The 288,358-nt window shown below is 39.4% G+C and overlaps 1 protein-coding gene and 1 pseudogene across 4 annotated transcripts; both read right to left on the bottom strand.

Annotated features, from left to right (window-relative positions):
* Window positions 1-62,702: 62,702 nt before the first annotated feature.
* Window positions 62,703-242,941, bottom strand: AR (androgen receptor). Of its 4 annotated transcripts, XR_008497144.2 has the most exons (9): window positions 240,266-242,941; window positions 151,938-152,089; window positions 107,100-107,216; window positions 81,528-81,815; window positions 75,601-75,745; window positions 71,144-71,274; window positions 70,121-70,278; window positions 67,468-69,411; window positions 62,703-64,407 (listed from the first exon to the last, which is right to left on the bottom strand). XR_008497144.2 is itself a non-coding variant. In XM_054472350.2 (8 exons), exons 1-8 carry the CDS (start codon window positions 241,834-241,836, stop codon window positions 69,256-69,258), a joined length of 2,718 nt encoding a protein of 905 aa, XP_054328325.1. In that variant the 5' UTR covers window positions 241,837-242,941; the 3' UTR covers window positions 62,703-69,255. The 4 variants fall into 4 exon arrangements, 3 of the variants coding, with proteins under 3 accessions (XP_054328325.1, XP_063516968.1, XP_063516967.1); XM_054472350.2 differs by having other exon boundaries at window positions 62,703-69,411; XM_063660898.1 differs by lacking the exon at window positions 240,266-242,941 and adding an exon at window positions 218,117-218,229 and having other exon boundaries at window positions 62,703-69,411.
* Window positions 242,942-253,032: 10,091 nt separating this feature from the next.
* Window positions 253,033-286,411, bottom strand: LOC129024112 (polyadenylate-binding protein 2-like; annotated as a pseudogene).
* Window positions 286,412-288,358: the final 1,947 nt, after the last annotated feature.

Here is a 288,358-nt window from a genome sequence, read left to right as displayed (position 1 = left end):
CCCTCTTGTCTACTTAAGATAGCCTTAGGTAAGTCATATAACCTCACTGTGTCTCAGTTAGCCATCTGTAAATGGGATAATAATATTACCTACCTTATAGGGTTGTTGTCAGGATTGAATGAGTTAGTTCATAAGGTACTTGTCACATAGCTAGTTCTCGATAAATGTTAGCTACTACAATACAGCTATGGGCTTTTGACGTGTTAGTTCCTCTGCTTGGAGCACCCTTTTCCACCTCTCCTGTTGGAAAACTCTCCTTTGTCCTTCCAAAATCACTCCAAATTTATCTCCTTTATGAAGAGCTGCTTGAGCCCCCTAAGCAAAATTAGGGATTCACTTAAGTTTATTCAACACTTTGCACATGGCCCTCACTAATCTGGAACCTCCTTGAGGACAAGGGGTCTATGCCTTATTTCTTTATCCTTAGCATCTTGCACAGGGCCTGACCTACAGTAGACTTTTGGTGGCTGTTTGGGAATGAATTAATGAATTGATGATGAATGCAAAACAAAATGCAGCAAGTGGGATCATCATATTCTCCCTTCCCAAGACTCCCCAATGACAGATTTTATAAGTTCTGCCACATACACATCACTTTTGCAGAATTTAATATAATACCCTCTTTCATGATGTCCTAAAATGTGTCTCCAGATCCCCCGTTTTATTCGTGACAACCTATGGGTGTTAGAACTCACTGGACTAGCTATCAGCAGAGGGAGCTGATAGGGAGGGAAGGTGTTTGGGAGGACAGGAGTTGGGGTGGAAGAAGCCTAAGTCATCAAGTTCTCCAGGGATGATACATCCCATTCCATTCCTTTCCCATAGGGCATGCTCTTAAAGATGTTTCTTGAGGAGAGGTGAAACTTTCGTGACCTACAGCAGTTCCTCTCTGTGGAAACGATGGGGCAGCTGTGCCTGATTATAGAGAAAGAGGCTGGGAACTGAGCCAGAGCAGTCATAAAAGGATACAGAGGCTGGTCATAGGCTTATGTTGTCAGATAACCAAGGTCCCAAGCAGAATCAGGTGTGGTTGGCAAGTTATTTGAACCAAACTGAAGGAAGGAGTAGGGCCCTCTCTTTGATAGTTCCCCTTGTGTCCAAAACTTGGGAATTCACATAAACCAAAAACTCTGACAGGGATGACTTCGACTAGAGTGTTAGGCCATAAAGGGTGAGGGATGAGGTGTGGAAAATTGGCAAAATCAAACTGTAATGTGGTTGCTGCTTTTCCTATGGCTTTGCCACTGACTCACTATGTGACCTTGGGTAAGTTCTTTTTTATTAGGCCTCAGTATCCCCATCTCTGCAATAAGGCGGCTAGACCTGATGATCTCTAAGAACCTTACAACTCTGTAATTTTGGCATAAATTGTGAAATGAGATATCCAAAGACCCTTACAACCAGGGGAGATTCATCTGTCTGGCTTGAAAGGAGGCTGCCCTGCATGAGGGCAGGGGGTTGTGTAGGATGATCCCCTTGAAAGCCCAATGATCCCTGAATGTCTGTGTCCCCCAAGTGGTCTGGGGCTAATTCCAGCTCACTCCAGTCTCCTAGCCTTTGTATCTTAATACTTTTTTTTGAGTGCCATCCCTAGCATAGGGCCCTGGCCTTGAAAGGTCTGAGAGAGGCCCTGGCTAATGAAAGCATTTCTTCCCTGGAGGAATTGAAGTGCTTTTTCCAGGCTGAGAAGGTGATAATTTTCTCATTTAAATCACATCTATTATAAACTTAAGTGGGGCTTATTTAGAGAATAATTTAGTTTCTCAAGACAACTGGAAAAAAAAAACTATTAGCAGTGGGAGACTGCTCCAAGCAGATGGCTTTTTTTTTTCTCCTGAGGTTGGGGGGGCAGGGTGGGGAGGAGGTAATTTGCTGGCATTTTTATAGCCCTTTGAAGCTGAGAGTGGTATGGCCAGAAGGAAACATGGCTCCTTATCTCTGGGGCAGGGCCTGGGAATCTGCATGTTGCTTTCTGGGAGTTGCAAGAAGGGAAACATCCTTGAACTACAGAGAAAATGGGTAGAAGGATAACAAAGGCACAGAAATGATACAAAGATAAGCCCTAGGATCTGACTTAAGGAGAAGGCTTGGGGTCATCTAAAGTACAGAATGATGGGATTGTGATATTTAAAGACTGGAAGGGCCTTAAAGGATTGCCTGGGTCAAATATCACCATTTTATAAGTTAGGAAGCTGAAGCCCAAGGGGCAGAGACATGTCCAAGTTCACACACATGCATAAACACACTCACAAACACACCTTAAAGTTATGGAATCATAGATACACAGTGTCCTGGAACTGAGCCACTGTAACACAGCTTATCCAACACCTACCCCCCCCCCCCTTATGCTATCAATGGGGAACTAGAGGCCCAGAGAAGAGAAAGGATCAACCCAAGGTCACACAGAGAGTAAGCGGTAAGCTAGGGAATGGAGACACAGAGAAAGAGGTATTTGGAAACCCCTTAAAGAATGAAGTGGGGGATGCAAGAAAAGGCTGCGGAGATTTGACACCAGGGAATTAGCAGGCAGACCATACACAAAGAGTGTATTTACTCTTTCTAAGGCAATCTTGCCCTGGATAGTGGTCTTCATTTCCAAAGATTGCTGCAGAAGGAAGGCTCATACACTAGAGGCACATGTAAAAATTGCTATAGCCTCCAGTTCTTGGTTTCCATCATTTCTCTCTTCTCATCTCTCTCCATTTATCTTATCCTCGCTTGGCCTCCTCGGTTTCTCTCTCTGGTTTCTCTCTCTCCCTTGGGCTCTTTGTTTCAGAATCACTACTCCTAGGCCCCATCTTAGTTTTGTAGGTTGTGTCTATACCTAGTTGAGTGGCACCCCTTAGAGTTGCAGTGTGCATCCTGTATAACTCTGTACAGCATTCCTGCTCCACCCCATCAAAAACAAAATGTTTATTACCTTATCTCAGGTAGATATATGGGAAGGAAGGCCTAGGTTAAACACTAATGATGCCATTTTCCCTTTCTGGTGTCATACAACTTTCAAAAGGAGAGCTAACTGCCTCCAATGAATTCTCATTGATGGATGATTATAGTTGGAAATATTGAAGTTAGGGGAGGAGGGATAATATTGGGGGATATAACTACTCCTAATATAATACCTTACAGATCTACCACCAAGGACTTAAAGTTAGAGAATTCTTTCAATGTGATACTCATTACTGAGCACCTACTTTGTGCCAAGTTTCGTGTTAGGTATGGGAAGGACATGAGAGTGAGAAAGTGGCAGGGAAAAATTACACAAAGAATTTCAAAAGGAGTAGGGCACGTGATTGCTTAAGGAGCTAATTGTAACTCGAAGCTGAAGGATGTGTGAGCTAAACAGCTCATTATAGAAGTACAAAGGAGGGGTATGTTATCTTCTAGTGGGGGTGGGGGAAAAGGAAGGCTGCGCAGAAGAACTGGCATTTGTGTTCTGCCTACAAAGCTGAAAAGGATTTCACCCAAATCAGGGAAGGTGAGGGAAAAGGGAACAGTGGGATGAGTAAATGCCTAGGAGCCTGATAAAATAGAACATGTTTGAACCTTGTGATGGGAGAATAACAGGGAGGAAAGGGTAGATGAAGTTTTACAGGTAAGAGTGGTATAAAAGGGAAGCCCGCAATGCCAGGCTAAGGGGTATGGGTCTTATCCTTGGGGACATGAGGAGCCATTGAAGAATTTTAAGCAGGGAAGTCACATGATCATATTTTGTTGTTTATTTTGTTTTCTTTCTCTGGATAATAATTATGGCAGCAAAGTGGAGGACTGGCTGGAGGAGAGGAAGCCTGAAAATAGGGAGATGAGTGAGAACATTTTGAACGACAGAACTGAGTCAGTGTAACAGATAGAAAAGATAATTTGGTAGTAGATTAACAGAATTTGAGTAATATTGGATTGAGGGGTTTATGAGTCAGCTACTAATGCTCCAAAACAATCACTGATCTCAATGCCGTATAACAATAAACATTTATTTCTCACTCGAAGAACTTCAGGTCAACTAGGGTTGTGATGACTAGGCTGGGCTTGTCCTGGATTAGCTACAGGAATGAAAAGACACACACAATGCTTCTTAATACCTAGCTTCAGAATTTGCATGCTGTTACTTATGCCAGCCTTCCATTGGCAGAAGAAAATAACATAACTGGGCCTAGAATCAGAGTAGAAGGGCACTACAATGTCACATGTCAACAAAGAGCATGGATAAAGAGAAGGGTGAATAATTGAGACCATGAATGCAATCAGTCTACCACAGTTGGAACTGAAGGATGAAGCAAAGGCGGAAAGGTGAAAAAGACCATACAGCACATTTGAGAAACAAACAAAAGGCTAATGTGGCTGTACCACAGAGAGCAAGGAGGGAGAGTGGTGTGATATAAAGCTACATGCCAGATCATGTAGGTTCCCATGGGTCACAGTAATGGTTTTAGTCTTTATTCTGAAGGCAGTAAGAAACCACTATAGAGATTTAAGTGGAGGAAGGACATTCTCCAAATTTTCAGCTGGGGCAAATGGATACCTTATGATGCTATTCAGTGACATAGAGAAGCCTAGTGAAGCCTGAGTTCTCCAGCTGGAAGACCAAGATTAGGTGTGTGGTAGATCTTGATGAGTCTAAGCCAAGGTTTCTCAATGTTTGGTGCTATTGACATACTAGGTGTGATCAATGTTTGTTGTGGGGCTTGTCCTGTGCATTGTACGGTATTACCAGCACCCCTGGTCTCTAGCAGATGCTGGTCGTACTACTCCCCGCAAGTTGTGATAACTAAAAATTTCTCCAAGCATTGTCAAAGTCTCTGGGGACCAAAACCACCTCTGGTTGGGAATCACTGGGTCTATTCTAACCCTGGTCTAAACTAATCGTGGTAATTTCATTTACTTCGCCACTAATTGATTAGGAAGTGGCATGTATTTCAGAGTGCTGGCTGTCCCCACCCCCCCGTTCTCCACTTCTTTCATAGCAATAGACTGCCACTTTTTAGCTGGGCACATTGCTATCAGATTCTCTTACAGCTGCGTGTAGGAATGACACTAGGTTTTTGCCAATCAGTTTTTTTTTTTTTTTTTTTTTTGAGAGGGAGTCTTGCTCCGTCGCCCAGGCTGGAGTGCAATGGCACGATCTTGGCTCACTGCAACCTCGCCCCCCACCCCGGGTTCAACCAATTCTCCCGCCTCAGCCTCCCAAGTAGCTGGGATTACAGGCACCCGCCATAATGCCCGGCTAATTTTTGTATTTTTGTAGAGACAGGTGGCCATGGTGGCCACCATGGTGGCCATGCGCCAATGAGATTTAAGTGGAAGTGTTGTATTCGATTTCTGGGAAGGCTCCTTAAAATGGATAGTGTGTCTTCTCTTCTGTTTCCTCTGTCTTCCTTTCTGAATATGAATGTCATGACTGGAGTTCCAACAGCCATTTGGGGCCATGTAGATATGGGCAATTCCATAAGAATGGCAGAAGAGAAGGCTGGAAGAATTCTGGGTCTCTGATGACTTCGTGAGGCTATCATACCGGCCCTCGGCTGCCTACCCCTGGGCTTCTATACAGAAATAAAATGTTACTATATTTAGGACATCCATTTTGTTTTATGTTTTGTTTCATTTGTTTGTTTTTCTGTTGTATTGCTGCAGAATCTAATCCTAACTGCTAAAGCACATAGCGCAATTCTTACCAATGACATGTGAGAAGAAGTCTATTGTGGAGCTTGGAGGAAAGGTTACTTCATTTGATCCTCACCAAAAGGCAGAGAAGTGACAGGAAAGGTTTTTGCAGTCTAAAGATGAGTGAAAATGAAAGACTTTTCTCTTTTTCAGCCTTTGGCTATTAGTGTATGGAAACTTGATGCCTGGCACTGTGGCAGCCATCTTTTGACCATAAGAGGAGCAGCTGACATGCTAAGGGTAATAGAGCAGACAGATGGAAAGAATCTGTATTCTTCATACCAGTGAACCGCTGAATTGACCAACACCAGAACAGAGTACTTGTTAGATAAAGCCAATACACTGTTAACACAATTTAATCATTTTTATTTAAGTTTCTGTTACTTGCACCTTAAAGTCTCCAAAATGATACAATTAAGATATAAAGGAAAATAATGAGATAAGTTGGGATATATTGAATTTGAAAAAATTTATGGGACATCTTTTTTTTTTTTTTTTTTTTGAGATAGTCTTGCTCTGTCACCCAGGCTGGAGTGCAGTGGCACGATCTCGGCTCACTGCAACCTCCGCCTCCTGAGTTCAAGCAATTCTCATGCCTCAGCCTCCCGAGTAGCTGGGATTACGGGCACACACCACCAGGCCTGGCTAATTTTTGTATTTTTATTAGAGGCGGGTTTCACCATGTTTGTCAGGCTGGTCTTGAACTCTTGATCTCAAGTGATCTGCCTGCCTCTGCCTCCCAAAGTGCTGAGATTACAGGTGTGAGCCACCATGCCCGGCCTGACATCTATGTTTTTGATGCCTAGTAGTCCATTGACCATATAGATTTAAACCTAAAAGAAGATATGAGCTTGGCCTCAGTAATGGGGAAGGAGCTCTAGTCCTCCTTACAGGTGGGAGCGTGGCTATTCACTGTGACCGACCTCCCACTTCCTTATGGCTAATCTATTGGCAGGGTCACAATAGGGGAGCTCTACTTCAGGGTTCCAGGGAAAGAATAGCAGGGAGCTGCAAAAGAAGGGGCATGGGCCTCACTAGAATCAGAATGATATCTCCAAGGCCCAAAGTTAGCACTTGTTCAGGCTGACCTCAGAATGTACTGGTAATACTGTCCCTCCCTCTCCCCACACCCCACATTCTGAGCTTGGCTTATAGCAGTAGCTCTGGGGGAAAATCCAAGTACCTGTGGGACCTCTGCTAATGTTACCAGCTGGTTATTATCCCTATATTGACATTAAAGCTTGAGGCCTCCGGCTAAGCTCCTATACATGCTTATAACCACCAGAGGACAGTACGGTCTGGACAAGGCTTGCCAACCAGCAATGCAAGCCAGCCTTTCTGGAATTATTTATTGCCTAAACCAGAAGCCCTCCTACTTCTGCCTTTAATTTTAGACTGGGGCCCAAGAGGCTCTAGGAAGGAAGCTCAGAGCCATTGGTTTTTGAAGGAAGCTCTAGCACTTTGCCTTTGTCTTTGTTACTCTGTTTCAGGCTTTGTAGGGAAGCAAGAACTCCTCATGGCCTCAGAGTATCATGGGTTAAAGCCAAAAGCAGCTGGAAGCACAAGCTAAAGGATATATTTGGAAGGTGGATTCCTCCTCCTCTTCCTCCGGAAGGGGCAGGCAGATCTTGGCCTCATGCCCAGATCACAGAACCACAGACTCAGAGCTGAAAGAGCCCTTAGCTATCAGGCAGGAATTCTTAGCCTACAAGTCCATGAGTCACTTGAAATTATATGCTAAATTGTGGCATCTGCATCCACAGATTTCGTCAGATTCTCAGAAGTCTGTGATTCCATGAAAAGTTAAGAAACATTACAAGCCCTTTAAGTTACAGACAAGGCACTGAGAGGGGAGGAGCTTGCCCAAGGCTACAGAGTCAGTCAGGGTTAGAGCTGGGACTGGAAATCAGGCCTCTGACATCAGTGCAGACACTCTGCACTATGCAATAATCCTTTAAACCCTTCTCTTCAAACTGTGGTTTCCTGGGCACATAGGGGAATAGGGAGAGAAGGTGATGGTAGTGGTAAGCTAGATGTGGGCAGCAAGGACAACCCAGACTGCATTTGTAGGTGGTGGAATAGGCTGGAGGGGAAGATGGGAGGAGTGTCAGGGAACCCAAGAGTCTTACTGGGGAAGTTACCAGGGTGCTTTCTCCATGCCTTGCTGAGGTTCTTTCTTTCTCTTTCCCTCTGGCTCCAGGATTATATCTTCTTACTTGTCTTACACATTATTACTGACTCGATTTCCTTGGGTTCCCCCTCAGTGTGCTCAGCTGGAGTTTAACTGTGGATTTGGATATAGTCTCCTTAGCTTCTTTCATTTTTTGCCTTGCTGAAGAGTGAGTGTTTAGGAACTTTGGGTGTTGGTGCTATTCACTTCTGGGCCAGGGGAAAACCAAAATAACTAGGTAATCTTATAGAATGTTTTGAGTAACTGGCCCAGATCTACCACTAAGCTCAGTGGCCTATATAATGTCAAAGGGGAAAGAGATCTTAGAAAGTTCATCAAGTCCTTGATTATACAAATTGGGGTCTGTGGCCCAGAAGGGAAAAGAGATGAACCTGTCAACACAGAGTACTTAGGCAGGTGGAACTGCACTCTAAGGATATAAGAATCCTAGCTCTCTCTAGCATGCTTCGCTTTTCCCCATTGTGTTTTCGCCTCTCTAGGATGGTACTGGAAGTCTCATTTTGAAGCCCTGGCCAGCAAGCAAAGCTGTTAGTTAGTCTGGTGGGTTTTTTAGGCCCTATCAGAACCTTCTTCCTGATCTTGTGCCTAATACAGGACACTCCCCCCTGCAAACATGCCAGCAGGTCAACCCTCTGGCTCCCAACTCCTTAGTTGTGTGTCCCTGAAGACAGTATGGCAAAATAGAAAAAGTCCCACAGACTGGGTTACTATACCGGGCAAGCTCATTTCTCTTCTCAAAACTCAGGTTTTTAAATCTGTAAAACAGGGAGAGAACCTCACTGGGTGCTTTTAATTCCCTTTATGCAGCTTTACGTATTTTCATAGCATTTATTACTTTCTTGTATACCTTATAATTTATTTACTTATTGTCTTTCCAATTGAAATGTCAGCTCCATGAGGGCAGGGATCTTTGATTGCTTTATTCACTTCTGCATGCCCAGTGCCTAGAACAGTGCTTGACATATAGTGCGTACTCAGTGAAAAGCTGTTTAATGAATGAGTGAGGATTAAATAAGAGAATGAATAGGGGAGTGTCCAGTTAACAGGAAACTCTCATCTTGAGAGTTCTTTTGGTCTTTCTAGGTGCTGATCCTGGCAAGTGTGCTGGTTAGCTAAGTACTTTCCCCCTCCTTGGCCTGCCTTCACAGCTGCTGCCTGCTCTTTGCACTGCATACCAAGGTGATATTGTAGCACTCCTTGTTGCAGGGTTGGAGATTGTGTCCCAAAGGCAGGCTGGGAGCTGGTGTGGGGAGTCAGAAGGCTATTCCAGTCTAGATTCGTAGCTGTCTTCCCTGGATGGTGAGATACTTACACAGGTTCTGTGCTCTCTCCTTGTGTAAAACAAATACCTAACTCCCAAGAAAGACATGAATGATTTACTGGACAATTTAGTACCTTTTGGGTGGAATCAATTAAAAGAATAATCAGCATTTAGGAAGCACTTAGAAATCCAAAGATTGTTTAACTACTAAGGTCACTATGATGAGAGCTTTGTCATTGTAATGAGAGTTCCAGTGAATGTATATTTAAGGCAGTCTGGCCTCTTCTGCCCACTCCCCACTTCTTCCCTCATCTGCCCTCACCTTCCTGAAAGTTGTGTCTTGTCTGTCTGTCTGTCTGCCTGTCTCTCAGACCATTCCTTGTGTCTCCTCTCATCCTGCTCTTTCTGGGTTATCGAATTATGACATCTGCCTATCTTTTTCCTCTGTCTTTGTCTGGTTCTCAACCCTCATCTTGAGAAGTAAGCTGTAAAAGATTCTCTTGATAATTAGAAGTGGTAAAGCAGTTCTGCTGGCAGATAAGTCAGCAAATAAGTTTCTGAATTTCCAGAGGAAAGGCCATGGATCACCTAATAGAATCTTTTGAGGCAGGAATTGTTATCTAAGTCTCTGTGAGCTGTGAGACACTACCAAAGAGATTATGCTTGGGCCTGTACAGGGGGAATTCTCAGCTGCACAGAATCTAGAAAACAACATACATATAAAACTAAGAGATTACCTAGACTACCTCTGCTCCCTTTAAAAGATCTATCTATCTATCTATCTATCTATCTATCTATCTATCTATCTATCTATCTATCTATCTAACTATCTAGATATGATTCTTCTCTGCAATATCTTGGAAAAACACTTGTCTAGGCCCCTCCTACATATCTCCTATGATAAAGAGTTCACTCCGTCTAATGACAACCTGTTTCATTTATAGGCTGCTCAGTTAAAAAGTCCTTCCTTGTGTTGAGCTGAAATTCCCATCCAAGGGTCTCATTTCTGCCTTCTGAAGCTTCTCAGACTCCATCTGCTCTCTCTGTTCCTGACAATATCTTATAGAGGTCTACAAAAAGAGCACTTCTCTTAAGTCTTCTCTTCTCCAGCTGATATGATTTGGATGTTTGTCTCCTCCAAATTTCATATTGAAATGTGGCTTCCAATGTTGGAAGTGGAGCCTAGTGGGAAGTATTGGATCCTGGGGTCAATAATTCATGAGGGGCTAAGCCCTCATGAATGGCTTAGCACTAGTTCCTTGGTGATGAGTGAGTTCTCGCTCAGTTAGTTCATGAAAGATCTGGTGGTTTAAAAAGGTCCAAGACCCCTCTTCACTCTCTTGCTTCCTCTTCTTCCTCCGCCATGATTGTAAACTTCCTGTGGCCTCACCAGGATTCAAGCAGACAGCAGCACTATGCTTATGCAGCCTGCAGAACCATGAGCCAATTAACCTATTTTCTTCATAAATTACCTAGTCTCAGGTATTCCTTTATAGCAACACAAAATGGACTAAAACACTAGCATAAATGGCCACAGCTCCAAATTCTTTCAGCCCCACCCTTGTCTGTTCACTCCCTTCTGTACGCATCCTACATATGACCCACTTAATGTATGGTAGTCCGAACCAAAAGGAAGTCCCTCAGTAAGGGTCTAACCACTACAGAGTGGAAAGGGACTGTTGCTTCCCTTGATCTAAACACTATACATATGTTATTGCAGCCTAAGTTCCCATTAGATTTTTTGGGCTTTATCATCTCAGTGATGATGCCTATAAGGGAAAGTCTCAAGTTCCTTTTCTGCAAACTGTGTATAGGACAGTCTATTCCATCCTGTGAATAGTCAGTTGGTTTTCTGCACTCAATTGCAGGCCTCTCCATTTGTAACTGTCAATCATCTGGTCAGGTTCAACCACTTACTTCAGCCTGTTGACATCTTTTTGGATCCTGACTCCATGGCCTGAAATATTCCTCCCTCCTTTTCAGCTTTCAAACTTTAGTAATAATTTCCTCTCTTCTCTCTACATGAGCCTGTTTTGCTATTTTGTTGAGACATCAAGTCCCTCATTCATTCCTTCAGGAGGGTAGGGGCCACCTTCTCTGGGTGCTCCTGGGGGCAGTTCTCAAGGCCTGTGGTATGAAAACGACCTTGATCAGTGAGCACCAGCAGCTCACTGCTGCTCAGTGGAGAAGGCAGCTCCAATAGCAACATCTCCCTCAGCCTACCTGGGCCTCTGCCAGGGAGAACCCCACACACTGGCTGGCTCATTCAGATGTGGATAAAGTAAGATTTCCAGTTGGCTGCCAGAGATGAAGCCCTGGGATGTCAGGCCAAGCAAGGGCACATCAGCACATCAACCTGATTCCTCTGATGGCTCAGAAGTTTTCAGGATCAATGGGCCTCTAGTCATTTATGTCACAACCCCTTCTTCATCCTTGGAGGGCTGGCCTGATTCCAATATTGACTGTTAGCACTCAGCTCTTTAAAACTGGCCGTATTCCTGACAGTCTTGGAGAAAAGACTGATGGCAAAAAGGGCTGTAATATTCCAAGAGCCTCCTTCTTACCAGTCCCCTTAACAGCTTATATCTTTTTATGTTAACACTTTATTTTAGAAGAATACATATACATGGTAAAATATTTAAAAAAAGGAAGGGAAGTTCAAGATTCTTACAATCCCACTATTCAGGCATAAACCATTATTTGACATTTTGTTGAAAATCTTATATTGGCAAACACACACACACACGTGCGCGCGCACGTGTGTGTGTGTATAATGCAACGTTATGCTATTGAAAATATGCATTGGCAAAACATTCAGATCTAAAGCATCATTGCTAATGACATAATATCTCATAGGTACTTCTCTTGGGAGATATTTAGGTTGCTTCTAATTTTTCTTTCTTTTTAGCTTTTATTTCAGGTTCAAGGGTTCATGTGCACATTTGTCATATAGGTAAATTTGTGTCATGGGTTTGTTGTACAGATATTTTACACCCACGTGCTAAGCCTAGCAACAATAGTTATTTTTTCTGGTGCTCTCTCTTCTCCCACTCTCCACCCTCAAGTAGGCCCCAGTGTTTATTGATTCTTTGTGTCCATGAGTTTTCACCATTTATCTCCTACTTATCAGAAGAACATTCAGTATTCGATTTTCTGTTCCTGCATTAGTTTGCTAAGGGTAATTGCCTTCAGCTCCACTCATATTCCTGTGAAAGACACAATCTCGTTCTCCTTTATGGCTGGATAGTATTCCATGCCATATATGTGTCACATTTTCTTTATCCAGACTATCATTGATGGGCATTTAGGTTGATTTCATGTCTTTGCCATTGTGAATAGTGCTGCGATGAACATTCATGTGCATGTATCTGTATAAAAGAACCATTTATATTTCCCTGGGTGTGTACCCAGTCATAGGATTGCTAGGTAGAATGATACTTCTGTTTTTAGCTCTTTGAGGAATTGCCACACTGCTTTGACAATGATTGACCTAATTTACACTTCCATCAATGATGTATAAGCATTCCCTTTTCTCTGGAACCTCATCCCCATCAGTTATTTTTTGACTTTAATAATAGCCTTTCTGATATGTGAGATGGTATCTCATAGTGGTTTTGATTTGAATTTCTCTAGTTATCAGTGACATTGAGCTTTTTTTATATGCTTGTTGGTCACATGTGGGTTTCCTCCTCCTCCTCCTCCTCCTCCTTCTTCTTCTTCTTTTTCTTCTTCAGACAGAGTCTTACTCTATTGTACAGGCTGGAGTGCAGTGGCACAATCTCGGCTCACTGCAACCTCCGCCTCCTGGGTTCAAGTGATTCTTCTGCCTCAGCCTCTCGAATAGCTGGGATTACAGACATGCACCACCATGCGTGGCTATTTTTTGTATTTTTGGTAGAGACAGGGTTTCACCATGTTAGCCAGGCTGGTCTTGAACTCCTGACCTCAGGTGATCCACCTGCCTCAGCCTCCCAAAGTGCTGGGATTACAGGCATGAGCCACGGCACCCAGCCTCTGTGTCTTCTTTTGAAAAGTGTCTGTTCATGTTTCTTGCCCACTTTTTAATGGGTTTGTTTGTTTATTTTCTCATAAATTTGCAAGTTCTTTATACGTGCTGGATATTAGACCTTTGTCAGATGGATAGTTTGCAAAAATTTTCTCCCATTCTGTAGGTTTTCTGTTTAATCTGATAGTTGCTTTTGCTGCACAGAAGGTCTTAATTTTACATTCCATTTGTCAACTTTTGCTTTTGTTGCGATTACTTTGGTGTCTTCATCATGAAATCTTTGCCTGTTCCTTTGTCCTGAATGGTATTGTCTAGATTGCCTTCCAGGGTTTTTATAGTTTGGGGTTTTACATTTACGTCTTTAACCAATCTTGAATTGATTTTTGTATATGGTGCAGGAAGGGGTTCAGTTTCAATCTTCTGCATATGGCTAGTCAGTTATTCCAGGACCATTTATTGAATAGAGAGTCCTTTACCTATTGCTTGTTATTGTTAATGGTTGTAGGTGTCCGGCCTTATTTCTGGGCTCTCTATTCCATTCCCTGGGTCTATGTGTTTGTTTTGTACCAGTACCATGCTGCTTTGGTTACTGTAGCCTTGCAGAAGAGTTTGAAGTCAGGTAACGGGAAACCTCCAGCTTTGTTCTTTTTGCTTAGGATTGTCTTGGCTATTTGGGCTCTTTGTTGGTTCTGTATGAATTTTAAATAGTTTTTCTAGTTCTGTGAAGAATGTCATTGATAGTTTGATAGGAATAGCATTGAATCTATAAAGTGCTTCAGCTAGTATGGCCATTTTAATGATATTGATTCTTCTTATCAATGAGGATGGAATGTTTTTCCATTTTTTGGTTTCATCTCTGATTTCTTTGTGCTTAATTTTCATTATAGAAATCTTTCACCTTCCTGGTTAGGTGTATCCCTATGTATTTTATTCTTTTTGTGGCAATTGTGAATGAGATTTTTGTTCCTGATTTGGCTGTCAGCTTAGGTATTGTTGGTGTATAGGAATGCTAGTGATTTTGGGACATTGATTTTCTATCTTGAGAGCTTTCTGAAGTTGTTTATCAGGTGAAGGAGCTTTTGGGCAGAGAGTATGGAGTTTTCCAGATACAGAATTATGTTGTCTGTAAACAGGGATAGTTTGACTTCCTCTCTTTCTATTTAGATGCCCTTTATTTCTTTATCTTGCTTGTTTGCTTTGGCCAGGACTTTCAATGCTATGTTAAAATAGGAGTGGTGAGAGACAGTATCCTTGTCTTGTGCTGGTTTTCAATGGGAATGCTTCCAGCTTTTGCCCATTCAGTATGATGTTTGCTGTGGTTTTGTCATAGATGGCTCTTAGTATTTTGAGCTATGTTCTTTCAATACATAGTTTATTGATAAATTTTAACATGAAGGGGCTTTGAATTTTGTTGAAAGCCTTTTCTGCATATATTGAGATAATCATGTGTTTTTTGTCTTTAGTTTTGTTTATGTCATGAATCTCATTTATTAATTTGTGTTTGTTGAACCACCCTTGCATTCTGGGGATGATGCCTACTTGATCACGGTGGATTAGTTTTTTTAATTTCCTGCTGAATTTGGTTTGCAAGTATTTTGTTGAGGATTTTTGCTACAATGTTCATCAATGATATTGGCCTGACTTTTTCTTTTTTTGTTGTTGTTGTGTTTTACCAGGTGTTGTTATCAGGATGATGCTGATCTCATGGAATGCACTGGAGAGGAGTGCCCTCCTTCTTGATTTTTTGGAATAGTTTCAGTAGGAATGGTGCCAACCCTTCTTTGTATATCTGTTAGAATTCAGTTGTGAATCCATCTGGTTCTGGACTTTTTTTGTTGGTAGGCTATTTATTTATGATTCAATTTCAGAGCTTATTATTGGTCTGTTCAGGGAATCAATCTTTTCCTGGTTCAGTCTTGGGAGGGTGTATGTGTCCAGGAGTTTATTCCTCTCTTCTAGGTTTTCTAGTTTGTATGCATAGAGGTGTTCATGGCAGTTTCTAGTGGTTATTTTTATTTCAGTGGGGTCAGTGGTAACACCTTCTGTCATTTCTGGTTGTGTTTATTTGGATCTTTTCTGTTTTGTTCTTTATTATTCTAACTAGTGGCCTATCATATTAATTTCTTCAAAAAAACCAACTCCTGTATTCATTGATCTATTGAATCATTTTCCTGTCTCAATTTCCTTCAGTTTAGCCTTAATTTTGGTTGTTGTTGTTTTCTGCTAGCTTTGAAATTGGTTTGCTCTTGTTTCTCTAATTCTTTCAGTTATGATGTTATCTTGTTAATGTAAGATCTTTCTAACTTTTTGATGTGGGCATTTAGTGCTGTGAATTTCTCCCTTAACACTGCCTTAGCTGTGTCCCAAAAATTCTGGTATGTTGTATCTTTGTTCGCCTTAGTTTCAAAGAACTTCTTGATTTCTGCCTTAATTTAATTATTTATCCAAAAGTCATTCAGGAACATGTTGTTTAATTACCATGTAATGGCATAGTTTTGAGTTATTTTAAACATCTGAACTACTATTTTATTGTGTTATGACCTCAGAGTGTGTTTGGTATGATTTCATTTCATTTGCATCTGCTGAGGATTGTTTTATATCCAATTATGTGGTTTATTTAAGAGGATGTGTCATGTGGTGATGAGAAGAATGTATATCCTGCTGTTTTTGGGTAGAGAGCTCTGCAGAGATTTATTAGATCCATTACATCCAATGTTAAATTCAGGTTCTAAATATCTTTGTTAATTTTCTGCCTTGATGATCTGTCTAGTACAGTCAATGAGGTGTTAAAGTAGCCTACTATTATTGTGTGGGAGTCTAAGTCTCTTTGTAGGTCCTCACAACTTGCTTTATAAATCTGGGTGCTCCTTTGTTGGGTGCATATATGTTTAGGATAGTTATGTCTTCTTGTTGAATTGAACCCTTTACCATTATATATTGCTCTTCTTTGTCTTTTTTGATCTTTGTTGGTTTAAAGTCTGTTTTATTTGAAATTGGGATTGCAACCCCTGCTTTTTTTCTGATTTCCATTTACTTGGTAGATTTTTCTCCATCCCTTTATTTTGAGCCTATGGGTTTCATTCCATGTTAGATGTTTCTCTTGAAGACAGCATACCATTAGGTCTTGCTTTTTTATCCAGCTTGCCACTCTGTGCTTTTTAATTGGGACATTTAGCTCATTTACATTCAAGGTTAGTATTGATATGTGTGGATTTGATCCTGTCATTGTGTTGTTAGCTGGTTATTATGCCAGATTGTGTGATTGCTTTATAGTGTCACTGGTCTGTGTATTTAAGTGTGTTTTTTTTTTTTTTTTTTTTCTTTTTTTTTTCTTTTATTATTATTATTATTATTATCATTATTATACTTTAGGTTTTATGGTACATGTGCGCAATGTGCAGGTAAGTTACATATGTATACATGTGCCATGCTGGTGCGCTGCACCCACCAACTCGTCATCTAGCATTAGGTATATCTCCCAATGCTATCCCTCCCCCCTCCCCCCACCCCACAACAGTCCCCAAAGTGTGATGTTCCCCTTCCTGTGTCCATGTGTTCTCATTGTTCAATTCCCACCTATGAGTGAGAATATGCGGTGTTTGGTTTTTTGTTCTTGCGATAGTTTACTGAGAATGATGATTTCCAGTTTCATCCATGTCCCTACAAAGGACGTGAACTCATCATTTTTTATGGCTGCATAGTATTCCATGGTGTATATGTGCCACATTTTCTTAATCCAGTCTATCATTGTTGGACATTTGGGTTGGTTCCAAGTCTTTGCTATTGTGAATAATGCGGCAATAAACATACGTGTGCATGTGTCTTTATAGCAGCATGATTTATAGTCCTTTGGGTATATACCCAGTAATGGGATGGCTGGGTCGAATGGAATTTCTAGTTCTAGATCCCTGAGGAATCGCCACACTGACTTCCACAAGGGTTGAACTAGTTTACAGTCCCACCAACAGTGTAAAAGTGTTCCTATTTCTCCACATCCTCTCCAGCACCTGTTGTTTCCTGACTTTTTAATGATTGCCATTCTAACTGGTGTGAGATGGTATCTCATTGTGGTTTTGATTTGCATTTCTCTGATGGCCAGTGATGGTGAGCATTTTTTCATGTGTTTTTTGGCTGCATAAATGTCTTCTTTTGAGAAGTGTCTGTTCATGTCCTTTGCCCACTTTTTGATGGGGTTGTTTGTTTTTTTCTTGTAAATTTGTTGGAGTTCATTGTAGATTCTGGATATTAGCCCTTTGTCAGATGAGTAGGTTGCGAAAATGTTCTCCCATTTTGTAGGTTGCCTGTTCACTCTGATGGTAGTTTCCTTTGCTGTGCAGAAGCTCTTTAGTTTAATTAGATCCCATTTGTCAATTTTGGCTTTTGTTGCCATTGCTTTTGGTGTTTTAGACATGAAGTCCTTGCCCATGCCTATGTCCTGAATGGTAATGCCTAGGTTTTCTTCTAGGGTTTTTATGGTTTTAGGTCTAACATTTAAGTCTTTAATCCATCTTGAATTGATTTTTGTATAAGGTGTAAGGAAGGGATCCAGTTTCAGCTTTCTACATATGGCTAGCCAGTTTTCCCAGCACCATTTATTAAATAGGGAATCCTTTCCCCATTTCTTGTTTTTCTCAGGTTTGTCAAAGATCAGATAGTTGTAGATATGTGGCATTATTTCTGACGGCTCTGTTCTGTTCCATTGATCTATATCTCTGTTTTGGTACCAGTACCATGCTGTTTTGGTTACTGTAGCCTTGTAGTATAGTTTGAAGTCAGGTAGTGTGATGCCTCCAGCTTTGTTCTTTTGGCTTAGGATTGACTTGGCGATGCGGGCTCTTTTTTGGTTCCATATGAACTTTAAAGTAGTTTTTTCCAATTCTGTGAAGAAAGTCATTGGTAGCTTGATGGGGATGGCATTGAATCTGTAAATTACCTTGGGAAGGATGGCCATTTTCATGATATTGATTCTTCCTACCCATGAGCATGGAATGTTCTTCCATTTGTTTGTATCCTCTTTTATTTCCTTGAGCAGTGGTTTGTAGTTCTCCTTGAAGAGGTCTTTCACATCCCTTGTAAGTTGGATTCCTAGGTATTTTATTCTCTTTGAAGCAATTGTGAATGGGAGTTCACTCATGATTTGGCTCTCTGTTTGTCTGTTATTGATGTATAAGAATGCTTGTGATTTTTGCACATTGATTTTGTATCCTGAGACTTTGCTGAAGTTGCTTATCAGCTTAAGGAGATTTTGCGCTGAGACAATGGGGTTTTCTAGATATACTATCATGTCATCTGCAAACAAGGACAATTTGACTTCCTCTTTTCCTAATTGAATACCCTTGATTTCCTTCTCCTGCCTAATTGCCCTGGCCAGAACTTCCAACACTATGTTGAATAGAAGTGGTGAGAGAGGGCATCCCTGTCTTGTGCCAGTTTTCAAAGGGAATGCTTCCAGTTTTTGCCCATTCAGTACAATATTGGCTGTGGGTTTGTCATAAATAGCTCTTATTATTTTGAGATACGTCCCATCAATTCCTAATTTATTGAGAGTTTTTAGCATGAAGGGTTGTTGAATTTTGTCAAAGGCCTTTTCTGCATCTATTGAGATAATCATGTGGTTCTTGTCTTTGGTTCTGTTTATATGCTGGATTACATTTATTGATTTGCGTATATTGAACCAGCCTTGCATCCCAGGGATGAAGCCCACTTGATCATGGTGGATAAGCTTTTTGATGTGCTGCTGGATTCTGTTTGCCAGTATCTTATTGAGGATATTTGCATCAATGTTCATCAAGGATATTGGTCTAAAATTCTCTTTTTTTGTTGTGTCTCTGCCAGGCTTTGGTATCAGGACGATGCTGGCCTCATAAAACGAGTTAGGGAGGATTCCCTCTTTTTCTATTGATTGGAATAGTTTCAGAAGGAACGGTATCAGCTCCTCCTTGTACCTCTGGTAGAATTCGGCTGTGAACCCATCTGGTCCTGGACTTTTTTTGGTTGGTAAGCTATTGATTATTGCCACAATTTCAGCTCCTGTTATTGGTCTATTCAGAGATTCAACTTCTTCCTGGTTTAGTCTTGGGAGGGTGTATGTGTTGAGGAATTTATCCATTTCTTCTAGATTTTCTAGTTTATTTGCATAGAGGTGTTTGTAATATTCTCTGATGGTAGTTTGTATTTCTGTGGGATCGGTGGTGATATCCCCTTTATCATTTTTTATTGCATCTATTTGATTCTTCTCTCTTTTTTTCTTTATTAATCTTGCTAGCGGTCTATCAATTTTGTTGATCCTTTCAAAAAACCAGCTCCTGGATTCATTGATTTTTTGAAGGGTTTTTTGTGTCTCTATTTCCTTCAGTTCTGCTCTGATTTTAGTTATTTCTTGCCTTCTGCTAGCTTTTGAATGTGTTTGCTCTTGCTTTTCTAGTTCTTTTAATTGTGATGTTAGGGTGTCAATTTTGGATCTTTCCTGCTTTCTCTTGTGGGCATTTAGTGCTATAAATTTCCCTCTACACACTGCTTTGAATGCATCCCAGAGATTCTGGTATGTTGTGTCTTGGTTCTCGTTGGTTTCAAAGAACATCTTTATTTCTGCCTTCATTTCATTATGTACCCAGTAGTCATTCAGGAGCAGGTTGTTCAGTTTCCACGTAGTTGAGCGGTTTTGAGTGAGATTCTTAATCCTGAGTTCTAGCTTGATTGCACTGTGATCTGAGAGACAGTTTGTTACAATTTCTGTTCTTTTACATTTATTGAGGAGAGCTTTACTTCCAAGTATATGGATATTCAAACCAAAGGCAAAGAAGTTGAAAACTTTGAAAAAAATTTAGAAGAATGTATAACTAGAATAACCAATACAGAGAAGTGCTTAAAGGAGCTGATGGAGCTGAAAACCAAGGCTCGAGAACTACGTGAAGAATGCAGAAGCCTCAGGAGCCGATGCGATCAAATGGAAGAAAGGGTATCAGCCCTGGAAGATGAAATGAATGAAATGAAGCGAGAAGGGAAGTTTAGAGAAAAAAGAATAAAAAGAAACGAGCAAAGCCTCCAAGAAATGTGGGACTATGTGAAAAGACCAAATCTACGTCTGATTGGTGTACCTGAAAGTGACGGGGAGAATGGAAACAAGTTGGAAAACACTCTGCAGGATATTATCCAGGAGAACTTCCCCAATCTAGCAAGGCAGGCCAACATTCAGATTCAGGAAATACAGAGAACGCCACAAAGATACTCCTCGAGAAGAGCAACTCCAAGACACATAATTGTCAGATTCACCAAAGTTGAAATGAAGGAAAAAATGTTAAGGGCAGCCAGAGAGAAAGGTCGGGTTACCATCAAAGGGAAGCCCATCAGACTAACAGCGGATCTCTCGGCAGAAACCCTACAAGCCAGAAGAGAATGGGGGCCAATATTCAACATTCTTAAAGAAAAGAATTTTCAACCCAGAATTTCATATCCTGCCAAACTAAGCTTCATAAGTGAAGGAGAAATAAAATACTTTACAGACAAGCAAATGCTGAGAGATTTTGTCACCACCAGGCCTGCCCTAAAAGAGCTCCTGAAGGAAGCGCTAAACATGGAAAGGCACAACCGGTACCAGCCACTGCAAAATCATACCGAAATGTAAAGACCATCGAGACTAGGAAGAGACTGCATCAACTAACGAGCAAAATCACCAGCTAACATCATAATGACAGGATCAGATTCACACATAACAATATTAACTTTAAATGTAAATGGACTAAATGCTCCAATTAAAAGACACAGACTGGCAAATTGGATAAAGACTCAAGACCCATCAGTGTGCTGTATTCAGGAAACCCATCTCACGTGCAGAGACACACATAGGCTCAAAATAAAAGGATGGAGGAAGATCTACCAAGCAAATGGAAAACAAAAAAAGGCAGGGGTTGCAATCCTAGTCTCTGATAAAACAGACTTTAAACCAACAAAGATCAAAAGAGACAAAGAAGGCCATTACATAATGGTAAAGGGATTAATTCAACAAGAAGAGCTAACTATCCTAAATATATATGCACCCAATACAGGAGCACCCAGATTCATAAAGCAAGTCCTGAGTGACCTACAAAGAGACTTAGACTCCCACACATTAATAATGGGAGACTTTAACACCCCACTGTCAACATTAGACAGATCAACGAGACAGAAAGTCAACAAGGATACCCAGGAATTGAACTCAGCTCTGCACCAAGCGGACCTAATAGACATCTACAGAACTCTCCACCCCAAATCAACAGAATATACATTTTTTTCAGCACCACACCACACCTATTAAGTGTGTTTTTATACTAGCTGGTAGCAGTCTTTCCTTTCTATATTTAGTGCTTCTTTCAAGATCTCTGGTAAGGCAGGTCTTTTTTTTTTTTTTTTTTTTTGATGGAGTCTTGCTCTGTTGCCCAGGCTGGAGTGCAGTGGCTCAATCTTGGCTCACTGCAAGCTCCGCCTCCTGGGTTCATGCCATTCTCCTGCCTCAGCCTCCCGAGTAGCTGGGACCATAGGTGCCTGCCACCACACCCGGCTAATTTTTTGTATTTTTAGTAGAGATGGGGTTTCACCATGTTAGCCAGGATGGTCTCGATCTCCTGACCTTGTGATCCACATGCCTCAGCCTCCCAAAGTGCTGGGATTACAGGCGTGAGCCAAGGGCAGGTCTTGTGTTAGTAAACTCCCTCAACATTTGTTTATTTGGAAAGGATCTTCTTTCTCCTTTACTTAGAAAGCTTTGCTTGGCTGGATATGAAATTCTTGCTTGAGGAATTTTTTTTTCTATAAGAATGTTGAATATAGGCCCCAATCTGTTCTGGGTTGTAGGGTTTCATCTGAGAGGTCTGCTGTTAGCCTGTGGTATCCCTTTTGTAGGTGACCTGCCTTTTCTGTCTAGCTGCCTTTAATATTCTGTCTTTCATTTCAACCTTGGAAACTCTGATCATTTTGTGTCTTGAGGATGATCTTGCTGTGTAGAATCTTGCAGTGGTTCTCTGTATTTCCTGAATTTCACTGTTGGCCCCTCTAGCAAAGTTGGGGAGGTTTTCATGGACAATATCCTGAAATATGTTTTCTAAGTTGTTTGCTTTCTCTTCATCCTTTTCAGGGATGCCACTGATTCATAGATTTGGCCTCTTTACGTAATCCCATATTTCTTGGAGGTATTGTTGATTTCTTTTCATTCTTTTGTCTTCATTTTTGTTTGATTGTCCTATTTCAGAGAGCCAGTCTTCAGTTTCTGAGATTCTTTCCTCAGCTTGGTCTATTCTGCTGTTAATACTGGTGATGGCATTGTGAAATGCTTTTAGTGTGTTTCCCAGCTCTGTAAGATTTGTTAGGTTCTTTTTTATACTGGCTATTTCATCTTTCAGCTTTTGTATCATTTTATTGTGATTCTTAGTTTCCTTGCATTGGGTTTTGCCGTTCTCCTGAATCTCGATTATCTTCATTCCTATTCATATTCTGAATTCTATTTCTGTCATTTCAGCCAGCTGAGCCTGGTTAAGAACCCTTGTTGGAGAACTGTTGTGGTTGATTGGAGGATGTACAGCACTCTGGCCATTTGCACTTCCAGAGTTCTTGTGTTGGTTCTTTCTCATCTCTGCCTGTGAGTGTTCCTTTAATGGCATTGTAGATTGAGTACAGTTGATGGACTTCTTTTCTGAATGTTTTCACAGGGCTGAGGCTTTGTGCAGGGTCCTTATTTGCAGCTTACTTCTTGCCTTTGGTTTCAGAGGGGTGTATGTTAGTGAGGTATTTTTTTTTTTTTTTTTGTATTGAAGCTTTGGGGCGTGTTCTATAGGTGGTGCTTAGGCATATTGGTTAGTTGGTAGACTCTTCCCCAGTCACATGGCTCCCCTATATTTCCTCACAGTTGCAGCTGTGCTCCCTCTCAATGGTCTGAAAGTGTGGGCTCCTCTCCCACTTGAGTGCTGGCCATAGATTGTGGCTGGGCATTCTTGGGCTGTCCACCACAGCTCTAGTGTGATCTCTGGGTTTATGTCCCCCTTCCTCCAATTTGGAGGCAGCAGAGGAAGGGATCTTAGTAGTGGCTGTGGCCAAGAGTCCTTTGCTTGCCTCCTGGGGGTTCTACCACAGAGAGCTGCAGGTCAGCAATTGCTCAGTACAATTAGCCCAGGCTGGAAGGCCTGTGCTCTGGGCCTAATTCAAGGATTCTCTGTATGGTGATCTGCAAGGAAGTAAGTGGAACCCATGGGAGATGGACTAGCCTCCTCTCTTTGGGTTGACTGCAGCTTGTTGGAGGTGTAGATAAGGTACTTAGGGTATTTGTTCCTGCATTAATCTAAGGGTAGCAAGAACAGTTCCACTGCAGAAGCAGTGGCAGAGAAGCTTTCAGTTGCCTGTGGGAGCTCTGCCTCCAAGAAACACAGAGCCACTGTTATTGGGGTTGTTCAGCCACTGGAGTGGGGAGGCTGCATTGCTGTTGTGAGCTTGGGGTTCCACTTGTTGGGGAGCTAGGGGCAGAAGGCTCACAGGGAGGAGATTGTTCTCCTTTCTGTATGGTACCGGTGGCATGCTGTAAGCTTGCATGTAGCCCTCAAGCTCTTTGTTTCTTCTCCAGATGAAGGGCAGCAGGGATAGAACTGTTAGTATGGCAGTGATGGAGGGGCTGTCATATGCTTCTGATAGCCTCTCTCTGGGGAAAATCTGGGCCACTACCAGTGGGCATGCTCATCCATGTGTAGGGTGGCTGTTCTGCATTCATGAGCCAGGGCTCCTGCCTGGTGAAGAGTGGGCAGTGTAGGTTTCCAGGGAAGAGAGGTTGTGCTCCACACTTTGTATGGTGTCTGTGGTGTGCTGGAAGTGCCAGTGTAATGACTAGACCTTTTGTTCCTTCCCTATTCTGAAGTCTGAGGGCTGTTATGGCTGTACTACTGCAACTGTAGTGGTGGAGTGGTTGTGCATTGACTCTGGGATTTCCTCCTCAGAGAAATGCTGGCCTGCCTCTGATTGCGGTGATCAGGTAAGGGCAGGTTGGTTGTGCTGGAGTCTCAGTTTGGGTGGCTCTGCCCATTGAGAAGAAGTGAGGACCACGACCTGCATGGAGAACAGTCTGGCCACTTTTCTGTGAAGTGGTTGCTCTGTGCTGGGGTTCCAAACCAGCCCTTTGTCCCCACAGACTCTTCCAAGCCTGGAGACAGCAAGGGAAAGGGCTGAAAGACAGCAAAGATGGCAACTCACCCTTCCCACTGGGAGCTCTGTCCAGGGAGCTGCAGAGTTGCTACTGGTTCAATAACCCTGGTGGGGGTTGGCTGAAGGCCCACGCCTGGAAGACTCACCCAGGGAGGAAATATAGGAATGGACACCTATGTAACAGTCTGGACACTTTTCCACAAGGCTGTTGCAGTATGATGGGGTTCTGCTCCAGTCCCTAGTCACTTTGAATTTTCCAGTACCTGAAAGCACCAACAGTGAAATCTGCAAAACAGCAAAGATGGGGGCCTGCCTCTCCCTCTGGGAGCTCCATCACAGGGAGGTATGGACCTGTTGCCAGCCTGAATGCACCTGTAGGAAGAAGGCTGGAGACCCCAGTTGGGAGGTCCTGCCAAGTGAGGAGAAATGGATCCAGGACCCAATATAAAAGCAGTCTGGCCACATTTTTGTAGAGCAGCTGTGCTGTCCTGGGAGGCCACTGCAGCCCCTAGTCGCTTCAGACTCTGCAAAGACTGAAAGCAACAAAGAAAGGCTAAGTTGGCCAAACAGCAAAGATGGCAGCCTGCCCCTCTCCCTGGGAGCTCCGTCCCAGTGATAATTTTTCAGTAGTACAAACATCATAATAAATACTCTTGTGTAGCCAGGTGTGATGGTGGGCACTTGTACTCCCAGCTACACTGGTGGCTGAGGTGGGAGGATCACAAGAAACCAGAAGTTCGAGGTCACAGTGTGCTATTATATGATCATGCCTGTGAATAGCCAACATACTCCAGCTTGGGTGACATAAGGAGACTCCATTTCCAAAAATAAAAAACAGAAAGAAAATCTCTAGACATTGCCAAATGTCCCCTACAAAATGACTAACCCCCAGGTTGAGAACCACTGGGTTGTTCGAGGTGTTCTTAGGACGCAAAAAGCATGAATCATTAAAAAAAGGAAAAAATGATGAATTGGATTATATTAACACTTAAAAATTAAAAAATATTCTTGTGTATAAAATACATGTTTTAAAATGTACTTATTCAGGAAAGATTGATTGAATGCTTACAGGTACTTATTGTGCTAGGCTCAGGGGAAATATGGTGGGTAAAACATGTTAATTTCCTGCCGTGCTGGAGCTTGTAGTCTAATAGTCTGTCTGTCTCCTTAGGTTTAGCTCCTAGGGGTGGAATTGCTGCATCAAGGCTGCTTTCCAGAGCAATTTATATGCTTCTCAGTAGAATACAAGGTTTCTCATTTTCCTATATTCTCATGAACATAGATTTCCTTTGAACTTTGAGAGGTTTCTTAATAATTTCTTCAGGAAAATGGAAGTGGATAACCTAGAATACAAGAGTGAGGAAGTTACATGGCCTCTAGACTCTTACCATTGTTTTCTCATTTTGGTCTTTGGCTTGTAGCACCTGATGCTTTTTGCTAGATAGCCCTAAGAAATAGTTTTCTTTTTCCCTCTGGTATTCTAGATTATGGACGATTTTATTTGTTAGTTTATTTGGTCATTCATCTATTCATCATTAATCACAGGATAAGTGCCTACTTTGCACTAAGGCCTTACCAGGTTACAGGGATATGGAAATGAAAGATAAGATGCCTGCCCTCAAGATCTCTCAGACTACTACTCACAGGACCTGGGAGAGAGAAGGCCTCTGACACTATCCAATTAACTGAAGTGCCTTGATGTTGGAGCTCCTCAGGCCTCTGAGCATCCCGCAAAATTGAAACATCAGTGTTGGAGCCCAGAGGGTGTGTTTATGGGGTGGTTCAGGCCTCTTTGCCTTCTGTGAGCAATCTAAGAAAATATAAAAAACTCATGCAGAGAATAGCTCAGGCTGATATGTGTGGAGGTGACTGCATGAATGGTAGAGTCCTTGCAGATGACATCTTTGGTAGTTTGACACAAAGCATTCCCTCCCCAACCCTATCTTAACATTTTGTCCAATAATTTTACCAATTGCTTTGTTGAGGGCTAGAGAACATTCCAATCAAAGTTACAAATGCAAACAGGCTGTAAATGGGTAGGGTCAGGAAACAAGAGCCCAGGGTAATATCCTCAGTCCAAGGAGGGTGCATGTAGACCTGGGTTCCAGACCACAGCTGACAAGATGTATTAATCTTATTCAAGTGCAAAGTCCTGTACCTCAGCTCTAAAATCTAGCTGTAGTGTCAATTAAAAACAAAATGAAACTTAAAAAAAGTCAATGAAATAATAGACACTGACTCCATGAAAATACCACAGGAAGCTCTAGAACTAGTGAGGGAAATAGAAAAAGAAATAGAAAGATATTGTCCAGAGTGATTAGTGCTACCATAGGGATGAATATATAACACTGTGGGAGCACTACATTAAGATGCGTGAAGAATACATCCAGATGGGAAGGTGAAGGTAGTGTCAGGAATATGACAGTGAACAACAAACAAAAATTGCTGCCTTCATGCAGCTTAATTTTTAGTATAGGAATTTACACAGTAAATACAAAAATATTATATACTCATATTAAGTGGTATGGTGGAAAGTAAAGCAGATAAAAGGATGGGATGTGAGGGCTTGCTGGGGCCGTAATTTTAAATGAGGTACAATGACTGAGAAGGTGACATTTGAATAAAAAGCTGAAAAAAATTGCAAATGAGCCATGTGAGTATCTGGAGTAGAGAGTTCCAGGCAGAGGGAGTGATAAGTACAAAGATCCCAAGGTGGGAACATACTTCTTATGTTCAAGGAATAAGTTGGAAGACTGGTGTCCCTGAGGCAGAGTGAGCAAGGATGAGTAGTAGGACACAAGGTCAGAGAGGTTAGGATTATAGGGCAAGGTGGGAGGCGGAGCATGTAGGGTCTTGTAAGCCACAATAAGAATTTCAGCTTTTATTCTGAATGAAGTGGGAAGCCACTGGAGGTTATGATCAGAACTTAGAGGAACCTGAATGCTTTGTTCAACAGTTAGACTTTATTCTAGAGAATAAGAGGAGCCTTTGAATGTTTGTTGTGGTGGTGGTGGTGGTGGTTGTTGCTATTGTTGTTGTTTTGAGACGAAGTCTCATTCTGTTGCCCAGGCTGGAGTGCAACAGCATGATCTTGGCTCACTGCAGCTGCCGCTTCCCAGGTTCAAGTGATTCTCCTGCCTCAGTCTCCCGAGTAGTTGGGACTACAGGCACCTACCACCACGACTGACTAATTTTTGTATTTTTAATAGAGACAGGGTTTCACTATGTTGGCCAGGCTGGTGTTGAACTCCTCACCTCAGGTGATCCACCCACCTCGGCCTCCCAAAGTGCTGGGATTATAGGTGTGAGCCACCACACCCGCCCTATGAATGGTTTTGAGAAGGAGAGTGGCATGTGGATCTCTGTGTTAGAAAGATCATTCTGGTAGCTAAAGAAGGATGAGTTGGAAAGGAACATGTGAAAGTAGGAAAAGCAATTAGGAGACCCTGTCTCCTATCCTTCCTGTTCCAGATCCCCGAAGGAGCTGGGAAACAATTGGTCCTTCTCTCTGAGTTGAAACCTCAAAGCCAGTAGAATCGGATGGGACTAAAATAGTGGCAAGGAGACTTGTTAGGAGACAATTAAGATTATCCCAATGTGAGACAATGAGGAGCTGAGCGAGGAGGGACAGATTTGTGAGAGGGTAAAAGTGCAGGGACAATCACAAGATGCAAAGTCAGGGCTCAATAGCAGCAACTGTGAAAATGACAAAGGGGTTTTAATTAACAACAACATCCTTGGCTCAGTAATGGGATATGACTGTGACAAAAGCTAGGAAAGTGACAGGATGCATTGATAAAAGCATGATACCCGGAACAATGAAGGGTATCAATCTGCTTTAGTCTATATTGGTTAAGACTTCCCTTTTACCATGAACCTTTCTCTTATTAAGCTTCCATTATCTGTCAGGCATTAGGCTTAGAGCTATACCTGGGGTATCTCACAGAATAATCACTACAATCCAGTGTGGTAGCTATTTTATCTCCATTTCACAGAAACTGAAGTTTCGGAGAGGTAAAGTGACTAGCCAAGATCACTGCATCTTCATCTCCCATCCCACCTGCCAGGGCCTTGCACAGATTACAGGGAAATATGTGGGTAATAATTCAAAAAGACTCTAATAACGACATTGAGTACTGGGCTTATGTTTAAAACAAAATTGAGGCTATGTTTAAAATAGAAACATTTTCTGTTAAAAAAGCATTCTGAAACACTTAGGGACTAAATGATTTACTTTAAAATACCCTGAGAGGAAAATGCATGGAAAGACAGCAGAGTATGGAAAATGAAACGAGATGGGCAAAAGGTTAAGTACATGGGAGTTTATTATTCTGTTCTCTCTACTTTTTTATGTGTCAGAAATTTTTTATAATAATAAGTTAACAAGTAAAATGTAAAAAATAGAAACAGGAAAAAAGTTCCTTAACACTGATGTATGATGATTACTAAAGCACCGTGGAGAGGGAAAGAAGAGAGTCATTTAATAGCCAAATGAAGAAAGTTCTAGAGGCAAACTTGTTGGCATCAGTGAGCCAGGAAGAGAGGCAGTAACATCTTCTTGATGCTCTAGTCCTGCACTGTCCAATGAGGTAGCCACTACCTACATGTGGCTACTGAACACTTGAGATGTAGCTACTGCAAATTGAGATGTGTTGTAAGTATGAAATATATACTAGATTTCAAAGAGTTAGTATGAAAAACGAAATGTAAATTATCTCATTAACATTTTTTTAAATTGAATTGCATGTTGAAATTATAACATTTTGGCATAGTAGATGAAATAAATACATTATTAAAATTAATTCCCTTTTTAAAAAAAACTTTAAAAATGTAGTCACTAGGAAATTTAAAATTACATATGAAGCTCACATATTTCTATTGGACAGCAACAAAACGTCATGAAACACTTTATTTCAAAGGCTGACATTTACTGTTACTCATTTATTCGTTTATTCATTTAAATGCTCAAACTGATACTGAGTGCCTACTCAATTCTTGAAGTGTTGCAGTGAAAGACAAAGCATGTATTTTAGAGTCACAAGGACCTGCTACTTACCAGCTTTGTTATCTTGAACAATTATTTAACCTTCCTAAACCTTGGTTTTTCTCATCAATGAAATCCATGGCCCAAGGTTGCTGAAGGCCATAATTTATTACCAAATTTCCTCAAATCTAAGATGCCATTGATTGAAATTACACCATCATTTTATGTAACACTAAAAAAAATGCTGTCAATGAAATGACAGCACATTGCTAAGAAATCATTGGTCTCAAGATGCCTCCTGATTTCAGAGATGTCAAAATGTAAAACACTGACCACACTGTACTTGTCATTATTGATTTACAGATAAGTATTTGTTGAAAGAGTGAAAGTTTATCTTCTCCATTTCACCGTGAGCTACTCAATAACAGAATTGGCATTTAAATGACCTCTTTCCCCGAAACAGGGCCTGGCATAGTGTAGGCACTTAATCCACTTTATATGAATTGATTTGACTTCCGTTTCTTCCCATTTGCTCTGTGTCAGGTGCTGGGGAGGCAGTGATGAAGCAGATTAGGCCCCAGTTATCTAGGAGCTCTAAGTCCAATAACAACAGCAACAAAAACAACAATTATAAGAATCATTCACTGAACTCTTACTATGTGAAAGTATTTTATCATTATATTAATATATATCTTTCTCAATTCCTTTTGCATTTTACTTCATTTCTTTACTTTTTCCTTTGAGACAGGGTCTTGCTCTTTCACCCAGGCTGGAGTGCAGTAGTAAAATCATAGTTCATGCTTGGGCTCAAGTGATTCTCCTGCCTCAGCCTACCAAGTAGCTGGGACTACAGGCATGTGCTACCATGCCTGGCTATTTTTTTTTTATTTTTTGTAGAGACAAGGTCTCGCTATGTTACCCAGGCTGATCTTGGACTCCTGGCTTCAAGCGATCCTCTTGCTTCTGTCTCCCAAAGTGCTGGGGTTACAGGTGTGAGCCACTGCATCTAGCCCATCCCTTTACTTTTAATTTATTTGAGTTTTTAGAATTAAGGTAGGTTTCTTGTAGACCCAACCCACACAGTTGGGTCTTGTTATTTTAATCCATTCTGACTATCTCTGTCCTTTAATTGCTGTACTTGGACCATTCACATTTAAAGTGATTATTGATATAGTTGAATTAATATATATCATGCTTGTAATAGTTTTCTGTTTGTTGTACATGCTTTTTATTTTTTTCTTCTCCTCATTTTCTGCCTTTTCTGGTTTTAATTGAGCATTTTATACGATTCCATTTTTTTCCTTTCTTAACACATCAATTGTACTTTTAAAAAATTTAGTGATTATGTTAGGGTTTGAAATATTACCTAAGTCCAACTTATCTAAGTCCACTTTCAAATAATTTTATACCACTTTTATGTGATGTGTAGTGCAGTACCTTAAAGTAGTCATAATTCCTTCCTCCCTTCCCTTATAATATTGCTATTATTCATTTCACTTATTCATATTCTGTAATTGTACAGTACATTGTTACTAGTATCACTTTAAATGGACAGTTTTAGATCAATTAAGAATGAGAAATTAAAATATTTTCTTTTACCTTCATTTATTTATTCTACAATGCTCTTTCTTTCTTTATGTGCATCCTGGTTTTTCATCTATATCGTTTTGCTTTTCCTTGAAGAACTTTTTACATTTCTTGCAGAGCAAGTCTGCTAACAACAAATTCCTGCAGTTCTTGTTTTTCTGAGATAATCTTTATTTATTATTCACTTTTGAAGGATAATTTTACTGGATATGGAATTCTCTTGTCAAGCCTTTTGCCCTGGAAAGTAGGCCTTTGTTATGGAGAATGCTCTGGGTGCACTTAAAAATGATGGTTACTTTTTCCTTCCTCCTGCCAGAGCCATCAGGAGACTTTTCTTGACTCCTCACCATGATAAACTGATGGGATTCCTGAAGATACACTCCACAAAATTGTGCTCCTCCCCAAAAAAACCTGTGGCTCCCACTTTCACACTAATTCACACTCAGCCTACTGTAATTTGTCAAAATTATCATTTAAATGTTCTTATGATTTTATGGCTCCAGGGACTTCTGCTCTAAAAATCATGGCTACGAGTCTCATAATTCACCTGTTTCACCAGATTTTGGAATGATGGCTTGCTCTGCATTGCCAGTTCTCTGATGGGTCCAAGAAAAGTCATTGGTATTCAGTTTGTTCCGGACTTTCCTTTTTGTTATGATAGGATTGATATAAGATATGAAACTGGAAGTCTGGGAAAGCATTTTAAATATGCTTTTTTTTGTTTTTTTGGTCAACAGATCAGCCTTATGAGGTGGATATTATTGCCACAATAATTTTCCAGATGAAAAATGGAGGCCCAGAGATGTTAAGGAATTTGCCCAACATCACGAAGTAAGTAGTGGGGCTTGTATTTGAATTCAATTCTGTCTGACTCTGAAGGCTAGAACATGGACACACATAAGTCAGAAAGTATGAGAATTATAAAAGGGCAGAAAAAATGTTATGGCAGTATGGAGAATCACAACGCCAATTTAGGGTGGGGGAAGGAAATTTTAACAGAAGATGTAGAAGTTAGGTGGATCTTGAAGGATTTAAACACACAGAGGTCAGGACAGAAGACCGAAACGTTGAAACCCTGGAGGCAGGGGATATAGATATTAAGAGATTAAGATTTCCTTATGTAAATTTCCCATGATTTCTAGCCCAGCCATTGCTTACCCTTCTTTACATGGAAACCTATGATGATAAACAAGAAGGGTTATTCAGTGCCTGACAAGGAGTGAGAGCTTATTGGCCATTCTCTTTCATTAAACTCACATTACAAGTCAGGCATCTGAGCTTTGATTTGTTTTATTCTCCTAAGGGGTTCTTTCTTGAGAAATTATTGGAGAAAGTGGGAGACTCAGTGCCAGAAAGACCTTGTCATCTTAACAGTGGTCAATGTCCTCTTCACATAGGGAGGCCAAGAAGGGGAAACAACTGCCAGTGAATCAAGTCTTGAGAGGATTAGGAACTGCAACAGCTGGCTGGCCACTTTTATTCATTCCCTTCAGAACAGACTTGCATGCCAATACTCTTCATTCTGCTTTCTAACCATGTCCCTGGCACTCCCCAACCTGTCGAGGAGCTGATGAGAATTCTGTTGCATATAACACTGGGAACAGAGTTGATGTTTTATCCTCTTCTGGGAGTACAAGAGCCCCTCCTGTCCAAAAAAGAATCCATGTTGAGAGAACAGGCAGCTACAGGAGGTGCCGTAAAGCCCCACGTGGTGCATCCCTACTTGTGCCGGGGGGCACATCAGGGTGAGTGGAAGCCCACTGGCCCAGCAAACACAGAAGACCAATGATGGAGGCCCCAAATCACCACTCTCAGAAGGCCTTGTTACTCTTTTCCCCTCTTATGGATGGTTCTGCAGAAAAGGTCCCCTGCACACACTCTATTGTCTTGATGAGGAGGACACACTACCAAAGATGCACCAGACTTGGTGTATAAACAGAATTGGATGATTATATAGATAATAGAGAAGGTCTCTACCTATATTTGAGAAGTGATGGGTCCGAAAAGGCCCCTGCATAGTTGCCTCTTTCAGTATCTCCACATAGCTCACCATTGGCTATCTCCTTCTTAGGACCGTGACTTTTAAACATTTTTTACTGTGACTCATAGTAAGGTACACATTTTATAGTATAAACTAGTAAATGCTTTCACTGTGTGTGTATGTGTACATACACAAATATATACGTACATATGTGTATACATACATATTGGCAATTCTATATATTGTTCAACCTAATATAAAAACAAAACTTTCACTAAAAAATACCCTTAATATATGCAGTCACATTGATATTTTCTATTTTATTTTATTTCACTTTTAAAAAGTGCCTGTTCTTATCTACCAGATTGATTCTATTATTTACTAGTGAGTTGTGACCCACAGTTTGAAAAATACTGGTTTAAGATGTAACCTCCTTAAAGCCCTTCTTGAAGTATACAGATTTTTCCTGATATAGTTAATGTCACAAGTTAAGGCCAGAGTGTCCCTCAGAGAATATGCAGATGAAAGGAGAAGGGAAGGAGGGAGAAAAGAGAGGGAAAGAACTGATGGAAGAAGAAGTCAGGTCAAGGTCTCTGAAAAGCTACAAAGTAATAGAACTAGAAGAGTCTGAATCTGTCATGCTACATATGGAGAAACTGAGACAAAGAGAAAGAAGAGATTTGCCCCAAGTCATATTTCAAATGTGTCATGGAGCCAGAGGTAGAACCTGAGGCTCTTGACTTAAATTCTAGGGATCTTTCCTGCCAAGAGAAATTGTGGCAACACAGAGCTTACTCCCAGAGGCATAGTAAGCCCCATAGGCCAGAGCTGGCACTAAGTACCAGCATTTGGGGCCTAGCTCATGGGATGATTGGCCAGACTTTAATCAGCCTCCTGTTTTTGACATGCCTAGTCATAAGCAACCTGTTCTTCTGCTGACAGCTTCAGTGTCCAGTTACATGCTCATCTAAGCTAAGACAAGGGCAGGGAAGAGGAATGCAACCCACATGCATAGGTGTCCCTCAAACCAACTCTCTGGCTTGAGCAAGAAAGAGGTGGCTTATGGACTAATGAGAGCAGCTATAGACAACAAGGCATCTGAGTTTCTCTTGTCAGATCCTACCTGGATTCCAACATCTGCCTCCTTCCTCCAAGAATAGCTTAGGGCCCTTTTGACCTAATCAGTTAACCCAACCTGGCTTGGACTGGGCCTGTAGTACCAGCCCCAAACCAGTCCTACTTGTCTTCCTTTTGCTACTGTTATGGTACTGTCCTGGGGCCCCAAATCTGAGTTTCTGCCTGGGTTGCCTATCTTGTGCCTTCAGTCCCCTAAAGCCAGCCCCTCACCCACACCCCAGGTCAGTGATTATGAGCCTAACTAGCAGCAGGTTTATAAGGCCTGGATCTAGGGAATCTGACTTCATCTCTGAGTAGCTGGACTCCGGGGCTACTGTGAGGGCTTCTCATCCAGCTACAAAAGGTTGAGGGAGTGAGGGAGACAGATAAACATCTGCTGAGGGCTTAGTACTTGTACCTTCTCAGTAAAGCCAACTAAGACTCTTTTGATGGGCAGTTTTTAGGACAAGACCCCAAACCAAAAGTCTTTGTTTAACTGCTCTATAATTATATCATGAAAACTTATTCCTGTTTAAGTTCCTGAAATACCAAAACTTGTGGATAACAACCATGGATAACAACCATGAAAATTCTGGAAAAAATATTTTTTTCCAGCCAAAGCAGAAGACTTGAGGCCCTGTTCCTTGTATGAGAACCTAGGTAGCTTTCCCTCAGAGAAAGCCAGGCTAACACTGATGACTTTCTCCACCTGCATTCAGCCACCTGGTCGTGGTACTCAAGACCACATTGTAGGGTGGCACTACTTATACCTTACACAACAAAACCTGAGAAGGCAAGCAAAGACTAAAAGGCAGACTTGTCCTACTTGCCAAATGGCTGCTCATAATTCTGTACCCACCCAGAAGGGACATCTTTGTGTACTTGGTCTGCCCAAAGAAGGTATCTTTTTCTAATTCACATTGTACAGAGTAGGGGAGCATTGATGAGATTCTAAGAGCTCTTCTTGAAAGAAATATTCTAGAAGCTTCTCTGGGCTAGGCCACAGTCATAGCTCCAAAAGAAGGGCCTCTGAGAACTGGGTCTTCCCTGCCTAATTACTTTAACCATCTGGTTTCCTCTTCTCAGGGCCTCAAGTCTTACTTCTGTGTTAATCTTTCCTCAATCCAGCTCTTCACCCCTAACTTCATTCTTAAACTCTAGATCGGTATTAGCTAACCATAACTGCTATCTCCACCTGGAGAGCCCACAGGCACTTCACACTCGAGGTACATTCCAAATCTCATCCCCTGCCAATAATCCTCATCTGTGTTGAACATTTTCTACTTGCTCCACCAGAAGCACTCTCTTCTCTTCTCTACACTGCTCTGTTCCCTGCAACTCTGACCTATACACCTCTTTATTTCCTTCCTTGACTCTCCTTCCTTCCCATGTTCTCATTCCTTCTAAATAAGGTTAGAATCCATATTTTCTCTCTGTCTTAACTCCCATATGCTCTGGGTATGGAATAAATAGCTAGTGTGTGTGAATGTCTCCTGTGCTAGAAAGTGATCCCTTTGAGGGTGGAGACCATGTCATGTTCATCTTTATAGTCTCAGTGCCCCTCAGAGAGCCGACACATAGAAAATAGTAAAAATATACTGAATATAAGCTGATTTGTTCTATTTTTTTTCTTTCTTTCTTTCTTTCTTTCTTTCTTTCTTTCTTTCTTTCTTTCTTTCTTTCTTTCTTTCTTTCTCTCTCTCTCTTTCTCTCTCTCTCCTTTCTTTCTTTCTTTCTTTCTTTTTTTTCCTCTCTCTCTCTCTCTCTGTGTATGCAGGCACACATACAATAAAGGTGGGGCAGTAGGAAGTCCATGTACTGGAGATCACAACAAATAGCAAAGAGTTTGAGACCAAAGTTCCTGCATGAAAGAGAGCACTAAAGAAGGTAGGAAGAGGTAGAAAGGACTTGAGGTCTAGGAAGCGCCTATTGTATGCCAGGCTTATGAGGCTCAGAGAAGTTAAGTCACTTGCCCAAGGTCACAAGACTAATAAGTAGCGGGGAGAAAGTTGAAGGGAGTAAAAGAAGACCAATAGGTTTGGGTGAGCTATGGAAATACATGAAGAAGGGAGAGGAGTGAGTGGTTAGCCAGGCAAAATAATAATACCTAATATTTATTAAACATTTTTCTATGGACCGGGAATATTCTAAGTGCTAAAAATGGATGAACCTATTTAATCCTCACAAGGCATCAATGAGTTACGTACTATTATTATCTTCATTTTATATACAAAGAAACTGAGGCACAGAGGGTAGCCCAAGTTACCACAGCTAGGAAGTGTCAGAGCCAAAGTTCAAATTCATGAATTCTAGCTCTATATAGTAGGGAGAACTTTTGTCTGAAGATCCAAATGATTGGATTTAAGCCCTAGCTCTGTCCTTAAGTCACTCTGTAGCCTTTCCCCTCCTGAAACCAGGTTCCATATTTGCAATATAGTATGTAATAAAATGTAAACCAGGAGCTTCCATTAGCGGACTTAAAAGTTCTTCCCGTGCATTCATTCAGTCAGTCCCCAAATGGTTACATCCTCAACGCTAGGCCCTATGTGAGCTAAACACCATCTTTTCCTCATAGAGCTCCTGTTTTAAGGGAGGAAGGAAGGAAGATCACACTAATCTTCCCTGAGTCTGGGGATGTGTGGCCTGTGTGTGCATGTGTGCATGTGTGCACATGTGTGTGTAAATCCAGAAGGTAATGGGATGTTTAGCCTGGCACAGTCAGGCTGCTCTCAGAATTGTAGAGGAGGAGAAAGACCAGGGAGTGGCCTATCTTGTGCTCTCTGTGTCCCCTAGATGCTGCCCATGATGTTACTCCAAAGATTTCCACTGGAAACCACACTTTCAGCTTATATTTGCTAGCCTCAGTGGATAAATAGCTTCTTTTTAATGAATAATAACTTGGCATCTGCAGTCCATAAGTGTTTCTGAATCAAGGCTCCTAAAGGGATCCAGGGTAGGGGACACACCCTGATGACACAGAGGGGACACAGCTGGGAATTTTGACAGGAAGTAGCATGAAAGAATTTGGGGAGACAACTGGGAGCAAGAGGGAAGAGGTTAGAAAGGAGGGAAGGAGGAAACGAAGGGGTGGACAAGAGGAGTGAGGGAGAGAGGGAAGTCTTCCTAGCTGGTCTGTGGAAACTGAGTTATCTATACATACTTCTCTACAGACTTTCAGTTTTGGAGCCCCACAGGCTTCAGGTAACTTATCTAAGAATACAACATAATTTAAAGGACCCAGGTGAGTGTCAACTCTAGCATTATCACTTCTGTGTGGTGGCTTCTAAAGGGTGTAGAGAGCCCAGGAGGCTCAGACAAGCACTGAATACAGCCTTCACCTAGGAAGTTTTATTTTTCCTCCATGCTCTGAGCTTTCAGCAGCCATTTTTGTACTATGTGCCATTACCATCAGGTCCAAGGTCCAAGCTGTCTCTCAACCAGTTTTTTCTATGAGGCCTACTAACAGATCACAGGCTGTTCCCTTCGCCTTCCTAGAGGCATAAAGCACCAGTGGTGGAATTTCATGCATTGGGTCAGGTGATAGGGAAATATATTCTAAGATCTGGAATGATAGTCATGTAATAAAGATGCCACCATTCCCCCTTCCTGTGCCTGTGCACGAATCACTAATTAATCATACCACTTTCTTCTACAGCACTAAGATACTGCCTGGCAGTATCCTCTGGCAATGAGTAAGCATTAGAATAACAAAAATTATATTTATTTGCAACTCTGCTTAGGCTTATCAGAGCATGCTAAGTAGTCAACTACTTGCTTCATATGTGCAAAAGCCAATGGTTGGAAGAATGTTTCAGTCCTTAAGGGCTCATTCAGTGAGTACTCTTCTATCTATCCTGAGCACTACCCTAGAAAGACCCAAAAACAATAGCCATCAACAAGGTTCTTAGATCTCACCTAATGCAACTAAGGCACTGAGACTGCTTGCTCTGATAAGTTTAGTGTTTAAGCTTCATACAGGCTAGAGTAAAAAAGGGAAATATGGTGGGCTACATAATTTCTATGCTTGAGAAAAGAAAACAAGTTATTTATGCTAAACAAAGATTTTTTGAATTATATGAAAAGAGAACATGAATTATTTCCTTTCGACTTTGCAACAACCACGTTAGATAAGATTTATTTTGAAGATGGTGAAATTAAATATCAGAGTGATAAATAATCCTGCCCAAGGTCAACATCTAGGATATGATAGAGTCAAGATTTGACCAAGATTGGATCAATTTTAATCTAAAGAACCTTTTCAACATACTATGTGGCCTCCAAAAGTAACACAGAATGACATAATGGAATTTCAATCAACTTATTCCACAAATATATATTGAGTTCTTGTTATGTTCTAGGAGGAACTGCTCTAGGCACTGTGTGAAACAAGACAGAGAGGATTCTTGCACTTATGGAGCTTAAGCCGTAGGTCTGGAGGCCTAGGAATCAAAGAGGACACAGGCAGTACTCAAATTATTACTCAAATTACTCAAAATATACTATTGTAAACTATGAAGGTGGTAGTAAGGTGAAATACAGGGAGCCAAGAAAGCATATCACAGAGGGGATTTGATGAACTCCTGGAGATTTTAGTTGAAATCTATAGGTGAAGAGAGGTAGACAGTAATCAAACATTCTGGGTTGATGGAAAAGTGTGTGCAAAAACTCTAACAAAGGAGGACCTGTTAAAAGGTGAGTATGTCAGGAACACAGAGCATGAGGGGAATGATTGGTGAAGAAGGCTCTGTAGGCCTCAATGAGGAGTTTGGATTTTTATGCTATGAGCAAAAGAAGCCATTGGAGAATTTTAAGCAAAGAAATGAAATTATCCAATGTGTATTTAAAAAAATATTTTTCCACTATGATATATGACACATATGCAGAAAGGTGCATAAGACTTGTTTACACAATGCAATAAATATTTATACAATGATATCTGTGTAGCCATCTCTCAAGTCAATAAATTTGCAATAACACATTGCTAAGACCACAGAAACACTTATGTGACTTGATCATAACCCTCTTCCTTCCCTTAAAGGTAATCACTATCCTGACTTTTGTAGGGCCCATTTTTTTTTATTTTATTTTTTATTTTTGTAAGATAAACTTTCTATTTTATGGTAATTATAGATTCATATGCAGTTGTAAGAAATGATATAGAGAGATCCCTGTACTCTTTACCAAGTTTTCCTCAGTAATAATATCTAGCAAATTTATTGTACAATATTGCAACCAGGATATTGACATTAATACAGTCAAGATAGAAAACACCACAATAGTCCCTCTGGTTGTCTTTTTACAGCCATACATGTCTTTTGCTTCCTTTTCCCCTACCCCACTCATTCCTGAACCCTAGGAACTACTAATCTGTTCTCCATATTTTCCATTTCTCTAATTTTTTCATTTCCAGAATGTTATATAAATGATCACATATACACAGTATGTGGCCTTTTTGGAATGGCTTTTTTCACTCAGCATAATTCCCTGGAGATTCTCCCAAATAGTTGCATTTATCACTAATTCATTCCTTTTTATTGCTAAGTAGTATTCCATGGTATAGATTTAGCACAGTTTGCTTAACTATTCACCTGTTGAAGCACATTGGATTGTTTCCAGCTTTGGACTATTAAGAATAAAGATATTGTAAACATTAGTGTATAGATTTTTGTGTGACCATAAGTTTTAATTTCTTTGGGATAAATGCCCAAGAGTGCAATTGCTGGATTGTACATGTTTAAATTTTTAAGATACTGATAAATTATTTTCCAAGGTAGTTGTACCATTTCAAATTGTCACTAGAAATGTACATTATCCAGTTTGTTCATGTTCTCACCGGCATTTGGTGTTGCCATTGTCTTTAGTTTTAGCCATTTTGATAGATGTGTAGTGATGTTTCTTAGTGATGTTGTTTTAATTTGCATTTCACTAATGTACAATTATGTTGAATCTCTGTTTATGTGCTTGTCAACTGTATATTCTCTTCAGTGAAATGTCTTCTCTTTCTTTCGCCCATTTGTTAACTAGATTGTTTACTTTTGAGTTTTGAGAATTCTTATAGATAATAGTTTTTTGGTTGGATATATATAGTAAGTCATTTGGGTTGATTGCATGGTTCAGTGTTTCTATATACTGTTTTGTTGATTTTCTGTTGAGTGGTTCTATGAATCTCTGAGAGTAGAATGTTGAAGTTCTCAACTACAGTTTTGGATTTGTCTATTTCTCTTTTCAACTCTACCATTTTTTTCATTGTTATCTGAGTATCAGTTTTTGGTGCATACACATTTAGAATTATATGTCCTTCCAGTGGACTGATCTTTATATTATTATGTGATATCCCTTTTCATCCATAGTATTTTTTGCCCTAATGTAGGCTTTATTTTATATCAATATAGATATTCCTGCTTTTTAAATTAATATTTTCATGGTATCTCTTTTTCCATCTTTTTACTTTTAACATAGCAATGCTATTGTATTTGAAGTAGGTTTCTTGTAGACAGCATATCATTGAATCAATTTTTTTTTCTACTTTTGAAAGCTCTTTTACTTATATTTAGCCCATTTATATTTAAGGTAAATGTCATGTTAGTCTGTACTATTTTTTTTTCCTGTTTAATTTATCTGTTTCTTGTTCCTTTGTTATCTTTTTTATATTCTTCTATGTTATTTGATCATTTTTAAGGATTCCATCTTAATTTATTTTTAGTGTTTTTGAGTATATTGCTTTGCACCATTTTCTTAGCAATTGCTCCAGATATTGCAATATACATACATAACTCACCGTAGTTTGCTGGTATCAATGTTTTACTATTTTGAGTGAGTTGTAGAAACCTCATTTTCTTTAGGTCTCTTTATCCTTCCTACTTAAAAATATAGTTTGTTATGTATTTCTTCTGTATTCATGGGGTATGACATTAGACAGTTTTATAATTTTTACATCAATCTCCAAATATTGATTTAAGAAACTCAAGAGAAGTAAGATATTCTACTATATTCACCCCTATTTTTACTCATGGCAATGTTCTTTCTTTTCAAAAGTTCCAAGCTTTCTTCTGTTATCATTTATTTTGATTTAAAAACTTCTTTTAGTCATTTGTTTAGGGTAAGTATGCTGAAACAAATTCTCTTAATTGTACTTAGTTTGAGAATGTCTTCATTTTTCCCATCATTCATGAAGTTTATTTTAGCTGGATATAGAATACTGGGTTGACAGGTTTTTCTTTTTTTTGTTTTATTATTCTTTAAGTTTTAGGGTACTTGTGCACAACGTGCATGGGTATATACCCAAAGGATTATAAACCATGCTGCTATAAAGACACGTTCACACATATGTTTATTGCGGCACTATTCACAGTAGCAAAGACTTGGAACCAACCCAAATGTCCATCAATAATAGACTGGATGAAGAAAATGTGACAGTTTTTTCTTTTAGTGGTTGAAAAATGTGTCAACACCTTCTGTTTTCTATTTCTTGAACTGTAATGATCCAAATAGTAGATCTTTCGTTATTCTCTAATAGATATCCCGTGCTCTGTTCATTTTTTTCCGTCTATTTTCTCTGTTATTCAGATTGTGTGAATTCTATTGTTATGGCCTCAATTTTTTTATTCTATCCTCTGTCATCTCCACTTCACTATTTAGATCAACTAGTGAGAATTTTTTTCTGGCATTGGATTGCCAGTTAGTTTTTTTTTTTTTTATAACTTCTCTTTCTTTGCTGAGAGTTTCTAATTCTTTTCATTTGATTCAAGAAAATTTGTAATTGCTTGTTGAATCATTTTCTGATAGCTGCTTTAAAAGCCTTGTTAGAAATTTTCAACCTCTCATTGTTGGTGTCATTTGATTGTTTTTCTCATTGAAGTTGTGATTTTCATGGTTGATATAGTAGTTGATGTTTTTATTGGACTCTGGATTTGTTGGATATTGTGTTATGATATTCTGAGTGAGTCTCATTTAAATATTTTATTTTGTTTTATATTTTTTTAAAGAAGGCACTCTCCCCTATTGAGATATTGTGCAAGGATCAGGTGGATATGTTTGTTCAAATTGTCACTGAGCCCTGCTGATGCCTCTTCTGTCAAAGCGGTGCACTAACTTGTACTGCTTCACTGCATATGGAAAAGGTAGACATTTAGCCTCTCCCTCCACTCCTCACTCCTCTGACGCCTTCCCAGTGAAAGCAGGGTACTCTCTTGTTGCCTCCAAGTGGACGTGTAAAATCAACTCCTCACTGGTTCCACTGCCTCCCCACCCCCAAAGAGAGCTGATTCAAATTGCTGTGTTGCTATGAGATGGGGGTGAAAGCTCAGCTTCCACTAGACCCTGCTGACATAGGAGAAAGTGAGAGGAGAGGGAATAAGTGCCAACTAGCTCTGCTTTGCATTGCCTCATACGCATTTATTGCTGTCAGGTGATTGTGGAGGTTCAACCCCAGTCCCATTGGGGCTATATCATCTTGGCAGAACCAGAAATATGTCTTCTTTAAATGTTTACCAGTTTATTATAACAATATTATAAATGACACAGACAAAGGAATGCATACGGTGAGGTATGAGGGAAGGGGTGCGGAGCTGCATGCCCTCCCTGGGTGCGTTACCCTTTAGAAATCTCCATGTCTGCAGCTATCTGGGAGTTCTAAAAGTATGTCTTTTTAAATATAGTTTTATACCCGCATATAAATCTACAAAATTATAGGTAGATTTTTCCTTTTTACAAACCTTATATTAATGGAATCATATAGTAAATGTTATTTTTATTTCTTTTGCTCAACATTATGCTTGTAAGTTCAATACATGTTGTTGCTTGCATGTAACTATAGTTCCTTTGTTTCCATTACCATATAATATTCCATTGTACAAATACACTACAATCTACATATTCATTCTACTCTACATAAACATTTAGGTTGCTTCAAAATTGGTGCTATTATAAACAATACTATCATGATCATTCTGATATATGTATTATGATGCATAAGTATGTTAGTTTTCAGGTCATAACAGTTGTAGAATATCTGGATTGTAGAGTACAGATATGTCTAACTTTAGTAGATAATGTCAGATATTTTTACTAAGTGGCTTTCCAATTTACACTGCCATCAACAATATATGAGGGCTCCCATTATTCTACATCTTCACCACCACTTGCTATTGCCAGTCTTCCAAATGTTTTCCAATCTGATGGGTGTGTCTGATGTGCATTTTTTAAAAGATCTCTCTAACTACAATAAGAAATATGTCTTGTAAGAGGAAAGAGTACAACATACTTTCAATGGCAATTTTATGGAGGATGTAGACATACTTTTTATTTTATTTCAGATTACTATTACAGCAAAGGGTATTCTGGGGAAATAGAACTAAGAAAATACATTTCAGCCAGTGAAGGGAGAAGGAAGGAAGTTATGTCTAAGAATGGCCAGGAATTTGTTGATCTAACCCTAGGTTTCCCAGATTATGAGCTGAGGTTTCCCAGGGCACAACTGTGAACTCACAGGGCCTTCGTGGGATATTTTACATTTCTGAGGGGAACACAATGATAGTAGACATCTGTCAGACATTCCACAAGCTACTAGCTTGTGTCAGTTCACAATTTCAACATTAGATTGTACTACATTCCTTTTGATGGCTGCTGTGACAAAAATCAAGTGCTTTGTGAAAATCCACGTGGAGCAGGAAATGCAGGTGGTGGTGTCCAATCTGATTTCAAGATATGAGAAGCTGTGCACTGCCTGAAAGGTATCTATTTAAGGTAAAATAAAAATATTTTTCTCCATTAATATGCATATTAATATTTTTCTTTTAATTTATGTGTATTATGATTTTAAATGGCTATTAAGTTATTAAGGGTATAAATACTTATTAAGTTTTGTGAACTTAACTTCTGAATAAATGAAACTGTTAGATATTTATTTTGGCCTAGAGGCACTGTGAATTAATGAGATGCTAAGGACATTGGCAACCAAGAAAGCTTAAGAACTTCTGATATAACCCGATAAACCAAGAGAAATGGATGAGGAAGGTGACCTAAATGTTTCTGCTTTCACCCATCTCCCTGTTCTGGAATAGAGGTCGTAAGACTGCCTAGAGCTTTCTTGCAGTTTTTCCTTCCTTTTCTCTAACCCCTCACTGCCTGAGAGATGGACAGTTGTTAGGGGGAAGTGTTGGGGAAGCATTTTTTAACCTTACCTGTCTGCAGAAGAAAAACTGTCTTTGACTGGAACCCCAAGTATCTATTGTAGTTTCTAATTTGGGTGTAGGATTTTTTATAGGCCATAATAAAATAGCTTTATGTACTCCATTTTAGTGATAGCTCCCCATTTGAAGGAGAGAGATGTTATTGATCTGTTCTTGTTACCAATGGACAAAATAAACTCATTAATTTATATTTTGAGCTCATTTGATAAGAAAAAGATCCACAGAAAAATAGATTACATTTATAAAAGGAATTACCATTGATCTTGTTTTTCACTGGCACAAGAAACTCTAATGATCTAAATGCTATACTCAACATAGGGAGGTATGTAGGTAGATAGGTAGGTAGATAAGTAGACAGATATAGGTAGATAAGTAGAGGTAAAGGTAAGTTCTATAGAGAGAGAGAGTCAAAACTATCCACTAAGGAAAAGTTATTAAACTCTCAAATGTTTTCATCAAGAAGGGCGGGGAAGAAAACTCAGAGGCTAGATAATAATAGGATGTTAGAGTGGTAGGGTATCTAGAGACCCACTGGCCACATTACAGATGTAGACATTAGAGAGCTGACCAGATTCTAACAGAGGGAGAAAGGTTGGAAAAGAGTGTGGGAATAGTAGAAGGGCCTGAGCCCTTGTTTTCTAAGGGAGGGCAAGCATGTAACAAAAGTTTAAGAATTAGCTTCTCTTTGTCACGTGGTGTTCCTTTCATACTGCTAGCACTAAGATCTCTTCATTAAAGACTTACCATCCAAAATGTAAACATATTATCTGTTTTTAAAAAGTAAAAAAGTTCCACTTTGAGAAAATCCATTTGAAGGAGTGGTTGCTATGTTTCTGGGGGATTCTGAGACCAAGAGAGGAAAATGACTTCTTAAGGACTCACAGTCAGGCCTAGAACCCTTGGCTCCTGACTGAAAAGCTAAGGCTCTATCCAGCCAATCTTAGAGTTCTTTCTCTACCTCCCAGCAGTATGGGTCAGGAAAACTGTAATCTGAACTGATTTTCTAAATTTCTCTAGAATGGAGAACTCCTTCAGCTTGGGTGGCTTGGCTCCCACATCTGGTTTCAGGCCCAGTGCCGAGTTTTCAGTGCTGAGAAACTTCCCAGGCCTGTCTGGGGCTCTTGACTTTCCTACCTAAACATTCAAGGGAAGGTACTGGTGAATCCTTTGGGGTGGCTGGGATTAGCAGCCCATGTGGGGGACCTGTTGGAATGCTTGTTCCTAGCTGGCCCTGGATGGAGATAAGGAAGGAAAGGAGGAAGAAGAGAGGAGGGAGACAATGAGGCAGAAAAGCAGGAGGTTGGTTCCTCCAACTGTCCCTCCCAGAAGGCACTGGCCAGGACCACTGGGCCCAGTACTCATGGCCTCAGGGAGGCAGAGATCTGAAGATCGATTACTGGCTGTATTTTCTTTCTCCCCTACCCCTCCATTTTTCCCCTTCTTTTGCTTTTTGGGTTATGGTGACCTGAAACATCTCTCACAGTGAGTTCTGATGCAGCAATGTCTGAGAATAGCTCACAGAGCAGAAACAGTCTTTGCCGCCCTCTGAAAAGACAGGCAGGGAAAAAAGTGTGGTGTATTCTGTTCACACTGCCTCTAAATGATTTGGGGGGCTGAGCGCTGTCGGGGGGAAGTCATGACCTTATGTTCCTTGATGTTATTTGATGTTGATTTTGGCTGCATTCAGAGAGTTAAAACGCACATAGAAAATGAAGCTAATAAAACTGCAGGGCTAGAGAATGGGCCAGGCACACTCTGTGGGTTCCCAGAGCAGCTGTGGCTGAGCTCTTGGGCCTGGATGGTTCACTATCCTTCCAAGGTACAAGTTTGTGGCAGATCACTGCCAAATGGAAGAAATTAGCTAACTTTGGTGGCCTATCTGATTTGAAACTTTGATTAGCTTTGTACAGAAAAAGACAATGAAGGGCACAGAGGTGGACCTTAAGGCTCCACTTGTGAGATTCATGGATGCAAAACTGAGGTTGCTTTCCTTCCAGGCAGCATTTACTCCATCCAGACTAGAAAGATCAGGGTGCCTCTGCCAGTCTGCCCACCAAGGGACTCTGTGCTAAGAATAATGGTGAGAGCTAAACCTACCAGGGGGTAATGGCATCAGGATAGGAATAAGGAAAAGAGGGTCAGGTCCCTGACATCTGGTCCAGGCCATGGAAGGCACCTTGTTTAGGCAAATTCTGGGAGGCTCTGAGGACCTGTAAGGTGTTAATGATGAACAGAGTCATCAATATCTGCCTGCTGATTATCTGGGGGTGAGGAGTGACAACTGAAAGAATGCCCAGTGTGAGTGCGAGTGGAGGTCACCTGTAAATGGCTTCCTGTCTCCACTATGTATGATGGTCCACATGTATGTAAAACCAGAAGGGGACCCTTTGCCACATAAACATGATTGAGGTGAAGGCAGAAGGCCAGGCTTTCACAGAGGGATGCCTAGTGGCAAGGGCATTGGATTTGGAGTTGGAAAACCACAGTCTTGACTTTGCTGCTTTTTCACTATGCAACCTTGCATAAGTTTATGACTTTCCCCCTAGCCTTAGTTTTCTCATTTGTAAAGTGATCATACGACCTTTGTTCGGATTAAATGAGAAAACAAATGCAATGTGTTTGACAATGTGTCCAGCATATACTTAGCACTCAACAAATTCTGGTGCCTACCACCCCCACTGCCCCCACATACATTTACTAAAGGCTGTATAAGGCTGAAAGGACAAGTGGAGAGATTTGGGGCTATGTATTCTCTGAAACATAGCCATAAATATTCGCACCGAGAATGGAAATCTGGAGGTGGGCAGAGCCCCAGAGAGGATAGTTCTCATAGCTATTCTGGTGAATGAAAGTAGAGGCAGGGAAGAGGAAAGGAGGGAGAAAGGGAGAGTGGAGGGACTTAAACCACGTGTCAGAAAATCCAGATGACTTAGAGAGAAACAGCTTCCACTAATTGAGGTCAAGGGCACTTTCTATTTCAGTGTAGTAATGAAGATGAGGAGCTGGTGAGAGGTGACTTTCCATCTGCACTGGGCATTCTTGTAGCTGCCATTTCCTCTCAGTCCTCTGAGAATAACCTTAATTCTGGCAATTTGTCCCTACCCTGATATCCATCCTATCTTCAATCTTGCAGGTGTCACCAGACTCCTGCTCCACTCCTGCCCAAGGCCCAGCCCATCCAAGAGCAAAAGGCAAGTGGTGTTACAACCTTGGGATTTCCTGTATCTGCCTTCTTGTGGATAGCAAGACAGAGTCACAGCTGCATTAAATTCGCTTAAGACTTATCGAGACACTTCAACACTTCAACAATGAAATATGAGATTAAGATTATTATCTTAAATTTACAGAAGGGGAAACTAAGAATTATAGACATGAAGTGACTCACCTACGGCCACCTGGTGATAGAACCAGGACTAGAGCTCAGGTATGAAGATTTCTGGGGGAGTCCCTGAAAAAAAGGCTCCATATGGAATTACAATGTGGAAAAGGCCAAGGCCTCACCAACCCTTTTCTCTTCAACACCTGGATCCCTAAGTCCTTATTCGTAACCTCCTCTTTGGACAAGGTTTTGGTAGACAAAGCCAGAGGCTCTTGCACTGAGAAAGACAAATTCTCCTCTTGCAGTGACCCACACACAGGTAAACGCTCCAATAGAGAGTCCAAGCCAAACCTCTGGCTGTTATTCATGACCCAGGCAAGTCTGCTTTCTCATTCCCCCTATCTCTAGACCGTTGTCCATTTGGGCTTCCTTTTCTTCTTTTATCCTCAAAGAAACATGGTTCCTTCTAGTAGGTTTGGCTGCCACCACTAGGGTCCTGACTACAACTGGCCCTCAGGTAACTCTGTCACCTCTGAGTTGGATAGTATCCTCTCCCGTCCCCATACACAAGTGTTTCTCTTCCCAGGCACCTTCCTTACACAATTTCCCATTTTTTTAATCATCTCACCCTTGCTTTAATCAACATAGTCCTTTCCCCTGAGATTACTCTTCAGCCTTTCTTGTTGAAGCACTGCCCAGTGGTTCTCTTGGGATTTCCATTTCTCTCCCCTCATCTCTCTTGGTACCAAATTCTGTATGCTCCTCTGGTTTTTGGTTTCTCTTCCTTCTTTTCCTTCCAGGCAACATTTACTCAATCTAGGCTTGGATGATCAGGTACTTCTGCCAACCTGCCCACTAGGGAACTCTGGGCTAGGAATATGTCTCAATGGCACCATTATATTTGGAAGGACGCTTCTGTATTTACACTGAACATACTAAAATACTAAACTTGAAGCCAAAATCCCCTCTCTGGCTCCAGTTCATATGTTATATAAAGATGATAGTCTATAAACCACCAGGGGGAAGAAAAAGCACACTTCTGCTGCCTGGGGACCCCAAAAACAGACATAGCAGGGAGCTGGGCCCTCCTGTGGCTGATTCTCAGACTATGGTGAAACTGAGTGGGTGGTAATTATTGCAGTAAGAGGTGTGTGTTGGGATCATTATGCTTCAAAATGAAATATTTGTATGACATTTTTTCTCCCATTTCCAATAAAATTAAGAGCTTTGGGGTCTAAATGCTATAACCTTCAAAAGATACAGTCTGAGCATGGCAGTGTTTGTCTATGCACCAGAATAAAGCTTATAAATTAGAAACTGTCAGTCAGAGCTCCCCATGGAAAGGTTATGCTGTACCTGAGAAATGTGTACTACCTAATTAATTCCAGTCTGGATTGTAGCTGTAGAAGCAAGATAATGTTATGGGGGAGGATGCAAAACTCAGGCATTTCTTTGAGTTAAACTCTGTTTTTTTCATTATTCATTTATAGGACTCCCAGGGTCTTCAAGATCTTGGTGACATGGGCCTGGTGGGAACCAAATATCCAGGGGAAGACTATTTTGACTGCAATGATAGGACCCAGTAGATGCAAGCAGCCTAGGCAGGGCAGGACAAGTCACTAGACAAACATGAGGTGAGGGGACAGAACAGCGAAACTTGAGGGTACACTGATGCCCATGTCTTACTCGTTGCCCACTGGGTATCAGATTCAATCATCAGCAAAGGAGACTTGGGGGAAGTGGGATGCACAGCATAGTAACCCACTGTTAGACCCCACTTCTGAGGAGTACACTTTCTTTCCAGGTTGCATTGGCTGAAGGGGCTAAAAATTCAAGATTATCTCTGTTGTAGTCAAGACTTACTTAGGAACTGGGCCACTTTACCTGGCTGAGAAGGAAGTCAATAGTGTAGCAAATTTGGGTTGGAAAATTGTGCAGAGGGGAAGTTGGGGTTTATATCACCTGGCCATTCCTCTTGTTCCATTTCCTCCTCACGCCTATCATTCACCTCTGCTGTCTGTCTCAGTTCCTGGTGTAGGTATTAATCATTCCCAGGCAGGTAAATTAAGAATTTAATAGGCTTTGGAGCCAGACACAAAACTTAATCCTGCATCTTCTTAGTATGTGATTTTACTCATGCCCCCTTTTCTCTCTGATCCTCACCGCTCAGTTCAGTTTCTTTGTTTGTAAAATGGGAATCATAGCCCTTTCTTTCTTCGCAAGGTTGTTGTGAAGAGTCTATGAAATTATGAATAATAAAATCAAGCATAATGTCTGGTACCTAGAGATTATTCTATAAATATCTGTCAAATTGGAATATTTGAGGCAAAGTTTGGGATCTATTTGAGGCAACGTTTGGCCCTAGTACAATTCAAAGTTAATTGCATTCCTTGGGTGGTTTTGTACAGGCACTTAGCAGGTATTGGGCAGAGCTTCAAAAAAACAGAACTTGTGAAATCTGAGAGCAGAAGATTAGAAGAGAGGAGAGGAAGATTGATATTGGATGGAGAATGAAAGAGACTAAGCTGGGAGAGAGGGATAGGGCAGTAGAAATGAGAAAGAACAAGAACGCTAAGAGAAGGGAAGCAGTAGAGAGATTAAAAAAATATGGATAGAAGGAATGAAAGAAGAAGAAAGAAATATGAGAGGAAGAGAAAGACAGAGCAAGTGAGAGAGAAGAGGAAAGAGATAGGAAAGGAGAGAGAGAGAGGCAGAGACAGAATGAAAGAAAAGTGAGACAGAATGAAGGAGAAAAAAATGAATGTGATATTGGGATCAACCCAATTCAGTTGCCACTGGGCTATATCCTACTCTGAGACTGGAAGAAGAGTGGGCTGGAAAGTGAGTCATAAAGGGAATTTTGACAGAAGGTAAATTGTAGGTTCCTATCTGTCCGCTGGTATAATGGGATAGGAGGAAAATTTCTCCCCCAAATCTTCTAGCCCTCCCTCCCTTAGTGCTAGTCTAACCATGAGGAAGAAAACAGACACTGGCATTTGCAGTTTGCCTCCTACTGACATCCTAAAAAATGTCAGAGTCTTGTTCATTTTCGCAGCCATAACCTGACACATTAACAGATCATGTGCAAGAGAATCAAGGTGAGCATGTCCTGGAGGTAGAGAAGTCATTAGGCAGCTCTTGCTCAGTGATAGGCAGCTAGACTTTTCTTTAGCAGTATAGATAGTTCCCCTGTGCAATACCTGGGGAGCATATAGGCTCTAGACCTTTCTTTCCTTTTGACCTATTGAACATCCTATCTTCTTGACTAAACTGTCTGTGGACTCCAAATCAGAAAGGCCCAGTGTGCAGGTGTGATACATCATTTAGATCCTCTTCTTCTCACCTTGGTGATTTTCTCCCTCCAATTTCTTCTTCATAAACTTTGTGTTTTTCTTTGTTGCATCCTTGACTACATTGTACTGCTGTTATCTGTTTACTAGAACTATGAACTTCTCAAAGCCATATCTCATATCTTCTGCCTCCTCAGTAGCCATCACAAAGCTTGAGACACAGCTGATCTTGTTGAAGATTTCTGTGATGTATGAATGAGTAAATGAATGGTCTCACTTTGGCTATAGGTCTCTCATATCTAATGAAATAGCATATAGGCAAAGGGGGTACCATTTTAATTTTCAAAATAACTTCTAAGTTGAGGAGTTGTATAAGAGACACTGACTTCATTACTTTATGTATTTAATTTTAATTCAAAATATAACATTCATTACTAATAATAACAAATTCTACATTTTTTTTGTTGTTGTTGTTGAGATGGAGTTTTGCTCTTGTTGCCCAGGTTGGAGTGCAGTGGTGTGATCTCGGCACATTGCAACCTCTGCCTCTCCAGTTCAAGCGATTCTCCTGCCTCAGCGTCCCAAGTAGCTGGGATTACAGGCGCTCGCCACCACGCCTGACTAATTTTTTGTATTTTTAGTAGAGACGGGCTTTCACCATGTTGGCCAGGCTGGTCTCGAACTCCTGACCTCAGGTGATCCACCCGCCTTGGCTTCCCAAAGTGTTGAGATTACAGGCTTGAGCCACCGCGCCTGGCCAGATTCTACCTATTTTAATCAAAGGACATGAATCAATCATACACATTGATTATCTATTAAATGTAATGAAAAAAATATTTGAAGGCACCAAACATAGTGTTTAATGTACTGTAGGTATTCAAACTTTCCAGTGGAATTGTCTTATAGTCATTAGCAAAGATATCTGGATTGCTAGAGCCAGTGGATACTTTCACTCCTTATCTTGAAGTAGGCACTCAATAAATATCTATTGAATAAATACACACATTGGTGAAAATATGTTATCCTACTTTGATCTGGGTACTAAACTGTATATTGTGGAGGATACAGAGTTGGGAAACTTGGCAAGATAAGCACTTGTATATGAACATAGTGAATTAGAAGAGTATGAAATTTAGAAGTTGAAGACTTGGATTTCAGTTTCAGATTTAAGCCATATAGTGGTTTTAGTGTGGCTTTGAACAAGTATACATTTTCTCCTGTTGATAATCCGAGTGTCTTCCACCTGAATGTCCTCTAATTCCTTCAGCCTGTGGGAAGTAATTATTTCATTTAATACCTAAATATTAAAATAGAGTAATTTCCTATATAGACTGCCCCATTGAGTAATTCAATAGTAGATCAAGAAAATTTTCCTTATAGAATTATTCCAGCTAGTTAATGAAGAGTGATGGAATTAGAATACCATTATTTTACATTCCCTATTTAATTAGTGAATCTAGGCAATGATCATCAATGGCTTTTGCCACAGCAGAGACAATCAAATATTTTGTGCATTAAGATAGGTACACCTATGAAATAGAAATCGTTTTACCAAAAAAAAAAAAGCTGAATTTGATCAAACCACAAATTCCACCTACCAATTTGCAATTTCTCTGACCTACAAAGGTCAGAGAAGCTTGTTAAACTATGCTGTGAGGAGGCAAATGACAAAATTCAAACTGTGATTCTATTTAGAATAGTATCAAAAATAATAAAATACTTAGGAATAAATTTAACCAAGGAGGTGCAAGGAGTGTACACTGAAAACTACAAAATACTGTTGAAAGAAGCTAAAGAAGACCTAAATAAATGCAAACACATTACGTGTTCATGGATTGTTAGACTTAATGTTGTTAAGATGGTAATACCTCCTACATTGAGCTACACATTTAGGGCAATCTCAAAATCCAAGCTGTCATTTTTCTTGAAATTGATAGGCTTATTCTAAAATTCATATGGAATTACGAGGGATCCAAAATAGCCAAAACAATATTGAAAAAAGAACAACGATGGAGGACTCACAATTTCCAATTCCAAATCTTACCACAAAGCTACAGCAATCAAGAGAATGTGGGACTGGAGTAGTGATAGACATAAAGAAGAATGGAATAGAATTGAATCTAAAACTAAATTCTTACACTGAGTGTCAATTGGTTTTTGACATGTTTGCTAAGAAAATTCAGTGGGAGATAGAATAATCTTTCAACACATAATGCTGAGACAACTTGACATCCACATGCAAAAGAATAAAGTTGGACCTCTATTTTACACAATATATAAAAATTAATTCAAAATGGGTCAAAGACTAAATGTAAACAGCTAAAAGCGAAAAATTCTTACAAGAAAACATAGCTGTCAATTTCTGTGACCTTAGATTAGCAATGGTTTCTTAGCTATGACTCCAAAGGCAAAAGCAGCAAAACATAATAACAAAGAAAACATTATCAAAATGAAAAACTTTGTACTTCAAAGGACATCATGAAGAAAGTGAAAAGATATCCTACAGAATGGAGGAAATTTTTTTCAAATCACATAATGATCTTCTTTCTTGAATATAAAAAGATGCTAAACTTGATAATAAAAAGATAAATAACCCACTTTGGAAATGGGCGAATTATCTGAATGGGAATTTCTCCAAAGAAGATATACAAAGTGCCAATAGGCACATGAAAATATGCTCCACAATATTAGCCATCAAGGAAATACAAATAAAAACCACAATGGAATACCACTTCACACCCACTGAAATGGTGATGACCAGAAGACAGATAGTAACAAATGTTGTTGAGGATGTGGAGAAATTGGAACCCTCACATACTTGGTGGGAAAATAAACTGTTTCAGGCCCTGTCAAAACAGACTAGCAGTTCCTCAAAAAGTTAACTTAAGAGTTACCACATATGACCCAACAATTCCACTCCTAGGTGGAAAAAAAAAAAAAGAAAACAGATGTCAACACAAAATCTTGTACACAACTGCTCATAGTATCATTATTCATCATAGCCAAAAAGAAGAAACAACCCAAATGTCCACCAAATGATAAGTGGATAAAAACAAAGTTATGTATGTATACAATGGATATCAATTGGAGATAAAAGGAAATGACATACCAATATGTGTTACAACATGGATGAACCTTGAAGATGTTAGGCTAAGTGAGAGAAGCAAGTCACAAAGGATAACAGGCTGTATGATTCTACTTATATGAAATGTCCAGAATAGGCAAATCTGTGGAGACAGAAAGTAGACTAGTCACCATCTAGGGCTGGGGGATAGGGGTGGGTTATGGAGGGATTGGAGAGTGACAGTTAAGAGGTGTGGGGTTTCCTTTTGAGGTAATGAAAGTGTTCTTTAGCTAATTTTGGCAGTGGATGCACAAATCAGTGAGTATACTAAAAGTCACTGAACTATACACTCTAAATGAGTGAAACGTATGGTATGTGAATTATATCTAAATACAGCTGTTTAAAAAAATAAAGTGAAAAACAAGCAGCAGGATGTATTTCACCCAAGGGCCAACTCCTGGCCTAGGACATGGACTATTTTCATAAACATTCTACATGTGTTTGAGAAGAATATGCACTCTCCTGTGTTGGGTATAAAACTCTACATATGACCAAAAAATTAAGCTTGCTTAATTTTGCTGTATAAATCTTCTATATCCTTACTGATATTTTGTTTCCTTTAATCTATCAATTCCCAAATGAAGTATGTTAGAAATCTTTCACTATAATATTGAGTTTGTTAACTTTTTAATGTAATGTCACACTTTGCTTTATATATTTTGAGGCTTTGTTATGAGATGCATACACATTTAAAATGGTGTTAACTTCCTGATAAACTGGACTTTCAACATTATGAAATTATTCTCTATTTATAGTAATGTTTTGTCATAAAGTTTGTCTGCTATTAATATAAATACATAAGCTTTCTTTGGTTAGTATTGCCTAGTATAAATTTTTCCATTTTTTTGACTTTCAAACTTTCTGGTTATCTTAGTAATTTTAATGTAGATACTTAGTAAAGTCTAAAGTTAATGAGTATCTTTATCTTCATCCTCAACAACTTAAAGATCTTAGAATTTTTTAACTCTAATGACTCCCTACTCTATTTTCCCACAATTAGACAACACTGTTGTTTTTAATAGTTAATGTGTATTGAGATTTACTCCCATGTTTGCCAATGTCTTTGCTTGCTCTTACCTCTTGCATCTCAAACTTCCCATCCAGAATTATTCTCTTTTCATCTGAAGTACATAACTTAGATCTTTCTTTAGCATGGATCTGGTTAAAATTTTTCTTATTTTAACTTTCTTTAAAGATAATTCTGCTAGGTACACAATTATCTTAGTACATTACAGGTATTTTCCACTGTCTTTGGCAGCCATTATTATTATAGGTAAGTTCATCTTTAATGGCTATTATTTTTGTACCTGATCTGTTTTGTTCTCATTTCCCTCTTCTCACTGGCTGCTTTTCTAATATTATCTTTTTCTTTGGTGTTCTGTAAAAACACTATGATGTTGTCTAGTGTGGATTTTTTAAAAAATTGCCTAGCTTGGGATTTTTCAGAATTCTAGACTTTAAAGATGAATGTCTTGTAACAATGCTGAAAAATTCTCAGGCATTAAATCTTTGAATATCACCTCTTTTCTACTCTATAACTGCTCTGGTACTCTGGTTAGATGTAAATTGATCTACCTTCTCTGCCTTTATGCCTCTTAACCTCTTTTATTTTTCATTTCATTGCCTTTCAGTGCTACAGAAAGTGCTATGAATATTTTATTTGCATCTATCTTCCACTTCCCTAATTCTCTCTTGAGTTGTATATATTCTGTTCTTTAATCTGTCAATGTATGTTTGAGTCCCCTTTTCTACTTTTTAGTTCTGGACATTCTATTTTGTCCTTTTTCAAATACAATTGGTTGTCCTTTATAGTCTCCTGTTCCTTTCTCATATTTCTATCATTTTAAAAAAATATCTTTAACTACTTTCAATAAAATTAACTTTATATTCTATGTGTGATGGTTCTACATTCTGAAGTCTGTGGGTCTGATTCTGATGTTTCTTGTTACTGTGTGCTTTTACTCAAAGTGTTATGTTTCTTTGTGCATTTTGTAACTTTTGACTGTGAGATGCTCATTTTCTTTGGACTTTTATCTGTAGAAATTTTTGAGGCTGGATGAAAGTTGCATTCTCCATAGAGGATTTGCCTTTGCTAATCACCCATGAGAATTGCTGATCTGGGATCTCAGTTTTTGATTTTTCACACCTCATAAGTATCTTGAATTAGGACTACAAAATTATATGAGGACCACCTGTGGTTACAAATTCTCATGAGAGGTTTATTTCGCCACTTCACCTGGGGTCAAACTCAAGCAAAGCAGGTTTCCTTGCTATTCTCTTCTGTGAGATGGATTTAATTCTTATCTACTCTTACACTGAGATTATGGTCCTTTAGGGTACCAGCTTTATGTGGAAGTCTCCTATAAGTCTCTGCATCTTGGGCTGGCACAGTCTTTACCTCCTGTTTCTCTAACATTTTACAGCCATCAAAGTAGAAACTCAGAATCTCCCAGGGTCTGGTAAGATTCTAAGGGCAAAATCTGTCTTTGACACTAATTTACCTCCAGGGTTCCTGCTTTCATTTCTCTTTTAGCCTCTGTGGATTCCTTACTATCACACTAGCACTACAATGAATTTTAAAATATTATTTTTATATTTCACTTAGCATTTTAATAGTTTTTATTGGGAGGGTCACTCACAGTATCCAGTAAGACATACTGCTAGAAATAGAAGTCTCTAGCCAACTTCTAAAATAACAATGCTTATTTTCTGTCACACATTTAAGTGAGACATTAATTTCTGCTCTGCTTTCCTTTAGGATTCCAGTGTGTCTTCAACGACATAGTGCTATAAGGTATAAAGCATTATTTATATAGCAGTGGGTTGCTATTATACTAACTGCAAGCCAAACTAGTGGTTTGGGCTAAGAGAATGGAGATTCCAAGTTCAAAGGATAGAGAGCTCATTTCCAGTTGGAGAAATCAGATAAAACATCTTGGAGCTAGTTTTTAATCTGAGCCTTAATGGGGAGGAAAAATTTTGTCCGGCAGAAATGGGGGAGGGCATTTCATATGGAGAGAACCACATGAAAAAAGGGCTGATAAGATGTATTGTCCTATTCCCAAAAGGAAGCCTCTGGTCTGGTCTCTTGCCCACTAATGCTTATCCAATGGCATTGCCTATATTCTGGTTCCAGTAAGAACGTATCACCTTCACCTCAGAAACTCCTCAAGCAGTCACAGTTGCCCACATTTATTCTGAATGGGAGATATGTCTGGCAGAGTCTTTGGCCCATATCAAAATAAGTATACAGAACAGCCAAAGGGGCATTTGTAGAAATATATTCCCACTAAGATTGACAGGTGTGTCTGAGTAGCAGGCAGGATGGTGTACTATAAGGTGGAGACTGCTGTGGAACAACAAACAATACGTTATTGGGCGTGTAGTCAGAAGGCTGATGGCTGGACATTTGCAAGTGTGGAAAACACTGTCATTGGTCTTTTCTGGGATAAAGGATTCTAAAATGTGGGGATAAGATTATAGGCATTGGAGTGAGACAAAGTGAGAGATTCCCAGATTGACAAAATTCTGATTTTACCCAACAATTTCAGAGTCTAAGAAAGCATATTATAGCTGGAAGAAAAAAATGAGTCCTTTATCTCTTGCTCTACAGATGGGGAGACTGAGGTCCAGAAAGGGAAAAGGACCTACTTAAGTTAAGCTGGTTAGTGGCAGCAGCTGAAATACTGATTCCTGGTTCAATGTTCTTACTCTCTGCCTGCCTTTATAGACAAATATGCTCATAGGTTCTTCGGATACCCAGTGAACTCCTGCACCACAGGTACCTGTAACCAGAGACAGGAAGGGGGAGCCAAAGCCACAGTAAGACACTTGGGAGATGGTAGGGCATTCATTCTCCCAATAAAATCCACTTGAAGTTTGGGGAAGAGGCAGCTGCTCTGTGGAAATCCTGAGCTCTTATACACCAGGTATAACTGTCATTCTCAGAGTGGGTGGTTATAAAGAATTCCATTGACATAGCTTCTTCTTTATTCCTGTTTATAATGCTGCCTGCTTTTGAGTTCTTTGGGCTCTTTGGAAAGATTTTGAGAAAATAAACCAGACTTTCAAGAAATAAAATATAATGTAGTGGTCAAAATTTCAGGATTTGGTTACAAATATACTTGAGTTTAAGTTTAGGCTTTATTACTTAAAAGTAACCTTCGGTCTGGATCAGCAATAATGTTGAGTCAGAGCCTCAGTTTCCTTATTTATATAATGAAGGTAACTTCTCAACTCATAGGATTGATGTGAGGATTATAGAACATATATGGTGTAAAGAACTTTGCATTAGCATTTTCTGGCACATAGTAAGTACTCAGTACATTTTATTATTGTTGTTGTTGTTGTTAATTTGCTTTGGAATCAGTCTCTATTCATATTCTATCATATTCTCACACAATAAATTTTAGCATAGTTTCCATCTACCGAAACTCATTATGTTACAGTTTTGCTCAAAAATCCTTGGTTATCTCAACTAGTGTTCTGTAATCAGATGTGAGGTGTGGCAAATAATTTGTTGATAATATTTTAAACATTGAAGTTGGAGGATAATTTAAACATACTGTAATAGTTTCAGATTTTTCCTTTCAATACTGTCAGTCTCACTTGCACTCATATTTGCTTTCTTAAGTGTGAGAAAAAGGAACTAAGTGTGTCAGGAGTTGAATACAGCCCTAGTGGCTCCCTTGAGAGTATGCCACATGTGGCCATTATCTTTCACATGTGGCAACTGAGAATAACTAGCCTACAGAAGAAAACCTACCTCTTAACAGGGGACTTGAGACATTTCACAATGGGTCCTAGACCAGACTCATCTCCAATTCTTACTCCCCACTAGTTCCCAAACAGAAGGCATACTCTTTTCTGCTTCTTGTGAATTTGTCCATCTGTTCCTTCTTTGGTTGCCTGCCCAGCTACCTTTTCCTGTTATGAAATTTCATCTCGTTGTTCAAGGCTGGTGGCAAATGTTACCTCCTCTAGGAAGGTGAAAAGTTTTCTCTTGTCTTTCATCATTTTTTTCTTACTTCCTGTTTGGATGAATGAATGATTCCCAATACCCATTGAGCAGCAATTTGGCTGGCTTTCCATAGACTGCACTACCCCTTAAGATGATGCTACTGCTTTTCTCTGGGGTCACCTGTCTGCCATTTTGGGAACCCTGCGCCATTGAATGTCACCTCAGGAAGGCCATGCTTGTTGCACATGGGATAGTAGGCAATGCCTGCTCTCACTACAGAGTCATGTAAACACATTCCAAGAATTGCACTGCCAGGTCCTTTGATAGATTGGTGTAATGTGAATAGACTGAGACTGAAAATCAGGAGAATTGGGGCTTCCACTTTAGACTTAGTGCTATCAGTTATTTGGGAGCAGCCATTGGGCAAATCACTTCATCTTGATGAACCAGTTTTCCTTTCTGCAAAATGGGCCTGATCCCTGACCCCCCTGCCTCTTCATGATGTTATGAGGTTTAGATGAGATTATGTGTCTGACAGTGCTTTAGGAATTGAAATGGTGGCAAAGGCTTCTATGGCTCCCCTTCATCCTTGGGATAAAGGCCTATATGTCACTCTTTAGTGTGACATATAGGCCATTGCTGGCTTTGCTTGTGCCTCCTTCTTTATCTTCATCTCTCAAAACCATATTCTTCTTCAAACCCTTCCCTCAGGCTAAACTGATCACAGTTTCCCTTACTAGGCTACTGTCTCTTGCCTGAGTTAGAATGCCCCTTTCTCCACACCCAGCCCTATCTTCATGCAACTTGTTTCACAGCCTAGACTTCTCTAAGAGCCCTTCCTTGACCTTTCTACTATACTGGGCTAGGCCTCCTTCCTCTGTACCCCAGCAAAATCCCCAACTTCCCTCAACATAACATCCATTACATTATATTACAATTGTGTCAAATAAATAGATGTTGAATAAAGGAAAGAACAAATAAATGAGGGGAACACTGAATACTATGTCCCTGTGAGGGATTCTTGCAGTCTTTTGAGGCAGTGGAATTGTCCCACAATATAGTCCAACACAGACATTAGCCACCCGTGGCACTGTGCACACACATCAAAAAGGCCTGCTTCCTTTGGAAACAAGTGTTGCTGCTCAGATAGTGAGTGTTGTGCCTCACACAGCATCTGCTTACTCTGCTGGGCTGTTTTCTGGTCTGAGATCCAAAGTACTCTAATGGGGGTGTGGGGAGGGCTGGTTGCATAGAGTTTGGAGTAAACCACCTTGTTTAGCATGAAGCCTTGTGGTTGACAGCCATATGCAGTTCCCCTAATGACCTTCTCCTTGCTTGAAGCCTGTGAGGAAGAAGCTAAGGGAAGCAGGGAAGTTGTGGCTTGAAAAATAATTGGTGGCGGGATAATATGAGGATGTGAACCATCTGCATCTTCCTGTTAATTCAGAAATTTCTCATACTTCGTGTCTGTTAAATTGTTCTCATTGCCTCTGTAGTCCCTATTCCAGCTCCCCCAACAGTTTTCTCCTTCTTTCACCCTCCCCTAGAGTGGCATGAAGAAAATCCCTAGGAGTGGGTGGTAGGTGAAGTAGATGCTGTAGTTGGTGTAGAGATCCTGGGTCTGTATATGTAGGAGCTAGACAAGTGGTGGAAGCTCTCTCACTAGGGCTCTGAACCCATATGCAAACGGATGGTAGAAGTTCTCAGGTGCCCTATTACTTTGGTATGCTGCCTGCAGGCACATGAAGGGACCACGAGCTGGGTGTTGTAGGGCTGGTCCCTTGACACAGGCCCTAGTTCACAATAACATTCAAATTTTTTGCACAGCTCCTTCATGTGAAGAATAAGAAGTTAGAGCTAGATGATGTCTAAGATCCTTTCTAGTTCTACAGGCAGGAATTCTAAATTAGAGGTTAGCCCAATCTCTTTGGAGAGAGTGATGTGGGAGGACTGGGGTTGGGTGTTATAGGTTGAAGTTCCAGAGTGGTCTGGCAAAGGCATTTAATAGACTGTAAACTCACTGAAGGCACAGACAGTGCATGGACTGGGGCTTAACTCCTACTTATCTCTGCCATTTATGAGATAATCTCAATAGGAAACTATTTCCCTTTTGAGCCCCTTCCTCATCCATCAAAGGGTTGACAATATCTATTACACAGGACTCAGCTGTTGTTTTGACCCTCTCCGCACTAATTGTTTTGTAAATAATTGTTGAGTGCAAATGTGAATATTCTAGCTCCAAAACTGTTCTAGGAGTAGTAAATGGTCTTTTTCTTTCCCCTTATGATTAAGAAAGATGTTGCTGCAGTTTTCAATAACCATGGCATCCACACTAGAAGGGACTTCCCATCTCATGTAGTTTTACTCCACACATTTTACAGATTAGAAAACCGAGGTCCAGCAAGGGCAGATTGCTGCCTAGTGTCATATAGTAAATCAGCAGGGGAGAATCCTAGCTACACACTAGCTGCATGACTATGAACAAGTCACATACAGGACTCATGCCTCTAGTCTCTTTTCAACCCAATAGGTGTCCTTTGTGCTTTGCTACTCCTTGGAAAACCTATGGTGGATGCTAACCACCTTGTCTCTTCAGGCAGGGGCTGAGTGGTGAGTGAAGCCAAGTTGGATGGCTGTAAGGTCATTCGCTGTAGATGCGAACGAACAGGACCTAAGTAATGGTGGTTAGAGAAGATCCTCTGGAGGCAGGCTCTGACTTTACACACACAACCTGCAAATAAACATACTCTCTGTCTCCTACTTAAACACATGCATAACACACATCCCAAGAATCTATTGTTCTCCTCTCCTTTCCAACAAGCATTGATCTCAGGAAAAATCTGAGAAATCCATCCACTCTAAGGTGGTCAATGATAAACATGACTCAATGTGGGATCCCTCTCAAGGGTTCTGGCATTTTAACAGGGAGCAAAGCCAGAGCTTAATAGCTCACCAGCTGTGTCACATATGTTCTCACTGAATCCTCAACCCAGCCCAGAAAGAAGGCATTCTGACAACCCTTATTACAGGGGAGGATATGGAAGAATAGATAATTTTCTTATTATTCGTTGACATGCTTTGTCACACCTCATTGATGGCTTGTATCTCTGGCCCAAAAATTCAATCTGGAACCGCATAAGTATTCATACTGAGAGGCCACAAGAAGAGGCCTTGCTTGAACTGAAGAACCCAAAAGAAGGCTGATTTATATTTTACTTGGGTGGTTGAGGATGGTAAGGCCCCTGAAAAATAGTGAGGATGTGAAGGTGCCCATTCTTTAACTGAAGCTTGGTTAGAACTGGGCAGTGATGCCACCATTTTATGCTCCTACAAGGATAAGGATGTCAAGGTGGGCAGCTGGGCTTTGTGTGGCTTTTCCCCAGCTGACAAGTTTGGGGTTTTTCAAGAGAAGTTGTGATGGGCCACCAGTGTCCATCTATGCTTTCTAGCCCAAATTCCTTGTTATTTTGGTGGTCCCAGGTCAGCTTATGCTAAGGCCACCACAGGGCAAATTTGTAAGCCTTGTGCAAAGACTTTTAAAAATATATGAAAATCAAAATAGCATAAAATGCAACTGGGCATGATACCAACTCTTGACTTCAATAAAAACAGCCAATAAAAAGAGCTAATTAAAAGAACTCTGATGACATTCATCTGAAATTTTAGATTTCTTTATGTTTTAACAAATTAACAACAATGATAAGAGGACATTAGCAGCTTTTCTTGGGTCTCTTTGTTAACAATAACTCGATCCTGCAGCCATAACAGGGGATGTGGCCAAGTTTTAGCTGGCAGACCAGTAAGCCAATATTTTACACAAGACATTTCTGAAAGCAGAGGCAGAGACAGACCCAAAGTCACACATGTAGTCCAACAAACAAGTTTCTGCCATTTTTAATTGTATTTAGAGCAACAAAAGATTCCAAGATTACAAAAAGAGAACAGAACACTAGCGCTTGGAGCTGGTCCTGCTGCCCAGTGGAGGCCAAGTGCCACTGTGAGAACTGAGCCCCATCTAAAGAAATTTCAAGCAAAATTGTTTCTTTTAAGAAAATCTTTGTGTGATGCTTTCTTTCTCTCTCTCTTCTTTTTTCTTTTTTTCCTTCAACATTGAAAATTAATTCTTATCTCTGTTTACATAGTCTGCTCCCTCCTGCTGCCACATTAATTCCAAGGACAGCACAAGAATGTCATGTCTGAGGCACTCCCTAATCAATGTTCCAGTCTAGAGGAAAGCAGAAAGGTGTCACTGGGTTGTGAGGGGACTTTTTAATTTTTTTTTTTTTTGGCGTGGGTCATTCTGATGGTGGCTGCTGTCAGCATCCAAGTGGCTTATGGGATAGGACAACCCCCCAGGCACTTCACTGTAGGACAGTTCGCACCAAGGGCTAAGGTTGTGAGAGAATGCAAATCTGGCCTGTCACCTCTGCAGAGTACAGGTTCCCATACTGTGAGGCAGCAGTCAGAGAGGGAACCACCAGAGAAACAGCATTTCAGAATTGTCTTTCCTTTGGTTTATGGATATGTGTGTGTTCTAGTCTTTGGTGGGCAATGGAATCTGCAGCTACATGACAATCTTGTTAAGTAGCTTATGTGGGAAGTGTTTCAGGTCACAAGGGCCACCCATTCTAAGGCTTCTCATTTAATTCCCTAGGCTAAGAGACAGGTGGGGAAAGGAAAAACCCGGCACCCTGCTATACTGAATTGGAATCAGAAGCCAATCGATGCATATTACCTACTTTCTGGCCAAATCAAATGAGGATAAATCAAAGCTGAGTCAAAAGCTGTTTTTACTATGAAACTCCACCTGCTAAATTCAAATATCTACCACTCTTTCTATGGGTGCAAAAATTCCAAATGATTTGTTATCTCAGCTGAAATGTCTGAAGAGGAGTGACTAATGTGGATTTTTCTGCCTTCACCTAGAAATGGTTGAGTTGGGAGGTCCTGGGCAACAGAACCCAGTGTCAATCTCTTAGTCAAAGAAAAACACCCTACCTGTGGGCAGAAATAGACCTGCACCTACAGAGATACAACTTCTAGCACTCTGACAAGTTTTAACAGAGAAAAACACATTTTCATTTGTCAAAATCTTTACAGAACATATCCAAAACCAGAATTACAGCACACAGACACCCAGTAACAAGAGCACCTCAATCGCAGGTGAGGGAATTTGTGTGAAAGATGGAGCGCTTGCTCCAGGTTCCAATGCAGGAAACTGCCCTTCTCTCACAAGGATGGTGAAGACCAAGGAACAGTTCTCTTCTTCCAACAGCTCAGGTCCCATTAGGGGGCCACTGGCCAATCACTTGAGTAGGCTTTTGGCTCCAAGTTTGGGCCTTCCCTGTGGTAAATCTCAGTCAGTTCCATTGAGTTTTTACGCTTTCCACATTCATCTGTCTTGAACTAGTAAAGTACAATGTATCATTTTATCCCTCTGCTCCTTCACAGGACCTGTGGGTCAAACCCAATAGGGGAGAAAACTTTTAGTTATCTGATCAATCCAGGTGTCTTGTCTGTTCTGAGAGAGCTTCCAAAACAAAACTGCATCCTCTCTCACAAGTACATGGCATCAGGTGTGATCTGGAACCAAATATAAAGATGCAGACAAAGTTAAAGCTATCAGAACACACACACACACACACACACACACACACACACTATATATATATATATATATATATATATATATATATATTTCAATTTGGAAACATGGATACAAATATTCATTTACAATATATTTCAACTTTCTGCCTTCAACTGCAGATAACTTTTTGTGCCGTCCAAAGTGGGCAGAAATAAGGATTTCTGCCTGCTGTCCCTCTAGTGCAAAATCTAGTACTTTAAATGCTCCCTTATCAGCAAGGGTTTCACATCTTCAGATAAGCTAACATGGGCACTAGCAAACACAGTGGCTAAGAACAGCTCCATTTCCAACCATGCAATGATGGAGCTTCAAGAATTTGCTCAGCAACTACTAGAGAAAAGGAAAGCCAGTTCTGCTTATAAAATCACTTAGTGAAGGACCCATAATCCCATTTTCCCAAAATTATTTTCAACTCTTCTAAACATGTATATTATTAGGGAAAAAAAAAAACCCACAAAGCTCTTATAAGTCAGTCACCAGCAAAGTCCTTTAGTCTGTCTTTGGACAGCTTATCAAAGAGGCACTAATGCTTGCTCCCCCCCTGCCCTTATGGATTTTGGTATCTTAGCAGATACAATGTAATCTTTGGTTATATAATGTGATGCTTTCATCTGTCTTTTTAAAAACTACTTTAAAAGATTTTCAAAAAGATTAATGGTGAGAACAGATCTGCCTACAAAGGCATCAGGGGTAGAAACTTCCTTTTCCAAGAAACTGCTGAACATGCTGAATGGCTTATTTTGACTTTAAGTTTTGGATTTGATCTGGTGCTTTGGCATTCCTGATTCCCATGACCCCCTCTAGTGGGTCAAACATGAAAACCACTCCCTTGGCCCAGTGCCCTCTCACCTGGGCAACTGGCACAAGATAATTCGTAGACAGCCAGCCCCTTATTTTTCCAGGGCTATGCAGGGGCCATGCTCGGGTAGTTAGTGGGCTGTCTGGAGAGAGTCTCCTGAAATGCAGCTTTGGTGCAGGGCTGGGAAGGGGCAGAGGAAGTGGCCTGGGCCTTTATGCCCTGCCAGATATCAAGGGAGAGAAGAGGGGAAAGGCCACATCTGTGCTGTGCCTAATGAAACAAACACTTAGAAGCTACTTGAAGCTCAATGTTAGCTCATTTGTGTTCCATGTGGATGGTGGACATATTTTCTCTTAAAGTACAAGTCAAATAAAACTTGCTATGTATGCCTATATGTATTTAGAACTGGAGTATGGACAGAGAGGGACTCTAGCATCAGCACATTATTTTTCAACCTGGACAATTACCTCAGCAACTACCCAAAGGACAGAATGAAGCTCTCTATATTTTTTAGTGCCAGTGAACATACATAAAAATATATGTATTACAGATTTTCTTTTTTCAAAGATATATGACAGTCCTTCAAAATATCCCTTTCTCAGAGTAAGGGAGTTAAAAAAATAATAAACTTTCCAAGAACAACAATATTGCCTATGGCATAGAAAAAGCTATGAAACAAAGAATCCAACAACTCCCATGTCAGCTCAGAGGCTGGGCCTAGGCGAGCTGCCCAATGAACGAGAGCTGAAACTGCCACACGACTCTTTTCTTTGACTACAGAGTTCGTGATCCTGGCAGCTGTCTGCTGCCCAGCACAGACGGGGCCTTCTCCCTGGTGCTCCTTCTTTTTCTCTTCCTCACTCTTCGTCCACATCAAGCACTGCCAACTTGTTTGGAGATGGTCCTCGTGACTTTTCCAGTGAGTGATCCTCATCTACTAGCTCACCAGGTAAGTGGGTCTGAGTGGCCAGTCCCTCACAGGTGAGTACAGTATACCAACCATACCAACTCTGTTTGTAGAGCAGAGTGCATGCAAAATGAGACTTCTGTCAATTACATTGGCTAGAACATCAATGGCCAAAAGAAAAACAAAATCCTCCTCCTTTCATCCATGGGAGAACAGAGCCAAGCTAAAATCTCCTTTGTTCACTCAAACCCAAGCACAGAAAGAGTAGGCCTAAAGCCTTGTGTAGGCTATTTTTCCCTAGTCTTGTCATTTGGAAATTCGGAGTAATCCAGTTGTTGCTTTTAATTACACTGCTGTTTCACTGATTTTTGGCTTTTGCAAATGAAAAACATATATTCATAAAGACAAGAGTCACAATTGGGAAACCCATAAAGATGAAAAATTTGATAGAGAAATGTAAAGGAGAGCTTCTAGTATTTACAAGGAGAGATATGAGAATGATATAATTCAATCCGTGTATCACAAAAGATGAAAATCATTCCAAAACAGATGTAAAGGACCTATTAAAATGTAACCTAGTGTAACTGAAAAGAGTGGTGGATTTTTTTTCTGTTTAAAATAGCTAAAAGTGATCCTGTACATGAGCCAGATTGTGTAGTAATAAAGAAAACCAGAACGTGTCTATCCCACCCCAGAAAGGGATCCTGTCAGCTTTAGTTTTGTCCAGCAGTCTTGGATTGGCATATTACTCATCTTAGGTTCCCCTCTCCCTTGTTATTTAAAGAAGCTGTTTTGAAGTTCGTTTGGCTATTAATATCAATGCAGAAATCAGGGAAGGAAACCCTTGTGGATCATATCATGTCACTCAGAAACTATTCTCTCAACAAACAGAGTGAACCAATTAAAATGGGCAGCTTGATGACTGGTCCTTGATTTCTTGAGTTCAACAGATGAGATTACGAGCTAAGTAAGGAGGCAGTGGCCAAGATGAGAAAGTAGGTGGACATTTTCCCTTGCACTTGGGGTTGGAGAACGAAGTCAACAGAACACAGACGTGCCAAAAGACTATATAAAACCAGTGTCCCAGGGCACACCCTGAGTTCATGGGTGGTAACGTATTGGAGCCACACCAACCAGACCTTTCCGAAAGAAGCCATGGTTCTGTAGAAAGTCTCAATGGTTCGGCCTCCCTCTGACTAAGAGGCAGCAACAAAGGTGGGGAATCTGAGTGAGTATGGGCAATGTCAGAGCCCAGAATCAGCAGCAGAGGAGGATGATGAGTAAACTCACCAGATGGTGTCCATCTGGCTTTAGGCTTTGCCGCTGAAGATTTTAATTCAGTAGTCAGAGTCTCCTCTTTGTTCCTTCTCTCTTCTCATGACTTCTGCAGGTGGATATGCTGGGTGGCAAGAGGAGCATTTGCAGGGTTTCTGGTTCTAGTGCCTTCATTCTTCCCACCCTGGTAATTGAGTTTTCTCTTCAACCCTGATCTGGGTAGCCCCTTTAGCTGCTCTAAAGAAGGAAGTGATAACTTCTTCACTTGCTGGGAGGATATCATCTCTGGGGGACAAGAGCAAGACGCCCAGCTTGTCTGATCCCTTTGATGCCTTCTTTCCAGTTTGTCTAAGGGCTCCAGCGATCTGACAGTTGGTAAGAACTCTTTGTGACTACTGGCATCTACAGATAGATGTCAGAGCTGTTGGCCTGCTAACCTTCTTGGTGGTGGGGGCTCTTAACAGAGAATCTGTGAACATGCCCAAAAGAAGCAAACAGGCTTGATGACCATGGCTGAAATGCAGTGTGATGAAATTCAGGCCCACAAAACACTGAAGGGAGGACATAAGGTGCTTGTGGCTTCACGGAGTTTGGCAGAAAACTTCATTCAGGTCTTTTAAAGGTGGGGAAAAGGTAGTGGCAGTGAGAGTTTAACTATTCAGTCAGTGTCCTAAGCAGGAGAACAGCCAAGCTATCATTTCCTTCTCCTCTGGCTCCAGCTCCTCCCTGACTCACACATGAGAAAGCAGACCTGGGTCCAAATGGGGCCTTACAAAGGGTTAAATCTCTGCTCTCCTTCTTCTCAGTGGTCAGACTTTTCTGTGGAAGTCGCCAAGTTTTGGCTAAAGAGAACATTCAGTTCAAAGGTCTTAGAAAAACTATTGAAAGTCAATCTGAAGTTGGAGGCAGACAGTGAGAGAGAAAAGGGTTTGGGGGTGAGGCATTAACATGCAGACAAATTTTCAACAACAAGCACATATTCAGTATAATGAATTGCTCCACAGTTGAGCAGTCTAGCCCCCAGGGACCAAGGCTGTGGGCAGGTACTGATGCTCCATTGCCCTCCTTGTCCTCTCCTGTCTGTCCACCCCCCTGCCCAACTCAGCTCTGGGGTCACTCTGCCCTCTAATGGCAATAGCCATTGGCAGAAAATAAAGTCTCCCGTGGAGGGAGGAGATGAAAAAATCAGTAACTCCCCATGGGCCTGCAATTTTCACCTTCTAGTCACTATTGGCCTCTTTGGGGATTTCTTATGTTTGTATGTATGTGTGTATGTATGTACGTATTTGTTTATTTATTTATTTTTGAGGAAAAAACATTAGCAAGATTTTTTGGCTTATTTTTTGTTTTGTTTTTGCCTTTTTTTTGTTTGCGTGTTTTTGTTTTGATTTCCCCAGATAATCTTAGCTCTCTAAACTTCCCGTGGCATAAGATAAGTAAACGTTTGTGTGGCTGGCACAGAGTAGTGCTGTAAACAAGCACAACTTGACACTGGGCCACATGAGGATCATCACAGATTTAAAGGCATACGACACCATTCAAAACACAGATAGGAGCCACAATGGGAAGCAAAGTCTGAAGGTGCCATGGGAGGGTTAGATAGGGAGGGAAGAAGAAAAAGAAAGGAGAGAAAGAGAAAAAAAAGCCCAGAAAATAGAATTCAGGAACATGTTCATGACAGACTGTACATCAATAGAGGAAATTCCCCAAGGCACTGCAGAGGAGTAGTGCAGAGTTATAACAGGCAGAAGACATCTGAAAGGGGGCATGGGCTGGGGTGGGGAAATAGGGGTTTCCAATGCTTCACTGGGTGTGGAAATAGATGGGCTTGACTTTCCCAGAAAGGATCTTGGGCACTTGCACAGAGATGATCTCTGCCATCATTTCCGGAAAGTCCACGCTCACCATGTGTGACTTGATTAGCAGGTCAAAAGTGAACTGATGCAGCTCTCTCGCAATCTGTAGGGAACAATAAGAGGGAGAAAAACAGGGTTGACAAGGAGGTGGCCTCTGCTAGCCTCTTCCCCAACCTCTGATTTTTGGTCTTTCAGCCTTTTGTTTCCTCCCCCTTCCCTGTCCTTCCTTGGTCCTCCCCCATGAGGTCGTGTGTGTGTGTGTGTGTGTGTGTGTGTGTGAGAGAGAGAGAGAGAGTGAGAGAGAGAGAAAAATGGTCTCCATGGAGTCACTGAGGGCTCCCAAGAGATGTCTTATACCATTGTAAGCTCTCTGACTCAAGACTTCTCCAGCTTGTGCTCTCACCCCAGCCTCTGCACTCCATCTCTCTCTCTCTCTCTCTCTGACACACACACACACACACACACACACACACACACACACACACACAGACAAACTCACATGAACATGACTCAAAGAAGAGGGGAAAAACATCCAGGTCTGTTTTGTCTGCCTAGAGAATTCATCTGCTGCAAGTCCCTTCCCTGAGTCCCAACTGCTCTGTTCTCAACTCCTCCACCCCTTTCACAATATCCAGCTGGGACACTGTGACCCGTGTTCTTTTCTTCACCACATTTTCTTCCTGGACCACACTCAAAGCCAGAGGGGAATGGAAGCACCTCCCAACAGGTGGTGCCAGACTCTAGAGAAGCATATTATCATTGGCTGTATCAGGCTGTTCTCCCTGATAAAGCACCCTCCATCGTTTGCTTACAGGCTGCACGGAGTCCAGGAGCTTGGTGAGCTGGTAGAAGCGTCTTGAGCAGGATGTGGGATTTTTTCTTTTGCATGCAATGATACGATCGAGTTCCTTGATGTAGTTCATTCGAAGTTCATCAAAGAATTTTTGATTTTTCAGCCCATCCACTGGAACTGATGTGGGATGAAGACAGAATGGGGAGGGGAAGCATGCCCACGAAGGAGCATTAGACAAAGCACCAAGTTTTCTGACCACAGACTTGACCCCCACCCCCACAGGGAACCATCTATTTGGCTTCCTGTTAGTTGAAGTCTATGTGCTTGGGGCCTTCAGTCTGTCAGGGAGATCTCAGGGGAAAGGATAGCTGGATCCGATCTGAAAGGAGTCAAGTAAATCAAATTTCCTGAACCTTGTCTTTTTCTACTCTTCTCAGATACTCATTTTTTAGGAACTAAGCTTTTATGTCATTCACAGTCAAACCCTAATTTAGACAACTAAAACACATAGCTTTGAATATCAAATTTTGCCCTTCTCCCTCTGTAGGGGCTAAGAGAGGGCTCTTCTTAGAAAAGATGTTAAAGAAAAGTTCCTTGGCTGCCATACAAATCCTATCTGAGTTGCTTACATAGATCTCCTCCTGTTGGCAGAAGAGGAAATCTTTCCAGGAGGAAATGCCTCCTGCTCTACTGCCCTGCAAGGAATACAAGGTGGCCCATGTCTGTTTCTATAGCAGAAGCTATGGAAAAATTCAGAGACCTGCTGTAACCAGTCAAAAAGGCCTTGTCCCAAAGACAGACTGGGGATAGGTGGGGAATCTGATGGAGGTTGACTTCTAGCAAATAAATTGGCTTCTAGTCATGAAATTGTTTCTTGTTAGGAAAATGATGCTGAGAGAGAGTAGAGTGGGGATAGGGAGGGGGAATGAAGAAGGGAAATGTCCAGAAGCTGGCTTTTCCCTAATAACGTTTTAATGGCAAAAGTGGTCTTCTCTGAATCTCTGTGCCCTCAGGGGCATTCCCTGCACTTCTAGGCACTTACTAATGCTGAAGAGTAGCAGTGCTTTCATGCACAGGAATTCCTGGGGGGTGATTTGGAGCCATCCAAACTCTTGAGAGAGGTGCCTCATTCGGACACACTGGCTGTACATCCGGGACTTGTGCATGCGGTACCTGGGAAGGAGATACACAGAGGAAAAAGGAATGAGGGGAAGCTTACAATAAGCCCAGAGGGAATGTCTCTGATTGCCCTCCCTCTCCAGGTTTTCCAAGAAGAGCTTGCTGTTTCTCCTGCTGGTGCTCCAGGGACCAGGAAAAGGTTTTTTTGTTTGTTTGTTTGTCTGTTTTTTTTTTCTCTCTCTCTCTCTTTTCCAAAATCCTGACATCCTGATAACTACTCATCTTCTCTGGCCAGGATATGGGTTAGCACATGGAATTTCCAGGTCTCTGTGCCCCTTCTGTTTTCTGAGTCAGGGACAGGAAAGCCTAACCAAATGTACACAATGGGGCAGGCACATGGTCACCCTGACTACAGTTCTAATATCTCAGCTACAGCCAGAATGAGAACCTGCCTTCCAGGCAGCTCAACATGAAGGATTTTTAGGAGAAGCTCCAGTAGTCAGCTCTTAACATCAGGACATCAAGATTTGCAAATGACCCCGAAGTGTTTGGTCATCCTGTTGACCCCTTTGCCTCTGGCCTGGAATACTAGAAATTTAATATTTATTCAAAAACTCCCAGTGAAGGAGATTCCACATTGTTCTTTCAAAACGAGTTCCAATGTTAAATCTGCCGGAGAGTGTTTTTGAATGTCTAATTTAAATATCCGCTGCTGAAGGGGAGCCCATTCCCTCATATGCTGGCTGCTCCTTACCACAGTTTGGAAACTGTAGACATATGTGAGTTGCATTTATTATAGTCACTTCTGAACAGATCACCACATTATCACCTATAAATTATATGGGGAAGTGGCCAATGCTTGGCCAGCTTTTCAAGGAAAAGCAACCTCTCGGTTCCATGGCTGACCATGGCATACCTCTAAGGGAAGACAGAGCATCCTCGTGCTAATAAGCCTTCCAGTTTTCAGCACTTCAAAAATCGTGTGTGTGTGTGTGTGTGTGTGTGTGTGTGTGTGTGTGTGTAAGACAGAAATTGATTGTGCAGCATGTGCAGAAAGGGAAGGAAATTTGACACCCACTTAAGTGGTGAGGACAAAGACCTCCCAGATGGAGCCTAAAGGCTATGGTTTGACATTTTGGTTTCCAAGCCACTAGCCTGCTCCATAGGATGAGCAGGCCTGGTATTGTCTTAGTGGAAGCTCAGCATCCTGTCTCAGAGAGATCTTGGCTGTCCTGGAGAAAGAGAGAAGGGGGCAGATGGTGTAGAATTATTCAACTCAGGCTGAAGCCCAACTAGAAAGAGGAAGTGTTTAGATGGTATCACAAATCAATTGAGCAGAACAGTGTTGCTCCAAGCTCTTTCACTGCAGAGAATTTTTTAGTAAGATTGGCTGACCCTGAGGTCTGGCCCTGCTCCAGTCTCCAATGTACTTTCCCACCTCTGTTGATGACAATGCTGCAATCTTTTTTACCATTGAAATCACAATGCTGGAATGAGGATTCCTTTAACATTGCTGCAGGCCTCAGGGGCAGAAAAAGTGGGGAATGGAGGAAAGAGAAGGGGAAAGGAAAGGGAAGAAATTTATAGGGGAAGGGGAAAAGAAAGGGGGAAAAGGGGAAAAAATACTAGGGAGACAGTTAAAGGAAGGAAGAGAGAGGAGAATGGACGGTAGAAAAATGAGGCAGGAATGGAATTTAGGAAGAGAGCAGGGTTGGTGGGAGTGCAAGAGAGAAAATAAGAGGAGAAATGAAGATTGGAAAACACTGAGCACAGTGCCTGACACATAGCAGGTGTTCAATAAATGACATGTAGAAAGGTGCTATTATAATACTCTTCAGCAGTCTCCAGATAAAATTTGCGGCACATAGAAGTTCAGTAATTTGCCCAAGGTCACACAGCTAAGGTTCAAGCTCATTATCCTCACAACATGTGATCTCTACAAAGAGAGAAAGAAAGAAAAAAAACGGGGCTGATAATAGAGTTTGGTGTTGAAGAGATCAGCAAATGGGTTGACCTACATTGGACAAGTTCTTATCTCTCTCTTTGGGTCTGAGGCTCCCCATTAGCAGCTTAGGGAGGCTGGCAGGGATTAGTCACTCTCAACTGGAGAGTACTGCCTCTTCACTGGGTGTCAGAAATATGTGGGAGCAGTTTGGGCTGTCAGAATGACTGGAATCCTATTTGGTATAGAGTAGGCTGGTGCCAGGTATGTTAACCATATTCTACATAATGACAAAATTATTTTTCCCAATATGTCAACAGAATCCATGTTGAGAAACACTTATCTAGATGTTTGTAGACACCCTGACGGCTCTAACATAGTGGCTTCCTACAGGAGGAATAGGGGTCCTATTGTTTCAGGAGCCCTGGGTTTGATGAGTCTAGGCCTCTGACCCTGTAGGGAGGCCTTTTTATAAGATGAACAAGACTGGACCAGGAAGCTGAGGTGAGATGCCACATGCTTACTCACAGGTAGAGAAGGAAATGAGGATTTAAAGAACAACCAATTATCACTTTTCAAAGCTCCCAAGGTCTCAGGGCTCTGGGGAAGGTAGAGCAGGTGCTCATAGAGTTGATTCAACTGCTTAAGGGCAGCAGGGGTTTAAGGATGGGAGATGAACAGTTAGGGGGCTTTTCAAGGCCTGCCCCAGAAGATGGCATCATAGGCAACTTTGCGGAGGTCTGAAAACCACAAAGCAGTTTGTGCCAAAAGCCTAGTGGTTATTCTTAGCTTTTGGCTACCAGGCTGGCAGGGTTGGGAGAGGGCAGCTAGGGACGCTCACTCTCCCTCGCATTGCAGTGCTGTACTGGAAGGAACCACTGGCCTGTAGATTTTATTTTAAGACTCTTCTGGGTTAGAGGGCTGAAGAGGGGGGAAGGTCAATTCCTGTCCTGACTGGAAGGATTCTCTGTGGTGAGACTAGCTCAAGGTCCTTGGGAAGATTTCTCTGGCCAGCTCCATTCACAATGCCATCGAGGGACCTCATACAGCAGACATAGAAAAGATTATCATGCCCGGCTGAAGCGGGCAGATCATGAGGTCAGGAGTTTGAGACCAGCCTGGCTAACATGGTGAAATCCCGTCTCTACCAAAAATACAAAAATTAGCTGGACACGGTGGCGGGCATCTATAATCCCAGCTACTCGGGAAGCTGAGGCAGGAGAATTGCTTGAACCAGGGAGGTGGAGGTTGCAGTGGGCCGAGATCATTGTGCCACTGCCCTTCAGCCTGGGTGGCAGAGCAAAACCCCATCTCGGGGAAAAAAAGTATCACTATTAGGGAAAGGGTGAATCTTGTCCTATGTTACATTTTTTCAATTCTCTTTTATGTTTAGGATAGTTTTTATGGTAAGATAATTAAAATTTTCTGTTTAAATTTAAAAAAAAAAAAAAAAAGAAAGGGACTTTTTTTTTCTTCTTGCCTACTATGGGCCAGACATTCCACATCTGTCAGTTCCCATTTAGTTATCATAAGAAATTACTTATGAAGGTTCTGTTATCATTAATGGATGAAGAAATTGAGGGTCGGAAAAGTTAAGTGTCTTTCCCAAAGATGCTGATTAAGAAAATAGTAGAACTGAGATTTTAGTGGAGAAAAATGTAATTCCAAAATCTGAGCCGCTGGCCAAATTCATGATGTTATATAGAGCTGGTGGCAGGGCAGGTATTAATTAAAGCTGTTTAAGGGAAGGAAAATGGCAGTACCAAGATCACACAGCCAGAGAGCAGTAGAGGTACTCCTTCCCATCAGTTACCACCATGACGCAGAAGAGCTGAGATTGACAGAGACATACGTTTGAATCTTGTCTCCAACAGGCACTAGCTCTGTGACTTTGGGTGAGTCACTTTATTTTGCTGAGCCTGACTTTCCCCATCCATAAAAAAATAGTGTTATCTATAAAAAGGGGAGGTCAGGTCACCATGAGGACTCAATGAGATAGGATTTAGAAAGTATCTAGCATAGTCTTGGCACAAACTAGTTGCTCAGCAAATGGTGACTAGCATTAGCCTTTGGTGGTAGCAAAAGAACCCAAGAAACTTCAGCCCTTAAAGCCAGAGTCTTTCTGCCTCTTTTATATGTGAAGGGGAGGAATCTTTCCATGTGGTTCTGAGATAAGCTGCAAAGCAGACCAGAAACGTGACCAGGATTGGTTCTTGGGTGTGAAAGGGGTGGTCTCAGCACCATCCTCCTGGGCTCCTACCAGTTGGCTGAAAGTCAGGGCAAAGCCGCCTCATACTGGATTGGATGGCTGGGGCATCCACTGCGACAACTGCAGGTCAAATGAGCTAAGCTTCACTGTCACCCCATCAGCATCACCACCAACCGGGTCTGGCCAAGCTGCTGTATTTTAATGAGGTCTGGGCCCCAGGAGCACTTACTCATTGAAAACCAGATCAGGGGCGAAGTAGAGCATCCTGGAGTTGACATTGGTGAAGGATCGCCAGCCCATGGCAAACACCATGAGTCCCATCCAGGAGTACTGAATGACAGCCATCTGGTCGTCCACGTGTAAGTTGCGGAAGCCTGGAGAAGAGGCAGAGGCAGTGGTCAGTCTGGGTACTGACGGGCTGAGCTAAGTCTGAGCCCCTGTTGGGCAGAGATGCTCTGGCATTCGGGCATCCCCTAAGGATCCCCAGGGACCATCCAGGCTGGCCACTAAGGGGTGGTGGGGAAAAGCACAAACTATTTGGTGAGGATAATATTCCTTATCCTCCCTACTTCACTGAGCTGCTCAAATGAGATGATGATGGAGACAAAAAGGGCATTGTCAGTTGTAAGAGAAAAATAATCTAACACTTATTGACTGCTTATATGAGCGAACTCCTTTTTTCTTTTGATTTCTATTGGATGGCTCTTTTTAAAAAAATTAAACATTATTTTGGGTACATGATAGTTGTATGTATTTATGGGGTACATTTAACTCTTTTCTAAGCACTTTACTTATATTATCTCATTTAACATTCACAACAATGAGTAAAGTAGGTACTATTATTATCTCCATTCTGTGAACCAGTACAAGTGAGTCAGAGAGAGGTTAAGGAACTTGTCCAAGATCATACAGCTAGTAATTGGCAGACCAAGTTACAAAGCAAAGCAGTCAGATTCCAAGGTCTGTGCTCTTGATCACTCCACCTTTCCGAAGATGCAGTTTAACAATCATTTCTCCGACATAAACAGCAGTTTTCACTTCACAAAGCTGTTTTCCAGCTATGATCTGGTTTGACCCTTCTAACAACCCTGGGAGATGGATATTACATACAGTGTACAGTGTATGGAGAGATGTCTTGACAGCCACTGCCTTCTGTTCACCACTTTCATGTTCCCTCTCTTGTGTCCATCCCTCTTTCTGCCTGGCACTTCCTCTCCATTCTTTTCTACTCAATAGGGACCCTGGCCCTACTAGTTTCCCACCCTACTGCCATCCCCATCTTACTGCCATCATTATACATGAATAGGCCCTTTATGACCTGCCTACCTAGACTGATCTCTTGCCACTTGCCCTCTCACATGCCTCTATATCTCTGTTATCTCTGCACAGGCTGTTACTTTTGCCTAGAATGCATTCCTCCTTCTCAGGCCTTTCATCCGGTAAACACTACTCATCTTTCAAGTCTTCACTCAAAGGCTACCTCTTCTGTGAAGCCTTTTCCAACTCATCCAAGAAGAAGGCTTAAAGATTCTTCTTTTACATTCTCATTGCACTTTGTGTAGCCTCACCCAATTATAGCACTCATTACACAGCATTGAAATCTATGTATATACATGTCTGTCTCCCCCACAAGACTTGGAGCTTCTTGAAGACAGGGACCATATCTTCGTATTTATCTTTACCTCCCTAGTATTTAGTACAGTCCACATATTTGAGTGGGCACTTAAGAAATATTACCTAAACAAATGGCCTAAAGACCCTCAATTTTTTTTTCCTTCTGTAAAATGAGAATTAAATGATCTCCAAATTACCTCCCTTAAGCTCAGGGAGCAGAGGCTCCCAGATGCTACCTCTACAATAATACACAGGTAGAACAGACATGGCCATGTTCTCCTGGAGGTTTTGAAACAGTTGGATGCTTAAAGTTATAAAGGCATCACCTCAGAGCTCGTCCCTACCAACACTCTCTCTTCTCACCAACAAATCCAGAATTATCTGAAATTTTGTCATCATACATCATTAGGAATGCTTCCCCAAATTTAGATCAAACTTCTCACTTTCCTGTTGATGACCTAATTTAACTCTCACAATAATCCCAGAGGTTAGGTGATGTGACACTTATTTTACCAACAAGGAACATGAGGGCCAGAGAAATAAACTGACTTACGCAAGGTCATATGGTTTACATGTGGCTGAACTAATACTAGAACCCAGGTGTTCTGATTCTCTTCTCCAGTGTTTTTTCTACTCCACTGCTGAAGGTTACAGCTCAGGAACTACCAAGGTCACCAGCTTTTGTCAGCCGTAGGATCAGGTCTGAAGTCTACATTATCCAGACACATTGTTCTGCTTGGTTGGTCCCTGCCTACTCATATAGCCCCATTTCCCTGTTCTTTTCTTTTAGATCCCAGGCCTTCCAGGTATCAGGGATTCTAGAGTCCCTCATCTTAGCAGTCTTAACTCGCAGGCCTATGCTTCCCACCTTCACTGTAATGACACGCTGACAGACCGGCTGGAGCCTCAGATCCCAGAGTAGTTCCTGCCTGGAACCCTTCCGTAGCACAGAATACCTTGGACTGACCCTTCTCAGTAGGAAATAAGAAGCAGGCTCTAAGCATGTAGCAACCAAGGATCTCTTAGAGAAGAGGCCTGGGAGGTTGAACCCTGAATATCTTGGGTAAGAGGCAGTGGGGAGCAAGAAAAGCTTTTTGCTGGTGAACCTTGGTCTTCTGGTGGAATGTGTGAATGTGAAGGCACATGGAAGGATGAGAATTAAATTGTACAGGTATCAAGCAAATTGTCAATACTGATGCTTATTTTTTTCTCCCTAAAATGCCACCAAACTAACAAAGAAGAGAGAAAAGGGAAAGCTTAATTTGGCCATAATATTAATTAACCATCCTTAATGAGAGCTGCTTAGCACTCAAACCCAGTAACTGTGCACATATCAGCAATATGGCTGGCTAATCTCCCTAGAGTCTAATCTGATTATAATACCTGACTCTGTTCTCTAATGCCCAATCTCTGAAGTAGCCTACATGACTATCAAGGGATTACTTGAGGAAAGAGTAGCTGCAACCCTACAGATTTCCTTAAGTATGCATTCACTCAACACCCATTTGCCACTGTGTTAGGCTGTTCTGTAGAAACAGAGAGGAGTCATTCTCAGGTTTTGAAACACATTAAACAGGCTAGGGAGCAGAAGCAGTTTCTTTGAGACTCTGTTTTCTCACTAGAATCCAATTGACATCATATTTTTTTCATGTGCAGCAGAAACTTGTAGTCTCCTGTCTAGTCTGGGAGAATGGGCTCAAAGAAAGGCCAGTTTGGAAATCTTTGCTGCTGTAGTACATCTGCCAGCCGAGGTCTTCAGAGAAGACAGTTTCACCTTGGGGTCCATGCATGAGCTTCTAGGCAAGGCAAGTGGTAGCTAAAATTGAGTTTCGTGAAAGCAGTGGCTTAGCATTCAAGTCTCATAATAATAAACCACCATTTACAGAGCATCGACTATGTTTCAGGCTACCTTACTAGGTGCTCTTTATACATAATCTTTTTGTTGACAACAATTTGAAAGGTAGCGATTATTCTATCATCTTACAAATGAGGACACAGAAGCACAGAGAAGACATGTGATTTGCTCAAGGTCACAGAACTAGTCCATAGCTAGGATTCCAAACCAGATAAATTTGATTCTAAATATATTGTGCACACCCAGTCTACTCACCCACTCCAAATTAACAGTTATCATTTATTAATGTGCCAGGTACTCTACTAGGCAATTTTCATACATCATTGCTGTCACAGAAAACTTACAACAAAATTTATCTTATTAGGGGCCTAGCACAGTTCATCTTACAGGTCAAGAACTCAATCTATTGAATTAGCGAATTACTTGAACTTGTAGGAAATTATAGATAATATGAAGAACAGTTCTTGTGAATGTGGTAATTGGATTTCTTTTGAAGCTATTCTTTTAAAAGACTTGGGGTCAGAGATCATCTAGTCTGGCAAGCTAGATGGTGAACAGATATTGGCTTGCAGATTTGTTAATGTAAGGGGAGGGGGCTTTCCATCTTGGCGGTTGGGCCAAGGAAAGCCCCAGTGATCCCAAGTCATACAAATTCTGCTATAGTGTTTAGCACTAGGTTATTGTCAAGATAACCAATTTAGAAACCCGAAGGTCTAGGTCAAGTTCTGGTTCCATGTGTTAAGTGACCAAATGGAGCAAGTTAGTTAACCTCTTTGAGCCTTGGCATGTAAAATGGAAATAATAGTCTCTGTGATTCATAGAATTGTTGTGAAGATTAAGTGAGATCATATATATGAAAAAGCTCTGTAGCCTATAAAATGAGATAAGTGTTTGGAAACTGCTTGGGAAGATTAAACTTTGAATCTCTGTCAAACACATGATATCAAAATATCCAGATGAAAAAGTGATAAGAATTAAAGCAATCTTCTTCTTTTTCTTTTTTATATTTTTCCTCTCTGTGTGAACCCTCTGTTTTGGCACAGAGCATATCCAGTCAGAGTCCTTGGGTTTCCTTCCCAGTGTTCTTATTGGCTAGTCAACCTCAGCTTCCTAAGCTGAGAAGGTATAAGAGATGGTTAGGGCTGTGACGAGGCCCTGTAAGTTGGAAATACAAATCTAAGACTTAACAGCCAACATGTAATGTCTTCAAATGCAACAAGGCCACAGTATGACCCAAGTGGCCTTCAATGAAGCCTTGGCCCCTCACTGTAAAGCCCAGAGCTACAGAACTGCAGTGGTGCTACAGCCTACAGGTGGAGTGGAATAAAGAGAGAATTTGGAATCAGGAGAGAACCTGGGCTCAAGTTCTGGTCCTGCTATTTTCTGACTATGTAACTACAGGCCAGTCACATCATTCTCACAGCTTCCCTATTTGGTCTGTAAAATAAGAGAAAGAATCTCATTTTATGGGATTCCTATAAGAATCAATTCAGGTAATACATACAAAATTGCTCTGTTCACTATAAATTTCTACCTGAATGGCAGTTATTATTGAAAGGCAGGTTAATCTTTGACTCCACAAGAGAAGGTTTGGTTGTTGTTATTTCAAAAGAGTCTTTGAATCATAATTGCAGGATTAGGAGAACTTTTAAAGGGCATATACTTCACTGGTTTTCAAACTGTGTTCCTTGGAGCCCTAAGATTTTGCAAGAGTGACCTACGGCTTCCCAGGGATAGAGAGAGAGGCTGAACTGGTGAGGCCCAAGCTATAGGCTCTGGCTTTAAATAAACTAGCTCCACTTGTATCTGTGTACAATTCTTTTGAGAAATAAAGCACTTGGCTGCTAAAGGAAGGTTTGTGAATCATTGGATAGAAGATCTCTAAGAATTCCTTAAGCTGTAATATTTTAATAACCAGACTTGTTTAAACAACAGATGACATAAGAAAGAAGTGAGTTCCCCATCACTGAGGAACTTCTGTTATCCAACTTCTGTTAGACCAACACTTGGTAATTCTTTCACTATTACCTAATCTTTTCTCCCATTATGATACCTTAGGTAGTTTAAGGTGCAAAAAGCATTCCTTGAAGCAACAACTGAAAACCATCAATTTGATACAAACCACGCTTTATACATTATACAGATAGAGAAATTGAGACCCAGAAGGGGAAGGGATCACACAATAAGTTACTAGCAGAGCTAAGAGTAGACCCGAAGTGTTCTGATTCCCAACCTCATGTTCTTTCCACCATACCATATTATGAGAGTTCCCATGATATAGCTCCTAAAGATGACATTGAAGACAGAATGTCAGTCAAGCTAGAGATTATCTTTGGGGTGAGCCTGTGTGTGCAAATATAGAAGAGCATCCTAAGGCATATATGGGTATGTGATTTGTGATTAATGGAAAATTTGCTGACCATTTTTGTGAGTTGAATGTGAAAGCATGACTGTGCATCAATGTGGGCCACATAAGACACCCTATAATACTATCTTTCTCTTTGCTTTCTGAGTCTCGATCCCTGTATGTTTAAAGTGAGACTTGTAACAGTCCCTCTCCCACAGGGTTATGATGAAGACTGCCTGAGTTAATGGGCAGAAAAGCACCAGACATGGTGGCTGGTCTATAGGAGCGTTCACTAAATATGATCCCCCTTATCTCCTGCTCCCACTTCCCTTTTCCTTACCAGGCAAGGCCTTGGCCCACTTGACCACGTGTACAAGCTGTCTCTCTCCCAGTTCATTGAGGCTAGAGAGCAAGGCTGCAAAGGAGTCGGGCTGGTTGTTGTCGTGTCCAGCACACACTACACCTGGCTCAATGGCTTCCAGGACATTCAGAAAGATGGGCTGACATTCATAGCCTTCAATGTGTGACACTGTCAGCTTCTGGGTTGTCTCCTCAGTGGGGCTGGTGGTGCTGGAAGCCTCTCCTTCCTCCTGTAGTTTCAGATTACCAAGTTTCTTCAGCTTTCGGGCTATTGGGAAGGAAGAAAAACTTGAATTTATCATCAGTGGTCAAAAACACACAATGCAACTACCTTTTTAGAAAAACTGCCCTAGCTAAGAAAATCATCATTCTCCCTGGTCACGGACTCTAAACTCCTTAAGGACAAGTGCTCATTCAACACTGGTTAAATGTATAATTCATCATCCCAAATACCTGCTAAACCCAAATTTTTCATAGCTTGCAGAGGAAAACTCTGATTCTTGTGCCAGGCCAACCTAGCATATCCTTGGATTCAGCTCTGCCTGAATGCAGCCTTCAGTGTTCATACCTGGAACTTTAATTAACTCATTTACTAATATATTAATGATTCATTTTCGTTCATTCATTCAGCAGATATCCATTGTTAGACCTTTGCTTCTGGGTGACAGAAAAGACACAGGCCCTGGTCCAGTCTGGTAGCCTGGCCACAATCAATTCTAGAAAATGTCGGACTGGAAAATGCTACAATAGAGGCATCAACAAAATAGGAAAACACCAATCTTTTTACATAGGTGGGTTTAGAAAATGCTTTATATGGAAGATAGTATTTGACTTAGAATTTGAAGATTGATGAGGATTTCACCAGGCAAAGGTGGGCAGAAAGGGCATAAACAAAAGCACCGAGGAGTGTTCAGGGAACAACTAGACACTAGTATGGCTGAAACATATGTTGCATATATATGGAAAAGTGGTTAATAATGAGGTTGAAAGCAAAGATGGTGCTTGATTTTAAAGAAGCATGTATATCATATTAAGAAATTTGGCTGGGTAACGTGGTTCATGCCTGTAATCCCAGCATTTTGGGAGGCTGAGATGGGAGGAGTGCTTGAGGCCAGGAGCTCAAGATCAGCCTGAGCAACACCACAAGACAATACACCATCTCCACAAAAAATAGTAAAAAAACAAATTAGCTGGGTCTGGTGGTGCACATCTGTAGTCTCTGCTACTCAGGAGGCAGAGGTGGAAGGATTGCTTGAGCCCAGGGGTTCCAGGCTGCAGTGGGCTATGATTGTGCCACTGATGCTCTAGCCTGGGCGACATAGTAAAACACTGTCTCTAAAAAAATAAAAATAAAAACTAAGTGCGTTTTATCATATCAGTGATAGACAAATACTGAATGTCGTAAATCAAAGGAGTGATGTACATGTTCCTATGTCTAGCATGTCTAGCCGATTGCTAGGGAAAGAGACTAGAAATGGAGAATGACTAGACTTGTTCTTTGGGTCCCAGAAAGAACAGTGAATTGGATTTTAATCTCTCCTTCTCTTTCTGTCTCTCTCTCTCTCTCTCTCAACACACACACACACGCACACTCACACACACATGCACACACACAAACACACACATACATTTTGATAGTTAAAGCTCTTGGAGGCGGAAAAGTTGGCAGGCACACATACCACTGGAAATGAGAAAATACTAGATGCACAGTGGTTAAGAATTCGAGCATCATATGGGAATGGGGTTTTTAAAAGTGGCCTTGAAGGTCCTTTCCATCCTCAGACTATCAAATTCTATCCTATCATTTTGGGCTCAACATATGGTAATTTTATGGTATTCCATTTCCCACTGAACACACATAGTTGCCCACAGCTGAACATGCACAATTCATAAGATGGCCGAATAGGAACAGCTCCAGTCTACAGCTCCCAGCGAGAGCGACGCAGAAGATGAGTGATTTCTGCATTTCCGACTGAGGTACCGGGTTCATCTCACTGGGGCTTGTTGGACAGTGGGTGCAGGACAGTGGGTGCAGCGCACCAAGTGTGAGCCGAAGCAGGGCGAGGCATCACCTCACCTGGGAAGTGCAAAGGGTCAGGAAATTCCCTTTCCTAGCCAAGCAAAGCTGTGACAGACGGCACCTGGAAAATTGGGTCACTCCCACCATAATACTGCACTTTTCCAATGGTCTTAGCAAATGGCACACCAGGAGATTATATCCCATGCCTGGCTTGGAGGGTCCCATGCCAATGGAGCCTCACTCATTGCTAGCACAGCAGTCTGAGATCAAACTGTAGGGCGGCAGTGAGGCTGGGGGAGGGGTGCCTGCCATTGCTGAGGCTTGAGTAAGTAAACAAAGGGGCCAGGAAGCTCGAACTGGGTGGAGCCCACTGCAACTAAAGGAGGCCTGCATGCCTCTGTAGACTCCACCTCTGGGGGCAGGGCATAGCCGAACAAAAGGCAGCAGAAACGTCTGCAGACTTAAATGTCCCTGTCTGACAGCTTTGAAGAGAGTAGTGGTTCTCCCAGCACACAGCTGGAGATCTGAGAATGGACAGACTGCCTCCTCAAGTGGCTCTCTGACCCCTGAGTAGCCTAACTGGGAGACACCCACCAGTAAGGGCAGATTGATACCTCACATGGCTAGGTACCCCTCTGAGATGAAACTTCCAGAGGAATGAGTAGGCAGCAACATTTGCTGTTCAGCAATATTCACCTTTCTGCAGCCTCCACTGCTGACGTCTAGGCAAACAGGGTCTGGAGTGGACCTCCAGCAGACTCCAACAGACCTGCAGCTGAGAGTCCTGACTGTTAGAAGGAAAACTAACAAAAAGAAAGGACATCCACACCAAAATCCCATCTGTATGTCACCATCATCAAAGACCAAAGGGAGATAAAACCACAAAGATGGGGAAAAAACAGAGCAGAAAAACTGAAACATTCTAAAAATCAGAGCCCCTCTCCTCCTCCAAAGGAACACAGCTCCTCACCAGCAACAGAAAAAAGCTGGAGGATGACTTTGATGAGTTGAGAGAAGAAGGCTTCAGACGACCAAACTTCTCCAAGCTAAAGGAGGAAGTTCGAACCCATCGCAAAGAAGTTAAAAACCTTGAAAAAAGATTAGAGGAATGGATAACTAGAATAACCAATGGAGAGAAGGTCCTAAATGACCTGATGGAGCTGAAAACCATGGCACGAGAACTATATGACGAATACACAAGCTTCAGTAGTTGACTCGATCAACTGGAAGAAAGGGTATCGGTGATTGAAGATCAAATGAAAGAAATGAAACGAGAAGAGAAGTTTAGAGAAAAAAGAGTAAAAAGAAATGAACAAAGCCTCCAAGAAATATGGGACTATGTGAAAAGACCAAATCTACGTCTGATTGGTGTACCTGAAAGTGACAGGGAGAATGGAACCAAGTTGGAAAACACTCTGCAGGATATTATCCAGGAGAACTTTCCCAACCTAGCAAGGCAGGCCAACATTCAAATGCAGGAAATACAGAGAACGCCACAAAGATACTCCTCGAGAAGAGCAACTCCAAGACACATAATTATCAGATTCGCCAAAGTTGAAATGAAGGAAACACTGTTAAGGGCAGCCAGAGAGAAAGGTCGGGTTCCCCACAAAGGGAAGCCCATCAGACTAACAGCAGATCTCTCGGCAGAAACTCTACAAGCCAGAAGAGAGTGGGGGCCAGTATTCAACATTCTTAAAGAAAAGAATTTACAACCCAGAATTTCATATCCAGCCAAACTAAGCTTCATAAGTGAAGGAGAAATAAAATACTTTACAAAAAAGCAAATGCTGAGAGATTTTGCCACCACCAGGCCTGCACTATAGGCTTTCTGAAGGAAGCACTAAACATGGAAAGGAACAAGTGGTACCAGCCACTGCAAAAACATGCCAAATTGTAAAGACCATCGATGCTAGGAAGAAACTGCATCAACCAATGAGCAAAATAACCAGCTAACATCACAATGACAGGATCAAATTCAAACATAATGATATTAACCTTAAATGTAAATGGGCTAAATGCTCCAATTAAAAGACACAGACTGGAAAATTGGATAAAGAGTCAAGACCCATCAGTGTGCTGTATTCAGGAAACCCATCTCATGTGCAGAGACACATATAGGCTCAAAATAAAGGGATGGAGGAAGATCTAGCAAGCAAATGGAAAACAAAAAAAGGCAGGGGTTGCAATCCTAGTCTCAGATAAAACAGACTTTAAACCAACAAAGATCAAAGAGACATAGAAGGCCATTACATGATGGTAAAGGCATCAATTCAACAAGAAGAACTAACTATCCTAAATATGTATGCACCAATACAGGAGCAACCAGATTCATAAAGCGAGTACTTAGAGACCTACAAAGAGATTTAGACTCCCACAAAATAATAATGGGAGACTTTAACACCCCACTGTCAACATTAGACAGATAAACAAGACAGAAAGTTAACAAGGATATCCAGGAATTGAACTCAGCTCTGCACCAAGTGGACCTAATAGACATCTACAGAACTCTCCACCCCAAATCAACAGAATATACATTCTTCTCAGCACCATATTGCACTTATTCCAAAATTGACCACTTAGTTGGAAGTAAAGCACTCCTCAGCAAATGTAAAACAACAGAAATTATAACAAACTGTCTCTCAGACCACAGTGCAATCAAACTAGAACTCAGGATTAAGAAACTCACTCAAAACCACTCTACTACATGGAAACTGAACAACCTGCTCCTGAATGACTACTGGGTACATAATGAAATGAAGGCAGAAATAAAGGTGTTCCTTGAAACCAATGAGAACAAAGACACAACATACCAGAATCTCTGGGACACATTTAAAGCAGTGTGTAGAGGGAAATTTATAGCACCAAATTCCCACCAGAGAAAGCAAGAAAGATCTAAAATTGACACCCTAACATCACAATTAAAAGAACCGGAGAAGGAAAAGCAAACACATTCAAAAGCTAGCAGAAGGCAAGAAATAACCAAGATCAGAGCAGAACTGAAGGGGATAGAGACACGAAAAACCCTTCAAAAAATCAATGAATCCAGGAGCTGGTTTTTTGAAAAGATCAACAAAATTGATAGACTGCTGGCAAGACTAATAAAGAAGAAAAGAGAGAAGAATCAAATAGATGCAATAAAAAATGATAAAGGGGAGATCATCACCGATCCCACAGAAATACAAACTAGCATCAGAGAATACTAAAATACCTCTATGCAAATAAACTAGAAAATCTAGAAGAAATGGATAAATTCCTCAACACATACACCCTCCCAAGACTAAACCAGGAGGAAGTTGAATCTTTTAATAGACCAATAACAGGCTCTGAAATTTCGGCAATAATTAATAGCTTACCAACCAAAAAAAGTCCAGGACCAGATGGATTTCACGGCCGAATTCTACCAGAGGTACAAGGAGGAGCTGGTACCATTCCTTCTGAAACTATTCCAATCTCTAGAAAAAGAGGGAATCCTGCCTAACTCATTTTATGAGGCCAGCATCATCCTGATACCAAAGCTTGGCAGAGAAACAACAAAAAAAGAGAGTTTTAGACCAATATCCCTGATGAATATCAATGCAAAAATCCTCAATAAAATACTGGCAAACCGAATCCAGCAGCACATCAAAAAGCTTATCCACCATGATCAAGTGGGCTTCATCCCCGGAATGCAAGGCTGGTTCCACATACTCAAATCAATAAATGTAATCCAGCATACAAACAGAACCAAAGACAAAAACCACATGATTATCTCAATAGACGCAGAAAGGGACTGTGACAAAATTCAACAGCCCTTCATGCTAAAAACTTTCAATAAATTAGGTATTGATGAGACGTATCTCAAAATAATAAGAGGTATTTATGACAAACCCAAAACCAATATCATACTGAATAGGCAAAAACTGGAAGCATTCCCTTTGAAAACTGGCACAAGACAGGGATGCCCTCTCTCACCACTCCTATTCAACATAGTGTTGGAAGTTCTGGCCAGGGCGATTAGGCAGGAGAAAGAAATAAAAGATATTCAATTAGGAAAAGAGGAAGTCAAATTGTCTCTGTTTGCAGATGACATGATTGTATATCTAGAAAATCCCATGGTCTCAGCCCAAAATCTCCTTAAGCTGATAAGCAACTTCAGCAAAGTCTCAGGATACAAAATCAATGTGCAAAAATCACAAGCATTCTTATACACCAATAACAGACACACAGAGAGCCAAATCATGAGTGAACTCCTATTCACAATTGCTTCAAAGAGAATAAAATACCTAGGAATCCAACTTACAAGGGACGTGAAGGACCTCTTCAAGGAGAACTACAAACCACTGCTCAATGAAATAAAAGAGGATACAAACAAATGGAAGAACATTCCATGCTCATGGGTAGGAAGAATCAATATCGTGAAAATGGCCATACTGCCCAAGGTGATTTATAGATTCAATGCCATCCCCATCAAGCTACCAATGACTTTCTTCACAGAATTGGAAAAAACTACTTTAAAGTTCATATGGAACCAAAAAAGAGCCCACATCGCCAAGACAATCCTAAGCCAAAAGAACAAAGCTGGAGGCATCACGCTACCTGACTTCAAACTATACTACAAGGCTACAGTAACCAAAACAGCATGGTACTGGTATCAAAACAGAGATATAGACCAATGGAACAGAATAGAGCCCTCAGAAATAATGCCACATATCTGCAACCATCTGATCTTTGACAAACCTGAGAAAAACAAGAAATGGGGAAAGGTTTCCCTATTTAATAAATGGTGCTGGGAAAACTGGCTAGCCATATGTGGAAAGCTGAAACTGGATCCCTCCCTTACACCTTATACAAAAATTAATTCAAGATGGATTGAAGACTTACATGTTAGACCTAAAACCATAAAACCCTAGAAGAAAACCTAGGCAATACCATTCAGGACATAGGCATGGGCAAGGACTTCATGTCTAAAACACCAAAAGCAATGACAACAAAAGCCAAAATTGAAAATGGGATCTAATTAAACTAAAGAGCTTCTGCACAGCAAAAGAAACTACCATCAGAATGAACAGGCAACCCACAGAATAGGAGAAAATTTTTGCCATCTACTCATCTGACAAAGGGCTAATATCCAGAATCTACAATGAACTCAAGCAAATTTACAAGAAAAAAAACAAACAACCCCATCAAAAAGTGGGCAAAGGATATGAACAGATACTTCTCAAAAAAAGACATTTATGCAGCCAACAGACATATGAAAAAATGCTCATCATCTCTGGCCATCAGAGAAATGCAAATCAAAACCACAATGAGATACCATCTCACACCAGTTAGAATGGTTATCATTAAAAAGTCAGGAAACAACAGGTGCTGGAGAGGATGTGGAGAAACAGGAACACTTTTACACTGTTGGTGGGACTGTAAACTAGTTCAACCATTGTAGAAGACAGTGTGGCGATTCCTCAGGGATCTAGAACTAGAAATACCATTTGACCCAGCCATCCCATTACTGGGTATATACCCAAAGGATTATATGTCATGCTGCTATAAAGATACATGCACACATATGTTTATTGTGGCACTATTCACAATAGCAAAGCCTTGGAACCAACCCAAATGTCCATCAGTGATAGACTGGATTAAGAAAATGTGGCATATATACACCATGGAATACTATGCAGCTATAAAAAAGGATGAGTTCATGTCCTTTGTAAGGACATGGATGAAGCTGGAAACCATCATTCTCAGCAAACTTTCTCAAGGACAAAAAGCCAAACACCGCATGTTCTGACTCACAGGTGGGAATTGAACAATGAGAACACCTGGACACAGGAAGGGGAACATCACACACTGGGGCCTGTTGTGGGGTCGGGGAAGGGTGGAGGGATAGCATTAGGAGATATACTTAATGCAAATAAGGAGTTAATGGGTGCAGCACACCAACTTGGCACTTGTATACATATGTAACAACCTGCATGTTGTGCATATGTATCCTAGAACTTAAAGTATAATAAAAAATATTTTAAAAAATGCACTATAACATACATATTGATTTTTTTTCTTTTTTAGCAAAGGGGAGAGGAGCAGTGAAAGGCTGAAATCCTCAATAGTATCAAAGAAGTGAGGGAATCTTTCTGCATCTACCATGAATCTGTAAAATGGGAACCATGCTAGGAGACAGCCATTGGAAAGAATGATAGAAATAACATTATTGAAGACAACCACAATAATCCAAAACTCAAACCTTAAGAACCATCTTCCCCATGTGCTCACACACACAATTTAGAGGTCCTTAGGCATCCCGATGTTTACTTTGTACTATTTTTTCCAGTATTTATATAGATAGAAACACAAATAATTGAAAAAGTCATAATTCTGAGGTCTAGCATAAGCAGTTGCACCGAGAAAGACCATAAACCACTTTAATCCCTTTAACATAATAATAATAAATAAGAAAGGTAGAAATCAAAGAGAGAATTTTATTGCTCAGTTTAAATGGATAAATACAACAAAACCTACTGCTCATCTGTGTCTGGCTCCTGTGAAAAAAGATACAACCTGGAACTGACTTTTTTTTTTAGTTTTTATTTATTTTTTGAAGGAGGATCTTCCTCTGTCACCCAAGCTGGAGAGCAGTGGCATGATCAAAGCTCACTGTAGTCTCAACTTCCTGGGCTCAAGCAATTCTCCCTCCTCAGTCTCCCAAGTAGCTGGGACCAGAGGTGTACACTACCACTCCTGGTTAACACTTTTTGTAGAGATGGGATCTCACTATGTTGTCCAGGCTGGACTCAAACTCCTGGCCTTAAGCAGTCCTCCCATCTCAGTCTCCCAAAGTGCTGGGATTACAGGCATGAGCCACCACACCCAGCCTGGAACTGACTTTTAGTTCTAATTAGAAAAAGAAGTCCTTCAATATAAACTCCAGTCATGGTGTCACTCAATAAATCACTGCAAGAATGGATTACATGTTTGGACCAACAACTAGCGTAGGGAAGAGGAAAATGGTGGGGTTGGTGTTGCAAGAGGAACACAGAAGAACTCAGGGGAAAATAACGAGGAAGCCTGGAAAACCAGCCCTGAGTGCAAGATGACTTTGTCCAACAATCATTTTTGCAGGGCTTCGGCACAGCCAGTAATAAGGAGATATGCATAGCCACTGCCAACACCCACATCCCACCAAAGGCACAGGCTGCAAGGTATGATCTGGGCCAAGACCATCTTCTTGAGTTAGAGGCCTGGACCCCACAAGAACTTGTCATTTGGTGAACTTATTGCAAACATGAGTTCTTGGACACAGCTCCACAGACTGGTGGCCTACAGGATCTGCTCCCCTGCTACAGTTCCTACAGAAAGACCCCGTCTTCCCCATTACTGGACCTTTCTAGCTTTGAGCTCAGGAGTTGCCAGACCATTTAGTCCCCTTAAGGGTAACTACTAATTTTTTCAGGGCCTTCTACATGCCTCGCTTCATCACATTACATCACTTAATTCCACATGATCTTAGGAGGTTAAAGATATTTCTTATCCCTATTTTACAAATGAATAAACTGAGGTAACACAGCTATCAAAAAGGTGAGAACCCAATCATCTGAACCTAATCTTCTGATTATAAAGCCCATATTCTCTCTACTGCCTCCCCAAGGAATCTGAAGCCCTGAACCCTACTTCTAACTCAAAAGCAGAGTTGAGGAGTGTGGCTGGGGTTATATCATCCCTGCCTCCCTTCTTCACCCTTGACTCCAAACTTCATAACTAGTATCAAATCCAGAAGGGAATAGACAGGAGGCTATGAGAACACTCCAGTCATCTGCCCAAACTGAAATAGATTTGGGACACTATAGTGGCTTAAAGATTTTCAGCATGACAAAACAGGAAGGGTTCTTAGAAATTATCTTATCCAATGGTGACAGATTCAAAGACCTTCAGGGTCTACATAGGCAATACAGTAGGGTGTGTGTGCATGTGTGTGTGTGTGTGTGTGTGTGTGTGTGTGAATGGTTAGTACACTGGTGAATTGAAATGAATGCCTTACTGCCTTCCCATGCTTGTGCATGGACACATGCCTGCAAGCGTGCATACACACACCTAGAAAGCATTAATAGATTTTAAAAAAATTCCTGAAACTTGTGTATCCCAAAATTGAATTCAGTCCATAGCCACCATTTTGGGACTTTCGACGTTAGTTAGTTTAAACTTTCAAGTTAAAGATGGGGAGGCTGAAGCCAGAGAGGGCAAGGTCACCTAGTGGCAGAGCTGAGATTAGAGCCAGGGCTCTAATTCCCAATCCAGAATTCCCTATGTTACATTGGCTCTCCTTTTGACTAACTTATTCCTGCTGTATCTCGGCATGTGTCTCTCTGAGATCCTTCTAGACTTGTACTGTCCAGTATAGTAGCCAACTAGCCACATGTGGGCTACTTAAGTTTAGTTTAATTATTAAACTATAAAATAGAAAGCAAAGTTTTTAAAACATTAAATTAATTACATTAAAAAATTAAAAATATAATCCCTCGGTCTCACTAGCCACATTTCCAGTGTTCAAAAGCTACATGTGGTTAGCGGCTGTATTATATTGGACAACATAAGATATAGAAGATTTTCATCATCTGAGAAAGTTCTATTGAATAATGCTGTGAGTGTACACTGTTCTCTGGGGCAACTTTCCCATTTGCAATATCCCACTAAAGCTGTTGATAAAGAAGAAATAAACCCAAATGAATTATACACAAATGAATCCATGGACTTTTTCAAAAGGTGGAGGGACACACGGAGCAATTGGTGACAGTGAGATCAGTGAGATATAATCTGTCACCTCGACTTTCCCACCAATAACTCAGCTCTCCCTGGGATGATGACTTGTGAACCTAAGCAAACTCATTACAAGTAAGATCAATATGTGCAGAGACTGTGGGGAGAATCCATCAAGATGAAATAATTCCCCTTTCTCCGTATAGTGCCAATGAGAACTTGGCTGGTATTCTCACATCCTCCTCCCCAGGCCTATATGGCATCTGCTTAAGGAAGAGAAGCTGCATTCCCACTTGCCTCCAGGACCCAGGTAGTGTGCTTGTCCCTGTGACCACAGTGGCCCTAGCTGCACCAGGTGTTCTGGCTTCTCTGCCTAAAGAGAGTGACTATACTGAACGTAATTGAAATCAGACTCCATTCATTCTGCCGGGGGGATCCTCTGTTCTCTCTGCAGCAAAGACCAGGATGTTGCTAGACGACTTGGAATCCTGGACAATGAGGCTTGCTAGTCTCAGCTGTTACTCAGTATCGAAGGACTTGTTTTCTTCCATGAAGGCCACCCCTATGCCCCTCCTGCCCTCTGCACCTGAGCCCCAGAGTCAAATCTAATTCTTTCATATAAGATACAGGTCAGCTTGCCACTGTGTCAAGGCAGAGACTCATTGGCTTACTTAAATGGAGTGCTAAAGCAAGAAGAAAGGGGGCAGTATAAGTGGATAGTTTTAATAGTATGTGAGTTGTTCACTATCTCTGCCCTGTTAGTCTTGGGTCAGAGCAGTGACAAGAAAGGGCCATTGGCAAGGGGCTTTCCAGTCCATACCTCCTCTTTAGGAGATTGTAACACCTGGCCTGATATCATGCCTGGATCCTATGGGGAACTAACTTTTCAGCCCTGGGGCATTAGACCCCTGTGGGAGCTATCTCTATAGCACCAGAGAAAAAAATTTCAAATCAGGTTCCATGGATCATTCCTAGGGAGGAGCAGATGTAACCAATCTGTAACTTCTTTAGCGTCCTTAACCTTTAGGTACTGTTCCAGTCTCACTCCTGGCCACTCCAAGATATAGGCCTTCTCAACCACGATCAAGGGAAAGGTGAAAGTGGCGTGAAGTTTCCAAAGTCTTAGAAAGTTTGAATCCCTCTACCTAAGGTCAGGGATGTGATGTTTCTGTTCTCCCTATCTCACTATGAAATTTGACACATGAAAGAATCAACATCTGTAGTAGGCTGACTTCTAAGACGGTCCCCGAGATTCTGAGACCATAGCTTACACATCCTTCCTTCCAGTCATTCAGTCAAGCACTAACCTAGATGCTGTTGTAAAAAGACTAGGTAGATGTAATGAAGGTGCTAATTCAGTTGAATTTGAAGGGTGGTTATTCTTGATGTACCTGACCTCATCAGGTGAGCCCTTACGGGACTGGGATCCTCCAGGAAAGACATCCATAGAGTGAGAAACATTCAACACAAGGAAGAGTCTCTGTTGCTGGCTTTGAAGGTGTTGGGGTCCACATGACAAGGAAAGAGGGCAGCCTCCGGGCGCTGAGAATGGCCCTTGGCTGGTAGCCAGAAAGGAAATGGGAGCCTTAGTCCTACAACCACAAATAACTGAATCCTGCAATAATTACATGAGCTTGGAAAAGAACTCTGAGCTTCAGATTAGAATGCATCCTGGTAAACACACCAGTTTCATCCTTCAGAGACCCTGAACTGAGAATCTAGCCATGCTGTGCCAGACTTCTGACTTACAAAACAGTGAGGTGATAAATGTTTGAAGCTGCTAAATTTGTGGCAATGTGTTATGCAGTAATAGAAAATGAATACATCTTCCTTGTAAGGAACTGTGGTGTAGGGCAAAAGAATAGTCTCTGGAGTCCAACAATCTTGCATTCAAATCCCAGCTCCGTTAATTACTACCTTAATGACTTTGAGGTCTTTGTTTAGCTTCTCTGAGATTTAGTTTCCTCATTTATAAAATGAATGTGCTGCCACCTATCTCTTAGGACACTTATGAGAACTAAATGAGAGGATGCTTGGGACATAGTGAACCCTCCAAACTGGTATCCACTCTCCATCCATTCCTAAAGACTAACCAGTGAATGGCTTGCAGGGGCCCTAACTCAGGCATGAAGAATGGCAGAAAGCAGGATTGACAGGGGTCCAGACACAGCAGGGAAAGCAAGGATGAGATAGTATGAAACAAAAAACAATAACTGAGGTTCTTCCACACATGAATGCCTGTGAAACTAAATTCTGATCTTAAATCTAATTCTAAACACTAAGTAAACATAAAGGTGTGTTTGGTGTAGGCCTACAAATTCTTTGTGAAGCTAGACTAGGCTATACTTTTGTGAATGCATGTGTGCAGTGCTTATATATTGCAATGCTTAAATCTAAAAGTCATAAACTCAAATGCCTTCACAAGTCAGGCAGACACATAAATGAGTAAAAAAGCCTGGCAAACATAAATAGGGAGGGCTGGGGACAATGACAGTGATTGATGCCCTGCCTAGGGGCAGTCTATGTCAATTTTCTAAACAAACACTGTGCTGGACAAACAGAATTCTGCAGGTGAATTCTGGCTCTGGGAAAGCCAGTTTGTGGCCTCTAGTTTAAATCATGCCAGCCATCTTTCCATCTACTAGGATTAGAGTCAAGGGACCTTACTGTATAACTTTAGGATTAGAAGGTCAGAGGAATACTGGATTGTGAGTCAGGGGAGCTCACTGTGGGATCTCAGGGACATCTTTCCCTATTTGGCTTTTAGTTTCCTTACATATGTATAAAGAGTAGTAGTTAAGAGCAAATATTCTGGAGTCAGGCTGCCTCATTTGTAACTCCGGCTCTATCGCTGACTAGCTGTGTGACTTCGGGCAAGACTTAGCCTCTCGGTATCTCAGTTAACTAATTTGTAAAATGGGGATAATATCATTACTTAATTCATAAGTTTGTTATGAGGGATAAAGACACTGTGGTGTTGTCTGAGAGTAGAAGGCAGATTCTGTACCACCAGGACTCCAAGATTAAAGCATGGTGAAAAAGTGCACTGAACTCCAGGAGGCAGAATGCAATAATGACACTGAAGTTCTAAAATGCTTTTCACATAAAAGGCTTACTATTCTTGATGGTGGTATTCAGAGTCTTATGGTATGTGTGACCTTGAACAGATCTCTTGATTTCTCCTACACCTCAGTTTTCCTCATCTATATAATGGTGATTATATGACTGGACTGCTGCATAGGACTATTTTTAGGAGGAAATGAGATGAACCCAGTGAAGGTACTCTGCATCCTGTGACAGTGTATGCTAATGGGCAGGTTCTGACTTTTTCTAAGAATGGATCTCTAGCTAGAAATCACTCTGAAAGACTGCTTATGGTGGTAAACTGTGAAAAGTATAACTTTCCATCTTGGGCAACTGGTCTCAAGTCAAAGGTTGAGAGTCAAGCTGGCAGGTTTCAGAATCTTAAGATAATAACAGATCTACCTCACAAGGTTGTTGTGATTTTTCAGATGAGTATGTGTGTAAGATGCTTAGAACAGAGTAAATTCTGTAAGCCAATCAATGATGTTTTTTACTATGGCTAGTTACTGAGCCCCACATTCTCCACTTCATGACCTTTACCCCAAGCAGGTGAACTTTCTGAAAAAGTGAACTGATGAAACATATAGAGTTTCACAAGGACTGAAATGTAACTAAGAGAGACTTGGCAGAGCCCCAAGAGTCCTATAAGTCCTATAAGTTTTTTCAAGGGTTCCTGAGAGGGGGCAAAGTGGGCCTGAGCATGTGGCTCCAAGCACCCCACTTCCTTTCAAACAAGAACAGCAGCATTTTATTCTGTACATATATTTGGGACTCTGCATCAAATTTTGTTTCAAGAAAAGGATCCATTTCCAAAAAAGAGTTCAAAGGCCTTGGATCTTGTCTATCCCTTCCTTTCCCCTCCAAACCAATTCTTAAAGACTGTTCAGACTGAAGAGCAAAGGTTAAGTCATGCCCAAGGTCACACAGCTAGATAATGGTAGAGCAGGAGCTAAAACTAAGGTATCCTGACTTCCAGGGTGGTGCTACTCTTTATATTTCATCGGGTTGAATAGCATCTTACTGGAGAGAAGGATCAGTGGTGGGAAATGGAGATTGGTGAGGAAGAACTAGGACAGGGATGAGAAGCAGGGAGCAGAGCCAATCCTTGGCAGGTATGGAGTGAGGGATTAGTAGGGAGTGCAACCAAATGGGATTAATAAGTGCATGCCAAATTCCCCCAGGCAAGAAGCCTCCTTGATTCTTTCCCCCAAGCCTCCATTCCCCTCCCAGCCCCAATTCTGGGTCAGAGAAATGGCAAGGCAAAAGAATATCAAATTTTATCTTTCAAGGTTTATGTTGGACTATTTAGTCTAATGGTTTTTAGTTCATGGAGGAGTAAACATAATTAATGATAGAATGATATGCAATGCTGCACATCCTTGCCAAAGCACAAGATCCGGCAGAAACTGTCTCCAAGTTTCCTCTCTCTGACTACTGAGCCAGAAGAAAGGGGCTCACTGTCCAGATACCATCCTGAGTGAGGGACAAAAGATTTTACCAAAAACCTGCTCATATGAAATTGTAGAGCCTGGAAATGCTTTCGAATACCAGGCTTTTCCACTGAAAAAAGTAACTACATGATTTTAGAGCATACATGCTTTTACAATTACATTTAAACTGACATTAAAAACAAATGTGAAACAGTCCAAGCTGAACAGGTCAGCATGACCTGGAAAGCAAACGAGAGAGAAAAAAAAAGGAAAAAAAAAAAAAGAAAAAAGATCCAATGTTAACAGCATTAATTCTCTCAGTCTGTTGTAAATAAGAAAATACGATTGGTGTATTAATGGCTTTATTAAGGGAAAATTTCACTAGCAGAAATATGCAACATTCAAACAAATAGAAAGCAGTTAAAAATAAACCTCTTTAGCCTTTCAATCCACATTAGGGAACTTCTTGTTGGTCTGGAGATTAAAATTCTGCCCTGAGAAAGGGGAAACTCCCCTCCTGAAGTCCTTCCTTGGCTTTTCTCCAGAATGTTGCTGAGTCAGGGGAAAGAGAAAGAAGTGTGTGTGTGTGTGTGTGTGTGTGTGTGTGAGAGAGAGAGAGAGAGTGTGTGTGTGTGTGTGTGTGTGTGTGTGTGTGTGTGTTTAGACAGACTAGAGAAGAAGGTGGGAAAGACAGGCCCCAGGCAAGTCAGGGAGAGTGCTTCTGACTCTCATATGTCTCTTTCCCTGGCTTCACAGACTCCACTTCTCCACTAGAAAGAAACTGGTGTCAATATGGAAGCTATGGAGCAGAGAGAGAACAAGATATTCCAAACTCTAAGTGATTCTTCTTTGACATTAATACAATGTTTGAGTCTGGCTTGGGAGAAGAATGAGAGGCCTCACAACTGACAAAGAGAAGCATGTGATGTGAGAGAGCAATCAAGGAGTGTGGCTACAGTAAGGCTAGATGTAAAAGGGAAAGTCTGACTCTAGTCTCTCAGTGTGTTTGAAGAGAGGGGTTGGCTGGCTTCTTCTCCTGGAGAAGCAGAAATCTGGTCCTTGTTTACTGAACTTCTGTGGATCAGCTACTACCTTCAGCTCAGTGACAGGGCCTGAGGCTAAGATCTAGGTCATTGGCAGGGATCCAGAAGGCTAGAACCTAAGGGGGAAATACGAATTGCCTAATACACAAATAAAGATGGCCACAGGAACCTCAGACAGACACAGTTGCTTCTTGTCCAAGGTGACACCTTGAGTCCCATCAGCAAAGTTTCTTCCTGGCAGCACACCACGAAAAGCAAGCGACTGAGCCAGAGCTTCACTGCATCCGCCTGAGTCAGTGCCTGGCCCCCATCATATGTGATCAAGAACAATCAAAAAGCACTTTGCCAATGCCAAGCCACATTACAGGAAACAATAATCACGATACTCACAACTACATGAATGGTAACCACTATTACTTCTACAGCCCGTCCTCACAACATCCCTGTGAGGTAGGAAAACACTATTGGTCCCTTTGGAGGGAGTCAGCAATCAAGAGAGTAGCCCCCAACTCCAACGTCAAAGTCTGTGTTGAGGAGCAAAAACCTAAGCTCCTAAGCCTCAGACTCCAGGTTTCTCCAGACTATCCACTAGAGCCCTCTAGAGCCCTCATTTTGAATGAGGCAAGTCAGCCTTTCTTCAGGGTCTGGTCATTTTGAGATGCTTGCAGTTGCCAACCCGGAATTTTTCTAGTATGAAAGAGAGACATTGTTGACTGTAGCAGTCTAAATATGGGCTTGTATCTAGCAGGCTCCATAATCAGATGCCTAAGCCGGGTCCTCTAACATAGGAAGCAGCATGTAAAGTTGGGGAGGTGGGTGGTTGCCATTTTTTATTGGGGGTTTCTCTTTTCCTATCTTATAAGACAGAGGTGAGATGGGGAAATGGAAAATTGTTTACTTGGAGTTTTTTCTTCTTTTCTGCTTTATTGACAAATATACTATATATATATACATATATATGTGTGTGTGCATCTCTCTGAACACAGTGGACAAGAGTTGTGTGTGGGGGGGGGGTGGGGGGGGGAGTGAGAAGATGTAGGAGAAGAGAAGGGAGGTAGAATTTAAGTTACAGTCACTCAGAGACCAAGAAAGACTACTTGTTGGAGTCTGCTGAATTTCTTGCAGCAGCCAAACAACTGCATAATACTACAAGCATTATTATTCAGACTGGAGATGAGAATGCTTTGAAATTAATGTCTGTGTGCCTAACAGCTCACTAATCAAAGCTTCCATGCCTCATTTTCCACCCTGAAGAGAGTCATCAGTCTCTTTCGGTTTCATTGTGGCCAACATGACACTTCACTGCACAAGCTTGGGCTGGTGACTTTTCATCTTGGTCAAGATGCAGATTTTCTTCTTAGATCCAAATGCCAGTCCAAGTTTTCTGCAGGTGCTCGGTGCTTACACGTTTTTAATGGTTGACTGCTAGAGGGCTGAAATGTCCCTCAACAATCAATTTTTACTTCAGCCACAGGGGCATTGGTTCCATGGGGTATTAAGCAAGGGAAAATATATTTCTATGCCTTGGTTGAGATCTAAAAAGTATCACAAGGTTGAACTGGACTGAGAAGAATGGAACCTGATTCCAAAAAAGGTGATGCAGGATAGCGATGCAATTTCCTGTTTACTTCCTAGATATCTGTTGTCATAGAAATATTAATTAACAGATGAGCTGAAGGCTCTACCGATTTCTGGGTGGCTGTGTGTTTTTCCCTTAGTTCTACTTCTTAACAACGTGATCCCAAAAGATGTGCAAATGTCTGTAAAAAGCAGCTTGCTCAGGTAAGTTGTCTATGTATGTGTTCAGTATAAAAAGAAAATATTTTATATTTTTGTGATCTTAAGGAACACATCCCACAATTTGTAACAAGTGACACTCTTTTTAAATCATAAATAATAAAATGGTTTTAAACAAACAGGTTACCAACGAAAGTGAAGCTTTTTTCATGAATTATTATATTTGTAAAATACTTGCTTTTGTATATATGGCCTATTGTGTGCTGTGTACTCAGTTTTCTGCCTACTACCTTCAGAAAATATTGCCTATGACATCATCTTGCTCTCTCAAGAGCAACTGAGGGATTTTGGAGCACTCACAATAAAAGCAAACAACAATAAAATCTTTCTATTGCTATTACACTTTAAAAACTCAAGGATTTAAGTAGAAATTTTACAAGGAGGCACTCATTCAAGTATCAGATATGCGGTATCATTAATTTTTATGATTAGAAAAATTTACTTCTCTCTAACCATAGTTCTCTAAGAGCAAATGCTCAGAGACAGAGTACAACATATATGTGCTATCCCAGATAATATGGTTTGGAGGAATTAAGAGATGGAGTCTCTGTTTTTTCCATATGCAAATTCCCTTAAGAACTACAGTTAGAGAGACATAAAGCTTTTCCCCTCCAAAGTGTCACCAAATATGTATGTAACCAATTTAGGGATGACGATTTAGGTCTACGACTGGAAATTTCAAGGGTTGTTTCAAGGGTAATTTACAGACCAAAGAACAAAGAAACAAGAACCAAAAGCCACACTGTAACAGCAGAGAGAGAGAACAGACCCCAGTGGTGACTGGGAGCACAAACAAAGACCATGTTTCATCCCCAAAAGAAGGGCTGAAGGGTACGGTGACATTGATTGTGTGCCTACTGTGTACCAGTTTCTCTACATACCTACAACGCCGTAAAAAAGATTTTATTATTCCCACAGTGTGGTTGGAGAAACTGAGGCTCAGAGAGGTCTGGTGATTTGCCCAAGGTCATCAAGATAGTAAGTGACAGAACTAAGACTAGAAACAAGGCCTCTCTGTTATCTGAGTCTATTGTACTATTTCCACTATGCCACAGGACGTCTTAAAACAAAAACCAACCAAACAAAAAATCCCCAGAGTTTCAAAGTGCTGAGTCACACGTTGCACATGTTGATGCCAAAATTTATAGATTAATTCTGCTCCTTGGTGCACACCTCAGTTATGCAGATCAGCCAAAGCACTCAGCTATCAAAGAATTGTGTGTAGGAAGCAGCACTTCTCAGAAATGAGACTTACCACTTGCATCACCAGCCTGAGGGTCTTTAGAATTCTAGTCTAGAGAGTCAAAGGAGAATGGAAGAAATCCCAGTAACTGAGTTCCACATTGTTAATTCTTTATGACACTCTGCTGCCTGCTGAACAGGAGGTAGAGGGGATTCAATCATTGGATGGTTTCTACAAATCTGTGATTTCTAGGCCTCCTACTTTAGCAATGACGTTATGTGGTAGCACTGTGATGGGGTTCTGAGTAAATGTCAAAATGTTGGTCAGACAGTGTATAAAAGGACTATTCAATTCTACAGCAGAATGTCTAGATATTCAAAATATTAAATGATCATTCTGCATGATGCTGGAAGTCACTATATTTCTTAGAAATAACTTCTTTAGCACAATCCTTAGGTCAGGAATATGTACCTGCAGACATTAGATAACTTGGGCAATAACCATGCTTTGGCCTAGGACAGTTTTGCATCCTATCCTTTGTGTATGACAACAATGTTACAGACCCAACATGATTAACTTTAGTGGCCTTAGTAGCTAATAGCATAATAGCATAATCTTATGTACCATGTGGTAAGGATGCTCTGCTTTTGATCATTAATGCATTATTGACTGATTCTTAATGACACACACATCTGCAAAATGATGACCTGAGCTAGAGGTATTCTCTGCCTATAGGATAGAGTTTTTATCTATACCCAAGTTTTCGAAAGTGTATTCCAGAGAACAGTGGTTTTGTAGGATAACAGGTGTTATGTGAATAAATGAGGTCCTGTGGTTGAATCAACTTCGGGAATCCTGAGTAACAAAGTTCCTCGGTTACTTTACTGCAGTATTCACCAGGACCTGCGATATGCTAATAAGGATTGTAAATCTTCCTGAGCAGGACCATAATATGCAAGTTTCCCTCACTTATTTGACAATAGAAATCATATTTTTCATGGAACATGTCATGGAACTAGTTTTCTCAGAACACATACCAGTAAACACTGGCCTAGACCAAGGAAACTGGCTTTTGGTATGAGGGTAGGCCTCTTATACAAGCCAATTGCCTTGGTCTAAACCAGTACTTCTTCATATACGTGGTCAGTACTTGCAGGTAACAACCCAAATGGAAGTAACTAGCCCCAGGAACAAATCCTAGGTGTTTAGCAAAATTTGATCCTGGAAATTTCTCTCTAGCTGGCCTTTCTAAAATTGTCTCACTTTCTAAAATTTAAGCCCTCATCAACAAAACATTTGTGCTGCTGCCAGTTTTCCTTAAAGAAACATGCAAATAAACAAAATAATATGTCATCATGCCTATCCCATGCTCACAGATTTTCAACTGCTTGAAGTCTAAACTACCTAGTATAATAACCAAGTTTGCTTTCAATGTGGTTTCAACTTGCCCTTACCATTTCCCCAGCTCTGGCCATGTTAAACCAATTGCTGTTCCTCAAACCCTCAATGCATTTTGTTCATGTCTCTGTGCCTTCATTCAAACTATACCCTTTGCCTTGGATGTCCTTTTCCTTCCATTTCACTAAACTTCTTCAAGTGATTTCTTATTTTTCCTTTATGGCTAAGGTATATTCCTCATTACTGCCTTTCTCCTCTTGCTTAAATTTTTGAGGAAAGGAATAATATCTTATTCAGTTCTGCTTCCCCAAAATGCCTAGCAGAGTGTCTGGCACATAGTTGGTACTCAATAAATATTTGCTAAATGAATAAATAAATGAGTAAATGGATGAAAAGATGAAAGCATGAGCTTCTTGGCTGGCTGGAAGGATGGATGGATAGATACATGGATGAATAAATGCTGTGAAGAACCATGCCATGAATAGTAATTCAGCAGCGAAATCACTCTGTTGCATTCAGGACATGGGATCCTGAGGTAGCAATGCTGGGATGCTCTTGAACATGGGGAATGATGAGACAGCTGGCATCAGGGCTGTCTTCAACAATGGAAACTGCAAGGATGTTCATAGCGTCCATAACGACATCAGACCATGGCCATAGGCTCCTTGAGCCATCCTCTCAACTAGATAATTCATAGAGGTTGTCAAAACCTGTAGATATGTTAAGTTTTTATTCCCAGATGCATAGTTCAGTCTCCTAGTAGGAAAGATACTTCTCAAATATGCTAGACGAATCTGTGAAGGAAATGCTGCACACCTCAGATTCTCACATGGTCTAGGACTCCGTGTTCCTTCTCTTCTTCCGGGATTTGGCTGCTACCTGAAATCTCTGAAAGGCCTACTACCTTCCATGGTCCAGGAGAGGAAGGAATCAACAGGGACCAACACCATTTACTAAATGCTGAGAACTCAAGAGTTGCAAAACACAGAAATAAATCATGTTTGTGGAGGAATAGGAGGGAAAGTGGGAAGGAGGAAAGAGTCGGGGAGAAGATGGCAGGAAGGGCACTTCTTTCTTTCTCATTCCATCTTGGAAACAAGGAGTGTACCCTTGGAAAGTGCGGAGAAAAATGAGAGATGGCTTTACATTTATCCTAACTATGGACTGTGAGAAAGCCACAGCTAATTCACTGGAGGGAAGGTCCTCATTTGGACTTTTTTTGTAAGTGTTTTCTGAAATGAAAAGTAGTCAAGGGATTTAAATTCTTCAAGCAATTAACAATATGTGGTTTTCAAATGCAGCCAGGAATGAATCATCTACAAAGAAAGGCTGATCTCTGTTGTGGTTGAGCAGCTGAGAGTCTGAAGGTAGTCTTTAAGGAAGCCATTCTGAGACTCCAACCACCTTCAAGATTCTTTCAGAAACAACAACAGCTGCTAGAAAAAAAAGCAAGGAACAGGTAGGTAGGCCTGGAAGCAGGAAAGAAAAAGCTGTATCTATTAAGTATCTCTGAGCTGAAGAGATTCCATCACCAAACAGTGAATGAAACACTATAGAGAAAGCCAGATTAGAGATCTTGAGGCCTCAAGACCAAGCAACCATCAGCTGAAGAGTGCCAGCTTCTTTAAGATACAGAGACAGCCCTTCTGCCCTCCACTCCCTCAATAATAGGTCTAGTCTACTTTTAGACAGATATCTTAAGTAGGTGTGAATGGAGGTACATACAATTACGATGTATCAAAGCACTCAAGTCTCACTATCTATACTTCTGGGAGCAGGGAACAGACAATCTAAGAAAGGGCTGAAAAACAATCTTTTCTGTGTGGCTTTTTACATAGAATCACAAAATGTTAGCACCAGAAAGGTCCTTGGTGAAGCCCACAATTCCAGTTCTATGATGGGAGAACCAAGCATCAGAGGAGAGAAGGGACTTGCCCAAGGCCACATTCCTAGTTGCCATTTTGGAATATATTATATAATTTTGATTTGAGTGATGGGAATCAGAAGATAAAATTATATGAATTCTTCTTCAAGGTAATCAATATGTCTATGCTAAATCCAAATCTGATGAAAATGGAAGTCTACTCCTTAAGGAAGAGACAAGGGCCACTTTGTATTGACACTTTCTTTCTTTTCCATTGTTTCAGTAAAGGTGTGCTGTGCATTGAATGTGTAAGTTAACAATAAACTTGGGAGGGGGTTGTGTCAGTAGGGCAGGGAACGTGGAGATAAGTTCATTCAGCAAAATGGAAAGATTTGCTCTTCAAGCACTGATTTAAGAAGGTAAACAATTGGGTTTTTACTGGCATGGTATTTGAACATAGCACATGATTCCCTTAATTACTAAAATTAGCTTCTGAACAGGATCCTGGTTGTACTTTTTGGTTTGAGGTAATCAAGAGTGTTTTCTGGCGATTCTCTGCCTGTTGGTGCTGTTACATATTATATGGCATACCAAGTTACTTAGGGTAAAAGCCATTGGGAAGTGCTCTGTTACAGACTTTCCAGCTAAATTACTAGTGACCTCAATGTCATATTAAGCCCCCATATTTGTCTAGCATTTTGCTATTTATCAAAGATGTTCACATTCTTCATGTCATCTGATCCTCATTATAACTCTATGAGGATGGTATTTCTAAATCAGAGACGAAGAAATTGAGGCTCAGAGGGGCACACAGTAAATAAAGGAGCTAAGCCTTTAAACTAGATCTGCCTGACTCTAAAAGCAAGGCCATTTACACAACATCAAGAATCCTGGTATCTTGTGAACACTTCCTGAAGTTTGCCAGCCTCAAGCTCTAATGCCTAGCATGGTGCCTTGTACATGGAAGACACTCAAAATATCATGGGCCTGCAACTGAAATGAAGGCCAGACACAGCACTTCTCAGCTTGTCTTCATTGTGTTCACCAAGCCCACTCAAATTTGAGTACTATACCAATGAATCAATTTGAAAATGTACTGAACCATTGTCAACAATAAATTAATTTACAAACCTGCATCTGACTGCTATATAGTGTAGTGAAATTATCTGTTATACACAGGCTTCTTTTCAAAAGTGGTTCACTGTAATCACGTCACAGGCTGCTTTATAATGGAGAATGTTGGCTGAGACATGGAATTAATGTTAAGATTTGCATCCAAATGTTATGAGGACTTTTGTTACCATTAAACTTTACCTGCATCAAAGTGGACTTGCAATTCATATTGCCAGATGGCAAGCCAAGAGGTCCCTACTTGAGAGTCCCTATCTTTTATCCTATACATAATTCACAGAAGGCTAAATAATTGACAGTTGAGTGTATAAGAACCCTCAACATGGGGCTGCAACATTCATATGGAGAACATTTTCTCTTGTCAATCACTTTGTCACCCTTCCTGCCTTTGCCTCTGTACTCCCTGACCCCAGTCCTACTTCTTCTCCACTGTAGACCTCAATTGTTGGATTTCTTTGGGGGTGCACCAAGCAAACCAAAACAAGGTTGAGTTTTCTCAGATATCTGAGTCTCATTTGATGGGGATGCTTGGAAAGCCACTCACAGAACATCTACCTGTGATGTTTGGGAGTACTGGATGCTACTTGAGATGATTCTTTTGAAATTGTCTCTCATCCAGCCTGGGTCAATTCATGTGAGATACTTTGTTCTGTTTAAATAATACTACTGCCCTGTGAGGATGGGGAGGATATAGTTATCTATATGAAGATCCACACATGGCCCTGCTCCAGGATAAGAGAACTAGTTGTTGTCTATAAATGTGCACATAGGCAGACAAGGTACTGAACACCTCACAGAAAGCCAGAGAGGGACAACTGGTCTAAATTAGCCTTAAGAGGAGTAGGGAGAGGGTTGGATTCTAGGCACTTGGGTTTTCCAGGCTAATAATGAATAATTAGGTATGAGGCTACAGTTGCAGGCACTCAGAAATAGGCTTGCCTTTCTTCAAATTCCATTTCCAAATCGAAGTAGATTAATGATCTTGTTTTTCTCATGAAAGACACATCTTTCTGGAAGTAGCAGGCAGCAGCGAGGACCCTGGCATTGGGCAGATGTAAACATGAAGAGATGGGGGAGTTTGGAGAGGGAAAATATAAGTGTCAATCAACTGATGTCAAGCCTTTCTGGAATGGTGACAACACTCATGGTAGACAAGTTTGTGGGACAGAGAGCCTTATGATAGAGGAACGCCCTTGAAAGAGCTGTATCTTCCTTCTATCACGTTACTGTGCTACTGAAAAAAATGCTTTTGGAAATGATCAATAGCTTTGCAAAGAAAAGGAAATTATTAAAACACCTGTTCATCTTTGGGAGAGATAGGATAGGAAATTGGCTCTGTGTGGCAGCCTAGTCACAGGCTCCAAAGAGGAGTAGCTTCTCATTCGAGGTGGCTGGCCCTACAACATAGGCAGCAGTTAGCTAAGGGATATTCCCAGGTGTTCAGGATCAGCCTGTGCCTGGGTCATCCTGCGCCTATGCCTGGGTCATCCTGCACCTCTGACTGTTCTGGATTTCTTAGTTCTCTCATCCTAGCTACTATTGAACAACATCAGGCCAGTATCATTAAGTCCCCTGGGTGCCCTGCCCAGTGAGATGCATCCTCACTCACCCTCTGTTGGCTCCTGATCCCTGCTTCACATCACCTGCTCTAATGCTGAGCCCCGGAATGGGGATTGGTATAGGTAAGGATTAAAAAAATGGCCCCAGCTGGGTGATGGCCACATTGGCTATGAAAGGGTCAGCCTGTGTCTAGAGCATGGCTGGTCCCCTTGGAAGCATCAAAGAAGAAAATCTGGTTTAAAGAGAGACTAGAAAATGAGGGAGGAAAGGGGGAGAGAGGAAGGAGGAGGAAGAGAAAGAAAAGTATCTTACCTCCCAGAGTCATCCCTGCTTCATAACATTTCCGAAGACGACAAGATGGACAATTTTTCCTTCGGAATTTATCAATAGTGCAATCATTTCTGCTGGCACACAGGTACTTCTGTTTCCCTGGGAGAACAAATACAAGAGTTGATAGACCTGTTAATGAGTTTGCAGAGTCTCTTTCTTCGGGTATTTCTAGAACAGAAAAGATATGAAATTATATCCTACCACATGAAAAAAAGTGGACAGAGTATGGCACCAAACAATTTGATCATACAGAACCTAAATATTAAAACAGTTTAATTTGGCACTATATTGTTTGATTTCCATTGGTGTTTTTCTTAGGGATGAACAATTCAGATCCTGATGATATCTCCATTATTAGGACTACTCAATGGTTTTTAAAATAAGATGCTCTACTTTTACCAAAAGCCAGAAATGCCCATGAGAAAATGATCCATTGTGGAACTTGTCACCCCTTTAGCATGGCGTAGAAGAGATTTGAACTCAGTCAATGTTTCTTCCTATTGATACCTGTAATCACGCATAGAATTACACTCGAGCTAATAAGATGCTTATTTTTCATAATATCAGCACAGGAAAACTTCTATAAAAGATAACTCCATGGGATTTCTAACTGTTTTTAGATTGCTGGTGATCATACCCCCAGTCTTGCAGGTTATAAAAATCAGAGATAAAGCCCACTCTACGTAGTGAATCACAGCAAGTAAAAGGAAGTTCGATGAAGCCAACAGAGTAACAAAGATCACTGTCATGCACACCTGGAGTTGTCACAGATACACAGAAGCGCACACACATACACATGCTCAGACCTAGAGATCCTCAGAATTACAGCTGTTCAAACATATTTTGCTCAATACTTTGCTCCTTTATGCTAGCACAATCCTGGCACACAGCAGGCTCTCAACAAACGTGGATTGACTGACTAAACATGTAAATACAGCAGATGGATGCAATGACACACAGTCACCAGTAGGAATAGGCAAAAATACATCCTTGGCTGCTCTGAAACACGCAGAACTTCTCATGCTTGCAACCCTGCTCCAGCTTCAGCTTCTGCACCCCCTCACTCCTTTCTGTCTCTAAGTCCCTGGTATTTTTTCCTCAAATTTATTGCTGTGCTTTGACTTACTGGATAGACTGGGATTTTAGGGAAGCTTCTTTAAGCAGAGGAAGAATGCTTGTGGTCGGAAAAAGAAAGAGAAACTAACGAGTGATTGATATTTGAGCGTAGAAAAAAAAAACAACTAAAAACATAAATTTAACTATACATCAGCCTTCCTCTCCCTTTACTAAGCCTAAAAAGTGAAGATTAGGCACAGAAATACATCTATTATAGTAGGCTATTTTATGTAGTAGGTTCAGTAGTAACCAGGTCAGCAAAGAACTTCTTTTACATAAAGTGCTACTTGCAAGAACATAAGATTAGTTTTATTGTAGTAAAGGATCCTTTTTCCTTTCCTCCTTTTTAACGTTTTATTTCCTTTTTTTCCTTTAATTTTCCTTTCTTCTTTCCTTCTTTTCTCCCTTTAGGAAAGGATTCCAAAATGCTTGGCTTGAAGGAAATGTTAAAAATCACAACAGTACAACTCTCATTCCAAGTAGGAGTTCCAGGGAAGTGACTTACCTGAAGAAGCACACTGAATCAGAGGCCCCCAAAGGAAGAAAACTACTATTTATTGGGTGTCTACTATGAACTAGGCCTGTGTTAGGGGTTTTTAACATATGAGAAAACTAAGGTCTCTAGGCCAGTGCTCTTTCTAGCATACTACAGGATTTTATTTGCATAAATAGAACACATAATTTGCTAACAGCTTTTTTTCTGTTGCAAACTGAGGACTACGATATGTGCACAGAAAGGACGGTGCTATGAGTGCTGTTCAGCCTTTGGGTATTAGCTCCTCAAAAACAGGTCCTGTATCCAATTCTAGTGCGTTCAATTCCAATGTTGTAGCTGTTCTAGAACTGGTACACTCCCACAGTATTGGTACTGCTGCAATCCTCAAGACCAGCTTGTTACACTGATTACTGAAATAAGCTTAGGTTAGAAAGTGCATGACTTCTTTGAGAAATCTCGTCTTCCCCAGGAAAATACTTTCCTGGACCCCAGTTTGTCAAGAAATGGTTGCACAGCCAATGGAATATGGCTCCCAGAATAGTTCTAGATTGCCCTTCTGAAAGAGAATCACTCTGTGAATGAGAGAGGTTATAGTGGAAAAGCATGAATTTTTTTTTTTCAATTTGGAACTCAGATAATTTTCTTAGCATAGCTCACACCTTTTCTCTGGGTACCTCTTGGTCTAAAACAAGGCGACCTAAAACATAGATATTCTTTACAATTTACTCAGGAGTAAGTGCAAAAGCCCAGTACAACCAAAGCCATGACATATTAATTTAACATTTACTGATAATCTATTATGTGCCAGGCCCTGCATTGGGTATTGAGGTTACAGAGGAAAATCTCTAATGAACAAAAATACACAAGTGCCAGATGAGAGAAAGAGCAGTGGGCTGAAAGCCCCAACATCTGAATCCTTGTTCAGCCTTATCACTAACTCACTATATGACCTTGGACAAGTCCTTTTGCCTCTCTGGGCCCCATTGATTACATGAGATAGATTGGACTGGAAAGTCATTAAAATCTTTTCCAGCTCTAAGAATCTTGAAGGACATCTGGATTTCTTCTGCAATATATGTAGAGAGTTTTTTTTTAAATGTAAAGGACTTAAGTATTACTGGTAAGCAAGAAACTATCCAAAATAATAGGCTTATGTCCCTGTAGTCTGTCTTTTTAGGATAGTAACTTATTGCAACATTGTCTCTTACATCTAGAATCATTTAGTCTCTTATTTTTGTTTTCTAAAGCTCTCCCAAAACTCAAGGTGGTTAATATTGCCTTAGAAAGGCACTGATGTTGCCAGTTACATGCAACATAGGCATAAACATGCTAATGTACATGTGTGTATTCATGTATGTGTGAGTGCATAGGTGTTTGAGTGAGTGTGACTGAATAATTAACACAGGGAATACAACACCCACACACTGGATTTTGGAATTATCTGTGCACATGTGGGTGATCACATAAAGCATAAAACACACCAAAACATACAAATAGGTACACATGACACATGTGTTCCTTCAAAGCAGAATGAGGAATTTAATGTTTGAAATGACACTTAATAGTGACAAAAGTGGTTGAGGATTGCAAAGATGGATATGAAAGGAATCTTTTTTTCTGTAAGTCCTAAAAATAAGACCTTATTTATCTGTACAATTTGGTTTAAGGACAAAGATAGGGATGGAACAGGCAATCTCTCAAGACTGCTTCCAAGTCACTTCTCCTATCTGAATTATCACTTCCCCAAATGATGGTAGAGCCAAGGTAAAATCATTGGGCTGCTATTATTTCTTTCCTATTTATTCAATTTCTCCAAATATATGGATGAGGCTATCAGAGTTCTTAACAGTAACAATAATCACTCTCATTTGATTAGTTTGCAAAGTTTAATAATAATCTGCAAGGCCAGGTGCAGTGGCTCACTCCTGTAATCCCAGCACTTTGGAAGGCCAAGGTGGAAAGATCGCTTGAGCACAGGAGTTTGAGAACAGCCTGGGCAACATAGTGAGACTCTGTCTCTATAAAAAAAATGAAAAAAAAATTAGCTAGGTGTGGTGGTGTGCACCTGTATTCCCAGCTACTCAGGAGGCTGAGGGGCTAGGATCCTTTGTGCCTGGGAGGTCGTGGCTGAAGTAAGCTGTGATTGTGGTACTGCACTCCAGCCTGGGTGACAGAGTGAGACCCTGTCTCAAAATAATAATTAAATAATAATAATAATCTGTGCAAAGTAAGTATAACAGAGATTATTATACACTTCATTCTATGATGAAGAAAATTAGGCTCATTAATATGAAATTGGCTAGGACTTCCAGTACTATGTTAAACAGAAGTGGTGAGAGTGAGCATCCTTATCTCATTCCTGGTCATTGAATATAATGTTAGCTGTGGGCTTGTCTGATATGGCCTTTATTGTGTCGAGAAACATTCCTTCTAATACCCAATTTCTTGAAAGATTTTATCATAAAATGATGTTGAATTTTGACAAATTATTTTTCTCCATCTTTTGAGATGATCATATAGCTTTTGTCCTTCATTCTGTTAATATTATTGATTTGCATATGTTGAACCATCCTTGCATTCTAGAAACAATACTAGTCTTTATCACATCCTTGGTTTGCTGCAAATCACAGTCCATAAGGTTACGAATCCCAGATTAGTTGGAAAGAATTTTTAAAGACTTTTTGGTTGTATCACATCCATTCCTCCATACAAAGCTTGAATCCTCTCTGTAGCATCCCCGCAAAGTATTGCCCCATCTTTTCTTGAATACAGCCCATTTTATCTCTGGACTGTGTTATATGTCCTTTCCTTCCAGGAAACTCTCTGTTTCCTTTTAGCTCTAATCCACTGGGCCTAATTTGAAACACAGAATCATTGGGCTGTAAAGAAACTTAAAACGCCCAAAGTGACGCCTGACACTTCACTTATGAAAATGGGCACAAAGTATTGAAATTACATGCCCCAAGCCACAGCAAGTTGGTGTTAGTGCCAGCACAAAAATCTGGAAAGTGGATCCAAAGGAAATATGGTGTGGGTGATTACAGTCTGAAGACAAAGACTTCTGAGTGAGGCAGAAATCTTTTCTCTTTGTCTAGGAAGCATATGGCCTTGTGGATCCCTTCTCTGTATTCAAGTGACAGAAGAAGTGTGTAAATGGGATCTAGTCCTGCTGTAAGGTGGTTCTAGAAGGTCCTCTATAACCTAAGAGATTGAAAAATTAACACAGGGAATACAACTTCCTAGCCAGCTCCCCCTCCTCAGATACTACAAACATTATACCCAGTTGTTTGACACTGCTAATTTCCAACAGCAAAGTTGTATCCACAGTCTATAATGAAGGGCTCACTAAAAATCATTGTGAAATGACTGACAAAATACAAAAATCTTCTCATGTTGAAGTAGGTAAGGCCACACTCTAGAGCTGCAAAGAAATCACTCATTGAAATGCATAATAACTGTCTTATTAGAAAAATCTTAAACCCTTGACTACCTAAATAGTCATAAAATGGGCTGGCATGAGGTCCACTGCATGCCAGCTGGCTCTGAAATTTTTGACTGTCTGATGTTGCTCTGTGTCTTTCTTCATAGTCCTATTCTTCCATCATAAAACTTAAGTATGATTCAAAGGCCATGAGACAGCTTTCAAGTTTGTTTCTCTGTAGGCTTCCTTCCTATTTCTGTTGTTTTCTGTCAGTCCCATTGGTGCTGCCATGCAGTATGGCTTGGGGTTAGTGTCTGATTATGATTCTTTTAATTTGTTCATTCTGAAAAATCCTGTTTGGAACAGAGGAGGTAAGGCAGAGAAGTTACCCACTATTAGTGGCATCACATTATGCAAACAAAGAAAGGGTTGAGTCATCATCTTCATTGTTAACCTATAGAGAAGCCAGAAGAATGTAGTATTTCTCACACTTTATATATACAGTGTTAATGCAGGACCTAAATGAACAAAACAAAAAACTTCATGATGGTATTTAAGGAAAGACCTGAATTAAATGCAAAGTTGTACCATATTCCTGGCTAAGAAGAAGCAATATTTCAAGGATTTCAGTTCTTCCCCGATGAAATCTAAAAATTTAAAACAACTCAAACAAAATCTTGACAAAATAATCCCAAAATTTATCTGAAGGAATAAAACATGAGACAATGCCAAGATATTTGTGAAAAATAAGAGTAATAAGACATTCCCTGCCATACATTTAAAGTATCTGAAGGCATAATGATTACAACAGTTTGATACTGGCTCCAGCTTAGGTTGATCAGTGGAAGAGATCAGAAAAGCCAAAACCAGACACAGTATAAGGAATATGCCATTCCAATTCAGTGAAGAAAGGATGAATTATTCACTAAATAATGTCAGAACAACTAGTGAATCATTTGGAGAAGAAAATAAAGTTAAATTACTAGTTAAAATCAAAATAAATTCCAAATGGATTCAATATGTCAATTTAAAAAAGGAAATCATGTAAGTACTATTAGACAATACAGAGGAAAATTTCAAAATTTTTAAAGGTAGAAAAGGGCATCTTAAGTTATTGACAATGAAGAAAACATAAGTGAAGACAGACTTGATAAATTTCATTAGAAAACATTTATAATTTCTTATGTGAAATAAACACCATTATAAAACTCAAAGAAAAACCATAAACTAAGAATAATTATTAGCATCAAGTATGTAAAACCAATGGTCAATATATTTGATACATAAAAATAAACAGCACAATAGAAAAATGGGTAACAGACAGGAAAAAGCAATTAGAAGTACAAATGACCAATAAGCATATGAAGTTTATTTAATTTAGCTAGAAATCACAGAAATACAAATTAAATATCATTGTTTCAAGCCAGATTGGTACAGATTAAATACTATGTGTTGGTGAAGAGGTATTTCTGGTAGGCATATAAATACTTTAGAGAGAAAGTTTGCCATATATTTGGAAAAAAATTGGGAATGTGTATAAACTTCTAGGAATTCCACTTCTAGGGATGTGTTATAAGAAAATAATACAATAAGCACAAAATAGAAGTTTATTGTAGCATTATTTAAATAGAAAAAGCTGGAAACATTTGAATGTTTCACATTAGGGGAATGATTAAATGAATTATTCCATATTCTTGCAAAGGAATGTTTTGCAGTTATTAGTGATGATTGCAATGTCTTTTTTCTTTTCACTTGGAAGTATATTCACAATATATGGGTTTGTTAAAATAATAACAAAAATGAAGTTACCAAACAATATACTTGGTTACATATCACTTTAATACTTAATACTTTAATACTTAAGGCCTTAGAGCTCATCTAAATCAAGTTTTTAAATTTTTAAATTGACAAATAATAATTGTATATATTTATGGGGTACAGTGGGATGTTTTGATATAAGTATGCATTCTAGAAAGATTAAATCAAGCAAATTAACATATCCATCACCTTGCCTACTTACAATTTTTTGTGGTTAGAATATTTAAAATCTGCTCTTTTAGCAATACTGAGACATATAATACATTATTATTAACTATGGTCACCATGCTGTGCAATAGTTCAATACAACTTATTCTTTCTATATAACTGACACATTGTACCCTTTTATTATCTCTCTTTTCCTAGTTCACTCAACTACCTCCCAGTCCCTGGTAACCACCATTCTACTCTCTGCTTCTATGAGTTTGACTTTTTTCAGCATTATTCACAATAGCCAACATATGGAAGCAAACTAAGTGTCCATGGATGCATAAGTGGATAAAGAAAATGTGGTGTAATGGACACAAAGAGGGGAACAATAGACACCAGGGCCTAACTGAGGTTGTAGGGTGGGAGAAGGGAGAGGATCAGAAAAAAAATCGATTAGGTACTATGCTTATTACATGGGTGATGAAATAATCTGTACAAGAAACCTCTCTGACATGCAGTTTACCTATATATCAAACATGCACATGAACCCCTGAACCTAAAATGAAAGTTACAAAAGAGAAAATGTGGTGTACATACACAATGGAATACTATATAGCCTTTAATGAAAAGAAAAGTCTGTCATTTGCAGCAACATAGATGATGCTGGAGGACATTATGCTAAGTGAAATAAGCCAGGCATAGAAAGACAAATATTGACTGCATGATCTCACTTATATGTGCAATCTTTAAAAATCAAACTAGTTTAGTTTTTTATAGTAAACTATTTTTACGAATAAAACATTACATAGAAACTCTGTATATAAAACAGATAAAATTAAACCTAATCTGCCTGGGGTTGGCATAGGAAACTTGGATTTTTGCATCAATATCCTTGATGAACATTGATTCAAAAATCCTCAATAAAATACTGGCAAACCGAATCCAGCAGCATATCAAAAAGCTTAACCACCATGATCAAGTGGGCTTCATCCCTGGGATGCAAGGCTGGTTCAATATACGCAAATCAATAAATGTAATCCAGCATATAAACAGAACCAAAGACAAAAACCACATGATTATCTCAATAGATGCAGAAAAGGCCTTTGACAAAACTCAACCACCCTTCAGGCTAAAAACTCTCAATAAATTAGGCATTGATGGGACATATCTCAAAATAATAAGAGCTATCTATGACAAACCCACAGCCAATATCATACTGCATGGGCAAAATCTGGAAGCATTCCCTTTGAAAACTGGCACAAGACAGGGATGCCCTCTCTCACCACTCCTATTCAACATAGTGTTGGAAGTTCTGGCCAGGGCAATTAGGCAGGAGAAGGAAATAAAGGGTATTCAATTAGGAAAAGAGGAAGTCAAATTGTCCCTGTTTGCAGATGACATGATTGTATATCTAGAAAACCCCATTGTCTCAGCCCAAAATCTCCTTAAGCTGATAAGCAACTTCAGCAAAGTCTCAGGATAAAAAATCAATGTACAAAAATCACAAGCATTCTTATACACCAATAACAGACAAACAGAGAGCCAAATCATGAGTGAACTCCCATTCACAATTGCTTCAAAGAGAATAAAATACCTAGGAATCCAACTTACAAGGGATGTGAAAGACCTCTTCAAGGAGAACTACAAACCACTGCTCAATGAAATAAAAGAGGATACAAACAAATGGAAGAACATTCCATGCTCATGGGTAGGAAGAAGCAATATTGTGAAAATGGCCATACTGCCCAAGGTAATTTATAGATTCAGTGCCATCCCCATCAAGCTACCAATGACTTTCTTCACAGAATTGGAAAAAACTACTTTAAAGTTCATATGGAACCAAAAAAGAGCCCATATCGCCAAGTCAATCCTAAGCCAAAAGAACAAAGCTGGAGGCATCACGCTACCTGACTTCAAACTATACTACAAGGCTACAGTAACCAAAACAGCATGGTACTGGTACCAAAACAGAGATATAGATCAATAGAACAGAACAGAGCCCTCAGAAATAACGCTGCATATGTACAACTATCTGATCTTTGACAAACCTGAGAACAACAAGCAATGGGGAAAGGATTCCCTATTTAATAAATGGTGCTGGGAAAACTGGCTAGCCATATGTAGAAAGCTGAAACAGGATCCCTTCCTTACACCTTATACAAAAATTAATTCAAGACAGATTAAAGACTTAAATGTTAGACCTAAAACCATAAAAACCCTAGAAGAAAACCTAGGCATTACCATTCAGGACATAGGCATGGGCAAGGACTTCATGTCTAAAACACCAAAAGCAATGGCAACAAAAGCCAAAATTGAAAAATGGGATCTAATTAATCTAAACAGCTTCTGCACAGCAAAAGAAAACAACATCAGAGTGAACAGGCAACCTACAAAATGGGAGAAAATTTTCGCAACCTACTCATCTGACAAAGGGCTAATATCCAGAATCTACAAAGAACTCAAGCAAATTTACAAGAAAAAACAAACAACCCCATCAAAAAGTGGGCGAAGGACATGAACAGACACTTCTCAAAAGAAGACATGTATGCAGCCAAAAAACACATGAAAAAATGCTCATCATCACTGGCCATCAGAGGAATGCAAATCAAAACCACAATGAGATACCATCTCACACCAGTTAGAATGGCAATCATTAAAAAGTCAGGAAACAACAGGTGCTGGAGAGGATGTGGAGAAATAGGAACACTTTTACACTGTTGGTGGGACTGTAAACTAGTTCAACCATTGTGGAAGTCAGTGTGGCGATTCCTCAGGGATCTAGAACTAGAAATACCATTTGACCCAGCCATCCCATTACTGGGTATATACCCAAAGGACTATAAATCATGCTGCTATAAAGACACATGCACACGTATGTTTATTGAGGCACTATTCACAATAGCAAAGACTTGGAACCAAGCCAAATGTCAAAAAATGATAGACTGGATTAAGAAAATGTGGCACATATACACCATGGAATACTATGCAGCCACAAAAAATGATGAGTTCATGTCCTTTGTAGGGACATGGATGAAATTGGAAATCATCATTCTCAGGAAACTATCGCAAGAACAAAAAACCAAACACCGTGTATTCTCACTCATAGGTGGGAATTGAACAATGAGAACACATGGACACAGGAAGGGGAACATCACACTCTGGGGACTGTTGTGGGGTGGGGGGATGGGGGAGGGATAGCATTAGGAGATATACCTAATGCTAAATGATGAGTTAATGGGTGCAGCACACCAGCATGGCACATGTATACATATGTAACTAACCTGCACATTGTGCACATGTACCCTAAAACTTAAAGTATAACAATAATTAAAAAAAAAAAAATAGAAGCATCCCATGTCCTGGAAGATCATGTGATTTTAACGTTTTCCTAAAGAATAGTAGTATGTGAATGGAATAAAAAGAATCAACAGAGTATCTTATTTTGCAAACCCTAAGTCTCTCTCTCTTTCCTTTCATAATGGCTGTTTGGAATCCTGGTTCCCCTTCAGTCTTAGGGAGTTTGGTGAGGCCACTCTGTGGAATGCTGGCTTGGAGTCCCTTAGATAATGAATGGAATGGGTCAAGGGAGGCCAGAGGACAAAGTTTGCTATCACCTCCTTGTCTGCCTACCACTGCCAGTACTATCCTTGGCAGCTTGGGCATCAAGAAAAAAACAAAGAAAAAGTCCTTATAACAATTTCAGAGAGTCCACATGTCAGCCAGGCAGGAATGTTCATCCATGAACTCAAAGCAAGCATATTAAAGACAAGGGAGACACCCTCACTGCAGAAAACAAATAAAGTTTTAAGGGTTATGGGACTGGAAAAGCCCATATATTTATAACTTACAACAAATAAATTCATTCCAATAATATCACCTCTCTTCCTCAAGTTGCGTACAGCAACTTTGGAAACTGCCCTATTGCCAAATGCCAGATCCAAATCCTGTCTGCTGGGGATTAAGAACATTAGACAATGAAACAAGGGCTTGCTCCCGGAGCGAGTTTTACTTTTGCCATAAACCCTGCACAGGCTTTTAGTAACCTTGCAACTAAAACCCAAAGATAAGCTGTTATGGGAAGGCACACCCCATGGTATTTCTTGGCCATTTTCTGACTACTAATCACTTGTTGGGATACAATAATTATCTCTATAAGCAAAATTATATATTTATCTATTTTTGCATCATGCAAAAGTGATTGGAAATATTGTCATTGAATTTGGAGGTTATCTCTGCAACAGACTATTTTTGGTGGTGATATACAAAATTCACTTTGAGAAGCCCTGGTAGGTACTCCAAAGAGGTAATCATTCCAATGTTACTGCAGGCTGGAGGACATATGCCTTATGTATTAATAAGCTGTGCACAAAGAAAACAGTGGAGTGACTTGCAAGTAAAGCTGTTTCTCCTATAGGCAACCCTTTGCAGGGGTGCTCAGAGGCAAATAATAATTTATTTAAAAATAGACATGGTTGTCCTGTACAATGGTAAGGAGACTCCTAGAAACTAGAAAATAATACTCATGTGATATTTTGTCATTTTCTATAGTGTTTTCAAAAGCATTATCACCTTTGATCTTTTCAGCCATTATATTATTTCTCTTTTACAGATGAAGCGACTGAGGCTTACAAGGGTCAAATGGATTTCCTAAGGCTCAAAGCTAAGACATGAATTTTCTGATTCCAAGTGCCCTTTCCTTCTACCTCCATCCTAATTGCTTTGCAATTTCTAATACTAGGGAAGAGGTGGAGCAAGATGGCCAAAGAGAAGCCTCCAGCAATTGTCCCCCACCCCTGCCTGCAGGCACAACAAATTGAACAGTGATCCACACAAAAAAGCACCTTCATAAGAACCAAAAATCAGGTGAGCAATCACAGTAACTGGTTTTAATATCATACCAAGGAAAGAAGCACTGAAAAGGGTAGGAAAGACTTTCTTGAATTGCCTACAACATCCCTCCCCCAGCCCCCAGCAGCAACCACATGGTGTTCAGAGCAGGCTTGGGAGAGGAAGATTGCAGTGACTGTGGGACTTGCATTGGAACTCATTGTTGCCCTGTCACAGCAGAAAGCAACATGGAGCAGAACTCAGCCAGTGCCCACGGAAGGAGCACTTAGACCAGCCCCAATCAGAGGCAAATTGCCCATCTCAGCAGTCAGAAACTAAATTCTGGCAAGCCCTGTCACTGTGGGCTAAAGTGCTCTGGGGTCTCAAATAAACTTGAAAGGCAGTGTAAGCCACAAGAATTGCAATTCTTGGTCAAATCTTGGTGTGCTAGGCTCAGAGCCAGTGGGCTTGGGGAACATGCGACCTAGTGAGACACCAGCTGGGGTGACCAAGAGAGTGCTTGTGCCACCCTTCCTCCAATCCCAGGCAATGCAGCTCCCAACTCCAGGGCGGACTCATTCCTTCTGCTTGAAGACAGGAGAGGGGAGAGTAAAGAGGACTTGGTCTTGCAATTTGGATACTACACCAGCCACAGTAGAACAGGGCACCAGGCAGAGTCCTGAGGTCACCATGCCAGGCCCTAGCTCCCAAATGATATTTCTAGATACACACTGGGCCAGAAAGAAACCGGCTGCCTTGAAGGGAAGGAACCAGTACTGGCAGGATTCATCTCCTGCTGACTAAAGAGCCCTTGGGCCCTGAATAATCAGTGTGGTAGCCAGGCAGTACTTGCCAGGAGTTTTGAGTGAGACTCAGAGCTGTTCTTGCTTCAAGAGTGACCCAGCATATTCCCAGCTGTGGTGGCTATAGGGAGAGTCTCTGTAAAGGAGAAGGAAGAGTAAAGAGGACTTTGTCTTGCAGCTTGGGTACTGGTTCTGCCACAGTGGGGGTAGAGCACCAGATGGGCTCTTGGGGAACCTGATTCCAGGCCTTGGCTCTTGGATAGTATTTCCGGACCTGCCCTGGGCCAGAGAGGAGCCCACTTCCTTGAAGGGAGGGACTCAGCCCTGATAGCATTCACCATAATCTAACTAAAGAACCCCTGGGCCTTGAGTGAAGATTGGTGGTAGCCAGACAATACTTGCCATGAACATGGGGGTGGTGATGGCCACAGGGAGAGACTCCTTTGCTTGAGGACAAGGAAGGAAAATGTGGAAAAAATCTTTGTCTTATACATTGGGTGCCAGCTCAGTCGCAGCTCGAGGCCTTGGCTCCTGGACACCATCCCTGGACCTGCTTGAGGAACTCATCACCCTGAAGGGAAGGACATAAGACAGTCTGGCTTCATCACTCACTGATTGTATAGCCCTTGGGCCTTGAGCAAACACAGACAGTACCCAGGGAGTGGTCTCTGTGGGCTTTGGGCGAGACTCAGTGCCGTGCTGGCCTTGGGTCTGACCTAGCAAAGTCCCAATGGTGTTGACTACAAATGTGATTGTGTCATCCCTACCCCAGATTCAGGCAGGTCGGCAGAGAATGAGAGGGAGGGAGAGAGAGAGAGAGAGAGAGACTATTTGTTTGGGGGAAAGTAAGAGAAGAGAACAAGAGTCTCTGCTTGGTAATCCAGGGAATTTTCCTGGCTCTTACCCAAGAGCATGCAGGCAGTAACTCTATGAGTCTGAAGGAGCCACAGCATTACTGAGCATGGGATGCTCCATAAAGCAGATATGGCTGCAGTGACCAAAGACTAAGATCACAGCATCCAAATCCCTTCGAATACTTGGAAAGTCTCCCAGGAAGGACAGGTATGAACAAGCCCAGACTGTGAAAACTACAATAAACACCTAACTTTTCAATGCTCAGACACTGAAAAATATCTAGTAGCATTAACACCATCCAGGAACACATGACCTCACAAAATGAACTAAATAAAGCACCAGATAGCAATCCCGGAAAAATAGAGATATGTGACCTTTCAGACAGATAATTCAAAATAGTTATGTTGAAGAAATTCAAGGAAATTAAAGATGACACTAAGAAGGAATTCAGAATTCTATCAGATATATTTAACAAAGAGATGGAAATAATCTAAAAAAAATAAGCAGACATTCTGGTGCTGAAAAATATAACTGACACACTGAAGAATGCCTCAGAGTCTCTTAACAGCATAATTGACCAGGCAAAAGAAAGAATTAGTGAGTTTTAAAACAGGCTATTTGAAAACGTAGTCAGAAGAGACAAAAAAAAAAAAAAAAAAAAAAAAAAGAATAACAAACAGTGAAGCACACCTACGAGATCTAGAAAATAGCCTCAAAAGGGCAAATCTAAGAGTTATTGGCCTTAAGGAGAGAGAGAGAGACAGAGAGAGAGAGAGAGATCTTGGTAGAAAGTTTATTCAAAGGGATAATAACAGAGAACTTCCCAAACCTGGAGAAAGATATTAATATCCAAGTACAAGAAGGTTACAGAACACCAAGAAGATTTAATCCAAAAAAGACCACCTCAAGGCATTTAATAATCAAACTCCCAAAGGTCAAGGATAAAGAAAGGATCCTAAAAGTAACAAGAGAAAAGAAACAAGTAACATAAAATGGAGCTCATATATGTCTGGCAGCAGACTTTTCAGTGGTAGCCTTATAGGCCAGGAGAGAGTGGTATGACATACCTAAAGGGCTGAAGAAAAAAAACTTTTACCCTAGAACAGAATATCCAGTGAAAATATCCTTGAAACATGAAGGAAAAATAAAGACTTTCACAGACAAACAAAAGCTGAAGGAATTCATTAACACCAGACTTTTCCTACAAGAAATGCTAAAGGGAGCTCTTTAATCTGAAAGAATAGGATGTTAGTGAGCAATAACAAATTATCCGAAAATACAAAACTCACTGGTAATTGAAAGTACACAGAAAAGCATAGAATATTGTAACACTGTAATTGTGGTGTGTGAACTACTCATATTTTGAGTAGAAAGACTATGAGATGAACCAATCAAAAGTAATAACAAACTACTTTTCAAGACATAAACAGTATAATAAGAAGTAAATAGAAACAACAAAGTGATAACAAGCAGAGAGATGAAGTTAAAATGTAGAGTTTTTATTAGTTTTCTCTTTCCATTTTTTTTATGCGATAGAGTGTTAAGTTGTCATCAGTTTGAAATAATGAGTTAGAAAATATTATGTACAAGCCTCATGGTAACCTCAAATCAATAACATGCAACAAATACACACAAAAAAAAATAAAAAGGAAGAAAATAAAATACACCACCAGAGAAAACCACTTTCACTAAAAGGGAGACAGGAAAGAAGGGAAAAAGGAAGAGACGACCACAGAATAACCAGAAAACAACCAAATGGCAGGAGTAAGTCCTTAGTTATCAATCATAACGCTGAATCTAAATGGATGAAACTCTCCAAGCAAAAGATATAGACTGGCTGAATGGATGAAAAACAAGACACCTGGATGGAGCTGGAGGCCATTATTCTAATTAAGTAACCAAAGAATGGAAAACCAAATACTGTATTTTCTCATTTATAAGTGGGAGCTAAGCTATGAGGATGCAAAAACATACAGAGTGATATAATGGTCCTTGAGGACTCCATGCGTGTGGGGTGTTGAGAAAGGGTGAGGAATAAAAGACTACATACTGGTCGTACCGAATAGGCAAAAGCTGAAGCATTCCCTTTGAAAATCAGTGCAAGACAAGGATTCCCTCTCTCACCAATCAAGTGGTACAGTACCCAAAACAGCATGGTACTGGTACCAAAACAGAGATATAGACAAGTGTAACAGAGCAGAGGCCTCAGAAATAACACCACACATCTACAATCACCTCATCTTTGACAAACTTGACAAAAACAAACAATGGGGAAAGGATTCCCTATTTAATAAATGGTGTTGGGGAAACTCGCTAGCCTCATGCAGAAAACTGAAACTGGACCTCCTCCTTACACGTTATACAAAATTAACTCAAGATGGATTAAAGATTTAAATGCAAGACCTAAAACCATAAAAACCGTAGAAGAAAACCAAGACAGTACCATTCAGGACATAGGCATGGATAGAGACTTCATGACTAAAACACCAAAAGCAATGGCAACAAAAGCCAAAATTGACAAATGGGATCTAATTAAACTAAAGAGCTTCTGCACAGCAGAAGAAACTATCAGCAAAGTGAACAGGCAACCTACAGAATGGGAGAAAATTTTTGCAATCTATCCATCTGACAAAGAGCTAATATCCAGAATTGACAAGGAACTTAAACAAATTTACAAGAAGAAAAACAACCCCATCAAAAAGTGGGTGAAGAATATGAACAGACACTTCTCAAAAGAAGACATTTATGCTGCCAACAAACATGAAAAAGAGCTCATCATTACTGGTCATTAGAGAAATGCAAATCAAAACCACAATGAGATACCATCTCATGCCTGTTAGAATGGCGATTAAAAAGTCAAGAAACAACAGATGCTGGTGAGGATTTGAAGAAATAGGAACGCTTTTACACTGTTGGTGGGAGCATAAATTAGTTCAACCATTGTGGAAGACAGTGTGGCAATTCATTAAGGATCTAGAACCAGAAATATCATTTGACTCAGCAATCCTATTACTGGGTATATACCCAAAAGATTATAAATCATTCTTCTATAAAGACAAATGCACACATATGTTTATTGCAGCACTATTCACAAAAGCAAAGACTTGGAACCAACCAACATGCCCAGCAATGATGTACTGGATAAAGAAAATGTGGCACATATACACCATGGAATACTATGCAGCCATCAAAAAGGATGAGTTCATGTCCTTTGCAGGGACATGGATGAAGCTGGAAACCATCATTCTCAGCAAACTAAAACACAAGAACAGAAAACGAAACACCACATGTTCTCACTCATAAGTGGCAGTTGAACAATGAGAACACATGGACACAGGGAGGGGAACATCATACACTGGGCCTGTCAGGGAGTGGGGTAGGGCTAGGGGAGGGATAGCATTAAAAGAAATACTTAATGTATATGGCAGGTTGATGGGTGCAGCAAACCACCATGGCACGAGTATACCTATGTAAGAAACCTGCATGTTTTGCACATGTATCCCAGAACTTAAAGTATCTATACATATATTATCTACATACTATATATATGCTTTATATATGTATTATATATATACTACATATATGCTTTATATATTATAGATATAATATATATTATATATAATATATAAAGCATATATGTAGTATATATATATTAGTATAGCTGCTAATTTTTTTGGTTTCCATTTGCATGAAATATCTTTTTCATTCCTTTTTTTTCAGGCAGCGTGTTTCTTTATATTTAATAGGTGAAATATGTTTCTTGTAAATAAAAATTATTATTTTAAAATATTTTTAAAATATTATTTTTTAATAAGAAGAATTATTATTTTTTAAAAAAATTTCATTAGTTTTGGGGATACAAGTGGATTTTGGTTAAATGGGTGAGTTCTTTAGTAGTGGATTTTGAGATTTTAGTGCAGCAGTCACCTGAGAAGTGTACATTACCCAATATGTAGTTGTATATATATTATATATACACAATATATATAGTATATATATATATATACTATATATATATAATATATGGGTAATATATTACCCATATATAGTTGTGTATATATAGTATATATACACAATATATATAGTGTATATATATAGTATATATATATACACTATATATATAATATATGGGTAATGTACACTTCTCAGGTGACTGCTGCACTAAAATCTCAAAATCCACTACTAAAGAACTCACCCACTTAACCAAAATCCACTTGCACCCCCAAAACTAATGAAATTTTTTTAAAAATAATAATTCTTATTAAAAAATAATATTTTTAAAAATATTTTAAAATAATAATTTTTATTTACAAGAAACATATTTCACCTATTAAATATAAAGAAACACGCTTCCTGAAAATAAAGGAATGAAAAAGATATTTCATGCAAATGGAAACCAAAAAAATTAGCAGCTATACTAATATCAGACAAAATAGATTTCAAGACAAACACTACACAAAGAGAAAAAGAAGGTCATTATATAATGATAAAGGGGTCAATTCATCAGGAGGATACAACAATTTTAAGTATATATGCACCCAACACTGGAGCACCCAAGTATCTAAAGCAAATATTATCAGAGTTGAAAGAAGAGAAAGATCCCAAAACAATAATATTTGGAGATTTTAACACCCCACTTTCAGCATTGAAGAGATCATCCAGACAGAAAAATGAACAATGAAACATCGGCTTTAATCTGCATTATCTCTTAAATGGATCTAATAGATATTTAAAGACCATTTTATCCAATGGCTGCAGAATATACATTCTTTCCTCAGCATATGGATCATTCTCAATGACAGATCATATCTTAGGCCACAAAACAAATTTTTAAAAAATTATTAACAATTGCATTCATATCAAGCTTCTTCTCTGACCACAATGGAATAAAACTAGAAATCAATAACAAAAGGAATTTTGGAAACTATACAAACCACATGGAAATTAAACAGTATACTCTGGAATGACTATGTCAATAAATAAAGAAAAAAATTAAAAAATTTATTGAAATGTACCAAATTGGAAACATACTAAACAACATACTAAAACCTATGGGATACAGCAAAAGCAATATTATGGTGAAAGTTTATAGCAATATGCACCTATATCAAAAAAGTTCAATTAAATAACCTAACAATGCATCTTAAAGAACTAGAAAAGCAAGAGCAAACCAAACTCAAATAACTGGAAGAAATGAAATGATAAATACCAGAATAGAAATAAATAAAATTAAAAGGAAAAAATAATACAAAAGATCAGTGAAATGAAAAGTTGGTTTTGTGGATGAACAAATAACATTGACAAATATTTAGCTAGACTAAGAAAAAAAGAGAAGGCTCAAATAAAATCAGAGATTAAAAAAGGAAACATTACAGTGGTTACTGCAAAAATTCAAGGGCTCATTAGAGGCCATTATGAGCAACTGTATGACAATACATTGGAAAACCTAGAAGAAATCGATAAATTTTGAGAAACAGACAACTTGTGAAGATTGAATCATGAAAAAATCTAAAGCCTGAAGAGACCAATAACAAGGAATAAGATTGAAGCTGTAACGAAAAGTCTCCCCAGCAGTAAAAAGCCCAGGACCCAATGGCTTCAGTGCAGAATTTTACCAAACATTTAAAGAAGAAGTAACATCAATCCTATTCAAAGTATTTCAAAAAATAGAGGAGAGAATCATTCCAAACTCATTCTACAAGGCCAGTATTACCCTGATAACAAAACCCAAAAGACACATAAAAAAAGGAAAACAATAGGCCAATATCCCTGATAAACATTGATGCAAAAATCCCCAACAAAATACTAGCAAACTGAATTCAACAACACATTAAAAAGTTCATTCACCATGACTAAGTGGGATTTACCAAGGGATGCAAGGATGGTTCTAAATACACAAGTCAATCAATGTGATACATCATATCAACAGAATGAAGGACAAAAAGCACTTGATCATTTCAACTGTTGCATAAAAAGCATTCGATAATGTTCAATTTTTATCTTCCTTAAAAGATAAAAACCTTCAAAAAACTAGGGAGCATACTTCAACATAATAAAAGCCATATATGACAGACCCATAGCTAGTATCATACTAAATTCAGAAAAACTGAAGGCCTTGGCTATAAGATCTGAAACAAAACAAGGATGTTAACTTTCCCCACTGTTATTCAACAGAGTACTGGAAGTCCTAGTTAGAGCAATCAGACAAGAGAAAGACATGAAGGGCATCCAAATTGAAAAGAAAGAAGTCAAATTATTCTTGTTTGCAGATGATATGATCTTATATTTGGAAAAACCCAAAGTCTGCACCAAAAGCCTATTAGAACTGATAAATAAATTCAGTAAAGTTGCAGGATACAAAATCATCACTTAAAAATCAGTAGCATTTCTGTATGCCAACAGTGAACAATCTAAAAAAGAAATCAAGAAAGCAATCCCATTGTCAATAGGTAAAAATAAAATAAAATACCTAGCAATAAACTTAGTCAAATAAATGAAATATCTCTACAACGAAAACTAAAAAAAAATTAATATAAGAAATTGAAGAAGACATCCAAATAATAGAAGGATATTCCATGCTCGTGGATTTCAAGAACTGATATTGTTAAAATGTCCACACTACCTGAAGCTATCTACAGATTCAATGCAATTTATATCAAAATATCAATGACATTCTTGACATAAATATAAAAAATAATCCTAAAATTTATATAGAACCACAAGAGACCCAGGATAGGCAAAGCTTTCTTGAGGAAAAAGAAGAGAGCAAAACTGGAAGAATCACATTACCTGACTTCAAATTATACTACAGAGCTTTTGTAACCAAAACAATATAGTATTCACATAAAAGCAGACACATAGACCAATGGAAAAGAACAGAGAACCCAGAAACAAGTCCATACATCTACAGTGAACTTATTTTCAACAAAGGTGCCAAGAACGTATATTAGAGAATGGATAGTCTCTTCAACAAATGGTGCTAGAAAAACTGGATACTCATATGCAGAAGGAAACTAGAGCCCTATCCCTCAGCAAATACAAAAATAAAATCAAAACATATTAAAGACTTAAATCTAAGACATCAGTCCATGAAACTACTTCAAGAAAACATTGGGGAAACTCTCCAGAACATTAATCTGGGCAAAAATTTCTTGAGTAATACCACACCAGCACAGGCAACTAAAAATGGACAAATGAGGTCACATCAAGTTAAAAACCTTCTGCACAGCAAGTGATTCAATCAACAAAGTGAAGAGACAACCCACAGAATGAGAGAAACTAGTTGAGAAATTACCCATCTGACCAGGGACTAATAACTAGGGTATATAAAGAGCTCAAGCACTCTGTAGGAAAAAAAAAAAAATCTAACAATCTGATTAAAAAATGGGCAAAACATCTGGGTAGACATCTCTCAAAATAAAACATACGAATGACAAACAGATATATGACAAGGTCCTCAACCTCACTGATCATCAGAGAAGTGCACATCAAAACAACAATGAGATCTCATTTCACCACAGTTAAAATGGCTTTCATCCAAAGAACAGGCAGTAATGAATGCTGGTGAGGATGTGGAGAAAAGAGTATCCTCATACACTGTTGGTGGATATGTAAGTCAGTAAAACCATTATGTAGAATAGATTTGAGGTTCCACAAAATACTAAAAATAGACCTATCATATAACCCAGCAATCCCACTGCTGGGTATACACCTTAAAGAAAGAAAATCAGTATATCCAAGATATATCTGCATTCCCACGTTTATTGCAGCACTATTCACAATAGTCAATATTTGGAAGCAACTCTTGTCCATCAACAGACAAATGGATGAAGAAAATGTGGTACATACGTACAATAAAGTACTATTAAGCCATAAAAAAGAAAGATATCCTGTCATTTGCAATAACATGGATGGAACTAGAGGACATTATATTATGTGAAATAAGCCAGGCACAGAAAGACAAACTTGGCATTTTCTCACATATTTGTGGGAGCTAAAACTTAAAACAATTGAGCTCATAGAGATAGAGTGGAATGATGGTTATCAGAGGCTGGGAAGGGTAGTGGGAGGGGAGGAAGTGGGATGGCTACTGGGTACAAAAGTATAGTTAGAATGAATAAGATCTAGTATTTGATAGCTCAACAGGGTGACTGCAGTCAACAATAATTTATTGTACATCTTAAAATAACTAAAAGAATATAATTAGATTGTTTGTATCACAAAGAAAGGATAAATGCTTGTGGTGAGGCATACCCCATTTACTGCGGTGATTATTACACACTGTATGCTTGTATCAAAATGCCTCAGGTACCTCATACATATATACACCTGCTTTGTACCCACAAAAAATGAAAAATAATTTTAAAATTACCCAGAAAAAAATTTCTGAAACTAGTTAGAGAAAGGCTTATTTGCAGGATCCATTTTCTGCACATATTCCATGGTGTGAGTCAGCAAACTCTGGAATTATATTTCCTAGAACAGTGAGGGCCTCCTTGAGGCAACATACTGATCATATTCTGTTCCAAAAATGGGTCAGGTCACTCACTGATGTTACTAGCAACAACGGTGTCAAATGCTCACAGCATCATAAAAGGGCTTGCTAGTTGAGAGTGATCTTTGTGTTATCGGATATGCGTGTACATGATGGGCATTTCTCTAGGACCCCATAGGAGCATAGGAGATGGGTTAAAGAACAAGAAAGACGGGCTACCAAGTGAAGATTGGGCCAAGCTGACATGACTAAAAGAGAGTCAGCCAACTTATGGGAAAGCGTCTAATGCCCAAAGAAAGCTCTTCATTGTTTTTTTTCTGAGATTCCAAGGAATATAATCCTATTTTTATTTTCTATACTGGATTTCTAGTTTGTTCTCCCTCAGTATTTACTAATGGGCATGTTGATGAATGAGAGTTCATTTCTATTATTTTCTAAGAACCCAAGGAATGTGATCTGTACTTATACTCAGGGTTGAGACGAGAAAGAACAGTGGGTGGTAACACTAGAAACCAAAGTAAGATTTTTGTGAAGATGGCCGAAAAGGAACAGCTCCAGTCTACAGCTCCCAGCGTGAGCAACGCAGAAGACGGGTGATTTCTGCATTTCCAACTGAGGTACCGGGTTCATCTCACTGGGGAGTGTTGAACAGTGGGTGCAGGACAGTGGGTGCAGCGTACTGAGCATGAGCCAAAGCAGGGCGAGACATCGCCTCACCCAGGAAGCACAAGGGATCAGAGAATTCCCTTTCCTAGTCAAAGAAAGGGGTGACAGATGGCACCTGGAAAATTAGGTCACTACCACCATAATACTGCGCATTTCCAATGGTCTTCACAAATGGCACAGCAGGAGATTACATCCTGTGCCTGGCTCGGAGGGTCCTATGCCCACGGAGCCTCACTCATTGCTAGTACAGCAGTCTGAGATCAAACTGCAAGGCGGCAGTGAGGCTGGGGGAGGGGCGTCCACCATTGCTGAGGCTTGAGTAGGTAAACAAAGCAGCTGGGAAGCTCGAACTGGGTGGAGCCCACCACAGCTCAAGGAGGCCTGCCTGCCTCTCTAGACTCCACCTCTGGGGGCAGTGCATAGCCGAACAAAAGGCAGCAGAAACCTCTGCAGACTTAAATGTCCCTGTCTGACAGCTTTGAAGAGAGTAATGGTTTTCTCAGTACGCAGCTGGAGATCTGAGAACGGACAGACTGCCTCCTCAAGTGGGTCCCTGACCCCCGAGTAGCCTAACTGGGAGGCACACTCCAGTAGGGGCAGACTGACACCTCACACAGCCGGGTATTCCTCTGAGACAAAACTTCCAGAGGAATGATCAGGCAGCAACATTTTCTGTTCACCAATATCCACTGTTCTGCAGCCTCCGCTGCTGATACCCAGGCAAACAGGGTCTGGAGTGGACCTCCAGCAAACTCCAACAGACCTGCAGCTGAGGGTCCTGACAGTTAGAAGGAAAACTAACAAACAGAAAGGACATCCACACCAAAACCCCATCTGTACGTCACCATCATCAAAGACCAAAGGGAGATGAAACCACAAAGATGGGGAAAAAACAGAGCAGAAAAACTGGAAACTCTAAAAATCAGAGCGCCTCTCCTCCTCTAAAGGAATGCAGCTCCTCACCAGCAATGGAACAAAGGTGGACGGAGAATGACTTTGACGAGTTGAGACAAGAAGGCTTCAGAAGATCAAACTACTCAGAGCTAAAGGAGGAAGTTCAAACCCATGGCAAAGAAGTTAAAAACCTTGAAAAAAAAATAGACAAATGGCTAACGAGAATAACCAATGCAGAGAAGTCCTTAAAGGACCTGATGGAGCTGAAAACCACGGCACAAGAACTACGTGAGGAATGGAGAAGCCTCAGTAGCTGATTTGATCAACTGGAAGAAAGGGTATCAGTGATTGAAGATCAAATGAATGAAATGAAACGAGAAGAGAAGTTTAGAGAAAAAAGAATAAAAAGAAATGAACAAAGCCTCCAAGAAATATGGGACTATGTGAAAAGACCAAATCTATGTCTGATTGGTGTACCTGAAAGTGACAGGGAGAATGGAACCAAGTTGGAAAACACTCTGCAGGATATTATCCAGGAGAACTTCCCCAATCTAGCAAGGCAGGCCAATATTCAAATTCAGGAAATACAGGGAAAATCACAAAGATACTCTTTGAGAAGAGCAACTCCAAGACACATAATTGTCAGATTCACCAAAGTTGAAATGAAGGAAAAAATGTTAAGGGCAGCCAGAGAGAAAGGTCGGGTTACCCACAAAGGGAAGCCCAACAGACTAAGAGCTGATCTCTCAGCAGAAACTCTACAAGCCAAAAGAGAGTGGGGGTCAATATTCAACATTCTTAAAGAAAAGAATTTTCAACCCAGAATTTCATATCCAGCCAAACTAAGCTTCATAAGTGAAGGAGAAATAAAATACTTTACAGACAAGCAAATGCTGAGAGATTTTGTCACCACCAGGCCTGCACTACAAGAGCTCCTGAAGGAAGCACTAAACATGGAAAGGAACAACGGGTACCAGCCACTGCAAAAACATGCCAAATTGTAAAGACCATCGAGGCTAGGAAGAATCTGCATCAACTAACGAGCAAAATAACCAGCTACCATCATAATGACAGGATCAAATTCACACATAACAATATTAACCTTAAATGTAAATGGGCTAAATGCTCCAATTAAAAGACACAGACTGGCAAATTGGATAAAGAGTCAAGACCCATCAGAGTGCTGTATTCAGGAAACCCATCTCACGTGCAGAGACACATATAGGCTCAAAATAAACGGAAGGAGGAAGATCTAACAAGCAAATGGAAAACAAAAAAAGGCAGGGATTGCAATCCTAGTCTCAGATAAAACAGACTTTAAACCAACAAAGATCAAAAGAGACAAAGAAGGCCATTACATAATGGTAAAGGGATCAATTCAATAAGAAGAGCTAACTATCCTAAATATATATGCACCCAATACAGGAGCACCCAGATTCATAAAGCAAGTCCTTAGTGACCTACAAAGAGACTTAGACTCCCACACAATAATAATGGGAGACTTTAACACCCCACTATCAAGCAGACCTAACAGACATCTATAGAACTCTCCACCCCAAATCAACAGAATACACATTCTTTTCAGCACCACACCACACCTATTCCAAAATTCACCACATAGTTGGAAGTAAAGCACTCCTCAGCAAATGTAAAAGAACAGAAATTATAACAAACTGTCTCTCAGACCACAGTGCAATCAAACTAGAACTCAGGATTAAGAAACTCACTCAAAACCGCTCAACTACATGGAAACCGAACAACCTGCTCTCGAATGACTACTGGGTACATAACGAAATGAAGGCAGAAATAAAGATGTTCTTTGAAACCAATGAGAAAAAGACACAACATACCAGAATCTCTGGGACACATTCAAAGCAGTGTGTAGAGGGAAGTTTATAGCACTAAATGCCCACAAGAGAAAGCAGGAAAGATCTAAAATTGACACCCTAACATCACAATTAAAAGAACTAGAGAAGCAAGAGCAAACACATTCAAAAGCTAGCAGAAGGCAAGAAATAACTAAGATCAGAGCAGAACTGAAGGAAATAGAGAGCAAAAAACCCTTCAAAAAATCAATGAATCCAGGAGCTGTTTTTTTGAAAAGATCAACAAAATTGATAGACCTCTAGCAAGACTAAGAAAGAAGAAAAGGGAGAAAAATCAAATAGACGCAATAAAAAATGATAAAGGGGATACCATCACCAATCCCACAGAACTACAAACTACCATCAGAGAATACTATAAACACCTCTATGCAAATAAACTAGAAAATCTAGAAGAAATGGATAAATTCCTCGACACATACACCCTCCCAAGACTGAACCAGGAAGAAGTTGAATCTCTGAATAGACCAATAACAGGCTCTGAAGGACCAGATGGATTCACGGCTGAATTCTAACAGAGATACAAACAGGAGCTGGTACCATTCCTTCTGAAACTATTCCAATGAAAAGAAAAAGAGGGAATCCTCCCTAACTCATTTTATGAGGCCAACATCATCCTGATACCAAAGCCGGGCAGAGACACACACAAAAAAGAGAATTTTAGACCAATATCCTTGATGAACATTGATGCAAAAATCCTCAATAAAATACTGGCAAACCGAGTCCAGCAGCACATCAAAAAGCTTATCCACCATGATCAAGTGAGCTTCATCCCTGGGATGCAAGGCTGGTTCAATATACGCAAATCAATAAATGTAATCCAGCATATAAACAGAACCAAAGACAACCACATGATTATCTCAATAGATGCAGAAAAGTCCTTTGACAAAACTCAACCACCTTCAGGCTAAAAACTCTCAATAAATTAGGTATTGATGGGACGTATCTCAAAATAATAAGAGCTATCTATGACAAACCCACAGCCAATACCATACTGAATGGGCAAAAACTGGAAGCATTCCCTTTGAAAACTGACACAAGACAGGGATGCCCTCTCTCACCACTCCTATTCAACATAGTGTTGGAAGTTCTGGCCAGGGCAATTAGGCAGGAGAAGGAAATAAAGGGTATTCAGTTAGGAAAAAAGGAAGTCAAATTGTCCCTGTTGGCAGATGACATGATTGTATATCTAGAAAACCCCATTGTCTCAGCCCAAAATCTCCTTAAGCTGATAAGCAACTTCAGCAAAGTCTCAGGATAAAAAATCAATGTACAAAAATCACAAGCATTCTTATACACCAATAACAGACACACAGAGAGCCAAATCATGAGTGAATTCCCATTCACAATTGCTTCAAAGAGAATAAAATACCTAGGAATCCAACTTACAAGGGATGTGAAGGACCTCTTCAAGGAGAACTACAAACCACTGCTCAAGGAAATAAAAGAGGATACAAACAAATGGAAGAACATTCCATGCTCATGGGTAGGAAGAATCATTATTGTGAAAATGGCCATACTGCCCAAGGTAATCTATAGATTCAATGCCATCCCCATCAAGCTACCAATGACTTTCTTCACAGAATTGGAAAAAACTACTTTAAAGTTCATATGGAACCAAAAAAGAGCCCACATCGCCAAGTCAATCCTAAGCCAAAAGAACAAAGCTGGAGGCATCACGCTACCTGACTTCAAACTATACTACAAGGCTACAGTACCCAAAACAGCATGGTACTGGTACCAAAACAGAGATATAGACCAATGGAACAGAACAGAGCCCTCAGAAATAATGCCGCATATCTACAACCATCTGATCTTTGACAAACCTGACAAAAACAAGAAATGGGGAAAGGATTCCCTATTTAATAAATGGTGCTGGGAAAACTGGCTAGCCACATGTAGAAAGCTGAAACTGGATCCCTTCCTTACACCTTACACAAAAATTAATTCAAGATGGATTAAAGACTTACATGTTAGACCTAAAACCATAAAAACCCTAGAAGAAAACCTAGGCAATACCATTCAGGACATAGGCATGGGCAAGGACTTCACATCTAAAACACCAAAAGCAATGACAACAAAAGCCAAACTTGACAAATGGGATCTAATTAAACTAAAGAGCTTCTACACAGCAAAAGAAACTACCATCAGAGTGAACAGGCAACCTACAGAATGGGAGAAAATTTTTGCAATCTACTCATCTGACAAAGGGCTAATATCCAGAATCTACAAAGAACTCAAACAAATTTACAAGAAAAAAACAAACAACCCCATCAAAAAATGGGTGAAGGATATGAACAGACATGTCTCAAAGAAGACATTTATGCAGCCAAAAGGCACATGAAAAAATGCTCATCATCACTGGCCATCAGAGAAAGGCAAATCAAAACCACAATGAGATACCATCTCACACCAGTTAGAATGGTTATCATTAAAAAGTCAGGAAACAACAGGTGCTGGAGAGGATTTGGAGAAATAGGAACACTTTTACACTGTTGGTGGGACTGTAAACTAGTTCAACCATTGTGGAAGTCAGTGTGGCGATTCCTCAGGGATCTAGAACAAGAAATACCATTTTACCCAGCTATCCCATTATTGGGTATATACCCAAAGGATTATAAAACATGCTGCTATAAAGACACACGCACACGTATGTTTATCGCGGCACTATTCACAATAGCAAAGGCTTGGAACCAAGCCGAATGTTGAACAATGATAGACTGGATTAAGAAAATGTGGCACATATACACCATGGAATACTATGCAGCCACAAAAAATGATGAGTTCATGTCCTTTGTAGGGACATGGATGAAGCTGGAAACCATCATTCTCAGCAAACTATCACAAGGACAAAAAACCAAGCACCGCATGTTCTCACTCATAGGTGGGAATTGAACAATGAGAACACATGGACACAGGAAGGGGAACATCACACACCGCGGTCTGTGGTGGGGAGCAGGGAGGGGGAAGGGATAGCATTAGGAGATATACCTAATGTTAAATGAGAAGTTAATGGGTGCAACACACCAACATACCAACATGGCACATATATACATATGTAACAAACCTGCACGTTGTGCACATGTACCCTAAAACTTAAAGTATAAAAAAGAAAACAAAAACAAAGTAAGAGAAATTGAGTCACAATGGGGACAAGGAACTCTGAAGGACAGAACTGGAAAATGCTATCTGACTTCCTAGACAGCCCCTCTGTTCTTCAACCCCACAGCGTTTTATTTTCTATTCTAACATAGCAGGCCTTTCTTTTCCATATGTAATTTATAGTTCTGTAATGATGTTGGAGTCTCTACCCAAAAAAGAAAATCTGAGCATCTGGAAGCCACAATCCCCAAACCATCTCAGTGAAGTCAACCAATTAGTAAACACAGCCACCTGTCTCCCTCCAATTCCCCATATACACCTACTATTCTTAAAGGTTTGGGTATCACACAGCAGACAAAGCTAGCCTCTACTCCACATCAGCAATTACAATTCTGTCTGATGACTGGTGTGAACCTTCTTGTATATACTGAATCTGCCATGCTGCCCTGAGTTTTCCTGCCTCTGCTGGTTTTCTGATTTCCAAACCCTTCGTGGTTTTCTAATGTCCAAAGAAGCTGACTTGGAACAGGATGTCCCCTTAGGCCTTGACCCCTACAATTCTATGTAAAGCCAACTACTGTTTGCCCAGAACTCACACATCTCTCTCTAGTTTCAAGTGATCTCACTGGGCGTGGTGGTGTGCACTTGTAGTCCCAGCTACTCAGGAGGCTGAGGTGGGAGGATTGCTTGAGTCCAGGAGTTTGATGGTGTAGTACACTATGATCACACCTGTGAAGAGCTGCACACTCCAGCCTGGGCAACATAGCAAGACCCTGTCTATAAAGAATAAAATAAAATAAAGTGATCTCACTGCTTCTGTTGTGCCCATAGCCAAACACAATTCCAAGTTAAATGGGTAAAACTTATACATTTCTCTCTACTAACCCTTCCTCTGCTTCTCTTTTCCCTTTCTGTTCTTTCATCTAAACAAATACTCAATGCTTTCATTTGACCTCTGGCTCCTCAAAGCCTGCAGCTTTCATGCTGTATCTAAGTCTTCCTATTCTACATAAGCATTTTCTCTTCAGAACTTCTCTTGTATTCTGTATCACCTATAAAATATAATATTGGTGATTCCATTCATCCACAGTCTTGCTAATGGACATACTGACAGTCTAATGCTCAATACTATTTCTTGATTATGGCTGAAGGTGTCCCAGGAGGCAAAGCCTTCCAAAACAATTCCACATATGATGGGAGTTTCAGACACTGTGAGACAGCATCAGTAGCAAGATATCTTCAGGTAGAGGGCCCTTTCATAAATTCTTAAGTCATAACACATGATTGGTTATCTGTGATACACATGCTCCAATCCCCAACCCCTGTTTTGACCCTGAATTTCCAATGGTGGAAATGGATGCTAAGGAAATTTGAAAAGAAAAAAAGTAGATGAATACAACCTGAGTATATGGAAACAATCTAAACCTCCAATAATATAGAGGCATGAGGACAACCGAGCAAAACAGTGACTCTATAAATTATATGCATGCATGAAGGCCAGACCTAAAGGAAATGAAGACAAGTTTTAAGTATTTGTTGTGTTAGGGTGGTGGGCTTAAAAATAAAGTCATTAGCAGAAAGTGTAAACCTCCAGATAGGTGATGTATTTTCACATACTTAAGAATTAAGGTTGAAGCCCACCAGACACAATGCACTCCAGTAGAGGTTTTCAATGTGTTTAAAGTAAAATCATGGTTTCAGCCAAGTGAATCTTCCTCTGAAGAGCTCAGTCTAGTGGAGGAAAGAGAACTGTAAGTGCATTACTGAAAGATAAAGCAGGAAGTGGAGACACCCATGAAGTGATGTGTAGTACAGGAGAGGGCTGGGTACCTTTCAGTGGGGTGGATGCTTCATGGAGGAGGAGGCATTTGAGTGAAGCCTTGAAGGAAGGTAGGACTTAAGAATATGGAAATGTGGAGAAAAAGCACCTGAGGCAGAAGAGATACCCTGAGTAAAGGTAAGGATAGGGGAAAGTGTGGATGTGCTTTGAGATAAATGAATAATTTAACTATATTGTAATACAGCCCCTGAAATATCCTGGTATCCTTGGGTGGGAAACAAGCACCAATCTTCTATTGTAAGGATGGAATAAAAAATGAAATAAATTCATTTCAACCAAATTATCAACCAAATTGAAATAAAATTAGCAAACACTGTTCTGTTTGGGCTTTGATTTAAATCAATTAGTTGTTCTATAATTCTCAATAACATTGTTTTTTTGGGGGCTTTGATTTAAACCAATCAATTGCTACCGTGATCTCTCTCTCATTTTCCACTTATCTCTTATGACACTTATCACAGCAGTATTTAATTTTTGTTTCCACACAGATATCTCTTACTAACCTTTAAGAACTTTCAGAGAATGACTATGTTTCATTCATCACTGACACTGAGTTCTTAGCATCAAGCAGAAGGGCTACAATATACCTGCCCCACTGTGTGCTGTCATTTGCTCCCACTGGACTGAAACTATGCTTTACTCATCTCTCTCTCCCTGGCATCCAGCATGAGGCCTGACATAAAACAGATGCTTGATGTTTGTTGAACTGAGGTGAATTAGGTGTATTCCTGTTCTCTTAGTCTTCTGTGCCTCAGTTTCCACATTTGTAAAATCAGGGTAGTAGTAAGAGTATCTACTATCTTATAGAGTTGTTGTGAGGATTAAGTATGCACTTAGTATAGTACTTAACACATGGAAAATGTTTGGTAACATTAGGCACTATGATTATCATCACCATTATTATTGTTTTTGTTGTTGTTGTTAAGGCTTCCAAACCTGCTGATAGGGACAGGCTCATTGTACTATGCCAGCCTTGGTTAGGATTGTTTCAATGCCTGGGAATGGGGAGGCTCTGCTTATAGAATTTTTCTCTGCCATGTCCCATCACATTGTATCTGCCGCAGGTAGATGCTCTTTATAGTGCTAAAGCTGCAACTGACCTTAGAAGGCAGGCCCACCAGACTGGAATCTCCTTGAGGACACGGCTAGCTCACATTTGTCTCTGGATGCATACAAGGCCTGATACCATACATGCTTGTTGGAAAAATAAATGAGTGAAAACTACTCACCTCCAGCCCTTCTTCCCTGCCATTGGACTATGAGAATACAAATGCTTATAGCCTGGAGTTCTCTCTAGCTAGGAGACAGGGCCCAGAACCCAGGGAGCTCTGTGCTGCACCTTGTCATCACTCTAGCCAATTTTCTTTAGTTTTGGGTACTTGGGGATGGACTCATCTGTAAGGCTTCAAAACTATCCATGTCCAAAAATAATTACTATCAAATTATCCATATAAATAGCAACAGACAAATTATTTAACCCACATTAGCATTTCTACAGTGACATAATTGGAGCATTGGAAATGTGCTGTAATTTGATGAGGGACTGATTTCTCATTTGTGTACTAGGAAGTACTGTTATCAGTGTTTGGTTCATTTTATTTTCAAAAGTCTATCACTATGCTAGGAAATTTCAAGTTGCCTTATCTCATGTTATCCTTATGAATCCTCTGGTGGTGGTCATCAGTATTCCTATTTTACAGTTAAGAAAACTAAGCCTTTGGGGGTGGTATCATTTTCCCAAGGTCGCACTACTAACGGATATTAGACCTAAGATCAAGTTTTTACCTTTATATCAATAGAATTCTTGGGTAGAGAGCACTTGAATATCTCAGTAGTGCTCACTAGGTAGGTGGGAAATCACTCTATACCTCCATATCCCTTTTTTTGTTTCCTATATCTATCTCTACTCTCATGGAACAATAATTTGAACTTAAACTTGCTGGCTAGTCATTGTCAAGTTGCAAAAGAGACAAAGAAAACTCTTCCCAAGTGACATGGGCTACAGAGGAGTTTTGGGGGAGTTGAAGAGGCTACACAGGTGGGATGGCAGAAGAAGCTGTGCAAAAAAGTGGGAAGTAGGAGGCTTTTAGTTATAAACAACACAAATGAAGAACCAACCCCTTCTGTATTCTGAAGCTGAGCAGAGTTAAGGGACCTCAAGGACAGGATGTCTACTTACTGATGGGCCCTGAGGGCTCTTGGCTGGGTGCTATTCCCCTCTCTTTAGATGGAGCTTTGGACAAGATCTGAAGTTGATTCTGGTGGAAGTCAGAGATAAGCAGTATGTACTTGCTGGTTTTGGTTGGCTGCTTTTTAAAAGGATCAGAACTGAAGAGTGGGTGAAGACAGAGGGATGTAAAGTTAACCTATGGGAAGCAGAATGAATACCACTATACTGCCATAGTTTCATTTTAAACAAAATAGAGTCATAGGCCAGACCAAAGCATTACCTTGTTTTTGAAAGAAATGTCCCCCTCCCCCACAACAGACAAGAAAATACCACTATAACCAAACCACATTCCTCCAAGAGGTCCGTAGCACTAGGAATGTAGGAGACGGCATGCTAGATAAAAGATAATCCAGCTTAGTTTTTAAAAATATTCTTCCAGCTTCAGGAAAAGGAGCTTTAAAAATTATTTACACAGGTGCTGGCTCAGGTTTCTATTGAATCTGGCCTCAGCATACTTTGAGACACACCTCTGGCTGGACAAGGGAAACCAATGGCTGGAAATTATGGAGAATAATGTATGACCTTGCTAGCTTTTCTCCTGGACAGTGGCTTAGGACTTGAATTTGCTGGGGAGGTCAGACTTATCTTGTTGGGGACAAAGATACACAGAGAGCTCTGACACCTTCAAGTCCAAAGTCTGGAAGTCAAGAGAGGCAATGAACACGTGCTGACTGGGCTGGCTGGGGAATGTTACTCACAGTGTACTGGGAGGTAAAAAGTAAAGAGGAAGAGATTGACCTTTGTTATATTCTCATACAAATGCTGATGGCCTTTCTGGTCCCTAATTAAGTAACTCTAAAGAGAAGTGAAATCTTACGCCAACCCAAGGCCTCCTTTACCTGGGGAATACCACAGATACCATCTCTTATTTGCTCTTTCTGCCTACCCAGGGACGCTGCAAGTATTCGCGTGCCTATGACCAAGACTCACTCTAGAAAAAAGATACAAAACTTACTGAGTACCAGTAGCTTTATTACACATCATTTAGTTCTTACAATAGTTCTGTGAGCTATTGTTATCCTTATAGAGGCATACAAAAGTGATTTGCTCTAGGTCACATATGTATTGTCTTACAACTAAGGATTGAAATTGGGTCTGCCTGTTTCCCAAACATTACGCATACAAAGTGAACCATTGACCAATGGATGCATCTGGATTATCTGTAAAATTTTAGAGATTAACTACTAAAATTATTATTAAAGATTTATATTGTTTTTTTTTTATTTTTTTATTATACTTTAAGTTTTAGGGTACATGTGCAAAACGTGCAGGTAAAATCTTCAAGATCATTTAATACAACCATGTTACTGTTCCAATGGAGATTTTAACGTACAAAGAGGGAACTAGACATGCTTAAGGCCAGGTGGTAAGTCAGTAGCTGAGCCAGAGCCCCAATCTGGTGCTCTTGCACTGCATCTTGTTACACTACCTGGATAGTAACCTTCTTCCGAAAATCCCAGACACCCGCCTAGGGCAGCTATGGACAGCTCAGCATGGGGAGGGAGCAAGGTACAAAGAGCCAACTGAAGGCCTGTCAAGCAGCTTGCTGCATCTGATGAGATTCCCCACAATGACCTCCAGATTCCATAATCCTCCCCAAACAAGCCTCCCGCTTTCACATCACCGTGTCTTTGCTCAGCCTGTTCCCTCCTCCTGAAGTTCTCTTCCTACCTTTTTGTATCTGGCAAATTCTTATCCATCCCTCAAGACCCAGATCAACCCTTAACTCCTCTGTGAAGCCTTCCTAAACTTTCCAGGTAAAATAAATCATTCTCTCATACTGTCTGCTCAGGGGATTATGTACCTACTTTTAGTACAGCAGTAATCTCACCCTTTTATGTTGGTAACTATTCATCACATAGCCACTGACTATTTGTATGACTTTGGGCAAATCACTCAACTCTTCTGTGCCTCAGTTCCCTCATTTGTAAATTGAGGGTATACAGATTGAATAAGAAAATGCCTACAAAGCATCTAATGCATATTGACTGCTCAATAAACAGTTTTAGCTATTATTTCATGTCTCTTATCCCAGTGCCTGGTATAGGTCTCATGTACACAGTAGGCACTGAGTGTGGAATAAACATACGTTATGTGGGGAAAGTGCCAGTCATTAAATAGCCATGTTGGATATCACTGTAGTCAGGATGGGTCTATAAAATCCTTACCAAAGACAAGACTGGTATTCTGTAATCTTCTCTGGGCTATAGAGCCTCTGAGATCCATGTAAAAGCTACGAATATGCTCCCTAAAAAAGTTTATACATGCACATACACACAAAACAACCTTGCAACAATCCTCACACCAAGAAATGTCTTACAGAGTCCTCTCACTATAGAATACCTTTATTACTCATTAACTTACTAGGGAGGAAGACATACAGTTACAGAAGATGGTCTCACACAATGGCAAAGGCAGAGATGACTATCAGGGACTAAGCTCCTTCTAGGAACCAAGGGCCATAAATGCTTACTATGCTGCCTCACATAATTCTTGAGAATTGCAAGGTAATGACCTCTGTGACTCTGCTAATTAGCTATTAGGCAGGAGGGTCTCTCAGACAGAAAACTAGAAATGGCAGGGAGGCTCTCATTTCTGCCATTTATAGGCTACACAAACCCAGGAAAGTAATTTCCTCTCTCTGAGCCTCACTTTCCTTTTCCATGAAATGGTTTGACCAGATTTTTTGATTTCTAAGTTCCCTTCCTTCAAGTTTTAGTGTTTAAAGATACTGCAGTTTTGAACACTGCAAATCTTTTAAGTATTTTCATGAAATAACCTGTGACCAAATCAACCATCCTGTAAGTAAATGAGCTTGTGACCTGTAGGAATGTGCTTACGTAACTTAAGGAACTGTTAGAAGTCCATGGTCTTCAGGGCCCACATCCAGATACCACAGTGAAATCAAGGTCCATCCACACAATGATGTAACCCAGGAGAGGAAGGAAAAACAGAATTTTAAAACCCTAATATAGGAAAACAAGTTGCCGCCTCTATGACTTTTTAATTCTATCCTGAAAGACAATATTCTCTATTTTCTGACATTGAGGAGGAGGGAAATGGATTTCTCTTGCTCGTGGCCCCATGGAAAACACTCTGTGGGATGCTCTGCTGAGAAGGCTCAAACCAAAGAGCCAAGGAACCATGAATCTACATTTATATCCACACATCCTGTCTAAGCTCTTTCTTTAGCATGGTCATAAGGAGCAAAATTCTCATGAGCACAGGTGTTAAGTTGTGCTTCCTGTTCTATAGTCGTGTGACAACAGTGAATTAAGAGCTACCATGCTGGGTCTCATCAGAATCAGAACTTTCCCCCTGAAGAATATAAGTTAGTAGAAAGACTATGGCCCACATGTCCCTCGCACATCTAATGAAGAGAGTTGCTGATGAACTACCAGCGGTTTTAAGTGCTTGGAATTTTCTTTGGAAGACAAGTTCCCTGTGATGTTAGCGATACTTGGTGGTTTCTCGGTTACTTCCCACAGTACTTAACATCTTTCTTAACTTCCTTCTCTCATATTTGACTCTGCTGTTGCTCTTCATTGCTGGCTTTCTTGTTGCCTAGGCATAATACTTGGTTTCTATGTTGGCTTATTTGAGGAGCTGCTGTGACAGAGCAGAGTGAATGCTGCCTTTGACCCCAGAAGAACTGGGTTCAAATTCCAAATATATTATTTACTACCTGTTGATGAACTGGCAAAGCCTCAGTTTACTCATATGGAAAACCAAGAGAATAACCTCTCACTCTGTACCAAGAGAGTTGCGAAGTTCAAAAGGACAGCAGATAGGGTCCTTTTGCTTTCATCCACTTTCAGCAGTTCAAAAGGACAGCAGATAGGGTCCTTTTGCTTTCATCCAAGTTCAAAAGGACAGCTTTCATCCACTGAAGAGCTTTAAAGACTGCCACATTTTCACGCCTGTAATCCCAGCACTTTGGGAGGCTGAGGTGGGTAGATCACCAGGTCAGGAGTTCGAGACCCACCTGGCCAATATGGTGAAATCCTGTCTCTACTAAAAATACAAAAAAAAAAAAAAAAAAAAAGAATAAAAGCTGGGTGTGGTGGTGTGCCCCTGTAGTCTCAGCTGCTCAGGAGGGTGAGGCAGGAAAATCACATGAACCTGGGAGGCGGAGGTTGCAGTGAGCCGAGATCGTGCCACTGCACTCCAGCCTGGGCGACAGAGCAAGACTCTGTCTCAAAAAAAAAAAAAAATTGCCACATTTATGATCAATAAGCTATAACCTCCTGGAAGCAGGCCCTGTATCTTGCATATGTCAGCCCAATACCCTATATGTAGTAAGCACTCTGTAAATATTTACTGACTGAATGCATGGGGATATTACTACCAGGCCTGTTCTTATGAGGTGCTCTGCGGAGACAGGCATTAGTCTAGATAGGAGGAATAGTGATTTCACTGGAGTGCCTCAGTAGTCACAACACAGCCTGGGAGCAAAGGGACTGAGAATTCTAAACCTTGCTCCCTTTATGAAGAGTCATTCACCTCCAAATCTCAGTTCAATTTCCTGCAGGTTTGTAGGTACAAAGCTCACTAGCATCTGTACAAGGCTGAAAGCAGCTGTCTAGCTATGAAGACACAGGGAAGGAACATGAAAATCTGAAAAAGTTTCCAGAAGTTGCACACTTGGCTACTATAACTGAAGATATTGTTGTTTTACAATGATGGCTTCTTGCAGAATTCAGTTATTTTGAGGAGCAGTATGCTCCTTGCTGTGGGTCTAGAACCCAGAGAATTAATACATAATTTCTATCTCTGAAGAGAAAGTGAGTCTAACACTTATCCTCACAACAGTAGCCAATTGCAAAAATGAACGACCAGAGTTTGATAGTCACCCAGCAATTCCCTGAAAGGACTGAAGACGCTTCTGACTGCAGAATACGGACAGGCACATAAAAAATTGATAAGGGTTGCTGTAGCCTTGTAGTATAGTTTGAAGTCAGGTAGCTTGATACCTCCAGCTTTATTCTTTTTGCTTAGAATTGTCTTGGGTATATGGGCTCTTTTTGGTTCCATATGAAATTTAAAGTAGTATTTTCTAATTCTGTGAAGAAAGTCAATGGTAGCTTAATGGGGATAGCATTGAATCTATAATTTACTTTGGGCAGTATGGCAATTTTCACGATATTGATTCTTCCTATCCATGAGCATGGAATGTTTTTCCATTTGTTTGTGTCCTCTCTTATTGCCTTGAGCAGTGGTTTGTAGTTCTCCTTGAAGAGGTCCTTCACATCCCTTGTGAGTTGTATTCCTAGGTATTTTATTCTCTTTGTAGCAATTGTGAATGGGCAAAGTCTTCATGGCTAAAACACCAAAAGCAATGGCAACAAAAGCCAAAACTGACAAATGAAATCTAATTAAACCAAAGAGCTTCTGCACAGCAAAAGAAACTATCATCAGAGTGAACAACCAGCCTACAGAATGAGAGAAAATTTTTGCAATCTATCCATCTGACAAAGGGCTAATATCCAGAATCTACAAGGAACTTAAACAAATTTACAAGAAAAAAACAACCAATCACACCAGAAAGTGGGTGAAGGATATGAACAGACACTTCTCAAAAGAAGACATTTATGCGGCCAACAAACATATGAAAAAAAGCTCATCATCACTGGTCATTAGAGAAATGCAAATCAAAACCACAATGAGATACCATGTCAATGCCAGTTAGAATGGCGATCATTAAAAAGTCAGGAAACAACAGATGCTGGAGAGGATGTGGTGAAATAGAAACGCTTTTACATTGTTGGTGGGGGTGTAAATTAGTTCAACCATTGTGGAAGACAGTGTGGAGATTCCTCAAGGAACTAGAACCTGAAATGACATTTGACCCAACAATCCCATTACTGGGTATACACCCAAAGGATTATAAGTTATTCTTCTATAAAGACACATGCATACGTATGTTTATTGCAGCACTATTCACAATAGCGCAGACTTGGAACCAACCAAAATGCCCATCAGTGATAGACTGGATAAAGAAAATGTGGCACATATACACCATGGAATACTATGCAGCCATCAAAAAGGATGAGTTCATGTCCTTTGCAGGGACATGGATGAAGCTGGAAACCATCATTCTCAGAAAACAAACACAGGAACAGAAAACCAAACACTGCATGTTCTCACTCATAAGTAGGAGTTGAACAATGAGAACACATGGACACAGGGAGGGGAACATCACACACTGGGGCCTATTAGGGGGTGGTGGGCTAGGGGAGGGATAGCATTAGGAGAAATACCTAATGTAGATGACGGGTTGTTGGTTGCAGCACACCACCACGGCACGTGTATACCTATATAAGAAACCTGCACATTCTGAACGTGTATCACAGAAGTTAAATATAATGAATTAGCAAAACTAAACTGCTTATGTCTGTAAAGCATTTTTTTGTGTGTTTTGCCCAGATAGCATGGTTGTCTTCTCACAGCTTTAAAAATTAGGAATGTTATTTCTTTTAATCCATCTCAGTGAGTGAACAACTTGGTTTTAGCAAATTATGCAGTGAGTTAGTAGTCAAGATGGGCTGTGAGAGGGAGTGTCTGAATTTTGAGACTATTACTTAGCACAGTAAGTTCATGTGCCTTCAGGGATCATTGAAACTCCCTAAACTGGGGAGGTAAGGAGACCAACTATACATTTGATGTCTTACTATTACTATTAATAAACTTGGGTAATGGGTAATTTTGAAAAAAAAAATAATAATAATAAGGGACTAGGAAATTGGTAAGGCATGGTAGCAGAAGGCAATGGACTCAAAAGATCTTGCAAGTCACAAAAGTTATGTAAGCATTACAGATATTTACAAAATGGTGCAAGTGCTATGGCAACTTCTTCTTAATCCCTGTTTCACAAAATGCACAGGCTATAAATAAGCAGGCACAGGGCCACTATGAAGCAGCAATGGCAAATTCTTGGCATGGCTCCCGAATTGGGCACTGACAGAGACTTGGGTGGGCACCAACTGCAATGAGTTACAGAGCTAAATTATTTCTTCTGCAAGCCTGTGGTCTAGTCGTGTTATGGGGAGGCCCAGAATTAAGCCGGTGAGTGTGCGAAGACAGAATCATGAGGTAATATATGGCAGATCCACAACTCAGCTGGCCTCCTGGGATCTACTTTCTATGAGACACACAGTTTTTCCATGACACTTGGTACCAGAGAGTCCCCAAAGCCCTTCCTTTTTGCCATCTGGAATATATGTGTCATCCAGAAAAGTTCATTCATATGTAGTTCATAGTTATCCACACGTTTACAACACAGAAGTCTAGAAAATGTTTGGAATATTTTCAGTTTCTCCTCTGGGTATTGCAAGGAGGAGTGATCTACTAGAGCATTAAAACAAAAAAGTATCCTCTTCTAGCATTTCTAGACTTATTTGTTTTTTCTCTTTAGTAAATAAGCTCAGGACCAAGAAGCCACTAGGCCAGGAATTCTGTGCTAACAAGATGTTCAAACTTTGACTGGCCTACTTGGAAAATTTTTTTAAATTAGATAATCTAGAGAGCTACTAAGATACCAAGAGATGGGAAAACATAAAACCTATGTAGATTTATAAGTACAGAAGTGATTATCTAAAGCTGAGGTCAACAAACTGCAGCCCATAAACCAAATCCACTCTACCATCTGTTTTTGTGAGGCCCAAAGAGCTAAGAATGATTTCTAAATTTTTAAATGGTAAAAAAGAAAAATAATATTAAATGACATGTGAAAATTAAGTGAAATTCAAATTTCAGTGCCCATAAAGTTTTATTGGAACACAGCTACTCCCGTTAGTTCCAGTATTGTCTATGGCTGCTTTCATCCTACAAAGGCAGAGTTGAGTAGTTGACACAGAGACCATATGATCTACAAAGCCTAAAATATTTACTACAAGACCCTTGACAAAAAAAGTTAACCAACCCCTAAATCTAAAGTCTGTCTGTGACATTTAAGAAAATCAGAGGCAGAAACATGAGAGGAGCTTTGTGAAAAGATCTCTAGGACTCGCAAAGTCAGGATCAGTCAACTCTTTGGCCAAAGATACCTGATGAAGGCTCTGTTGAAGCTGCAAGCAGATCCTCTTAGCAGAGTTAATTTGCCTCTGGGAAATGTTACTTGAAAAGTCAAGGAGTGAAGGGGACACTGATATGCACCAAAAACTCTCTGCTAGACTCCAAACTAGAGGCAACATTCAATTCCACATGAGTTGAGGTGGGAAAGAATGGATTTAAAGGACAGAAAGAGTTCAATGAGGGTTCACTTGCATTTCTTCTCTAACAAAAACCTGGAGTGAGACAGAAAATCAAAGCCATACTTACATAAAATTTGCCAAAGAAACTAAATTGGGACCTATTGTAAACATCAGTGAGGATGGTGTAATTCTTTGAGTTCAGAATGTAAACTACAGTTTCAATTTTATGATGTGTACCAAACAGCACTCCATGTGTACAAAACAAATGGACATATAATCTTCAATGTTTTACTAGAAAATGTCTGAAAAATAGTAAATTCTTGAGCACATAATGCACATGATGGATTAATTAACCCTCTTTGAAACATAATGAGGTAGAGATGGGGATTCATATCCTGATTTTCCAGATGAGAAAATAGAAAAGAAAGAAGTTACCCAGCAATGATCACAAGGAAAAAATCTGAGTCCTGAGTTTTAACTCACTCCATCCATAGTACACTCTCTCAGCTGGCTCTATCCACATCTGAAGATTGCTTCTTTAATTGATTAGGATCTGGGATTAGTCATCTTCTAGGAAAGCAAGACCAAAAACTTATGCAGGTATAAATGCATGTGAGTTTGCTGAAATGATGACGATTATGTTTGTAATTTGTAGAACGGTCACAAAATGTCTAAGCCGGAAGCACATTTAAAAATATCTAGTTCAAGTCCGTTGTTTTACAAACAAGGAAAACTGAGGTCCAAAAGGGGAAATTTCTTATCCAAGTCTATACAACTAAAACCTCTCTGAGCCCTTACCTCTCTTTATGTGTATTGCCTTGCTTTGACTTCCTGGTCTCTTAGCATCCAAAATGCCTTCCCTTTCACCACCCCACTCATCCTACCCACTCCGTAAACCAACTATTTCCCTCCATGCCTGTTTCTAACCCAGAGTTCATCCCACCAAGCACTCAGACAAAGACTTTGACAAACTTTCTCTCCCCATACACACTTTGACCAAGTTTCTCTCAACCAGAATTTGGTCATTTTACCCTCATGGCTTAGTAGCATTATTTTTTCTCATCAGACCCTTTTTTCTATGCAGATCCTTCCCTGCCCAGCCTCACCCTCACCCCAATTCTCCAACATTACTGACAAGGAGAAAATGTAGGACTCCCTCTTCCCACTCTTCCTCAGCAACAAAACCTGTCCAGATTACAATTGACTCTGTGCTGAGCTCTGCACCAATGACAGCCTGAAAGTCCCATGTGTTATAAACCACCAAAGCTAAAAATATATTTCTGTCTGAGGTGCCAGGCGTTTAAGTCCTGTACCTATCCCCATTCCAGAGATTTCTGAAACTATGAATTAAGTGATAATCAAGACACTGAATACTCAGTCCGAGTTAACTGACTACAACAAGCAAGTGAGGAAGAGAAATATTTTTGTTTCTATTTTCTCTAAGACAGGTATAATTTGACGTTTCAACAAGCCAGACTGAGAACCACCTCCAGAAAGGCCACATGGGCGATAAAGATGCATTGTAAAAATGGAAAAAGAAAACCAAATCAATAAATGTCCTCTTTGGGTAATAAGACAGCCCCCTGCCTTCAAACAGAGATAATGATGGCAGTAAAATCAATCCCACAGCTTTACAGATGGGAGGAGAAAGAAAACACCAATAATTTTTCTTTTGCTTCATTCTGGTGTGTGTTTGTGTGTGTGTGTGTGTGCGTTTTCTAAACCACCTTCTCCTACCTTCAAAGGGCTCAGGACTGAAATCTATGGTCCATATTTGAAAATAACCAAGGGGCTCAGAAGGTTCCCTTTTAACGGTTTTTCAAGGAATCCATTGCTGATTTTTCATATTTCAAACAGGCAAGTACATTTGGCCCTATGAGCTCACAGAGTTTCCCTAACTTAACAGACTCAAAGGTGTAGAGAGTTTTGAAACCTTGCTGGATTTCTATGTGTTCTGTGAGTTGGGTGATTCCCTCCCCACAACCTCATTCCTTTTCTTCCCTGTTCTCAAATGGCACAGGATCCACCTCATTGCAGAGCTCCTCCCAGGCAGCCGTGCCAGCTGCCCTTCTGCCTGCCTCTCTCCTTCAGCTCTAACTTCTGCAGAAAGCTCCCATGTGGGATGTATGATATGACAGCAAAATCTTCCCTTTCACAATGTGATTGAGCATTTCCCCTGTTTTCTGAAAATAACAATTTAGTGACCCATATTTGTAAAACCCAGAGGAAGCATCAAGCATAATCTAATCTATCTGAATATTGAATTTGCTTGTTTGTTCACTTGAACTCCTTTCCCATCTGACGTGGCTGCCATTACTGTGGTGCAGTGCCTGGGCTTGCTGACACACTACCTCTAGATGAGTGCTTTGTTTCATTCTCTGCTCTATAGACAGGACCCGCTGGGTGAGAGGGTATGGGGAAGTGCCAGGGTCTCACTGGGGAAGTTCGGGTGGTCTGAAGTCTCTGGAGCCCCTCCTCACTTCCTTTTCTGACAGCCATCCTTTCATGAGTACTCTGAAGAAAGGAAGGCACTGCTCTCAGGCTCTTTAGGCACTGCTCTAGGCCTTACTGCCTAGACCTAGACATTAGGGCGCTGGGCTTCATATTAGCCCAGTATAAACAGTAGCATTGGGTAATTTGGGGGTATGAGCTGAACATGGGGCATGTTTTCAGTAATACCAAATGATAGCTGCCTTCTTGTAGGCCCTGAGGACTGGAAGAAAACAACATGGCAGCTTCTGTTTTATAGATAATTCTGCCACCTAGCCAAAATGATGAATCAACACTCATCATTGTGATTGGCTATCATTGAGGAGGTCAGTTAAAGGGCATTCTCTTTCTACCTTTTCTCTAGATGCTTCAAACTCTCTGGTGCTTCTTTCATATTCTGATGAGTATCAGTACATTCCTGGTGAATGGTGTGGCCTACATACCTATCTTTTAAGACTGTTCTCAATGTTTACAGCTCTTATAGAAGGAAAGGTTCTCTTTTCTGGTTCTGAAGTGGAACTCAACACTTCCAGCCAGTGAGAGGAAAGAGAAAGGCCTTGGCAGGAAGTACCTCTTTGGGGAAAGTCGGGGCAGAGGTGAATACTGGCGTTTAACAATGGGTCTGGTCCCAGAGCACAGCATCTCTCTCTAGGGGCTCCTCATCAATGTCCCTTTGAGAAGAAAGCCCTCAATACAGGGTGAAGTGGATAAGCAGGAAGCTTAAGCCCTGGGTGGTTAGAGGAAGGAGACATTACCATATATAAGAGGCCTGAAAATGGGAGTTTCTACTGCAGAATGTGGGCTGAGCACCTCTAGAGGCTGAGCAGACATGAGTTGTTCTAAGCTAAATAAAACTAAGGAGCTAGGGCTTGAGCCAATTTAGCCAGATATAAGATGCTACCTTAGATTAAGGTTAGGGACTAATGGACAGGCTTTGAGATCAGGTCTCTGGAGAGGAGAATAAATGTGTTTCTTCACTCTGAGTTCTTACCTACCTAGGAACTATTAACGCAAAGACAGGTCCCAAGGAGGCCACAACAGGAGGGAGCAGGTGCAGAGACTGATAGTCTGCTGAAGAGTGAGAACACTCCCTTTCTGGGGCCGAGGCCAGGAAGCCTTTGCTAAGGAACAGTCTCATATTCATCCCAAGGAACAGGCTGGGGACTCAGTTGGGGTTTCTCCACTTCTAACCTCTCTAATAAGGACAAATTTTTCCTTTACTAGCCAGCAGAGTAGAAAACAAGAAGGAAGGAAATTAAATCTTTTCAAATCATTAATTTTTCTTTCATTTCTAGGACCCACTGAGCCCCAAGCCCCAGCTGGGACCACCTTCACTGCCTACATTGCCTGTACAAACAAGGCTGCTGAAACCAGGGAACTAGCAAGTACAAAAATTTGCTTCCTTAGGCTCCTAAGTTATTTGATAGGGCCTTGCCAATGACTTTTTCTGAGATGATAAAATCCTGGGCCCTGAAAGGTTAGTGTCTCTCTCTGGAAGGTAAAGGAGAAAGGGAAAGAGAAGTGCATGTGCAAGACCCTTTACCTTCAGCGGCTCTTTTGAAGAAGACCTTGCAGCTTCCACATGTGAGAGCTCCATAGTGACACCCAGAAGCTTCATCTCCACAGATCAGGCAGGTCTTCTGGGGTGGAAAGTAATAGTCAATGGGCAAAACATGGTCCCTGGCAGTCTCCAAACTGGAAAGACACAAAAAACCAATGCAACACATGTAATTGAATGGCAGAAATAGGCAAGTGAAGTCTGAGGTCTTCAGGATTAACCTGCATGCATAAATTACTATTATTCATTGCTCAAGTGAGTTAGTGTGAAGCTGAATTTTCTGAGACTTCTCCTAAAGATGATGGTCGTAGGGTGTGACTGGGCTTTTTTGGATCTTGCCGAGGGATTAGGGAAGTTCCCTGGGATTAGCCAATCTCATAGTCTATGTCTATATGAGGGAGCAATGAAGGCAGGAAACCTGAGGTTAAGATATCTAACTGAAGGTGGTGTTCAGGCAACATTTTCAGACTAATTAAATGATATGAACCCAGCTTTGTGACTTTACCTCATCCAAAGGGAGACCTAAAACAAAACCAGACCAAATATCAAAACGATTTGATGTTCCTTGCTTTAGCTCCGTGAGCCTCAAATCTCATCTATAAAATAGAGATAATATCTCCCATCCTATTGAGCTGCTGCTGTGAGTGGTAATATAAATCAGATAATGGATAAAATGCCATTGGAATAAATACACAAGGATCGTGATTAGTATTATCATACAAGTCTTGTTCTTTTTTTTTTCCTCATTTCTTCACTTTCCTTAGGTGTTTCTCTAGATCACATGGACATCCGCTGGATTCCATTCCACAACATAAAGTACCAAGCATAATCCCTATGCCTGAAGCTTCTGTTGAAAAAATGATGTACAGTGATTCTGGACATCTTTTAGGCTACCATCAAAATACTTGGCCACTGGAGCTTCAGAAGTCACCTTGTCTAACTGCCTTTCTCCAAGAACATCTGTGCCCAAGCTCTTTCAGGTGGATATGAAGAAGAAGGGCCAGAAAGCCAATCCTAAAACCTTCATGGAAGGTTAATTCTGAGTCTCCTATAGTAAAAAATTCAAGTTTGAACAAAATGGAACATTGTTCTCACTACCCAAAGGTCAACTTTTGTCTTTCCTATGTCTTATGCCTAAGCATTAAACAAAACTCAAGTGACATTCTGGGTTACATCTGCTTCAGAGAGATGACAACTGCCCATGCTATCATTCACAAGAGCACAACTGCTATATTTTATAAGTACTTCTTCCTTACTAAGGAATGAAGGAAAATGAGCCCTAATGGGAGCCTGTTTGCTGTGCCAACACCTAACGATAACTCTGCGAAGACAAGCTTCTTTTCTCATTTTAATATCCATTGTACAGATGAAAAACCTAAGACTTGGAGAGGGGAAGTGCAGGACAATTTGACTACAAGTCTAACACAGTTTCCATTAACCTATTGTCTTCTCACCACTCACCTTTACTTTCCACCAGTGGCCTTTTGGTTCGAATGCTCATCACAGTCATCAGAATAAAAAAAAAAAAAAACATGAAAGGTTATCTTCCCCTCAACCCCAAGTGAACAGCTCTGGCAGGACAAGAGCAAAGAAAACTTTCACTCACTTTACAAGCACTTTACCAGCAAGACACAAATATCAGCCTTTATTCAAGTCCCAAGTACAACAGAAAGCAATAAAAAATTATACTGACATGCAAACCCAGTGGCTTGATATCATGGCCTATCTTCACTCCCCAGAAGCCTTCCTTTCCCTACCCTAACTAGAAAGCCAGCAAGAGCACTTCCAACAAACCAAGGCTAGCAAGGCCATAAGTTCCACAGGGAAGGAGCTTACTTCCAAAATACAATTCAGCTAAACGCTAAGATCATAATTCTTTTCGCTAAAAATGTCATTTCCTTGGGTAAAAACTGTGCCCCCTTCCTCAGTCCTAAATGAAACATGGAGAAGAAAGAAAATTTTCACAAGTACCTTTCTCCTTTCTCCACCTTTTTGACTTCTGTTACTAACACAAACAGTCCAAATAAAATCAGAAGAACATGTATTTAGGTACTCTATGTGCCAGGCCATTTCATACATATCATCCCATTTAATTTTCCCAACAACTTACCAGGTAGCTGTGTATCATCCCTATATTGCAGAAGAGGAAACTGATGCTCAGAACAATTAAGTAAACTTGTCCAAGATCACGCATCTATTAATAATAAGTGGCAATGCCAGGATTCCATCCTGGGTGAGTCTGACTCCAAAGTGTAGATTCTTAACCACTGACAAACCATGTTGTGCTAATGAAGGTTAAGATTAGGTAGACTGGTTCAACTCAACTCTTAGCATCTGGCCCTATGGACCAGGCACAGGGGTAGGTGCTGGGGATATAGTGGTGATCGAGATATTTCCTTGGCCCTAAAAAATGACTATCTGTCAGAGAAGAAGGACGGGAAATAAATAATCATGAGATAGTAAATGATATAAGAAAGCAGAGTGCAGACTGCTAAAGATGAGGATGCACTTCAAAGATGGGATTATTATTTGAAAGACACAAATATATGTATGGGTAAAGGAGATGATAATGATGATGTTGATGATGATAATGATGGTTATTATTAGATAATTACAAAATAAATATCAGATAAACAGTCTATCTATTTTGTAGATAGACCACTAGCCAGACTACTAAAGAAGAAAAGAGAGAAGAATCATAGATGCAATAAAAAATAATAAAGGGGATATCACCACGGATCCCACAGAAATACAAATTACCATCAGAGAATACTATAAACACCTGTGGGGCAAATAAAATAGAAAATCTAGAAGAAATAGATAAATTCCTGAACACATAGACCCTCCCAAGCCTAAAGCAGGAAGAAGTCGAATACCTGAATAGAACAATAACAAGTTCTGAAATTGAGGTAGTAATTAATAGCCTACCAACCAAAAAAAGTCCAGAACCAGAAGGATTCACAGACGAATTCTACCAGATGTACAAAGAGGAGCTGGTACCATTCCTTCTGAAACTATTCCAAACAATAGAAAAAGAAGGAATCCTCCCTAACTCATTTTATGGGCCAGCATCATCCTGATACCAAAACCTGGCAGAGACACAACAAAAAAAGAAAATGTCAGGCCACTAACCCTGATGAACATCAGTGCAAAAATCCTCAATAAAAAAATACTGGCAAACCGAATCCAGCAGCACATCCAAAAGCTTATCCACCACGATCAAGTCCACTTCATCCCTGGGATGCAAGGCTGGTTCAACATATGCAAATGAATAAACATAAGCCATCACATCAACAGAACCAATGACAAAACCATACAATTATCTCAATAGATGCAGAAAAGGCCTTCGACAAAATTCAACACCGCTTCATGCTAAAACTCTCAATAAACTAGGTATTGATGGAATATATCTCAAAATAATAAGAGCTATTTATGACAAACCCACACCCAATATCATACTGAATGGTCAAAACTGGAAGCATTCCCTTTGAAAACCAGCACAAGACAAGGATGCCGTCTCTCACCACACCTATTCAACATAGTATTGGAAGTTCCAGCCAGGGCAATCAGGAAAGAGAAAGCAATAAAGGATATTCAAATAGGAAGACAGGAAGTCAAATTGTCTCTGTTTGCAGATGACATGAATGTATATTCAGAAAACCCCATTGTCTCAGCCCCAAATCACCTTAAGCTGACAAGCAACTTCAGCAAAGTCTCAGGATACAAAATCAGTGTGCGAAAATCACAAGCATTCCTATACACCAATAACAGACAAACAGAGAGCCAAATCATGAGTGAACTCCCATTCACAATTGCTACAAACAGAATAAAATATGTAGGAATACAACTTACAAGGGATGTGAAGGACCTCTTCAAGGAGAATTACAAACCACCGCTCAAGGAAATAAGAGAAGACAAAAATAAATTGAAAACCATTCCGTGCTCATGCATAGGAAGAATCATTATCATGAAAATCGCCAAACTGCCCAAAGTGATTTACAGATTCAGTGTTAATCCCATCAAGCTACCAATGACTTTCTTCACAGAATTATAAAAAACTACTTTAAATTTCATATGGAACCAATAAAGAGCCTGCATAGCCAAGACAATTCTAAGCAAAAAGCACAAAGCTGGAGGCATCATGCTATCTGACTTCAAACTATACTACAAGGCTACAGTACCCAAAATAGCATGGTACTGGTACCAAAACAGATATATAGACCAGTGGAACAGAACAGTGGAACACTGCATGTTCTCACTCAAAAGTGGGAGGTGAACAATGAGAACACTTGGACACAGGCTAGGGAACATCACACACTGGGGCCAGTGAGGGGTGAGGGGCAAGGGAGGGGATAGCATTAGGAGAAATGTCTAATGTAGATGACGGGTTGATAGGTGCAGCAAACCACCCTGGCACGTGTGTACCTTTGTAACAAACCTGTACATTCTGCACATGTACCCCAGAACTTAAAGTATAATAAAAAAAGAAAAAAAATTATCAGATAAACAAAATGGAAACATGCAGAAAACTCATTTTGTAAAGGACCTTTAAGAAACAGAAATGGAGTGTTGCTGTTCAATGGCTATAAAGTTTCAGTTAAGCCTGAAGAAAAGGTTCTAGACATCTGCTGTACAACATTGTGCCTATAGTTAACAATATGGTGTTGTCATGCACACGTATGTTTATTGCAGCACTATTCACAATAGCAAAGACTTGGAACCAACCCAAATGTCCAAAAATGATAGTCTGGATTCAGAAAATGTGGCATATATACACCATGGAATACTATGCAGCCATAAAAAATGATGAGTTCATGTCCTTTGTAGGGACATGGATGAAACTGGAAACCATCATTCTCAGCAAACTATCACAAGGACAAAAAACCAAACACCGCATGTTCTCACTCATAGGTGGGAATTGAACAATGAGAACACATGGACACAGGAAGGGGAACATCACACACCGGGGACTGTTGTGGGGTGGGGGGAGGGAGGAGGGATAGCTTTAGGAGATATACCTAATGCTAAATGACGAGTTAATGGGTGCAGAACACCAACATGGCACATGTATACATACGTAACAAACCTGCATGTTGTGCACATGTACTCTAAAACTTAAAGTATAATAATAATGAAATTTAAAAAAATATGGTGTTGTGCCCTTAAATTTTGTTATGAGGGTAGACCTTATGTTGTGTTATTATTAAAAAATGTTTTTCAAAGAAATCGAAATTTTCATCTATACTAAAGTGAAAATACAGTTAAAAATTTTTCAAAGAATCTAATTAATCGAATTTACAATCAATGAAAGACAAAATATTCATTAGAGTTTTGTTTGTTAGGCATGAGTTTAATAAAGCGCACCTTGAACAAAAATAACTGTAAAGGAGGAAGAGGAAGATAAATAGTGAAGGGGATTCAGAATCTGGACTTTTACTAATTGCAACCCATTTTGACTAGAGACCTGAGATAGTACCTCCTGGCCTCACTAGGTCAGTCTCTGCCTCTCCCCGACTCCCCAGCTAGCAAAATATTTTGGGTAGCACTCCCACTGATCCTGACCTAGTGTGGACAAAGGGCACATTGCAGCTCTGACTCATGAGCTAAACTTTGGGCTTTGGAAATGAAAATTCCAACTGCAGTCCCTCTCTCAGGCTTATATCCTAGAGAAAGCTGGGCACATATGTACTAGGAGGCACATTCAGGAACAGTCATAGCAGTTTTGTTTATTAACGCATAAATGATAAACATTAACTGACAGGAGAAAAATAATTTATGGCACACATATCCAATAAAATACAATCAGCAATGAAAAGGAATGGAATCGAGCTACACATAGTTGAATCTCAAATACTAATGTTGTGTAAAAGACATAATTCACAATAGGATACATACAATATGATTCTATTATATAAAGTTCAAAAAGAAGCAAAAGCAAGCAATATATTATTTGGGAATATACACGTGAAAACTTATCAAAATGCAAGGGAATAATAAAGCCCAAATATAGGATAGTGGTTACCTCTGAGGGGAGGCTGGGAGTGATGGTAAGAGGAAAGAGGATATAAGTAGGTTTATGCTCTTATTTTTAAAATATTGACTAAGCTCCCATTATGTGGCTGACACTCTTCTAGGTCCTGGGGATATAGCAGTGAACAAAATGGACAAAAATCCATGCCTTCAGAGAGCTTCCATTCTAATAGAGTTGATGCAATGATGATATTAATGTTGTTGATTCTTTAATCTGGGCTCATCAACATTAATTTTATTGTTATGCCATATAACATATATTACATGTATTCTTTGATATTACTAAAACAGCACATAATGAAAGAAAAACTAAAATGAAAACCTCAAAAGCTTTGAATATGCTCCTAGATAACATCCTAATTGCAAACACAGGAGAGGTTTGCTTTGAGAACAAGTGCAGAATTTGCATGTGACATTGTGTTTTTTCTTACCTCGTGGGTTACATGTTCACTTATTATCTTGAGGCAGGGCATTCGGTTTTATTAGTCTGAAGCAAAAGCAGTGCCCCATAGAATGGAAGGTTTCTGAACCAGAACACCACTTGCAATTCTTCAACAGTTTCACTATTAATTAAATAAAAGTGGATTACTAGAAGCTGTTGGCCTGCCAATACAGGCTCAACCATGAGGAACTTGGGCTTAGGAAACCTTGGCACCCAGCTGAGATCGCCAGGTCTGTCTCTCTCTCTCCCTGACTCCTTTCCTTTTTATCTCCTCTCCTCTGCTCCTCCCCCTGCCCCCCAACTTTCTTTTCAAAGGAGGACTTGGGGATACTTTGAAGAATCTGATTAATTTAAATAAGTCCCACCAGTGACTGTGGAAGTGGGGTGAAATGCAAAAGTCACAGACCAGTTTTATTTGTTAGCGAGAGGAATGGCAACCCAACAAGGATTTGGAGCCCACCAGACCTGGGTTGGAATCCTGCCTCTACCACTGAACTTTGGGTGAAATAATTAAGGCTCTCTGTGCTCCATTTGCCTCATTTAGAGTTGGAAATATTTTCAGCTTTAGACAGCTTTTGTGAGAATTACAATTACATTAAATAACACATGTAAAAGCCCTTGCCTCTGTGCCTGCCACACAGTAGGCATATTGTAAGTCTTGGTTGCCTTAATCTTTTGTCTTACCATAAGAAAATGAAATATCTAATATCCCAAAAATAAAAAAGAGCATTTTTCTTGGCTATGCAGAGCTTTTAGAGAAAGGTAAATACATGTGGGGGTTGGGGAGTGTAGGGCATAGGGGGTGGGGAAGGAGGGGGAGAGAGGGGAAGAGACAGAGAGAGGGCAAGGGTAGACATGTAAACACATATCTTTCTCCTACATACCTACTTTTCAAACTAAAAGAGGTTGAGGCAACCACCAAACTTCTTTATGGAACATAATATTTTTCCTTGTGTTTAGTAACAAAATATATTTTATTAATCACATTATGGAACATGACATCCCTACATGACTTTTTAAGATAAAATCAGTTCACAATTACTCTCTCCTTATAGATCTATTGTGCTTACTTATTTGTGGTTACAAGGAATATTTTTGTGGAGAAGTTGGTGAAGTAATGGCTTAAGATAGGTGGCATCTTTATTCTCTGCCACCATGAGATTTGAAATTTAGTGTGTGTTCATTCACGAGGGCAGCAATGTTTACTATTAAAAATATTACCCAAATTTAGTTCATAGCTTTTCAATTCTCTTTAATAAATTCTTTAGTTGAAGTGGAAAGACACGTAGGTAGAAGATCTAGTTTTCATGTCCATCTCTGCCACTTGCTAACAGAAGGACCTTGAACAACTCACTTGACTTCAATTTCTTTACATATAAAATAGGCAAAGAAATATAGATCCCACAAGACTGCAGTGAGGATTCAATGAAGTTGTGGAGGTAAAGCAGCCCCACACCATTGCTGACACAGTGCTTAATAAATGGTTATTACTGTAATAATCTTATGAGAAAGTTGTAGAGGAGAGATGAGGAAGAACAAGGTTTTGAAAAGGTACCACTGAGGTAGGTATCATTACCCCTATTTTGCATATATGCAAACTGAGACTTAGAGAAAGCAAATGACTTGTCCGAGTCCATACACTAGTAGTGACAAAACCAGAATTATACTTGGGACTATTTCCCCGCCCCTACTCCATATTTTCCCACTATCCTAAACTGCCAAGGCCATATAATATTTCTGTTATAGCTTGGTTTTAATTTAACTAGGTTGTTTTTAATGGGCTTACTGAGTTATATTTCACATACTATAAAATTCACCCATTTTAGCATATTCACATCTATTACCGCAAACTAATTTTAGAGCAATTATATCACTCCAAAAAGAAATCCTGTACCCATTAGCAGCCACTCCTCATACTGCCTCCTCCCAGACCCTGGAAAAACTAATTTCCTTTCTATCTCTAAATATTTTTCTTTTATGGACATTTAATATAAATAAAATCATACAGTGTGGTCTTTTGTGAGTTGCGAGTTGCTTTTTTCACCTAGCATAATGTTTTCAAGGTTCATCCATGTTGGAGTATGTATGAGTACTTCATTCCTTATTATTGACAGATAAACCATGGCATGGATATAGCACATTTTGTTTTTCCATTTATCAGTTGATGGACATTTGGAGCCCACATTTGGAAGACATTTGTCGTCCACTCTTTGGCTATTATAAATAATGCTGCAATGAACATTTGTGTACAAGTATTTGTGTGGACATGTTTTCATTTCTCTTGAGTATTTATCTTGGAATAGAATTACTAGGTCAAACAGTAACATTTTTGATACATGTACACCATAGTATACTATGCAAAAAGAATGAGATCATGTCCTTTGCAGCAACGTGGATGAATCTGGAGTATTCTCCTAAGCAAACTAAGCAAACTAAAGCAGGAACAGAAAACCAAATACCGCATGTTCTCACTGATAAGTGGAAGCTAAATATTGAGTACATATGAACACAAAGAAAAGAACAAGAGGCACCAGGGCCTACTTGATGGTGGAGGGTAGGAGGAGGGTGAGGATAGAAAAACTACCTATTGGGTACCATGCTTATTACCTGGGTGATGAAATAATGTGTACACTAAACTCCTGTGACACACAATTTAGCTATATAGCAAACCTGCATATGTACCTCTGAACCTAAATTAAAAGCGAAGAAAAACTAAATAACAAATAGTAATTTTTTTAAAGACTTTCAGACTGTTTTTCAAAAGGCTGCATGACTTTACATTTTACCAGCAATATATAAGGGTTCTGGCTCCTCCACATTAAAGCCAATACTTGTTATTTGTTCTTTTTTACTATAGCCATCCTAGTAGGTGTAAACTGGTATCTCAATTTGGTTTTGATCTGCATTTCCCTAATGACTAATGATGTTGAGCATTTTTAAATTTGTATATCTTCTATCAAGAAATTTCTATTCAAATACTTTGCCCATTTTAAAATTGGGTTGTCTTTTTATATTGAGTTGCAAGAGTTCTTTATATATTCTAAATTCAATACCCTTATCAGATATATGATTTGCAAATAGTTTCTCTCATTCTGTGGGTGAGATTTTCACTTTCTTGATGGTATCATTTGCAGCACAAAAATTTCAAATTTGATGAAGTCCAATTTATCAATTTTTTTCTCTTATTGCTTGTGCTTTTGGTGTTATAGCCAAAAAACCATTGCCTACTTCAAGGTCATAAAGATTTACTCTGCTATTTTCTTCTGAGATTTATCATCTTAGTTCTATAGCATTTAGATCCATGATACACCATGAGATCATTTTTTTTTTTGCAGGTTTGAAGTGGTCTAAAATCTTTTATTTTCATGTGAATATCCAATTTTTCCAGTACAATTTATTGAAAAAACTATTCTTTCCTCATTGAATTGTCTTAGCAACACTTTTGAAAATCAATTGGCCTTAAATGTAAGAGTTAATTTTTGGATTCTCAATAGTATTCCATTTATTGATCTGTTTATCCTTATGCCAACACCATACACTCTTGATTACCACTGCTTTGTAGTAAGGTTTGGAATCAGGAAGCATGGGTACGCCGACTTTGTTTTTCTTTCTCAATATTATTTTGGTTATCCTAGGTTCCATGTATTTAAATATTAATTTTAGGGTCAGATTTTCATTTTCTGCTAAGAAAACAGCCAGGATTTTGATAGGGATTTCCTTCAATCTTTGGGGAGTATTTCCATCTTGACAATATTAAGCCCTCTAGCACATGAACAAGGGATGCTTTTCTATTTATTTAGATTTTTAATTACTTTCCACAGGGTTTTGTGGTTTGCAGCATACAAGTCTTACGCTTCTTTTGTTAAATTTATTTTTAAGTATTCAGGTATTTTGATGATATTGTCAGTGAACTGTTTTCTTAATTTCATTTTCAGATTGTTCATTGCTAGTGTACAGAAATACAATTGATTTTTGCACATTAATCTTGTATTCTGAAACCTTGCTGAACTCATTTACTCGTTTTAATAGTTTATCATGGATTCCTTAGGGTTTTCTTTGTATAAGATCATGTCATCTGTGAATATAGATAATTTCACCTCTTCCTTTTCAATATGGGTGCCTTTTACCTCTTTTTTTTTTTTTTTTTTTGCCTAATTGCCTTGACTTGAATCTGCAATACAATGGTAAATTGAAATGGTGAGAACAGTCATCCTTGTCTTGTTCCTGATCTTACAAGGAAAAATTTCAATCTTTCCCTATTAAGTATGATGTTAGCTGTGTGTTTTTCAGAGATGTCCATTACAAAGTTAAGAAAGTTTCCTCTTATTCTTAGGTTTTTGAATGTTAATTTACATTCCAGAGATAAATCCTACTTGGTCACCCTTTATAACCCTTTTTATTTGTTGCTGAATTCAGTTTGCTAGCATTTTGTTGAGATTTTTAGAAAGTTATCTATATTCAAATGTGATATTAGCCTGCAGTTTTATTTTTGTGTCATATCTTTGGTTTTGGCATCAGGGTAATGCTGACTTTGCAGAATTAGTTGGAAAGGGTTCCAGCCTCTTCCAATTTTTGAAATAATTTGCGAAGGATTAAATATTCCTTAAATATTTGATAGTATTCACCAGTGAAGACATCTGAACCTGGGCTTTTCTTTGTGGGAAGTTTCTTAATTACTAATCCAGTTTTGTTACAGGACTTGTTACAGGACTACTCAGATTTTCTGTTTCTTCACTGGTCACTTTAGATAGTTTGTGTTTTTCTGAGTATTTGTCCATTTCACCTAGGTCATCTAATTTTTTGGCATACAGTATGGTTGATATGGTTTTGCTCTGTGTCACCATCCAAACCTCATGTTGAACTGTAATTTCCAGTGTTGGGGAAGGGACCTGGTAGGAAGTAATTGGATCATGAGGGCATATTTTCCCCTTGCTGTTCTCATGATAGTGAGTGAGTTGTCATGAGAGCTGATGGTTTAAAAGTGTGTGGCACTTCCCTCTTTGCTCTCTCTCCTGCTGCCGTGTGAAGACATGTCTGCCATGCCCCTTAGCCTTTCATCTGATGTAAATTTTCTAAGGCCTCATGATCCATGCCTCCTGTACAGACTGTGGAACTGTGAGTCAATTAAAGCGCTTTTCTTCATAAACTACCCAGTCTCAGGTAGCTTTTTTATAGCTGTGTGAGAATGAACTAATGCAATGGTATTTTCTTTTAATCCTTTGAAAATTCTTTTTAAGGTAGGTAGTGATGGCCCCATTTTCATTGCTCATTTTGATAATTTGAATTTTCTCTCTTTTTTCTTATTCAATCTGACTAAAGTTTTTTTCAATTTTGTTGATCTCTTCAAAGAATCAATTTTTAATTTCATTGATTCTAGTGTTTTTCTACTCTATATTTCATTTATTTCCCTTTTAGTCTTTATTAATCTTTCTTCCTGCTTTCTTTGTAGTTTACTGTTCCTTTCCTAGTCTCCTAAGGTGGAAGGTTAGGTTCTTGATTTGAGATCATTTGTCTTTGTTGATATAGGCATTCGCAGTTATAAATTTCCCTTTAAGTACTGCTTTAGCTTGGCTGTATCCTGTAAGTTTTGGTACAATGTATTTTCATTTTCATTAATCTCAAAGTGTCTTCTCATTTCCCTTATGATTTCTTCTTTGATCCACTGTTCATATCCCACAAATGGTGAATTTCCCAAATATCCTTCTATTACTAATTGTTTATTATTTCCACTGTGATCAGAGAACTTACCGAAGTTTTTCTTGAATACATTCTTCTCAGATTGTTGGAAGCCTCTGTTTCCTTTCCAGAGTTCTGGAAAAGTTAATTTTCACAACGTTTGCTAGTGTTTTCACTGCTTTCATGAAAGGGCGGATTTATGGGGGCGGGGGGGTGGTTCTCATTCCACCATTCTGGAAGTCTTGCCTTCTAAGTAAGGTTATATTTTATGTGACACAAAAATTATCCCCTTATACACACACACTAATCCCCATCATGAAGAAAGAGAGAAGACAGGTCACTCCTACTTTTCATTCATTTATTCATCTATGCATCCCTTCATTCAGTAATTAGTACATTATAAAGGGACAGCTCTGCTAAATGATGCATATATAAAGATGAAAAAGACATAGCCCCTATCCTCAAGGAGCTTTCATGGCCTGTTTGAGGCTAAGACAAGTGCACAAGTGGTTAATGCAAAGTGTAGCAAAAGAAATGCTGCAAAAGGGGCTGAGATGGCAATTGCTATAGGAAGAAAAAGCTTTTTTTGCCTGCAGATACTAGGAGGTAACTCCCACCATGTTCTCAGCCCTATGACTGACCAAACTAAATATTTTACATACTCATCAAATATTTACTTTGAAATCTACTTAGAGATAAGATGGGGGTGTCCATGGCCCTAATGCATATGCAAGCCTCAAACCTGACATGCAGCAAGTGCTCTGTACAACATATAAACATGAATAGAACAATTACTTGTCACTATGCATCAGGTTGCTATAGCCCTATTGGTGATTTCCATTTTCTGTAGCTTACATCACCAACAAACATGCCAAGACAGCTGGAGTGGTGGTAGCAAAAGTGTTTTTTAACAGCGTATCCCACTGACAATACAAATCTGTCCTTTTCTCCTGGAATCACTCTCATAAATGGAGCTGGATAGACAAATCCTTATTACAGTCATGTCCTTGCATTTCCCAAGCCACATCTGCTGTCTTCTGTGAGCCAATTTTTTTTCCAATGGCTTCCTAGCCATCATAGCCAATCAGCCATGGGACGACTAGCCAGATTTCTTTCTGCAATGTCATCAAATCTAAGGACTGAGAGCTATTTCCACATTATGTTTCTGGAATCCATTGCTAAAGAAACAGGAAAATTTTTTCAAATACTTGATTTTAATTTACCTGTTAAATCTTACTGAACCAATATTTTTCTCACGTCTTCCATCTGAACTTCTGATACTAAAGAAGCTATTTACTGGGGGCTTATTATGTCCTAAGCTCTGGTGAAGGTGCTTAATCCCCACAACTATTACTGCCAGGTACATAGTGTATCTCCATTTTGATTTCTTCAAGATCACACAACTAGTAAGTAACACAGCCAAGGTCTGAATGCATACCTGGCTAACTCTAAAGCCCATGCTCTGCCCACCATACTCTATAGCATTGTCTCTTGTTGAGTATCAAAGTTGGATGGCCTTTATCAATCATCTAGTCCAGTGTTTCTCACCCTTGGCTGCACATTGAACTTCACTAGGGGGCCTTCTTAAAATACTGATGCTCCTCTCAACATTCTGTATTCTGATTTAATTGAACTGGAGTGAGCAGTTCAATACACCATGGAATATTAGGCAGCCATAAAAAAGGATGGGTTCATGTCCTTTGAAAGAACATGGATGAAACTGGAAACCATCATTCTCAGCAAACTAACACAGGAACAGAAAACCAAACACCGCACGTTCTCACTCATAAGTGGGAGCTGAACAATGAGAACACATAGACACAGGGAGGGGAACATCACACACCAGGGCCTGTCTGGGGGTAAGGGACTAGGGAGGTCCTAGTCCTAGGGACTAGGAGAAATACCTAATGTAGATGACGGGTTGATGGGTGCAGCAAACCACCATGGCACGTGTATACCTATGTGACAAACCTGCATGTTCTGCACATGTATCCCAGAACTTAAAGTATAATTAAAAAACAAACAAACAAAAACAACAAAACAACAATAACAAAAATCTGGGCATCCAATTTGTTTTCAAAGATCCCCAAATAATTTTAATGGCCACTCGAGGCTGAACCCCACTAAACTAGTCCAACTCCTTCATCATTCAGGGGGAAATTTCAAGCCTAGATAGAGACAGAGAATTGACCAGGAGAAACAGTTATTCAGAGGCAAGTCTGAGACCAGAACACAGGTGTTATCATTCTTACGCCAGGGATCTGTTGTAGAATAATATTTCCTGTCAAATTCTGGATATTTAACTTCTTCCAGGGCATAGAATTTGGAACAGGCAACCTATGAAAAAATCTATATAACAACCATCTTCAGTTATCCAGCTATGCTCCAAAATCATTTTAACAGATGGTAAAAGCATTAAACACTACAGCAGCCACCAAAATGAATCTCACCCATTATGGAGCTACCCTCTTTCTGGAAAACGTGGTAAATATTTATTGAGTGCCCTTCTATATGCCAGGCACTTAGAGGCATTTTCAATACATTAGGGGCCCAAAGATACAAATATCCTTATCCCCTATCATAAGTCTGGCCTGAGGAGATTTACTGTCATACAGAGCAAGGGTTACAGAGCTCCATTTTACAGTTCAGGCAAATGAGACTCAGAGTTAAAGACATCTTCTCATTAGTTACAGTGTCAAAAGAGGAAAAAGCAAAGGCTTTGGGGCAGAGAAATCTGAGTTTGAATCTCACTAGTATTGATCACTAGCCATGTAAAGTTGGGCACAAGATGAACGTAACCTCCCTTCCCATAAGTTTCCTTATCTATAAAATGAAGAAAACCACATTTCAAACCCAAAGAGAATTGTGACAAATGCATTAGACAATATATGAGAAAAGGCCTGGCACACTCAAAATAAATGGTAATTTCTCCCCATTTTCCCCATCCCACTCCATCTTCCCCTTGGTACTAGAGTCTAGGTGGGTAAAGCATCTGACTTTCAGTCCAGTGAGCTCTGCAATCATCATGCTGCCTCCTCTGTCAGACACTACTGGTTAAGGCAGAAAAGCAGCACTTACCACTTGTCCTTACCCAAAATGTATAAAAACCCTGGGGAAAAAAAAAACCTATCTTAAAGTCCTTTTGTGACTTTGTCTGTGGCAGGGAAAACACAGATGATATAGCTTAAGAAATGTGAAAAATGTTCAGCCAAGTGTCTGAGGGCTTCAGAAACCCAAAAGAAGGAAGATAGCATCATGTGAGCAGACACAACTTGGGTAGCAGTGAAATGTTGATGAGAATCCACAACCAAGAAGCCAAAGTTAGACATTTCATGTTGGCCCAAAGAAACTACAAGAACTAGAAAAACAGCCCCATTGACATACTCACCAAGAACAGAGCTTACCCTGATCTCTTAAACAGATGTGTAGTGAGGTCTGGCCCAAGGCAAAACAAGGCAAGGTATTAGCCTTAAACACTTGGGAGAAGTGTCTCACTCCTCAACACATAAGAGACTGATTTCTGATTTTGATCATGGGGAGAGGAGTCATTGGCAGAGACTAAAAAATCCCCTACCCCATCTCACTCCAGTACACATCACAACATATAGCACAATAATAACAACTGACGTTTACTGGATCACTGTATGTCCCAGTTACTATACTACACTCTACATACTTTAACCTCATTTAGTCTTTACAACAAATGCATGAGGCATGCATTATTATCCTCATTTTATAGAAGAAATAACTGAGGTCCAGAAACCTTAAGTGTTCTGCCCAAGACCCACATACAGCAATTGATGGCTTCAAGATTTTAATTCAAGTCTAACTCCAAGATCAACTATGATAAGACTATGTAGTTTCTCACATTGGATGGCAATCCCCAATGACTCAACTTAGAAAACCATGAGTCATCCTGGACTTAATGTAATACACTTCCCTCAACGCACCCCACCTATCACTGCCATCCAATCAGTCAATCAGTGACTAATATCTGTTAATTTTACGGCCTAAATAGTTCCTACAATTACACACACACACAGAGAGAGAGAGAGAGAGAGAGAGAGAGAATCTTTGCCTCCAAAATAACTGCAACTGTCTTATTCAAGTCTTTCTGCTTCCTGTCTGATCCTCTCCAGTCCAGTCCATAACTTACACAGGACCCCGGAGGAATCCTATCTAAAACATCTGCTTCTGTGGCTCCTCTCCCTAGCAGCTTTCAATAACTACCTATGGCTTACAGCAGTGGTCATAACTCACTGATACATTAGAATCCTCTGAGGAGCTAATTAGCAATGTGGAACACTGATTCCACCTTCAGTTAGCAGACTCTTCTGAATCTGAAGTTACAGGTGAGACCTGAGAATCTGTAATTTTATTAAATGACCAAGTGAAAACCACTTGGCTTACAGCATGCAAATTCAAAGTACTAGGATGGCATTCAAAGCTTATTTCTAGCTTCTTATCTCAATACCCTCACAATCTTTTCCATGTGACCTTCCAGCAGTACCACCCTGTTGCAATTCACTAATCTAACCTTGCTTTTTCATGCCCCTGTAGCTTTGCTTATATTGCTACTGCCTCCAACTTCAATGACCCCACCTTGCCCCCAGCTATCTGCCTCCTTTGCTACATCATCTCATAACTCAGGTCTCAGCCCAAGAGGCTACCACTTATTCAATGAAGCCCTTCCTGACTCTATCCCTAGATAGACTAGGAACACATCTCCACTTGTATGGTCTTCTTTCAAAGCACCTATTATCTTGGTGCATTATATGGTACTTCTATATGGATTGGAACACAAATAATTGATACACATATCTGATTCCCATCCACCATGTGGCTTTCATTGATAAATTTCCAGTGTCTAGCCTTGACGCTGCTTGGGTACTTTTCCCTCAAATTTTCTCCTCTTTTCTTCCTCCTCCTCTCATTCTTAAGTCGCAGAACAGAGTTTGAAAACAACAGCGTTATCTCTCAAAGGGCATCTTAATTTGAAGGCCAAGATGGACCCTGAACAACTTTTGAATCCTAAATTAAGACGTTGCTAAACTATATCAGACAAAGAAAAAACTTCTCTTTTTTCCCCTGAAAAACTACCAAAGACTTCACAATATCCATTCTATCACAGTATCTCTCATGTCCTGGCCATGAACTTCTTCATCTCTAATACAAATCCCTTAGACTATTTCTCTGTCCTCAGTAGAAATGGAAAATAGCCACTTGCTATACTCTTACCTTACTCTTTCTATACTACACATTAAGATAAAGTTGAACAAAATGTAATCTAGAATAAAAACTGAGAAGGAAAATGTTTCATAGTTGGTATATTTTTGAATTAGGCAAAAGTCAAGTGGTAAAGAGCTGGTGGAACTGTCATTGTTAGATAAACACAGATAAAGTATTCAATTTGGTAAACAAGCTCTTTCCATTCTGCAAAGTTATCATGTGGTCTCTGGCATAGTACTTTCCTAGTTTCTTTCTGCCATGAAGAGACAAGTTGCAGCCAGACGGAGCCTGCTTTTCTTTGTCCCTCATCAGTGCCTGCTCTCCACTGTTTCTTCTCTGGAATCTGCCTTTGTATACTGGAGTGGGAGTTGGGAGCCTGAAATTCCATTATAAATTCTGACACTAACTCGTTGCATGACCTTGGATCAGTCACCTTTCTCTATTTTCTCTATTGAAATGTGACTCATATTTCTCATATTGAAATATGACTCTATTTTCTCATCTTATAAAACCCATATTTGTGGAGCACTTCAAGCACATAAAGCACATTCACATAAATTTATCTTGTGGGATCTGCACAATCACTCTGTGAGGCAAATATATGAGTCAAGGGAACCTTCAAGGGAAGCTTCTATGTCAAGGGAAGATGTATCTTCTATGATATCTATAAAACTCAAGAGAGTTGGATTAGGGGTTCTTTAACTTAACAGCTTAAAGTTAACAACAATATGCACAACACTTCATAAACTTAAAAATGCCTTCACATTCATTATCATCCTTTCTGTCAATAAAATTGTATTTGGTGCCTACCATAAGCATTAGACTGAGGATGTAGTACAAACAAGTTAAACAAAGTCCCTCACTGTCTTAAGGTAGCTTCCATGGTGGTGGGCATGCAGGAAACACTCATACAAAAAGTTTAGAAAATGAATTTCAGACACCTCTAATTACAGCAGGGTAAGGGCATACTGGGTGACAGCAGCATCTTATTTAATCGTCTCAATATCCCTATCATGTAGATATATTTCATTAACTCCATTTCCAGACAGAGCAAAGAAAAAGGCAGAAGAACTAAGTGACTTAGCAAGCAAGTGAAGAAAAGAGCTTGGCTTATACACCTAAACACCACAACTTCTGAATATATGTTTCATGCTCATCCCATTCTTTTGCCTTGCTCCCGGTACTAGTTTTCTAGGATTCTATGATTTAGTCTTCAAATGACTGACTGGCACTTATTAAAATAAGGCCTTATTTCTGAGGCCTTAGGAGGATGAGACTTAGGCTAAATGCTCTGTGCTCATGAGATCAGGAGCACCAGGCGCTTTGCCTTCAAAACAGGACTAGCGTGTTTGCTGGTCCATTTGTCTATCAGTTCCTTAAGAGTAGCTGGGGCTTGTTTTGTTCACAGTTTTATCCCCTGTGCCTAGCACATGGCTTTGCCCCTAATTAGTGTTTGTTAAATATTTATGGAAGCTATGAATAAATGAATGAATGAACCAAGGAGAAAGCAAACTAACACAGCTTGCAGAAAAATGGGTTGTCGTGTTTATGACAAAAAGAATTAAACTACACTCGGCTTCTCTCTGGAAGCTTCAGCCACTTTCTCCTGGGAACAAGCAGAAAGAAAATGTGGCACATATACACCATGGACTACTACGCAGCCATAAAAAAGGATGAGTTCATGTCCTCTGCAAGGACATGGATGAAGCTGGAAACCATCATTCTCAGCAAAATATCACAAGAACAGAAAACGAAACACCGCATGTTCTCACTCATAAGTGGGAGTTGAACAATGAGAACACATGGACACAGGGAGGGGAACATTACACACCAGGGCCTGTTGGGGGGTTAGGGGACAGGGGGAGGGATAGCATTAGGAGAAATACCTAATGTAGATGACGGATTGATGGGTGCAGCAAACCACCATGGCATATGTATGCCTATGTAACAAACCTGCACATTCTGCACATGTACCCCAGAACTTAAAATAGAATAAAAAAAAATAATGGAGTACTAGGCATACATAAGCTAAACTATGTTTTTAACTTTTTAAAACTGTATTTTTGCATCATTTTCTCAGTGATTACTTTGGGGCTTCTAACATATATCTCAAATTAACAGAATCGACATCATATTTATACTGACTTAGTTCCAGTAGGTTATAAAAACTTTACTCCTCTATAGCTCCATTCCCTCTCCTTGTATAATAATAATTGTTGTAGATAATTTGTCTACGTTTATTACTAATAAAACAATGTGTTTATAACTATTGTCATTTTTAATAGCTTGTGTCTTTTACAGAAGCTAAGGGAAGAAAGGAGGACACAATTTATAGAAGTTTTTAATGTTATTCTTCATATTTGCCACTTAATTTTTTCATTTCTTTCTGTAAATTCAATTTACCATGTGATACCATTTCCTTACTCCAATTTAGCTTAATTCCCACTCCCCTCTTTTACATTTTATTGTCAAATAACAATACAATTTTACAGATAGTGCTTTAAGAAATTGATTTTAAATAAGTTAAGTGGAAAAGAATATATAATGATATATTTTTATTATTTACAAATTTCCCTTTATTGGAATTTTTTTCACACAGATTAAAGCTACTGTCTAGGAAGCTTTTAGTATTTCTTGCAAGGCATGTCAGCTAACGAAAAATTCTCTCAGCCTTTGTTTACCTAGGAATGTCTTCATTTCATTTTTACCTTTAAAGATAGTTTTGTTGAATATATGATTCTTGGCTGACAGTTTTTTATTCTTTCAACGTTTAGAATATGGGATTGCACTGCCTTCTGCTCTCTGTTATTTCTGATGAGAATCAGCTGTTAATCTTATTGTGATTCCATTTCATTTTTCTCTTGCTAATTTCAAAATTTTCTCTCTATATTTGACTCCAATATTTTGACTATTGTATCTAAGTATCAATATCTTTACATTTTCCTGCTTGAAGTTTTAAAAAAATTTTCTTTGATGTGTAGGTTGATGTTTTTCATTAAATTTTGGAAGATTTTATCCATTTTTTAAAAAATATTCTTTCTGCTCTTTTCTTTCCCTTCTTTTCTTTTCCTAATGATGTGCCTTTAAGATGTCCTACATTTCTTTGGGAATCTTCAGTTTTCTTCATTCTTTTTTTCTTTCAATCCTTCAAAATGAATAATCTATATTGATCTATGTTCTAATTTGCTGATTGTTTCTTCTGCCAAGTTATATCTTCTTGTGACCTTTTCTAGTGAATTTTTCATTTCAGTTATTATACTTTTCAACTCCAGATTTTCCATTTTCTTCTTTTCTTATAACTTCTATCTCTTTATTGGCATTCTCTACTTGATGAGAAATTGTTATTATACTTTATTTTAGTATTTTAGACATAGTTCCTTCAGTTCTTTGAATATATTTAAATAGCTGATTTTTAAAGTCTTTCTCTAGTTAATTTCAACATCTTTGTTTCCTCATGGATAGTTTTTTGTTGATTTTTTCATATAATACCATGTATGAGTCATACTTTCCTCATTCTTTGCATGTCTCAAAATTTTTAGTTCAAAACAATATTTTAGATACTATATTGTAACAACTCTGGATACTGACTTAACCCTTTCTGAGACTCATTCTTGTTTTTTGCTTAGTCGTTTGTTTGTTTAGTGACTTGGCTGAACTGCTTCTGTGAAATTGGTTTTCCTGACACTTTGAGACTTCCGGTGTTGCTACTCACAATTTTTTGTTTGTTTTTATGGTTGAGACTGGCATCCCATTGGTCAACTCTGGGTTTACATAAACCACTTATTAAAAATATAGTCATGATTTTTTTATTTTTAATTTTTGTTGACTTTTCTATTCAGTCCAACAAATAAAATTAGTTGTTATTTTGTATAAGTGTATATCGGGGAGCACATTTTTCCTTTTGCCTCAGGCTCGGATATGGGTTGGCATGGCACCAATGAAAAGCTTTATTTTTCTTGACTCTGGGTTTCTTTTATCCTTCCTATCTCCATAATCCATTCTTTAAACCATGATGGCCTAAATTTATTTAACTTGATTCATTTCCCAGCACTGCCTCTGCACAGTAACCTCATGGGCCTCCTTTCCCTAACCTGACTTTAAGCCTTCTGAGTACAGAATAGCATAGAATGCCTAGGGAATTATGAGGTAGGCAAAGATTACATAAACCACTTTTTGGTTAATGTTGCTATGAAGCCCTCTTAGCCAGTTAGATTTTTACCCTTTATCACTACTGGATGTGCATGTGGCTTGGAAACCACTTTCACACTTCAGGGAGTTTAGAATTTTGCCACACATTCAGGTAGGGACAAACACTTCAGAAATTATCTCTCTAGTTGCTTTTCAAAGGGCACAGTTTTAGGCATAGTTATCCATTCCACTAGAGACAAATACGATTTTATTATTTTGCCTGGCTTTGTAGGAGTTGCCCCTTGGTCAGTGTGGCATAACATTTAGAAAATGTAGGGCCAGAGATTTTACTTAAGCATTTTTATCCTTAAGCCCTCCACATTTTACTGATGGATCCATGTGTGGCTTGAGGAATGCTTTAGAGCCTACCCCACATCTGGTTTAGGTTGCTTTTGAGAGGGTACAGTAAAGCACACATGCATAACTTTCCACACACCCAGCAGTGAGTGTAATTCCACAAGGGCTCTTCTTAGTGATTCCTTTGTCTGGTTCTCTGGTATCCTCCATGTTGGTCTGCTGTTTTGCTTGTTGCTACTAGCATCATGGAGCTACCAATCCACTCTTAATTGCTCACCACCAAGATCTCCATTATTTTTGACAGTGTCCTTAGGAATGAACTTCTTCATGCTCTGTTCCTAACAAAGTCAGTCACCTCAGGGAGAACTGTGGAGTTCTCCATCCTAACAACCTGCCTTTCCCTGGGACAGAACCTCTGTCACTGCAATAGAATTGGAACCAGGGACAGTGACGAGTGACTCCCCTGTTCCACAAGTGGGGCAGTGACGGGCTTCTCCCAGAATGACACCCCTGTTCTACAAGTGGACCCTGGGGATAATGGTATATTCCCTAGTCCTCTCAATTTGCCTTTCCTAGTGTGGAAGCTTTACCTTATATATGAGCTGAGGCAGGCACAAGCAGGATCCCTGTATTCTTGACTTACCATCCCTGGGGCAAAGCCCTCATACGTAGAAAGTGGGTGAAGAAGGAATCTCCAATCCGCTCAGCTATGCCTTCCTAGAACAGTGATTCTATAATATAGGGCTAGGGGAAAAAAAAGAGATGCTTGTGGCCTGCCCCATTGTGGGTGAAATTGTAACTATGGAGTAAGATTTTGAGAGAGAGGAAGCCTCCATCTTCTTGGTTGCACTTGCCTGAAGAATGGAGATAAGGGAAGGAATAGGAACAGGTCATGACTCAAATGCCATAGACTCTTGCTGTTTTTACTGAGGCTTAATAGCTTTTCTTGAATAAATGTTTCTCTTTTTGCTATGTGCCCTTAGGATATTTTCTGAAGATTTTAAATGGTTGATTGATCATTTTACCAGTTAAATGGTTGTTTCACTGAGTAGAGGGTCCACCAGATCCTTGATCTGCCGTTCCAGAAGTCATGCCTATAGAAACACCTTCGTCTTGGATTGGAGAGACTGGAAAAGGCTTCACAGAAGTTACAGAAATGATGTTTATTTAAGTTGGCTTAGGCAGGCAGACAGGCAAGAAAAAAGTTGCCCCACACGGGGAAACAGCATGTGCAAAGGAATGTGTAAATAAGACTGGAAGACTGCATAGGTGCTAGAGGTCAAGTGACTACAGTGCGTAAGCTATGCTAAGGTACTTGGATCTCATCCTACAGGCAATGAAGAGGCATGAGAGGGCCTTAGAATGGGGAATGATCTGCGCAGTTCTGAATTCAAGACAGGTCACTCTGGCTGAAGTCCCAAACAGTTTAAAAGGTATTAGATTTAATCCCAGACTTTGCCAAAGCAGAGAAAGAAAGATGAGAATGCAGTTAGCAGCCAAGCCAATGCTTTTCAGTTCTCATATATGTCAGACCAAAAATCTACTTAATTTCTGTTAAGGTAAATACACATTTCACATTCATAACGAAAACCATTAAGAAAGTAAAACACAAATGAATATGCTCCTTTGGTTAAGATATTTGCACATTTGTTTAACTAAATATCCAAAACACATAGGTGATTTGTACATGTATAGTACATATGCTGATGAATCTGTAAGCGAAAATTAATCTGAAAAATAAAAAAAAATTTCTCTGAGTTGCTTAAATATGTATTTTATTTTTTAGTAGAAAGCTCTTTTTGCGAAACCATCTGGTTAAATTGAATGATCACTGAAATACACAACAGGAGCTAGAAGTTCCAGTCTACATTTTTGCCATTAGCTTACTGGAGAACCTTTAGACTCTTTTCTTTCTTTAGGACTAAACTTCTTTTCATCTGCAGAGAGAAATTAAAAAGGTATGAAGAAAAGGAGGTTGAACTAGGAAATCTCTAAGGTCCCTTTTAGCTCTAACATCCATAATTCATGAGTCTTTTTGGCAAAAATACTTCCAGTACATGATTTAAATCAACCCTACCTAGAAAGACCTTTGAAGCATGATCTCCAAACTCTAAAGTCATAAGAAAAAACAATGATGAATTTAACTACATAATTTTAGACTGATGAATAGGAAAACATAAACAAATTTGAAAGATAAATTGGAAAAAGTATTTGTCACACATATAACAAGAGGCTAAATTCCTTTATATACAAAGAGCTCCATAAACCAATAAGAAACAGATGAAAAGCCATATAGTAACAGCAACAACAAATAGGCAACGGCCAAGAACAGTTAGTTCACATGGAAAGAAACATAAATGGCCAAAAAACATGTGAAAAGATACTCATTTTCACACAAAATTAAGACAGGCAACTTAAAATGATGATAAACTGTTATTTATACTTATCAGATTTACTAAGATTTAAAAAGTTAATATCCAATATTTGCAATTTTTGGCAGGGAAAAGGTAATATCTACCAGTACTTAAAATGTGTACATTCCTTATGTCCAATGGTTAAACATCTAAGAATTCGTCTTATTGCTATACATGCAAATGATAATAAAGGTATACAATTATACTAACTAACAATTATGTAGTCCTTCACTACTTAATCTAAAAATAACTAAGTTCTTAATGTGCATTATTAACTTATTAAATCCTCATAAAAGCCCTACTGGATAGTGACCATTATTGCCTCCATTTTTTCATACAAGGACACTGAGGCAAAGAAATTAAGCAACTTGCCTAAGGTCATACAGCAAGGAATTGGTGGCACCAATATTCAATCCAAAGTAGTCTGGCTCCAGAGCCATTCATCTTAAACACCATATATACTGCCTGTCAAGGATGTTAATTGCAGCACTACTTTTAATGTCAAAAGAGTTAGGAAAACATGAAATATCCATTAGTAGGGGAAACAAAAAATAAATTACAAGACAGCCATACAATTGAAAGTTGTGCAACCTTTAAGAAAACTTATATAGATCTATATATACTGATATGGAAAAGCATATATAAGGTCTATTAATTAAGTGAAGAAATTAAGTTATAGAACAGTAATTATACTGTAATAGGAATTTTGAAAACATAATATGCATATATCTAACAATATATATACATAGAAAATCTCAAGAACCAAACACAAGAAGCTAGTCACTGTGGTTACCCTCTGAGGAGTGAAACTGGGAGTGCAAAGAAGGGGTGAGGTCATGAGTAGGAGAACTTCTACATTTTCATACCTTTTCGTTCAGTTTTATCATTCTACCATAAGCATGTATTACTTGTATTAGTTAAAAATACTAATACAAATATCAAACCAACTTTAAGCACCCTACCAGAAGTTCCTATTTGCTGCTTTTTCCCATAACAGGAGAGAGACCTTTGTGACATTAATTAATTAGTGTGATGCATGAAAGCTCTAACACTAAGCTGCAATTCCATTGACATTTCCTTTGGGTCTCTCAAGCACCAGGCCCAAGACTACAGAGGATTCTGGACACTCTAGGACAGCTCCCTGTGAATTAACAAAAGCATGTTCTCTTGAGTGGTTGCCTCAGGATTTTTAGATATGCCCTAAGTACAAGGACAGCCAATGAAGCCTAAAAATGTTTAAGGGCCTTCAGTCGTTGTTTCATTACAAGTTAGAAGGTTGGAGGCAGTTGCAAAATAATCCCTACCTCCTTCTTGGCCTCTAGAAATCTACATGTTTCCTATATTTTCCAAGAGTTAAGTGGTCTTGCCCCCTTACTGAAAAATGATTCAATTTTCACCTATTTTTATGACCCTTAAATTACCATTTAAAACTGGTATAAAAACAACCTTTAAACAAATCTTCAAATGCTTTGATGCCTACTTAAGTTTTTCCAACATTTCGGAGAATACATCAGAATTATATTGTGGAAAAAACCTATTTTAAAAAAGATTATATTTGTGGAAAAATTGATATACATGAAGTCTTCATTAAAATTGTTAGGGAAGACACTAAGAAATCATAGTATAAATGGGCAAAGGTGCAAATATACAAATCCCATGCAAGAAAAAATAAAAACTCAGGATATATTTCGTATTGCCTTTGTCTTTTCTTAGAATAATTTTTAGAGAAAAAAATCAGGTTAAAATCAAAGGATGCCTTAAATAAAAATAAAATCTAGAAAAAAGGAAACCACATTATTATTAATAATAAAATAAAATGCAAAGTCAATCAAGCATAAGCTATCTTTTAATCGAAAATAGGGTAGAATAAAAACTTATAATGTCCAGTGTTGTTGAGATTGCAGCGAAATTAGTACAATCATATGCTGCTAGAAGTACTTTAAGTTGACATAAACTTTTTTGAGAGGACTATGGCAATACACTACAGGTTCCAAAAAATCTTCTCATGCTCTTTGATCTAATAACTCCACTTTTGAAATTGATTCTAAGAAATAATTCAGCCAAAGCAAATAGCTATGTACATAGATATATTCACCGTCAAGTTATATAAAATATTTAAAAAATAAGAAATAACTTAGATGTCCAACAAGAGAAAAATGATCTAGTACAGTCTGGCACATTTACTCCAGGGCAATGCTTTCCAATTGAATTTTCTGTGTTGATGAAAATGTCTTATATCTGTACTATTCAAAACAGTAGCAACTAGATACATGTGGCTACTGAGTATTTAACTTGTGACTAATGAGATTGAAGGGATGAATTGTTAATTTTATCTGATTGTAATTAGTTTTAACTTCAGTCTATATAGCCACCAATATTGGAATGGTATGCCAAGAAGGAATTAAAATTTAAAAAATTCAATATTTTATGTCAAAGGAAAAGAAGTAAAACATAAAAGAAATAAGCCACGATTAAAACCATGTTTAATATGAACAATATATAAAAACACACGTTCATGGACAAATATAGAAAATAAAAATGGTTAAATATGCAAACATAAAAATGAATTTTGGTAGAGTGATTAACTAGTGATATGTTTTACTTGTTTTTAACATTCTTTTATATTATTTCGATTTTAAATCTTTTAAAAACACTTCATTGCAGGTCTGAATTTCAACTGATGTTACAAAGTTTTCAAATATGCTTTAGATTCACTAATATTGATTTATTATTAGGTTGGCCGATACACCCTTTCTTTAGGCAATTCTAAATTTCCTTGTCAGGAGCAAAGAGATGAGGAACTAGGATCTTCCTAACATTTCTGTCCTTAAAAATAAGTTTAAAAACATGACATGCTCCATGAAAGCTGAAAGCCAGAGCATCCTAAGCTGGCACCACTGAAGTTAAAACAAAAGAGAATAGAGATAGAATGACTAAGTAGCTAGGAACATACTTCTGTTAATGAAATATACAATAAGATAGAAGGATTTTCAAGGCCTCTTTATGTTGGAATTTAGAGGGTAAGGTGGGAACTACTTTGAATTCTCACCTTTATCTCCCATCTCGCAGATACCAAAGGCAAAGTTTCCATGTGGTTATTAATTCCACTGCAAATAGTAAACTCTGGTCTGGTCTGCCTGCTACTGTATTTCCATTTACTACAAAGTGTTATGAAACTAGATTTACAGATACATCTGGTTTCATGTTGATTTTTGGCCAGTGAAAAATCTACGGCTCTGCTGGGCATTGGACTTTAAGACTATTATGCCTGGACAGTTTGAACAGAAGGAAACTTGAGTTTCATGTTAGATCTGGGGGCCCGGGCCGAAATTCAGCATGCACATGGGCAACAGAACTAGATGTGAGCGCAAAGTTGGTGGCAGGCAGCTCATGCAAAATGGGTGTCTTGTTGGTCCCAGAGCCAAAACATGGCAGGGAAGAAGCCAATACAGAGAATTTTTTGGTCCCATATGATTCTGTTACATGTGGAACTCCAGCTTGTGAAAATTAAGTGGAGGTTTTTCTGTACAACTCTGAATGAGCACATAAGTCACAGTGGGGACAGAACATCTGGATGGAGAATGAATTGTTCTCTTTTACTATTTTTACTAATTCTTAACATTTGAATCACACTTTAAACAAAATGCTTACAAATCCATTATCCCATTTGATGCTCACAACAACCCTGTGAGGTAAGCATAATACTCAGTACATTAACAACAGCTGTCTTAAGAACCAGTATTTGTATAGCACATTCTCTTTTAAGTGTGTTACCTAACTTGTTACTCATAACTCAAAGAAGTAGCTAGAAAGTTTCAACTTCCCATTTTATAGCTAAAGAAACCAAGGCTCAGAGAAGAAGAGCAACAAGATGGCTATGGATTCATAATTACTTATGTAGTAGGACCAGGGCCTGGACACTAATGTTCTAATCCAAGCTCACTGTTCTTTCAAAAATACCGTGTGGGCCGGGTGCGGTGGCTCATGCCTGTAATCCCAGTACTTTGGGAGGCTGAGGTGGGAGGATCATCTGAGGTTGGGAGTTCAAGACCAGCCTGACCAACATGGAGAAACCCCGTTTCTACTAAAAATACAAAATTAGCTGGGTGTGGTGATGCATGATTCTAATCCCAGCTACGCAGGAGGCTGAGGCAGGAGAATCGCTTGAACCTGGGAGGCGGAGGTTGTGCTGAGCCAAATTCGTGCCATTGCACTCCAGCCTGGGCAAGAAGAGCAAAACTCCATCTCAAACAAACAAACAAAAAAAACAAAAAAAAAACACAACAACAACAACAAAACCATGTGGTCTATTTGTAGTCATGCATGTTGAAGATATGCACAAAGAGCCAATAGAAGGCTTAAACTTTTTCACTCAAGTGCCATGAATTTGCAATACCCAGAACCAACAGATTCTGCCCATCCTTTTTCACTCAACTACTGTTCAGTGTAGGCAACAGACTCCAGAATGATCCCACTACCTCTGGTTTCACTTCTCTGTATTTTACTCCCAAAGTCATCATTCTAAAATGCAAATCCTACTGGGATAAGCCTCTACTTATGATCCTTCTAACGGCATACAAACTAATAATTGCCAAACCTCAATCAAGAAAACTAATATTAGAAAAAGTAATACTCACTTCATGCATGGTGTACGTAAGAAGTACTCGGTGAATAGCAAATTATTTTTTAAATCCTTCTAAGACTGTGTTCATAAGACAAAGTTCAATATCTTCAAAGGGTAAAAAGTTTTTGTTAGAAGTTTTTGAGATCTGCACAACACGGTGACTACAGCTGATAATAATGCGTTGTCTATTTCAAAATCGTTGAGAATAAATTTTAAATGTTCTAACCAAAAAATAAGTATGTGAAGTGATAGATATGCAAATTAGCTTGATTTAATCATTCTACATTGCATACATATATCATAACATCACATTGTACCCCACAGAAATATGCAATTATATTTTGTCAATTAAAAATTAAATAAAATTTTAAAACCCCTCAGCATGTCATCCAAGGCCCTTTGTAACCTAACAGGCCTGCTCTCTGCTGAAGCAACAGTGAAGTATATGCCATTCCCTTAAACTCAATGTACTAGTATAGCTCTATGCTAGTCCCTCTGTCTGGGGTGCTTTTCTTCCCTCAGCTTGACTTTCTCTGAGAACTTTCCCTTATCCCTCTTTTCCCTCAGAATCAATCACATATTCAGCACCTTATACTCATGTACACTATGAAATTAAAAAAAAATAGCAATTTGCTCATATATTTGTCTCCCCTGTTAGATTGAAAACACCTAAAAGAGATTTGTCTCATCTGTTAACAGAATGCCTAACACAGTGCCTGGCACATGTCAGGCACTTACAGGCTTATTGAATTAATTCACTTCAATAAAGCAATGCCAATGATCTGTCTATTATGTTACCTGACAAAATATTATATGCCCATTTTGAGGCAAATACAAACCAGTAAACCTCAGATTTGATGAATTATCAAATACAGTACATCATCAGTTTCTGAACAGACAGATAAAAGGCTATCACATGGCTTCCCTGAGTTACTCTCTGCTGCTTGGCAGCCATGAAGATAAGAAAGGGAAAAACTGCTTTTTTTAGGGACAAACAAAGCAGCCGGATGACCATTTCATAGCCCACAGAGTGGCTGTAAAACAAAATGGCAAACCACTCAACAAATGGCTTTCTCATAAAGAATGCTCCAGGATGGAATGAACACACACGTGCATGCCAAACTGGCCCTCCAAAGAGTCTGTCCACAATGAAAGTGGAACTATCTAAGCAAAAAGGGTGAGTCATCTCACAACCATGTACACATCTCCCCTCAACACTAAAAGGAAATGCCAACTGTGTCCTCTGTAACACAGGCAACTGGAAGAATCCTTTGCAAATGCCTGAGGCTGAGTCCTTTGTGCTCTACAATACATTGAGATTCCTACTGAACTCATTCCCAGGGAAGGAAACACTTTCCTAATTATTTTTGGACTTAACCAGCTCCAGATCATAAAGTTCCCATTCTCACACTGGTCCCTGAGGGACTAAAGTGAAGGACACTGTTCCAAAGATGCCATTGGCAACTAACCTTGGAAAGAGGTTTCAAAAAACACTCTCCAGTTACCACTGCTAGGTCAACTCCCTCCTCTGGAGGCAGACAATAACAGCCTGCAGTGAAAACTATTCCAGCATAAAAGGCTCACAGAACAAAGAGAAATGTAAAGAAAAATGTGTTCACTTTCCTAAATTTCTTCAGCCAGTGGTTGAATAAGCTAATATTGTTTACCCTGTGTGATCTTGTTACAGTCACACACAAGTTGTTAAGAGTCAAGAAAATGTTCAACAACAGTAGGAAACCCTACTCTTATTCTTCAGGTAAATGGTCCATATACTGGTAATTATCAAACAGGGTGAGTGCAGAGGAATATATATCAGAATCTCTGGGAGAAGGTGTCATTCAGAGAAATACATTCTATACCATAATTATTTGATACTCTGGCACCAATGACTAATTTATTTGAGGATTTCAAACATTAAAAGAGGGTATGAAACTTTCATGTTTATTGAAAATGGATATGTGCTTATTATAAATGTCAATTCTTAAACCTCAGTAAGTTTGAGGAGGGGCCTAAGAATCCACATTTGTAACAGAAATACTCTTCTCTTTCTCTCCCCTTCCCAGGGACTCTATATAAACAGTCCTGTGATCGCATGTTACAAATCCTACCATCCTATAAATGCTACACATTTCCCAACAGATCAGTTTATACATGCTAAGGGTTAGAGAAAGTGACAAACAGACAGTTGGCAGATCATTAGCATAGACTTAGAACAAACATGAACCCCAAAAGTAACCTTCAGGCACAGTGAAATTGAATCACCCTATTCTCTCAGAGGAACATAAATTTATGGAATGTAGTGATGCCCAGGGAACAGATCAACACCTTTAAGGCCTCTTGGGATGGGTGAGTGCTAGCAACTTGCAGACCCCACTGCAGTGGCCTCATCTAATCTACTTCCCATCCTTAGTCCCAGAAATGGCACATACACACACACACACACACACACACACACACACACACATATTTCTCCCCAGCTTCTGACCTTCTGTTAAAGAGCAGCTGTGGGGTTGGAAGACAGTGCTGTTCCCGTACTGTCATGTATAAAAGGGTTCTTTCCTCTGACTATTGCTGTCACCCACCCTCTCAGAATTATACCATAAGGGTTAAGTATGAGATCTAGAGCCAAGCTGTCTTGGTACTAATCCTGACTCTAAAACTTCCTAACTCTGTGATTTCAATCTATCTCAGCACCTTAAAAAGCTATTGGGCTTTTACCTCCTTGCACCATGCCATGCCCACTTTATCTCTATGACACCTCTAAAACATTTTCTGTCTTGTCCTTTTCCAAAACAACTCTTCTAAATCATCTCTTTATCATCTTTCTATCCTAAATGAGCTCCCTGTCTCCAGTCTCTGCCTCACCACCTTCCAAACTTTACCATCAACCCTTATCTACACTATTGCTAGAATTTTCTTTCTAAATCACAGATGTGATCAGTTCACCCCTTTGTTCAAAAACAAATGTTAATGTCTAAACTCCTTAGCCTGAAATTCAAGGCCTTCTATGACTAACCCCAATCTATACTTTTAAACTTGTTTCCTACTACACTTATTTTTATGCATCTTATACTTCCATTATACTGAACTATTGAATTATCCCGTATGATGACTTTCAAGGTTATCTATGTTTTTGCTTGTGCTCTTCTCTCTAGCTGGAATGTCTTCCTTCTTCACCTTCTCCTATTCAAATCCTAACTATTCTTCAAGGCCCAGTTCACAGACAATCTCCTCTGAACTCTTACCAAATTTTGTCAATCTCAAGGCGACAAGAACTTCCTACTTTGCAGTACAGTTAGTGTGACCCATATTTTACCTCTTCTACTACGTTATGAGACACTTGAGGTCAGACACCACGTCTGATTCCTTTCCTCTTTATACTGTCTACAGAGCTTATTATGGTACGAGGTTCAGAGTGAGCTCCCAAGATGTATGTGATGCAAATGAACAGTTTTCCAGGCTCCATATTTTCTCTGCCATAGTAGAATAACAGGCATGTGACCTCCGTATCCTAAAACTGCATTACAGGAAAGTCTACGTAGAGACAATTTATGTTCCTTTACTATTCATTTGTGTATCAAAGGATTTGTATAGGCATGGGAGAATCAGTATCATTACTATTAATACTACTAAAATTAATAATACATGTCCTCTATTACTTTGGAAGTCGTGTTTCTCAACTACAACTTCACAGCAGTATAAATTAATTCCATTATGTCAGGTAAAAAGAAACTGAATCATGAGAGGATAAATGCCTTGCCTTGCATGGTAAATATATTAGTTTTTTATTGCTGCATAACATATTATCACAAAATTAGCAGTTTAAAACAATACTTATTGATTATCTTACTTTTTTTTTTAGGTCAGAAGTCAACTGGATTCTCTGCTCAGGGTATCACAAGGCCAAAATCAAGGTGTCAATCAGGCTGGACTCTTATATGGAAGTTCTAGAGGAAGAATCCACTTCCAAGTTCAAGTTCATTGACAGAATTCTTTATGGCTGTAGGTCTGAGGCCCTCATTTTCTTACTGGCTATCAGCCAGGGATCACTCCTAAAGGCCACTTTCCATGCAGCCTCCTCTATCTTCAAGTTAGTACTGGCATATCAAATTCAAATTCCCCTCAATGTTCAAATCTCTGCGTGGCTTTCTGCCACCAGTTAAAAAATACCCAAACCCTCTGCTTTCAAACGGCTTGTGTGATCAGTCCTTTCTTAAAGTTAACTGTGCCATACAACAAAGCCTAATCAAGGGAGTGATATCATATTTACAGTTTTTATCCTTACTTAAAGAGGAAGGAATCATACAAGGACAAGGTATTCAGGGTCATTCTAGAATTCTGCCTACCACAGTAAGTGATTAGTGCAGCTAGGATTTTAACTAAGTGAGGCAGACAAAAAGTTCCTAAAAAGCATAAAAGCTCAATCTGGGTTTTTATTATTTTTTAAATAATAAAAAAATTTTTGTATTAAAATGGACTGAGTTAGAGATAGCTTAGTTTATTATTCTGAAACAAAAAGATAAATATAAAATAAGAATTATCCTTTCTAATTATATATTACTTACTGTCATGTAAACTTTCCAGAAAATTTTTATAAAGAGGTTATGGTTCTGTCTCCAACTTAATTTATTGTCATATTTTTCAGGACACATTACTGTGGGCAAGCCATAACTGCCAAAGAGGATTTGACATGGGTATGACTATCAGCACAGGAATCTCACTAAAACGGAAGGCAGGGGGCCTAATTAGGTTCACCACTGACTTGCTGTGTGACTTTGAGCAAGTCTTTTCCTTTTGGTGGGGGCTTCAATTTCAACATCTGTAAAATGGGGTGTGGTGGACTGAATTATCTACAAGCTCTTATTTAATTGAAACAGTCTGTGAAGTGATTGTACTTCACATTATCCCCTTTATACTATTATTCTTATGGGTAAAAGGTGAACCTTATAAGAACCTGTATTTTCTGACAGGAGCTGAAAAATGAAACCTATGAAGAGATTAATCCAATAAACACATGAATCTGAAATAAACTTTTTTCTTACAGTTTTCTGCAGGTCTGCAAAGAATAAAATAATAAATCTAGAAGTACCTATTATACACCATGGGCTCAAAATGCCTCTTTCTAAATAATTCAATAACTACATTATTGAGTGTCTACTCTCTACTTTGCATTTCCTACTGTAAGGGGATTTCAAGCATCAGAAGACAGGTTGGACTATGAACACGGCATTTAAGAGCTCTTCTAACGCTGAAATCCCATATATACACTAAGGTACAAAATACATAGTATTTACTATCAAGCAACTTACAACTCTCCTTGGGAGACATAAAATTATTTAAGGAGTAAATGGGCCAAAATGTATTTTTATTCCCCAGTTTATGAATAAATATCAAGAAAAGGTACACACTGTTAGTCATTGCATAACCCAATATCTCATGTGTTTTCACAATGATCTGGCAGAAATCATCCATTTAATTTATTTTAAAAACACAAACAATTTATATTTGAAACTTAACTAAAAACATAAAAATATGTCTTTTTACCAAAAGGTCAAATGTGCTGTCAACAAGTTTGCCAGAAATAAGTAAGCAGAATTTATGGAATAATCTTTTCTGTTTGTATTATTTTATTTCATTTCATTTATTTTTTGCTAGGCTCCCTTGAATCATAGAAGGAAGAATCTTCTTTTTCAAGTGATCTTTGCTAACTAACATACAAAAATGTTCCCCAAATATCCAATATAACTGAAGATAGTTTTCCTCCAAATTACTTTTATTTTGTTTATAACTTGAACTATGGTTTTTATTTTTGTTTTTCTTTAATGCACAGTTTTTTTAAATTTTGTGAGTATACAATGGATGTATATATTTATGGAGTACATGAAAATTTTTGATAAAAGCATGCAATGTGTACTAATCACATTATAGAGAATAGGTATACATCCCTCAAGCATTTATTCTTTGTGTTACAATCAATCCTATTATACCCCTTTAGTTATTTTAAAATGTACAATTAAATTATTATTAACTGTAGTCACCTTATTGTGCTATCACATAGTAGGTCTTATTCATTCTTTCTATTTTTTTGTGCCCATTAAACATGCTCACCTCACCCTCCCCTGCCCCACCAACTATCCTTTCTAGCCTTTGGTTACCATCCTTCTACTCTCTATATCCATTAGTTCAATTGTTTTGATTTTTAGATTCCACAGATTAAATGAGAACATGCAATGTTTGCCTTTCTGTGCCTGCCTTATTTCACTTAATATAATAATTTCCAGTTCCATCCATTTTGTTGCAAAAATGACAGGGTCTCATCTTTTTATGGCTGAATAGTACTCCGTTGTATATATGTACCACATTTTCTTTATCCATTGATGTGTTGATGGAGCTCTGTTCTTAGTACCAAAATTTTAAATAATATTTTTATATATAATAAAAGTAATTTATTATCAGTTTTTAAAAAATCAAACTGTGCAGGGGTGTATAACATAACAAACCTCAGGTTTTAGCCAACTCCTTTCCATGTCCCTCTCCAGGTGGAGCCACTTTTAGCAACTTGAGGTATATCTCCTCATAGCTTTTTCTATGCACATAAAAACATATGCATATATGTACATTCAAATGTATGGTTTTCCTTTTGCAAGAGTCAGAGGATATTAACATACTCATTTGAAACTAGCTTTTCTCACTCAACTATATAATATGTTGGTATATGCACATTTGCATATACCAACATATTTAATGGTTGATTTAATGATTGCTTAGTATTTAATGGTTGATTTAATGGTTGCAAAGTATTCCATAAGCACATATCATAATTTATTTAATGACTTTTCTGTCAATGACATGTAAAATTGTAAGTTTGGAATTAAAAATAAATAAAAAACAAATCATCATTCAGCTTTGTCACTTAGTTTCAAGCTTATTTTGAAATAAATCAGCATTGTGAAATCTCTAAAAAGAAAATCTGCATGTAGTGTAAGTAGTAAAAATTTACTTCAAAATTGTATTCATTTGTTGAATAGTAAACATCATGGACTCATTTTTGTTGGTAGCATAGAATCAACATTGATTGAGCACCTGTTTGGTGCCAGACACTGGGCTAGGCACAGAAGAAAGACAGGTATAGGTTCAGAGATTAATAAAACTCCTCTCTCCCTCCTCAAGAAGCTTACATTCTGGTAACTGGAAGACAAATATAAGCTTTAACATTCAAAACACAATCTTGGTGGTTTATAATTACCCAAAATGGCCTTTCTCAATCAAGTGGCCTGAATTCAGTCTTCTAAACTAGCCATTTAAATCAAACCCATTCTCAGAGTCTGATTTTAGTGGTGAACTCACTACGCCATGAATCTATTTACTAAACAACCTGCACTTTCCATGCAGTAAACAAAACCAAACTATCCTCATTGTCCTGTACTCTTATGAGCAAGTATTTAGTCTACATTGCCAAAACATGATACATAAGAATATTACCTACATAACTTAGATTTGAGACTATGCCACCAAAGCCACAACTAAGTAAAAAGCAGAGAATACAGGAGCAAGTAATGCCACACATACCACTGCCACCCACTCAATAGGCCCCTTCTCTAACACATACATATTTCTGGTTTATTTGGGTACCCTCTTCTGGTTAGTTCTCTCCACCTCCTACTTCTCATCTCACGTTTCCGCTTGAACTAGTGATGTTTCTATTGCTTCATTACCACAAGTGGCTACTGGCTGCATATCAGAAGGAATGGATCTAGACAGCTCCCTCAGGACAAAGATTCTACCACGTCCATCACACAGGTAATTAGGAATCTGTTGGTGAATAAATCACCACCATGCTTGGTTTTGGATCATAAGAAGACATTCTTTGCCTCAAACCTTTCCCTGAGAAGAGAAACAAAAGTGAAAAAAAAATTGAGGTGAGAGTGGGGATAGGGAGCAGCTAAGAAGACTGTGGCTTCTGGAGCCCAGTTATTCCATATTAATACAATAATATTTGAACTAATGGTCCAAGGGCAAATAGGTGCCCTTATTACGGGTATATTAAGCAAAGAGCCAAACAAAACCAAACATTACTTTTCTAATCAGAATAAAAACACATTGCTGAGGCGGGGTGCGGTGGCTCACGCCTGTAATCCTAGCATTTTGGGAGGCCGAGGCGGGCAGATCATGAGGTCAGGAGTTCGAGACCAGCCTGACCAACATGGTGAAACCCGTCTCTACTAAAAATACAAAAATTAGCTGGGTGTGGTGGCACGCACCTGTAATCCCAGCTATTCAGGAGGCTGAAGCCGGAGAATGCTTGAACCTGGGAGGCGGAGGTTGCAGTGAGCCATGATCATGCCACTGCACTCCAGCCTGGGCAAGACTCCGTCTCAAAAAAAAAAAAAAAACATTGCTACAAAGTGCCACAAAAGCAGTAAGAGGTGCTTATTTAAGCAGTGAGTTTTCAGCACTTTTTGTACTGTTGCCTCAATGGCTCATTCATCTCAATTATTTCCTCATTTTCATAAGGAGCAGCGCTGGGCGCTAAAGTACTTTTACACCCATTATCTCCTTCAGTTCTCTGCAGAATCCAGATAAGTAATTATAATCACAGGTATTATACTCATTTCAAAGATGAATAACCTGAGGCTCACAGAAGGGAAGTGACTTGCCCAAGTCCGCAAATACTGTAGTTAAGTCAGTAGTAAAGGCAACCAGGGCTTCAAAATCTTGTCCAAGTGTTGTGTCTTTGCAACAGGCTGCCTTTCACCAAAAGTATATTTGGTCTGCTAAAATGATGTTTACCACCCCCTCCAACAACAACAACAACAAAAATCTTTGTCCAATTTTAAAGTGGTAGTTGGATAGTTCTATTTTTCATTTTCCAGCTGGTCCCAGTGAAATATTTATCCTAAAAGCAAGGGATACCTAGAATTTTTAGGGCAAGACTAGTGAAAAACTCTGTAGGAAAGGTAGGGCACCCACTCCCTTGGAAAATAGTTATCAGGGCAGTGAGCAGATAGTCCATAGGCCAGTATGAGCCAAATTTTCTGCATTCAGTAGCATACAGCTATCTGGAAAACCTGCATGTTTGCTTGTGAAGGGGCCCAAAGGTGGGGCTAGAAGTGAGCAAATCATAAAAGTGCCCAGGTTGTGGTGAAAAACTTCAAGAGGTTAATATCTGGCAACACGAAGATCCCAGGATTATAAGTATGCTCTTACTACAAGTACCTAATTCAATTTTGAACTTAGCTATGCTCCCAGAGAGTGAAAAGGAGGGCAAATGGAGGTACCAAACAGGACCATGGGATCTTGTACCATAGTTCAAGAGCTGAGGTCAGTTAAAGAGCTCAGTTCAAGAGCTGAGGTCAGCAAACTACAGTCTCAGAGCCAAATCCAGCCTATCGCCTTTTCTGTAAGGTTGTACTGGAATACGGCCACACCCATTCATTTCAGGATTGTGTATAGCTGCTTTTGCACTACAACAACGAAGTAGAGGAGTTTTGACAGAGACTATATGGCCCACAAAACCTAAAATGTTTACTATCTGGGCTAGTACAAAAAAAAGGTTTTTGACTCCTGCTCAAGAGAAGTGCCAGAAACTCTTCCTACATTTCAATGAAATGACCTTCTGAACAAGTTTCCACACTGAGCAAATAACTTCCTAGTTATGTAATTTGGGGCAAATCACTTACCTCTCTGTTCCTCTCCCTGTGAAATGGGTGTGAAGTAGGCTGTAAGGCAGAGTATAAAACCTAGTTGCTGTTTTAGTGCATAGAAAAACGTTCAGCATATGGTATCTAAAGAGAGAGATAACTAGAACTGCTCCCTTTAAAGGAATCTTTATTTTCAGTGCAAATCAGGGTACACTTTATTGCTTAACTGCCTGAGAAAACATCACCACACGTGTCTTTTCAAGTGAGAGTCCTGCAGCCATGGCCCAACTAGTTTCTCTAGAGAAATGACATGTAATGAGTGGTGCTCACTAGTCTATGTATGCTTAAAATGAGTGTGCTAAGATTATGTAGCATGATAATCCAATTATACATCTGACTAGCTTCTTACAGTGTGGGAGAAATGAATATACACAGACTGAACACACCGAGGAAGGCAGAATCCACAAGGCAAATAATATGCTTAAAATGTGTTTCTTGTTTGATTGCATATGGAGGCCAAGGTAGATTTTTTAAACCATTTTAAAAATCAGATAGTCAAAATAATCTAAAATGAGACTTTAAAATGCTTTTTAAAATAATTAGTTTAATTTAAGAGTAATATCAATTGAAAAACAAAGGAAATAAATACATCATCTGGAAGGATACATAAACAAAGAAAAGAAGTGGAGTCACCAAGGAGACCCTCTCCCTGATACAAAAGAGACTGTGTAAGTCCATTCTTGCCTTGCTATAAAGAATACTTGAGACTGGGTAATTTATAGAAAAAAAAAGAGGTTTAATTGGCTCACGGTTATGCAAGCTGTACAGAAAGCATGGTGCTGGCATCTGCTCGGCTTCTGGGGAGGCCTCAGGCAACTTAAAATTATGGCAAAAGGTGAAGGGGGAGCAGGCATGTCACATGGTGAAAGCAGGAACAAGAGAGCAAGGGGGGAGGTGCTATACAACCAGATCTCATGAGAACTTAGTCACTATGACAACAGCACCAAGGGGATGGTGCTAAGCCACTCATGAAAAAACTGCCCTCATGATCCAATCACCTCCCTCCAGGCCCCATCTCCAATACTGGGGATTACAATTCAAAACCAAATTTGGGCGGGGACACACATCCAAACTATATCAGAGACCCTCATGGTGATTTCATATGTTTATAAGCTTTTCAAGGTGAAAAATTATTTACTTATTTGTTTATTTATTTATTGGAGACAGGGTCTCGCTTTGTTGCCCAGGCTGGAGTGCAGTGGTGTGACCATAGCTCACTGCAGCCATAACTTCCTGGACTCAAGCAATCCTCTCAACTCGGCCTTCTGAGTAGCTGGGACTATAGGCATGCATCATCACGCCTGGCTATTTTTTTTTTTTTTGGTATATTTTTGGAAAGACAGGGTTTATGTGAAATCCATTGACAAATCAGAATCTTAATGACCTAAGGAAGTAAAAAAAAAATCTTTCTAAAGAATTTTGTGAATTCTATGGGAAACATTATAAAATAATAAACAAAGAGAAAAATATCATTTAAATTTAAAATAAATTTAATCTAAGTTGTACTGAAGTAAAGATAGCTTTAAAAAGCCAATTATACATCAGGATTTACACCATTGCAGTAGTTATAGATAATATAGTCACATAATCTTTCTAAAAAGTTTTTTTTTTTTTAAGAAAAAAACAAAGATGCCATGGCAGGTCTTGATTTTTTTCTCAAGCTCATTTTGTTGCTAAATTTGTCAATATACAGTGTAACATTTTTATAAACCTTTAATTACTAAAGAAGAATTAGCTATGACACAGCTCTCATCAACAATCCCTCCACAGCATTCTCTTAAGTACTCAAGCTAAGACTTCAAGTAACCTTTGTGCTCAGCATGTTTTCAGAGAGGCAGGTTTGAGCACTGTTGAGGCAACCCTTTGATGTAAAACATATTCGAGTCTAGATTAAAGCCACAACTTCTGCCGATCTGAAATGGTAACTGTCTTTCTTCAGAATCTTTTCCATTCTAGATTGGAAAATTATTTAGGAACTGAAAAAGCAGAGAAGCCTGTCTCTCTCTCTCTCTCTCTCTCTCTCTCGTTTCTTTCTTTCTTTTTGACAAGGTTTCACTTTGTAGCTCAGGCTGGAGTGCAGTCCTGTGATCTTGGCTCACTGCAACCTCGACCTCCTGGGCTCAAGCGATCCTCCCACCTCAATCTCCTGAGTAGCTGGGACTACAAGTGCGTACCACAATGACTAGCTAATTTTTTGTATTTTTAGTAGAGACAGGGTTTCACCATGTTGCCCAGGCTGTTCTTAAACTCCTGAGTGCAAGCGATCCACCCACCTTGGCCTCCCAAAGTGCTGGGATTACAGTCCTGAGCCACCACACACATCAGAGAGTTTTTCATTGGCTTATTAGCAGTAGTAGGTAGGAAGAGGACTCTGAAGACTGAGTTGGCCCTATAATCTAATACTTGCAGTTTTTCACAATGATTAGGATAAAAATTTGTATAGTAAATTTTTTGTAGTCATATAAAAAACAGCTATCATTATAAAGGTTTTTGTTTTAATTAGTGCTAATCTACATATGTTTGCTTTGTTAAAACTTATGTTTGTTGTTCAACATAAAAGTAATATTTCCATTTTTATTAAATACAAATATTATAAAGGGGGGCTGTGGTTTACCACATATATTATGATAAAAACTGCCTCAAATATCCATAATTTATCTATTATATTATAAATGGTTCTCTTTCCAAAGCTTGACACAGCTCTAAAATAGGGTGAGTGTAGTGGCTTATGCCTGAAATCACAGCACTTTAGGAGGCTGAGGTGGAAGGATTGCTTGAACCTAGGATTTTGAGACCAGCAAGGGCAACATAGGGAGACCCCATTTCTATGAAAAATTAAAAAAAGATTAGCAGAGAGTGTGGTGCCCACCTGTGGGCCCAGTTAGCTGGGAAAGTGAAGTTGGAGGATCACTTGAACCAGGAGATCGAGGCTGTAGTGAGCCATGAGCACACTACTGCACTCCAGCCTGGGTGACAGAATAAGACTTTGTCTCAAAAAAAGGCACTAAAATAACCAAATTATTCCTCGGTTCTTTTTGATTAAAGTCCTTTGATGCCTGGGGTTAAGTGAAGAGACAGAAACAGTCATTTTTCTGAAAAATTAATCTGAAAAAATTAACCACTGCCTTAACTTTATCATGTGCCTTCTAAAAATGAAAACCATACTTATTTCAGTTGCAAAAACATGTTCAATGTTATAAAGGAAATGCATTTATGACTGATGAAAAATTCATGTATATTTGTCATTGTTTTACGAAAAGGTTTAACATTCTGTTGCCTGTATGACAAAATAGTCCAGATCTTTTTTAAAAATATCAGAATATTAAGAAAGCACTTAAGAAAACTTATTACTGGCCGGGCATAGTGGCACACGCCTGTAATCCCAGCACTTTGGGAGGGCGAGGCGGGCAGATCATGAGGTCAAGAGATTGAGACCATCCTGGCCAACATGGTGAAACCCCGACTCTACTAAAAATACAAACATTAGCTGGGCATGGTGCTGCTACTTGGGAGTCTGAGGCAGGGGAATTGCTTGAACCCGGGAGGCGGAGGTTGCAGTGAGCCAAGATCACTCCACTGCACTACAGCCTGCAGCCTGGTGACAGAGCAAGACTCTGTCTCAAAAAAAAAAAAAAAAAAAAGAAAGAAAAGAAAACTTATTACTGAATTACTGACACCAACCCAAAGCGGCCATTTTAAGAAGTTCAGAAATTCAAGTAGGAGAAAGACTCCAAAGAAGAAGGTAAAGATAAGGGTCTGTTTCAGAAAAGATCATATGGGCTTCAATGAAAAGGTAAAAAGTTTCCAAAGAAATCAAATGTGAAAGAGGCTGAGGGAATTTAAGACACTATGCCATTTAAGAACTAAAGTGAAGAGTAAAACAGTAATGTTAACAGTGATGAAACATTGGGAATTTGATTCCTAAACCAGCTGGGTGGGAAAGGACTGAAGTAGATAGGGTTAGACTTTGGGGTTAGTTAGGTAATATTTTTTCTTGGCAATATTTTACTTGTTTTTTAAAGTTAGAAATTCTCAAATGGCATTTCCCTGGATTTTCTTAGTTTTGCTCTTCTGAAACCTACTCGCACTGTTATACTATCAAAACAAGACGCACCAAAAATCAGTTGCTAGCAATTACTCAGTAAGTCATTGCCACAGTTTGTAGAGGTATCTAACCATTCCTTTTAGGATATGCTTGAAGTTCTACAGTGAAAAGAATATCACAAAAATCTTTATAAATAGATATTGACATAACTTAAATAGATTCCTCTTCAGTCTTACCTAGCATGCTTAGTAGATTTAAAAAAAAAATGTTTTTTTTTTTTCTGGGAATATTCCTAAAATGAGAAAAGAAATCAATAGGGAACATGATGTGATATGCAGTCACTTCATTTTACAATCTTTCAAGAATGACAAATATATGAAGAGAGGCACATCTTCCTTTCAAAAGTTCCAGAATTTTGTGTTTTTATACAACAAAGATACTCCTAGAAAGGTAGAAAAATCTTAAATGTACATAATCAAACCATATTTTAAATGCATTCAGGGAGCTTCTTACTTAAAAGACACCTTATTCAAAATCTTTTAAGGAAGTGAAAATGAGGATAATTGTTCCCAAATTAATCCTTTGTGTAAACCTGGATTGCCCTAGATTGTGCTTGCTTAGCATGTGAGAGATCTGTAGAGTTGACACTCTTACCTATTGTTCAGCCCAGATTTCTGTCTCCAATTTGCAGCAGAGGCTGCAATTGGTAGACATAGATCCTCACATCCCCACATAAACCTAATATGGCTAATGTCAATGAACACTCAAATCGCAAGTTCTTTATTAAGAAGCTGATAGTCAGTCAAACATAATAGTAAGGAATTCAGTGGTTCTGCATCAACAAAGCATCACTCTTGAACACATTATCTTAGTTTCACATACATCATGCCTTTTAAGTCAGCATGCATCTCTTAGCTTGATTATGCTTCCTCGCACATCCTTTACTCCACCTCCGTAAAGACAATCATCTGTTAGGTGAAGAAAATACTTTCCACTAAGGTTTCTTCTGGGTAACTGCCCTTTAGTCATTTAGAGGATTGTATGTCTTGTTTATTTAAGGGAAGAAATTATTTTACAAACGATGTCAGCAGTGAAAACAAAGGAGAGGGTGGTGACAACTCCAAGAGAAACTGGAGAATGACAGTGCTGCAACAATGCCCTTCCAGCCTGGAGTTTTTATTTCGTGGCTCTTCCCTAGGCATCCTACCAAGCCCCTTGGAGGATTTTATGTTTGGTTAATTGATTCTAAGACATAATTTTCCCTACCCATTTTCCACTAAACAGAAATGTGTCATCAGAATTTTGCCTCCTTGGAGAGCCCTGTTGGGCCTTATTGGGGTTGCAGGGAGCACAGTGCTCACCAAGGGGCATACTCTACCAACCCAAGCCCATCTTAAAGATTAAGCTTTCATCCGCAATGGAGGTAGGAGAAGGGAACCAAGCATACTGCATTTGGAGTTGAAAGGAGTACTTTATTTAAAAATATATTCAAGAGAAGTCAAGCTCTCCAGTTTATTTCTCACACTTTTACATGTTACCTCTAAACTCCTTTTTCTCTCATGCATTTCTTTTTTTTCACTTCTTTTTTTCTCAACCTTACAGAGATATACATTCTGACCCTATTCTCTCCCACCCTGCTGGTCAGCATAATTTTCCACCAAACCCATCCTGTACTTATTGATGTTAACTGTAACAAGTTGCCAGGTCGCTTTTCTAGGCCCAGAGCTGTGTTCCCATATTCTGTTTCTAGTAGCATGCTTACTTCTAGCCCACTACTTAAATTTTTTTCTCTCTCGGGCTAATTTTTTTCAGGCCCACAGCCCATGCATATACACATAGCTGGCTTAAAGTTTAATCTGATGCCTGGAAGAAACCCAATATAAAGTGCAGAAGTAGAAGAAGAATCCTGGGACAAGTGTGTGGTTGCAGAAACAGCAAATCAAAGGTCACAGTGACCATACAGGCTTATTGTTATCCCAAATAAAAATAGGATTCAGAATGCAGCCAATTTCCTGTCATTTGCATTTTACTCTTTATTTGTACAATGGTCAGACATCAGAACTTAATACAGGAGCACTATCTTAGATTACACTTTAAGAAACATTATCAAAACTGATGAATTCCAGATTTCTACTCTGTCTTAAAAGATAATTTTCTTACTTGGATAGTCTGGAAGGGGAGAAAGTATAGTTTACGAACTCCTAAACTGGAAGAGAACTTAAGAAGTCATCTGATCCATCCCTCTGTCCAGAGTCACATCTAAATTATCCATGCTGTACAAAAGGCAAGAAAATAGAAGTGTTGAGATAATAGACAGTGAAAGGAAAATAATAATAGCTTTTAAAATCATAATCTCATTTTACCATTTACAAATGCCTTTTTATCCCTCATATTACTTAATTCTCTTCCTAGTGAGATATCATTATTATCAATATCTGTGAGGTAGTAATTATTGTCATCATTTCCATTGTACAGATGAAGAAAATCCAAGTTTAAAGAGGTTAAGTCACATGACTGAGATCATTAAAAGGTGTAGCCAGGCCTTGACCCCAAATCCTCAGGGGAGAGAAGATGAACAATTGTTATCATAGCAAAGAACTAGTCTTTTCCAGTGATATATGTGACAATTCAAGGCTTTCACTCTGAGATCTAAGTTATTTCTGCTTAATCCAAGAAAAAAAGAAGCCTTCATCCCCCTTCCCCACCTCAACCTAGTCCTTGAGTTCCGACATTCTTTTATGCCCTAAACCAAACTCTTGGCTTCATACCTGGTCAGGGTGAGCAATGTTGAAGCTCTTAGTGATCATCAAACACCTGGGAAGATGAAAAAAAAAAAATAAAACCAGTAGGAAAGACAGAATAAGAGTGTGGGTACTTTGGACTAGGTAGCTTTAAGAAGCTCAAAAATCAACTGTAAGGGGAGGCAAAAGAAAGCTTTCTTCAAGTCTTCAGGTTTCTCTTTTAAAAATATCCAATTTCAAATGACAGTGGCAACCTAGACGTCTTCTACGCTTCTCTATTGGGATATACAAAATAGTCACTCAGTCAGGGCCAGGAACCACAGGGCATGCTCGAGTATACAGCTCCTCCCCTTGAGGCTTGGCTCCTACTCCTTGGCTGTGTAAGCAAGGGAGAAAACAGAGGGGAAACTGGCTGCCTGTATCCCAGTCCCATGCACACCAAAGGCATGGCTGCCAAGTCTAATTTTAGGCCTCTCTGCCTTGAGAGGACTCCTATAATTCTCTTTTTAACAAAGCACAGGCAGTGATCTCTGGGAGGCAGATGGGGAAAGCTCAATCAGGTCTACTCAGGTTGAGTCTGCCCTCAAAATGCATGTCAATGACAAACTTTCTCCATGGGATCCTCATGGAAGGCAACAGTGAATACAACAGAAGAGGACTCTGTTGGCTGTCAGGACAAAGGCCAATGCAAGTCTACTCCCAAATTCATGTCAATTAGAAGGCCTGGGAGAGGAGAGTTGATTTCATTTTAACATACTAACATACACACTCTGTAAGGCAGTGAGCTAAAGTTTGCTTTGGGGCATATGGAAATGAAAACAAGGTAACTTACAAATAGAAGGGGCCAGTTGCTTACAAACAAGGCAGGGGAAAAGATACTAACAATGGACTTCTTAAACACTTAATTTGTAGTTAACAAGCATTTTTTGAAGACTTGCTGTATGTGCCTGCCAAGAGAAAGTAAGCAACACAGGCATGTCCCTTGTCTTCATGAACCTAAGTAGAAATAAGAAAGACAAATTTGAACGTGTAATTACAAGTGTGTTGAGTACTACTAGAGGGAAAGGAGCCCAGAGTGTTATTTTAGTTTCACTTCCAGAAGTGTCCTTGCTCTAAAAGCAATGATATGAGGGATAAGAAAGGTAGACAGAATAGGGATGATCTTAAAATGACAAACTGTCCACCCCACAGCTGACTTCTGAATGAGGACACTCTGTGGATGGCAATGGGGAAAGAAACATAGAAAAAGAACAAAAGGGAAGAATGGAGTTGGAGAATAAAAACCAATTGTGAGGCCAAGCCTATTTAGTCAATGTCCTGGGGCATCAGCCGGGCATCAGCTTGTCACTATCACATTCTCCTTTTTGATAGAGGAAAATTTGCCTGAGCTGGTTATTCAGATGAAATTGGAAGAGCCAAGGGCACTTTCTTAAAGGGTACCTGGGGAAATTGCCAGCTAGCATTCTCTCCCTCTCTTGCTCTTCCAATAAAAACAGGCTTGATGATCCCAGGCTGGGCATGACTAATTGTGAAGTGCTGGGTGGCGGCTATTGTATTGGCCTGCATGGCCTCAGCGCTTGTCATATTTCCTTACAAAGTGCTTTGGGATACCTTGAGAACACAGGCACCACCAATCATTCTGATTCTAGTCTATATAAAGCCAAAGAGTTTGAAGCACCTCCTTTTAATCAAACAGTGTGGGGACATGGGCAGCTTGAGAAATCTGCTCCCAGGACAAGTCTGAGCATGGTCTACTCACCCTTGAGATGGATTTGGGTACAAGAAGCAGTGCAATGCATGACACACACATGGGCTCCAAGATCTGGAGTTTGCCTTCATATGGAGTGTGTGCAAAGAGCAGTTGAGAGTGCTGGCCAAGATATTGAGTAACAGCCTCCGATGCTCCACAGAACATTCTGTACCTGCCCACTTTGGAAGCCCCCAGAATTGGGAGGGTGGAGTGGAACACAGGGGGCCTTGGAAGACAGAAAAATAGATAATCAGTCCTTGCAAGAGCAGTGCATTTCAACATGGAGCAGTAGGCAGACTTCAGAATGCATGCCTGTGAATAACTAATGAATGTCTGGTGGAACAGGACTGGGGAAGGGGAAAGGAGAGAAGCAATATTTACTGAGTAGCTTCTAAATTCCTGGTGTGGGATCTCATTTTCATTCTCACAAAAATCAGGCAAGATGGCATTTTAAAATTTCACTTCAAACAATAAGAAAAGTGAAATTCGGAGAAGTTAAATCATTTGCTAGGGTCACACTATGAGGAAGTATAACCCAAATCTAGCCAGTTTCAAAGTCCATCCTTTTCTTTTTTCATTTCACTCTGGAAAGGTAGCCTTTCCAGAAGCATTCTGACAGAATTTCCTAGCATGCTAAACGTGGTTATCATGCTCAAAGTCTGTGTCTAAATCAGAAAATATTCTGGGACTTACACATATTTTCAGCTATGCTTTGGAAAACGTCTATCCATATAGATGCAGTAATAAATAAAATCTGTACTGGAACCATCTTCTATCACCAAAAAGTGTGATTTTCAAACAGGCAGCTCAACTTTGAAGGAAAGCACCCAAACTTTAAGGCTGCTTGTCTGCCCTTGTCCTAGCTTGCCTTCACCCTGGAAATCATATGGATAGCCAAATAAATGAAATGAACATTAATGAATACTTATGCAGCATGAATCATGGCTGACTTCCAGCAAGGATGCACACATTTAGGCAAACATCACATGTTGGCACCACATTCCCCAGCTGATTTTCCTGCCTCCTGGCTGCTCCAGTGTGACCCAGTAGACAGAGCAATGGACTAGAAGCTAGGAAGATCTGGGTTCAACTCTTGCCTCTCCCACTTCCTAGCTGTATGATCTTACTAAACAAGTAAGTTCTCCTACTTGAGCCTTAGTATCCTCATCTGGGAAATGAGAATGCATATTTTACAGGGCTATCCTGATTATTAAATATGACAATGGGAAGGAAAGATCTCATAAGTGGCAGAGCTATAGAAATGTGCAGAGGTGCTAATATTCTCACTTGGCAAGCCAGTGCAATCAACAGGTGAACTGAGATTGATAACAGTGAGCCTCTACCCTTTCAATAAGGTAAAAAAATAGGAAAGTGTCATTTCTTATTCTAGTCTTAAATAGAAGAAATACAGCTGGGGCCAACTCTATAACAACTGGGTCTGGAGTGGGCACTAACTATGTTTGGGGCCACTCTTACACTGAACTCAACATACAAGAACTATAAACTTCCACAATACCTAAATAACAGCTGGTCTTTGCATGCACCTACCAACTGTCTAACCTCATCTTCTAAAATTATGAGTTTTCATTTGGCTGTCCTTTTCAGAGAGAAAATTGGAAGCCTGAAAGGTTGAAGGTCATTCATTAATTCACCCAACCTTCAAACATTTACAGATTGCCTACTATATGCTAAGGCCATGAGTTCCAGAGATGGAGAAAGAATTTTCATCTCTCATAGAGGTGTAACAGCAGACAAGTGAATAGACTAATCACAGGAAGAAGTGTGATAAAGGAGTTACAGACAAAGTTGGTATAAATAAGGAAGGTGACATTTGAATTGGGATGTTTCCAGGTGAAATAAGGAAAGGAGCATTCTAGGCAGAAGGAGCAGAACATGCAAAGCCACAGAGAATTGAAAAGAAATAGTAAGAAGTTCTGTGTGACTGAAGCACAGGATATGTGTATGTTTGTGTGTTTGGGGGAAGAAGGGAGAAGAAAGTAGAAGGAAATGAAATGGTCTTATATGGAGGTGGAAGAGGCTGTCATCTCCAGCCACGATTTGAGGGGGACATAGAAAATTATGCTTCCCCAAAATATCTATCTCCACAAACTTGCAAATTATTGAAATTTCATCCTGAGTAATTCATTATTTTGAATGATTCAGGCTTTCTCTGTCCTTCAAGGGTCTTCTCTTAAAAAACAAGTACCCTCTTGAAAAGCCACTGGGAGCCACAGCAGGAACTGCGGATAGTCAGCTGAAAGAAAGAAGAGCTTGCGAGAAGGAGACAAAGGAAAAGGTCTGGAGATAAGATGCAAATATACAAAAGGTACCCTTAACTTTCTTCGTTTTTCACAGCAGAAAGCACTGACATAAAATTATAGTGTCTGTTGTCATCCATAAATATATTAATAGTATATGTGGTGATTTACATGCTTTGGGTACAACAGTGTTCACTGGTTGTGTTATGGGCTAATCACTGTCCATGCACTGCCATGATCCATCCACAAACTCTTCCCTGTCTCCAAACGTTGTGACCAATAATGGTATGGTGATTTTTAAACCTTCTTACTTGTGACAGAGATAGGCTATGGTTATGGACCAATCTGGCATGATTCAAATCCTTGAATTCCCCGGCTTCACTAAACACTGCACTGCAAACTTATTGCTAAGTTACCTCAGACTTCTCACTTCAGGTATATGCCTTTACATAGGCAATGAACAGACCCGACTAGTCATTTGAGTTATAATGTTCACTATGGACTGCCAAGTGATTGATAGAGCTGAGGTAGTTGATAATGTTTATAAAGGAAGCCAAATGACAAGTTATATCATGCCATGATCCACTTCACATTTCCACCCCACAGAAACTCAGTCCATATTGCTTATTGTTTTCAGTAATAATGTTGATACTGAATGATAAAGAATATTGAGGTTTATGATACAGATAGTTATTTTGCTATCAACTCTTTTTTTTTTTTTTTTTTTTTGACAGTCTCACTCTGTCACCCAGGCTGGAGTGCAGTGGCGCAATCTCGGCTCACTGCAACCTCCAACCTCTGCTTTCTGGGTTCAAGCAATTCTTCTGTCTCAGCCTCCTGAGTAGCTGGGATTACAGGCGTGTGCCACCATGCCCAACTAATTTTTGTATTTCTAGTAGACACGGGGTTTCACCATGTTGGTCGGGCTGGTCTTGAACTCCTGACCTCAGGTGATCCACCCATCTCAACCTCCTAAAGTGCTGGGATTACTGGCGTGAGCCACTGCGCCTGGCTGCCATCAACTCTTATGCTTTTATACAGGAAAGATAAATTCTCACTGCTGAAGTGATCCTAGTGAGGCTACTGTGAGTTCATGCCCTTCAAAGTTGGCTGAGAACTAGAAAATAAGGTTACTCACAGTTTAACCCCAAACCAAAGAAGGACCTGCTCTACCCAAAAAGTATTAGAAAAGTCAGCCTTGCAAATGAAGAAGCCTGGGAGAGTTGGAAGACAATATGAAAATAAAAATAGGAATATGCCTTTTTGTTTCTTATATTTTCCCAACCTTTCTACCTTCTGATTCCTGAGAAAAGGTTATCAACAGTTACCAAGTTATCCATCGGAGAGGAGCATCTGACAATAGAAAAACAGGGCAGTTAATTTTCCCATTCAGACGTTTACTGAGTGCTAGGCTCAATAAACTCTTATTTAGAAACAATAATTACTCAAATTCTTATAAATGGCAAAACAGAAGTCAAATGCAGATCTGTCTGAATCCAAGTCAAGTACTCTTTCAATAGAGTCAACACATTTAGGGGCTACCTCTGGATGAAGATTCAAACCTACTTTTCCTCAACCTTATCTCCAGAAGTACTTACTTAAGATCTCCACAGGAGCCTATTCAATTCACTTTTCTTCACAAAGACCATAGCCAGTATTGTCTCTGAACTTTCTCTTATACCTCTTGCCTTGAAATCCAACTCCATCCTTTAAGATAGAGCTCAAGTTCTCACTCATCCATGAACTGTTCCCCTGGGTCAATGAATGTGGAGACTGAGTGATGGAGACAGGGAGTTTCTGGGTAGGGAGGGGGCCTCAGTGAACAGTGGATATAGACAATATATTTTCTTTCCAGGATCCCCAATAAGTAGTAACAAATGCTATAGAGTTAATGAACATCCAGCAACTATTCATGGAGTAAATATTTGAGAACTACCTCCTTTCTGATTTATTTTATATCTGCTAACTCATTTCTCCTTGATCCAGATGACAAACTAGTCCTGTGCTTTGCATTTACTATGTGAATAAGCAGAAAGCAGGAGTAGTCTGTGGGCATTTCCTAAACATTAAGACCAAACTGACACCAGAAAAACTTCACCAGGATTGTATAGGGGTCAGACAATACCTCAAAATGTATAGATCACATGTGTATTCCTAAATTCTGGCCAACATATGTAGGATGTAGCTACTCAACAGTGTGCTTCCATCTTCTTGGTAGTGGAGAATTATATATCATCAATGACTACACTCTGACATACTACTTGAGTCCTAATTGTTTTCTTTGTGGTTGTTCAATACATCTGGTGTGTACAATGTTTATGCCACAAAGTACATGAAGACTTGAATCTGAATAAGTCTCTATCTAAAGGAGAACCAGAGTGGTTAGCAGAATGACCATTAGCAATCAGCTTTCAAAACCAACCTCTTGACTGACAGTGGAGAACTACCTCTCAAATCACTCCATTAGCACAAACACAGACTCATTCAACAACAAGCAAAATATCAAGCACTCACAAGTCTTGCAGCCCCATGGCAATGTAATGGCCATGCAAATACCAAAGAGCTGTTGTATCTAGTACCATTTTCATTCTATCACTCCTGACCTTTGCAACAGAACTGAAGATTATTGCCTTACAAAGAAACATTGCTTGAGGAGTTTGGGAATTTTTACATAAATCAGAATAAAATGAAGCATGTGAATAGAATGTGGTTCTTTTATTGAAATGCTTCATTTGAGGTATGTGCTATAGAAAATGCTAATAAGTGGCTCCGTGGAATAAACAAGTAGTTCTCTTACTCTCCCAGGCCTCTAGCTGGGAACAGAGATTTCGTAGTAGCCTATGGTTCATAAATAAATCAACTTTATAGTTGACACTCTTTCTTTATAAGCAGAGAGGAGTCTCAAGGGTTCTGTACAAAGTTATTCAAAGTTGATGAGCACCACCACTTTCCTTTCATGTATGGCATTGCTGTTTGCAATGACCAAAAATGAAGCTGCCACTTCTTTCCTTGGGAAAGAAAAGTTCTCAATGCTCTCACATTTTTGCAAGTTTTTCTTCCAAATTATCTCCATGTGAAAAGTCTTCACTTTTAATCCATGTTTTAATATTCAAATCTTATATAACCTTCTAGGCCTATCTTAAATGCCACCTTGGGGAAGTATTGCAGGGGATACGGGAGTGGACAAGTTCAGCCAGAGATTTTCAATTACAGCTATATATGAAAATTGCTTGAGTGAATTTTAAAAATACAGATTCCTGGCCTTCATACCAGACCAAATGAATCATAATGTCCAGGAATAGGAACTGGTACAATTATTTTTGATTCCCTAGGCAATTTTGGAGCAGACTCATGACTGAGAATCAGTATCTTTAGTTTTGTGTAATAGACCACAAAGTCAATAAAAATGCTTAAAGGCCCTCTGGAGGACCTGAGTATGAACAATGACTGAAACAGATTAAGTCAAAGGCAATTCTATCTACTTACAGTTGACTCCACAAGCTTCCTTTTGCTAAAGCCAACACACATCAAACATCCTCTTCCTATGGAGAAAATATCACCTAATCTTTCCTGAAAATCAACAGAGAAGTTACCATCCCAGGGCTCTGGAGATGCCAATTCTCCTGATCAATGTGATGCAGAGATACTGTTAGCACAAAAGAATGTTATGTGCTGCTGCTCTGGTCATCAGTCAAAAGGTGCAAAGACAAAGATGAGAAAATTCAGTCCTTAGATTAGTAGTATATCAAACCTTTCTTCTAAAGAGCCCATCACTTCTACACAACCCAGTAATATCTTAGTCAGAATCAGAAGAGATACTGTATGTGTAAATGTGCATACATTTATCACTAGAGTTTTGCAAAATAGATATGATCCTAAAAAGTTGCCAGGAAAGTAAACCTTAACTGAATCTGATCTTGCCACTGACTTAAATTATAGAATTAGAAATGCATTTTTATGTCGGGCAGATGATCTTTCAAACAAATGAGATCAAGATTGGGAGGAGCAAAGGAGTTAAGATAGGTAGTCCAAACCCCAAGGCAAGCCATATACTGGTACTCTGGCACTCATTCCAGTAACTGAGAATTGTATCCTTCACATTCTCCCTTCCTAGAGTCTTGTAAAGTTCTATTATTTCTTTAACTAATAATTTCTATTACCTCTGTCGTACAGGGTAGGAGAATGAAAACCTTACGGATGCTGCTTTTTTTCTCACATACCTTCCATCCAATCTAGGCTTATCAGCTTACTGGCTGTGTAAACTAACCTCTTTGAGAGCAGTTTCCTCATTTATAAAATGGGGATATGTTAATATCTTGAATATCGTGAAGAATATTGCAAAATTTCTAGCATAGTGGTTGGCGTATAGGAGGTACTCAACAAATATACAAATAATGCACATTACTAATATACATTATTTAAAATGAGTAATTATAACCATAAACCTCTCCCTATAGAGGGCAAAAATGAGGTTTATGGTTAAGGACAGTACCAGGGCTGAGAGCCGCATGCTGGAAAGAAGGCCTGAACATGACATAACTTCATAGGTTTGAGAATCATATAAAAGTTTGTATTTTTGACTTTATAAATATTCAATATTTTTTTAACATTGAAATTTTTTGCAACAAGATATGCCTCTTAAAAGCTCACATTCTATAAGAGGTACATATAAAATATCACATTCTGTATAAGAGGTACGTAAAAACTTCTTGAAGGCAATTTGGCTCATTTTCCATGATAAACCCTAGAAATTGCCATGTGAATTAAAGATTTGTTGTGGGGCTATGCTAATCCTAAAACTATGAGAGAGGAGTAAGGAGAGGAGGGGAAAGGACAGGAGAAGAGACAGATAGCACTGGCTATGCATAAGAATCACTTATGGGCTTTTAAAATGTATATACGTGCTAAAGTTTAGACCTGGAGATAATTAATGAATAGATTGCCTTGTCATTGTTTTAAAGATTCATTAGTGATTCTCACGTCCAACCTAGGTTGATAATTCTTGTCTTAGATTATTCAACTAAGAGTTAAAATATAAAATCTTCTTTATGACATTCATTCAGCAAATATTTACTGAGTATCTTCTATGTGCCAAAAAGTCTGATAGTGCTGGGAATGTATATAGGAGTGAACAAAGTATCATGGTCTCTGCCCTCACAGAGTTGACAATCTAGTGGGGAAAATGGATAATAAGCAACAGAACAAAAAAACTCATTCATAATGACAAATTGGAATAGGCACTTCAAAGGAAACAAACAGAATGCTATGACAGCAAGTAATGGGAAAAGGAGTAGAGGTAAAAAAAGAAGAAAAAACCAGAGTGGTCAGGGAAGGCTTCTTTGAAGGGAGAGCTTTTAAGCTGAGATCTGAAGAGTCAGAAAGACAAGTCATGGGAATTGCCAAGCAAAGATGATACCTTTAGATTCAGTAAAAAGTACATTCAGGTTACAAATGAGTAACTAGCGAACAACTTTCCATCCTGTGGCCAGAATAATAGTAACACTTTAAAGGTAGTTTTATAAGTTTCTATATTATGGAATATAATTATCACAAAAGTAATAATCATAGCTATTCTTAAACCACAACTTAATGAAGGGCCGTAATAAGGAAATCCAAAGCTGTGTATATTTTTGACAACAGAGTATTATTAGTAGAAGTAATTATTATATGCAATATAATTGTTATTATGTTACATATCTCCCCTGTAAAAACAATGAAAGACAAATGGAGGGAAGAAATTTTTTGGTTAGGGTTTGGTCAGAAATCTCTGTCAGGGCTATGAGACAGTAAATCCCCCCTGGAGATGCTTTTTTTTTCCTTGAGGATCTTTAGAGAAAAGACAGCCATTTGCTTAAGATGAACTAAGAACTGTGGAGTTGGGGAAGCAGGATCTGACAAATATGCATGAGAACTGATGAGTGTTGGCTGAGGAAAGGCCAAAATAAGACAAAAAAATGGCCACACCACTAGAGATTGGATGTTAGGGTCATGTGCCAACTGGGAGAAAGAGTAGTAGACTAACAACTTATGGTACCACTCAGAGAAGGGAACAATTTAACTCTTTCCACCTCCTGGGTGCTGCCATTTTGTTTTGCAAAAGGCTGAACTGACAGATGAGAAATTACAATGTTTGCATTCATGACACCTCGAGGAAAACAAACCTACTTACTACTTTTAAACAAAAAGAAAGGCAGTTTGCTCATGTAAGAGGAAGAAACGAAGAGAGCAAACGAGAGTGAGCTTGAGCTCAAAGCAGATTAAATATGCTTTAATAGCTGCATAGAAACCTGAAGCTCATAAATTTTCCTTCATGTGCCTAGGAGGACAGGGAATTGCAGATTTATGAGCTTCGTGTTGGAAATCTGTAACTGTATCTTCAACATTATACAACACTTTTTGAAGTAGCATTCCAAGGACTGCCTGCTTGACATTAAAGAAAATAACTCAAGACAATCATCTACCACATTTTCCACCCATGCTTACAGCCCTTTCTTCACTCAAAGTGCCTATTTTGACATCACAACCCTCTTCTGAAGTAGTGCTTTTAGACAATATAAAGTAGCCTTGCAAATTGCTTCAATAGAAAGTCTACCAGCCCCGAAAGTGATAGGTGTCTGCCCACCCAATCTTCTGCAGTCCTTTCCACAGATTTCAGTGTCCTTCTGAAAACAAAACTGCTTGTCAAGACCACTAAATGTATTAAGATATTCAACGACAATGTTATAGGCACACTAACACCAAAGGCAAGTCACTAAAAGGATATTCAAGATAAAAAGCTAGTAAAAGAATACATTGCCACTATGCCTGATATAATGAAAGAGAAAAAGAGCTACGTTGAGAGAGAAGACCTGGGCTCTGGTTCAAACTCTGGCACTTTACTATATGAACTGAGACAAGTAACTCTATGTCTTTCAGCCTCAGCTGTCTCATCTGAAAAATTGAATTGATACTGACTATATGCTTGCTTCAGAGAATGTTTATGAATAGATAGCGAAATAAAGAGCATTAAGTACTTCTAAAGGCATAAAACAGTATATAAGTGTAAGAGATTATTATTACAAGAAATTACTGCTAGGTAATAGTCTCTTCAAAATGTCAGATAACCAGAAGAAACTATCAATAATTATTAAGCACTTATGCCTAAATAAAGCAGAATATAAATGTTCAAAGTCCTTTCATTTTCCCAGCCCATTCTGTCTATGCACTCTCTAATTTCATGCCAGATTTGACTGCAACATTAATGTGCAGTTTCAAAAACTCAGTTGCCCTGTGCTCAAATACAAAATATGAGCACTTATTATAAACCAGGAACTTTACATTAATTACTTCATTTTGTCCTCACAATAATTTGAGAAGGTGGGTTTTTACATATATCACCAATAAAGACTCAGAGAAACAAAGTAACTTGCAAAGTAACACACAGCTAAGAAATAGCAAAACCACTATTTGAAACTAAAGTCTGTGGGATTTTAAAACATGCTCCTATTGTTTTTACATGGGGTTTCATGATTTCCCACTTGAGTTTATTTTATTTTTAAATCACCAATATAAATTGCTTAAAAAAGAGGGAGGGTATTATTTGTGCTCATTGTTTCACACACAAGTACATAGAGACGAAACATAAATAAAATGTACATTTGGTACATATTGCTGGTACTTCAAAGTATTCCAGAGTTTTAGTTGAAACACTTCTTCAGCCAACTGAACCATATTAAGATGAATATGCTGATCTGAATAAACCTTACTTACTTTTCTATCAGTTTCCTATCCCTTTCCTCCCTTGCCTCCGCTTAGGTATGCATAAGGCAAAACAAAAAGAAAAGATCCTAAACCCAACCAAGCTAAAGTAAAAAAATCACAACACAAAATATAGAGCTTTAAATGTAGATTCTCCTTGTCCCAGATAAGTTTGGGAAGTGGGGGGGCTTCAGTGCTAAATTTCTGACAAATTTTTGTTCTTGGGTTGCATTCTCAGCAGTAAAGCCAAGGTCACTTAAGATTCTGCTGGCATTCATACCCAGCGAAGTGGCTAATGCAGCTAAGATATATAACACCAGTAGAACAACACAAATGCTTGCTAGAAAACATCATATAACTGTGAAGTATCATCCCTAAAATGACAAACATATCCAGAATATATTTTAAAATCTTACAACTCAATAATGAAAAGACAAATAACCCAATTTGGAAATAAGCAAAGGATCAAAAAATATACAAACGACCAATAAGCACATGAAAAGATGATCAATATCCTTAGTCTTCAAGGAAATGCAAATCAAAAGCATAACGGGGTCCCAATTCACACCCACTGAGATTACTATTATCAAAAAAGCTGAAAAGGACAATGACAATAATGAGTGTTGTTGAGGATGTGGAGAAACTAAAACTCTCATATACTTCTGGTCAAAATGTAAAATGATTCTGCTGCTTTGGAAAAATCTGGCAGTTCCTCAAAAGGTTAAATGTTAAGCTACCATATTACCCAGCAATTCCACTCCTAGGTGTATACCAAGGAGAAATAAAAACAGATGTTCATACAAAAACTTGTACATGAACGTTCATAGCAGCATTATTTAAAATAGCTAAAAAAAAGATGAAAACAACCCAAATGTCCATCAACTGATGATTGGAAAAAACAAATATGATACATTAATACAATGGAATATTATTCAGCCATAAATAAGGAATGAAGTACTCGCAGATGCTACAATGCAGATGAACCTTGGAAACATCATGCTAAGTGAAAGAAGCCAGATACAAAGGGTGACATATTGCATGATTCTGTTTACATGAAATGTCCAGAACAGCTAAATTTATAGAGACAGAAAGCAGATTTGTGCTTGCCTGGGGTTGAAGGGGACAGGGGGTGGGGGAAATGGGGAGTAACTGCTAATGGGCAGAGGGTTTCCTTTTGGGGCAATGAAATTGTTCCAAAATTGATTTTGATAATTGTTGCACAACTCTGAGCATCCAAAAAAAAAAAAAAAAAAAGAGAGAGAGAGAGAGAAACCCATTGACGTTTACAGTTTAAATGGGTATGCTTTATGGTATGTACATTTTATATTAATAAAACTATTTAAAAAGACAATATGGCTCATATGACAATTTGCCACCAATTTTTTTTTTCCAAGAGAGAGAATAAAAATAGAAAAGAAAATAAGGGTTATGCAGCCAAGAATTACAAGGAGGAGATAACCACATAAAAGGCACTCCACCATATCCACCAGCAACCATCCTCCTTTGGTACATCTACCTGAGTAGGGCTTTTTCTACCAGCTCTCAGCACACCAGCTCCAAACACCAAAGTCTGGAAAATAAAATCCTTTACTTCTGGTGGCCATTTTACTAAAAATATGACCTCTGAGGCTGAGACCAAGGTATCCAAACGTGGATAAGTGTATTAGTAGGAGGATGCTTGCTAGCCTGTCTTTCTTCCTTTCTGTGCTGTTATTTTCAAATAAATTTTTCATTAAGTGAGAAAAACAGCAAATGTTTAAACTGTAGCTCCCAAGGCACAAACTCATGATTTAATTCTCTCTCTCTCTTTTTTTTTTTTTTTTTTTGGTCCATGTACACATTCATTATGGTAGCTCTTCCACAGGCACATCAGAAGATAGATATAGTGCCAAGAAGTTACAGTTGGGCTCAAGCAACAGCGAACGAATTCTAGTTGTCAACTATATACAATGGAACCAAATAGGGTATTCCATAGGAAAATGAAAATTTACAGTAGTACCACTGAGGATATGAAGTAAAAGCCGCATCTAACCAGAAGAGTCCAAAATACCCATATTCCAGCTCTCCATGAGGACTTCCTGGTCTGAAGTCATGTTGCTGACATGGAAGCACACCCATGTATCTTTCTAATGAAAGAATACTTTTTGACAAAAATTCTAAGTCTCCCACCCTCCATAGTTTGGCAACCAGATGACAGAATATTTTTCCTGTATAGTATACATAAAAACTCACAGGTTTTCTGGACATTTCAAATATGTTTGTTTGACTTTTTTTCTCATAATTCTGATTCTGACAATGCATTTTTCTCTTCCTTTGCCTCATTTGTCTTTTTCATGTGAAACTTAAATAAAGCTTTAGTTGAAAATTGAGGTGATATTTACCCAAATAAAATTTACACCAGTTTCCTATGCAAACAAAAACAAATCAGATAAACAGAATAGCTAGAAACACAGCCCACTCCAAATAGACACCTCAAATATAAGAGGTAAAGGAAATAGCATGTGAAGTTACTAGCAAGCTAAACTGTTGTATTACATTTCTGAGATGAATGGGATATTCTTTTATGTCTAATTTACAAGGAGGGGAGAGACGGTTATTCTTTTAAATTGTTCTTCCTTCAGCCATCAGCCCTTCTCAGTATCTGAGTATAGCTCTTAAAGTCTAGTTTCTGAAAGTCTGCACTGCCTTCCTTTAAGCATCTGGACACAAGCATTTCATTTCTTCTTCTAAACAAAAGCACTATTTCTTTTAATGCTATCCCATTTTGATAACCCATAGAGTTTTTGGTATATCCGCATATCATACAATTCCATACAGATCCTAAAGTCACAGTACAAAAGTTCTGACTACAGCCAAGGCTAAGCTACCTACAATTATTTCTACACACTCTCAATATTTTGTAATAGAAAAGAAAAACTCTCTGACCTCTATAATTGTCAGGGGGAAAAACAAACTTATCACTTTTAAGAAGTCAAGGATTTCTAAGGATATTTGGACCTCTTTCAAGGTTTCTTTTCAAAGGATGGGTGGCCCAGTTTTTCCTTTTCTCTCTCCCTCTCCTTTTTAAAAATGAATTACAAATACTTCACTATCCCCAACCTGCCCCACTCCCACTGCTCAGTAGGCTTCTTCATGGAGCTTTGAAAATGTGTTAAATCTTGGCCCAATTCTCATACCCTCAGTAGACTTGTCTCCTCTACGTACATGCAGTGCACTTAGCAAAGATCATATGTGCTACAAAGAAACATTTTCTTATCCTTCCTCATATCACTAGTTAGTAGTCATCCCCCCCGGGAAAAAAAGAAAATTGGCTCTATTATTTGGGTTTATCTTTGTGGTTTCCTTACTGTTTGGTGCCGCCAGAAAGTCAGCAATTTAAGCTTATAGTTTCAACCTCATATTGAGAAGTAAAAAAATGCCGCTTTGCGTTTTATTAGTAATCACATGGCCTCAGGCTAATTTCTTCCTTCCCAACAGTTGCCACACCTCTATGAAAAGGGGCAGTTTTACTGACATCTTTCCCTTTGCTTGGATTAATTGTAGCACCTCTCTTTTGGGAGAATTTGTCTTCTAAAGCCTAAGGAGCAATTGAAAGAAATCTAGAAAACACAACCTTCAATTCAACCTTTCTTTATGTCAACACTACTTCCGAAGTTCTGGGGATGAGAGGCTAAACTTCTGCTACAAAGCTAGTCATTGAAAGCTAAGAGGCCACAAAGTCAGATATGATGGCAGTCATTGCCCTAGGCTCCATGGCTGGATGACATATGACAGGTTAGGGAGTAGGCTTAAGCTAAAACGGGCAGCACAGAGATTGCACACGTTCAAACTAGCCCAATGGGTCATTGGGGCACTTGAATATATTTCCATTTTGATATAGGGCGTTTCTGGAATAGAGTCTTACTTACTTACTTCTGGAAAGTGTATAAATGGTTGCTGCCTCTGTTGTTTTAGAGGATGAGAGGAGAAGGGGAATGAAAGCCAGATCCAAGTCTGAAAAAATGCTGGAACTCATCACCTTCTAGAAAATATGTCAGGAAGGAAACACACGTAGTCAGTAGCATTTTCTTTCAAACTACCCTCTATGGGTGGTGTCGCATAGGCCTTCTATAGTTGAAGTGAAGTAAACCACCACTTACAAGAATCCTATGTGCTAATGTGCTGGCAAGGGCCTTAAAAATTATCAACTCCTATTTTCCGTACACTTCCATTATGTTTTACAAATGGGGAAAATATAAGCTAGATAATGGAAAGAATTTTGTCTTCTTCAACAGCTATAAGATCCAGAGCAATGTTAACCCAATTGTGAAATGTATGCTACTGGTAGAGTGGTGAGATGAATTTAGGTGGTGCTGCAATAAACTATTTTTTAGTAGTTATGCATTTATTTTAATCATTATTTCTACTTCTAATTAATTATTATTTCTAAAACTTTCATAATAAACAGAAATGATGGGGTAAAACCACATGGTATACAAATTCAAAATTGATATTTACTCTGACAATAACACTGTGTGACACTGGGAAAATTCTTTTGCCATTCTGGGCCTCAAGAGACCCTATATACAATGAGGTAGTGCCAATGCCACCCTCAAATTATTTGCCAAAGGGTGGTAGGGCAAGAGCCCCATTCCATCCACCCAGTGGGTCAGCTTGCAGTGTTGTGCTGTTACTCAAAAAGGCAATAGAAATGTATTCATAATTGAAGGCTTGAGAACAGATGATCCTGAGATTTGAAGGGTTAGGGGGGACTTTCAGAAGTCAGTCAGTGTAGCCCTCTACATAAGACCTCAGAAAACCAATCCATTTGTGCCAAACCTGCCATCCCTAAATGGATAAACATAAATGGGCCGTTCAGAACAAATAGGACGATTGGCCTAGACTTCAAAAGAGCAAGATAAATAAATACCAACCCAGGGATGAATTGGTTCCTCCATCTTACTCTGTCTTTCTAACTCAAAGCCAAATTATCTAAGGTTAAATAATTCATAAGTACTGTCTGAAGATACCAGTATTTTAGTTGTCTTTGATTGCTTTTCTTTAACTTGAGCATTGTTAATGGCCCTCTAAAAGTGTAGAGCTTTCATTTCAATAACCTCCAGTCTCTGCTTTGTAGAATGGTTAATCTTAGGGAGCAGAGATTAAGGTTGGTCAGCAGACATCTATACAATCATAAAACAAGTATTATAGGGAAATAACTATGTGCTGGGCTCAAATTATCATCTATCACATCCTAGTGGTAGTACCTTGGCCCAGTTAATTTATGTCTCTGTGTCTTAATTTCTTCATCTATAAAATGAAGACGAAGATTCTTACCCATGTCATTCAGCTATTGTGAGCATTAAAATGTCAGAACACTTTACATGTACATAATAATTTTTTGATAAAGCTGGACTGTTCCTGGAAAGGACCAATCTTAAGCACAACTGGACAATTTAAAAAATGCTGACTTGGATATGTAACTATTTTTGACTACCCATGATATGTTGAACTAGCCAAATACACAGTAGAGTTTCCTACCTGAAAAGAAGTAATCTCAAGGCTTACCCTGCAGTCTAATGATCTACTACTTACAACTCGAAATTTAGCTTCTATCATACCAGTAAAACAGAAAAAAACTGAATTGATAGTTCATAGAAAATCACTATAAACTTTAAGAAGCTGTCCTTTTCCTTTCGTATACTGGAATTTTCAAATCTAATATTATATTGATAAATGAACCAACATCTGAGATCTCCACTTTTTTTAGAGAATATAAAAAGTACATTTATTATAATATTTGATGTAATAAGAGTTTACCTGATATTCTGATGTAGATTTCTTTTTTAATAATTAAAGGACAATAAGGAAGTCACTACACCCCTGAGGTCATAACAGCTGCCACTTAAATATTTGTTGACTAACAAAATTGAACACTGTATGTTGCATGTGCAAAGCATTAATAATTTTTACCATAGATATATCATCTCAGAAAAGTAGTGACTCCTCTTCAATCCAATACTCAGCCTCCCTCCCCAGAAAAGGCAGAATCAGAACTGATGAATTCTTTCCTAAACAAAACAGAATGGCCAGGGTTTGCAGGGTTTGCTTCAGAAGACAATCTCAGAATTTTATCCTAACTGAATAAATTTTACTATATGAAAAATCCACCCTATTGTCCTTCTTTTTCTTATTTTTTCCTTTAAATAAGTGAGAAGTTTGTCATATGCAATCATTTGGTAGCTACTGAGACAGGCTTTATTATTACCATTATACAGATGAGAAAATCGAGGTTCGAAATTACCAAGGTTGGCTGCAATGTAGAGCCCAGATACAAATGTTTATCTTCTGACTGGAATCCAGCATCCTAGACTTCTCTGCATTTAAATCAATACAACAAAAGAAAAACTCAATTCAACGGTCTGAATTATAAAATAGGATAGATTCCTCCTGTTTTTTTTAAATTTTCATTATTTTACATTCGATAATTCTAACTAAACCAAAAGAGCCTGTTTTATCATAAAACAGACACAATGACTTAATTTTATCATGTCAATTTTATGTAAATAGTATGTCTAAGGTGTTTGCCAATTAAAAAAATTATTTGAATATCTGAAATATCCCTCTCCTAATCTTACAGGAGGATTAGGTCTAAATATTTGTGAAACATTTGTACTTTTTTATTGAGCATAATTCAGTTAACTTCTAGATATATGTTCCCTTAGCACAGTACTGTATTAATTTCCAACACCTAGACAACTTACATGTTTCTACTGAACCTAGTCTTTTATTAATGACCACTTCCTTCTCAGGGACTACCACAATAGCGAAGGAACTGTATGTACTCTTAAGCAGCCTGCATACACACTGGACAATTGACATCACAGACTGACAGCAAAATCATGGTTGTGCCCATTAAGCACCACAGATACACTGGGAAGAGAGCAGAACTGGCATAAAGACCCCCCTGCCCATATCAGTGGATCAGTGTGTATGATGTTTGCAGTGACACTTAACAAGCTCTCTTTAATATCGTGCAAAGAAACAAGTATAATAAATGAGTGAGCCACATGTGGAATTTCCTTCTTGCTGTGGCAGAACAAGTCCAGAAAATAATATAATCAAAGAAAGAAAGAGAAACCAAAAGAACAGAAGTTTTAAATAGAGGTGGTAACCTTCTATCAGAAAGAAAGAGGAGAGCTGGTCTCTTCCTCATCCCTACCCCTCCCCTTACTGCCTTCCTTATATGGTCACAGCAGCCCAGGACAAGGAAAGATCTCGTCCTGCTAAGCTTCTCTCTATGACCGTCACCTCTCCATTTCCTGTGCACTCCATCCTGAGCCCCTGGCTGACTCCATTCAAATAAGGAATATGCCCATCTCTCTGACTTTGCAGCACAAATAAATGCTTTCTCCACCATGAATACGCTGAGTTTTAAAAAGAACATAGTTCTTATGCAGCCCATACCTTACAAATTCACTTCACTGACATCATGAAATTAATATGAAAAGATTTATCGTCCAATCACTCATTTCTCAAGGATTCTCTACACACAACTCTCCTGTTAATAAAGACACACTGTGTATAATTTTTAACTGACTCTTTTTGACATCCTACATGAATAAATTATGCACACCTATGTACCAACACACTTTTAAGTACCATAGCAGCTGGCAAGCCAGAAGATAACCAAGCAAGTAAAAAACGAGACTTGAGTTATTTCACAAAATAATCTGGTAGATTCCTTAGAGAGCAGGTGAGCTTTTTATGAACCCGGTGGGTGCATATGCAGAGATGTATAGCCAACAACACAGACACAGACAGAAGCCAATATACATAGACAGCTACACAGAAATATCTGGTCACAGAGAAGCAGAAAGATACATGGATGCATACACATACAATGAAATGCACACACAGGGACAAACACAAGGACAGCCAACACAACTGACTGCAAACATAGACAGTTCTGCTTCTCAAAGACAGAGTTCGATATGCTCACTCATGCAAACTAAAACATGCACAAAAAAGATAAGAAGCCATTTCTAGTGGATATATACAAAAACATAAGCCAAAAACTGCAAAGGCCCAGAACTGCAAGAGAGGGATATATGCCCAGAGAAATATGAACTAAGATAAGTAGGCAGATACATTAGAACATATACACACAGAGACACATGGAGATGGGGACAATAGGGGCATAGAAAAAGACATACCCAGAAGCAGTCACACAAAGAAGGGCTATGACATAAACGGAAATAGTCACCCCAAAACAGTCTTGCTTAGACACACAAATTAAGATGAAAACAGACATAGAAATCCACACACGGACAGAAAGAAACAGCTGTAATACAGACACAGTGATACAGTGGGCTGGAGTGAGAGATATCCACATAGACAGAGACGTGCAAACTCAGGGAAAAAAATACATGAAGGCACAGAGACACAAAGACAGAACTGGTAAAAAGAGACAGAGGCACACTGACTTAGCAAGACACTCTATTACACAGAGATACGAGCACAAAAGAAAAGACACGTTCCCACTAGCAAAGCACACAGGGTAAGACACTGTTTCTGGATCTCTGTGTGTCACAACTGCTCAGAAATGAACTCACAATAACAGACACACATACCCTGGTACACAATCACATACAAACATCAAACCACAACAAATGTGCAGAAACCCACAGTTGTTCCTTGCACAAAGGCTGAAAACTGGAAGACACCATGTATGCTGCTTACTATCTCTAGGGGTCTTGCAGGTAGGCCAATATGCATGAAAAAGGCAATCTTGTCACAGCGAATTAAGTGCTTTTTGCATTTTAATAATAATGAATTGCTCAACCCCCAACCCCCCTAACACACACACACAATCCCCCACCCACACTGTATTCTGCCCCAAATTAGTCAACATGCTAAGATATTCAAGCAAGCTGGTCTAGATGCCTAATAGATAATGTCATGGCTGCATAATATTAGGTCACAGTCCAAACCTTACAACACTCACTACCCTAGAAACTGAGTTCTAAGTTTTCAACTGAAGAACCTCCCACCTGTGAAGCCAGAGTATCATGGGAAAAAGTGACAGGCAATGTCAGGAGCACTCTGCATTCGTTTCCCTGGTTCCCTGTACAAAGTCCGGTACAAAGCCAGCCTCCAGCAGCTTCAGGCAGGCATTTGCATAGGCAAGAAGATGGAACAGATGACCTCCGAGGAATCCCTCTCTGCTCGCAGCACCTACTGGAAAAGAGAGCAACTTGGCAAATCAGAGCTGATAAAACATTCTGCAATACACAGTGGGTTGGGAAGAGGAGGGACGGGGCAAATAAGCAAACGAACATACCCTCCTGATGCCAATTACTGCCTTGTTAATTGCCAAGATTCAAATGTGATTTCAATAAGTACAGTAGTGTGAAAATATTGCATATAGAGATCACAAGCCCTCTGACTGCCAGGCCTCTGAAAAAAAAAAAAAAAAACCAAGGGGAGGGGCTGGTACATATTCCCACTTTAATTGGAGTTGGTACCGCAGAACCCACTGTCCCCAGAGTGTAGTAGAAAGAGTCAAAATCACTGAGATCAAAGAACACCCTAGCTGGAAAGGGCATTTAGTTCTGACCTGGGAGCAGAAGCCCTTGATTTCCAATCTGAATGTGCCAGTAAAGTGTTTGTGCTTGTGAACTTGGTCTAATCCCCTTTCCTGTCTGGGTTTCAGTTGCCCAATCCATACAAAAGGGAACTGACCTCTAGAATTCTCTCTAAATTATGACTATTTCTGATTCTTCAGCATAAACTTGCCCTCTTTCAACCCACTGTTTTGAACTCGTGTCTAGCGAAGAAGCACAATTAGTCCTCAGAAATGGAAAGAAGAGTAATGCTTTTCACCAAGTTGACAAATGCCTGCTATACACAAAGAAGGAAAATAGACGCCCAGACACAGACGTGCCTACTTGAAATGAGCTTCTAATGTTAAGTTTGAATAAATAACAGGGCTTTGTGGTGTGGGAGGGAGATTTGGAGGGGCTACTCTGCCTGCCATCTGCTGACCCTTGAATGCATAACCCTCTTTCACACTTGCTCAATGAAGAAGCAGGCCACTGCCCTCAGTCCCCAGTTACTACAATTGCTAAGTTGCTGGTACAAGGGAAAACCCACCCCTTACACCACACATGCACAGGCTTTTAGAAAAAACAGGAGAAGATTTTATCCCTGAAGTATAGGATTTAGTTTGTGGTAATCAAAACAGCTACACTTTAAATCTATAAGCCCTTTCTGAATTTACAAAATACTTCTAGACTTAATGTTTCATCTATATAATTAGAATTTATCTTCCAATCTGCTGATAAGGAAACTCTGACTCAGAACTGTTGACTTGCCCAAAATTATACAGGTAGTAACCCACAAAGTCCGGACACAAACCCTGGTATTTTAAGCATAGGTCTGCTGCTCTTTAAAGTACTTTAGTCTTCTTCACTCATGGTCTTCTTGGTAGACATTCAACCTCTCCTCCTACCTCAGTCTAGCTAGAGGGAAAGAAAACCCTGGCATGAACTCAGGGCTGAAAGGAACCAATGTCTACCTCCCACCTCCATCTCTGCATGGAGACTAGGGAAACAGGAGGAGGTGTGGCATTTGGCTAAAGGACTCTTGGAAAGGAAGGGAGGAAAGCCTTTCCTCATCACCCTCCATTACTCTTAGTCCTCAGGGAACATTGTGGGTAAGTTTATGAAGCTAAGGAAGTAAAAAAGAGATGACAAGTTGCCCAGGAAATTCACATCCCAAACTCATTTTTCCTGAATTAGCTGTGACTTTGATTTTTCATATTACAGTTAAATAAGGCACTTAAGAGCCTGGATTAAGACTCTGCGTCCCAGTACCCAGAAAGGCTGTAAAACCTTTTCAGAAGATTATTAAGAGCACGCTAGAGAAGAGTTACGTTGAAAGGAGGCAAGAGGCTTTGGCTGATGGAGGGTACATTTAATGGCCTCTATGAAAAATAAAGCTGAAGTGGGGTAGAATAGTGAAAACAGCAGAGTCCAGGAAACAAAAAAAAAAAAATGAACAATCAAAATTCAAGTCCCAAACTACCAAGTTACTTACTATGTGATCTTGAACAAGTCATTAAAGTCTCTGAAATTCAGTTTCTTACCTACAAAGTGGAACTAATAAGAGCTACCTAGGATCAAAGTAAAGATTAAACAAGAAAACAGAGAGACAACATCTAACATTGCACCTGTCACTGACAGGTAAATGCTCAAAAAGAGTAATACTTGATCAGAAAGAGTTAACCTATGACAGGAAGGAGCCTTAAGTGGCAGGTTTTCAAAGCAAGTGGAATGATGATGCTCCAAGTCAGCTGACCATTTACTTGGAAAAAATCTAAAATCAACTCTTAAACAACAATCTTTGTCACCCCCATACTCTACTCAAATACATAACCAGAAAGTTGGGACTCACCAGGACCATTTAAGGCCCCCCATAGATCCTACTTAGCAATCTCGCAGCCCCATCCATCATCACACACTCAACCTTCACACACACAAATACACACACAGAGGCTGAAACGTTTCACTTCTGTTCTTAGCAAGACAAGATTAGATTAAAAGGCAATTTCTCGTAAGGCTTCATCTTCATTTACCCCAAATAAAAGACACCCCATTTTTAGGATGGCCATAGTCACTGAAGAATATAACTTGAGATTTTGCTAATGGCATTTCACAAGTTGCTGTTCATATGTTTACTACTGAGATGTCAGTCCCCAGTCTGTGAGATTTTAGAGGCCTGAGATGGTGTCTTCTTTCTCTTTGTAGCCTCAGAATCCAGCACAGGGTTTGATAGAAAGTTGGTACTCAGGAAATGTATTGATGAATAAAATAATTAATTAGTGAATTCACGAATGAAATGTTCATTTAACTAAACTGACATTGCTAAGAATGAAAAAAATTTTCCACAAGTGATAAAACAAATCTTCAACCAAAAGTTGGAAATAATGTTCCCAAATGACATATATACTCATTCATTCAATAGCAAATCTGAGCTGTGAACTTGAAAAAAGTTGGACTTACCGTCAAAAATTAATGGTCTGGGGCTGGGAGCAGTGGCTCATGCTTATAATCCCTGCACTTTGGAAGGCCAATGGAGGTAGATCACTTGAGACCAAGAATTCAGAACCAGCCTGGGCAACATGACAAAACCCCATCTCTACTAAAAATACAAAAATTAGCCAGGCATTGTAGCACATGTCTGTAATCCCAGCTATGCAGGAGGCTGAGGCACGAGAATCACTTGAACTCAGGAGGCAGAGGTTGCAGTGAGACGAGACCTTGCCACTGCACTCCAGCCTGAGTGAGACTCTGTACCTCCCACCCCCCAAAAAATTCACCAAATCCTGGTTCTGTTGCTTATTGTCTGAGTTACCTTGGAATGTCCTTTAATTCCCTCCAGTCTCAGTTTACTCATCTGTGAACTAAGGATTTGATCCCTGTTGTGCCTACCTCCAAGTTGATTTTGAAGAGTAAAAAAGATAATGTGTCTGAAAGTACTTGGTAGATTTCAAGCAATTTATACATCCTAGGAATTGTAATAACTTAGTCTCAAACATGCTCAATCGTTCCACTCCCATTTTCCAGTCCTCCACCATTTCTCTTACCAACTAACTATAACAAAGCCAGCCTCTAAGTCCTTTGAAAACCATCAATAAACAAAATGCATGAGGGAAAGGAAAAAAGAGAACTAGGTCTCCTGCCAGCTCAAGCAACTTTTAGCTTACGTGATTTCTTATAGATCCGGGGCATGGCTGCCTGAATAAGTCAGTGTTGCCACCACTGATAAAATATCTTAATACCAATCTTTTAAAGTCATCCAGAAAGCATCCTTCATGGATCCACTGTGATTTCCCTTCCTAGAAGCGGTTTCAGCAAAGTAAGGGTCTGTGAGGATGGTTTTGATGGCAAGGAGATGGCACAGTGAAAGTGGAGTGGGAGGCTATGCCACTGTGGGAAGACAGTCTGAGGTGCTAGAGAAGGGAATAGTAGATGAAGGAAAATGGCGGTGGGCAAAGAGAAGGATAGTTGTCTCAAACAAGAAAGAAGATTGGGGTCTGTGGAACAGGATTCAAACAGGCCAGGACCAAAGAGAAGCTCTAGGTTTTGCTAACTTTTAGGACTACAGATTTACAAGATGAAAACCAGGGGGAAAATTGGCTCTAAGGAAACCCCAATGTGTACCTATAATGAACAGTTGATAACTGCTAATTTCTCCACTAATAAATTTAGAAGTGCAGTGGAGAATAAAGTACGAAAAAAATTATTTCACTTTCTAGCAACTGTCATATGCCATGGTAACAATGCATGTGACTGAAACTGAAAAGAAAAGAATGAAATGAACCCATTAACCTACACTTCCATGCTACTCTCAGCTACCAATAGCAGGGGCATTACAATTTCAGACAGCAGACCCACTGGCACAACTGCTCCTTCCCTCTCACCCTTACTCTATTATACACTGAGGAGTTCAAAGTTGATAGAATAAGAAGCCTTAGTAGATGCTCTCCAGAGTCGTGGGAGATGGAAGTGGATCACCTTGTTTGTTTCCATGGGAGAAAGCCAAACAGATTTCACCTCTCAACTTACTCCCCCATAGACTGGGGTATAGTCCTTGCCTCTTAGGATATGCCAGCCTGCTCTTAAATGACTCAGCAGATCTTTAAATATACCCAAGCAAAGAGCTGCTCTGAGACACAACTTGCTGTTAAAAAAATGTTTTAATCTGTTTGGGGTGTTGAGAGGAAGGTCCTTTGTTAACATTTAGGTTCCCAAGCAAATTCAGTACTGCTGTGACTCTTTCTCTGTCTGTATGCTAAGAGGCTTGTTTTTGTTCTGCTGCCTGCCATTTGCCAGCTGTGTGGATCACAAGGATGAGAAGGGAGATCATTCCAGGCCATGCAAGGATTCAAGAAAATTCCTGCCCAGTAATTTTGTTGGGGGAAGGGTACCAATATGTGCAACAGAGTTAATAGTTTAAATGTAGGGGCCCCAAACTCAAAGAGGTCCCATAATTTGTATTAAGTCATTCTGTTCCTTGTGGAAGACCATGACCTCTGGCCAAGAAGAGGAATCTTCTCACTCTCCCTCTCTCCTCAGACTAGCTCTGTCTCACACTTTGAAGCACACATCAACCAATAAGAGATTTCAGCTGGGCTGAGGGAAGTAACTTAATAACTTGCATTACCGAAGCAAATCATGCTCCCCTGTTATCTGCAATGACCTCACGCTTACATTCCAGCCAAAGCATTTTGGAGACTCAAAGCTTTGTGGAAGGGGAAGCCAGGCAGCAGTGGCCTGGGGAAAAGCCCATGTATGTCAGCCAGAGTCTAGCGTTTTCCCAAGCTCTGTTTGTCTGGACTACTACTACTACTACTACTAATAGGTACAATTTATGAAGCTTTTACTATGCACCAGGCCCTGGGCTAGATATTTTGCATTTATTATCTCATTTATATTCACAAAAACCCAACAAAGGAAGCATTAGTATCTTCATTTTAGAAATAAAGAAACTGAAACTCAAGAGAGGTGAAGCGACCCAGAACTGGAAGCTAGTAAGACCCAGAGCCAGTATTTAAAACAAAATCTGTCAGATGCCAAAGCCTATTCCTGAACATCGGTCAACATATTACACTTTGACTCTTACCCCAGCTTCTTTCCCAAAGGCCCTTCAGCCTCTCTGTTATGTATTTAAAATCCTTAACTACATAAAGTATGCCTCAAATCATCCAACTGGGCATTTTGGAGTCATCTATAGGCTTTTAAATTGTTAAAAAGTGACTGTAAAAATCATCTACTATGAGTCCAAACCTTTGCCCTATACATGGTTCCCAAAGGGTCCAGACTCTTCTTGAATGTCTTCAGTGAATGTGAATTTACTATTTATGTGATTTGGCCAATAGACAGACAGATATGGTGTGGTGAATTAGAAGAAGGGAACTAATATTTCAGAACCTACTAAGTGCCATGCCCTTTATCCTAGTTGTTTTATTTCATTCTTACAATAACTCTGTAAGGAGAGTGTTCTACAGATAATGAAGATCTAGAGGCTCAGAGGGGTTATGTTACTGACCTGAGGTCATCCAACTATGTTACGTGGCCGTGCTAGAATTGAAAGCCAGGTCTGATCCTATTGTGGTGCTGCTTGTACATTTCTTTAGCTCCTCCTATATGAGGAGTGAAAGCCCTTGGAGTAAGCAAGGGACCCAAGATTTGCTTAGGTCTCTGATCTGATGGGGATGACATACTCGAATGACTAGAAGAGTCAAGCAGGTAACTTAAATGAATAAAGCGGGTCAGTGGTGCCTGGGCAAACTGCAAAGTGCGTGGCCCATTCAGAGGATCAGCTGCTTTTCACCTATAGCTGGTCATTACTATGTAGGAATGAAAGTCCTGTATTGCCAGATCTTCATTCCCTATGGTGGAAATCTGAATTTTGAAGTAAAATGTTAGCAAGTAATTCAATAAACACACACACATACACACACACACACACAGACACACACACACACACACACACACCATATAGACCAAACAAAACTCATATGGTCCATGTTGACAACTTCTGATGAAGGGTGAAAGAAGCTATTCTAAGAAAATATCTTTCAGGCCAGGCACATTGATTCACGCCTGTAATCTCAACACTTTGGGAGGCCGAGGCAGGCGGATCACCTGCAGTCAGGAGTTTGAGACCAGCTTGGCCAACATGGTGAAATCCCCGTTTCCACTAAAATAAATAAATAAATAAATAAATAAATAAATAAATAAATAAATAAAATTACCCAGGAGTGGTGATGTGCACCTGTAATCCCAGCTACTCCAGAGGCTAAGGCAGGAGAATTGCTTGAACCCGGGAGGCAGAGGTTGCAGTGAGCCAAGATTGCGCCATTGCACTCCAGCCTGGGTGACAAGAGTGAAGACTCCATCTCAAAAAAAAAAACCAAAAAAAACAAAAACAAAACAAAAAACGAACAAACAAAAAAACAAACAAACAACAACAACAAAAAAACCCTTTCGTTTACTGAACTGTAATCTGTCCTCATTGCTTTTGTCCTTTGGGGTACTACAGAAAAACATGTAACTTCTTTATTCCGTGATAATCCTTCAGGTACATTGAAACAATAGTTATGTTCACTGCTCCATGTCTCTCTCACAGCTCCTCCATGCTTTACAAAAGGAGATGCTCCATGAATACTGGGGCTGAACAATACATTGCAAATGTGTCTGACCAGAATTTAACAGAGCAAGACAATCAACTCCTTTATTCTGTATCCCATATAATAGTCCCTTGGTATTTGAAGGGGCATGGTTCCATTCCCCCACTCCCATGAATACCAAAATCCAAAAATATTCATGTTCCTTACCTAAAACATATAAAATGGTGTCATATTTGTATTTAACCTATATACATCCCCCATATATTTCATTTATATCTAGATTACTTGTAATAGCTAATACAATGTGTTATGTAAATAGTTGTTTTACATAATTTTTTTATTTGTATTTTTTTACTGTGGAATCGTTATTTTTACTGTCTCTAAAATATATTTTCCATCTGCAGTTGCTTAAATCTGTGGATATGGAACCCGTGGATATGGAGGGCTGACTGTATTTCTGTTAATGGAACTTACAATCCATCAGTTGTTTTCGGCAGTCACTTACTACTATTGGCTCTGAATCATTTAATAAAGAAATACTTATGGAATACCTACTGTGTACACCACTGTTAAGTTATGTGCTGTGGATATCTTATATCCAAAGAGAATCTTTGCAGATATATCCAACCTTTGCCCTAAAAAGAGACAGATGTTTGGAAGTATATTTAGAAAGATGTTATCAGACATTAACACAAGCACTTATGATTTAAGGGACTAAGTACCATATTGATGGAGAAAGAAAAAAGGGATAAATCCAAAAGGTCTTATGCACTCTTGACTTGTGCCTAACATCCATAATCACGTATGATCCCCTCTCCACAAAATCTTATAAACTAGAGATTTCTAGCCCCGGGTTTACAGATAAAGAAGTGAAGCCAACATTCTTTCAACCATATTGTGTCATATAGATCACTTCTCCTTGGGTTGGGAGGTTGAGAATATTCATTTTGTAGGGGGCTGTCATAGAAGAATGGATAGTACTGAAATTGGGATAGCCTTCAAGGTCAAAGGGATTATAAGAAAAATAACATGTTCAAAAAACAAGAGAGTGAGGACGGTTTAAAGTGACAGTGACTAGATCCATTTGGCTGGGTTTTAAGAGTTTTGTAAGGGAACTCCAGGAATTCAGGCTGGAAAAATAAGCAGATCATAAAAGGACTTGAACACCAGATTTAAATAATTTGGACTTCAACCCATAAGCCAATGGGGAGAAGCTGAAATTGTAATCATGCATTACATAACTATACAGCAAGGCTTCCTTTGCATTAAGTGTGAAGAATAGGGAAAACATAAGACAGGACTCCCACCCTTAAGGAGCTTAAAGACTAATAGACATTTAAAGCAGTATACAGACAAGATTGGAGCTAAACTTTGGAAAGATCTGGTGGCACAAATACAATAGGAATTAGAGAGTAGCAGAGAGAGCTACAGAGAAAGGACGTGGGATCACTGCACTAATCCTGGCAAGAGGTGTTAAGAATCTGAACTGGGGGGAGAAGGAATGACTGAGAAGGCTTTGGGAAACAACATATCCCTTCACCACCCTAATTCCCAAAGCCTTCAGCTTGGTTTTTCAAACACTATGAGATCATCTTTGATGGGGAACTCTGAATCTGGAAGGGTAAAGAAGAGTCCACCCTGCTCAATTCCACATCTGACCTGCCATATTTTGAGTTAATCTAGCACCTCACTGAAGCCAGAAAATGTCTAAAGCAAACTACACACCATATGAAAGTATGAGCATGGTTAAAATTTTTGGTCTATTATTAGATAGTTGGTGACTGAAATATCTCAGTCTAATTTGGTCTTTTTTTATTCAAAAGTCTGATCAAACAAATTTTTCAGATGAACAATTGCAAACAGACTACACATTTGCTAACCATGGTTTTTAAACAAAGATGAAAGGGAAGGAGGGATGGGCAGAGTAAAGAGACCCAAAACATGTTTTGGAATCTTTTCTGCACCCAAACACCAAACATCAAGTGTTTCCATCTTTACTCTCAACTCTTGGTTTATGCAGTCTCCTCATCTAATTAGAAGTTGGACAATGCTTCAGAGAGGTGGCCCAATGTGACAAGCTTGGAAAAATTCTTTCTCTCCTGCACTGCCCATTTTCAAATAAATGCCGAAATAGTTATCATTTAGCAAGACTGTACCTTCTTTAAAAGAAAACCTGGAGAGACAGATTTTTGCAGTAGCCTGCTTCCATTTCCACAGTAACAAAAAGGTTATCGGACAACCACATTCATGACTTCCTATGGGATTCTGCACAACACACTGGGGCCTAGAGGGATGGAGGTAGCATCTTGTCAGTCCTGGGAAGTGTCTGTTCTTATTTAGTGTAAATCCCACAAATCCCACATGCTGACATTTTTTTCCTAACATTTTGTTCCTTTTGTCCAGTCTCTGGAAGGAAATTGACTCAGCTCACTCTCCCAATTCTCTGTCCAATCTTGTTGATGGAGACAGGTAATTAAAAGGTGAAGGGCAGAACAATATGGAGGAGGAATGGAGGGAGACAAGTCAATGTTAGAAGGGAGCCCAAGTGATAGAGTGGAAAGAGGTCTGGCAGTCTGGAGTCTCAAATTCAAGTTCTGGTTCTGCTACTTACTCACCACGTGACATTAGGTAAGTATCCTTCCTTTTAAGAGTCCTTAAAAGAAACTGGTTGCATATTAAGGATATGAGTTGTTGAATGTTTGAAGTTCAGGCACAATGTTTTTGCATTTTAAAAACTTTCTATTATATGAAAATTACCTCGTTCCATAAATGTAGTAGAAAATAACATAAGTTGTGGAGCTGAACTACCTAGATTCTAATATTGGCACTTCCACTTACTTGTTCTCTAATCTTGTGCATGTTACTTAATTGCTCTGTGCGTGTTTCTTCATTTACAACATAGAAATGATCATTGTAGCTACCTCATGGAGTATTTTGAGGATTAAATGAATTAATACATGTAAAATAAATAAAACAATGTCTGACTGTAAAAATTGGCAATTTTATTTTTCTTACCTTAACTCTATTTAAGCAGGCATTGAATTGCCCAGGTTCGTAGCAGTCGGAGATCAACCTCCTTGGGATCTCTAGGCCCTTTTCAATAATTACTGCAGTCCTGTTTTCCAATCCCTATCATGAGTTATCAACTTCTTCTAACCACCCCTTTCCACCACTCTGCCTCTACTTTAACCTCTAGGCCACCCACCTATTTGGTGAGAATCAGTGGACTATAATAGGGGCAGTGCATAATGAAGTCACCTATGTCACCAGTCATTTGGGATGGTAAAGGTGAAGGGTAATCTGAGAAGCTGCTGGTATTGCACGGTAGTTAGAACCTTGTGGTTAGAAGCCAGACTTCCTGGGAGTGCACACAAGTTCTGCTACTTCCTAGCTGTGTGACCCTTGGACAAGTTCCTTAACCTCTCTAGGCCTGCTTCCTAAAGTTGACATGAGAATTAAATGAATCAATTCATGCTGTGTAAACATTCACAGCAAACATTCAGTAAGCGCTATCATTATTATTATATATTATTATATATAATTCTTTGTTCTCAGTATGGACCAAAGAATTTTCACTTTTCCAATATAGACTTTTTTCAAGAAAACAACATACAACTAACCCTTAAAACAGGCTCTGACTAGGCTCAGGCACTAGCTTGATATGTGAGCTTAGCCAAGTCCCTTTCCATCTCAGTGCCTCAGGCACCTCACCCATAAAATGAGCTAGCTGGACAAGATGGTCTCCCAGGTTCCATGAACTCTAATTTCCTAGGATTTAAGGCCATTTCTGTCCAGGTCCTCTGTAGATTCTAGCTTTGATAAAAGCTCAATTGCCTTTAAAAGTCCACTTACTATGTTTTTACAGGAAAAATATTTTGGTATGTGGTTCAGTAAAAACCTAATAATAATATTTCAGTTTGATTAGGGAGAGCAACCAATTTTGTATAGTTTTCCAGTTTAATTCACTATTTAGTTTAATTACCTGGTTTTAGGTTTGGGCAAAGAAACAAAGAAAAAACGAAAACAAAAATCTCACTCTTGCCCAAATGAGTCCTCAGATTCACACTAAAAAAAAAAAATCTACTGAGTCAGAATTCAAGAGAACTGGGTTTGTGCCCTAGTTCTGTCACCAGCTCACTGTTTCACCTTGGATAAGTCCCTACCCTTCTATAGACCTCTATAAAGTAAAAGGAAAGAGGGGAGAGGGTACCTACAGCCTAGGCGATCTCTAAGTTCCTTTTTAATTTTCTTGAAGAACAGCAAAGCTGAGGGCACTGCATGAAAACTAACTGAGAAGAAGCCATCAGGATGTTCATCAGATAACTCAAACTTTATAAGTCAAAAATCAAACTCTTGATTTCTACCCTGCCCATGCACCTGCTCTACATACAGTCTTCACCATTTCAGTAAATGACAATCTCATTTTTCCAGTTACTCAGACCAAAAATTTGGCAATCATCCTCATCTCCTCTATTTTTTTCACAGTGAATATCCAATCTGTCAGTAAATGCCGTTGGCTATACCATCAAAACTCACCCAGAATTCAGCCACTTCCCACCTTCTCCACCAATACCACCTTAGTCTGAGACACGGTCACCTCTCACCCAGATCACTGCAGTATACTTGTTTCCCTGCTTCCCCCCTTGCTCCCACAGTCTCTTCTCCACACATACAGTAAGTAAACAAACAAACGTATAATATATCAGAGTGACAGATGTTATGAAGAGGAGGGAGCCTGTTAAAATGTAAGTCAGGTCATGTTACTCTGCTCAAAACCTTCCAATACACCCTGCTTAGGAGTAAAATTCAAAGTCCTAAGGAAGACCTACCATGCAACCTCATTAACTCTGATCTCATTGTCTACCATCCTTCACTTACTTAAACCAGCCATATGGGCCTGTTTGTCCTCCATCACAGCAAGTGTGCTCCTGCCTCAGGCCCTTTGTGCCTGTGGTTCCCAGGGCCTGGAATATTCTAACTCCAGATGTCCAAATAGCAGCTCATTTTCTAATTTCCTTCAGGTCACTACTCAAAATTTACCTTTCCAGTAAGGTTTTCCCTGGCCAGCAAATATAAAATATTCCCTCTCACCATCAATCTCTATACCCTACACTCTGTGAAGTTATTCTGCATGACATTTTTCATGCTCAGATGTATACTACATGTCTCCTCTCATTAAATGGTCTGCTCCACGAAGAGATTTTTGTCTTTTCTGTTCGCGGCTACATCATTGGTGCCTAGTACAGAATTTGTCATATAGTAGATTCTTAATAAGCATTTATTGAATATATACAGTCTGTAAAGTAGAATGGCAAGGTTATTGGCACCCAGAACTCTCACACAACCAAATCCATCAGTCTGGTGGATGGGTAACAAACCTACAAGCCTTAAGAAATTCATAAATTTCTAGTACTGATACCACTTGTGGTTCTTTTGCCTCTCTGACTCTCATGTTTCCTATCTATAAGGTAAAAAGAGCTGTGAGATAAAAGCAGGGAACACACGACCTGGAGAAGAAAGAATGGGACTGAAATTCCAGATCTGTCACTTTGAAGCTGTTTGATTGTAAACGTGTAACTTAACCACTCTTTGCATAATTTTTATAATGGGAATAATAGTACTGTAATAGTATGAATACTATTATAATACTCCAAACTCTAGTTACTTGTAAAAGGTAGAAACAAGAATGAAATGCAATAATGGAATATGAAACTTCTCTATAAACTGGACAGTGCTACTTGAATATATCCAGTGTCACTGTTTTCTGCTCCATATGCAAAGAAAGGTATTAAAAAGTCAAAATATTACAAAAAAATGCTTGCCACTTCGAGAAACAACATCCCAAACAGTAAGTACCATAGTAGCTTATTTATTGTCTGGTGCTAGGCAGTTCTGGTTCAAGTTATCCTGCGATAGAGCCTTGGCTGTGTGTTGAAAACATCAATGGAGGCTCACCATTCCCAGGGAAATCCTGCCACGGGGCACTTGCAGTCCCCCTAGCGGCCAGATAGCGGGACTACAGTTCCACAAGCAAGGAACCTACTCAACCTGCAGAGAACAGAGCCCATGTTAGGTGGTAGGCCATTTCAGAATGTTACCTTGTCTAATACAGCAAAGCTCTTATAAGATCGTAATGTGCCCCCTTACTCCCCGAATTGTTTGATCTGTGCAATCCATCAGGATGAATGGAAACTTAGAAGGCAGGAAAACAACTCATGTCAAATTCAGAGCCATTAATCACCTTCAATTTTAATTTATTACTCATATTATTGCCGACTTGTTCAGATAAAGACATCAAAAACATGTACCCACCAAGTGTAATGATATAGCCAAAGAAACTGAAGAAGAAATTGGCAACTAACTTGACTGGGGTGCACTACTGAATAAGCAGAAATAGATTTCAACCCATTCCTCCAGTTCATTCTTTCCAGCAGTACTAACTTCTGTTATTTAAAATATACATCAAGATCTTTAATCTATTGCTTGAGTTTAGACATGCTCCTACTTACTTCCACGAAGGATTAAAAGCAGCCACAGGTAACGTTGCTGACCACTTCAGCCTCTATTGATTCATTTCTCTTTTTTTTTTAAAATATCTACATTTTAAGAAATCCATACCATACAATCCAGGATCTCATACAGGCATCATGGCATGATGATACTGCATTTCTGTTTGGTTTTTGGTTGTTTGGTTTTTGTTTGTTTTTGTTTTTAGTGGCTATAAGCTCCTTGTAAGCAGTTACCTCAAGAAGATTCTGTCTGAATTGTGTCCCCTTTCACCTTATCTCTTCCTAGCACATGCTGGGCACACAGCAGGTGCTTAATGAAAAATGGTTGATTGATAGATTTTTTTTTTTTTTTGACGGAGCCTGGAGTGCAGTGGCATGATCTCGGCTCACTGCAACCCCTGCCTCCTAGGCTCAAGTGATCCTCCTGCCTCAGCCTCACAAGTAGCTGGGATTATGGGTGCTCACCAAAACGCCTGGATAATTTTTGTATTTTTAGTAGACATGGGGTTTCACCATGTTGGCCAGGCTGGTCTTGGACTCCTGATCTCAGGTGATCCACCCACCTCAGCCTCCCAAAGTGCTGGGATTACAGGATTGAGCCAACATGCCCGGCCAGATTCTTTTTTAAAAAATTCCTTTTTCAGGGTAATCTCTACAGACAGCTATTAGATTATAACTAAACCTTTTGCTGGGTGCCCTGCAGTTAATTCACAATTATCAGGACATTACAGTTGTAGCTGATTAGCTATGACCCTTAGCCTAGAGTGTTAATGAAGACAAAGTTCAATCTCTGTATAGATGAATTTTATCTTTGCTTCACGGCTATGGAGTACATCCCTAAAAAGAAGCTTAAATTATATGAGAGTAAATGAATCTTTTCCCCATCTAGAAATGCACATCAGAAGGAGTATTGGAATTTACTTTGTCCAAAGGACAACATATAAAAACATAAAATTATGATTTTAGCTGCTTCCAAGAACCTAAACATAAGCCAAATATAGCTAGTGATTTCATCTGTCACCTCTACATGTTAGTTTTCTATATAGAAATTATTATTATTACTCACTCCCTTGCTAATAGTTCCCAAATCCAAATTCTAAGAAAGGGATTATAAACTACCCAAACCTTACTAGGCTTCTTTCCTGCTGTTCTCTAAAGAGACGAACATTTAGAAACACTCTCCTCTTCATCCTGAAAGGGGATGGGATTAACAGTTCGAATTTATAGCTGAGTAAAACTGAGAAGAGTGTCCCCATGCAGCCTTCATACAGGATGAAACGAAGTAAGCTTTAACTTTCAGTGCAGCAGCAGAAGCCCTCTTCCCCATAAGTCCCAGAAGTATTCAAAACTCAGGTATTTTCAGCAAGGTTGCAGGATACAAGATCAATATACAAAACAATTATATTTCCATACATTGGCAGTGAATAATCTGAAAAGAAAATCAATAAGACAGTTCAATTTATAGTATCAAAAAATAAATCACTTAGGAATAAATTTTAAAAAGAACTGCAAAACATATAATCTGAGAACAATAAAAATTGTTGACAAAAGGAAGACCTAAATAAATGGGAGGACATCTCATATTTATGGATGAAAATAACTTAACGTTGTTGAGATGGCAATGCTCCCCAAATTGGTTTACAGATTTAATATAGTTCCTGTGAGAATCCCAGCTGACTTCTTTGTAGAAATTGACAAGCTTATCCCAATTCATATGAAAGTTCAAGGGACCCACAAGAGCCAAAGCAATCTTGAAAAAGAAGACCAAAGTTGAAGAGTTCAAAATTCCTAATTTCAAAACTCACTAAAAACCTACAATAATCAAGATAATGTGGTACTGGCATATGAATAAACATATAGATCAACTGAATATAGTTGAGAATCCACAATTAAACCCTCACATTTACAGTCAACTGATTTTACACAAAGGGTGCCAAGACAGTTAAGTGAGGAAAGATTCAACAACAATATTGTGAGAACTGAGTATCTACGTGCAAAAGAATGAAGTTGGACCCCTACCTACCTCAGTCATATATAAACATTACATCAAAACTGATGAAAGACCTAAATGTAAACAGCAAAAACTATAAAACTCTTAGAAGGAAACATATGTAAATCTTTGTGATCTTGGATTAGGCAAAGACTTCTTAGATATGATGCCAAAATCATAAGCCAAAACAGAAAAAAAAATAGATGAATTGGACTTCATCAAACTTAAAAACATTTTTGTGCTTCAATCTAGATACCATTAAGAACGTAAAAAGAAAAAAAAGGAAAGTAAAAAAGACAACTCACAGAATGTGAAAAAATATCCACAAATCACAATCTATTAAAGGACATGTAACCAGAATATATTTTTTAAAAATCTGAAAACTCAATAATAAAAAACCCAACTAAAAAATGAGCAAAGGATCCAAATAGATATTTCTCAAAAAAGAAGATATACAAATAGCCAATAAGAACATGAATAGATAACTGAACATTATTCGTTATTAAGGAAATAGAAATAAAAGCCACAATGAGGTACCACTTCACACCCACTAATATAGCTATAATGAAAAAGACAGAGAATAACAAGTGTTGACAAGGATGTGGAAGAAACGGACCCCTCATACATTGCTGATGGGATTGTAAAACAGTGCAGACACTTTAGAAAACAGTTTGACAGTTCTTCAAAAGGATAAACACAGAGGTACCATATGACTCAGAGATTTCAATCTTATGTATGTATCCAAAAGAACTGAAAATGTCCAAAATATGTGGACTGAATATGTCCACAATAAACTTGTACATGAATGTTCACAGCAGTATTATTCATAATAGCCAAAAGGTGGAAACAACCCTAATGCTCATCACCTGATAAATGGATAGATAAAATGTGGTATATCCATACAGTGGAAAATTATTAGGCTATAAAAAATAGTGAAGTACTGATACGTGCTTCAACATGGATGACCTTGAAAACATATTTTATGTGAAAGAAGCTAGTCACAAAAGACCACATATTACATGATTTCATTCATACAAAATGTTAGAATAAGCACATCCATAGATAGAAGTAGATTATTGGTTGCTAAGGACTGAGGGAACACGGGGATGAACACAAAGGTGCATACGGTTTCCTTTGGGGGTGATTAAAATGTTCTAAAATTGATTGCAATAATGGTTGCACAACTCTGAATATTCTAAAAAGCATGAAACTGTACACTTTAGATGAGCAAATTGTATGGATTGTAAATTACATCTCAATGAAGCTGTTATTTAAAAAATAAAACTTAGGTACTAAGTAACCTAAATTGACAACATTCTCAAATGACCCAGCACTTTAATGCTATAAATTTATCAAGATGAGCTGCCCTCAATCCTGGTGTGGCCTGCAGGTTGGCAGCAAGAATTGCCATGACAGAGAGGGGGTAGCATCACCTATGAGTGTGCAAGCAATAATTCATGGACAATCATCTCTATGTAGCAGCTACTGAGAGAAGTCCTTAAGAGCAACAATCTAAAGTATTATCTGTCAGGTGGGAAATTTCAAGAAGAAAAAGCTTGGGAGTATTGCTCTAGAGAGGTTCCCCTACGTGGTAAACAAACATCATAGAAAATCTAACTTTCTACTTTGTTACCTAGCAAAAGGGTAATCACTAAGCACTCCTCCTGGCCTACTCAAACTCACACGAATGCAGTGAATAAACTGGAAAACACTGTCTTTTTTTCGGAAGAATGCTATGTAAATATGAGATTTCATAATTCTCTTCCGTATGACAAAGGGCAACCAATGCTGGTAACTGTACAGAACTTTATAAGCAATTTTGTTTAAAAGTCAACTTTGTGTTTAAGATAAGGTTAACTTTCTCTGAATTTAACATCCCAGAATTTGATGGAATGCTGATAGGGGAAGTCGGAGGTAGAATAATTTCTTTAATATCTTTCTTTGTTTTCAAATGATTAATTTTTATGTAGCTTAAGCAGATTAGTCCAGCCGGACATTTGCAGCACGCACCCTCATATGCATATTAGGTGCTGCTTGTGATCCAGCTATTGAGGTCTGAACCGAACAGACCTGGGAAGGGTCTCAAAGCTGTCTCTCAGGCTCTGAGAGAAGGTAGCCAACATTACAGTAGACAGAGAGAGACAGAGATCAAGACAGAGACAGAGACAGAGACAGCATAAGACAAAATACTTTATGAAATTGCCAAGTCCTCAAACCATCTAGTTAACTCCCTCAGCAACTGTTGAACCAGGCTTTAACCTCAAGGTAAAAAAAACCCAGCTATTCATTTTGCAATCGCCTCATGTCATCTAGTCTTAAGGGAGAGATGCTGGGGTTGATCTAATCTGCTACTCTACAGATTTTTTTTAAAAAAGAAATTCTTTAGGAGCATGCCACAGGTGTAATGAGAAAAATACCCTGAGAAGTGGAAAGAAGAGTCTGTATTTCAATGTCAAAAACATGAAAGGAGTGGAATAAAAGAAAATCGGGGACAGGCAGCACTTGAGGAAGCTGCAGACAAAGAGAAAATGGTAGAGGTGGGGGGTAGGGAGAGATTTCCTTTTCCTTCTCTGACCAAGCTCACAAAACTTGATTTTTTTGTTTGCTTTTTTTTTTATTTTTCAGAGTTGTGATTTCAGGTTTGGCTATAAAATAAGCCCTTGCTTTGCCACACCCAGTCCGCATTCTGCTCCCTGCTTATGCAAGGTTCCGAATGAAACTGGTGATCTTGATATAACCATTAAAAATAATCATAATAAAATTGTCCACATTTCTAACTCCAATTCACATAATCCCACCAAGTAGCTTGTACATGTACAAGCCACAGTGCATATACGTGTAAGGAGACCAAAGAATTTTTGTTTTAAATGCATATATGTACACTAGATGAAAAATTACTATGGGAATGAAAACACTTAACAAAGAAAATTAAACGTACCAGCAAATCCAATACATTATTTCAAAGTTTACAGCTCAAAGAATGGAAGCTTGATGAGATAAAATTAGTACAGGCAAGAAAGCACCCCAAAATGACCCTGCAATTGGAAGCCTGCAAACTTCTTCGAAAATATCTCTCACCAGTGTTAATCTTTGGCTGTCTTGAGCTGTGAACAAGCAAGAGGGCTACTTCCTGTGTATACTTCCAAATGGGGTGCCACCCAGTGTGGCTATTTGGTCCTCAGGTGTTGATTGTTGGGATCCAGACAGAACTTACCACCTATTTGCTGACCACAAAGAAAAGATGCTTCTTGCCAAAATATTGGTTCTTGAAGCCTATGGGCAGAAATAATCTGTCTTGGTTTCAAAGGAAAATTCTGCTTTACAAGACAAACTGTTCCTTGTAAGATAATCATAAAAATGCTTGATAACTGAGAGGAGAGAGGAGAAGGAAACAGGAATTAATAAAATGCCTTATTTTGAAAAATCTAATAGAGAAAGGGAGCAAGACTTGTCAATATCAAAGCACTACTAAAATACTACCTACTATGGAGACCAGAACAAATTACCAAGAGAAAAATTAAAATGTTCTTTTTGCATCTGGATAATTTCTCTAAACCCCAAACTCTAATTCTGGCATGCACTCTCTTAGAACCCAACTCCCAAGAATAAATTTTTGTCATATTATTGTGCTGCTTGCTGGAATATAAGGAGCCTTACTTCTGCCAAGGGAGCCAGTGGTCAATCAACAAAGTTGTAGTCCTGTTTGATCTCAGAGAGAGAAGACAGACAGCTCCATAAAATATCATCAGGGTTGCACACAAGCCCCATCACTTTTTATTTTTCCTTCTGTTCAAACCACATGCTAAATTAAGTAAAAGAGACCACCTTTGCATCTCCCCTCCTCTCAGCAGAAACATTGTAAATGTATAAGAACACAGAGTGAGTGCAGATGTTACTAAGGTTTAAAAAAATCCCTCCACAAAATTATGTGCATAAACACACACATGAATGGTAAAGGGAGGAACCCAACAGGTCATTGGAAGCCTGCCCAATTTTGAGATTTTTAGCTCAAAAATGGCACATAATACATGCAACACAGAGAGGGAAGACACTCTTGCTTTGGCTTAAGAAATCTCCTGCTTTTCACCAAATTGTACCCCTACAAAATGAGGGAAAAAAAGAGAAAGTAAGAAAATATCAACTTTTGGATTGGAATTGATTGTATTCTGATTAAATTAATTTTCAATAAAAAGAAAATATCAACTTTTGGATTGGAATTGATGGCATTCTGATTAAATTGATTAATTTTCAATAAACTGACTTAAGGATTTTCTATATCCTAGAAATGGAAAGTCTTCGTCAACTCACAAGACAGGAACACCAGTTTTCCCTTTAACTAGACTCCTCATAATCAGTGCAGCAATCACAAACCAGAAAAAAAAAAATCTTGTACTTTCTGCAGGAACTGCTAAATTCTCATTAGTTTATGTCATTAATTTAAGCAGACTGTCAAGGAGGCACCAAGATATGGTAATCTTCCTCATAAGGAAGCTTTTTTTCATTAAGACCTGAAATAAAATCACCAAGCTCGTTGTCTACCTGATGGGAGTAAATTTTGCTCTCTATGGTTATTCCCTAAAAATTTTGGTTTTGTCTTTGAAGGCACACATTTTTTAGCAAATATGTGGAACCACCAGTTTTTTCCCTGTTAAGTAAGTAAGTTGTGGGGGAGGCATGCAGAAGATGGAAGGTTCCAATGTCTGGGTTTAGTATCATGACAGGTCAAAATGCACCTTAGACATTTTCCCCCAAGAAAAGTTTACAGTAGAAGAGGGGCTCCACCCTCTAGTGACAGCCCTAGAAAAAAATTAACCCTACCAAGTAAATCTGTTCTTATAAAATGAAGAATGCTTTTTTTATCCCATAGCATAAACCCATTACAAAAATAAAGAGTCTAAATTAACTGGAAAAGACTTTGACAATATCAAATGAACCCTTTGAAAATCTTGTAAGTCAAACATTAAACACCTAATGGAATGTAAAGCCTGGTAAGAAGCTGTTTCTTCAACAGCCCACGAAATAATGTGAAATCCTATCCTCCTCTTTCTTTCTTTACTAACACTGTGCTATCTACCTTGTAAGAAGGAAAGCATCAGTGAAAGAAGGCAAATTGCTGGATTTAAGTCCCCAAACAAAGATGTTAAGGCAAACAAATTTTGGAGAAGTCACAGGTAAAAGAAAACAGCCATAGAAACAAAGAATAAGACAAAAGTCGACAGGGACATCAGCACCTGGCCTACCTGAGGAGTTAATTCCCCAATTCAGTCTGTCCTCCCTCACCAGATAAACTAATATCTTAATTTGCTGGGGGAGAAAATCTTCAGCATGGTCTACAAGAAACTCAACAACTGCGGTGAGGAATAATGTTTAATAAGCACGATGCAATTGCCTGCCACTTTTCTCATATGCTAATTAAAACTTTGGGGTAAGATTATGGCTCATAGGTCATTAAGAGTTCTTATTCAATTTGTTAGAGCTAACAGCACATATTCTAAAATGCAAACATGTCCTAAAAATGAAGGAATATAATAAAAAACCTCACTCCTCCCTCCCCAGTGGAGATTTTGGAGCACACTGAAATAGCAGGAAATGCTTTACAAAAAAATGTTTTCCAACACTTTTGTAAGTCAGACTCAAGCCTAATTAAATTGTACATTAAAAGAATATTCTCCTCTTTATAGATCTGATGCAAACCTGAAGTAGGGGGCTGTGGATCTGTTATAATCCACAAAGAAAATTAACACTTTACAAGAGAAAACCGACCCAAGCAACTACTTTCAACATAGTCAACCAACGTTGAGAAACTGTGAGTGCAAATCCTGTGAAGCCTTTACCAAGAAAGTTGCCCCTCTGCCTACTCTAAACATGACGGTTTGGATTATCTCTACTGACCTCCAGCCCTGGAGCAAGTTCCCAGTTGCTTCCGGGGAAAGAAGTTCACCCCTTCACACAGCAGACCTCAGCACCCAGAGACCACTTTCTTTCCCTAACCTAGAATTTCACTTTACCTCTCTGGAGGATACCCGCTGAGAAGCTCTTGGGCCAGTCTTTTTGACTCTAATCTGCGCAGGCTGAAAGGGAAATCCTAACAGACCTGAAGAGGAGAAATTGCCCAAATTCCTGATCGAGGTTCTCAGACTTTGAGGACAGGAGGAAAGGAGGAGTGGAGGGCTTGGGAGCTTTATCTCTGAAGGTGACCCGTACAATAGGATTTCAGTTTGGGACCTCGAGTACCAGGAGGTAGTGAGAATTTGGGGCCGTTGGGGGAGTTGAAGAATATGGTAGGGCAGGAATCAGCACCCAGGGCACGCAGCAGAAATTAGGAGAGCTCAGGTTAAACCTCTGGCAGGCCGGGAGTCCACGGGAGAGCTCGAGGTTTACCCTGCTGAGCTCTCCCAGGGGCAATCTGAGTGTTCGCGCAGGTAGGAGCAGCTAGATACCCGAGAACACAGAGCGACTCTGTGCCCTGGGCCGAAAGGCGACATTTCTGGAAGGAAAAACTTACCGCATGTCCCCGTAAGGTCCGGAGTAGGTATCCATCCAGGGGCCCATCTCGCTTTTGACACAAGTGGGACTGGGATAGGGCACTCTGCTCACCATGCCGCCAGGGTACCACACATCAGGTGCGGTGAAGTCGCCTTCCTGGCCCGCCAGCCCCTGAGGTGGCCGAGTGTAGCCGTAGGGGGCTACAGCTCCCGCCTCGCCGCCGCCGCCGCCGCCGCCGCCGCCGCCACCGCCGCCGCCGCCGCCCCCACCACCACCACCACCACACGGTCCATACAACTGGCCTTCTTCGGCTGTGAAGAGTGTGTGCCAGGATGAGGAAGCGGCGGCTGAGGGTGACCCAGAGCCGGGTCCCGCTGCACCCGCGCCATGCAGGCTCGCCAGGTCCCCATAGCGGCACTGCGCCGCCGCAGCCGCCCAGGCGCTGCCGTAGTCCAGCGGGTTCTCCAGCTTGATGCGAGCGTGGGGATGGGGAGGCGGCGGAGGGGGCGGCGGCCCGGCCAGAGCCAGTGGAAAGTTGTAGTAGTCGCGACTCTGGTACGCAGCTGCCTCGTCCAGTGCTCCGGACTTGTAGAGAGACAGGGTGGACGGCAGTTCAAGTGTCCCGGAGCTCCCTGCTGCAGCGCTGCCAGAGCAGCCTAGGCTCTCGCCTTCTAGCCCTTTGGTGTAACCTCCCTTGAAAGGGGAATACTCAGCAGTATCTTCAGTGCTCTTGCCTGCGCTGTCGTCTAGCAGAGAACCTTTGCATTCGGCCAATGGGGCACAAGGAGTGGGACGCACAGCGGGTGGAACTCCCAAAAGTGGGGCGTACATGCAATCCCCCCGAAGCTGTTCCCCTGGACTCAGATGCTCCAACGCCTCCACACCCAGGCCCATGGACACCGACACTGCCTTACACAACTCCTTGGCGCTGTCAGAAATGGTCGAAGTGCCCCCTAAGTAATTGTCCTTGGAGGAAGTGGGAGCCCCCGAGGCCTCCCTCGCTCTCCCGCTGCTGCTGCCTTCGGATACTGCTTCCTGCTGCGGTTGCTGAAGGAGTTGCATGGTGCTGGCCTCGCTCAGGATGTCTTTAAGGTCGGCAGAGCAGCTGCTTAAGCCGGGGAAAGTGGGGCCCAGCAGGGACAACGTGGATGGGGCAGCTGAGTCATTCTCGTCCGGAGGTGCTGGCAGCTGCTGCGGCAGCCCCTTGCTGGCGGCCACGGCGGCTCCAGGCTCTGGGACGCAACCTCTCTCGGGGTGGCACTCCGGGGCCGACTGCGGCTGTGAAGGCTGCTGTTCCTCATCCAGGACCAAGTAGCCTGTGGGGCCTCTACGATGGGCTTGGGGAGAACCATTCTCACCCTGCTGCTGCTGCTGCCTGGGGCTAGTCTCTTGCTGCTGCTGCTGCTGCTGCTGCTGCTGCTGCTGCTGCAAACTGGCGCCGGGAGGTGCTGCGCTCGCGGCCTCTGGGTGCCTGGGGCCCGGGTTCTGGATCACTTCGCGCACGCTCTGGAACAGATTCTGGAAAGCTCCTCGGTAGGTCTTGGACGGCGGCCGAGGGTAGACCCTCCCCAGCCCTAACTGCACCTCCATCCTTGAGCTTCGCTGAATCTTCCACCTACTTCCCTTACCCCGCCTCCCCTTCTCTTGCTCAGAAGAGTTCAACAGGCTGTGATGATGCGGTAGTCGCTGCAGCTAGCTGCCCACCTGCGGGAAGCTCCAGAGAAGGAAACTTGCGGGAGCAACCACGCAAAAAGCGCTCTGACAGCCTCAAAGTCTCGTGCAGAAGAAGACACACGGTGGACAAGATCTGCCCTGCTAGGCTCACAGTCTGTCTCTTAATACTTGAAGGGTAGATTCAAAAGATGCCCAAATCTTAAAAGAAAAAACAAAATCCTCCACCTTCCAAATTCAGTGTCCACTGAAGTAGGTGCAAATAAGAACTGAGTTATTATCTTTTTCTTTTATTTCGGCTTTTTTGTTTTTGTTTGTTTTGTTTTTTGGCTACTGAAGCCCTGACTGCCTTTTCATCTTTTGATCTCTGGCTCCGCACTCGGGGTGGGGAAGGCAGGAGGAGGTGGAGAGAGAGTGGGGGGAAACAGAGGGTTCTCTCCGCGTGCAGCCTTAACCAGGCGGGTCGTGGCTGCAGTGCTGAAGCCGCTCCCCAGTCGCCTGGCTCCTAAGAGCCTTCTTTGCAATGTGCAGCTAGCTCGCCCGCTCGCAGCCAAAGGGAGTTACCTCTCTGCAAACTCGGGCTGGCAGCGCTGGGCCGACGGGGGCGGGGGTGGGGTGGGGAGAAGGGTGGTGAGGGGGGTTGGCGGAGAGTAGCCGACTGAGGCAGCTGCGGGAGAGAAGACGGGGAGGGGGGAAGGCAGGGTGGGGGGAGGCGGGGTGGAGAGGAGGAGGACAAAGGCAGCCGTCAGTCCTACCAGGCACTTTCCTTGCTTCCTCCGAGTCTTTAGCAGCTTTTAAAAACTTCACCGAAGAGGAAAGGGCAGCTCCGGGCGGCGGCTTCGAAGCCGCCGCGCTGCAAGAGGCGTTGGCTGTCGCTGGAGCCGGGCTGGGGCTGGCGTGGTGCGTCCCTTCGGCTCCTGTACAGCACTGGAGCGGCTAGCTCGGCCCTTTTTCCCTCTGTCGCCTCCTCTGCCTCTGGGCTTGCTCCGGACCGTCCCGCTCTCCCAGCAAGCTGGCTCCCCGGGATCTCGGAGGGGGCACTGGGAGGTGGAGAGCAAATGCAACAGTTTGCGAGTCGGGTCCCGCCCCCGCCGGGCCGGCCTCCTTGCCTTCCCACCTCCTTTTCCCTCCCCTCCCCTTTCCTTTTCTCCCCTCCCCTCACCGCGCGCTAACGCCTGCCTAGTGGCTTTGGAGAAACAAGTGCTGGCGCAGCGTGGGCGAGGGCAGGAGAGGCTAGCTCTAGCCCTGGAGGACCCCTGCTTCTTGAATAGCTCCTGCTTTCCTAAACCAAGGTTTAGGCGCCAGGGCTCCAGATTTCCTGGAGGCCGGCACTCACCAAATTTGGTTCCAACGCCCAATCTAAAAAACCAACGGGGTGGAGGCGAGGGAGGGAGGAAAAGGACGATAGGAGTACCTGCTCCTAATGGCTGCCAGGGGTTATTTTCAGGACTGATAAGAGCGCGCAGATGGGAGAGTGGGAGAGTCTCCTACAAACTGAGGAGCAAGCCATGACCAAGCCAGCAGATACTTGCTGAAACCTTAGATTCCGTCATAGGGATAGATCGGGCCTCGTGGCATTGTGCCATTTGCTCTAGGAACCCTCAGCCCCAAGAATCAGAGGTCATTTCTACCCTCTTCTCTGCCTTTCTTCCTGTCTGGAATTGCCTTTAACCATGCATTTCTCATCCAGACTTTCAAAGGCAAAATCACCCAGACAAGCAGGTAAACACACAAACACTAAAAACACTTGCCATGTACACATAGGCGCTCAATTTTGTCCAGAGCTCTGCAAACGTTTGCTTTGTATGCAGCCGCTTGCTTTTCCAAGTTGCCTTTGCATATTTTAAACTTTACAACTGGAACTATCCAAGGATAGAACCTATATAGGGCTGCTTTTCGCCTCTTGATGGACAGCCAGTCATGGAGGATGATGTGGGTTACTGCAACTGCTCTTTTGTGGAGGAGGTCCCATAAGCCCTGTGTAAAGGTGGAGATGCAAGTGGGAATGCAAAGAGAGAGAAAATGTAAAAGTAAACCTATAAGGAAAACAGCTTTCCTTTATGTCAGTAGAGACCCTGGGCCTCCCTATGTTTTAAATTCCTTTGACTTCTGATTCTGGGGAGGCTCTCTGTTCCAAAAGTCATTCTGAGATTTTTGCCTGGATCTCTTTAGCTTTTTGCAGTCTTCTACAGAGAAAAGATGGGTTGTAGCTTTGTTGTAGCTTTATCTTGTGCACAGCCAAACATCATAGGCATTTACTTACCTTGACCAAAGAAGGTAACTCAAACCTAAAGGCAAGGAAGACTGGATATGATAGGCTCTATTTCACAGATGAACAGGCTGAAACAAGGACATAATTTGTTCTATGTTCCACATTAGTAAAACCTAAACTAGTCTTCCAGTCCATTGCTATTTGAGCTAGACTCTAGACTCATCAATCTCATTGTCATTTGGGAAATGGCTATAAATGAACCTTCCAGAACACAAAGGCCTGAAGACCCTTTCACTTGAGGAGGTGAAAAATTATTTCCTGAGATTTTAATGGCTACAGCCTTCCTTGAATATACCTCAGCCATATGTAAGTAGAATGCATAGATACTTCAACCTTATTTGAATACTCATTGCAACATTTAATCCCACCACAACTTTCAACTAGCATTGCTCAATAGGAATTGAGTGGGCTGGCAGGATGGTAGAATGGAATTAACATAAGTCTCAGAGCCAGGAGAACTATTTGTCTACAGATTAACAGTGAAGGAAGGTGCAAAAATCACTGAATGAACAATGGACAGGAGTGAGGAAGACAGATAGACACAAAGAGGCCTGAAAAAAAATTAAGGTGAGAAATAATGCTCTGAAGTTACTCTGAATAAAAAGCAGTCTGACGTTCAAACCTGGGTGTGAAAGACTCCAAAGTTTATGTTGTTTCCACATCACCAACATTGTCTTCACAGTTTCCACAACTGAAAACTGTTGCCAATATAAGTTACCCTCAGAAGGCTAGTGTATCATTTAAAAGACATAATGTGTATAGAACAAACTTGTAAACAGGAAAGCATTCTACAAATCTGAAGGATTACTATGTTATTTTTAAAGATGGTGCTGTCAACAATTATATCATTATCAGGAAAGGTTAACTATTATAAGCATATTAGGGCCGTATACTTTATTTGGATTTTGAACTCTGATCTTCCAGCTCAAATCTCATTTTCTTCCCATTGCTTTTAAGAACAAGAGACAATTATTGAATAATATTATATAAGTTCACTGTTTGTACCAGCTTTCTTCTTCTTTCTCCTCCTGTTCTTTGCAGTTTTTTAGTAATCAAATGGAACCAGAGGTGTTCTCTCAGATTAGTCAGGTTGAGAGTAAGTTTCTGCTATAAGCTTCCTCTGCAACTTCAAGAGGGATTTATTAATGAAGTCTTCCCTAGCTCTTTGCTCTGGAAAGCCAGGATGAGCTGACCTTTGGAAAATGGTGACCATCGGGTTTTATTTCCTAAGTATCTCACACATCTGCCCGCTTATTTCATCTCTGCTGTTGCCAACCTAGTTCACTTCCAGAAGGCACCGTTCTCTTCCACTTGGAGCGCTGTAAATGGTCACCCTCCCTCCACTCTTTCCTAGAATCAGTTCTGCATTGTGCAGCCAGAGGGTTTCTTTTTAATAGCTGTACTGAGGTATAATTGATATATACAATAAACTGCACATATTTAAAGTTGCATAAATTGATCATTTTTGACACACGCGTGCACTCATGAAACCATCACTCAATCAAGATAGTGAACATATCTATGATTCCAAAAGTTTTTATTGTGCCACTTTGTACATTTTCCCTCCACCTCTCCCATACTCCTCCTCCTCAGGCAACCAATGATCTGCTTTCTTTCAGTATACACTGTTTTTCACTTTCCAGAGTTTTATGTCAATGGAACTATACAGTATGTACTCTTTTTTTTGACTTACATCTTTCACTGAGCACAATGCCTTTGATGTACATTTAAGCTGTTATGTATATCACTAGTTCATTCTTCTTTATTGCTAAGTAGTATTCTATTGCATTGCTGTACCACGCTTTGTTTATCCATTCACTTTTGATGGACATTTGGGTTCTTTTCAGTTTGGGGCTACTACAAATAAAACTGCTGTAAATATTTGTATAAACATCTTTGTATGGATGTATTCTTTCATTTCTCTCAGGTAAATACTTAGCCATGGAATGGGTGAGTCACAGGGTAGGTATATACCTACTCTTGTAAGAAACTTCCAAATCATCTTCCTAAGTGATTGTATCATTTTACATTTCCACCTCACCAATACTTGGTATGGTCAGTCTTTTTAATTTTAGTATTCTAATTAGAGGTGTCTTTCCCATTTAATTTTTATTTCTCCCATGAATAAAGATGCAGAGCATTTTTCAGGTGCTTATTTTACAATTGTATACCTTCTTTGATGAAGACTGCAAATTTTTTCTCTTTTTTTTTTTAAATTGGGCTACTTGTAATTTATTATGGGGGTTTTAGAGTTATGTATTCTGAACACAATTCCTTTATCAGAAATATGATTTAACAATATGTTATCTGTAGTTTGTCTTCATTATCATACCAGTGTTTTTTGAAGCACAAACATTTTAAATTCTGAAGTCCAGTTCATCACTTTGTTCACTTATGAATTATGTTAACTTACGGATTATGGTGTCAGATATAATAAATCATTTTCAAACTCAAGATCACACAGATTCCCATCTGTGTTTTCCTCTAGAAGTTGTATAGCTTTCAGTTTTACATTTAGGTCTGTGATCCATTTTGAATAAAGTTTTGTAGACAGATACCCAACTTTTAATATAGATGTCCTATTGTTTTGGCACCATTTTTTGAAAGTACTATTCTCTCTCCACTTTGTTGCCTTTGAATCTTTGTCAATAATTAACTCTCAATATATATTTGCACAGAGCGTTTTTTAGAAGGTTTAATCTGGTCTTATTATTTCCCTATTTAAGTCCTGTCACTGTCTCCCCATTGCTCTTAATAGAAAAGTCCAAAACATTAACCATACCGCACATGATCTGCCTCTCTGATCTCACCTCATATACCTTTCCTCCTGTTTTCTGAGATCCACTCACACTGGCCTTTATTCAGTTCCTCCAATGACTCCATAATCCTTCCTGCCTTTGCATATTCTGTTCCCTCTACCTGCAATGTTGGTTCATCCTTCTCTCTATTTATCTAGTTAATGCCTGTGCATATCAGCACATCCAGGAAGACTTCCTGAACCACCTAGGCTAGCTCAAGTTCCTCACCCACTCACCTTTTAATATATTTTAATAGCATCCAGTATTTGTCTGTTGAAGGACTTCTCACAATCTGTTTTCTTCACTGAACTGTATGTTTCCTAAGAGCAGGAATGTTGGTTTTTGTTCATCATTGAATCCTTAGGACTCAGCCTGGTGTGAGACATGGTCATTGTTTAATAAATATATTTTGAATAAATGAATGGATTTTATTTCCGCAGAATTAAAATTCTGTTTCCAAACTGGGAGTTTGGTTTTGGGGGGTTGCCAAATACCCTGTGATTTCAGCATATTTAGGTATGTAATAAACCTTTTTTCAACTTATGAGCAAAGTAGAGAGTCACTCCATGCACTGAACGAATATTTGTTAAGCATTTACTATTTGCCAGGCTCTGTGCTAGGCACTTGGAATTCACTGATGAATAGGACACTGTGGACCCTGCATTTAAGGAGCTCATTCATGATCCAAGGTGGAGAGTGAAGAACAAGTTAAATAATTACATTTGAACTGGATTGGAGATGAAAAGAGGGGCTTATGAATAAACTTTCAGAATTCTTGCCTCTGCTGATTTGTGGACATCTGCTATTTCCTTTGCATAGATGCTTATAAAGGACTACGTTCTCATCTCAATATTCTTTCTGTCCTCAATGTTGAAGCCATCATCTCATCTTATCCTTTCTCATAGCTCCAGCCCTAACTTCTCCCTTGGCTGCCCTCTTCCAGGCTATCTTCAACAAAATGAGAACAGAGGGTTCTTTCTTAAAAGACAACTCTGATAGCATCTGTCCTCTGCTCTATAACCCTCAATTACCTGCATCAGGGGTTTCAAACCCAAATATCTCTTAAATAACAAAAATGAGTGAAAAGAGCTTGGTATTAGAGAGATAAAGGGGAGTGGTGGCAGCTGTAATCGACTAGGGATCAGATGCTCCATGTAAAGTGGGCAGCCACTACGCAGCTCCAACTGATTGCTGTCAGTCAGGAACGTGGCCTCAATGTTCCAGATGTTTCATTATTTTCAAGAACAGCAGCATTCCATATTTTAATGTGGCATCTCTTGATTTTTGAAAATGATGGCTACTAATTCAGATGGTTTAAAATCATCATGCAGGCCAAACCTCTGCAGGCCAAACAACACATGTCTGTTGATAAGAATCAGTTTGTGGGCTGCCAGTCTGCAAACACTGGCCTGCAGATTCATGTCCAAGTCCCATAGCCTAGCCTTTAAAGTCCATCACAATCAAGTTTCAATTTTTCTTTACAGTCTCTTCTCACACCTCTTCCTCCTACCAACCACCAATCCTTTTAGCCACATCAGACATCTTGGGCTCCCTCTGAATATACTCTATACTACTAAAGACCTGACTATCTTTGGACCTTGCTGTTACCTTTTACTGAAATTTTATCCCCCCTCACCTCCTTCATGATCAAATTCAACTTATCTTTCAAACAACAGCCCAAATGTTGAATTCTTTGGGATTCAATATTGGGAATTCTTTTCTAGATTGATTAATCATAATTAATTTATATAGTACTTTATTTCTATCTCTTTTAAAATACTTATCACAACCAAGTATGTATTCTAATTTTATAGATGGAGATCTATAGATATAGAAATAAATCTTTCTCCTCCACCAGGCAGTATCTCCCACCTCGTGCATTGCCATTCCTTCATTTTTCTAATTTGTTAACAAATAAGTGGAAATTTTCACTGTATGCCAGGCACTCTGCTAGACACTGGGACTAAGAGCTCTACATGTTTTGTTTAACCAAAACACAGGTATACAATATTAAATGCGGCCAGGCTCATTGGCTCACGCCTGTAATCCCAGCACTTTGGGAGGCCAAGGCGGGCTGATCATGAGATTAGGAGTTCGAGACCAGCCTGACCAACGTGGTGAAACCCCATCTCTACTAAAAATACAAAAATTAGTCGGGCATGGTGGCGCACGCCTGTAATCCCAGCTACTCGGGAAGCTGAGGCAGGAGAATCACTTGAACTCGGGAGGCGGAGGTTGCAGTGAGCAGAGATCATGCCACTGTACTCCAGCTTGGGTGACAGAGCAAGACTCCATCTCAAAAAAAAAAAATTAAATTCAAACATGTTACAAAAGTAGTATAAGAAAGAGAGGGGCTTGTCTATACTTCTGCTGTTTTACTCCTAATGATAACTTACTAGGAACCCACTGTGATATACTGGCATTGCAGAACACTGATACTTACATATTTTTGCATAAGAAACCAAGCAGTTTTATTCCTACTTTATAGAGGGATTAACTGAGACTCAGAAATATTAGGTAATTTGCCCAAGGTCAGCCAGCTAATCAGAGGCAGGGCCAGTACTATGAACCTAGGTATTCTTTTAGAAAGCAACTGATCTCTTACCACTCTACTTCAGCTACCTCTCTGATGCTATAGTGTGGTGCTCTGTTCATCCATAATATAACAACCAGACATTAGGTAAGCAGGGACATTATTGAATCTTTGTTATAGCAAGGCATTTTGTAACAGAGTTGTACAGCTACATCTGATGAAAAATAAAAATAATTTCCATTCTTATTTATATGCCATGTGACCTCTGTCTTAATCACTTAACCACTTTAAACCTCATTTTACTTTTTTTCTAAAATGGAGATAATAACTTCTTTCTTGATGATTTGTTGTGAAAAACCTAGTAAAATGATGAATGCAAAGAAAATGCATAATAAAGATTATTTTAATTATCTATTATGTGACAACATGTATATTGTGTAATTGTTATAATATCTCTCCAAGTGAAATATTATTGTTTGTTATTATTCCCATTTTAAAGGTAACAATATTGAGGCAGAGTTAAAGGTTGAAGCCTGGTTTGTTTGACACAAAACTGACTGTCATGTTACTTCTCGGGCATTAGGCAACAGTTAATTACTGGTATCATTTGTGTAGTGCTATTTGCTTTTCAAAATGCCTAAGGATATTTGACCCCAAGTTCAGGTGCCAGGGATAACATTTGGGATTCAAAGTTTAAACTCCACATTTAAAAGATTTCAAAACATGTGAAGCAGAGGTCAACAGTTGAAAATTAGTTTAGCAAGGTCCCTCTTCCTCCCTACCCACATTTCACTCTTCCCCAGGAAAAAAGCCCTATCCCAGTCTACTCTAGAAACGTCCTTGGCAGCATTCTTTGCTGCAAAACATATATTTGTAGATGGCAAAATACTGGGAATCTTGGCTCATATTCATTTAGGCTCCACCAGGTACTGAGGTGGGACTCAGTAGCTGCCAAAAGGGAAAATGACCACCAATCAAAGAATATATGTCACCTTTGGGCCTTTAAGAATGGAGTATTCTGGGGAAATCAGAATGAGGCCAAAGATGCAACTGCGGCTACTGCTATCTTTCACGGTAACAGAACCTCGCTATAGAATTCAAAGGTACTAAATGATTGCTATCATATCCATATTACTTCTCTGGTGAAATAATACAAATGATGAGGAGGGGTGCCTTCACCCTGTCTTCGCACCTTCACTCTCTGGCAGCAGTGATACCACCTGACTTTTGTACAGGACATTGTGGTAGACAAAGAACATTTGCATGTAATACCTCAGTCAACTTTCATAGAGACTTTTGGAGTTAAGCACAGCATGCACTATTATCTCTGTTGCACAGGAGGGGAACCTGAGCCTCTGAAAGCTTAAGTGACTCACCCAAGGTCGTTTAGCTATTCAGATGCAGAGAAATATGGGACACGCATTCTCCTTTGTCAGAATTATTTCTTCCACACCAGGGTTTTAAGAAATTAGCCCCAATCATCAAGTGATCCCTGGTCCCTAGAGATACAAATTAGTTGCTGCTAACTGAAAACTTTGGTTAGAGTTGGACTGGCTCTATCTTGACTTGAAGACAAATTCTTTGTACTCATTTCCTGGCAGTTGCTTCTGGGAATGGGTGACAGCGAAGTCACAAGGGAATAGCACTGATGATGTGTTATAGGTGGAATCCCACAATTCCTTGCTAATGCTTTCCTCTACTTGCCTAACAGAGAAGTATGACATATCTCAGAAGCCCCTGAGGAAATGCCCCGAGCCCCCTTAGTTTCACTCTGATCCAGGGCAGATAACTACTTAGAATATCATGAATCAACTTGTGAACGTCGGAAGTTTCCTTAATTTCTGGCCAAGTAAAAATGTAAGTTAATAAAAAGAAAGGGTGTTATTCTCTCATATTTTGGAAAGTACAGGGTTATCAGTAGGAATTCCTATACCTAATGAGTCACAAACAGTGCTTTGGTATTTGTCAGTTGAAAATCTGTTACTTTATTTAGATAGATGATTCAAGCTTTTGTAAACTAAAATTTTGAATTATGATGATCAATGCCATAGAGAAAAACAAACAGTATTTTTCAACAGACCAAAACTGATTACATTCTCATAGAATACCAATTCTGGCTATATTATTTCCTGAATCAACTGAAATCTGGGACTAAAGCATATTCAGATACAACAATCAAATACTAGCTTATCAGAAATAGCCCCTTTGTCTCCCATTCAGCATTATCATCCCTTAGTCACCTGCTTTTCAATGCTGGCCAAAATGTAATTGTGTGCACTATGGCAGTGTCCAGAAAACTTGGATGCAAAGCTGTTAAAAGCAGTTCCTGTCAAAGATGGCAAACCAGGACAGTGATATGGACACAAAAGGAGTACAATATTGCAAGGACATTTAGCTTGTGTGTTCAGATTGAAATGAAAGGGCCTTATCAAGGAATAACTAGGTTGTGGTTCTATTATCTATTATAGGATATAAGTGATGGACTATTATAGCAGTTAACATTTATTATACACTGACTATGTGCTAGCCATTTCTCTTCTTTTCTTTCTTTCTTTCTTTTTTTTTTTTTTTTGGTTGTTCGTTTTTGAGATGGAGTTTCACTCTGTAGCCCAGGTTGCTGGAGTGCAGTGGCACAATCTTGTCTCATTGCAGCCTCTGCCTCCTATGTTCAAATGATTCTCCTGGCTCAGCCTCCTGAGTAGCTGGGACTACAGGCGTGTGCCACCACACCTAGCTAATTTTTGTCTTTTTAGTAGAGATGGAGTTTCACTATGTTGGCACAACAGGTCTTGAACTCCTGACCTCAGCTGATCCACCCGCCTCAGCCTCCCAAAGTGCTGGGATTATGGGCGTGAGCCACCGTGCCCAGCCTAGCCATTCTTCTAAGAGCCTCACATGAACTAACTCAATATGAACATGATCTCAGCCATTCTTATAACTGCTTTATGTGAATGAATTGAATCCTCACAACAATCCTATTAGAAAGGTACTATTATTATTTTTATTTTACAGATGAGGAAAGAGAAGCTCAGAGAATATCGTAACTTGTTGAAAGTCATACAGGTAATAAACAATAAAGTCAGGATTGGAATCCCTGAACTTGGCTCTAGAGCTTACGTTATCCTGACTACTAAATGATATTTGTATGCCGTGTGTGGGCCTTTTCTCTTAGTCAAAATGCACCTACTATGTGCTAAACATGCTCTCAAGAAGCTCATAATACAAAGTGAAGAACCAAAGTCATCATTTTTCAACATTCATGGAATAGACTTCTATTTTGTTGAAATATCAGAACAACTGGTACATGTACAGCAGTTTAGACTTTTCAAAGCTTTTGCCCCCCATCTAATCCTAATACACTTTATGAGTTCAGCTTGGGAGGTTTTTCCTTTTTTCATCTGCTTTTCATTTTTCTAATTCATTTTCCCTTCCTTTCTCTTTTTCCCAATATACACTTCATTTTCACTAAGGGGAATATTATATTATTTTAGCCTTGTCCCTGTAGCTCAACCTCAGGGCCGATTGCTAAAACCACTGTAGAATTGAGAGCTGGAACTGTCGTAGTTTGTAGTCCAGGAACCAGGACTCCTGGAAAACCTGTCTGTTGTGCTGATGCCTGGTCTGTTGGTTTATATGGGGATCACCTTGATCTTTCTTTCTCTATATAGAAAGTCCAAGGAAGTCCTTTCTGACTCTTTGTTTCAGAACTCTGTATATACAAACCCCTTGGAATGGCCTCTAATTAGCCAAAGAGTATGGTAATGCTGTTGACTGAACCACAACCATAAAAGTGTGCTTCCAGCACTTCTGCTGTTTCATCATAGTTCACGTTGCCAACATAGATGGAAGCGACATCAGCCTTCATCTTCTCCTCAATGGATGATCACTGGGCTAGCATTGTCTAGAGGTAGACTTATATTCATCTGCTTGTCTACTTCATTCTGTAGCTCCCGAAGCTTTTCATCTTCTTCTTCTGTCTTCCTTACTTGAGCTCCGGGTCCTCAAAGCTACCATACCCCAGGTCATACACGAATAGTCCTGGCTCCTCTTTCTCATCCTGGCTGCCAGAGGTTCGTGATCCAGGACCAGGGCTCCCCCTTTTGGGGTCTGGTTCAGGCTTGGGCTTTAGCAGCAACTCTCAAACTCCAGTTCCTCAGACTCCAGGTTGTTCCCATAGTCCACTGCATCCTCCAATTCCCAATCCTGGCCTCCCTATCTGCCTGGACAAAAGATGGTGCCACCACTGCCCTAGCCCAGAGCCTGGACACTTGCAACTGCAGCTACTGCTGCCACTCCAAGAAAGTATTTTTAATCTCATTTCATAGATGAGGAAACTGAGGCTCATGAAGTTTAAATGGCTTGCTCAATTCCACACAGTTTGAAATTGATAAAGACAAGATTCAACCATCTTCTTTATTATTTATTTTTACTCTTTCTAAGAGATGGGGTTTTGCTATATTGCCCAGCCTGGACTCGAACTTTTAGGCTCAAGCAATTTTCCTGCCTCAGCCTCCCAAGTAGCTGGGGCTACAGGCACATGCCACTGTGCGCGGCTCAAGATTCAGATATCTTCTGACTCTACAGCTTGTGCTCTCTGAACTACTGTATGCCATATTGCATGAATGTCTCAACCACCTTGGGCTCAGAACGGCTATACTCAAATACTGTGGCATTGGCTTTAGTTGGTTAGAGGAAACATTTTGTCTTCTTTAACCTGCCGTCTTTATCCGTGAGAATTACTAGCTCAGTCAAGATGTTCCACACTGGACTGAGACAACAAAAGTCATGAACAGTCGAAAATCATAATACCTTGATATGTGTTTTAGGTCTGATATTGATCCTTGATAAATCTTTGAATTGCTTCATGCCTCAGTTTCTACAGGTTTCTTAACGATGGAAATAGCACCTGGCCTACAACTTCTGCCATTAGAAAATCATATGTGAACAAGTAATAACACAAATCAAAAAAGAAAATACTTGTATAGTAGCAAGATTGTGTGAATGTAAAAGATCATTAATGACTTGTCTTTGGTTTTCATAAATATGGAGTTTTATTAGTTAGGAATCCTGGTTGCAAGAGAAGCCCAGTTGAGTTTGCTTAAGCAAAAAGAAAAATATCATAACTTAGCCTATGGATCTGTTTGTAAGTAAGCCTACAAAGATGTCTCACAGAACAAGAATTCTACTGGGCTTCAGATGCCATTGGAATAGGGACTCAATGCTCTCAGGACTCTTTCTCTCCCTCCATTTTCTCTGCTCCTCTTGGCATGTCTTGTCTTCTCTCCACTGACCACTTTCTTTATTCTAAGTCCACATGGGAGAAAATGACCATTGCAAACATTGCTAAAGTTCAAATTAAGAACCAAAGTAAGCTGAAATCTCTTGGTCCAAAAGTCCAAGTGAGGACTTATTGTACAAGCTTGGATCAGATGTCCACCTTTTCGCCAATTAATTGTCACCATAGAGTGGAATCTCATTGTAGGAACATCTTAGACCTCAGTAACCATGTAAATGAGGGGGTTCCTTTTGGAAAAATTGAGGGATAGTTTCCTTAAGCTGGACTTTCTGAGAAGACAATCAAATAAATAGATTTCATTTACAGAGTCAGAAAGTACACATTTTTGAGAACTACTACAGCCTGAGGACCTTATTAGTGAGATTTGGAGGTGAGTTTCTCTGTGTATATCAATAGATCTGTGCTCTTTCTTAACCCTATCAATGATCCATAAAATGTCTATGCTTTGAGGCTGCTAAACAGCATTTCCAGAGATACTGATAAACACTTTGTCATCTTCTTCCTTTACAGAAAAATAGATGAATGACTACTGTTCTAGGGGACATAATATGAGAAGCTGTGACATTTTATGGTTTTTCTATTTTAAGTCTCCTATAGTGGCAACAGCCTTCATCCACCTGGTATGATTTCCAAGGAACCTGAGCTTTATTGATATTCTCCAGAATACTACCATTAGTTTTCTGTTTGTTGTAAGGCTAAGCCTTCAATTCAATGCCCCTTTCCTTAGGAGTGGTCACCTATAAAGTTTTTGCAGTCGTTGGCACATCAATATGAATGAATTGACCAGATCATTTCCTTAGAGCATATTGACTTAGAGAGGGGGAAAAAGGAGAACATTGGGAAGGCAATGAAAATGTGGGCTTCCTGTCAAGGAAAACAGGAAAGTTGAGAACAAGAAGGAATGACTGGAGGCTCAAAAGACAAAGGTTTTCTCCTTTACCATTACAGAGGTACACCTTCCTGGCTGTACAAAGTGCCTGGATACCACCAGCAACTGGGCTAATGCTATTGATGACATTCTCATATCCTTCAATCTTATCAGATTCCTGATCAGGATTCTGTAATAAGATGCTCTCTGGTACCTATAGTTAGCGACCCATGCCTTTTAGCTCCCCTGCCCTTGGGATCAAATAGGAACACAGCTACTAATAATTTCATCAGTATAGTAATATACTGTCCATAAGAACTCTTCTGTGTGTTATCTAATCTGATCTTCACAACTTTCCTATAAAGTATGTTGGGCAATGACTATTCTTCCATCGAGGAAACTGAGGATCAGTTGAATTAAATATTACAGGCACAAAGCAGGTATATGTCAAAAAGACCTAGCCTGTTCACTTTACAAAATAAGGATCTTGTGTGCTTTGTTTATTGCTCTTATCTCTGGCCCGTTGCACTAAGCTAGACATTTAGGAGGAACTCAATTGCGATTTGTTGAATGAATAAATTAATTTTCTTCACTTGGACTCACATCTTCTCTGACTCTCAAACTTATGCTCTATATTGTCAGGGAAGCAAACAAGAAATTATATTTGAGGAACACCTTAGGCTCTATATATACATATTTTATTTAATCCTCATTAGAATTCTGCAAAGTAGGGATTATTCTTTCTCTCTGAGGTTCAGAGAGGTGTAGCTTCTCACAGCTAGGAACTTACAGAGCTGATATTTGAACCCAGGCATCTTGGCTCCATAGCCCTCAAGACTGCATTCATATAGAATTGCAATATCAGTTCCCCTAGTTTCCCAGGGTCAGAATGAGAGGAAAATGAATGCATACAAGTCACCAAAGAGATCAAAATGTTGTCCAAAGTGAGAGACAATCATTAATATTGCTGGCTCATTCTGTCAAACTTTATTTTTCCTTGATAAAAATTTACCTTTCCCAAACCCATTTCCTCCAAGAAGCTCACCTTAAGTGTGAAGGATTTACAGTGCCTCAAGTCACCCACCTGCTGACTCAGGCCCTTCTAAACTTCTAATAAACTGAAATGAAAGAAAGTTTTTAATTTGTATATTTTTTCAAAGTCTTTCTGGACAGAGGTTATGCCTTTGATTGGGTTATAGAAATAACCACCATTCAATGATGAAACTCAATGATTATTAAATAAAATCATTTACTCAGTGGTAGATAGCAACAACAACAACAACAATAATTTTTTAATCACTTCTATGTGCATTGTGCTTTCCACTTTATAAAGTGCTGTCACTTTCAGTAACTCAGTTCAGGACCTTCGTCTCCCACTCTTATGCCTTTTTATCACTCTTTTAAATCCTTAAAACCAGCTGTGTTTTCACTTACCACATTTTGTTCAGAAGTTTGTATTTGTATTGGACTATTGGTCCAAAACCAGTGATGCCCGACCTGGTTTTTCAACACCTTGGGAAACTTTTGTTCACATTATTTCTTCTCCTTGAAATGCCCTTCTTCCTCTTCCTGCTCCTTTTATTAGACTCTTACCTGTCTTCCAAGGCTCAGCTCAAAGTTTACATTTTCTGTGAAGCATACCAGATCCACTCCAACTCACAGTGCTCTTGTCCTTCTCAGAAGGCCTGGAACACTTCTACCACTCACTTGGCACTTAGCAGAGTATGCCTAATATTATTAATATTTTGTATACATCCTTACTATCCAGCAAACAATTGGTGTTCAATAAATGTTGGCTGATCATATTGCCAGTGATCCCAGTAATGTACCATGAATTTTTCCAAATGTATGGAAATGAAATTTATTTCAATTAAAAACTATACAATGCTTACTTTTTTTCATATTGCACTTGCTCATATTGCTCACTCCATACAGCATGTAATAGAGAGAACCTTGAATGTAGAATGATAGACATGAGTTGGAACTCTAAATTAATCATTTTTAGCTCTGTGAACTTAAGTCCCTTTACCTTACTATATATATATATATTTTTTTTTTTTTTCAGTTTTCTCATCATTATAAAGAGGCTAGAAATACCTTACCTACACTGTGCCTGGCAGGTAGCAGACCCCCAATAAATACCTTGTAAAATGCAGAATCAACACTTTTTTTTTTCTTCACCTTTTATTTTAAGTTCCAGGGTACATGTGCAGGATGTGTGGATTTGTTACATAGGTAAATGTGTGCCATGGTGGTGTGCTGCACAGATCAACCCATCACCTAGGTATTAAGGCCAGCGTCCATTAGCTATTCTTCCTGAATTCTTCCCCCCAACCCCCACAACGGGCACCAGTGTGTGTTATTCCCCTCATGTGTCCATGTATTCTCATGGTTCAGCTCCCACTTATAAGTGAGAACATGCGGTGTTTGGTTTTCTGTTCCTGCATTAGTTAGCTGAGGATAATGGTTTCCAGCTCCATCAATGCCCCTGCAAATGATATAATCTCATTCTCTTTTTATGGCTGCATATAGAGAATCAATACTTATTTCATAGGGTGAATATTATGGCTTGAATGTTTTTGTCCTGTCTAACATTTATGTTGAAATTTAATCACCAATGCAAAGACACTGGGAGCTGTGCCCTTTGGGAGGTGATTGAGGGCTTTGTCCTTGCGCATTAGGTTAGGTACCCTTATAAAAGGGCTTGATGGAGGGAGTTCATCCCCTTTCCTTGCTTGTCTGCCTTCTGCCATATGAGACCACAGCATTTCTCCTTTCCAGAGGATGCAGTGTTCAAGGTGCCATCTTGGAAGCAGAGACAGACTCCCACCAGATAATGAAGCTGTCTTTATAAATGAACCTGTCTCAACACAGTTTGATAACTACTGTCCTGTGGTATCATAAGCTTCTACACCCAGGCAAGAGAAGAACAAAGAGAGAATAAGAAAGGTTCACCTGCTTTTTAAGTGCTGTGGCCAGGAAGTGACAAACATCACTTTTTTCATATTGCATTGGTAAAAACTGATTATATGCCATGCCTCCTCACTTCTCAGCAAGGATTTTTATATTATAGAGATGTACTAATTAAATAATCATGCCCACTCATAATAAAATTGCAATTATGTTAAGAGAAACAAAGAAAGATACCAGTGCCCTTAGTGTATGAAAAGGAGGCTTGCTATGGACAGTGAAGTTAGAGGTTTCTCTAAAAAAATGACCACTGAGATAAGATTTGAGGCATTAGTAGAACTAGGCAAAGATAGGTAGGAAAAACTCTCAAAACAAAAAGAATAGCATGTGTAAAGGCCCTGAAATGCACTAGAGCATGGTTATTAAAAGAATCAAGATGATTTATGCAAAAGAGGATTGGAACAGTAAAGCATTGTGCAAATGCTATCATTTTAAACAGTCATTATTATTTATTTTCATACTCTCCTCTGAAATCCTGCAACTCATTTCTCTGGGCTTAGCTGATCCAGTTTTTTCCAACCTGGAAGGGAAAATGGGATAGGGTTATAGAAATTTGAAGGTACTGAAAAACGAGTCAGAAAAGAACCCAAGCTCTGTTTTCACATTAAATAAAAAACATGCAAATTAAGTACTCACTGACATATTCTATTAGCCATCACTTTTGCAAACATTGTTAAGCTTTTCCCTTTTGCTGCCAGTCAGCTAGAAAAGGTCCTGGTAATATCTTTAATTCATATACCTATCCATATCTCTATATATACTTTTACTTACCTGGCTTGTGCCATTGTGACTTTGGTTTCACAGAAAAATCCAGAAAAATACCTACCTTTCCTAGACTGGAGAATATCATACAGCAGATCTGTTTGGACATGAAAGTTAGAAGTGAATGAATATGTATCCTATGGAGTTTAACTTACAAGGCTCATTTTGTGAAATCTTCTATATGGGCTTTCATGAATTACTGAGGCTAGGCAAATTCAAACCAATGCAACCCAAAATGCCCCTGTAGTCCTCCTATTGCCCCATTCTTTGAATACCCAAATTAGAAAAAAAATTATATATATGTAATATACATATTAGATATAATAACATATAAATGTATATAATATACATATATACAAATATATAATATAAATACATCTATAAATAAGTGTTTCTATTTATAAGTGTCTCTATTTGTCTCGGTATCTATATGAAGACAGAAAGAATATATATATATATTCTATTTTCCAAATAAAGAGATAGAAACCAAGACAGAGAAATATGTATATTTATATATATTTATTATTTATATAATAGATTATAAATACATGCTTATAAATAATGTGTATGTTCATATGTTTATATATGTAACATATATAGAGACAAATAGAGACACCGATTTATATATGTATGTATATTATATATGTGTATATACGAAATAAATATTTATTTTATCATCATATATATCATAAATATATATTATATATAAAGAAAGAGAGACAGAAACAGAGAAATAGACACACACACATATATAATCAGAGATAGATACAGAGAAATAGAGACATAGAGAAAGATCTGTGTTTTCAATCTGGATGAGGAAGTCAGAAATGTCTCTTAGATACCTTTTGCAGTATTCATCTACCACAGAGACATGGTATTTCTTCTATATCCACATGCTTTATAAATTCCCTTGCCATAGCCTCTGTACCCTTCTAGGGCAAGGAATGTGAACCATATGACTGACATAATCCTAGAGACCTGGATCTGAAATGGGAGAGAGATTGATAATCTTTTAGAAGATCGGTTAGATTAATATATAGCTTGGGTCACTGAAATCCAGAAACAGGAAAGGATGGCTGCAGTATGTCAACAGCAGGACATAGATTGAAATCCCAAGCCCTATCTCACCCCTCCACTCCTCACCCCTGATTGGTGTTCTTTCTAATACCTCCTACTGGATAACAATTAAACTTCTCCAGTGCCAAAGTGACTAGAGTTAGGGTTAGGGTTAAGGTTAGGGCTTTAAATGAGTGAAGAGTTTTGTGTGACTAGAGCAGAGAGTGAGTTGAGAAGAAAAGTTTAGGTTACAGCAGCTTGTAGAGAACCAAACCAATGACTTCTGGCTTTATTCCATAGCCTTCTGGAAAACATTGCACATTTTTAAGTAAAATTGTGACATAGATTTGTTTATTCATTGATGTACTTGCTGCACTCCAAAAGATCTTTCAACTGACAAATTGTCTCTGCTTAAAATTGCTAACTAGCTCCCCATTAGCTTTAGATATAAGCTAAGCTTCTTAATGTGGCATCTGAGACTCCTATGGCTAGGTCCCATCCACCTTCCTCTCCAGCCTCATCTCCCATCCCTCCAAGCCTTGCACTCTAAGGTTTACTTACCCTGACTCATTATAATTTCCTGAGCATAGAGTGCTGTAAGAGACCTCCTTGCCTTTGTTTTTTCTGCTTCTTCTTTGGCATTTATTTCTCACTGTTTTCCCCCTGACTACTTTTAACCCTACCTGGCAATCCCTTTTACAGGAAGTCTTCCCTGATGTCCCTAGGTTGTGTTGGATGCTCCCCCTCAGTGCTTTCAAGGCATCCAATCTCATTTCTAGCCTATAATTAATCACATTATATTGAAAGCATCTGTTTCCTTCTCTGGTTTCATAAACAGCCTTTGAGCTTCTGAAGGGCAGGGAGTAGACTCAGTCTACTTTGTCCCCCCAGTTCTTAGTACTGGCTTGGCACAGAGTGATTGGCTCAGTAGGGCATGTTGAAATAGACTGAGAGATGGCCAGTTTGAAGCCTTTGGTAGACATCTATGTTTCTATGCCTCTTTAAAATCAATTCAGTACTCTAATGCCTCAGAGCCAAGGGCCTAAGTCAATATAGGACCTCAAGCCATGCCTCAGGGGCTTCTAAAATCAGGTTATCTTAATAAATTCAACTGGTTACGGATAAGATAAGGCTGGCAGCTGAATTTTAACAGTATGCAGGCATCCAGGTACAGCTAAAAGCCAGGAGTTGAAGAAACACCTTCTCTCCTCCACTCTTTGCTCTGACACAAATGTTGAGGTGACCTGGTTTAGCCAGGCTTACAGCCCGCCCAAGTGGCTGATCAGGAAGGTGAGACTAGCCATAGAGCTGACTGGAGATGTTCCCAGTCCCAAACTTGGGTTGAGGCTAAAGTCCCAAGCCAACCACAAGCTGTCTTGCACTGCTGCAGCTCCCTGTTCTCAAAGTGCTGTTTCAAAGAGGGATATTCTGAACAGGCCATAGTTACACCTGATGTGGAAATAGAAACATAGATTTGCTCCAACTCCCTTTCAGGGGAGAGGGTGGAACTCCCTCAGAAACCCTGGGGAAAATAAACTCAGAACCAACTTCTTCCTTTCCCCACAACTTTTACTTCTAGCTAGTTCATTCACAGCACCAGAATAACAGGATAGAAGATGGTAACAAAATCAGTTATCTGGCCCTAGAAATCAAATGTATATATAAAACTATTGTGATTTTTATTTTTCTCCCGTGTCTGTTTTTTTTTCTTTCTTTTTTTTTTTTTTTTTTCAGATTTCAGTCAAACAGGTTTCTGTGTGCAAACAATCAAAATGCCAGCCCTCAGCAGGGTTATGAGAGCACTGCTAAGCATGTTCCTCATAATAGTATGTTTTCCTGCTAAGAATCATTTCCAGAGTAAGATGTGTGTATGACAGAGGGGTGGAGTTGGGTTGGGGGAGTATACTGAGGGCCAAAGAGATGAAACAGTCAATACCTTTCCTCTAAGGCAACCCAGGAATTCAGTATTGGAGCTGGGCAAAATCCCATCAGATGTTACAGTCTCTTTTTTTGGCTTTTGCTATTTTACCAAAAGAAAAGTACAGCCACCCAGATACCACAAATCTGTCAAAGATAACATTGTATGGTGGTGGCAGTTCTGGGAGGAGGCCCAGACCCCACAATTTCTTGTTCTATCCATGTCTAGTGTTTCCTCTACCGACCAAGGATTTAATCTTCAAAGTATTTTTTTTAATAAATATTAACCAGTGAAGGCTCTGGCCCCATCATGTGGGTTGAGAGCAGCAGTCATGCACTGATCTAGTGAATACATGAGAAATGGCAGGAAGCCAAGATGGGTTGTTAACTTTGGCAAAGGAAATCTGGGACTTTGTCAGGAGAGGTCAATGAGGATCACAGAAATAGCGTCCTTTTGAAAAATGGTTGAAAGGTCAAAGATCATTTCTGTACTTCTAGGCACTTGTGACCTAAACTAGTAAAGTTTCCTAATGGTTCTTTAGCATCATTAGGTGAATTTGTTTTTCTCCCTGCAGATTCCACAATGTAATCAGCACATAAGGGACTATAGTATAATAAGCATTAAACTCATTAGGTTTTCAGTAAAGGGACAGTTTGCATTTGAGAATCACCAATGTGTTCTTGTGTCTGTTTAAGCAGGGAGTAGGGATGGCTTTGTAGGCAAGTGACCTGTGGTGTCGCACAAAGCCCCACGATTAGTTTCATGATCCATTATCCCCATCATGAAATTTTAATAATTTTATATTAGAGGTCTCACATTTTAATTTGAACTGCACCCCTTGGCAATTTACATAGCCAGTCCTAGCCACTTTACCTCCTCTCTGACCCTTCTCATCTCTGTATTACTGAAAATGTACACTGTCAATTCTGAGCCCCATCAAGCATGGGGAACACAAGAAGAAGTATTATGAAATTTTAAAGGCATGTCTGAGACCTTGCAAATATGAAACTCTTCTCTCAGATCGTGTGCTGCAGTGAGAACAGGTGTTGATGATTTCAGTTTAGATACAGCTTAGGGAAGTTATGGCCAGATATGAGGATCTGTGAAAAGCCAAACCACCCCAGTGCCTCATATTTAATCTCTAGTCATTCCCATTTTGAACTACTCAGGGTACACATTGAAACAAGGAGAAGTACTTAAGTGCCAAGCTTCCAGGTCCTGCCAGCACTGTGAAAAGCAAACGCGACTTTTTCCCCTTTGTACTTTCATTAGTGGGAAAGGTTCTAGAAACTGGTGCTGGCAGAGATTCGGAGTGGTGCAGGAGGCAGAGCCCAATCCATCTCACTCTTTCACAGCTGTCTTGGCTCCTGACAGCTGCAAAATTTGTTTTGGGGAAGTATGCGGCTCTGACTCCAAACAAGCCTCAGAATAAAGAGGACCCTAGGAAGCCAATTGCATAGTGTTTGGTTCCTGACCATAAGCCTTCTTGATGGCCAATAATTCTTCATCAGAGGATGCTCATTCTAAACATGACAATTAAACTGGTGCTACTTGGCTCGTTCCCTGGGGTAACAAAATAGCAGCATGAGGGTCTAAGGGCATGACAATATTAACTGCTGTGGAGGTTTGAAAACATTATTCCCTTGGAGTGGACAATAGAGACTTTAGTCTATGCACAAGAGAAGGGGAGGAGAGTCAGCCTCCTAAAGCCTTTCACAGCTTTCATTTTTAAAAATTAGTCTTAACTTACAGTTTTTATATTTACACACTTGTCCTAGATAAATGTGAGAGTCTTTTCTGGCTATGCAATGCTGATTACTAGCTATAGAAAATGATGATCCTGAGAAAGCTTAGCCCAGCTCCATAAGTCCCTGAATCCACACCGAAGTCTTTCTATTTGGGTTCCAAGCCATATTTCCAACATTTTAGGAGATCTAGTGTGTGTTTGGTGCTTTGGGATCATCTTGACAAAGTTATATTGAAGAGAGAAACCTTATAGCTGTTGATCTTCCAGATAGAGTGAAAGGAAGAAATAGAAGACCAGACTTGTGTCTAGTGTCTTTTGTATAGTAACTATGTGATCTTTCACCTCTCAGAACCTCAACTTTATTATCTGTCAAATGGGAATGTTGATCCTTGTTCTACCTGCCGTGTTGTCAAAGGCATTTAAACTAGAGCAACTTCATCTTGAATAGAGGCTAGGTAAAATAAGGCTGAGACCTACTGGGCTGCATTCCAAATCAGTTAGGCATCCTAAGTCACAGGATGAGACAGGAGGTCAGCACAAGATACAGGTTATAAGACCTTGCTGATAAAGCAGATTACAGTAAAGAAGTTGGCTAAAACCCACCAAAGCCAGGATGGCAATGAGAGTAACCTCTGGTCGTCCTCACTGCTACACTCCCACCAGCACCAAGACATTTTACAAATGCCATGGCAACATCAGGAAGTTACCCTATATGGCCTAAAAAGGTGAGATATGAATAATCCACCTCTTGTTTAGCATATCCTCAAGAAATAACCATAAAAATGGGCAACCAGCAGGCCTCGGGGCTGCTCCACCTATGGAGTAGCCATTCTCTTATTCCTTTATCTTCTTAATAAACTTGCTTTCACTTTACTCTATGGATTTGCCCCTAATTCTTTCTTGCACGAGATCCGAGAACCCTCTCTTGTGGTCTGTATTGGGACCTCTTTCGGGTAACAGTATTAGCTGTTGTGTTGAGCAAATAAGATCATTAGTTTTTTTCAATAAATATTTATACTTGAATGTACAAGATGCTAACTTAAACATAAAGGGACTGAGGCTAAAGAATTATACAAGGAAAGAGCTGTGAAGTATCACAGGAGGACGAGCTTGCTGTCAGCTGAAAGAATCATGGAAGGTTTCATGGAGCTGGAAACTATGAGATGACATTCTGACATTGAAGAGTGAGCAGATTTTCTCAGGAGAAGATGGGTACAGGTCGGGATTGTGGGACGAGCAGGTGTAGCATCAGCAAAGATAAAGGCTTCAGGACAGCACAGCTTGTGTGTGAGTATGTGTGTTTGTGTGTGTGTGTGCGTGTGTGTGAGAGAGAGAGAAAGAGAAAGAGAAAGAGAAAGAGAAAGAGAAAGAAAAAAATGAAATGGAGACAGAGTGAGAAGTTCACATAGAATGGAATACAAAGTGAAGGGTCAGACTTGCTCAAAGCCCCAAAACAAACGTGTCAGATACTCTGTAAACGCCTTTTTATTTTGCCTGGATCCCTGGCTTTAGAAAAAACAGGAAACAGTAGTAATCTTGTATCATCTCATAATTCCTATTGTCATCAGGCCTTGTCTGTTTCACTCATGCCTAGTAGAAAAAGCGGCTTGGGAACCACCTGTTCCTGGCTACTATACTCAAAAGGAGGCAAGAAGCCAGGTTGAGTACTAAGAGCTGTAGTTCATTAACATCAAGTAAAAAATGGACATTCACTTGGTATATTGGTGGGTCTCAGAGAGCTACTGGTTTTCTTTTGGCACACTTAGGCCAAAGGTCACCATTTGACATTCTCTACAAATACACTGTGCAGTTAGTCTCAACTCTACCTCTAATTCATTGTGAGATTTTGGACAGGATACTTTGCCTTTATGAGTCTCTGGTTCTCATCTGGAAATCTTTTGCTAAAGTTAGAGAATGGTTAAACAGGGAATCCCATTAACATTTAAATGTAAAGAATCTGTCAGTATATAAAAATGTGTATACAAAAGGGGTTGAGGCAACAGGGAATTCCATTAACATCTAAATATAAAGAATCTGTCAGTATATAAGAATGTGTATATAATTTTGTATTTGGAAACTTTGCTGAATTCTTTTATCAGTTCTAGGAGCTTTTTGGAGGAGTCTTTTGGGTTTTCTAGGTATACAATCATATCATCAGCAAACAGCAGCAGTTTGACTTCCTCTTTACAGATTTGGATGCCCTTTATTTCCTTCTCTTGTCTTGATTGCTCTGGCTAGGACTTCCAGTACTATGTTGAACAGAAATGGAGTGGGCATCCTTATCTTGTTCTCAGAGGGAATGCTTTCAACTTTTCCCCATTCAGTATTATGTTGGCTGTAGGATTGTCATAGATGGCTTTTATTTCATTGAGGTATGCCCCCTGTATGCTGGTTTTGCTAGGAGTTTTAATCATAAAGGGATGCTGGATTTTGTAAAATGCTTTTTCTGCATCTTTTGAGATGATCATGTGATTTTTGTTTTAAATTCTGTTACATGGTATATCACATGTATTGACTTGTGTATGTTAAACCATCCCTGCTTCGTTGATATGAAAACCACTTGATCAAGATGAATTATCTTTTTGATACATTGCTGGATTCTGTTAGCTAGCATTTCTTTTGTATTTTTTTGTTTCAATTTCATTTAGTTCTGCTCTGATCTCGGTTATTTCCTTTCTTCTGCTGGGTTTGAGTTTGGTTTGTTCTTGTTTCTCTAATTCCTTTAGGTGTGACCTTAGATTGTCTGTTTGTGCTCTTTCAAACTTTTTGGTATAGGCATTTAGGGTTATGAAGTTTCTTCTTAGCACTGCCTTTGCTCTGTCCCAGAGATTTTGATAGGTTGTGTCACTATTGTCATTCAGCTCAAAGAATTTTTAAATTTTCATATTGATTTCATTGTTGACCCAGTGATCATTCAGTTGTAGGTTATTTAATTTCCATGTATGTGCATAGTTTTGAAAGTTCTTTTCGGAGTGGATTTCTAATTTTATTCCACTGTCAGTAGCTATCCTATACACCAACAGCTACCAAACTGAGAATTAAATCAATAACTCAACTCCTGTTACAATAGCTGCAAAAATACAATACAATACAATACAATACAACACAATACAATACAATACAATACAATACAATACAATACAATACAATACAATACAATATAATACAATACAATACAATACAGTAAAATACAATACTTAGGAATATACCTAACCAAGGAGGTGAAAGACCTCTACAAGGGAAACTACAAAACACTGCTGAAAATAATCACAGACAATACAAATAAATGAAAACAAATCCCATGCTCATGGATGGGTAGAATCAATATTGTGAAAATGACCATACTGCCAAAAGCAATTTACAAATTCAAAGCAATTCCCATCAAAATGCCATAATAATTCCTCACAGAACTAGAAAAAACAATCCTAAAAGTCACACGGAACCAAAAAAGGCCCACATAGCCAAAGAAAGGCTAAGTAAAAGAAAAAATCTGGAGGCATCACATTATCTATTTCAAACTATACTATAAAGCCATAGTAACCAAAACAGTGTGGTACTGGTATAAAAATAGACACAGAGACCGATGGAACAGAATAGAAAACCCAGAAATAAACCCAAACAGTTACAGCCAACTGATCTTCAACAAAGCAAACACAGACATAAAGTGGGGAAAGCACACCCTATTCACCAAATGGTGCTGGGATAATTGGAAAGCCACATGTAGGAGAATGAAACTGGATCCTCATCTCTCACCTTACACAAAAATCAACACAAGATGGATCAAGGACTTAAATCTAAGACCTGAAACTATGAAAATTCTAGAATATAATATCAGAAAAACTCTTCTAGACATTGGCTTAGGCAAGGATTTCATGACCAGGAACCCAAAAGCAAATGCATTAAAAACAGAGATAAGTAGCTGAGACTTAATTAAACTAAAGAGCTTTTGCACAGCAAAAGGAACAGTCAGCAGAGTAAATAGACAAACCACAGAGTGGGAGAAAATCTTCACAATTGGTACATCTGACAAAGGACTAACATCCAGAATGTCCAATGAACTCAGACAAATTAGCAAGAAAAATAAACAATCACATTGAAAAGTTGGCTAAGGACATAAATAGACAATTCTCAAAAGAAGATATACAAATAACCAACAAAAATATGAAAAAATGCTCAATATCACTAAGGATCAGGGAAATGTAAGTCAAAAGTGCAATGCAATAGATACTATCTTACTCCTGCAAGAATGGCCATAATAAAAAAATAAAAAAATAATAGATATTGGCATGGATACAGTGAATAAAAACACTTCTACACTGCTGGTAGGAATGTAAACTAGTAGAACCACTATGGAAAACAGTGTGAAGATTCTTCAAAGAACTAAAAGTAGGACTATCTTTGATCCAACAATCCCACTACTGGGTATATACCCAGAGGAAAATAAGTTATAATATGAAAAAGATACTTGCTCACGCATAATTATAGCAGCACAATTTACAATTGCAAAAATGTGGAACCAACCCAAATGCCAGTCAATCAGTGAGTGGATAAAGCCTTTTTATGACTGAGTAGCATTCCATTATACTTATATTTATAATGGAATAGTACTCAGCCATATAAAGGAATGAATTAATGGCATTTGCAGCAACATGGATGGGATTGGAGACTATTATTCTAAGTAACTCAGGAATGGAAAACCAAACATCACATGTTCTCATTCATAAATGGGAGTTAAGCTATGAAGATGCAAAGGGATAAGAATGACACAATGAACATTGGGGACTCAGGGGCAAAGGGTGGGAAGAGGGTGAATGATAAATGACTACAGTTTTGTTTCATTGTGTAATACTCAGGAGATGGGTGCACCAAAATCTTGCAAATCACCACTAAATAACTTACTCATGTAACCAAATATAACATATTCCCCAAAAACCTATGGAAATGAAAAATGAAAAGACAAAAACAAAACAAGAATGTGTATATAAAAAGAGTTGAGGCAATATTGGTAGAAAAATGGAATTCAATTATTTTACTGACTGTGGGGTTTTGAGCAAGTCCCTTCCCCTCTCTGAACCTCTTTATTCCCATTTTAACATTGGAGTGGGGCACGGTTGTTTTGTATGTTTGTTGGCCACATAAATGTCTTCTTTCGAGAAGTGTCTGTTCATACCCTTTTCCCACTTTTTGATGGGGTTGTTTTTTGTTCTTGTAAATTTAAATTTATTGCATATTATGGATATTAGACTTTGTCAGATGGATAGATTACAAAAATGTTTTCCCATTCTGTAGGTTTCCTGTTCACACTGATGAAAATTTCTTTTGCTGTGCAGAAGGTCTTTAGTTTAATTAGATCCCATTTGTGAATTTTGGCTTTTGTTGCCATTGCTTTTGGTGTTTTAGTCATGAAGTCCTTGCCGATGCCTATGTCCTGAAAGGTATTGCCTAGGTTTTCTTCTAGGGTTTTTATGGTTTTAGGTCTAACATTTAAGTCTTTAATCCATCTTGAATTAATTTTTGTATAAGGTGTAAGGAAGGGGTCCAGTTTCAGTTTTCTGCATATGGCTAGCCAGTTTCCTCAACACCATTTATTAAATAGGGAATCCTTTCCCCATTGCTTGCTTTTGTCAGATTTGTCAAAATCAGGTGGTCGTAGATGTGTGGTGTTATTTCTGAGGCCTCTGCTCTGTTCCATTGGTCTACATACCTGATTTGCTACCAGTACCATGATGTTTTGGTTACTGTAGCCTTGTAGTATAGTTTGAAATCAGGTCGCATGATGCCTCCAGCTTTTTCTTTTTGCTTAGGATTGTCTTAGCTATACAGGCTCTTTTTTGGTTCCATATGAAATTTAAAGTAGCTTTTTTTTTCTAATTCTGTGAAGAAAGTCAATGGTAGCTTGATGAGGATAGCATTTAATCTATAAATTATTTTGGAGAGTATGACCATTTTCACGATATTGATTCTTCCTATTCATGAGCATGGAATTTTTTTCCATTTGCTCATGTCCTCTCTTATTTCCTTGAGCAGTGGTTTATAGTTCTCCCTGAAGAGGTCGTTCATGTCACTTGTAAATTGTATTCCTAGGTTTTTTATTTTCCTTGTAGTAATTGTGAATGAGAGTTCACTCATGATTTGGCTCTCTGCTTGTCTATTATTTTTATATAGGAATACTTGTAATTTTTGCACATTGATTTTGTATCCTGAGACTTTGCTGAAGTTGGTTATCAGCTTAAGGAGTTTTGGGGCTGAGATGATGGGGTTTTCTAAATATACAATCATGTCGTCTGCAAACAGAGATGATTTGACTTCCTCTCTTCCTGTTTAAATGCCATTTATTTCTTTCTCTCGCCTGATTGCTCTGGTCAGAACTTCCAATACTATGGTGAATAGGAGTGGTGAGAGAGGGCATCCTTGTCTCGTGCTGGTTTTCAAAGGGAATGCCTTCAGCCCTTGTCCATTCAGTATGATATTGGCTATGGGTTTGTCAAAAATATCTCTTATTATTTTAAGATATGTTCCATCACTACCTAGCTTATTGAGAGTTTTAACATGAAGGGGTGTTGAATTTTATAGAAGTCCTTTCCTGCATCTGTTGAGATAACCATGTGGTTTTTGTGATTGGTTCTGTTTATGTGATGGATTACGTTTATTGATTTGCATATGTTAAGCCAGTCTTACATCCCAGGGATGAAGCAGACCTGATCGTGGTGGATACGTTTTTGCTATTCTGGTGGATTCAGTTTGCCTGTATTTTATTTGGGATTTTTGCATGGATGTTCATGAGGAATACTGGCCTGAAATTTTCTTTTTTGTGTCTCTGCCAGGCTTTGGTATCAGGATGATGCTGGTCTCACAAAATGAGTTAGGGAGGAATCCTTCTTTTTCTATTGTTTGGAATAGTTTCAGAAGGAGTGGTACCAGCTCCTCTTTGTACCTCTGGTAGAATTTGGCTGTGAATTCATTTGTTCCTGGGCCTTTTCTGGTTGGTAGGCTATTAATTACTGCCTCAATTTCAGAACTTGTTATTGGTCTATTCACGGATTCGACTTCTTCCTGCTTTAGGGTTGGGAGAGTGTATGTGTCCAGGAATTTATCCATTTTGTCTAGGTTTTCTAGTTTATGTGCATAGAGGTGTTTATAGTATTCTCTGATGGTAGTTTCTATTTCTGTGAGATCAGTGATGATATCCCTTTTATCATTATTTTTGTGTCTATTTGAATCTTCTCTCTTTTGTTCTTTATTAGTCAGGCTAGTGGTCTATCTTGTTAATCTTTAAAAAAAAATAGCTTCTGGATTTATTGAGTTTTTTGAAGCGTTTTTCATGTGTCTACCTCCTTCAGTTCTGTTCTGATCTTAGTTAATTCTTGTCTTCGGCTGGCTTTTGAATTTATTTGCTATTGCTTCTCTAGTTCTTTTAATTGTGATGTTAGGGTGTTGATATTAGATCTTTCCCACTTTCTGATGTGGGCATTTAGTGCTATAAATTTCCCCCTTAACACTGCTTTAACTGTGTCCCAGAGATTCTGATACATTGTCTCTTTCTTCTCATTGGTTTCAAAGAACTTCATTATTTCTGCCTTAATTTACCCAGCGGTCATTCAGGAGCAGGCTGTTTTATTTACCTGTAGTCGTGCACTTTTGAGTGAGTTTCTTAATCCTGAGTTCTAATTTGATTGCACTGTAGTCTGAGAGACGGTTTGTTATGATTTCCTTTCTTTTGCATTTACTGAGGAGTGTTTTCCTTCAAATTTTGCGGTCAGTTTTAGTATAAGTGGTATGTGGTGCTGATAAGAATATATATTCTGTTGATTTGGGGTGGAGAGTTCTGTAGATGTCTATTAGGTCCATTTGTTCTAGAGCTGAGTTCAAGTCCTGAATATACTTGTTAATTTTCTGCCTCATTGATCTGTCTAATATTGACAGTGGGGTGTTGGAAGTCTCCCACTCTTATTGTGTGGGAGTCTATAACCCTTTGTAGGTCTGTAAAAACTTGTTTTATGAGTCTGGGTGCTACTGTATTAGGTGCATATATATTTATGATAGCTCTTTTTGTTGCATTGATCCCTCTACCATTATGTAATGCCCTTGTTTGTCTTTTTTGATCTTTGTTGGTTTAAAGTCTGTTTTATCAGAGACTAGGCTTGCAACTCCTGCTTTTATTTGCTTTCTACTTGCTTGGTGAATATTTCTACATCCCTTTATTTTGAGCCTGTGTCTTTGCACGTGTGATGGGTCTCCTGATACAGCACACCAATGTGTCTTGATGCTTTATCCGATTTGCCAGTCTATGTCTTTTAATTGGGGCATTTAGCCCATTTACTTTTTTTTCTAGATTTATTTGCACTGAGGGTGGACTTTTCTTTTTTTATTATTATTATACTTTAAGTTCTAGGGTACATGTGCACAACATGCAGGTTTGTTACATAGGTATAAATGTGCCGTGTTGATTTGCTGCACTCATCAATTTGTCATTTACATTAGGTATTTCTCCTAATGCTATCCCTCCCCCAGCCCCCCCTCCCTGACAGGCTCCAGTGTGTGATGTTCCCCACTCTGTGTCCATGTTTTCATGTTGTTCAAATCCCACCTATGAGTGAGAACATGCAGTGTTTCATTTTCTGTCCTTGCGATAGTTTGCTTAGAATGATGGTTTCCTGCTTCGTCCATGTCCCTGCAAAGGACATGAATTAATCCTTTTCTATGGCTGCATTGTATTCCATGGTGTATATGTGCCACATTTTCTTAATCCAGTCTATCATTGATGGACTGGGTTGGTTCCAAGTCTTTGCTATTGTGAATAGTGCCACAATAAGCATACATGTGTATGTGTCTTTATAGTAGCATGATTTATAATCCTTTGGGTGTATACACAGTAATGGGATTGCTGGGTCAAATGGTATTTCTATTCTAGATCCTTGAGGAATTGACACACTGTCTTCCACAATGGTTGAATTAATTTACACTCCCACAAACAGTGTAAAAGCATTCCTATTTCTCCACATCCTCTCTAGCATCTGTTGTTTCCTGACTTTTTAATGATTGCCATTCTAACTAGTGTGAGATGGAATCTCATTGTGGTTTTCATATGCATTTCTCTGATGACCAGTAATGATGTGCCTTTTTTCATATGTCTGTTGGCTGCAGAAATTTCTTCTTTTGAGAGGTGTTTGTTCATATCCTTTGCCCAATTTTTGATGGGGTTGTTTGTTTTTTTCTTGTAAATTTAAGTTCTTTGTAGATTCTGGATCTTAGACCTTTGTCAGATGGGTAGATTGCAAATATTTTCTCCCATTCTGTAGGTTGCCTGTTCAGTCTGATGATAGTTTCTTTTGCTGAGTAGAAGTTGTTTAGTTTAATTAGATCCCATTTGTCAATTTTGGTTTTTGTTCCCATTGCTTTTGGTGTTTCAGTCATGAAGTCTTTGCCCATGCCTATGTCCTGAATGGTATTGCCTAGGTTTTCTTCTAGGGGTTTTATGGTGTTAGGTCTTACATTTAAGTCTTTAATCCATCTTGAGTTAATTTTTGTATAGCATGTAAGGAAGGGATCCAGTTTCAGGTTTCTACATATGGCTAGCCAGTTTTCCCAGCATCATTAATTAAATAAGCAATCCTTTCCCCATTTCTTTTTTTGTCAGGTGTGTCAAAGATCAGATGGTTGTAGATATGTGGCATTATTTCTGAGGCCTCTGTTCTCTTCCATTGGTCTATATATCTGTTTTGGTATCAGTACCATGTTGTTTTGGTTACTGTAGCCTTGTAGTATAGTTTGAAGTCAGGTAGCATGATGCCTCCAGCTTTGTTCCTTTTGCTTAGGATTGTCTTGGCTATGCAGGCTCTGTTTTGGTTCCATACAAACTTTAAAGTAATTTTTTCTAATTCTTTGAAGAAAGTCAGTGGTAGCTTGATGGGGATAGCATTGAATCTATAAATTACTTTGGGCAGTATGGCCATTTTCGTGATATTGATTCTTCCTATCCATGCACATGAAATGTTCTTCCATTTGTTTGTGTCCTCTTTTATTTCGTTGAGCAGTGGTTTGTAGTTCTCCTTGAAGAGGTCCTTCACGTCCCTTGTAAGTTGGATTCCTAGGTATTTTATTCTCTTTTTAGTAATTGTGAATGGGAGTTCACTCGTGATTTGGCTCTCTGTTTCTCTATTATTTGTGTATATGAATGCTTGTGTTTTTTTATTATTATTATACTTTAAGTTTTAGGATACATGTGCACAATGTGCAGGTTTGTTACATATGTATACATGTGCCATGTTGGTGTGCTGCACCCATTAACTCGTCATTTAGCATTTGGTATATCTCCTAATGCTATCCCTCCCCCCCTCCCCCAACCCCACAACAGTCACCGGTGTGTGATGTTCCTCTTCCTGTGTCCATGTGTTCTCATTGTTCAATTCCCACCTGCACATTGATTTTGTATCCTGAGACTTTGCTGAATTTGCTTATCAGCTTAAGGAGATTTTGGGCTGAGATGACGGGGATTTTGTAAATATGCAATCATGTCATCTGCAAACAGATAATTTGACTTCCTATTTTCCTAATTGAATACCCTTTTTTTTCTTCCTCTTGCCTGATTGCCCTAGCCAGAACTTCCAACACTACGTTGAATAGGAGTGGTGAGAGAGGGCATCCTTGTCTTTTGCCAGTTTTCAAAGGTAATGCTTCCAGTTTTTACCCATTCAGTATGATATTGGCTGTGGGTTTTTCATAAATAGCTCTTATTATTTTGAGACACAATAAAAATGATAAAGGGGATATCACCTCACTGATCCCACAGAAATACAAACTACCATCAGAGAATACTATAAACATCTCTACACACATAAACTAGAAAATAGAGACAAAATGGATAAATTCCTGAACACATACTGCCTCTCAAGACTAAACCAGGAAGAAGTTGAATCTCTGAATAGACCAATAACAGATTCTGAAATTGAGGCAGTATTAATAGCCTACCAACCAAAAAAAGCCCAGGAACAAATGACTTCACAGCCAAATTCCACCAGAGGTACAAAAAGCAGTTGGTACCGTTCCTTGTGAAACTATTTCAATCAATAGAAAAAGAGGGAACCCTCCCTAATGCATTTTATGAGTCTAGCATCATCCTGATACCAAAGCTTGGTAGAGACAGAACAAAAAAAGAAAATTTTAGGTCAATATCACTGATGAACATCATGCAGAAATCCTCAGTATAATACTGGCAAACCAAATGCAGCTGCCCATCAAAAATCTTATCCAACACTATCAAGTCTTCTTCATCCCTGAGATGCAAGGCTGGTTCAACATATGCAAATCAATAAATGTAATCCCTCACATAAACAGAACCAACGACAAAAACCACATGATTATCTCAGTAGGTGCAGAAAAGGCCTTCGAGAAACTTCAACAGCCCTTCATGCTAAAAACTCTCAATAAACCAGGTATTGATGGAGCCCATTTACATTCAAGGTGAATATTGTTTTGTGTGAATTTGATGCTATCATCATGAGGCTAGCTAGTTATTTTGCACATTAATTGATGCAATTTCTTCACTGTGTGGTTGGTCTTTATATTTTGGTGTGTTTTTGCAGTGGCTGGTACTGGCTTTTCCTTTTCATATTTAGTGCTTTTTTCAGGAGCTCATGTAAGGCAGGCCTGATGGTGACAAAATCCCTTAGCATTTGCTTTTCTGTAAAGGTCTGTTTTACTTTTGAAGCTTAGTTTGGCTGGATATGAAATTCTGGGTTGAAAATTCTGTTTTTTTTTTTTTTTAAGAATGTTGAATATTGGCCCTCACTCTCTTCCGGCTTGTGGGGTTTCTGCAGAGAGATCCGCTCTTAGTCTGATGGGCTTCCCTTTGTAGGTAACCTGACCATTCTCTCTGGCTGAACTTAACATTTTTTCCTTTGTTTTAACCTTGGAGAATCTGAAAATTATTTATCTTGGGGTTACTTTCCTAGAGGAGTATCTTACTGGTGTCTTCTGTATTTCCTGAATTTTAATATTGGCCTGTCTTGCTAGGTTGGGGAAGTTCTCTGGGATAATATCCTGAAGTGTGTTTTCTAACATGGTTCCATTCTCCCTGTCACTTTCAGGTACACCAACCAAATGTAGTTTTGGCCTTTTCAAACAGTTCCATATTTGTCGGAGGTTTTGTTCATTCCTTTTCATTCTCTTTTTTCTCTAATTTTGTCTTCATGCTTTGTTTCATTAAGTTGATTTTCAATCTCTAATAACCTTTCTTCCGATTTGGCTATTATTGATTGTGTACGTTTCATGAAGTTCTTGTGCTGTGTTTTTCAGCTCCATCAGGTCATTTATATTCTTCTCTAAACTGCTTATTCTAGTTAGCAGTTCTTGTAACTTTTTGTTAAGGTTCTTAGCTTCCTTCCATTGGGTTAGAACATGCTCCTTTAGCTCAGAGGAGTTTGTTATTATCCACTTTCTGAATCCTACTTCTGTGAATTCATCAAACTCATTCTCCATTTCATTTTTTGCCCTTGCTAGAGAGGAGTTGCGATTATTTGGAAGAGAGGATGCATTCTGGTTTTTGGCATTTTCAGCATTTTTGTGCTCATTTTTCCTCATCTTCATGGGTTTATTTACTTTTGATCTTTGAGGCTGATGACCTCAAAGATGGGGTTTTTGTGGAAGGGTATTTTTGTTGATGTTCATGTTATTTCTTTCTGTTTTTTAGTTTTTGTTCTAACAGACCTCTCTTCTGCAGGTCTGCTGCAGTTTGCTGGAGGTCCACTCCAGACCCTGTTTGCCTAGGAATCACCAACAGAGGCTGCAGAACAGCAAAGATTGCTGCCTGCTCTTTCCTCCAGAAGCTTCCTCCCAGAACAGCACCGGCATGATACCAGCTGGAGCTCCCCTGTATGAGGTGTCTGTCAACCCCTGTTAGGATGCCTCTCCTAGTCAGGAGGCCCAGGGGTCAGGGACCCACTTGAGGAGGCAGTCTGTTCTTTAGCAGAGCTGGAGCACTGTGCTGGGATAACCCTCCTCCTCAGGAGCAGCTGCTGTCTTCAGAGCCAGCAGGCAGGAACGTTTAAGTCCTCTGAAGCTGCGCCCACAGCCATCCCTCTCTCCAGGTGCTCTGTCCAAGGGAGACAGGGGGTTTTATCTATAAGCCTCTGACTGGGTCTGCTGCCTTTCTTTCAGAGATGCCCTGCCCAGTGAGGAGGAATCTAGAGACGCAGTCTGGCCACAGCTGCTTTGCCGCACTGTATTGTGTTCCACCCTTTTCCAACTTCCAGGCCTCCTTAGCACTGTCAGAGAAAAACCACCTACTCAAGACTCAGTAATGGTGGATGTCCCTCCCCACACCAAGTTCAATCATCCCAGGTCAACTTCAGACTGTTGTGCTGGCAGTGAGAATTTCAAGCCAGTGGTTCTTAGCTTGCTGGTATCCATGGGAATGGGACCCGTTGAGCGAGACCCCTTGGCTCCCTGGCTTCAGCCCTCTTTCCAGTGGAGTGAACGGTTCTGTCTCACTGGGGTTCCAGGCACCACTGGGGTATGATAAAATACTCCTGCAGCTATCTCGGTGTCTGCCCAAACAGCCACCCAGTTTTTTGCTTGAAACCCAAGGCCTTGGTGGTGTAGGCACATGAGGGAATCTCCTGGTATGCAGATTGCAAAATCCTTTGGAAAAGCGTAGTATCTGGACTGGATAGGACAGTCCCTCATGGCTTCCCTTGGCTGGGGGAGAGAGGACCCCCCACTCCTTGCCCTTCCCAGATGAAGTTACCTCACCCTGCTTCTGCTCACCCTCCCTGGGCTGCAGCCATTGCCTAACTAGTCCCAATGAGATGAACAGGGTACCTCTGTTGGAAATGCAGAAGTCACCTGCCTTCCGCATTTGTTTTATTGGGAGTTGCAGACCAGAGCTGCTCCTATTAGGCCATCTTGCCAGATCTCCCAATATTTTAATGTATTTAATGTTAATTTTATATTTTTTAGATTTCCTATATGTGTGTGTGTATGTTGAAACTATGATAGACATTCACTTCCAAAGATACGTTTCTTCAAGAATGACTGTACCCTTCATCCAGTTCTCTCTAATGTTTACATCTTACATAATTATAGTACAATATCAAAACCAATAATTTGATATTGATAGAACACATATATATGTATATAGTTCTGTGTCATTTTATTATGTGTAGATTAGTGTAAACATCATTGCACTCAATATTTCATCAATGTAAAGATCTCCTTTGTGTTACCTCTTTACAATCACACCCAACCCTTCCCCCCATTGCCACCATGTGGGAATGACTGAGTTGTCCTCTATCTCTATAATTTTGTCATTTCAAGAGTGTTATGTAAATGGATAATACTGTATGTAACCATCTTAATCAGTTTTTATGCAGCTGTAAGGCAATACTTGAGGCTGGGTAATGTATAATGAAAAGAGGATTATTTGGCTCATGATTCTGCAGGCTGTGTAAGAATCATGGACATGACATTTGCTTTTAGTGAGGGCTTCTGGATGCTTCCACTCATAGTGGAAGGCAAAAAAGTGACAGCATGCAGAGATCACATGTATTACCAAATATACACACACAACCTTTATGTATCAATAAAAATATGTATGATTATTGAAAGGAAAAATGATAACATGATTCGGTGGAGTTTTGAATTATATATACGTAATATATATGAAAACTGAAACATAAAGAGGAAGGATATATAGACTCATATGTTGGTGAGGTTTCTACATTGCATTCGAAGTGGTAAAATCTTAATTCTGAGCAGACTGCAAAAGTTAAGCGTAAATATACTGCCCTTCAATGTGTGAGTAAATAAACAACTGTGGTACATTCATACAATAGAATACCACTCAGCAATAAAAAAATGAATTATGCATACATACAACAACTTGGACAAATCTCAAAGGCATTATGCTGGGTAAAAAAATAAGCCAGTCTCAAAAGGTCACTGCTATGGTTTGGATATATGTTTTTTTGACCCTGCTAAGTCTCATGTTGAAATGTGATCTCCAGTGTTAGAGATAGAGCCTAATGGGAGGTGTTTATGTAATGTGGGAAAATCTCTCATTAATGGTTTTGTGTCATCCTCGTGGTAATGAATGGATTCTTGCTACACTAGTGCCTGGGATAGTTCCCTGAGAGCTGGTTGTTGAAAAGAGCCTGGCACCTCCCCCTGCTCTCTCTCTCTGTTCTCACCATGTGATCTCTGCATGGTAGTTCCTCTTGGCCTTCCACCAAGAGTGAAAGCAGCCTAAAGCCCTCACCAGTATATAAGATGTAATGATCTAACCAGAGTAACTGGGATATTCATCACCTCAAACACTTATCTTTTCCTTGTGTTGGGAACATTTGAATTCTTCTAGCTATTTTGAAATATAAAATAAATTATTGTTAATTATAGCCACCCTATTGATCTACCAAACACTAGATCTTATTTCTTCTATCTAACTGTATTTTTGTACCCTCTCTTCATCTTCCCTCACTCCGCCACCTGTCCAAATCCTTCTCAGACTTTGGTAACCATCAGTCTACTCTCTACCTCCACGAGATACACTTTTTTTAGTTCTCACATATGAGAAAGAATATGTGATATTTGTCTTTATGTGCCTTACTTCACTTAACATAATGACCTCTAGTTTCATCCATGTTGCTGCAAATGACAGGATTTCATTCTTTATTTTGTGGCCCAATAACATTCCATTGTGTATATATACCACATTTTCTTTATTCATTAATTGATGGACATTTAGGTTGATTTTATATCTTGGCTTTGTGAATAGTGCTGCAACAAATATGAGAGTTCTGATATATCTTTAACATATTGATCCTTAACATATTGAAAAAGAAACCAAAAACCAAATCCCATTTATAATAACTACATAAATAAAAAATACCCATAAATTGGCTGGGTGCAGTGGTGCAAGCCTGTAATCCCAGCACTTTGTGAGGCCGAGGCTGGTGGATCACTTGAGGCCAGGAGTTTGAGACCAGCCTGGCCAACATGGTGAAGCCCTGTCTTTACTAAAAATACAAAAATTAGCCAGGCGTGGTGGTGTTTGCTGGTAATCCCAGCTACTCAGGAGGCTGAGGCAGGAAAATCACTTGAACCCAGGAGGCAGACATTGCAGTGAGCTGAGATTGCACCACTGCACCCAAGCCTAGGCAACAGCATGAGACTCCATCTTAAAAATAAATAAATAAATAAATAAATAAAGCAGAAATGAATCTAACCAAATAAGTTAAAGATTTTTGGCAGAAAAATTATAAAACATTGATATAATAAATTGAAGAGAACACAGAAATGAAAAGATATCCCATGTTCATGGATTGAAACAATATTTTTTAAATGGCCATACTATCCAATGCAATTTACAAATTCAACACAATCTCCATCAAAATACCAATGACATTCTTCATAGAAAAAGAAAAAAAAATAAAAAATTCGTAGAGAACCAAAAAAGACTCTGAATAGCCAAAGTAATCCTGAATAAAATGAACTAAGCTGAAAGCATCACACTATCTGACTTTAACATATACTACAAACCTACAGTAATCAAAACATCATGGTACTGGCATAAAAACAGACACATAATCCAATGGAACAAAATAGAGAACCAAGAAATAAATCTATGTACTTACAGCCAACTGGCTTTTCACAAAGGTGCCAAGAACATATATTGGGGAAAGTAGTCTCTTCAATAAATGGTGCTATGAAAATTGAATAAGCATATAGAGAAGAATTAAATTAGACATCTATCTCTCACCATATACAAACATCAAATCAAAATGGATTAAATACTTAAACCTAAGACCTGAAACTATGAAACTACTGAGAGAAAACTTTGAGAGACCACTTCAGTACGTTTGGTCTGGGCAAAGATTTTTCACATAAAATCTTGAAAGCACAGGCAACAGAAACAAACAGAAACTTGTGGAATTTTATCAAGCTAAAAAGCTTCTGAGAAGCAAAGAAAGCAATCAATAAAGTGAATAGACAACTTACAGATTACAAGAAAATATTTTCAAATTATTCATCTGATAATGATTAATAACCAGAATTATGTGATTCATGTCATCAATTTGGACAAATCAAATGGGCAAAAGATCTGAAAAACATTTTCTTAAAAGAAGACATACAAATGGCCAAAAAGTGTATGAAAACATTCTCAACATTAGTAATCATCAGGGTATGACAAATAAAAAATACAATGAGTTATTATCCCATTCTAGTTAAAATGGACTTTGTCAAAAAGACAAACAAAATAGATGCTGGTGAAAATATGAAAACAGACTGAATAATAGTCCATTGTATATACCTTGTACACTGTTAGTGGGTATGTAAATTAGTGCAGCCACCATGGAAAACAGTATGGAGGTTCCTCAAAAACCTAGAAAAAGTACATATTTTAATAAACTTAAAAACAGAAAAATAGTTTATTATATTAACACAGATATTTTTATTTTTGTTGCTTTTTTTCCATCCCTGATGTCCCAAGTTACTCCCTGGAATTATTTTTCTTATCTGTGAAGAATTTTTTTATATCATTTCTTTTAGAGCCAGTCTTCTGGTGATAATTCTTTTATTAGACATTCTTCTGAGAATGTCTTTATTTCAGCTTCATTCCTAAAGCTTACTTTCACTGAATATAGAATTCTAGGTTGACAAGTATTTAATAACTTTAATGATATTGCATTGCCTCCATGATTTCTGATGAGAAATTTGAAGTCTTTTGAATTTTTGTTACCCCATAAGAAATGCATCTTTTTTCTCTGACTGCTTTCAATATTTTTTCTTTACCTTTGGTTTTTAGCCATTTGATTATAATGTTTCTGGATGTCGATTTTTTAAGTTTATTCATTTGATATTCGGCTGAGCTCATTGGATCTGTAAGCTTAGGTCTTCCACCAATTTTGGGATGTTTTCAGCCATTATTTATTCAGATATATTTTTTTTCTCATTGCTCTTTTCTTTTCCCTTGTGGAACTCTGATACACAAATTTTAGACCTTTTGCTATTGTCCCACATTACCTGAGCCTCTGCTTACTTTTCTCTTTTTTCTTCAGATTGGGTGATTTATATTGCTCTATCTTTAAGTTCACTAACACATTTATCTGTTATCTCTAATGTGAGTGCTTTCAGTGAATGTTTTGTTTTAGTTGTTGTATTTTTCAGGTCTAAAATTTCTACTTTATTCTATTTTATAGCTTCTATTTCTCTGCTAAGACTTTCTATCTTTCCATTTATTTCCAGAGTGTTATTCTCTACTTCGTCATAATCACTACTTAAATATTTTTCTGGTAATTGTAAAATCTAGGTCATCTTAGAGTTGGCATATTTTGATTGCTTTTTATTTATTTTTTATCATTATACTTTAAGTTTTAGGGTACATGTGCACAATGTGCAGGTTTGTTACATATGTACACATGTGCCATGTTGATTGCTTTTTAGTGTGAGTGGTTGAGATTTTCTTAGTTCTTTATATGCTGAGTACTTTTTAATTGTAGACAGGACATTTAAAATATATTATAAAATTTTAGGTCTTGTTCTAATTCTTAGAATGCTAATAAGTTTTTGTTTGTTTTGCAGACTTTAGTTCCTAATTTCCAACCCAATTTGGTGGACTGTGATTCCAATGTCATTTTAATTTTCAAAGCGTTTGCAATGCTATTCAGATTTCTTCCATGTGTACATCACTCAGGATCCAGTCTGGAACCCAGGCAGTATTCTACTTTGTAATTCAGTTGTCAATGTCTTTTGTGTGTTTTTTAGGGATGGATCCACACATGTACATCTTGAGAGTAAACTCACAAATTCACAAGCAAATTCATGGCATCCCTTCCTTAAACTCCTTTCTCTTTGTGGTTACCTTGGCACTCTCCAGATTCAAGGGACACACTTTTTGGTCCTCTGGTTAAAAATCCAGGGCTTTTTATTCTCCTCACTATGTCATGCACTTCCTGGAACTGGGCCTGCCTCCAAGCTAAGCCATGGAAAACATACTAGTAAGAGAAAAGAAAAACCTGCATATGTGATCCCTTTATCAGATTTTCTTTTTTTAATGTAACGTCTTTTTCTGTTCCAAGATCCCATCCTCATTAAATTCAATGTCACTTCTCCAAAAGCTGACTTTGACAGATTCTTAGACTTTCTTTGCTTTTGATGACCTTGACAGTTTTGAGGAGTGTTATTGGGCATTTTGTATAATATCCCTCAAGTTGGATTTGAAAATCTATGGTTTTCTTTTTTAAAAAATTCAGTTTTTATAGTTTCCACTCATATTCTTCAGACTAGAACTCCTTTGCTCAAATTGAAAAAAGAAAAACCTCCTTTCAGAATTTTAGTTTCCTGCTTAGCTACCATTGCTGTTGTCACCATGAAGATTTTACACCTTAGAGAATGGATTTGCCTTGAGGCTGGAGTCAGAAAGAAATAAAAATCAAAACAACAGAAAATTTTTCCTGCTTCCTCTGTCTCTATAGGTATTCTCCTTCCTGTCCTTGGTTGAAAAAAGTAGGGCTTCTCTTGGAGTTCTTTTTGTCAATATTCATTACACAGTTTTGGACTTTATACTGCCTGTTAGTCCATGATAAGGGATACAGAAGAAAAATAATAAGCCAAATACTCTGGAGGATTGGCTGTACTTCAGATTTTAGTTTTCTTTCACAATTCACCTGCTACCATTTACTTTGCAGAATCTCAGATAGTTCTTTCGTACATACTGTATGGGAATTTCAGTGGCATTCACTGGGAAAGACAGAATAATGGAGTGTGTTTCACTAAATTAACCAGAGAAATAACTTCATTTTTGCTTACTTCTTTACTACTACTAATTATAAGAATCAGAAATAAGCTAAATACCCAACATAAATAACATATGGCATACCAACTCCAAGGAATAATATGTAGCCATTACAATTTTAATTAGGAAGACTACAACACCATAGGAAAATGCTTCCAATATGACATTAGGTTTTTAAAAAAGTAAAACAAAATAAGTTATGCACTAATATTAAAACCCTCTAAAATAGATATGGAAAAAAAGTTAAAATTTGGGGATCATAGGATTATGGTTTTATGTTAATGTTTTTTCCTTTAAAAATATTATTTTGTTAGGATGATAAATAGTACCACTTCTATGTTATAAATGAATAATATGTCAGAATTACATAAATCTTAATATATAATGAACTATATTTATTTGAAATATTTTTCTTTGGATCGTTACAAGAGTACAGTGAATTCAGTTGTTAGCTCCATATGGAACTTTAAAAAAATTATATTCAACTACACAGCCATGAAGAAGAACAAAATTATGTCCTTTGCAGTAACATGGAAGCAGCTGGAGGCTACTATTCTAAGCGAATTAACATAGGGAAAAGAAATCAGATACTACATATTCTCACTTATAAGTGGGGGCTAAACGTTGGGTAATCATGGGCATAAACATGGAAACAATAGACACTGAGGACTACTAGAAGAGGGAGAAAGGGAAGGGAATAAAGGTTGAAAAACTATTGGATACTATGTGCAACCTCGGTGATGGGATCAGTTGTGTCCTAAGCCTCAGCACCACAGAATGTACCCATGTGACAAACTTGCACATGTACCCCCCCAAATCAAAAAGTTGAAACTATTTACGAAATAATATTTGTTGTCTTTTAAATCTCATTTTTAATTTTTATAAATAGTCTGGTTTCTGTATATGGCATGAACATAGGTGACCAAATCTACTCTGTAAATCTCCATATACCATTTCGATAATCTACTTCTTATTCTCCTCATTCTTTCTCCTTAGTCTGAATGAGGAGGTTTGTGAACTACCCCAAGAGCTTTTCAGGGTCAAGCCTGCTAAGTAATTGAGGTATCTCAGTTTGCTATACTGGAAGATTTCTCTTACTTGGTTGTTATGTTTTGTTCTGAGTGTCAGGGAAGATAACTTAGTCTGCTAGCTAGAACAGAGAACCAGGATCCAGAGTGCTCATTACCTCTGGTCAGATATTTCTCAATCTTGATACTTGGCTTAAACAAGACTCCACTGTCTTGGAGTTACCACTTTCTCACAAGACCATTGGGATTAAGCCCTTGACAATTAACTACCACAAATGTAGGCTGATGGTTTTGTAGACCTTGAGTTGTAGATGCTAATTGTTACTCACCATTTTGGGAATATTCACTTATTTCCTTCCCTCCTAAAACATCTTATTCTAGATATAACTTTGGCAATAAAAATGACTAAGACAAAAACTACCAATAGCCATTCTAGAGATAATGCTACAGTTGCTTTGCAAAAATAAAATTTCCAACTTAATTTTTGCTCTTTCAAGGAGAGGTTTTTGTTCATTTTGTTTAGTTTAACTTGTCTTGTTTTATTTTAACAGGCATCACTTACTTAGTTTTATTTCTTTTTGTGCAAGATGCTAGCCTTATTCTGGTTTCTTGAGGTACAGATATTTTAAAGTTCAGTGTAACTCAAACTGCCTGCATATTATCTCTCAAACATGGGAGCTCCCAGAACTTGTTATAATCTGCCTTAATATATTAATCAGGTTTCTATCCCATTTTGGGAGCTCCTTTAGGATAGGCATTGTATCTTACTGCCCTCAAAAATGCTAGGCACTTAATACCTATTTACATGGGAAAGACCTATTAATGGATTTAGGTTAACTTATGATTTTTCTTAACAGACTTTATTTTAAAAACTGTTTCAAATTTACTGAAAAATTGAAGATAGTACAGAGAGCTTCCATATATCCTGCACCCACTTTCCACTATTATTAACAACGTATATTAGTGTGCTATATTTATTACAAGCAAAGAACAAGTATTGTTACATTATTATTAACTAAAATTTGTAGTTCATCAGATTTCCTTAATTTTTATGTAATGACTTTTTGTGTTCCATGATCTCATTGAGGACACCTCATTATATTCAATGTCATGTCTCCTAAAGCTGACTTTGACAGATTCTTGGACTTTCTTTGTTTTTGATGACCTTGACAATTTTGAGGAGTATAATTTGCATATTTTTATAATTTCCCTCAATTTGGATTTGAAAAACAATGTTGCTTTAATTTTTTTAAAATTTATTTTTATAGATTCTGGGGGTTTATGTGCATGTGTGTTACATTGGCATATTGCATAATGGTGAGGTTTGAGCTTCTAGTATAGCCATCACCTGAATAGTGAATATTGTACCCAATAGATAATTTTTCAATTCTCTCTCCTTTTACCACCTCGCCCCTTTCGGGGCCCCTGGTGTCCATTATTTCCCTCTCTATGTCCATGTCGTCAAACTTGGGTATGGATTTTGGAAGAAAGACCACATAGGTGAAATGCCCTTCTCAACACATCATACCAGTGATACATATTGTTAACTAATGCTGTTAATTTTGATCACCTCCTTGAGGTGATTTATGCCAGATTTTCTCAAGTTACATTTTTTCCTTTTCCATACTATCCACTATTGGAGGACATCAGTATGGGTAGCCATATATATTATATTACATATAATATATATTACATATATTATATTACATATAATATATATTACATATATTATATTACATATAATATATATTACATATATTATATTACATATAATATATATTACATATATTATATTACATATAATATATATTACATATATTATATTACATATAATATATATTACATATATTATATGTAATATATATAATATACTACATGTAATATGTATACTATATTATATGAATATATATATATAATATATATCTCCATTATTCCATACATATATAAATAACTAATTGAATAAATATGGTAGGAAAGACAGCTCTTCCTTGGAGTAAAATTCCAATTAAAGAAGGAAATAGAACATCCATGATATAGTTTGGGTATTTGTCCCCTCCAACTTTCATGTTGAAATTTTATCCTCAGTATGTTGGAAGTGGGGCCTAGTGAAAGGTGTTTGAATTATGGGGATGGACTCTTCATGAATAGCTGGTGCCATCTTTGGAGTAATGAGAGAGTTATTGATCTATTAATTCTAATGAGAACTGATTGTTAAGAAGAACCTAGTACCTCCCTCTCTTTTCTCTCTCTTGCTTCTCTCCTTTTGCTATGTGATGTCTGCTCCCCTCTACCTTCAGCCATAACTGGAAGTTTCCTGAAGTCCTTACTAGAAGCAGATGAAAGCACCATGCTTCTTGTATATCCTGCAGAAACATGAGCCAAATAAACCTATTTTCTTTATAAATTACCAAGCCTCAGGTACTCCTTTATAGTAGTGCAAAATGGACTACGACAATCATTATTTAGAAACCACCATAGTAATGTGTTGCAGACAAGGTCCACCAATGAAAGCTAAAATTAGTAGGTCTGAGGATAAACAGAACTTGTACAGTCTCAAAGTATCATTACTCAAGATATTTATCAATTGCAAAGGGATATGTGGTAACCATATAGTGAATAAATCCTTTAGACATCAATTCAACTGAGTGATCAAGGTAAACATCTCCAGTATTGACATCATGAACCTCTTGATTTAATGTACTGAGAAGAAATTTTTGGAATTGTTACCTATTTTTTGGATTCTGTGGGATTTTCTCCATAGGTAATCATATCATCTGCAAAACAGTTTTATTTCTTCCTTCCTAATCTGTGAACCTTTTAATTTTTTTTCTTCCATTATTGCATTGGCTTGGACATGCAGTATAATGTTAAATAGGAGTAGTGAGAGAAGTCATTTTTGCTTTTTTCCTCATCCGAGAGGGAAAGCACTCAGTTTCTCACCATTAAATATGGTGTTAACAACAGGTTTTCTTTATTTTTTAATGTTTAAGTTTCTATTTTTAATTTTTTGGGAACATAGTAGGTGTATATATTTATACGTTACATGAAATATTTTGATACAGGCATGCAATGCATTAAAATCACATCAGGGTAAATGAAGTATCCATCCCGGGTATTTAAACCTTTGTGTTAAAAACAATCCAATAATATTCTTTTAGTTATAAAATGTACAATTAAATTATTTTTTACCATAGTCACCATGTTGTGCTAGCAAATGTTAGGTCTTATTCATTATTTCTAACCAATTTTGGTACCCATTAAATAATGCCTCTTACCCTTTTCACCCCACTATCCTTTCCAGCCTCTGGCAACCATCCTTCTAGTCTGTCTTCACGAGTTCATTGTTTTAATTTTCAGCTACCAGAAATAAGTGAGAACATGCAAAGCTTGTCTCTCTGTACCTG

Source organism: Pongo pygmaeus, chromosome X, assembly GCF_028885625.2.
Source record: "Pongo pygmaeus isolate AG05252 chromosome X, NHGRI_mPonPyg2-v2.0_pri, whole genome shotgun sequence".
NCBI classification, from domain to species: domain Eukaryota; kingdom Metazoa; phylum Chordata; class Mammalia; order Primates; family Hominidae; genus Pongo; species Pongo pygmaeus.
This window is presented reverse-complemented; position numbering and strand designations above follow the sequence as displayed.

Bases quoted from the DNA above. Each gene is read 5' to 3' on its own strand.
- AR (XM_054472350.2), bottom strand. From the start codon at position 241,836: ATGGAGGTGCAGTTAGGGCTGGGGAGGGTCTACCCTCGGCCGCCGTCC. The intron at 152,090-240,265 runs GTAAGTTTTTCC...GTGTCTTTCCAG, and splicing joins GGACCTTACGGGGACATGCG to TTTGGAGACTGCCAGGGACC. The intron at 107,217-151,937 runs GTAAAGGGTCTT...TTGTTCTCCCAG, and splicing joins CTTCAAAAGAGCCGCTGAAG to GGAAACAGAAGTACCTGTGT.